Here is a 279,563-nt window from a genome sequence, read left to right as displayed (position 1 = left end):
GGAATTTCCACATGCCATGGGCGTGGCCCCCCAAAAAAGATACAACAGCTTTCTTTGTCCCCACCACCCATGCGCCCAAATTTGAGTATCTGAGTTCAGAAACGCTGACTATAAGAGTAATATGAAATCACAGAAATTTTGGAAAATACAGCCAAGAAAGAACAAAAAACTAAATTCAATCTCACATAAAGTATTTTTATTAATTCTTTCTACTCTTTTTTCCATGCACATATGCATAGATTTTTTTTTTGTACACTTTTTCTTTTTTTGTGTGTGTGTGTTTTTGTCTTTTGTTGTTGTTGTTGCTATTTCTTGGGCCGCTCCTGCGGCATATGGAGGTTCCCAGGCCAGGGGTTGAATCGGAGCTGTAGCCACCGGCCTACGCCAGAGCCACAGCCACGCGGGATCCGAGCCGCGTCTGCAACCTACACCACAGCTCACGGCAACGCCGGATCGTTAACCCACTGAGCAAGGGCAGGGACCGAACCCGCAACCTCATGGTTCCTAGTCGGATTCGTTAACCACTGCGCCACGACGGGAACTCCTTTTTCTTTTTTTTTTTAATAATTTTTTTTATTTTCCCACTTTACAGCAAGGGGGTCAGGTTATCCTTACATGTATACGTTACAATTACATTTTTCCCCCACCCTTTCTTCTGTTGCAACACGAGCATCTAGACCATAGATATTTTTATAATATAGAGACCACATAGTATGTATTTATCTAATCTGAAATTTTTTGTCTTTCCAGGGCTGCACCCACAGCACATGGAGGTTCCCAGGCTAGGGGTCTAATCCGAGCTCCAGCCACTGGCCTATGCCTCAGCCAGAGCAACCCCAGATCTGAGCCGCATCTGTGATCTATAGCTTAGGGCAACACCAGATCCTTAACCCACTGAGCAAGGCCAGGGATCGAACCTGCAACCTTAAGGTTACTAGTCAGATTCATTTCCGCTGAGCCTTAATAGGACTTTTAAACTGATTCTGACTTTAATTAAGGACTTGAGGGGTTAAAATCATGAATATGCTCTGTGTTGGGCTGAATCTGCCCCACGCCTACCTGTAAACAACTCATTCTTATGAGTAAGGCGGGGATCCCAGTTCTGGGCCAGGCATTGTGGTGGATACGGGGACGTACCACTTCCACTGCCATCCTGGGGGATTGACACCAGGATGGGAAGAAATTAAATCAAGAAACACTTAAAGAACAATACCCAAATTAAATAAACTAAAAAAGTCACACTTACTTGCAGGAGGCCATCAAGTTGGAAGGTCTAGATGAGCCTGAGAAAGTGAGAAGGAAGTCGTGCAAAGCCTGGGGGCACGGGAAGGTGGAGTCATTCTTTCCATGGACATTTTGGCAGTTCATGTCAGAGTCATACAATTGCCTGACGTCTTCGTGGGGTTTCCAAACCAAAACGAGCAGTAAACTCTGACCAGAGGAAATGACATTGACGATGCTACAATGAAATGGGCCAGGATACATGTGGGCATGTACTGCCCCCTGGTACAAACTGTCCCCAGGCACACATTGTCTCCTGGTACATGCTGTCCCCTGGTGAATACTGTCCCCTGGTGCACACAGTCCCGTGGCACATATTGCCTTGTGGTGGATACTGTCTTCTGGTACATTCTGCCCCCTGGCGAACACTGTCTCCTGGTACACAGTGTCCCCGGGTCATGCAGTCCACTGGTACACACTGTACCTGACATCCTTTGCAGACCCACAGCAGTACATAAGCTTCTCATACCACTGCCCAGCATCGCACTCTGGATCTGGTCTTCGTCTCCACCCGTGAGGATGAGGATGAGGTGTGTCCCATGTGGAGTGGCAGCTTCAAGGTCAGCACCAACATGCCAGCTGCCTCTCCAGCCGGTGGTCCAAAGCCAGCCCGTGGAAGCACAGTTCAGTCTGACACTTATGCCACTGGCTCCTAAGTCTCTCCTGCCCCAGCCCCACTGTATCCAAGTCTCTGCCTGACCAGCTTCACCTCTGAGTGGCAGGAAGTAACCTCTTCATTCATTCAACAAGTTTTTGAGCATCTGTTGTCCCCAAGCCCTCTCTACACAGCAAGGCCACGGCAGTGAACTGGCCAGATCACACCCTTGGCGCCTTGGATTCCACTAGGCCAGACCACTCTGCACTGAACTTCAAGCAAGTCTTCAAGTAATTGTGAGTCCTCCTGCTTTGTTCCTTCCTAAGATTGCCTTGATGATTCCAAGATCTTTGCGTGTCCCTATAAATCTTAGAGTTAGCTGGTCAATTGCTTTTTTTTTTTAAGCATGATGAAAATTTGATTGGGATTGCATTAAATCCTTGGATCGATTTGGGGGATACTGACATCATAAAAATGTCAAATCTTCAGCGCTCCCTGGTCACTCCAGTTAAGAATCCTCCAGTGTTGTCACTGCCAGTAGCTTAGGTTGCTGCTTTGATCCCTGGTTCAGGAACATCTGCATGCTGTGGGCACAGCCAAACTAATAAATAAAATCTTCCAGTTCCTGAACAGTCTTCTTTATTTAAATCTTCTTTAATTTCTCTCCACAACAAAGAAATCAGAATGTATGGAGGGGAAACTAGGGCCTGAATATTTTTATCACAGAAAATTTTTATACAATTTGAGTTTTAAAAAACAAACTAGGGAGTTCCCATCGTGGCGCAGTGGTTAACGAATCCGACTAGGAACCATGAGGTTGCGGGTTCAGTCCCTGCCCTTGCTCAGTGGGTTAACGATCCGGTGTTGCCGTAAGCTGTGGTGTAGGTTGCAGACGCGGCTCGGATCCCGCGTGGCTGTGGCTCTGGCGTAGGCTGGTGGCTACAGCTCTGATTCGACCCCTAGCCTGGGAACCTCCATATGCCGCGGGAGCGGCCCAAGAAATAGCAACAATAACAACAACAACAAAAAGACAAAAGACAAAAAAAAAAAAAAAACAAACTAAACATTCCTTTTCAGGCCTCAATATTTGTTTTTGTTTTTGCTTTTAGGGCCACACCCACGGCACATGGATGTTCCCAGGCCAGAGGTCAAATTGGAACTTCAGCTGCCGGCCACAGCCACAGCCACAGCCACGCCAGACCTGAGCTGTGTCTGCAACCTACACCACGGCAGCACCGGATCCCCAACCCACTGAGTGAGGTCAGGGATCGAACCCACATCTTCATGGATACTAGTCGGGCTTGTTACCGCTGAGACACCACAGGAACTCACGTCAAGTGTTTGGCTCAGAGGGGGAATTTACAACGCAGTTCTCAGATCTACCACTCCTGAAACCCCTGGTTTTGTCGATGGTGCCCAAAGGATTTAGAGAGGATGCTGAAGATGACCTCCAGCATTGCTCACCGCTTTGAATCTCTAAACTCATTATGGGTTTTTAAGCAAAGGGCTTCACCCTAAATTTTAAAACTTTGTTAAGGGTAGCTTACTTTTAAATGCGTGAAAATAAGGTAATTTGCCCTGGAAAATTGCACTCATAAAATCATTTTACACTCTAACAATTCTGCACCAAAGTTCTTTAAAAGAAGGCAGATGCGGGATGTGTAATAGATGTGACTGGTTTGTTAGAATACCACTGAAACCAGCTAAGCATCAAGTACATTCAGAAATGCCCGAGATGGGAGTTCCCATCATGGTGCAGAGGAAATGAATCTGACTAGGAACCATGAGGTTGTGGGTTCAATCCCCAGCCTCACTCAGCGGGTTAAGGATCCAGCATTGCCAGGAGCTGTGGTGTAGGTCACAGACACGGCTCGGATCTGGCGTTGCTGTGGCTGTGGTATAGGCCGGCAGCTGTAGCTCCCATTAGACCCCCAGCCTGGGAACCTCCATGTGCCAGGGGTACAGCCCTAAAAAAAGCAAAAAAAAAAAAAAAAAAAAAAAAAAAGAAAAAAAGAAATGAAAGAAAAAGAAATGCTCTAGATGGATTTCCACCTCCTAGAGTTGCTGAGAATTCAAGCCCATCTACCCGCGGTGAGAGCACAAGTCAGTGCAGACGCTCAGGGGACATCGTGGCAAGAGCCAACAAAAACAAGTACACCTGCGTGCCCTTCAATATAGCACCAGGCAGGCTACTCCATAGATGTGCTAGCACTTTACACATTCAGAGATGTTCGAATAGCCATCATCAAAAGTCTACAAATAATAGGAGTTCCCATCATGGCTCAGTAGTTAATGAATCCGACTAGGAACCATGAGGTCGTATGTTTGATCCCTGGCCTCACTCAATGGGTTAAGCATCCAGTGTTGCCATGAGCTGTGGTGTAGGTTGCAAACACGGCTCGGATCCCCCATTGCTGTGGCCACAGCTCTGATTAGACCCCTGGCCTGGGAACCTCCATATGCCACGGGAGCGGCCCTAGAAAAGGCAAAAAGACCAAAAAAAAAGGTCTACAAATAATAAATGCTGGAGAAAAGGGAACCCCCTCCTACACTGTTAGTGAGAATTAAGACGGTACAACCACTATGGAAAACTTAAAAAACTAAAAATAGAGTTGCCATTTGATCCGGCAATCCCATTCCTGTGCATATATTTGGACAAAACTTTAATGCAAAAAGATACCTATACCCCAAAGTTCCTAGCAGCACTACTTACAGTAGCCAAGAGATGTAAACAACCTAAATGTCTAATGACAGATAAATGGATAAATAAGATGTGAGAAGATGTGTTATCTATATCTATAAACACACACTCACAGGAATATTACTCAGTCATAAAAGGGAATGAAATAATGCTGTTTGCAGCAACATGGATAGACCTAGAGATTATCAATCAAAGTGAAGTACGTCATATAGAGAAAGACAAATATCACATGATATCACTTATATGTGGAATCTAAAAAGATGATATAGGGAGTTCTTTGGTAGCTCAGCAGGTTAAGGATCTGGCATTGTCACTGCTGTGCCTTGGGTCACTGCTGTGGTGCAAGTTTAATCCCTGGCCCAGGAATTTCCACATGCCAGGAGTGTGGCCAAAATATAAAAATTAAAATTAAAAATAAATAAATAAAAAGACACAAATGAACTTATTTACAAAACAGAAACAGACCCACAGACATAGGCAACAAATTTATGGTTACCAAAGGGGTAAGGCAGGGGGGCAGGGGATAAATTAGGAGTTTGGGATTAGCAGATACACATTACTATATATAAAATAGATAGACAACAAGGTCTTACTATATAGCACAGGGAACTATATTCAACATCTTGTAATAAACTGTAATGGAAAAGAATCTGAAAAAGAATATATATATATATATATATATATATATATATACACTCTGCTGTACTCCAGAAACTAATGCAAAATTTTAACTCAACAATACATCAATTTAAAAAAAGATTAAAATGTTCATCAGTGCACTGTTTCTAACAGTAAAACAGTGGAATCATGGACTGATAAGATTGCAAAATTAATAAATGAAAGCCTGATGCAACAGAGGTCTCTCTGTAGGGGGCTGTGGTCTGGTCTGCAAAGCAATATCAAAAGGAGTTGGTGAACTGTCGTTACCTACCTCATATAACAATGTTCCTTAACCTCCCCAGCCCCCAGGAACCACGAGTGGTCCAGTCTGTCTGCGCATGTCTTTAGGGGCCGCGCAATAGGCTAGGCGGCCTGGGGTGGGTCCCAGGAACTTGAAAGGTTTCTGCTGCCTCCTTGAGCCCTGGAGAGGCTACCGTATGCAGGCGGGCTACTGTATGCAGGCTGGCTACTACTTCCAGACACAGTCTGCCCACCCCCACTAAGCAACGTGGGAAGTGACATGAATGGGCTCCACAGCCACATGATCTGAAGTGATCAAGGATCCCTTTTCCTCATCTGTAAAATGAGGATGGGGACAGGCTGCCCTTTGTGAGAAATGTTCTAAACAGTGTGCACTGCACATGGCCTCTGGCGACTCCTGGGTCATGATCTCTGGGGTGGGGTCCAGGGGTCAATATTTGCATTGTGTGCCCAGGGGATCCCTAGGCAAATTGAAAGCTTGAGAACTTCTATAAGGGCTCTAACTGTGCTTATTTTTACTTGAGTTCTGATACATAAATACTACGTGTCACGTAGATATAATATTTATCCATTGCATATACAGAATCAGCATCACCTATCGTGGCTAGCCTGTAAGTTACACCTCAGTCTTTCAAATGTGAGGAGACCTGGTTGGGGGACAAAGCATCACATTAAATATTCAAGATTGTGCGGAATTTCCCAATAGCCTAGTGGGTTAAGGATCCATCATTGTCATTTCAGTGCCTGAAGTTTGATCCCTGGTCCAGGAACTTCTGCATACCACAGGCACAGTAAAAAAAAAAAAAAAAAAAAAAAAAAAAAAAAAAAAAAAAAAAAAAGGATTGTACAATGTATTATATATCCTGAGTTTATCCCAGGCAGACCATTGAGGATGGGGATGGTGTTAGTTACTTCTTTTAGCCAATTCTGATGAGACAGTATCTGTAGAAAAACTAAAAGCTGCCTGAAACTGTTTTGTAAGGAGTAGTTAATGTTATTTCATTTCAACTGCCAAAGCTGACGGGTCGAGGGGACTGACTTTATCTCAATTCCTAACTTTTCCATTGATTTGAGAATAACACCTGTTCCATTATTCCTTTCTTGACACGGCATCTTTGCTTCCCGATCCGCAAGAGCAACAAGAAAATATTTAACCTTTCTTAGTGGTATTTCAGATATTAATTAGTTAGTATTGTCACTGGCATTGCTACTTTCATGGAAAAAAAAGGGGGCATTAAAAGGAGTATTTTGGTTTGCCTATATGCCTATATTTTTGATATCTTTTTATATGCTTTTTAAACATTCTCATAGAAAGGAAAGCATAAATGGGAATGCAGGTAAACTATTCATGTTCCAGGATTCATTTAAGTAACTGCATTACTTTCATGGAAAATACATTTGGAGTATAGTCCTTGCGTTCCTAAGGACCTGTGATGCCCAATACTTGACCATTAGCTACACGTGGCTATTTCCATTTATTGAAAATAAAATTTTAAAAAATTAATTCCTCAGCAGCACATTTCAAGTGTTCACAAGCCACAGATGGCTGGTGACTAACATATTGAAGAATGTGGACCTAAGGCACTGCCATCCTCTTGGAAAGTTCTACTAGACAGCACTGCTCTGGACTCTGTACTGTATCCAGTCGTGTCTAGATGACAGCAAATGCTGAGGAACCATTTGTTGAATGAATAAGAAAATAATTAGTTCTAACTTGTCTTAATAATTCTTAAATATGACAGTCAAAACGGAAGAAGGAATCTGTTTTAGCCCAAACTCATGTTTTGACACAATTGGATTAGCTGGAATCATTCCTCGATTCTGCCAACTTCCAGCTTTATTTTTAAGGAGCATTTCACAAATTTTGGATCATACCTCACCCTTTCTATCTGATAATTTAATTCTAGTCAAATCTGTCATATTTGTTTCTCCCTATCAATTATCTAAACATTATTTTACCCAACTGGGTGTTCACAGTTGGATAGATGATGCATGTATTAAACCTTCCAGGAAATTGATTTTTTTTCCCAATGGGTTACAATCAAATTCTAGACAAATTATTTCTTAGAGGAAGAAAGCATTGTCTAAAAGCTTTCTTTTCTTTAAAAAAAAAAAAATATTAAGCAAGTATCCCGGGATGCCATACTTCACCAAGAGGAAACTGGAAGCTTCCAGAGCAAAAACCTCACACCCAAGATGACTTCTGCAAGGAAATGTGAGTTGAAACTGATCCAGCTATTTGCAGGATGACAATAAATACACCTTTGGCCTCATCCCCACAGTTTATTGCCTGGCTCCACAAGATGGGGATACAAAGAGCTGGAGAGAGATTGTAGGAGGCTCTCTCTCTACCCCAGGAGCGCAGCTTTTATCCCAAAACAGGGATTCTGGGCTGCAGCCCCACCCAAGTGAGCGGCCCAACCCCCCCCCCCTCCGCAGAAGCAACCTTCCCTCTTTCCACCTTCTTTGCAAACAATATCTCTCAGATACCAAATGAATGTAACCTATTTAACCAAATAATGTTACCCAAGTTCTCTCCAGATACCAAATGAATGTAACCTATTTAACCAAATAAACTAATGAACATGCCAGAAATTGAAAGATGGGCTCCAAAATGTTACCCAAGTTCTCTCCAGATACCAAATGAATGGAACCCATTTAACCAAATAAACTAATGAACACGCCAGAAATTGAAAGATGGGCTCCAGCAGTTCCAAATTTTCTACAGTAGGCCTTTCCTGTTAAAACGACAGAAATACATCTCTCCTGCAGAATCCTTTATAAACATGGTTTTAATGATTACAGTTACCTAGAGACAGTCTCCTGTAACAAGAAACGACTTTTTGATTTGCTCAACAGAGAGAATATTTTGCAGCTGCATCCAAGGGAGGAGCAAAACCAGAAAAAAAATTTTTTTTGAGTTAAAATCGTACTGATGTGGAAAAAGAGCTGCCATCTATCACCTTCATTTGTGGAAAAGTTAGGGCTAACGTATATCTCCTTTATTATTCGTTCGACTTGCTCTGATTCAAGATCTAAATGATTTAAGGGGAAAGTTGCTCAGGGAATGGGGATCTCAAAAGCACTAAATAAAAGGGTGTTTGCTGAAGTTGAACCCACAAGACTCCAGGCCACCCCCATTCCAAAGCGCGGTCCAGTCTCTCTGCAGCCTGTAATTGATCCAAAGGGCACGGACTGCCAAATCCGGGCAGGCCCATTAAAGACTTAGTTCTAGGTTAGAACAAGCTCCTCGAATCACCATCCCGTCTCCCCCACATTCATTTGCTTAAAATCGTGAAACAAATTAAGAAAAGGTGCAGTTGCTTTCCCCCTACGTGCTGCCTAAAACTTGGGGGCTCGGTGCCACTCTTCACAACTTAAAATAAGAACGCAGAGCCATTCGTTTTCAGCTGATACGTTCTCCTCTCTCTCCTTGAGGAGAGTGAGGGGGGAGCCGGGCTGCTCGGTTTTTGCGGTTCATCCCCTTCCCAAGTACTTGGTCTCCCATTCCTTCCCCGCCCCCCTCGCCCGTTTTGCTCGCGCGCAAAATAGCACGACTGCCCGAGACCGACAGAGACCAAGTTCAAAAAGGCGGAGGGCGGGTGGGCCCTCCGCGCCCCAAGCAGCGTCCCTCAGAAACCCGGGCAGGAAGCAGCAGCCTAGCCGCGTCCTGACTTCCCCCACTTCGGCCCAGAACAATGGCTTTTTGCCCGGAAAACGAAGTTCGGAGGAGGCCGGGCGCACCCCGGAGACCGGGACTCGGCTGACGATCCCCAGGCCCGAAACGACCGGGCGCTTCCTTCTTCCTCGCAAAAGACCCGCCTGCGCTCGGTGGACCCCCATCACCGCCCGCGCCGCTACAGCCAGACCAGGCGCGCGGGACCCCAAGCCCGGGCGCGAAGCCGAGCCCTCCTTGAACAATGAGCGCCCCGCCCCCGGCACCGCCCCCGCGCGCTCATTGGCCTGCGCCGGATCGGGGCGGCCCGGGAGGATGGGGCGGGCGGCTGGCCTCGGCTCTCGGCGCGCGGCGCGCGGCGGCGGTGCGCGTGCGCGGGGCGGGCCTGCGCGGGGCGGGGGCGGTGCTTTGTGTGCGGCCGGCGGGGCGCGCGGCAGCGGCGGTGGCGGTGCGGGGAGCGGTGGGCGCCGCGGTCGGGGCGGGGCGCGGCGCGCGGCAGCATGGAGGAGCTAAGCAGCGTGGGCGAGCAAGTCTTCGCCGCCGAGTGCATCCTGAGCAAGCGACTACGCAAGGTGCGTGCGGCCCGGCCCGTGCCCGCCCGCGCCCGTTCGCCCCGGCTCACGCGCCTCTTCTCTCCCTGCAGGGCAAGCTGGAGTACCTGGTCAAGTGGCGCGGCTGGTCCTCCAAGTGAGTCCCCAACAATGCAGCGCCCGCCTTCCTGCCTGCGCCACCTCGGTCTGGAGGGTGGAGGACGACGTGGGGGTCCCTCGGCCGCGCTGTCTGGGGGAGTCCGCGCGCGGGGCGGGAAGTTTGCCGGGGCTCCGCGGGCTCCTCGGGCTTGGCGGGAGGGGGTGCACGGGGTGCCCTTTGTTTACTGGCCTGCGGGGCGCGGGGCTGGAAGGCCTCTCCGGAACCTCCTCCAGTTCGCCCAGCTAGGTTCCTGGCGCCCGGGCCGCCTCTCCCGTTGCCGGTTCCGCGCCCCTCCGGCTCCGCGCACTCCTCCCGCGCCCATTTGTTGCATGCGCCCCCGCCCGCCTCAGCCCTCCCCGCGGGGTGCGAGCCCCCCTCCTCTTGTTCGTATTTTCCCCGCTGTAACCTGAGCTTTCTATTGATGGATGTAGTGCTGCTTTTTTTTTTTTTTTTTTTTCTCTTTTTTAATGTAAGGGAGGGGACTTGGCATCCCGGAAGGGGCTCTATTTGCAGACGATCTCGCAGACCCAGTTCCCCTTTCTTCTAGACCCCACTTTTCTTTCTTTGCTTTCCTCTCCGGGCGCCCCAGCCCGTGTTCGCCTGGGCACCAGCAATGTTGTTCTTAATCTTTGGGCCGCGTGTCTTTGCCGCTCGGCCGCCCCCTCCCTGCATCCTGGACGAGCCTTCCCTTCCCTCCCTGGCTCCTGGCCAGGGTTTGGGGGCTTCCCTCTCTGCAACTTTCCATTTTACTGGGATCCGTTTTCCTCCCCGGGGAGACTGGGGAGTCCTCCTGAGTCCCCGTGTTAATTGGGAGTAGAGTGGTGGTTTCCCTTTGAGTTGGAGGACAAGGTGCTGGCTTCAAGAGCCCCTGTCTCCAGGAGCTCATCGTTAGCGTGGGTGGGACCTTTGGGACTTTCCCCAGCAGCCCAGTGCCCTGGCTGCCAGCAGGGATCTCAGAGCAATGGGGCACCCCCACTCGGGCTGCCTTGTGAAGTGGCCTGTCACTGCCTGATGCTTTAGGACGCCCTGTTCTTTGCTTTTCTAGACACAACAGCTGGGAGCCAGAGGAAAATATCCTGGACCCGAGGCTGCTCCTGGCCTTCCAGAAGAAGTGAGAAAGTTAACAGACTTGTGGGAGGGGCGTGCCATTGGGGGGACCCTGGTCTGTCACCCAGTGGCGCTGGATGGTGCCGGCCCTCAAGGGGTCCTGGACTTGGGCTGTGGTTTGAGGTCCCAGATGCGTCCTCCCCACACTTTCCCTCAGCTGACCAGCACTGTGTCCAGACCTTGAGAGCCACGGAGTGTTGCTTTGGATCTTTGTGACAGCCAGACTTGCCAAAATGAACCTTCCTGGTTCCTTATTTTTCTCTGGGCTGCGAAACAGCTGGTATTATGTGAGCACCACGGGGGCCCCCTTGCCTGTCTCAGGGGCCGAATTTGCTTTTGTAATTCTAGATGTCATATCTATTTTTAAGGAGGAGACTTGGGTTAAGAGAGGCCTCTTTGAGATACTCAGGGGAAAGGGTGGTGAGGGGCTGGTGATGGCCTGAGAGTCTGTGGAGTGCTGGTCGGGGAGGGGGGGGGCAGGCTTGCTAGAGGCAGATAAATTAGGTGCTCAAAAGCTTTCCCAGGTAGGGTCAGTCCAGCCAGCTGTTCTCGGGCTCAAGCTGTGTCGACTTTTTTTTCACTGTAGCAGGACATTTTGGGTCCCAGAAGGCCATGGCAATGGGGAGAAAGATAGAGGTGGGTTTTTTTTGGGGGGGGGAGAGAAAATAAGATGAGCATATGGCTTGTCTCAGTACTTTTGAAAAAGTTAATCACCAAGCTCACTGGTATTGAATTCATTACTCAGGGGGTGAGCTGGCACCGTCTCTGTAAGACAGTGTCCTAACTGTTGAGAGACCACGTGTCCTTAACTTCACTTATGCTTACAGCACAGCAGATGACAACTGGGGTTGGCAAATCTCAGAGATAGATGCAAGCGTTGAAAAGAACCGTGGGGTGGTCTAGTTGACACTGTGCGGGAGAGGACACTGGGAAAGGGGATGCTCTATGTTGTCCTGTCCACCCAGAGAGTTCCCTGCAAACTAGGAACTGTTATTTGCTTGGTGTGTGGATGCAGCCTTATAGAGTAAGGGGATGCATTGGGTTCAGAGCCCTTGGGTACAGGTTAATGTGTCACTGGAGACCCATGAGTGCGCCTGTCCTTTTAGGAGACGGGTTGGGGCTGCTTGGAATATGAACTCTGCCTGCTTGTACTAATTGGATTCTTTTAGAGATCACCTTACAGGCCCCAGTGAGATGATGCTCGCCCATTCTAATTACCAGGAAACTGCTCCAGATAGAGCCTCTTTCCCAGGGGGTGGCCTGGAAGACAGGCTTTCTGGGGTGGCGGGTGGCAGCAGCTCTCTCCACTCCCTGACCCCAAGTCACAAGAGCTGGTTAACAGTGTCCTGCAGGTGGTGTAGGCCTGGAGCCCAGGCCACCTTGGAATCAGGTGCTGCCAGTAGTTCTGTTTCACGTAGAGTCTAGGAACAGGGAAGACTTAGAAAAAGAAAACTGGAAGAGGCATGTGAGCCAGGGGCACTGGCTCTGGATGGACCACATCAGGAGCAGAAACCCTTGGTCCCCCCAGTGCTCTGCCAACCAGTGAGAGTTTGTGCAGGCGACCAAGAGATGGAGAATGGAGGGCACCTCCCTGTCCCTGGACTCTCTGGTTTGGAGTGAGGGGATTAGACCACGTGACCACAAAGGCTCCTTCCAGTCATAGCCTGGTAGAATTTTCCACGATACCGCCTCCCTGCAGAAAGAGGTCAGGATTTGCACAGGGTTGTCTTAAGAAGAGTCAGAGAAAGTGGGGAGCTGTTCCTTTCCCAGCTTTGCTTGAATTTCGTGACTTGTCTTTCCCCAAGTGTAAATGAAACAGATGTAAAAATGATACTGACCCATAATGTGAAGGAGGTGGGCTCTGGCCCTCTGCCTTGATTGTGTTAATTGATGGGATATGTTTTTGCAATGAAACTGAGCTTCCTGGGGGTGTTTGAAACCACAGGGTTCCAGGTGGCGGGAGGATAGGTCTGTGACTCTGCTTGCTGGTTGTCTTCAGGGAACATGAGAAGGAGGCGCAGAACCGGAAGAGAGGCAAGCGGCCCAGGGGCCGGCCGCGGAAGCACACCGTGATGTCCTCCTGTAGCCGCCACTCCAAGCTCAAGGTGGGTGCTGGCCCAGATCTGGCTGCTTGCCTCCCAGCGCTGCCTAACCCACTCTGCCGAGTGGAAGGTGGTGGTGGGAGGATTGTTGGCCTTGGGGAAGGCAGCCAGCTGGCACCCTCCACCCCCTGGAGTCTTTCCCTGGCTCAGAAGACTCTGGCCCCTGCCTTCCTATGGGCTGCTGCTCTGAGCCTCTGCCAGCAGGGGGCAACAGCAAGCCTTGGCGCTCCGCCTCCTGCCTTGTCCCTCCTGGGGAGGACCCGGCCGCAGCTAAGCACCCCCTGAGCTGGTTCCCTGCTCTTTTGCTGTCCATTCTGCATTCCTTTCTTCTGGCTAACAGGATCAAATTTTGCTGCTGACCACTCCTTTCTCATCAGTGGCTTATGGGTGACAAAACAGGAAGCATGTACACAGTAGGTGCTCATAGGTTTGCCAGGTAGATGCGGTGAACAGGACAGCCCACAGGGGTGCGCACACCTGCGCTCCATGGCACAGCGCCTCCCTCCTCCAGCAGCTCAGAGGAAGGACGGGGAAGGGGTCTTGGGTAGATGTATATTTGATTTCTTTCTCAGGGCGCTGCCCCCAGGTCCTGAAACCACACACTGGCCAAGAGCTCAGTCACTTCTTACAAAACCACCCCTCCAGGAGGCTGAGGGATCCCTGCTGTGGATCTTATAGCTGTGGTACGCTGCCCTCATTTTGTCTTCAAAAATCTTCATTTTGAGCAGGAGAGTGGGGCCACAGGAGTCCACTGCCTGCAGGCATGTGTGTTAAGAAATGGCAGCAAGGTGGGGGGCCTCAGGACCGCTCCCCGCCAGGTTTGATTCCATCACCCCCAATTCAGGGCAGGCAAGCTTTGCAGCTGGGAGTGAGCGTTGGCTCCGTCTCCCTAAAGCGTACCTTTCCCCCAGGGACCTGAGAAACAGGAGGATGTGCTGGCTTAGCGCTATGGACTTTCTCCTCAGAGGATGGAAAGGGCAGTGGTTTGCTTTCCTGAATGCTGGAAGGTTCTGAAGGGGTCCGCTATGGAAATGGGGAGGTTGAAGCCACGTTGCCTTGCCTTAGGCTACCGAGCACTCACACATGCTGCCTACCACCCTTCCCTTCTGAGACATGGGGCTCGGGCTGCTTGGAATTCCCTTTTCCTCACGTCCGCCAAGGGCCGGGAGCTCCCTGCTGTCCCCCTGGGAGGCTCAGTGTCCAGCGTCAGCGTTTCCCTCCATCAGTCTGGCTTCACTTGAGGAACCGCCTGTATTTCTTTGTTTTGCTCCACTTTTAACTGCATGTCGCAGAACGTCTTAAGGACCTCTTTAGTCCTCTCTGGAACTAAGCAGTGAGACCGTTCCCTGCTGGCTGCCTCTCTGGCCTGGAAGCCGCAAGAGGTACTGGCTCCAAGGTGTCCAATGCCCCTGCAGACCAGGCTGTTCTTTTTTTTTTTTTTTTTTTTTTTTGTCTTTCTGTCTTTTCTAGGGCTGCACCCACGGCATACTGGGGTTCCCAGGCTAGGGGTCTAATTGGAGCTGTAGCCGCCGGCCTACACCACAGCTCAGGCAACATCGGATCATTAACCCACTGAGTGAGGCCAGGGATCGAACCTGCAACCTCATGGTTCCTAGTCAGATTCATTAACCACTGAGCCATGACGGGAACTCCAGACCAGGCTGTTCTTTATCGTTGCAGGAACCCGATGCCCCCTCCAAATCCAAATCCAGCAGCTCTTCCTCCTCCTCCACATCCTCCTCCTCTTCCTCAGATGAAGAGGATGACAGTGACCTAGACGCCAAGAGGGGCCCCCGGGGCCGTGAGACTCATCCAGTGCCTCAGAAGAAGGCCCAGATCCTGGTAGCCAAGCCTGAACTGAAGGATCCCATCCGAAAGAAGCGGGGCCGCAAGCCCCTGCCCCCAGAGCAGAAGGCGGCCCGGAGACCCGTGAGCCTCGCCAAGGTGCTAAAAACGGCCCGGAAGGACCTCGGGCCACCGGCCAGCAAGCTGCCCCCTCCACTCAGTGCTCCCGTGGCCGGCCTGGCAGCCCTGAAGGCCCACGCCAAGGAAGCATGCAGTGGCCCCAGCTCCATGGCCACCCCAGAGAACCTGGCCAGCCTGATGAAGGGCATGGCTGGCAGCCCCAGCCGAGGCGGCATCAGTTGGCAGAGCTCCATCATGCACTACATGAATCGGATGAGCCAGAGCCAGGCCCAGGCTGCTGGCAGACTGGCTCTCAGGGCCCCAACCCCTGGCAAGTGCAGCCTAGGGCTGGACCTCAAGGTGAGGACGCAGAAGGGGGAGCTGGGGATAAGCCCCCCAGGAGGCAAAGGCCCAAAGGCCCCTAGCAGCGGGGCTGTGGAGCAGAAAGCAGGGAGGACAGGAGGGCCCTCGCACGTCCACAGCAGCAGCAAGGTCCCTGCTGGGTGCCTGGGCTCCCAGCCCCCACCCACCCAGGAGCTGAGCCTCCAGGTCTTGGACTTACAGAGTGTTAAGAATGGCACACCAGGGGTGGGCCTGGTCGCCCGCCACACCACAGCCACCAAAGGTATCCCTGCCACCAACCCCGCCACTGGGAAGAGTGCAGGGGGTGGCCCCACTGGGGGGAGCGGGGCTGGCCTGCCCACCGATGCCAGCAAGAGTGAGAAGCTGACTTCCAGAGCGGCAGCCCTGCCCACCCCTGCAGGCAAGAGGGACTGTGCCAAGGGCAGCACAGCCCCTGGGCAGGAGGGCCACCCGGCCTCGGGGGAAGCCCGCAAGACGGCTGCGCTGTCCGAGATGAGCACCGGTGAGGAGAACAGCAGCTCTGACTCGGACCCCGACTCGGGCTCACTGCCCAGCGCCGGGCAGAACCTGTCTGTATCTGTCCAGACCAGCCAGGACTGGAAGCCTCCCCGCAGCCTCATCGAGCACGTCTTCGTCACCGACGTCACTGCCAACCTCATCACAGTCACCGTGAAGGAGTCTCCCACCAGCGTGGGCTTCTTCAGCCTGAGGCATTACTGACACTGCCCAGGTGTCACCTGCCCTTCTCTGGTCTCTGACTTTGCTTTGGTATGTGGTCCATGTCTCAAACCCGCTCCGGGAGCCAGTGGCCTCCTTCAAAGACAGGCTCGGCTGGGAACTCCCCCCAGCCAGCCCCGCCTGTGACTTCGGTTGGGGAGGCACCAGGATGCCGTGGTGCCTGGCCTCCCCTTTGTTCCTACCTCCGGGCCTTCGCTCTGCTCTCCACTCACCCAGGAAGTCCAGCTGGCTTCCTGTGGCTCAGCAAAATGTTTCTCAAGAGCGTCCTGTGATTAAGCCCGGCTGCTTCACTGTTGGGACTGCCTCCGTGGCCTGTGATGACAGAATGGTGGTCGCCTTCCCTCCTGATCTCCGGAGGCACAGGTGTCCAGCTTAGCTGTTCCTGCCCAATGGTGGGGCTGGCAGGCCGCTCCGGAGAGGGCGGGGGGAGTGGGGCCTTGCTGGGCAGAACCCCCCACCCCCGTTAGAGCAGAGCCTGAGCTGGCGAGGACGAGGCGGACCTCTCGCCTCACTGTCCCTGTCCCTGCCCCAGATAAATGAGGGCCAGGGCCTGAATGTAGGGGGACACGTGCTGGCAGTTGGGATCACCAACCCTCAAGAGGTTGGTTTTGGTGCCACCTAACCCTGGTTCGGGTTCACAACTGCAGCCCCCAAATGTTGACCCAGAAGTCCACTGTGGGTGAGGAGGTTTTCTCCTGAAGAGCCTCTGAGTGCTGGGGACAGAAGGAGAGGGTGTCACTGCTGCCCTCCTTCCTGCCAGCCTGTGTGGTGTAAGGACTGCCTTCGTCCTAATGACCCTGCAAGCTGCTCCGGATCCCCTGGGAGGTGGACAGTTGCTAAGAAGTATGTCTCCCTCCACCTCCTACGACCAGCGTGGTGCCTCCCACTGTCCCGCCCACCTTCCCTACCTCTGGGGGCTCCGTGGTCTTTCCTAGCTGAGAAGCTGTAGCCCTGTACCACTTGGGAAATGGGACAGTCTGAGGGGACCCCTGGAAAGGCTGGATCTGCCAGCCCAGCTGCCTCCCCACAGCGGGCTGAGTCCAGGAGCTGCCTTGTGTGGTTCCTGACCAACATCAGAATTGCCATGAGTGGCTCGGGCAGAGAGATGCGGCGGTGAGCAGAGTCACTGGTCTTTGTGATGCCAAAAAGAAAAGCGGGAGTGTGGGGGACTTGAGTTGGGCTTCGATTATCGGTTAACATCAGACGCGGGGCCTTCTGTTGCCCTGTAGCCCACGTGCAGCGGAGAATCCAGCTTTCATGGTGGGCTCTGGTGTCTGAGGGTGGCCTGCCAGACCTCCAGTTCCTCCAGTCCCATACCCTCTACACCAAATACCCCAAGATGGCTTTTGTGTAGCCAAATTGACTTCAACAGTGTGCCTTTGGGAACAGACCCACCTCCAGGACCTCACTGGGGGACATTCACATGCAGCTTCTGAGCCTTGCACCTGGCAGCTGTACTGGCTGCCGCAGGAGTGGTGCCCACCGTGGCAGGGCTGGGGGCCCGGGGGAAACTGCAAAGTGGGCAGTTAAGAGGGAGAATGCCCCTTCGGCTGCCCCAGCAGGAGGTGGAGAGATGCCAGCTCACTGCAGTCTGGAAGGAAGGGGTGCCAGCACACTGGGCCCCGGCACCAGCCTCCCCTTCTGTACCCAGATGCTCTGGCTTTGTGACAAAAGGGGCTCTCCTGGGCTGCGTCCCCCACAGAGAAGCTCATGACTTCCAAGTTTCGCTGCCTTAGAGGCTGCAGAGCCAGGCTAATAGCAGCTCTCCCTCCCCTCCAAGCCCTCAGGGTGCCCCTGCTCTGGGCCGACCCGACAGCCCCAGCAGCCAGGTCTCCAAACCCCGATTAGGTGCCTTTCTGTTTACCAGCTACTTCAATCCCAAAGTTTGAATCGCGAACACCTTACTCCCTGCCACTTTGCCTTCTTGCTGTGTTGTGTGTATTTCTTGGTGCTTGTGACCCCAAGTGGTTCATGTTTAAAAAGGGTTTGTGTGTGTGTATGTGTGTGCACACATGTACAGGCGTGACAGCCTTCGCTGAAGAGTTGGTCGTCATGTTTACCAGTAAATAAAAGTAGTGCTTTTTAATTTGCTGCTGTGTGTGTGTGTGTGTGTGGCTAGGCATTGGTCACACGTCTGGCTTGTTTCTTTATCCTGCAGGGTTTTCTGTGCGAACTGCATCACAGTGTATAGGAAATGGGTGTTTTAATCCTGTTTTATCTTTCCGTTGGTTTTTGTAATGGATAGGAAGAAGTGGCCATTCTGTCCTGTTCTTTAGAGGATTTGGCATATATATATATATATGTGTGTTTTTTTGTTTTTTGTTTTGTTTTTTTTTTTTTTTTTTACCAAAAAGAGTGCTCCTTGTTTTTGGTTATACTCAAAACTCTGACCTGAAAAGAAGGATTCTGGGCCTAGAAGTTTCATCAGGGGAAAACTTTGGGGAGAACCAGAGCTTTGGACCATTGCCAATCACTGGCTTGATTTGTGTTTTTTAATTTAAAAAAAAAAAAGCCAAATCATTCATGTATGCCACTTCTAATTGCATTAAACTATGGCTGTTTGTTTGCTTTTTTAAAAGAGAACAAAAGTGGATATGTTATTGCCCTGGGAAACTTAAAATCTTTGTTGAAACAGGACAACAGCCCAGCCCCCATATTCAATCAGGACCCAACAGTTAAAGGAAATGCTTCCCCCAGGAAACCCACAATGGTTTAGGGTCAGGGGTGGAGGAGGGGAGAGGTAGTACCTAGATGACCAGATTTTTGCTCAAGTGCATCTAAAGGTTCTGTGGATTTTCTAGTATTTTTGGAAAACTAACATTAGTGATAGGTTAGATTTTTTTTTTTTTTTTAGACTGATGTTAATTTATTTTGCAGGGAAGAGTCATTAGCAAACGGTATCAGATGATTTTTAACTTTGTTAACTCCTAGTATATCAATAAATTCTTAATTTTTCAGCTGGAGTGATGTCATGAGTGATAGCTGGAAAGAGACAACAGTCTCCTCACTTTCCCTTTCTTGAGTCGAATTACTTCTCCAGACTTGAGCTGAAACATGGGGTGAAAAGATTGAAGCATTGGGAAAGGCTCTGCCACTGGGGTGCAGAAAAGGATGTTTTTCTAAGCAAAGGGGTGGGATTGATTATTCTAAGAGTCCCTACACCAGTGTTTTCCAAAGAGGACATTTGACAATGGGGATGATTTTCGTTGTCACAGTTAGGGGGCAAGGGGTGAGTTGCTGCTAGCATCTAGTGGGTGGAAGGCAGGTATGTCGTAAACTCCCCTTGAGACATCTCCCGGAAACTGACACTTTAGGTTAAAACAAATGAAAATTTCCACACCCCCACCCCCAGTATCCAATGATACTGCGTTGGAAAGCAACTTAACCCCTTGAATCCACCAGGTGTAGTAACACTTTAAAAGGACAAGCTATAAAATTCTGGGGGAGTTGCCATGAAGCATAAGAAGCTTTGAGTCAGTGGTGCTCCTGTGACTCCTAATCCATGGATCATAATAAAGAGATGATTTGCTTATTATATAACCTCCCCTGGTCCTTTAAGGTTGGCATTACCCTCAGCATGAATTTATTCATAAATTTCAGCCTCCAGGGAGAACGAAGCTCCTTTGAAGTAAAGAGAGAAGTTGGGCCTGGATGTTGGCCACCACTGCTTGAAAGGCTGGTTGGGGCGAAGCCCGAATGTTTTAGTTCAGGAGGAGTTTCCCACTGTAAATAGGAATGCAGCCCCCAGCTCTTCCAGGTTCCAGAAAAGGCCTATGAATCTGAAATCAGATTCTTGCAGGGAAGGCTGCTGGTCTTGTTTTCTTTTGTTGTGCCTTCAGAGGCTGCAACTGTTTTCTTTTGGAGAAGGTGGGCAGGGATGACCCTAGCTGTCCTGTCCTCCAGCTTTTGAGAGCTGCAGAAAAGGGTTGGGGACGCTGGGAGGAGCACTAGAGGAGTAGGAGCCTGTGCTGTCCCCAGTGACAAGCCCATTTTTACAGAAGGCCAGCCAGACGGGGGGGGCCCTGACCCACACCGGCCTTTGTTAGTTTCTGCGCTGCTGATCTGATCGCCTAATCCACCGCCTTCCCAGAAGAATGGGCTGGACTGCCAAGGGGCCCGTCTGGCCTGAGGGCCCGGCCCGCGGCCTCCGAGGGGCTCAGCCCCGCGCGGCCCAGTCCAGCCTGAGGGCGCCTGGCGCGATGGGTACGCCCAGGTTCGGAAGATGCAGATCCAGCCAGCCGGACACCTCCTTCCTCCCACCTTTATGGCCGGAGGTCCTGGCGGAAGAGAGGAAGCAGAGGGGGCGCCCACGACGGCCCACTCTAGTGTACTTTGGGGTGGGGGAGATGAGGCGCTCCCTGCTCCTTTCGCGAGCTAGAAAGGCAGCGCCGCGCGGGAGGGGCTGGGCACCAGGGAGCGGGGCTGAGGCCATCGCCTCTAGAGGGCGCGCGCAACCCGCGAAGTTCAGGCCGCCGGCGCTTTGAACACCCAGGGAAACCTCATCCCAGGCTCCGAGCTGCCAAGGGGAAGCGAATTGCACAACCCACCCCGACCGCTCTGAGACGCCCCTAGCAGCCCCCATTTCCAAAGTCTCAGGGAGAAAGCTCCAGCTCCAAGCCATAGTTTCTTTCCCCTGTCCAGGTCCCAAAGGCTGGATGTCAAGGAGCCCCGCCAAGCACTGAGAAGCAACCAAATCGAACGCCAGCTGGGTCCCAGGCCCCCTCTGGCCCTAGGGGACTTTGGGGTGAGAAGAGGATATTAGAATATTAGCCCCCAAAGTGCTGGGAGCAGTCCTGTTCGCTGTTGGGTCTCCCCCGCACAGCACTGGGCCTCCACTAGTGGACTGGGATCGCGCTGTTAAGCATCAAAGGAACAAAAAGGGAGGGGGGAATCCAACCCGATGCTCTCCGAAGAGCCATAAAGATTCCAGTTCAACCAGTGTGTGTACTGGGCCAGGTTCCCAGCTGGCTAGGGCTGCAGGAGCAGCAGGCCCTGCCCTGGGCAGGCAAAGGAACAGACTGCTCTGGGGGTGGCACCACAGGCTGAGGTCTCTACATCTGGAAAATCTGCCAGGGGAACAGAAACCCGCTAAGAAGCACCCGATCAAAGCCCAGGCTGGTGGTGCCCAAACAACTGGTGAAAGGGGGCAGAGTAGGGGCCCTCCCACCGCCCTATCTCCCTAGGCACGAGCCTACACTGCCCAAACATTCAGGAACCCAAGTAGGAGTAAGTCTCAGTCCAGCGGTGGGGCCATGGCTTGGGGGCTGGCCACCTTCGGAGATCTTCTCCAGACTACCTCATGCATCCCCCCTGCCCTCTGACTCTGCTTGCGGGTCTGGCCCCTCACGTCCGAAGAGTGACCCGCTGCCTCAACCCCAAGTGCTAGGTAGCTCCCTCCTTCTCTGGTCCTCTCACGGGCCACAGACTCCGGAAAGGAGGCGGGGAGAGCTCTGCCAAACGCGAGGTCACCGACTCGACGGCCAAGGGCAGGAGATGCGCCGGCAAACCTATGCCTATACCCCTCCCTACGAGCTCCGCCAGTGCGCCTACATCCGCCTTCCTCCGCGAGGCGACGTCTGCCCGGGCTGTGGGGGTGGACTTAAGCTCAATGCTATAGCTTCTTTGGGGTCCTGGGGGCGGCTCTCCTGTGCCAGCTTTACGACCCCGCCCCATTGCTGTAAAGTCTTCGGCCAGGAAAATCTGAGAAAATCCCACTCCACCCTGTGCTCCGCTCTCCCCGGACCATGCCTCACCCAGGGTTGTGGGTGCTGCCCCCCCAAAAGAACCGGGGACAGAGAGGCTGTAGGGGCTGGCGGGGGCGGGGGGCGCAGGGCTGCGCCGCAGCAGCTTCGGGTTCACTAATCACATCAGCGCGCTCTGCGCCGGCTCGGAGCAGCCAGTTGCCTAGCAATACCCGAGAACTCAATTCCTCAATCAATAGGCGCGAGGCGCAGCATTTCGGGGGGCGCTGGCGAGGGTAGGTGGGTCTAGGGAGCTGGTCCCAGGACAGCACTGGGGAGGAAGCGGGAACGTCAGGGGAGCCCGGCACCAGCACCGGGGCGCCGACGTCTGGGACCTGGACGTCAGGCCTGGGGGTGGGGCGCGTTGGGGGAGTCCTGCCGGCGGAAAGGGTAACTCAGAGGTCGCGCCCGCCCGCCCTGGACCCCCGAGTTCTGCCCCGGCTGCAGAGAGGTGCAGTCGGTAGGTAAGGAAAGCCACAGCCTATCCTTTTAGGAGGCTCAGGAGGGTCATACCCAGCTCCCTCCCAACCCCTCTCCCCTGCAGGGTGGGAGTTTCCCCAGTTGGGGAAGGGCCTACTGGGAACGAATTGGTCTCAGGCCGACTGGGGCGAGAGAGGGGTCTGGGACTGGGTAATGAGGGAGGGGGGAAGGTCTTCTCCTGCTGAGACGCCTCTTCCTTCTTCTCGAGGGGCGAAAAAAGGAACAAAACCCGAGACACGTCTCTATTTACAAAGAATATATTTAAACACGTAAAAAGCGGTATTGGATACAGACTTTCACAACCGCAGAAGACAGGTACCGAAGCTTCGCTGGAGCTGAGGCGGAGATCGATTCGAGATTTGTACAAATCTTAGAATTAAACTCAGCACGCGCACATCCCGCGCCGTTGCAGACTCCCAGCCACGCGGCCCGGGCCCTGCCCACCCGTCCCCAGGTCAGTGTCGCAAGAGCGAGCGACGGAGACACGCGCACGGCCGGCCACAGACTTAGGGCAGGACAGAAGGGCGGTGGGGCAGAACCAGGCTGGCCGAGGAAGGTCGGAGGGAAGGGACAGAATCAGCCCCAGGGAAGGAGATGAGGGCGAAGGGAAGAAGGGAGGGAGGGAGAGAGGAAAGGCAGCAGCCAGGTAAAGACACAGGTCCGGGAGTCACCGTCCACTCAGTAACAGACACGTCCCTTCAACGACGTTTCATCTGAAAATAGCGTCGATATTTAAATAGATACACTCGGCCAACAGCGCTTCATTATACAAAGTCTAAAATACGTTTTACAAATGTGAGCAGATAAAAATCCCCACTCCAGGGGCTTCTCTTTATAGGCGCAATTTGATTTAAAAACCCCAAACCATGTAGTACACCGTCTTCCTCGTTTTTACACCCTCACTTCAAAGGAAGACAGTCTGGTGGAGAGAGAGGCCGAGAAGCGGGAGGTAGGAATGGAGAAGGGGAGCGCGGAGGGGAACCCACTCCTCCAGGTGCGGCTCTCGCGCTGCCCCCTCAGCCGCGCGCCTCGAGAAGCTCCCCACTCCCACTCCGGCCTGCCTCCGCACCTCGCTCGCCCCGGCGCTGGGCTTCCTCCCAGCGCGCAGGACCCCCTCGCCCCTCCCTCCACAAGCAATGGGAAGTTAGATCTTCGCTGGCCCTTTAAGGGTAGGGAAGGGCGGGGAGGCCGCAGGCTGAGTTACTCGAAGGGACAGGGATGTGAGGGGGACAGACTTGTGCTTTTGAGTCAAAAGAGGGGCGCGCGTTCAGCGTCCTGGGAGCGCTGCGTGGTCACGAGTCGGCCCAGGCGGGGGCGTCCCGGGACCCGCCGCCGCGCAAGGCCTCCCCGGCCGCGCCGGCCCCTCTCTTCTCCAGCCCCCGCTCCTCCCTCCCCCTCTGGCGGAGTTTGAATGTCGAGTTCAAATAGAGAACACTCCGCGAATCGAAAAGGCCTATAAATTATAGCTTTAGCTTTTAAGAAGAGGGGTAAAAAGGAAAAAGTTCTGATGCGCACTCTTGGATGGAAACCTCGCCTGGCGCCTCCCTCCCCTCGCCGGGCCGAAGCCCCCGGGATGCACGTCCTGCCCAGCTCCGAGCCCCGAGCCCAGACCCTCCACCGCACTCCCAGCCAGGCCGCGACAACCGCCTGGGTGCGAAGCCCCCGCTCCCAGCCGCGCCTCCCTCCGTGGGTCCCGCCGTGTGGGCCTGTCTGGCCGTGCGAGCTGGCGGCCCGCCCTCCCCGAGGGAGGGAGGCTAGTCCAACTCTTCCTGGGAGGTGGGGGCCACAGTCTCTTCTGGCGAAGCTAGAGGACGCGAAAAGGAAAAGTCCACCCCCGAACACTTTTCTTGTAAAACAACAACTGTCTCGAACTCTGGGCACTGACATGCAATCCTCCCAATTTATCCTGGCATTTCGGGAATGTAAACAGATTCGCAGGATTTCTTTTCTTTCTGTGGAGTAAGGAAAGAAATCGAGGGAACTGGGAGATTTTGTCCACATGACATACGCACGAGCCGATCTGCATGTACAACACACACACCTCCCGTAAAGTGCATTTCCTGGTGTGGTCCTGGGGGAAGTCCGCTGCTCCCCATCCACCCGCAACTTTTTACCTTCAGCCTCACACACACACACAAAAGTTATGCAAGTTAATACTTTTTCCCCCCTAACAGATTTCTTAATCTAAAAAAAAAAAAAAAAAAAAAAAAAAAAAAAAAAAAAAAAAAGGAAAAAGAAAAAGACTGATCCCACCCCTTTTCTTTCTGATTGGGGAGCCAACCTTTTGTTGGCCTGGCCAACCAATGGGAAGAGAGAAAAAATCCGGGTCCTGCCTAGGTTCCATGGGTCAGCAGTGGGGCTGTAGGAAAAGGGAGGAGGGGTGAGGTGGGCAGACTGAGTCCCTCCAGACACCATCAGAGGCCCAGTGCCCAGGTTTCCATCCTGCCTAGTCCCCAGGGTGGCTGTCCGGCCCCTCCTGCCCCAACTCAGCCTGTCTGCCCCAGCTAAACCACAATGAGTCTCTCTTTCTCTCCTCGTTTAAATAAAACAACTTCAAGAGTTGAAATATATATATTTAGATATTTTTTCTTAAATAACATATTTACATCTAATAGAAAATATAACTCTAGAGATAATCTTTCCAACCAAAACTGAGGGGGGAGAGATGAAAGGGTGTGTGTGTGTGTGTGAAGGTAGGGACAGGACAGGACCAGCCAGAAGGCCGCCTCCCACCCAGAAAAAAGCATTATGCCAAGTTTGCACTCTCACTCTCTCGCCTGCTCTCTTGTCCTGGGATCACCTGCCCAGCAATTCATCTTTTCTCTTTAAAAAAGCCTTGGTCCGTGTTACTTTCCTTAATGGTGACGGTCAAAAAGTTTGAGGTCACGTCGGTGACCACCACCTTCTCCAGGTTGGTCAGAGAGGGGCTCCAGGATTCTTCCTCTGGGTCCCCCAGGATTCTGGCCACTGGAATCCTGGCGATGAGAGAGGGCCTTCCCCCTTGGGCCCCCATGTCCCGATACAAGCCCCCTACAGAGCCAGTGGTGCCTGAGCCATGCCGGACCCGGGGGCCACCAGGGTCCAGGGTGCCCTGGCCTTTGGCCTCCAGGAAGGTGGCCCTGTGCTTTATGACCCTGGCTGGAAAGGTGTCCACAGCAAGCTTGCCTGTGGCCTCAGCTGGGCTGGGGCTGGCCACACCACACTGGGCCAGGTCCGAGTCCTGCCTTCGAGCCAGCTGGATCACGCTGTGGCCAGCTGGGAACTTTCCTGCCCCGGAAGCAGCATCGTCCAGCTTCCTGCCCTTGAGGTAATCTCCGAGGCCATCACTGGGTTCTCCCAAGGGCCTCTGCGAAGGGTCCAGGAGTTCCTTCCGGGGCTTGGGACCTCGTTTCTTGGAGCTGTCACCTGGTGAGCTGGGTTTGTCGTCTGCACGGCTGGTGCCCCGATCACGATCGCGCTCACGCTCTCGTTCTCTCTCCCTCTCACGCTCACGGTCCCGCTCACGGTCCCGAGGGGGCTCCACTCGACAGGTGCTGCTGGTGCTGCTGCTGCTCCCTGGCGGGGAAAGACCCATGTTCCGAAGGCCCTCACGGGCCCGGGAAGTAGAGGCCAGTTCCTGAGGCGAGCGGCCGGGGTAGGGGATCCGAATGCCTCTGGCTGAGTCACTTCGGAACTCATAAGTTTTGGCCTTTGCCTTGGCCTGGGCCTGTGATAAGAGAAGGCAGTGTCAAGAGTAGCGTAGGGTTGGTCATGTCCACTGCCCCCTCCTCCCCCACCCCTCTTCCAGTCTCAGCCTCCCTGCGTCACTCTCTGATGCCTTAAAATTTCTATCTGGCTGGGGGTGAAGCTTAGGAATAGCACTATGGACAAAGGGGTAGAGAATTTCTCTGGAAGCAGCCATGTGCACCAAGCACCCTTCTTGTATATGACTATAAGCCTATTTAGAATGGTTGGGGGGAGGGGGTCCCATAAGGAAATTCTAGTGTGGCTAAGCAACTCCTGCCAAGACACCCCTTAGGGGTGCTACTGACCTGATGACAGCTTGTCTGGGGACTTCCTCCTAGATTACAAATACGGTACACATAGGACACCCCATTGGCTCACAAGCTCCCAGGACCCCCTTCCCACAAACTGACACAACAACATTGCTGCCCACCCATTGGACACTGCCATCCTACCTTGAGCAGGAAGGTTTTGGGTTTGGGTCCTCGCTTTTTGGGGCCGTAGAGCTCCATCTCTCGTTCCCTGCAGAAAGAAAGGAGGGAGAAAGGGGTGTGTGAGTAAAGAAGTCAACTGGGCCTCCAGTTCAGGCCAGATGGGAACCACCCTTCGTGTTCCTAAGTGAAGAGCTGAAGCTGGGAAGGGCCTGTACCTTTCCTCAAAGGCGGCAAGCAGGCGAGCGTCCAGGATGTTTTCTTCAGGTTCCCATGTGCTGTACCTAAAGGGAATCAGGAAGAAGTGGGCGTCAGTCCCAGGAGCAGGGAAAGAGCAAGTGGAGGGTGTGTATGCATGTCTAACTTTTCTTGTTGCATTGTATTGTATTTCAATGTAAAGGGGAAAAGAGGAAGAAAGAAAGCTTCCGAATAACAGTCTGGGGTTCAGAACTGCACAGAACCTACTTACTTCTGCGACCAGCCCTTCCATTTCACAAGGTATTCCATGCGTCCCTGCGGATGCAAAAAGGAAAATGTGTGTGTGCACGGAGAAAAATGCATGACGAGAACACAGAAATACATGCAAAAAATGCATGCACCGAATGAATGCGCGAAATCCCAACGCGAAAGGCACGCGCTCGGTGCATCACCCCCTGCACGAAACGCTGCACAAAGTGCATGCACCGGTATTCATTCCCCCCACCCCGCCCCCCACCCATGCAATCTGTGCATCGCTGCAAGTCTAAGGAAAGCGCTTGAGCTCAGAGCCGCCGCCACGGCCGCGGCCGCTGCTGGGACCTGGGGGAAGGGAAGCTGGGCTGCAGCAGGAGGAGGGAACCCGGACCGGGAGGGGAGGGCTCGGCCCAAGGCCTTGGGGCACCTACTTTCCGTATGCGCCTCTTCAGGAGGGCTTCGGCCGCGAACACCCGCTCCCCCACCGCTGAAAGCTCCATGTTGACTCGCCGCTTCCCCCTTGGCCGCTTCCAGGAGCAGAAAAGCAGCAGCCAGCGCACGACAGACCATAATACTCTCCCGCTGACGTCAGTTCTCCTCCCCCTCCCGCGCGCTCGCTCCCTCCCCGCCCCCTCCCGCGCTCCGCTCCCTCCTCCCCGCCGGCCCCGCGCTTCCTCCCGCCCCACGTGTTGCTAACGACGTTGCTAAAGCCGAGCGGCCAGGGCCAGCTCTCCCGCGCTCTGATTGGGCGAGCCCCGGGCCACGCCTCTCTCGCTTTCTCCCCCGCGTTGCTACGTGACCCGCGTTCCAATCGCCAGGGGGCGGAGTCCAAGGCGACTCCTGAGACTGAGCGCGAGGAGGTGGGGGCCGCCGCCGGAAGTGACGTTGCGGGGAGGGCGGGCTCGGCCGCTGTCAGTCTGCTGGGCTGGCAGGGGGGCCGTCCACCCTCTGTCCCCGCCGTGGCCCCCTCCCCTGCCGCCAGGATGTCTCTCCGGTGCTCTGCGTCCCCCACGCTCTCGCTGGGACCCCCGCGGCCGTGTCGGCCAAGCCCCACCCCCTCGGCGACCCCGGCCCGCCCCACCCCCACCTCTAGGACTCGCGCGGTCCTCCTCCCTCTGCGGCCGCCAGGGCTGCACAATGCACAATGCACAGGTGCTGGGGCGCCGCGGGCCGCGCCCGAACCCCGAGAGCCAACAACGAGCTCCTCGCCAGCTCTCCCTCCTAGCCCCCTCCCCTGGAGTTGCACACCCGACCCTCGGTCTCCATGGCAACGGCCTCCCCTGCCGCCGCCAGCCCCATCCCGCTAACAAATCAATGTGCCTGTGTCTCCTCCTGTCGCGCAACCCTGCCCTCGGCCACCCTCCGGGCCCTGCAAGCTGGGCAGGGCTTGGGCGTTCGCCCCCAGCTCGGAAGCCGAACGCAGACCCAGTGGGGGCCCGCTGTCGCCGCCTGAGCCTTTCGCGCTCCGGGATTCCGTGGGGGACAGCGCGCTTCTTCTTCCTGCCACCACCATCCCCCGACAAGTCCGCGACGCCTGCAGCCACCTGCCCCTGCCGCCAGCACGCGCAGCTCGTCCCCGCCAGGCCCCGGCCCCAAGTGTCTCCAGCCCCAGCCCAGCCGCCTCCTGCCCAAGAGAGCCCTGGGTGTGTTGGGGGAGGGCGTGGACCACCACCAAGGCAGGGTCTGGAGCTTGGCTGGGGTTGAGGGGCGCGGCTGGGGGAGCGTCCCGCTTCCTCCAGACCCAGGCAACTGGCTGGGCCTGCACCGCGCACTTCCTGTTCATGGCTCTTCCCGACGTGCGTGGCAGACACTCCCGGAGAATACCCGGGGAGCGATGCCGTGTCCAGTACGGGTTGAGGAAGAGAAGTAAAGATGGTAGGGCCCAGGAAAGGGGATGAGGACCCGGCTCCGGATGCCTCGCGTGTGCACACATGCAAACACACGCTCCTGCTCAGTTGGCGGTGACCCATGGCTGGGGTGGCGACGGGGACAGCGCCCAAGTCCGGGCCCAGCAATCCTCTACCCTTTCTCTTACCGCCAAAGCTGAAAGTAACAGCACCCACTCCTCAGAACCCACGACTTAGTTAAAATATCGGTGATAAACTTGGCTGGAAGCAGTTTCCCTTGGAGAGGGATGTGATGGGAGAAAAAAAGAAAGAGAGAGAGAACAGAAAAGGCGAGCCAAGGAGTCTGACTCGAAAGGGCAGGGAGCCCAGAGCGGAAAACTGGCCTCCTGTCCAACGTTAGGTGCGCGGCGGGCGCGGCGCGGTCCTGGACGCGTGGGACAGGCGCGGCTCTCAGCCGGCCCTCCCTCCCGCTCCCCGCCCCTGGAAAGGCAGGGTTCCAGTTTGGGGCCTTGCTCAAACTTTACAAAGTGGGTAGTGGGTGACCAGTCTCATCTCTCTGGCCTTCAGTCTTAACGAACTGCAAGTTGGCGACGCCCAGATCGGCCCCGCGACCCGCGTGGGCTGCCTACGAGAGGCCGCCGACGGCCGCGTCCTTAATCATAAAAAGTCATTCCCGGTAACAAATAGTTTCGTTGGCCGGTGCCAGCGATACAGCTGTTTCTGTTTAAGCTTAAATACTTTCCAACAGTTTGGGCAGTAAAAATAAAGTCGGCCTCAGCCGCCTATAAGTGTCTGGTTTCCCCGCCCAGAGAAAGCCCACCCTCTGCCCCGGCCGGGTCGCTCTGCACGCCCCGCCCTCACCCTCTTGGAATCCGCCGCTCGCTGCGGGCAACGGCTGCCCGGTTGTCCCAGCCAAGCACTGGCCGCCCGAATTCTCTGGGCAGCCCCAGGGCCACCGTGGAGCTGGAGGAACAGAGCCTGCCCCCAGACGGCCAGAGGAATGGACCAGCCTCCCCACCCCTAACCGACCCCCTTGCACCCCCTACCCCTCGCAAGCTGGCCAGCGGCCGCAAAGGGTGGTGGTTTCCCTTCAGATAGGATTTCTGGAGCCCTGTTCCCGGGAGTTGTGTTTGCATTGGGTGCCTTTACAGACCCGGAGTTTGCACGAGGCGTGCAGAGGTCGATGGTTTCAGTTTCATGCTGAAAAAGTTCGCTCGGCTCCTCCCTGCCGGTGTTTCTCTTCTTTCCTTCTTTTTTTCCTTCCTTTCTTCTCCCTCTCTTCCTTCCTTCCTCCCTCCCTCCTTCCTTCTTTCACTCTCTTTCTTTTTTCCTTCTTTGCCTAAATGCCTTGAAGTGGGAAATGAAAGCCCTGGCACTGCCATGCATGGTCCCCTCCTCCAGAGGGGTATTTAGCAAAAAAATTTTTTTTGCTTCCCTGCCACATTTTTCTGCCTGTTTTTATGCCTGATGATGAAAACACTTGTTCTGAACAAAATTATCGCTTGCGAGGTGTCTGAGTTTGCAAACGTCGGGGATTCCTGCAGTGCCCACAGCAAGGGTGGAACTTGAACCAGAAGGAAATGAGAGGCATAGAATAACCTGAAAACAATCAGACCAAGCTCCCCCCTTCTGCCCGCAGCAGACAAACTCAGTCCTGTGGGTGGAGGAAGCAATCCCTGAGTTGGGGGTGGGGGTGTGTGTCTCATTCCTGCCTGGCCACCCGCTGCCAGGAGTTCTCCAAAGAGCAGGGTCACAGAGAGTGTGAACACCGGTCATTGGGTGATCTCAACTCAACAGTTTGGAGGCTAAGTGAGAGGTGGCAGTCTGAGAAATGGGTTTGTTTTCCCACCACCAAACCCAGAGCTGGGGCCTCCGTGGTAGGCACAAGAGGATGCCTATAGGTGCTGGGAGAGGGCGCTAGCGTGGGGAGTGGTAGAGACATCATTCCTGCTGAGTTCGGACCTGTTCTTTCAAAGTGATCAGCCGGTGGCACTGTCTTAGAAACCAAGGAAAAGAGGAACTCGGCTCCCCATCTTTCTGATTGAACCTCCCCAGCTCAAGTTCTTGCCACCTCCCTTCTTTCCTCCATACAACCGCTTTTCCTCTTCAAAGTTAGGTAATTGCTTTTCCCACGGATACCCCTGGGTGTAAACAAAACAAAGTTTCAAAGAACAAGAACCTTCTGCTCTTAATTCACCGCCTGGCGGTTGTCGGCTGCGGCTGGCAGGTTCGAGTGCGCTGCCACTGCAGTAAATAAGGTAACTGCTTCCTATTACTTTAGCCCCATATGGCTGCAATTTGAGTGTCTTTGGAGACAGTGCGTGTGTCGGGGTTGGGGGGGGAGAGTGAAAGTGGAAATCAAATGCTCTCAGATCGCATTTTTATGAAGGAAATTGTCGGCGATTCTCTTAGCAGTCTTCCCACCACCCCCTAGTTCCCGGGATGAACTGCCCTATTTCTTTGTTTATGGAAATTTAGACGCCCACCCACTTCGGGACACCTGCTTCCCAAACCCCGGAGTCTCCTGCCTGATTCTGCACTCGTCTTGGGGAACTGGGCACCCACCTGCCACTTCTATTCCCAACAAGGGGCCTCCAACCTACTCCTGATGCCTAGAAGCCAGCTCCAGACCCCCACCCAGTATTGGGAAGGTGCCCGGACCCTGTGCTCCATGCGCCCGTTTCCTTCACCTTAGGGCTGCCCCCGGCCGCCCCGAGACCCTTTTAGACTTCCTGCTGCCTGGGGTCTGAGGCTGGCGCTGTCCAAAGGGAAGGAAGGGGAGGGGTGGCTAGGGCGAGGCGCTAGGCTCCTGGGTCGCCAGCCAGACGTGCAAGCCCCTGCGCGTCCTCTAGCTCAAGGGTGAGGCTGGGCCTCGGCTCGTTCATTGGGGTAGTTTCAGCTCCGCGGCTTGGCGGGTGTCGGACCTGCCTGGTCTTGGCCACGGATGCGGGCGAATTTGGAACCCGACCCTTTTCCTTGAGCTCAAAGGTCGGGCTGGCTGTGAAGAGAACGCGGGTGGCTCCGAGGCGTGGCCGCGTGGGCCATGGCTATTTGTGCGTGTCGCGGCCCGTGGCTTATCTCTGGCGGCTCCAGAGCCCCGGGGCATCCTCCAGCTCCACCTCCCCCACACCTGGGCCAGGGCCCAAAGCTATCCCAATGCTGTTTGTCCCCCCCAGGGAGAAGGGCAATGATGACCTAACACCCTGCAAAGAGGTCCTGAAGATCTGGCTTGGGCAGGATGGTCGGTGACTGGAGGTGAGACTGCTGAGGTTTCTGGCCTGGGCTCTAGCCGCTATTCCTCTTCTGCCCCCATTTTCTCCTCCCGAGTAGACTTTCACACTATTAGTGTCAGAGAAATTCAAAATCATGCTGCAAAGAGTAAGAAGGGGCTGCCCATGTTACAATAATTTCCCACAAGCCTGAACACACGCTGGAGTCCACATAACGTTTGACTTCAGGCCCCTGAAATCGCAGGAGGAAAAGTGGCCCCTCGGGGGCAAGGAACATCTATTGAGCAGCTGTTGTTGGGCACCTGCATAATCTCATATTAACATTCCCAACAACCCAGGTAAGAGCAATTCCATTATCCCCATTTTATAGATGAGGAAACTTGAGGCACAGTGAGACAAAGTAACTTGCCTGAGGGCACAAAGCAAAGGTTCTGCCTGAGGAGCCCCAAGCTCAAGACTCTCAAATACTCTACAGCAGGGGGCTTTGGATCCTCTGGACATTTCACTTGTTGCAGGGCTTACAGAAAGAATTCAAGGTAAGAAAGGGCCAGTGGAGCCTCCTGGAACTGGCTGTACAGGAAGACAGTGCTCTCACTGTAAGAATTAGAAACCTGGTCGAGCTAAGCAGAGATACTGCTCTGGATCATTAGCCAAAAAAAAAAAAAAAAAAAAAAAAGATGAGATCGTAACAGCAAAGTGGGGAGGAGTTCTAGGAGCCCAGTGGACCCAGCCAGAGACTGGATGTTGGTGGAAGTCTTTGTTTTTCTTCCATCATAGAGCACAGTGGCTAAAATTGTGGGCTCTAGGACTAGTGGTTCAAATCCATGTATTAGCTGTGTGCCTTTGCGCCAACTACTTAACCACTCTGTGCATCAGCTCCCATAACTGTTAGAAAAAAAAAAAAGAGATATTAACATGCCAACCACAGAGCGAATGGACAGGCTCAGTGAGATTTCATGTAAGTACTATCACACTATCAGGCACAGGCAAGGGCTCAATAAATGTTCATCATTACTGCTGCTGTTCCAGGGCCAGGTCAAGATAATGGGACCTGGAGGGCCTCGATTGGGTGACTTTCCCCAAGGGAACCCAGTGTCAGCCCAAGCTGTCCCTACTTCCTACGAGGGGTACCCACAAAGAGGGAGCAGGGTGCTCACCGTCCCTCCCAGGGAACCTGACTGTGTGTTCCTCAGACACAGTCTAGACTCTCCCCTTAGGGCACCGGCCCTGGGATGCTTCCCACCAGGCAGACTCTGGGCCAAAATGCAACCGGGCGGCCCCAACAGTGTGAAGACCATGCTCCCTGCGGGTGCCCAGCGGCAGGAGCACGCGCACAGCGCTGAAGCCGGCACGCATGCGCGCACGCGCGCGCGCGGGGTGGGCCCCCCCAAATGTTCCCTGGGAAGCCCGCCTGAGATTGCTTGGGAAATCCTGATCTGGGAGCCGGGAAGCACTCTCGCCTCGCTCGCGGGGTACAAGGGGCGATGGCTCTGAGATGGGCGGGACAGGCTGCATCTCCGTGCCTGTGCCGAAGGATGAAGGGAGGGTCTGGGTGTTCGGTTCCCCTTGTCCAGAAGAAGGGTCTGGGATCCGACAGCCTAGGCACAACCAAGGCAAGACTGGGAGAGGAGAGGACGGCGGCGGGGTGTGGGGACAAAGCAGCCTGAGACAAGTGGGTGACCTAAAGGTCAAGGCCCCTGCGCCTCATCCTAGAGGAGGGTGTGCTAAGAAGCCCCCTGGCCTCAAGATGCCCAGGGTGCGCGGGCTCTGCTGCTACCTTTGCCTTGGCCTCAGGGGTCGACCCGTTGACTTCAGCCCGTGATTCAAGATGCCCCAGGTGGAGAGTTTGACCTCGGATTCTGTCTGCACGGAGAGAAATTTGAGCTCGCAGTAACTTGCTAGGGTCAGTGTATACCTCCTCCCCTCTCGGGACCCTACCCATCGGGAAAGGAGGGAGCACGCACCTCCCAAGCGAAGAAAACGGGCGAGGCTGGGCGAGGATTGGTGGCCCCAGAGCCTGGGTTTGGCGAGGTCGCCTGGCTCCCTGGGCTCCCAAGAATCTGAGCTCCGCCAGCAATGCTGGACGGATGGATGGCTGGTCGCAGCACTGCCCTTGGCATCCTCACAGGCTCTCTCCTAACCCCAGGGAAGCTGCAGGGACGCCTCAGACTCTGTCTATCCCTTTACATTCATTCTCACTTCTTACCCTGCCCCCAAGCGGAAGGAATTGAAGTGACTTTTTGATGGGACTCCAGGGACCTCCAGTTAGTTCCAGACTAAAGGTCCCTTAACCAATGCCACCTCCTCACGAGGTTGTGCACTCTGAAAAAAGCAAAAGTCCAGTCTCCTCTTTTAGAGGTCAGAAAAACCGAGTGCAGGTGCCTGCCGGGTCCTTCGACAAGGCACACGTTGCGGGGGTGGTGGGGGTGGAGGCGAGTCTGGGGGCTCCGCAAGAACCTCCGGGGGTCGAGGCATTCGCCCTCACTCGTGTGGACGGGGAACTCTAGGGGCGGAAGTTTGGGATTCGACGGAGAAAACGTGACAGTGTTCAGGAGGGTCCGGCCTTCTTGCCTCTGATGGAGCCTGGTGGAACCTCGGCGTCCTCCGCCTTGATCACTGCTTTCGTTGTAGCCCCCCAACCGAGCTTTGGCGGTGCGCCCCCCTGCCTTAACCCCAGGAGGGGGCGCTGTCGCGGGACGGACGAGGCCGGGCGGGCGTCGAGGCTGCGCGACCAGAGCGCGCCGGCTCCGCGCACGCCCAGAAGCCGTGTTGCCGGTTCCGGGGCTGCCGGAAAGCGCGCGGCCAGCGGCGGCTCAGTCCCCGCGCAAGCGCCTCACTGCCCGGACGAGACGCGGGTCTCTCCGGCCACCCTTGGCCGCAGGGTGGCTCACCCCCCAGGGGCAAGGCGCCGACGGCCACTTGGACAGGGACACTCTCTCTAGAGAGTCTGGACACCTTCTCTCGCTGCAGATAAAAGCCTCGGATCGGCTTCCCCGCCCTTCTCTAGGAAATCAAATTCAGGGAACGTGGTACCGTATTTACCCGCACATCTTCCTCCCTTGACATTTTGCACTCTTGAAGTTGGGGCAGAAGTAATTGTGCAAACATCTGGGGTTGTCCAGGGCCGCTACCGGCACCGTTCTTATTCATCTTGAAAGCCGCACTCCATCATTTGCATAATAATGGCTTATCTAAAATAACACGGCAATCAGAGGCAAAATTAATTTTATTTTCTTCAGCTAGTCCTTGAGATCCGGAAAACAGAGGCTTAAGGAAAGAAAAACTGATTTTGCTGAGTGTGGGGTTCTTGACCAAGACCAGGGAGAGATGAAGTTAAAAGTTGTGGAAATGTGATGTTCACTCTGAGTTTCTGTTATTTTGCTAGTTTTACTCCTTTAGTTTAGCTACTTTTTGACCAAACGGGTGAAGGGCTGAACCACCGTGAAAGTCTTGGAAGACACTCTATCTCTCCTTCCAACCATCGTGGGAGGTTCAGTGGCTCAGGGGACAGGATAGCAAGGACTGTGGCTGGGGGTACTGGAGGCGGACAGTGAAGGTAGCTTGGGGAGGGGAGGAGGTAGACTGGCGTCCCGACGTGGATTAAGGAGGTACCTGCCCATTAGCGCTCTGGGGTTCTGGTCTGGTCCCTCTAGGGCTCAGTTCCCCACCCTTTGGGCAGATCTAGAGGAGGCATTTCCTGGCTCTGGTATGGTTGCCCGCAACGACTGGGGCAGCAGAAGTCCTTGGATTCAAAGCAGGAAAAAAAAAAAAAAGAAAGAAAGGGTGTGTGGGTGGTGATGAGGGCATTATGTGGAGGAAACATCTTTTATACATTAAAAAATCTTTTTGATCTTTTTTAATATGAAGAGGAGTGGGAGGGAGAAATCCACAAATAAATATGGTAAATGGATTTGGACCAGAATTGTAATCGCGGGGCCACTTTCAGGGCTCTTCTGGGCTCCAGAGGTTTTTTGCAGCAGAACTTGTCCCCTCTCAGGCCACAGTCTCCCCTCCTCCATTAAACTGTGCAGAGGGAGCAAAATGCAAAAGAGCGGGAGATCCACCCGAAGCTTCCCAGATCCCACTGTGAACAGGAATTCCCTACCTCTTCCAAAAGGACCGGAAATTTTACGTTTAATTAAGGAGGTGGTGGCAGCTCAGGTTTGCCACCAAGAAGCCACTGTTGCAATTACTTCTTTTTAAATAATTTTTAAGTTTCTTTTAAAATCAGGGTTGCAGGGGAAAGCTGGATTAGGAATTGCTGAGGGTGGAGCGACCTGCAGAGTGAAGTGGGCAGGTGAGAGGGGAAATGGGTGGAGGATTAGCCTCACTGTTAGAGGACTGGCTATTTCTAAGAAGAGAGGAGGGCACCAAGAAACTGCAGAGTGGGAGTGAGTGTGTCTGGGCTGCTGGGTAGGGACAGGGAGCCAGCCCTCCCTCCATCTCTCATCTATTTCCTCTGCATTCATTCCCACTGCCTTTTGAACGCTGTCTCAATTTTGCCTTCTTTTCACCTCCCTGGATGATGCAGCTCCACTCCAAAGGTATTATCTTCTTTCTGGCAGTGGATGCGATATCACAGCTTCTGCCCCGGGGAGGAAGGGCACCCTTGGGGAAGGGCACCCTTGGAATACCGGAGCAGAGGTTCTGGCTGCCCCCAAGTCTTTTTCTAGCTAGGAAATGTAGGGAGAGTTGGGATTCCAGGCCTCCCAATCACAGCTCCAGATTTCAGCCTCAATTCTCCCTTTGGGAAAGTGGGGAGGATACCAATGATAGTAGAGAAAAGAGCCAGCGGAGAGACTTGACGGGGTATTGCTTTTAAACTCTCTTAAGTCTGAAGGAGAAGGTTTCTAGCCAACCTTGTTCTCCAGCCGCTCCGGGTGTTCTAGCAGCTCCAGGGCGTGGGTCCTGGATCTGTCGTCCCCGCTACTGCCCCCCTCCCACAAACTTAGGGGAGGGGTTGGCCGGCAGCAGCCTCTCCTCCTAAAGAGGGGCGCCATCCAGCCTGCAAGGTGCTGAGCAATGGCTTCGTGGCCCCAGAGCCACAACCAACCCAGTCGAGAACAAAGAGCAGCCCCCGCGGAAAGAGGTGCTGCCCACCCTCCTGGAAGGGCGCCTGCGGGCTGGGGACGCCGGATGCCAGGCTTCAGGCTCCAAATCACAGTCCTGCAGCCCACTGCGGGGCAGCGGTGGGAAGCTTTCCTCCCAGGAGTCGGAAACCTCTATGAGCAGATCCCTGAGCAGGGTTAATTGAAAAGTTCACACCTCACTTTGTGATAGTCGGTCTGGAAGACGCGTCTAGTGGAAATGGAGAGGAGGGTGAGCGCAGTGGGTGCAGGATCTCAGTGGTCCAGCTGGGTTTTAAAGGCACAAGAATCACTCTGAAGTGGGCTGGGGAGTCACCGTCTCTGCTGAGGGGTGAGCCGGCAGCTCCCTCAGGGATGCAAAGTGAGGGTGAGGGTGTGCCAGGGGTAAGTGCGGGGAAGAGAAGGAAAGATGGGCACAGAAGTGGAAGAAAGGTGGCTTGGGGGAGATGACTTGGAGCTTCAGATGGAGCCCAGCACCACCACTGGGTGCTCAGAGCTTGTAGGCTAACCTCTGTGCCCCCTCCAGCTGAGACTCTCCACGCTGCCTAGCCCAGATTCCCAGCTTAGTGGAATCCAGGGAAGTGTTTTCACTGCTTGCACACCAAGAAAATCAGGCTCCTCTCCTTCCTGGAAGATCAGTATTCCCACCTGCCAGATGGGCAGCTTCTTTCCCATTTTGTTGCTGTGACAGGTATGGGTAATGACCCACATGGAGAGTGCTTTGAATTTGAATTGCAGGAAAGTGGGACTTCCCCCCCTTCTCTCCCCCTCCCCCTCCCTCTCCCTCCCTCCTTCTCCCTCCCTCCCTCCCTCCCTCCCTCCCTCCCTCCCTCTCTCTCTCTCTCTCTCCCTCTCACACACACACACACACACACACACACACACAGTACTGTTTTTGTAAGATAAGGAAAGACGTCCCAGGCTCAATTTCCTAGCATAAGTCATTGCTTCTTCCAGCCTCCGTGGCACTTTTGCCTGGAGGGAAAATCCCAGGGGGCTGTCTACACGGAGCTCCCCGGGATGTTCAGGGAATCCAGCTAAGCGATGGACCCCTGGGTTCTGGGTTGTGCAGAGGGTGGGACGGGGCAAAGGGTGGAGCCAGGCAGGGGCTGGAGAGCCCCAACTGAAGGGATATATGCAAGTGTAGGGAGGAGGCTGGAGCTGTCACCCACCAGCCACTTCCCAAGGGAGCCTACTGGGAAGTGCTTGGGAAAACCTGTTTCTACATGGGTTCAAATGTGCATGATATTTTATGGTCATTTGTATCCCAGAGCCCGTACCCAGCCTGGAACAAGAGGGAGTGCGGGAGTGGTGGGAGTGGATAGATGTAGCTCTCAACACCTGAGCAAGGGATGTTTGCTCCATGCCAAGGTCTGACTAGACATTTCCTGAGCTCTTCACTTTGATTCGTCATCACATCCCTTAGAGGAAGACTTTATTAACCACATTTAAAGATGGGGAAACAGGCTCAGAGGGGCTAAGTAACTTGCTGGTCTCTGAGTTAACCTGCAGGACAGGTCTTAACCTAGATCTGTCACACGAGAGTTGAGGTGCCCTTAGAGAAGTGACAGGGTGGTAGAACCAGGCTCAGCAGGAAGCTAGACTCACCCAACTGCTGCTCCAAGTCATGGCATAAGGCATGAGAGAGCTACTTGGGGCGCAGTTGGGGTCACTGGCTCTTGTACTTCCCAGATTCTGGCCAGACCAGAAGCCCAGCAGCCTGGGACCAGAGCTCAAGAGAGTTTTCCTGCTTCTTGCCCTCCTGCTCCCCAGCGACCCAGGAAGAATGACAATGGCAGTCAGTTACAAATGCACCAGCTCCAAAGTTCCAGGATCCGCAAACCATGCTGACATGGAAGTCAGTGCTGCTGCTGCCCCTGAGCCATGCCTGCATAACCCAAAAAGCAGTGGATTGCAAATGAGGAGATTCCGGTCTAGACCTGGGCTTGCTTCACCCCTGGTGGCTGGGTTGCCTTAGACAAGTCATTTTTTTTTTTTCTCTTGACCTGTTTCTCCCATAAAAAGTTTGTTTGAAGCAGGCAGCCTTGCAGCAGCCTGTCCAGTTTCCACATTCCATACATTCGGAGTCCTTTGGGCAGGTTTATTGGGATTCCAAAACCTTCAGAAAATACCTGTTAACCATTCATGGTACATCACCTCAGCGAGCACACAACCTCGGAGTTTGTGCAGAAACCACAGGCACTCCCCGAGAGAGCAGTGAATTCCTGTCCCAGCTATGTCAGGGGGTCTCAGTTTCCCAAATGATACTAGGCACAGGGCTACCACACAGCTGGGGGACCCAGGAAGGCAAGAGGAAGGGACCTGGAGGAAGCACTGGGTGACCAGACTGCCTCTTCGGTCCCAGCCTTGCCTCAGTTGGGGACAACAGAGGGCGTCATCCTCCCTCCAGTTCCCGTACCAGCGCCAAGCTGCTGGAGGCATATCCGCAGCTCGGACTAATTCCAGGTACATTCTATAGGTGGCATCGTGCTACTGGAAATGGCCTCCTTAGAGAGGAGAGGCTCTCTGTGGCATCTCCAGGCACTGGAGAAGCCAAGGCACTGTCGACACAAGCCCAGTCCAAACTGCTGCGAGAGGGGCACCTGAGACGCCGGTAGAGTGGATGACAGGGAATAGTTCTCTCAGACTCTTGGGCCCACTGGTCCAGAGGCATAGGTTTCTCCAGGACCATCAGCCTACAGGCAAGACTCTGGGAGTCTCTCACACCCACTGCAAATGGTGAGAAGAAAAGCTCTCAGCACAGCACACGGTGGGGATGGATAGGTGGGCTTTGCAGGGTCTCCAACATTCATCGGCAAAGCCATGCTGTATCATCCATCTGGCTGGCAGGAGAACCATGTCAGCACACCACTGGTCCCAGTCTAAGGCCCCTTCCTCCCCGTTGCCAGTCGTCGTCCTCTTCTCCAGGTGGGCAAAGAAACAGGCCAGAAGTGAGGAGAGAGAAGACGAGCAGGGCAACGCGCTGGAGACAGGGCTTTGGGGTCACAGGCACACGCAGGAGCCAGAGATGACCAGATGACTGGGTTGTCCCGAGGCTCCACCCCAGCCGACCTCCCCTCTCAAAGCCACTCCGCTGCAGCCCCTCCCTCTCGCAGCTGTCTAACCCGGCCTCCTCGGACCCAGTCGCTGACAGGGCCGCGGACCTGCGGGGCCTATCACTTTGGGCAGCAGGTAGCCAGCCTTCTGGGAGCAGGGCAGGTACGGAGAAGACTCCGAGAGAGGTGGGACAGTGACATCCCTCACCGCTCCCTCCCGCCGCCCCACTGGCTCCAGGCTGCCCCAGCTGCCTGGGCACCGAGCCCGTGGGTCCTCGCGGCTCCAGCCACACGAAGCTCCCTCTTCTCGATCCCCAGCCTGGGACCTCCGCCAGGCCTGGCGCCGAGGAGATCGGAGAAATGGGGCGCCAGATCTCAGCTGAGGGCACGAAGGGCTAGGCCTTGGGAGACAACCGAAGGGACCCCTGAATCCACAAATCACAGTTCAGATCGGCTTCCTCACCACCCTCCGCCAGCCAGGCGTTCGGTTAGTTTTCTCAGGATCCTGGGCCTTTGCTCAGACTCAGCACAGACTCGCTCACGTTATTTTTTTAAACAAAAGCAATTAGATTTCAATCCTCGTTCATTTGCATTTGCACCTCGGAAACAGTGGGCGGGGACGGGGGGTGCGGGTAGTGGGAGGGAAGGAGGAAGGGAGTCTGGCGGCGGCGGGTTACACCTTCCGAGCGCCACAGCTGGCCCAGGCTGCCATTGCGCCAGCCACATCTGGCCCAGCCGCGCCGCCGCCACGACTCCCTCCTCACCCGCTCCCGGGGCCCGCGCGCCGCAGCCCGCTCGGTGGCGCGCTCATCGATCGGCGGGGCTGCGGCTGGGCGAGCGGAGAACAAGGTATAGCCTGTATTTAGGTTCCTGCCCTTATATGGCGATGTGCGCGAGCGCCCGCCGAGCGGCCGCACCATATAAGGGCACGCGGCGGGCGCCAGGCTGAGCTGGTGCGAGCTCATTGGCCCGTGCGTCTCTCGGCAACCGGCTCTCACGAGTGGAAAGGAGCCAGCCGCCCCCGCCTGTTCACTATCCCCTCCTTTTCTTTCTCCCCCAGCGTCCTCGCCTCTAGCCTCAGCACCCCTCTCCTTGCTTTCCTCCTTTTTGCCTGCACCCTCGCCCCAAGTTTTCTTCTCGATGTTGTCCTCTTCCCTCTCGGCCTCGTCATTCTCTTCCTCTAGCTCGGCCTGTCCTCGCCCCCCTCCGTGCACGCTCCCACTTCCATCCCACGCACCGCCCCCCCCAACCCAGGCGAACAGCGACAGAGGAGCGGGAAGGCCCGGATGCGGGAGGGGCGCTAGAGGGTGTGTTGTGTGTGTGTGTGTGTGTGCGCGCGTGTATGCGCTTGTGCGCGCGCGCACCGCTGCTGCAGTTGCCGCCGCAGCATCAGGTTCACGGCATGCACGCACGGGGCTCTGGGAACAGCCTAAGTCTCCCTTCCACCCTTCGCGCACACACATGCTCACCTCCCCCGCCCCGAAGATAATCAGAGCAATTAGCTGCAGAAGAAATGTGCTTGCTGCGGGGCTAGGGGTGTGCTAAACCACAAGCGGCCCTAGGTACTACCAAATTACCATCTCCCAGGGTGTCCCTTCAGGCTGGATTTCTGAATGCAATCATAATAATGATAAATCGATGTCTCATTTAAAGGTTACTTTAAAAACCCGCCAATTGTTGTGGGGGAAACGCTGCGTGGGAGACCAAAATGCACCAATAGAGCCGCCCTTGGATTTCCAGGCAGAATGCCATGCAGTAGTGGTTGCGGGATGCTGGTCAGGTGCTCAGCGCTGGGCCCACCCGCTGGACGGGAGCCCGCGGAGGGAGAAGACGTGGCTATCCCCACAGGGATGAGGCTCAGTTTCGCCTCAAACTCAGTAAACGCACCGCGGTTCCCGGGGATCCTCTCGCCCCCTCCCTCGCGCTCTGAAGCTCGCGCACGCGCACGCACGCACAGGTGTCCCGCTGACCCCTCCCGAGCCATAACCAGTTCCGAAGCGCACGTTCCCCTAGAGACGCCGGGGCGGCTGGAGTCACCCCCTCGGGGACTTGCGCCTGATCCCAGGGAATCTAAAGGAGACAGCTAAGACAATGAGTACCCTAGCGCCCTGGGACTTTGCCTGTGACCGAGCTTGCCTCTAGGGCCGCCGCCTAGCCCAGACGTTGAGCGGTGCCCCCTACTGGGAAGTCTGTGCCTGGAGCCCCGCGCAAGTGGGGGTCGCACAGGAGACCTGGCTCGGGTGGGGGATGGGGAATGGGAAGCGATGACCCGAGTGACCTCTGCTTGGTCTCGGGCAACCTTCCCCACCCTCGCCTTCCTTCTTTTCCAAAACTCAAATTCTCCAGCCTGGTCCCTCCCAGGGGAAGGTGGCAGAAGCGAGGTCTGCCAGGGAGCACGGGTGCGAGATTGGGGAGGGCGCTGCCTGCTGATCGAGTTAGCTTCGGACGCCTCCTCTTCCTCGCTTTCTGTGCAAGGAAGCGCTTTGGCCACAGCAGCCCTTGAGGCTAGCGCGTATCTTTCCTTGACCTTGGCTGAGATTTGCTGCCACGGTGTCTTGCCTAGCAGAAAGCACAGTTTCCCGTCCTGCTCAGGCACTAGGGATGCCCTCGGGGCAGAGGGTTTGTCTGGGTCTGCGCCCAGCTCCGTACCTCTGCCAAGGAGACCTCTCTGAGCACTGGAAAATCCGTGGATGCCCAGGGCAGGCTCCTGATCCCCCACATAGCCCATCCCTGCCTCGCACCTGCCCATGTCCATTTAGCCAGGTCATTTATATTAAATATACATCCTCAAGTTTCTTTGTGCTGAGATGATACTTTCGCCTAGCGAGAGGAGGAGGAGGGAGGTCCCCACATGTTTTCTGCGCACAGAGACATGTTCCCTTAAGTGTCTCTCTTCTTCTCTACTCTTAAACCCCAAGAGCAAAAGCCACTCTGAAATCCGGAAAGCCCTATTCCTTGACCTGTTGGCTCTTGGTACCTGCTTGCTTGCTTGCTTGCTTTTTGAATTTGAAATTTCCAGCCGGTAGTGTGGTGAAATCGCCTGAGTTGAGTACGCGGTTGGCGGGAGGAGTATGAGTGAAACTTGCAGATAGGGAGAAATAAAGCCCCAGTTTACAGATATACCTTATTCTGGCCAGCCGAGCTCACTACGGCCCGAATTCCTCACGGTTGAAATAAGAAAGGGCTACGGACCCGCTTGACTTCGCCGAGTCGTCCGGGCTCCCGAACCCGACCCCACCCATGGGTCCTCTTTTCGCACTTTTCGTTTTTCCCTAGCAATACCAGTCCTGGGTCTCCGAGGGCAATTTCCTTCCTACCCTGGTGCATCCCCCCCCAGGTCCTGTCCTGAGCTTGCGCCCCCAGCCGGTTCTCTAGCTCTCTCCGGACGCCCCTCTCCAGAGCCTCGGGTTCCCTTTGGCACCCAGAGAAGCGTGCTTGGGTCCGGGTGCCAGGGAGCTTCAGGGTGGCCGCGGGCGCCGTATTGGCGCAGGCAGCCCTTGGCTGGGCAGATGCCGGGGTCGAGGAGCTGCTCCCTGCGGAGAGGAGGGTGGGCTCACGGCACCTGCTGAGCTGCCGCCGCCGCTGCGGCTCATGGCGCCGAAGGATCCACCCGGATCTTCTCCGCGGAGTTCCGGGCTTGGGTCGTTTTGTAGTCAGGAGGCACACAGCTTTTAAATTTATTTTTTATTTTTCAGTGGCGGGTGTGTGTGTGTGTGTGGCGGGGGGGGGGTGGAATCTGGGGAGGGGGTCGTGGGACTGGTCAGCCCAGCTCCACCGCCAGAGTGGTGGGGGTGGGGGTGAGGACAGTGGGGCGCAAAGCGGTCACCGAGGTCAACGGCCCATTAGCATTTCCCCACCCGGCCGCCGCGACCTCGGGAGGGCCCGGGGCGTGCGGCGTGGGGAGCAGACCCAGAGCGCCCTCCTTTCACTGTCCCCCACCCAGCCCGGCTCCCTCCGCCCGCAGGTAACCGCCCCTCCCCCTCCCCGCTCGCCCCCGCCGCGGCCCCAGCTACCCCGGGTGCCCGCGAGGGTCCCGGCACTCGGGCGGAGAGCCCGGGGCGGGGAAGGCAGCCGGAGTGCGGGCGGGCTGCGGCGCCCGCCCCCGCCGGTGGCAGCGTGGCGCCTGGCGCCGCTTTGGCAGCCATTTTCTGCAGCTGCCGCGGCCGGGGCTCTGCGGACTGAGGCGGAGGCTGCAGCCGCCAGACAGAGGCGGCAGGGACGGAGGGGCGCGGGGCCACCGGCGGGGGGGTCGCTCGGTGGCCCGAGCGGGGGCGGGGGGCGCGCAGGGTCGCCGGCGCCTCCCGCCCCTCCCCCTGCTGCATTGCAGGCGGAGCGGGGCCGCTCCGCGTGGCGAGCGCCTGCGATCCCACCCTTTCCCCGCCATCTTGTACCCGGGCTGGCGCCTTCCCAAAGCGGAGCTGCCACAGACAAAGCCCGCCCTGGGCCCACCGGGGCCCCTGAAGCCCACCCGAGCTGGGTGGCCCCGGGGCCCCAGGACCCGCGCCCTCACCCCAATCCTCCCGGGGGGGCCAGCGCTCCCGCCTCCCAAGGGGGCTCCGCGTGCGACGGCCGCTCGCCTAGCCCCAGAGGGGTAGCGGGGACCCTGTTCCACTTCAGTTGCGGGGCTGGACCCGCGCCTTCGCCGCAGCCCCCGCCCCCCGCAAGTGAGGCTGGTGATGAGAGCCGGGCACCCTTCTAGCCGCTAGTTCCTTCCTTCTTCCGATGGGGTTGGTTGGAGGGTCGCTGGCCCTGGAGCCCGCACCATCCCCGTGTACGTAGTGCCAAACTCACACCCCGTTTTCTCCCCGAGGAGCCTCAAAGAAGACCGCAGCTTGGGCGCCTCTTGGACCCCTCTAGCTGCATAGCAGCTGCTGCAAACAGGAGATTCGGGAGATGTGGCACTCCATTTTTCTGGGATGGCAGTGCTGTCGCCCCAAACCCCGAGCTTGCTCAGCCCCTTCCCTCAGTGTCCTTGCACAGGACTTCCTGACCTACCTAAGGGTTTGTGGGGGTGTGTGTGTGTGGGCAGGTGAGGCACCCCTTCCTCAGTTCTGAGACCCTGGAAGAATCTGGTACCTGGCAGACTATGCCATCAAGTGCTGTGCTAGTCCTGGGTAGGGAATTGGCTCCCTCAAGACTCTATTTTCTCATCCCTAAGTCCCCAGACACTGAGGATGAGGTGGGGTTGCTCACAGTCCCCAAGAGCTGGTTGGTTCCTCCCACTGCACATGGGGCGGGGGACAGTACACGGCCACTGGCTCTTGCACCCTCCTTTCCCTTCCACTGGCCCTCTAGGGAGTCCCTATCTCCTGGTCCTGGTGGACTCCCAGGAGTGACCAACTGTAAGGCGGGGGGTGGGGGGGGGGTGGGGTGGGGTGGATGAGGAAGCTGGGAAAGGGGAATGGCTGGTGCTAGGCAGAGGTGGACTCTTCTTCCCACACCTTCACCCCTCCCCTTATTTCTTTGAAATACCAAGATCAAAGCCCAGGCTCACTGTGGACCTGGCGGCTCACTTCTCCAAGTACTCTTGGCCACCGTAGCTGGGAACGGAGGCCAGAGGGGGCTGGGCACCAGAGGGATGGGGAGCTGCCAGACTACTGGTTCACACCTGAGAACTGGGTTCCCCCAACAGGACGCCTGCTGCCCCTCCCACTCCCATCCTACAGGGTCTTCTTTGAGGGTGGAAAACAAAGCAGCCCCGGGTGACCTCTCCAACACGGCTGGCAGGGCTCAGTTCTCCACCACCAACGCCTGCCAACCTGCGTGGATTCTGAGCCCAACTCCGGAAACCAGTCTGACCACTTTGCCCATTTCCCAAGCCTCCCCGGGAGGCGGGGCGTTTGGCTCCCCGGGTTGGGTGAGCCTGGCTCTACCGCAGCCTCCGCTGCCCTAGCGATGAATGGATTTGCCCAGAAGGCAGCCGTCAAAGGGTCACACCTGCCCGCACTCAGGGGCCCTCCGGAACCGCTCCCCCACCCCGTCTCGCTCCACCGTGAAAACTGGTGGTGGGAAGCTCTACTCCCAGGCCTCGTTGCCGCCGCTGACCCGTTGGATCCCGAAGACCGCGGCTCAAAGCCGCCTCCAGACCTCACCCTGTGCGCACCTTCCGAGGTGGGGCTGCCCCTGAGGGCGCTTACAGTCGGGTCCGGACACCGAGCTGAACCAAAACATCGGAGTATCAAGACTTTAGAAGGTGACTCCTGCGAGAGGTCACAGAGTGTTCCCCGATGGGACGGAGGCGGCAGAGGAGGGACGGACCACGAGGGGACCGCGGGTGGGAGCGGCCAGAGCAGCCCTGCCGAGGCGGGAGGGTGGACGTGCCCTGCGCACCTGTTTCAAAGGCTCCGCCAGCAATTCACCTCGTTGGCCCAAGAAAGAAAGTGTGCCCCCTGGTTCAGCCCGCGGCTACTGTCGATGAGACTCCCTTAGAGGGCAAGGCCGGGGTCCACGTGGCGATGGCGCTGGCGCGCCCCGGCGGACCTCCCCCCCGCACCTGCGGAGTTGTGAGGCGGCGGCCGCGGGGGCGAGGAGGGGAAAGAGCGGGAATCCAGAGTCTCCCGCCGGGCCGTAGGAGGGCGGGTACGCACTCCAGCTGGAGTGGCACCGCTCCCCAGCTTTGTCGAGCAGCCCCTGAGACTCCTAGTGAGGGGCTGGGGCCGCCGGAGCCAGCTTTGCAGAGGCAGCAGGGCCGAGGTGTGGCCGGTGCGCTCCTCCCGGGGTCCCCCTGCTTTCCATCCCCTCCTGGTGTCTTTAGCGGGGGAGGGGAGGGGAGTCGGCAGTGTTGGCCTTGTGAGTGTGCTTGGGTGTCCTCCCGATCCACCCGCCCCTCCAGCTCCCTGATGCTTGCCCTCCCCCACCGCAGTTAACAGGGAGGGGGCAGAGCAGAGCCGTCTGTCCCGGGAGCACCTTCCCTCTCCCCACAACCGGCATTATAGCCGGCTTAAGTCCTTCTAGGCCGGTTGAACGGTACAAAAAGCAGGTGGGAGTGGGGTATGAGAAGAACCAGGATAAAATACAAGTTACGCTTTCACCCCAGGCTAGGCAGAGTCTGTCTCCTTTCTGAAAGCATTGGCTGGGAAGGGGTGGGTGTTGTGGAGGAGCCAAAGGCAAGGGTACAGGTCACCTTCAACAGACCATGGCAGAGTGGGGTTGGGGATCAGCTGGGCTGGCTGGGGAACCCTCCTGCCACCACTGTGTCTTTCAGAGCTGCTATCACTTGAAGCCTTGCCCCCGAGGGCACAGCCCAGATGAAACTGGAGGAAGTTGCAGAGAAGAAGCTGGATTGAACTGTGGTAAAGGGGCAACAGTCAACAATCAGCGAGCCCTAGAGGGGGCAGAGGGGAGACCTGCGACTCCTGGGCTCACTGTGGGGGGGAAATGATGGAATGAATTCCTGATTAGGTCTGACGACGACCTGAATGACCTCTAAGGCTGCCATCTCCAAGATTGCAGGGAACAGACATGACAAAAGTTTGGCCCACAACTAGACCTGGTTCTGCTGGAGCTGAATTCCTCCAGGCCTCGTGGTTCCTTGTCTGTATGATGGGGCCATACAGACAATATGAAGTAACATAGAAAGTGCCTGGCACTTAGTAGGTGCTCTGATTAGAAAAGTAGCGGAGAGGAAAGCCTTTCATTTCTATATTAGTATTGATGTCCTTATGGTCCATTTTACCATCATGATTATGGAGAAGCTTCCTCAAATGCATCTCTGTTCCTAGCACTGTTTTAGGCCCTGCACCAAGGACATGAGGAATGTGTCTGCAAAGTCCCATGTGTCACTGGTGTGGAGACAGCAGCAGTAGGAAACCAGTGTCTACAAGAATGGATCGTCTTCCCTTGCCCCCATCCACCTCCTTCTTCTACCTCCTCACCTTCTTGGGGGAATCCCAGGAGCTCCGCTTCCTTCCAGAAGTGCATGAAGGCTCTCTGCTCCAGCCTGCTCATCTGCTTTTCCCCACAGTACTTAGGATACTTCCCAAACCTTGCTTGGAGCAGCAGGCCAGGAAAGAAGGGGGCAGAACTTGAATGAACAGAAGAGGGAACTCAGTCCCATGCACCAACTGCCTGGGGTTGCCATTAACTCAAGGGGCTTCCTGTTACGGGGGAACTCCTTCTGGGGCACTTTTCACAGCAAGTCACCAGGATTGGCACTGGAGAGCTTGCAGGTGGGGAAGGAAGGTGGGAGAAGAATTATTGCACCCATGCTGGCTGCCCTCAGCCTCACTGTTCTGCGCGGTGGAACATCCCTCAACTTCTGAGAACCTGGCATCTAGAAATTTTTTTGCTCACTCAATATCCATCCATCCATCCATCCATTCATCTGTCCACCCTCGTACCTATTCACTCAACAGAGATTTCCTGGGCACCTTCTCTGTGCTGGACAAGCCCAGAGCTCAGAGTTATGGGTTATATTTATGGGTAAAACAGACCTGACTTCTGACCTTATGGAGTTTAAAGCCTGGAGTGAGAGGAGACAGTAATAGAAAAGCCACATACCTCATATAATTTACAACCTTGGTAAGTGCCCAGGAAGAAGTGCTTGGTGCTATCAAGAGCATATAACAGTTTCATCTGGGGTTGTGGGCTGCAGCAAAGGCCAGGATGGAAGGGCTTCTGGTTTAGGATTTTTAGGGTCACCAGCTCAGCCCAAGAGGATGTGACCAAAACTTAAGCATTGATGGAGTAGCCATGGAAATAGAATGATTGTGACATGAGGACAGTGAATAAAAATCTGTCAGCCCCTGACTGTGGGATAGAGGAGGCTACAAGGAAACTCAGCCTCCAGGAGAGAGAATTTGTTGCCAGGTCTGTAGAGCGGATGTGGTAATAGGCAGTCCCTTATTTTGGAGGCTACTCTAAAGCCATGTTCAACTTGGGAGGCTCCAGAGGTCTGAGCCAGTTGTGGAACAAGCCAGGGTGTTTGGGTCTTAACCAGAACTTGAGCAGGCCGCATCTCATATTAAGCTGTCTCTTGTCCAGTCTGTGTTGAGAGTGCACCACAAGTCTGGGACCACAGGCAGAGGGGCTTGGATGCTTTGCCAGCTAACGTGTGGGGCCCAAGCATCATAGTATTTACCTGTAAAATGAGAGGGTGGTTCCTGGAGTCTTTCAGAGACTTCTAGCTCCATCCTTGTGATGACTCTGTGGTCCCAGGACCAGCTCATCAGTTCACAGTTGGTGCCTTGATTCACTGATTGATCAGTTGTCTTTTTAGGGCTGCGTCTGCGGCATATGGAAGTTCCCAGGCTAGGGGTGAATCAAATTGGAGCTGCAGCTGCTGGCTTACACCATAGCCACAGAAATACCAGATTCGAGTCACATTTGCAGCAATGCCAGATCCTTAACCCACTGATCGAGGCCAGGAATCAAACCAGCATCCTCATGGATACCACTCAGGTTTCTTTTTTTTTTTTTTTACCCCCCCCGGCCCCCGCTTTTAGGGGCCACACCCGTGGCATATGGATGTTCCCAGGTTGGGCACTGAATTGGAGCTGTAGCTGCCAGCCTACGCCAGAGCCACAGCATCGCCAGATCTGAGCCGTGTCTGTGACCTACACCACAACTCACAGCAATGCCAGATCCTTAACCCACTGAGCGAGGCCAGGGATTGAACCCTTGACCTCATGGTTCCTAGTCGAATTCATTTCCACTGAGCCACAATGGGAACTCCCAGTCAGGTTTCTTAACCTGCTGAGTAGTAATAGGAACTCCCCGCAATTTGTGCCTTTAATGTGTAGGTGTTTGTCCCTACGCTGCCACTCCAATAGGGGGACATCCTGGCCAGACAGTCTTTGTGTGCAAAGACTCCCGATGGCAACGGTGTGGCACCATGGTTAGGTTACCTAAATCCAAGCCCTGGCTCTACCACCCAGTAGCTCTGGGCCAGGTACTTGACCTCCCAAAACATCCATTTCCTCATGGGGGTGATAATAATTTGTATTGCATCAGGTTATTGCAAGGATTGAAAGAAAGAAAACATGTAAGGGCACTTTTGCGGAGCCTGGCTAAGTGAGCAATCTATAATTGTGAGTTATTGTCATTGTTAGGTCATGGGGGCACCAGGCAGTGGTGTTTACCCAAGGGCCTGGTGTCACTTTTGGCATCTCTCCTAAATTCAAACTGATGATGAAAATTATTAGAGAGAGAGAAAAAAAAATGCTTCACAAGCTGTGACAAAAGCAGTCTCTTTTGTAAAAGAAACAGTAAAGGACAAAGACCAACAACTAGAGTCCAACAACTCCGGACCATTGTTTAGACGCGCCTCCTCTACCTCTCGATCCCATGAGCAGGCAGGAAATCATGCTGATCTGGGGATATTCACTCAGTAGATATTGATCCAGGTCTTCCAGACACTGTGCTGGGGAATGATGGTGACAAAGACACAGTCCCTACTCATGAGAGATGGAGGCTTCAGCAGGTGAGGAGGACCAGTCAAGAGCAGTGGAGACACAGGGATCCCTGCAGCCTGTCATACAGCACAACTGAGGCCTGGAATTCTGGATAAGTTCTTGGTCAGTCAGTGGAGGCTCCTCCTTCTGGGAGTAGCTGGGGATTGGAAAGCTGGAGGAGGCGTCTTCCCTGCCGGAGTTAATTTCTGGGCAGCTGCGGGAAGGCAGGTGGAGTGATTGGAACGGTCTCATGGCTGAAGAAGATTCCATGTTCCTGGCTCAGTGCTGGGTGGAGATGGCAGGAGGGCTCTTGCACTGTGGGCCTCCAAAAGTCTAGGGAGAGAGCCAGCCAGCTCTGCATTTAGGGCGGAGAGAGGTGGGCAGCCAGCACCTGTCAAGTGTGCAAGGTGCTTCAGGAAGGTCCCTTCTTATTTATAAAGCGGACTGTCTCATTATTTATAAAGCTGACCGTCTGTCCACTCTTATCTGGAGGATGGGAATTTGGGACACCAGGTCACAAGTTGGTCTCTTCCTTTGTCTGCAATCCATTCGACATGGCAATTCCCACACCCTCTACACAAGGCACAGACAGCACAAAGAGAGGGCTTGCCTGCAAGAGACCCAGCTGGTCCGAAGTTGGAGGCACATTTCGTTTCTCCAGCCAGCTGGGGAGGCGGCTGGAGCAGACCAGGAGACGGCCTTTAATGTTTCAAATGTCAGCATGGTCCCTACTTGCTGACTTGCCAAGATTTGATCAGCTAAATTGGCCTGTGTGGTGTGTTCCTTGCAAGGCGCAGTGTGTATCCAGAGCTTTCAACAGTGTCGCGAGGGAAGCTAGATGGCAGGAAACAAATTTCAGTGGATGTGCATCTGAAGCCCTTCTCCCACCCCTCTGAGTTCCTTCTTGTCTCCTCGGGGCCTGAGTTTCAACAGGATTCTCTCCTAATTAGGTTGAGGAGGGACCCACTTCGTTTGGGATGCCACTGTCACCTGTGCAAGCTGCTTGATGCATTGCAGTCCCAAGTAATGCCAGCTTTAGGGGGACGGGGGAACCAAGGTCAGGCCTAGATGAGGGTCTTCCCAGTCTTTCCAGAGTCTCATGTGTGGCAGGGAAGAAACCAAATTATGAGCTAAACTCACGTAAGGGCCCAGAGTTTTGCCTTCCTTCTTTCACTCCCTTTTTCACTCACAACTCAGCTGCTCAAGAAACATGTACTGCCTATTTTCCATTGGCCTTGCCTCTCTCCCATCACTGGGAGGAGAGTCAGGGAACTGAGAAAGAGGGCTCTTTTCTAGGATGTTCTCTGACTGGATCAAGATGGGAATCCCCTGAGGAGAATGATCTGGGGGCCTGGGGAGGCTTTACAGTTAGAATCCCTTTGTGAGAAGCATGACTGAGTGTTTCTGGGGTCTCTGGGAGCTGGGCCCACCCTGGACCTGTCAGGGTGTGTAGCTGTATTCACAGAACTCCTGGCTTGTCAGGTCTGGAGAGCAGAGGCCAGAGACCTCAGCTCTAGCACCATGCCCAGATCATGGTACTGAATAAAACCAAACCACACACACACACACAGAAACCCAAGAAACAGATTATGATAAAAAAATTTACCCTTTCCAACCTACCCTCCCCCAGATGAAATTAAAATTACCAAGTGGCCAGATTAATTACCAAGTGATGGAGCAGGCTGTGCTTGGGCCTGAGACAATATTAACAATTGAAGCTTCTTTCTGCCTCTTCAGGGCTCACACTATCCCAGGACATTCGTAAGCCTATCTCTAAGCACACCCCCCCCCCCCCGCCACAGCCCCTGCGCCATGAATGGGCACCTGCAATTTCACTAGTGAGGAAACTGAGGCTCAGAGAGGTTGGGTGACATTCTCCCCTTCCTCCCCCTCCTTCCCCTCCCATCCCTCTTTCCTCCTGCTTCTTCCTTCGACAGATGACTCCATGTGTGCCAAGTGCTGGGAGCTGGAATAGAGCAGAGAGTAAGGCGGACGCTGATGTGCTCTCATGGTGCGTATACTCTTTCCAGCCCGGCCGCAAGAGGAGGCAGACAAGCAAACAAATCAAAATTTCAGCCAAAGCCACCTGCTCTAAAGAAGAAAAAGAGGGCATGGAGTTCCCGTCGTGGCGCAATGGTTAACGAATCCTACTAGGAACCATGAGGTTTCCGGTTCGATCCCTGGCCTGAGTCAGTGGGTTAAGGATCTGGCGTTGCCGTGAGCTGTGGTATAGGTCACAGATGCAGCTCAGATCCCACGTTGCTGTGGCTGTGGTGTAGGTGGGCAGCTGCAGCTCTGATTAGACCTCTAGCCTGGGAACCTCCATGTGCTGCAGGAGTGGCCCTAGAAAAAGGCAAAAAGACAAAAAAAAAAAAAAAAAAAGGAAGAAGAAGAAGAAAAAGAGGGCAATGAATGGAGCAATGTATCAGTAAAGGCTTCTCTCAAAAGGTGGCCTTTAGGAGATCTGAAAGCTAAGAATAAGCCAGCCTTGGGGAGCTGGGGGTGTTGGTGGACAGAGCCACCAGCCCTGGGGCACAGAACTGTTGAGCTCAGAGCAGCTGCCTAATCCTTCCTCTTTCTGCCACATCCTCCTTCCTCACGTGGCCAAAGGGTAAGATTGGGATCTGCAGTGCAGTGTGAGCAGCCAGGATGAGCTGGAGATGGCGGGACCTCCTGGAGTTCGGCTCAGTGGCTGTGGGCCCCCCTTCGTGGACCCCTGTTCATTTGTGTCGAGGTCATGGGGTGAAAGGCTGGAAAACAGACCTTTAAGGAGGTGACGAGGGACAGTCAAGTCACCCAGATGTTCTCAGCTGCTAGAGAGCTGGGTCTCAGCCTTGCTCCCGAGGGAGTGCCTTCTGGTTCGTCCCTGCCCAGCCACCAGGCTCCAGGGCCAATCAGCGCTTGTCCCCAACCCAGATGGGAAGGTTCCAAGGACCTCTGTTTAAGTCACAACCCAGTATTTTTTGCCAACTTACAGAAAAATTGCAAGAATGGTAAAGAAACTCATATATATTATTTATCTAGGTTCACCAATAACTTACATTTTGCCCCATTTGCTTTATCATTCCCTCTCTCTCTCTGTATATATATATTTTTCCCCATATATTTTTCTGAACAATTTGAAAGTTAGAGACCTTGTGTCCTTTTATGCCTAAATACTTTAGTATGGTTTTTTTTTTTTTCCCCTAAGAATAAGGACAATTTTTATGTGCAGTTATCACATCAGAACATGTTGTATGGATCGTTACTATTATATAACCCACAGTCCATATAGAAGTTTTTTTTGTTTTGTTTTTTCTAGGGCCGTACTCACGGCACATGGAGGTTCCCAGGCTAAGGGTCTAATCGGAGCTGTGGCTACCAGCTTACACCACAAGCACAGTAACACCTGATCCGAGCCGTGTCTGTGAGCTACACCACAGCTCACAGCAACGCCAGATCCTTAACCCACTGACTCAGGCCAGGGATCGAACCCACAACCTCATGGCTCCTAGTTGGATTCGTTAACCACTGAGGAATGATGGGAACTCCTGCAAATTTTGTCAATTTTCTCATTAATGTGTTTTTAGGGCTGCACCAGCAGCATATGGAAGTTCCCAGGCTAGGGGTCGAATCAGAGCTGCAGCTGCTTGTCTACACCACAGCCATAGCAAGGCGGGATCCTAACCCTGTCTGTGATCCACACCACAGCTCATGGAAATGCTGGATCCTTTCACCCACTGAGTGAGGCCAGGGATTGAACCCACATCCTTGTGGATACTAGTCAGGTTCATTACTGCTGAGCCACAACGGGGACTCTTAACGCAGTGTTTTTAAATCAGTCGCTTTCTCCCAGCCTTCATTTGGCTTTTGTGTCTCTCCCCGTATCTGTGTGTGGTTCTCTCCTCATCTGCTTCTGTCTCGCTCTCTCTATCCCTACTCTGATCACTCTCTGTTTCTTTGTCCTGGTCCTTTTGGGATCCTTACCTTGGGCTGTCTCTCTCTCTCTTTGTCTCTGCCCCTCCCTGGTCTCCTTTTTCTCCCTGCTGCCGCCTCTTCCCTTGACTGGGGGCTTGTGTCACCATTTTCTCTTCAAAGAACTGAAATGTGTGCAAGACCCCTTGGACCCACCACCAGGCTGCCCCACAGCTGAAGACCAGGTGTGTCGTCAGAGTCCTAAGAAGAACCGCATGGAACTAACGACAGGGAGCCCTTCAAGGCATTGTCCTCTTTCCTGGTGGCATCTCACAAGCCTGAGGACATCTCTGGGTCCAGGAGAAAGAGCAGACTCCAGAGGAAGAGGGATTCTGCAGGAAAGTTCCTCTCCTTGCTGCCCCCCTGCCTTCTGCCCACCTATAGGTCACCTCCCGTGAGAGAGCGCATAGACCCCAGAGTCCCTCTAGACCCGGGGCTGAGGCTCACTGTGGTTTGGCAAGGGCTGAGCAGATGCCATCTTTCTGCCAAGGCAGAGCTAACAAGGCTCTGAGGTTAGCAGGCTTTTTGCCACCTCAGTGAGCTGAGCCCACGACAGCCTTAGTCCTTACCTGGTGGTCACTGACTGGAAGATGCCCAGACCCGCTCGTCTTTCCTCTGGCTTATGCCCCAAACCGCCGTCAGAGAATAGAGGCCAGACCAAAGGCCCTCAATGGCAGCACAAGACTCACAGCTACGGCATGGAATTTTGAACGACGTTTTCATCTCCCTGTTAATAAATCCAGCTTTATGGTGGGTGAACTGGGTGAGCACTGCTTGTTGTGGATCGCACATACTCAGTTGTGGGTAGAGAATAAGTGATAATTCACCTTGATGTTGGCTTTGGTCTTTTGGGGGCTCAGCTTCTCTATCTGTAGAGTGGGGCACTTGGATTAGGCGCTTCATAGCCCCCCCCCCCACTGCTCCGGTCTTCCAAGAGCCCATGACCCCATTGTCAATGGGCTGGTCCATTCCTCGCTCAAGGCCGGGTATCCCAGTCCATCCGCTGTGGCGCTCATCCTGCTCTGGCCCTGATCACAGCTAGGGTCACTATTTGGGGTGTTTGTGTGTGTTTTCCTCCTGGACCAGCCCCAGGGACTTTCTCCCCTGGCGTTTCCTCTGCAGACATTTGTTTTCATCCCAGTTTATGGAACTAGGCATCACTGGAGACCAGCCTAAGCAAAAGGCTAAGGGGGAGGAGACATTACTGGCTGCCCGGCCGCTCTGTCTAGTTCTTCCTGCCAGGCTGGGGGCGGGCAGCATCCTTTGCACCCTCTGGCCCTTGGCGGCAGTGGCACTGCCAGGCTCAGGTCAGGGAACAGTGAAGGGGCTGGCACCAACCCGTCTATATCTCTTTGGGGATCAGAGGCCCAGGGGACATCAGAGTCACCAAGGCCAGCAGCAGTCAAAGGCCACCTAACCCTCTCATTTTGTAGATGAACAACCCGAGGTCCAGGAAGGGACAGTGGCAGAGCTGAGACCAAATCCCAAGGCTCCTGACTTCCACCTTGGTGCCTCTGCCATTGCCCCTGGATTTCTCCGCGGCCGGCTCGGTCACTCCCTCCTACCCTCGGACCTGCTGGCAGGCAAGAGGAATAGCTCATGTGAGTCAAAAGCAATTTGCAAACATAGAGAATTTTCGGTGCCAGGAGAGCAGAGGGTGGGAAGCTGCCCTGAAGGTTGAGAGGAACGGCTGGTCCTGAGGCTCCCTCACCCTGCCCAGTGCTTCCTCTCCCTCCGCAGCCCTGACAGGAGAGTGGGGGGCACAAAACACAAAGCAGGAAATGGCTACAAGGATGCTCACTTCCGCAGTTCCTTGGAGGGATTCTGCTTGCCAGGCTCTTCTCTCCCCACCCCCCAGTGTTCACATGATTTTGTAATCCCACCTCCTTTGGAGAGTCAGAGGAAAATAGATGGTTCCCTGCCTGCATCCGGAATAGCCCAGGCCTCTGCCACCCAGGCTGTATTCCTCCTTGTCCTCAACCCCAAACAGCACTACTTCAACAGAGAATGGAATACACGCCACTATTCTGCTACGTTCCTGTCACCTCAGCGTTTTGTTACAAAGGAGTGGACCACGACTGTCCTGTGCTCTCCGTTCCGATGCTGCTTTACAGAGGCGACCACCCAAGACCACCTTCTGATTTTGTGACAGGTATTTGCTCATCTCTCCAGGATCTTACGGCTTCTGTTGCCCTGATGGCTGCAGAGCCCCTTGTAAGGGGTTTTGGAGGATGACGGTGGGAGTGAAGGAAGAGCTGGTGTCATTTTGGAGGGCCCAGAGCATGAAGCCCAAGTTTCCAAGGGGCTGTCTAAAGCAGAGAGAAACAATGAGAAACCAGATACCGTGGAATTAGTGAAGAATTTCTCAGATGAAACAGGAAAGGGAGGAAATGCAGGGAGGTTTACATTTCACCTGGCGCAGGTTGAAAGGCGTCAGCGCTCCTCGTTGGCGATATTAAACTCCAGGGCACTTTTGAAAGGATTCTTCACTCAGGTAGCAAATGAGAGGGGCTCCTGCCAGTACAGGCTGCATTGCCACCACCCTCCTCCAGCCCTAGAGGCACGCTCACGTGCACACTCATTCGAATGTGCACACACACCTTGGACCTCCTTTGGCAATGCCAGCTCTCTGCCCCTACCTAGATGCGAGAACTTTCAATCATTTAAATGAAGTAATAATTACAGGCAAGGTTTGGTGAGTTCTTACTATGTGTCAGGCCTTATCCACGCAGCTTATGTGAAGACCACACATGAACATAGAAGAGGAGTGTGTGCCGTGTCTTAGTGTGTGGTGTGTGTGTGTGTGTTTTGGAGAACACGCCCATACCTCTACTAATCTGAACCTCACGTTAAAACTAAATACATAAGGATGAGTGGTTGCTGTGCTATTAGGAACCATGTAACATGTACCACTAGCTAAATACAGAAATTCAACCATAGGTCTTCCTGGAACTGATTCCAGGATCATCCTGAGGGCCTGTTTCCTTCAATTCAATGACCACGTAATTACTTGAAACTCCCAGAGATGGATCAGGTGAGGGACAAGGAGACGGCAGGATCCCAGAGCAGGTGAGTGCCTGAGTGTTTGCCATCCACCTGTGGCAGGATGAAAGGGAGCAGCCTGCGTCCCCAACTTTTGCTCGGCTGTTTCACAGACATGGGGCTTGAGAGAAGGGGCCTTCCTTGTGGATGCTGCTAATGGCTTGCAGGGCATGAATCAGCATCACTGTCCTAATCTCCCTGCCCCCCAACCCCACAGGATTCTGACTCGAGGCATCCGATTTCAGGATATTTCTCTAGGAACTGCGCACGAGCTGCGGCGGTACATGAAAGAGCCAAGCCATGCCCGTGCCTTCCAGATGCTGTCCAGTTGGAGAACTGAGACCCAAGCCCACCTGGATGTTGCAGCCTGCAATTGATGAGTTGGGTGGGGCAGTAAATACTGCAGGAATTCAGGCACAGCTGGCCCTGGTAAAGGCTAGAATAATCTAGAACAACCTCAGGGACGGGGTGGGACCTGAACTGGCCTCTGAAGAATCCGCAGAACCCTGGAAACTGGGAGCATGACCCCTGGAAACAGACAAGGCTAGCTCAGGACCCCTGTCTGTTCCTCTGTTTACTGGACCCTTGGATGGAATACTGGAGCCTCTAAGTCTTCATTTTACCATCTGTGAGACAGTGACCGTGATAGGACCTACCTTATGGAGAGGATGAGAATTAAATTGCCCCCCGCCCCGGTAGTGGGCGCTCAATCTACGCAAGCTGTCAGCGTAAGTGCAAGGGAAAAGGAGGGGGAGGAAGGCGCAGAGGGTGGGGGTTCTGAACTGTGGCCACAGGAAACGGACACTTGTATCCAAGAATATCCGCCTTCAGTACAATTTCCTCTTCAGTCTTCACCTGCTTGGATGAGCTGCAAGCACAACGTGGAACCTCAAAAGAAACTCGATTAAAAAACTACGAGGTTGGGAGTTCCCGTCGTGGCGCAGTGGTTAACGAATCCGACTAGGAACCATGAGGTTGCGGGTTCGGTCCCTGCCCTTGCTCAGTGGGTTAACGATCCGGCGTTGCCGTGAGCTGTGGTGTAGGTTGCAGACGCGGCTCGGATCCCGCGTTGCTGTGGCGCTGGTGTAGGCCGGTGGCTACAGCTCCGATTGGAGCCCTAGCCTGGGAACCTCTATATGCCGCGGGAGCGGCCCAAGAAATAGCAAAAAGACAAAAAACAAAAACAAAAAGAAAAAACAAAAAACTACGAGGTTGGATTAGGGTTAGGGTTAGGGTTAGTGGCAGGTTCAGGATCTGGCATTGTCACTGCTGTAGCTCTGGTTACAGCTGTGGTGTAGGTTTGATCCCTGACCCGGGAACTTCTGCATGCCATGGGTGAGGTCAAAGGGGGAAAAAACAGAGGAGGTTTGGTTTTATTCACGTTCAGGCTCAGTTCCTTTCCTCTCCTGTCCCAAGGTCACTCTCGGTGACCGAGGGTAAAGAAGAGAGACTGAGGCTGAGGTCAACAGGTAACCCACCAAGCAGGTGGTGAGGGCGGAATGCAGAGGGTCAGTGGTGCCCCCTGGGTTACAGAGATGGGAGATGGGGAGGGAAAGCCAGCCGTTACTTCACAGGTATCACTGGGTACTGGCCCTTGGTTAAGCTGAGGCTCTGGGCCAGAAGTCGTTAGAAGACATCTACATCTGACTTAGAGTGTTTAATGTTCCCTGGTTTAAAAAAAACAAAACAGAACAACAGAAAACCAAACCCATGCGTTTACTTAGAGGGTTTTGCAGAGCGCTCAAGACTCTTTCCCGACCCAGTTCATTCTCAGTCTCAGGGCCCATCGCTGAAGGTGCTCAGGAAACTGAAGTGTAGGAAGGAAAAGCATTTTGGTGAGGGAGTGGGTACGGCTGCCAGATCTTTTCTGTCCTCCTTGTATGTTCGAGAGTTTGTTGTTGGGGTGGGTGGGAGTGGGGACGAGCCTCAACTCAGGAGCCCCAGGTGCACCAGCAGGTGGAGGGACCAAGTCTGATCTTCACCACTCCTTTGTCTGGGTCTCATCACATGCTCGCCCCACCCCACCTTAAATCACAGGTGAGGACCCCGCTGTCATCTAGCGGCCATTCAGTGCCATGCAGACATACTCAACGTCGCTAGGGTCACCACCCTTACAGGACCCACGTGGCTCAGCTCTCTGCAGCTTGCTCTCGTACTGGACTGAAACTTCCCTGTGGGCAGGGGCTGACCAAGTAGGCCATTCGGGATCCAAATAAGGTTTCCAGATAAAGTCCAAGATGCCCGGTTCAATCTGAATTCACAGAAAAAAATGCATTTTATTTTTTAGTGTTAATATATCTCAAGTCTTTCAAGAAACATACTTATACTAAACAATTATATATTATCCATTTGAAATTCAAGCTTAACCGGGCATCCTAGGTTTTTACATGCTCAGTCTGGAATCCCTAGCTCCAAAGTACCCTGGTGGAATCCAAGGATGAAACGAACACTGAAGGGCTGAACTTGACTCTTGTGAAATGAGTTGGGGGAGGGGGTACAGGCTCCAGGAAGACCAGAGCTGGGGTCTGGGCCCTGGCTGGTGCAGAAAGGACCAGCCTCTGAGGCATGGGTGGATACACAAGTGCCTTTCTCTTTGCAGTGGGTTAGCTTTAGCCTCTATGCTCAATGCACAGCCCCATGAGAAAGGCTCATTTGGAGGAAAAAACAAAAACAAAACAGAGAAGTTAGGGTTTCATAGTGTGCAGGTTTAAGAGCCCAGTTTCCTGCTTTCTTTTTCATGTCTAAACCTGGGCTCAAAGAGAGGGTTTAGGACCTTTTGCCTGTGGAGCGCTGGGCATTGACAGGCACCTTCCACACCCGCAAGAACTGGGGCTCCTGGACTCTCCTCTCCTGCTCCAATGCTCCCCTGGCCCTCTTTGAGTGTTCCTGAGCCTTGGTGTAGTGAGTCGCTGTGGGGTACTAGTTTGCAGGGTGACAACAGACCTCCTGATTGGTCCTTGAATCAGTACAGACCTGGGCAGTGGCCACATGACCTGGACAAGTTGTTCTGCCATCAGAACCTCTGAATCTCATCCCACAGGGACCATCAATCCCTGAGGAGTCTGAATGGAACAAGATCTGCAAGTGGCCCCTGGCACATCCGAGGAGCCCAGCCAATGAGAGTCCTGTCTTTCCTGGGTCAGAAGCAACCTTGGACACTCAAGTCCAGTGCCAGCTGGGCATCTCCGCAGCTCCTCTCAACCTATCCATCTGCCTCTGTCCCATTGCTGGCTCTGACCTTAGGTTCCAAGCTCTTCCTAGGACCACCCTCCTCGGAAGACCCGTTCCAGGAGGTCTACCATGAGGCCCAGTTTTCAAGGCCTCAGGCCACCTGCAGGCCCCACCTTTCTGCAAATGGTAGTGGCCTGGTTTCCTTCCTTGCCCACTCAAACAGTGCCATCCTCTACCTCCCTCCCTGTTCCCCAGGCTGAGCCAGTCAGGGACCACCTGCTGAGCCAGAGGGGCACCCCTAGGGGCTAAGGCTCCCTCTCAAGTAACCAACTGTGTAGACCTGAGCAAGGGGCTCCCCTTCCCACTCCCGATTTTTTAGTTCTCCTCTACCAGAAAAACAGGGAGACGAAATCCACGCCTGGCATGTGCCTTTGTGTACCAACCAGTGAAGGACAGGCCCAATTCTAGTGCTGAACAGGCAGTTTGCCAGGAGCAGTCAAGATCACCCCTCCCTCCACTCCCAGGGTGGCAAAGGGCATTCATTACATCCAGCAGGGAGGGGGAGTGTTTAACTCACTCTAAAGGGGGCTGGGGTGATGGGGGTAGTGGGAGGGACAATTCACAAAAGCCAGGGCTTAGAAACTCCCAACGGTTTTTTTTTTTTCCAGAACTTCCCTTGCCTCCCTCCCCTCCCCCCACTGGGCTCCCCTCCCCCACCTCCAGCCACTGGTGGCCTGCAGCCAACACTGGCCACACTGTCCGCATTCAAGCCTCCCGCCCTCCTGGCCCTGTATCTCTTCCCCTGGCCTTCCCAATGCTGTGCTCTCTGGCCACCTCTTCCCCCCCCCCCATGATGAACCGTGTTGACCTCTTCCTCAGACTCAGGCCCTCCGCCAAAGGCGGGCGCGCAAAGGGCTTGGGGGCCAGGAGCAGTCCCGCGCCCACCAGGCCCTCAGTCCCGTGGCCCCTGGCCCTGCTCGGCCACCCCACGCAGGGGGAAGATCGCTGTGCCTGCTGAAAGCCGGCCAAGGCCGCGGCATTCCCGGGTCGGGCTTCCTGGCCCAGCGGAGCAGCACCTCGGTGTTTTGCCGGCCGGGTCCCTTCGCCCCTTGGGGACCCTTAGCCCCTTCCTGCTTGGGGAAACCAAGGGCCCCAGACTTGCCACCCAAAGCAAAATGGGTGAGATGGGGGTCCCCGCACGCTTTCCCTGCCTACTGAGGAAATGGGGTCGGGCAGGCCTTGCTGGCCAGGCCTCTTCCTCCTCCCACTCTCCATCCACCTCGCAGGAAGCCCCCCCGCCCCCTGCCCCGGCCGCGCTCGCGGCGCCTCCTGTAGCAGCCTCTGGCCTGGTGGTTTCCGGGGAGAGAGCCTGGCAGAGACAGAGCCTCGGCAGCTTCCTCGGTGGGGCGGGGCCAGCGATGCCAGCAAGGGACGCTGGAGAGGGTGGGAGGGTTCCCTCCCTGCTGAACCTGCCTTACCGGGCAGGGATTATTAAGAAGGAACGCCTTTGCCCCACCGGGGCCAGCGCCAGGGTGTGTTGGGCCCTGCGGGTGGGGGGCAAAGATCAGCAGGTGCTGGGCGGCGCGGCAGGGGGCTGGCCCCACCCTCTTCTCCGCGCCGCTAGCTCACCCGTGCGCACCCCTCCCCCATACGCAGATCCCGGGTTTGCCAGTGCGGTGGGCAGCGGAGACCCGAAAGCCCTGGGGGCGGGGGTGACGCCAGTACTCGCCCCCCCCCCGCAGGAATTCCCCTCTCCTTTGCAGAGCCTCTCGACTTCCGGGGAGCGGGGTCACTCCCCGGGTGCGGGCGCCTGTGCCCGCGAAACCAGTTCATTTGGCTTTTGCAAAGCTTTATGAGCTCAGGACGCGATAGGTTACCCCCTCTACACCCCCTAGCAAGACCTAAGGCGGAAGTGGGCTGGGGAGAGGGGTCCAGCCGCCTCCCGAGCCTCCGAAGTTCGCGCTAAGCTAATCTCAAACAGCGAAAATGCACCTTCAACATCTCCATTTAATATTTACATTCAAGCAGGTAATAATTGGAAGCTTATAGTTTAGACATTTCTAGTAGCAGCAGTTTCTAGAGAGCTCGTTTAGCCTTTTAACAAACTTTTTTTTTTTTTTGCACATAGAAACAACACATCCATGTGTACAGTATCAAAAAATATATACCAAGGTTACTGGTATTGCAGTTCCTGGAAGGAGAAGAAATGAAATAAACCGAAATACTGAATGAACGGGTAGAAAGGTCAACAGAAAATAGTTTGTTTGATATAGAATATAACATGATCTAGAGGAAACTCCATAAATCTAGGTTTTTATATTTCAATATATAAATACCTACAAATAAATATATATATATCAGCCCGAAGGGGTTGGTGGGCCTTTTGAGCTCAAACAATACATTTCAATAATAACACCACGTACAAACGGGAGTAAAGTCTGCACTTGACAAGTTAGCACGGTTAAAATATAATACTATAACTCTGAGACCTCTGCAAGTGGCTGCCCTGTCAGTCCCGGAGGTCCACGAGAGAGGGGATGGGGGCAGATGGGTGGGCGAGACCCGCAGGCACGGCGTGGACGGTGCCAGCGCCGGCCGGGCGCCCCAGCCGGGACCCGACGGAGGGACGCGGTTGCCGCGGCTTCCGGCGTTTTCGCGCTGGGGCCGGGCCGGGAACTCTCGCAGTTGGAGAGAGGAGGAGTCCGCCCCCAGGCCCCAGGTGCTAAGCCCTGGCGGGTTCGGCGCTTTCCCTTTCGAGGCCCTTTCGCTACACCGTCACGTATTCTTTGAACGTGACGGTGAGGCAGTTCGCGGTGACGTCGGTGATAATTATATTCCCAAAGAAGGGCTTGAACTCGCTCAGTGGCTCCTCGGGCTCGTCCTGGGCCTCAGCCGGAGGCTTTTCTGCCGCTGTTGCCGGCGCAGCTGCCACTGCAGGGGTCGCGGGGGCCTCAGGCTTCACTTGGAGGGTGCTGGGCGGCTCCCCGGCCTCGCCGCGCGTCTTGACGCAGCGCAAGTCTATGGGCTCGTCCAGGTCTGAGTCCAGCAGGATGACCTCCGGCTGCGGGAGGACGGCGGCTGGGGGCACGTCTGCGGGGCGCTCGGCAGCTGGGCTGCCCCCCAGGCAGGTGGGGGTGCTGATGCTGCGCGCAGTAAGGCGCTTCTTGCAGGGCTCTCGCTCGCCGTGTGTCTCCGAGAGGCAGCGCTTACGCGCGTGGGAGAGATTCAGATCGACGGCGTGGTGGTGATGGTGATGGTGGTGGTGATGGGAGGGCGGGTGTGTGCTGCGGGCCGGGTCCCAGGCCAGCAGGTCGGGCTTGGTGGTGAGCTGTAGGGGCTGGTCGCCGAAGGCCTCCTTGGTCGGGGAGAGCTTGCGGGAGCCGGCCTCCTGGGGCTGCGGGTCCCCGGCCCCCGGCGCCTCCTCCTCCCTCCTCTTGGAGGGCGCTTCGGTCTTCTTCTCCTCTGCCCCCGCGGCCTTTTTGAAAGTCCTTTCGGCGGGAGGGTGACGCTCCTCGGCAGCCCGTTTCTTGTGGCTGGGGGAGCGCGCCTCGCCCTCCGCCGCCTCACCGGATTTGATCTTCACGGCCTGCATGCCGTTCTCCATGTACTTGCTCATTACGATCACGATGCGCCCATTCTTGTTCTTGTTCTTGACGATCTTCATCTTGCCCCCAATACCGTTGCCCGTCACCGCCTCTTTGGGGGCCGGCGTCATCCCATTGGGGGGACCCTTCTCAGGGCCCTTGCCTGGTGCCCCGGCCGCACCAGCCAGGGGCTTGACAGCTCCCAGGTAGCCCTTGGCCCCCCCGCCGTGGGCCCACTTATCGGACGGGTGGCTCTTGGCGCCTAGGTCCGGGCAGGTGGGGCTGGGCGCCTCCTTGTGGCCGCCCTGGTACTGCAGGTCATACATTTTGGGGTCAGGCTGGTAGGGGTGGTGCTTCTTGCTGTTGAGCTGGTAGTAGTATTTGCCGCTTTTGCCAGGTGGTGGGGGCTTGCCTGCCCGCTCTTTGCTGTGCGGCTGGTACTGGTGATGCTTCTTGCTGTTGAGCTCGTACTGGTGCCCCTGGCCCTTGCCCTGACTGCCCAGCTCCAGCTTGGCGCGGTTGTCTGCAGAGGAATCCTGGAGTCCCGTCAGCACATTGGAACGACGCGCAAAGGTAGGTACCTGGGGGAATGGGGTGGAACGGGAGGGGGAGGTGAGAGGAGGGATAAAGCCAGCTCCAGAGCAAGCCTCCAGCATCAAGAGGAATGTCTCAGCCCCTCCCTGGTGGGTAGCTGCCTTATGGGGGGAGGCGACGGGGCGGGGCAGGGTGTGGGAGATCAAGATGAAAGGAAGTTGAATTGCGTGCCCTGGAGGAACGCTTCCCCCCCCCCCCATCTTCCTGGCCTAGAGGCAGCTCGGGTGGCAATATCCAGGGCAAGATGGGCGGGCGGGCCCCAGAGGGCCAGCAAGCATATTCACCTGCACCACCAGCGGTTTGGGCTTCGGCCCTCTCTTCCGATATCCCATTAGCTGCTCCTGCCGTTCCCTGGGGAGAGGGAACAGAGGGCAGCGTTGTTAGCCTCAGGGTCATCTCCCTTCCTGCTACGTCCCAACCTGTGGTGAAGCCCCTCAACCCCCTTCGGTGAACAGCCGGGCCACCAAGACCCGCAGGGATCAAGAACTCAGGGCAGAAGGTCGCCTCTGCCGCCAGCTGGGCGCCTCAGTGCAGTCCCAGAGTCCTGCTTTTCGCTCGCACCAACCCTTATCAGCTCAAGAGGTCCTTTCCGAAGGGCTCCTCCGCCTCGGATGTCCGCACCTGAACTGCCCCGCCCCCTCCCCAGCCCTGCCTCTTTGCTGGCAGCTTGCGGCTGGGCCGCTGGCATTGGTACCCACGGCCTCGGCCCCGTGGTTCTGCACGAAGTGCGGTGGGCTCCGGGGTCCAGGGAATGCAAACAAGTCCAAAGGAGGTGTGCGTCGACCCGGTGCCTCCCCGTCAGAAGCACGGGATGCTAATGACCTCATTAAGATTCAGATAACGAGTGCCGCCGGCAGAAGGGAGGACTCGTTTTCTTAAAGGCCAGGCACTAAACAGGGGGAGGGGCTGCGGCCCTGTTTACACAGCGGCAAATGAGCCAATTAGGGGCTGGGGGCGGGGGCCGGACGCCGAGGCCAGGGCCCGGCCAGGTTCGCAGCCACCTGGTGAACCGGCTGCCGCGCAGCCCGGGGCGGAGCTGCTGGGCGGGGCGGGGCGGGGCGAGGCGGGGGCGTCGTGCAGAAGCACCGCCTCTTCGACCAGCCAGGACCCCAAGCCTCCTTGATTTCCAAATTATTAATAAAGTCCATGGGCGGTCAATACAGCTGCCAGGCTTCCGCCTGCGGCCTGGTGGACGGCGACCGGAGACCGGGGGGGTGGGGGGGGGAATGGTCCCAGCAGTACCCAGCTCTCCACGGAAGAAAGGAATGCCTTTCCAGCGTTGGCCCAAGTTGTAGCCCATTCCTGGGCCAGATACCCGCTCTCCAGCGACCCTAGAAACCCCCCCTACCTTTGAGCTAACCCAGGGGATTTCCACCATGCTTGGGGGCCCGGGGCCGAGGCCTGACCCTGAAGTTGCATGGCATTGCAACAGCCTGCGTTTTAATTCTTCGGGGACCCATTATGCAACATGGCATCAGCCGCTGACATGGTTACAGGGTGGTGAACTCCCAGGTGGAACCGGGGCAGGATCCCTTCTCGGCGCCCCCCTGCGTCGCAGGAGAGCAACTTCCCCGCTGGTCGCTCTTCCAAGGGTCTAGAGTTTACAGTTTTAGCGCCAAACGCGCCACAGGAAATAATGCAAAATAAAAAGGGGAGGGGGGATGGAAGGCAGCGGGGTGGCCCGGCTCCGCGGGCTCCTGCTGCTCCTCCCCTCCCCGCTCGCCCTTCCCCCTCTGTCCTCTTCGAAACAGAGAACCACAGCCACCGGGCGGTGAATCCAGCTGCAGCAGCTGCAGCGTGACAAGCATCTGTGCGCACAAGGATGAGCCCCTCACAAGAAGCCACCCCTCCACCACCAGGCAGTGCCCATCCCACACCTTTGGGCCAAGCTCCCCCAGTCTTGAGAATGGGGCCAGACCCACCAAGCAGCCTAGTGGGAGGTGCGAAGGGCTGGCAGAGCAAGGCAGAATCTGCCCCCTGCCAATCCCAAGCTCGCCCGGGGTGAGGGTAGCAGCTTAGGGCCTTGTCAACTTTTCTCCAGTTCCCAAGAGGTTAAGTTCAGTTCCGTGACGTCCGGCGGTTTCACAATGCCAGCTCCCTTGGAGCTGCCCTGAGAGTTGTCCCTGCCAAGTGGCCAGTGGCTGCAGAAAAGCAACACCTAGGCTCCGAGGGTGGGGCTCCAAGGTGGGGGGCCCCCGCAGACAACCAGCCGGCGCCCCAACTATCCCACGTAGCAGTGGGGCCATCCGAATGCACCCTTCCCGCAGTTCCCCCCAAACACAGGCTCTCCTTCTCCGGCCCTGCCCCGCCCCCACGCCCGGGCTGCAGCAACCGCCAAGGACGTTGGTTAGAGGAGCCGAGGCCCCAGCGGTGCCCGTTCAGGCCCGTCGGGGGGAGGGGACTTCGCCGGCCCCCCTCCTGGCCCTTTCCCCCTTTCTTATGGCAACGTTGGCCCACTCTCCCATTCCCATATACGGTCAACGGCTGCGGGAGGCGGCTGCTTGGGGGACGCTCACCTGTTCTGGAAGGCGATGAGCAGCCGGGGATCCAGGATGTTCTCCTCGGGTTCCCACGTGTTATATCTTGCAAGGGAAAAGGGAGGGGGACACAGCGTAAAAAAACCCAAAAAAAACCCCCAAAACAACAACAACAACAAAAAAACCCGAGCCAGCTTTTTGGCCTCCAGGTGGGGAATGACATAAAGCCTTACTCTGTCTTCATGAACCGAAAGCTATTTAGCTGTGGATGTGTGTGTGGGGGGGGGGAGGGTAAATTTCTGCAGGCCAAACACGGTCCCTGATACACCCTCCCCAAGTCAAAATAAACACACAAGGGCAGGAAGAAAGGGGAGGGGTAAGGAAAATGAAACTAGCAGTTTATTTTGCAGTTGTCAAGAATTTTAAGCATGTTACTGCGACATGTTCCAAAGCCACTTTGCTCACCAGGAACCCTGCGTGCAAAGCAGCCGAAATGCAAAGTCGCAAGTCCCCTCCTCCTCGCCCCAGCCCGGGTCTCCGTGAGGGCTTCAGCCATTCTCCATTTGACCCCTAATCCGATCACCGTCAGCCAAGCGGCCCCCCCAAACCCCCTCGCGACCCTGGAGCCCGCTGTCACGGGCAAGCACCCCTAAATACTCAGCAACACAAAAATATGCCTCTCTCTCTCTGTGTGAGTGTGTGTGTGCGTGTGCCTGCGCGTCTGTCTCCATCCGGTGCCTTCGCATTTCAAATTAAAAAAAAAAAAAATTCCCCACCAAAAGCGCCGCAGTGACAGTTCCCAACATTTTCTGCCTTTTTTTCCCCTCTCCCTGCACCACTAGGAGGGAAGAGGCACACAATTGCATTTTCGTCGCTTTTTAATTTTTTTTTTTTTTTTGGTTTTGCAATATGGAGCCGTTCGGTGGAGGGAAAGGGGAAAGGAGCCATTTTCTGCTGCACATCAGTCAGTGCCTGCGCCCTCCCTCCCTCCGCCGGCCTCCCCGGCTCAGCCCCGCGTCTCTCCAGCTCCTCCGGCTCCTTTTAGTGCATAAATTAGTGATGGCATTTCCCGGAGAGCGGAGCACAACACAGGGCGCCGGGCTCGGGCTCGGCGGCTCGGCTTCCCCAGTGCCTGCCACCGACTTCCCCACCCCCTCCTCCCTCCACCCCATCTCCACCCCGCCTCCCGTCCGCTCCCCCCACCACCCCACCAGCCCGGCGGGTCCGGAGCCCTGGAGCTCAGAGCCTCGGTACCGGGCTCCCCCGCCCCTCGGCCGCTACTTACTTGGGGGACCAGCCTCTCCATTTCACCAGATACTCCACTCTGCCCTGAGGGGGGAAGAGACAGCACTCCATCAGCTTCCGCGGGATCCCCGGCTCCGGCCCGCAGCCTCCCCACCCCCTCCCCGCCTCCTCGCGGGCTGCTCCCGCTGCCGCTCCCCCGCCGCCTCGCCGCCGCCCCCGCGCCGCCCTACCTTGCGGATCCGCTTCTTCTCGATGCTCTCCACCGCGAAGACGTGCTCGCCAACAGCTGGCAGCTCCATGGCCGAGCCGGAGCGCGCCGGGGCGCGGGCGGCCAGCGCGGCTGCAGACGCTGCTGGCTCCCGCCGGCGCCCCGCTGCCGCCCCGGCCGAGGCGCCCCCGCCGCCCGCGCCGCCGCCGCCGCCGCCGCTCGCCCAGCACAACCCGGCCGCCCGCCGCTGCCCGCGCCTGCCCCGCTCCCGGCTCGCACTCGCTCAGACAACTGAGCCCGGGCCGCGGCTGCACAAGAACTCATGCAAATCCGGACGTCAGCGGGCGGGGCCTCGCTGGGCCCTGTTCGGCGTCAGGGGGCGGGCCGCGGCCGGGATTGGCGCAGCCGGGCCTACCGGAGGCCCCGGGCCTGGGCGGCGAGTGGGGCGGGGGGGGGGCGGGCGGGAGGAAGGGCGCGCGGGGGGGGGGCGGGAGGAGGAGGACTCCGGAGAGGTGCAGAGGGAGGGATCCGCGATCCTGGGAGAGGGACAGTGGAGGGAGGGAGCGGGACCGGGACCGGGTTGGAGAGGTGTGTCGGCCGAAGGCGGAGGAGCGGGTGGTGGAGAGCTTGACAGGGCCGCGAGGATCCGGCGGCGACCCTTAGCCTGCGGCCCAGAGCCTCCGCCAGCCCCCTCGCCTTCAGTTCTCAGCGCCCACTGCCCCAGGACCCCTGCCGGGGGCCACGGAAGCATCCACTGCAGTTTCCCTTTGCACCCAATTGCGTCACGTGCAGACGCGGGGGGGTGGGGGCTCCGGCAGGGGGCGTAATTGAGGCAGGGGCAGCCCGCGCCCCCTATCCTCTGTGCCCCGCCGCTCGGCCCCGCCCCAAGAGGCTTGGGGCGTTTTGGAAGGCCAGGGGTGGGAGAGAAAGGGCGGGGAGGAATGAGAGGGCTGGGTGCAAAGGCTCGCCCGGGAGAGCGAGGTAGAGGAGAAAGGGACTAGAGGAGCAGGCAGCCTGGGCCCTTAGCTCTCAAGAACCTTACCAGAGGGTTTTCCGATCCCACCCTGGATCTCGACAGCCTCCTAGTTTACTCTGGGCTCCCTCCTTGGCGGGGCGAGGGCCGGATGTCCATCCCCCCACCCCCACCCCGCGGCCAATACTGCAGAGGCAGAGAGGACAGAGAGGGGGCGAAGAGGCTGTCCAGATCTGCTTGGGGGCCCGAGGGTACTTCGTGGGGTCACGAGAAGGGCTTCGAAAGGTGAAGCGGGGAAGGCCAAGAAGAAGTCGAATGTAAGCAGGGCACAGCAGGGCCGCACGAAGGGGAGGTGAATGGAATCGCGGAGGAGACAAGCGTTCGTCACGAAGTCGCACTCCCTGCTCCTCGTGTGGCAGCCGCAGCCGAGCCGAGGCCCTCCCCACGCGGCCCAAGAAGCTGCCGAGTGTGAAGTTTAGCACCTCCGGCGGCGAGACGGCGCGTTCCGGCGTGCCGCTCCAGCGTCCGGCTGGGGGAGCTGCTGCGCCCCACGCGGCCTCCGGAGGGCGCCGCCCGCGGGGCCGCGAGCTCTGTGGGGGTCGGAATGGAGAATGAGGGGGCCTGGGGAGAGGGCAGGGCGGCTCAAGTGGCGGGGGCAGGAGCGCTCCTGCCCGGGGGTGTGTCCGGGCCCCCAGCTCCGGGCCCTTGAAGGATCGGGAGCAGGAAGCTTGCGCAATCCCTTGGCTGAGCGTCCAAGGAGAAAGGAAAGGAGCAAAAGCCGAGCGAGAGTGGAACGAGCGAGGGGGGCGGGTAAAGAGCCATCCGGGTCTCCGCTCCCGCCCTGACACACGTCCCGGAATGCTGGGTGGGGACTGCGCGGGGGCTCCAGTGAGCGGGGGAGGGGCGAGGTGCGGAAGCGAACCCCCAAAGCATGCGCGGGGCTCGTTTTCTCCGAGGAATGCGGGAGAAGCCTGGAGACGGTCTGGTGTTTAAGGACGCACACGTTGACTCCACCGTTTCACTATCACCTCACAGCTCTCGCAGCCCGGCCGCTCCTGCTGCCCAGGCAGCCACCGCCCAAGACGGCCCGCGTGCCTCCTCCCCTGGAGGGGTCCTGAGGGTGGGGGTCGTTTTCTGGGGATGCCCCAGAAAGGGGCTTGGTCTGCAGCAACTGCCCTCTGACAAGCTTGAGGCGCAAGTCCAAGATTTCCCCGAGAAGCTTAGCGAGCCAGCCCGGGTGGGGGCGATGACTGCCCATAGTCCTGGAGAGGGGGGCTCTCTGGGTTTATAGAAGCTGGGAGAGGCGAATTCTTTAGGAGGGGGACACAGGAAAAGGTTTTCCTCCTCCTGCTGTGTTGGGGCTTTGTCCTGACACTCGTGTGCAGGGCGAGGAGCTCTCGTGTGGGACAACTCAACCGTAGAAGGGGAAGGGTCCCTGAGGCTGGCGGGGGAAGCGCTGTCAGCGCAGCAGTCACCCTTCCAAGCCGAACCTGCCAACTGCCAAGCTGTCGTCGGCGCTGTCAGTCGGGAGGTCTGCAGCTACCTTGTCCTGGGCAGTCCCTTCGTTCGGGTAGGGTCTGAGCTTCCCGACACTCCGCCCGCCCCCTTGCTAGAAAATCCCCCGGAAAATCTCTTTCCAATGGGTGTTTCCGAGGCGTCCTGGGCAGGGGGACGCCGAGGGAGGGCGAGCAGCCGCTGCAGCCTCCACGCCGCCAGGGGCGTCGGCCTCCGCAGGCCGCGGCTTTGCTCGCTCCGCCCGCGCCCCTCTGGGGCCCGCGCTCTGGATGTCGGGGGCCACGCCGTGGCCCCTGGTGCCCCGACGGCGAGTTTGCGCAGGAGCCGGGCTGGGCCTGTTGCCCAGCTGGGGAAGAAGTGTGTCTCCTGCCGGCCAATACGGCGGATCTTTTCTGGAGCTGCCGGTGTGGCCGTGCGAACAGCCGCAGGCTCCGCAAGACTGCGGGAGGGGACGCCCCGGAGCTCTTGAGAAACCCCGGGAGTCCCCAGCCGCCTCCGCTCCCAGCCCTTCTGTGCAAAGTGGCCGAAATACACAAGCACCCGCCGAACGCGGGAACTCTCGTGGTTATTTATTTTGTCCTGGTGGAGGTTGGGCGGATGTGGGGAGAGGCGGACTCCCGAGTCCTGGCTTCACCTCTTTGCCTGGCCCTAGACCACCCTCACCTGTCAGCGGATGTAAGGAGAAGCTCAGATCCAAGGGACCGCGAATGGGCTGCCCGCAGGAGGCAGAGACAGAATCTGAGCCGTGGGAAACGGTGAGCCCCTACAAGCTCCCTCGATGCGTCCTCCGAGCCCCCGACATGGGAAATCTCCCCTGGGGCCTTCCCTACCGTCCCACCCCTGTCTTGACCCCTCCCAGGGGGTTGCAGGCGAGTGGAGCTCTACATTTGGGATTCCCAGAACCTTCAGCTGGGGCCACTGTCTCTGATCCAGGATTTTGCAGAGCCCCTCGGGGAACTCCGAGGTGTCTCGGGTCTGTGCATTTGACTCTGCCCTTCCCAGCCAGGGTCGAATCGTGCCCCTGGGTTCTACTGAGAGGCAGAAGCCTCCTGGGTGCCACCTCAGCCTGGGGCCCCCGGGGGCCTTCAAGGGCCCCAAGAGAGAAGTGATGTTATCTTGTCCAGCCATAGGCTCCCGCCCGGAGGGCAAACCACCAAAAGAGCAGACCCTGGAGAAGTCAGGAACTTTTTAATGGTCTTGGACCCGAGGGTGGTCACTGACAGGGTCCCCAAGGGGCCTGATCGGTGCACCCTGGGGAGACAAACGACTTCTTATAGAAACTCTCTTCCTCAGTGGATGCTCTCTGCCAGGAGATGTCATCTGCCCGCCTCAGGAGCCCAGCTCTGGGCTCTGCCCGGAAGGGGACACCTGTGACTTCCCGGGCCAGTCCCCAGATAAGAAAGCTCTTTAGTTAGTGTGGCTTTTTAAAGCCCCCAGAGGTAGCAGCTTTTAAATAGCTGAGATAATTTACTAGCAACGACTACAAAATCTGTCCAGGTTTTGACAAGAGCTTATTTCTCTCCTCTGTTCTTAGGGGAACTTTCTTTGACTTTATCTCTGGAGTATGTAATTTTGCATTTTAGCGCTGGCTTTGGGGGAGCTGACCTGGTAGGACTGTGTGGTGGGGGAGGAGAGCCGGGAGGCTGTGTGGGAGCCCCTAAGGACGCCCCGTTCACACTCCCCTGGGAATGGCTTTGTCCCTAAGGGCGCCCCTCCACCCTCTGCGTCCCCACCCCCATATTTCTGCTCTTTGTGAACTGCCCCAGAAGGGTCAGCTTTCCTGAGGGTGGCGAGGCCCCTGACGTCCCGCGTCTGTCTAAAGGGGGCCGCTCTGGGCCAGAGCTGCGGCTCCAGGTGGGAGGGCGGGGCAGGGTGCGAGGGGAGGGAACGAGTCCCGCGCGCGGCGGGGCCATGGCTCCTTGGCCGTCCTGGGCCAGCCTTGGGGCCACATCGGCGCCCACAGCGCCGCGCCTCCGCATTGCGGTACGCGGGGGTCGCAGGCGCCTAAGCGGGACTCGTCGTTTTCTACGACGTTGGCTGGTCTACCCCCTCCCAACGTCAGAGCAGCTTCCTAGGTTCGCCGGAAGAAGCTCACCAAGCCCCCGACCCCCACCCCTGGCCCATGCCCAGTCGCAGGGCTCCCCCCATCTGGAGATATGCGCCCACAGGATCCATATTTCAAATATGATCTTTGGTGTAGCTTCCATCGCCTGCCGCCGCCGCCGCGCACACACAACGGCCTCGGCGTGCTGTGTGTTTTTCATTTGGGGTTCGTTTGCCCAAGGTTTCCCCGCGGACCTCCTGTGCCTATGAGGTTCGCCCCTCCACGCCCGCCCTTGAGTTTGGCTCTTGGGTGCTTTCGTTGCGCCCCCCGAACCCAGCGGGGCCCACACACAGGGCAGATTTCTTTCTTTCCTTTTTTCAATCAAGGGCTGCTGCAGCAAACCCGAGAACAAAATAAAAACCGCCAGGCGAACCCCAAAGTGGTCATCAGCTGAAGCGCAACTGCTACCCCACCCTCCCCCAAGTCCAATGCCCGCCCCCCTCCCGGCCTCGCGGCACGCCGAGGGTTAAGTGCGCGCTGGAGTAGGTAGTAGGCGACGGAGGAGGAGCAGGAGTAGGGCGGGGTGGGGTGCCCAGAGCCGCGGGCCGTGGAAGCTGGGATCGCTTCCCCCCCACCCCCCCACCCCCCGCCCCCGGCCTTCGCCAAACTCGGAGTGGCAAGGCAGGAGCGATCGGAAGGGCCTGCTGCTTCTCCGCCTCCTCGGCTGGCCGGGAGCCGAGTCTGGCCGGCCCGGAACCGCGAGGACGCTGCTCGGAGGCCGCGTCCTGCGTAGCCTGGGAGGGGGAGGGGGCAGTGGCTCAGGAGCTGCGGCCGCGCGTCGCCTGCCAGCCGATCGATCCCCCGAGGAGGGAGCTCGGCCAGCTCCGCTGGACACCTGGGGCGGGGGTGGGGGGGGAAGGGTCCCTGCAGGATCGAAGGGAGAACCGAGGGGGTGCTCAGGGATCTGGTGACCATGGGATGGCGGCCGGGAGGACCCAGCCAGAGCTCAGTTCGGCCTGTGCTGCGGGGGCTGGGGCCGGGTGGTAACGCCTCGGACACCCCCCCCCCCCATCTCATATTGTCTGTATCAGGCGGGCTTTGGTCACTTCCGGAGCTGAGTCTGGCTGCCCTGAAACTTGTCCCTCCATGTCCAGGTCCTGGTCCCCACCCCACCCCCACTCCCGGTGACGATGTCGTTGGACGTGGTCACCTGGTCCATCTCCCTCGCCCCGCCTTCCTGAATCCTGATAGAAATGGGTGGGTGTTCCCTCGACCCCACCTCCGGAAAGATCCCTCAGGTTTGCCGAAGAAGTCCCCCTCCCCAGCTTCTTCCGGAGGACCATTTCCTGGGATAGTCCCTTAGGACCCCCAAGGGACCCCCTTCGGTTCCCGGGCGCCCTGGCCGCGGCTTCACCTGCCTGCTCCGGGTGCCCGGGTGGGGCCGGGGTAGGGGCGCCGCGAAGCCTGCACTGGCTACGCCCTCCCCTAGGGGGCGGGCTCCCCTCGGGCTGGCGGGTGGCTGGGGCCTGCCCAGGCGGGCCGCCCTCCGCGCTTCCTAGAGTGGGGAGGAGGTGTGCACGTGGGGCAGAGTGAGGGGCTCGCTGCTGTATGGGGTGAGCAGAGGAGCCCTGTGCGCCCCGCCTCTGGCACAACCCCATCCCTCCTTCTCACTCTGGCTGCGAGGCGTTTACAGCCAGAAACCACTAGACTGAGAGCGACTTTGAACCTTAGGAGCCTGTCTGCCCTCAGGACTGAACACATCCCAGTGGCCAGGGCCATTGTTTCCCAAACCTGCTGCTGGCTCAGCGTCCTTTGACTTCTAGAGAGAAGTCCACAGAAGACTATATGGACCGTTTTTAATTGGAAGGTTTTAATTGGAAGGTCAAGAGTATCTCTAAAGCCCTGTTCTAGTGTCAAAGGGCCAGTAAGAAGTAAACTGATATTTACAGTGCCCATTCCCCCAGAGAGCCAGCTGGCTTCGTGTAGGAACTGGGGGGGGGGGGGGGAAATAGAGCAGAAACGGGCCCGGAAGTCTCTTCACCTAAAAAAGTTGGCTTGGCTGATAAATGCCACATCTTAAAAATGCCCTGTAAGGGGTGGTCCCCCCAGGGTTGCTGTCTAAGAAGGAGAATAAAACCCCAAGAGATACCCCAGGAAGGGTATCCCAAGTCCTCTCCTCTGACGGCAACAATGGCCTTGAGAAAGGCAGGAGCTGGCCTTTCTCAATCAAGTCCCAGACAAAGTGAAATATTTCATTTTTTCTGGGCTTCGAGACACCAGTGGAAGAAGGGATGTGGGGAGTGGAGCTGTACGGATGTGGGGCTGCTGGGAAGCACGAGGGAGCTCACACAGGCCAACGAGCCATTGTGCTTCTGGGCAGGGTCCCTTCTCCATCAGGCCAGGGAGTCTCAGGGCCAGGGCCCACAATACTTTTAGAGAAAGTCCTAATTTCTTTCTGTTTTTGTTGTTGTTTTAAAATTGTGGTAATATATACATAACATGAAATTTACTGTTTTAGTGGCTCAGCAGTTTGGGTTGAGGACCTGGCCTTGTCACTGCCATGGTTCAGGTTCCACCCCTGGCTCAGGACCTTCTGTATGCTGCTGGCACAGCCAAAAAAAGAAAAAGAAAAAAAAAAAAGACCATTTTAATCATTCTGTGGCATTAAGTACATTCGTATTATTATGCAGCTATCACCCTCATCCATCTCCAGAATTTTTCATCTTCCCAAACTGGAACTCTACCCATTAACCAATAACTCCCATTCTCTCCCCCCAGCTCCTGGCAACCATCATTCTACTTTCTGCCTCTGTGAATTTGATTGCTTTAAGTTCTTTTTTTTTTTTTTTTTGCCTTTTAGGGCTGCACTCGGGGCATATGGAGGTTCCCAGGCTAGGGGCCTAATCGGAGCTACAGCTGCTGGCCTACACCACAGCCACAGGAGCGCCAGATCTGAGCTGTGTCTGCAACCTACACCACGGCTCAAGGCAATGCTGGATCCCCAACCTACTGAGCGAGGCCAGGGATGGAACCCACAACCTCATGGTTCCTGGTCAGATTCGTTTCTGCTGGGCCACGACGGGAACTCCTGCTTTAAGTTCTTTATGTAAGTGGTGGCATCTAGCATTTGTTCTTTTGTGTCTGGCTTATTTCACTGAGCATAATGTCTTCAAGGTTCATCCATGTTGTAGCATGTGCTAGAATGTCCTTCTTTTTTTAAAGCTGGATAATAGTCTATTGTATGTATATCTAATTTCTTTCATTTTTCCTTTGTGTCTTTCTTGGCCACCTTGCAGCCTGTGGAGTTCCTGGGCCAGGATTAGGTCCAAGCCGCAGTTGTGATCTATGCCACAGCTTCAGCAATGCTGGATCCCTAATCCACTGTACCAGGCCGAGGTTCACATCTGCATCCCAGCGCTCCAGAGACCCCACCAATCCCATTTCACTACAGTGGGAACTCCTAACTTCTTTTAAAATCAGAAGAAAAAACTTACGTTCAAGGCAAATGTTGTATATAGAATGTCAACTTGTTCAAATCTACACCAATAAACTATAATAAACTATAATATTTAACACTTTCTTTTTTCTGTGGAGGAAGGGGCCCACAAAGGCAAAAGTGTCCAGGGCCCTTAGAATGTGTTTCTGCTTCTGGAAGAACTTTCAAGAGCGACACCTCCGGGGCGACTTGGTGAGTGAGGACCACCAGCTTTCTCTGTGGATGGGTTCAGGTGCATCAGCTGTTGGCCTAGGGCTGATGGCACAGGGAAGGGGGGGGTCCCGAACACTCACCTGAATGCGTGCTCCGCTGTCTGCAGCATCCTTGGGCCTCTCACTTTGTGCAGGTTTCTGTCTGATGCTACTGGAATAAAAAGCATGTACAAGTAATAGGGAAACACCGGGAAATAAAAACACAAGGCCTGCCTTTCTTTGCTCCTTTGATTTCACAAGTTCAGTTCTGCAGGGCTCAGAACCAGCTCTGGCTCTACGGATTCCTCCCGAATGTCCATCTGGCCTGTGTCAGTGAGCTGATTGCCTGTGATTTGACAGTAATGACCATAATGGGGTGATTTTGTATTCCTTGACTCATTCAGATTGGAAGGATCATAAATGGACCTGTGCCTCCCAGCCCTCACCCCCTTGCCTGAAACTGGTGTTTTCTTTGATTCCAAAGAAATGGCAGAGTCTCATGGAAGAAGACCCATATAGAGAAAGGGTCCTTTTCTTTTTGAACCTCTTAGGGATTACTGGTTTCTTTTTTGGCCTGGAGACCAAGAAAAGTGCCATGGAAGACAAGAACTATTGCACAGTATCAGAGAAACATTGCTGCAGAAGCCTTCCTTGGAGAGAGGTTGTCCTCAGAATTTTGAAAACCAGCTACAGCTGTTCTGTGCGTGGAGCTAGCTGGGGATTGCTCCCTCCCACACACTTTGCGGATGTGCCTGCTTCATCCCCTTCTCTGTCACCCACAACTGGCAGAGATATGTTCCCACTTAACACTGAGCCTGGCTTCTACCTTCTTTCTCCTAATAAGCCCTGGACAGACAGACAGACAGACACAGATGCAATGGTGCGGGTGTTAAAGTGATTGAACCATAGGTAATTTAGCTCCTGGTCACTTCCTGCTTGCTTCTCAGCCTGATTTCTGCCAAGTGGCTTTTTTTTTTTGTCATTCAAAAATGACAAAAGAAGCCCTGTGCGCCTCAGTGGGACCTGTGTGTGTCCTGAAGGGCGTGTTCCAGCTCTGGGGCAGCTCTGGTTTTCAGAAAGGCCAGGCTGGTGTCTGTATACAGTCTAAGAGCTGGTGGTTGCTGCTACTCAAACACATGGATTATTCTGTTTTCATGGTGCTCCTTCGAGGCCTGGTTATTTGTGCTGCAAACTAGCTATTCGCCCCTAAACTTGGAGCCTCCAACCCCACAGAGGAGTGCTGGGACCTGGTACTTCAGGGTCCCTAGGCTCACCCACTAGAGAAGAGCAGGGTTAGGCAGAGTGTCTGCCTCTGTCATCCCAGCCCCATGGAGCCAAGGCTCTATTGTCAATTTCCTGGGACAGAACGGGGGTCATAAAGGAGGAATATGCAGAGCGGAAGAGGGGCTTCTGGCTGGATGCAAGGAGATCCCCCATCATCTGCTCATATCTTAGTCCTGGCCCCTTCCCTCTGGGTCCTGCACTGGCTGGGAAGGGAGGGAGGTGTGCCTTTAAGACCAAAGACAGGAGTGAGGGAGAGATGCTTATGGAAGAGCAGGCTCCAGGTTGCCAAGGTGAATCTGTCAATAGAGTATTGAACAGGTCCGTCCAGTGGCCGGAATTGTCTCTTTTGAAACAGCCAGCCTCTGGCCCTCCTTGCATGGCTCAGAGCACGGCAGACAGGATGCCAGTGGGACCGAAAGTCTCCCAGGACAGAAAAGGCCCCCCCCCCCCGCCAACCCCACCAGAGGATGCATTAGTCAGGAAAGCTGGGCTTCTTTCCTCCCTCACTGCTGCTCACACAGGTGACCTGGAGGGGCACAAATGGTGCCAGTGTTCTGGACCTGCCAGGGAGGGGTTCCCTTACCATATTTTCCTGCCAGTCTGCCATCCCCAGGCGTATCCAGTGTGCTGTTTTTCCACTTTGCAGGAGAAAACAGAAAGTAGGGCCCCTCATTGAAAAATTACAATCAGGGGTTCCCTGGTGGCCTAGCAGGTTAAGGACCCAGCATTGCTACTGCAGTGGCTTGGGTTTTATCTCTGGCCCTGGAACTCCTGCATGCCATGGGCACAGCCCCCCCCCCCCAAAAAAAAGAAGAAAAAATTCTAGATGGAGCATGAAGCCCGTTGAGCAGTTGAGGGGTCCTTCTGAGTGTGGAGCCTGGACCGTGCAGGTGGCCCCGACTCCACCCGGTCCACGGACGCTGTTCTCCTCTCTAGCGTCTACGTCCCTCTGAGCCTCAGTCTGTGGTCCTCCTAGCCCACCAGATAGGCTCACCCCAAGCCAGAGCCTGAAAGGAGGCCAGCTGCCCTGGTTGTCGGGTCATCTCCATCGGGGGAGGTTCTCACGGTGGCCCCTGTGGTCAGATGTCCAGCTCTGGCCAAGATGACCAGGATCACACGGCAGGGGAGGGTGTTAGAAGGGGCTGCGGTAAGGCAGGTGTTTGGAAGTGTGGCTTTGTTAGTCCACAAGCCTGCTAAGACCCTTCCAACCATGGTGTTTACACCCTCGGCCACCCTCTCCCTAACCTCCGAATGAATGTCTCTACTCCTCGCTCCCTCAGATGGGGTGGGTTGCATGGGGCCGGTCAGCTTCCGACCACACACCACGTATTACTATGCCCCACCCAGCCCTGCCCCCATGGCCAGTCTCCTTTTTTTTGTAGCATCACCTTCACCCTCTAGCAGACACCATCCTCGGTGTATTGCTGACGTCGTTGTCTCTCCCTCCTGCTGGAACATAAATCTGCAAGGGCAGGTCCTGCTCAGCAACTTTCTCTGGTGGGTCCCCAATGTCTAGAATGTCACGAGCATGTAGTAGATGCCCAGTAAACAGCTGTCAAGTGACTGTTGAATGCATGGGATTTTTCTCTAGGAACATGATGCCGTCACCAGTGGCATGCTGTCTATTGCTCTTGAGAACTCAGGGGCTTGAGTTTCAGAAGTTCTGTGAACCAGGTGTAAAACACAGGCGTTATTAAAAACTAAATTATTATTGACATTTATAATGAAGTAAATTAGATTAAGGACAACAGCAACAAATGCTTAAAACTCATTTCTTCCTAATGCTTTCACTCCAGTTGAAATCAGGCCCCAGCTTATCATGTTTTAGGGGGTGGTTCACATGTATTGTATCTGGCGGTAGAAATGTTGCACCATGGTGGCTGCTGTGCATCTTGTCCCAATTCCCTGCTCGGTGACTTCCTGCCTGCAACTTGAAATCAGCCATGGTGGGACTATTTACACCACAGAAATGGGCAAACCCTGCCAATTAGAGCTTGCGTCACTGTTTCGCTGATTGCCTAGACGTAAGAAAGTGATGGGAAAAATGTTAATGATGCAGATTAAAATTTAAGACTATGTCATGTCTGTAGCTATTACATTGTGAATGGTACAAAAAAATTGAGGAAATAGACTTCCATTATTAAAAAATCTGATTTAGCAAAGCAGACACTCGCATCATTACAAACAGGTGGAGTTTGACTTGCTTCTTCATTGTTTCACTTTCGTTTTGCTGGTTTGCTTAAACATCAACTAACATTCACGTCAGAACTACACCCATTCCTCAGTTGCGAGCCTAGGTTGGCTGCTTATCCGAGAGTTTGCAAAAAATGTCAGTGAGAGCATTCTGTGAATCAACTGGTTATAGGGAGTTTACAGTAAAGAAGCGTGTATATCCTAGTTTGTAAATTGCATGATATGCAGCTTTTACATCAGTAAATGTTATATGTATACATATATATATCTCTCCTAAACTGGTTGCTAAAGGGACCAGGCCAGAGAAGGCATTTAGATTATTGTAAATAAATGAAATAAGGCTGAGGGGACTAATTCAGCTCCACAGGCAGCCCTAAAGAAGGCCAGGAGATGAGAGACCCTGGGATTCCATGACAGGACCTGGAGGGGTGTGGGGACACAGGGAGACCTAGCATAGCGATAGGCTCATAATGAAGGAAGGTCTATGGTTGGTAAACCAGAGTCTTTCAAGACAGCACCCCTGTAGCTTCTCCCAGGACAGGATGCTCCCTCGTGTAGGCTGCACAAACCCCCAGGATGCCAGACCCCTAAGTCATTGTCCTAAAGGCAGATGGCCACAGGTCCCTGGACAAAGGCCCTGTTATCCTCAGGACTGCGCCATGCTGCTCTTTCCGTCCTCCCAGCTTGCTGGGGGATCTTGGGTCCTAGGATTGATCACGTCCACATTCCTGGCCTCTGTATCTGCTAAACCCAAAGAGGGGCTGGTCCAACCCTAGCCCTGACCCTCCTCTTGCTGGTAGGAAAGAATTATCCTTTTGTTTGTTTTGTTCTATAAGTGCGTTTGCATAAAGTATGATTCACATTGGGGGGCTGGTCAGAGGAGGCCTCACTGAGCAAATCACATGTGAGTTATGAGACCTGTATGTTGAGAAGGAGCCAGACATGTAAAGATGGGGAGAGGGGGTTCAGGTTGTTCTGGGCAGAGGGGCCAGCAGGTGTCAAGGTCCTGAGGCAGGCACAGTCTTGGCTTGCTAGAGGACCAGAAGGAAAGCAGGAGACTGGTAGTGTGAGCTGGGGGATCGGTGTGGGAGAGGAGACTATTTACCCTGGTGACTGTGACAAGGACTTTGGACCTGATTCTAACCATAGGGCAGTCTTCTGGAGGTTTTAAGCAGGGAAGTGGGAGAACCGTGATGTGCTGGCCAGATAACCATGACGGCCCAGACCCTGGGGTACAGGGCAAGTTCCCAGGCCTTGAGGAGGAACCGTGTGATTAGCCTTCCTGGAGGCCTGTTTTCTACCTGGTCATCTTTTGAGAAGCCTCCCGGAGGTACCGTCTTTGCGTGTAAGCAGCATGGATTTGAAGACTCCTACGCCAAAAATAGAGGGTCAGGCTAACGGCACAGAGTCCAGAAGCCAGGCTGTGTGGGGCTGCATGGGTTGGGGGGGACAGAAGCCTTTACTCCCCTGTGACCTTGAGCAACTGATTCAACATCCTTTGCCTATGTCCCCATCCTGAAAAGGAGGCTCATGATAAACCCGTTGGTGGTCGCAGAGGTTAACTGGATCAGTGGGCAAAGCTTGGCACAGTGCCTGCCAGGAGGAAGGCACAGCACATGTTAGCTTGTGCTGTGATTTTTTTCTTGTTTTTACGATTGTTGTCAAGACAGGAGGTACCCAGGTCACCGAGTCCGGCTCGGAACCTTGGCCCAAGACCAGCATTTCTGAGCTGATTAAACCTCCTCGAGGGCAGGCAAGGCCAGAGCTGCCCACCTTGCTGCTCTCCGTGGAAGCAGATGTTATGAGCTCCAGAAGCCCCATGTTCGGGGCCCAGGGACCCTCTGGAACCCCTGGGTTCTCAGGGCTTGGGGCCCCTCAGTCCCCACTGGCCTTGATGGGTGACCCTGGCTGAGGCGAGAGGCTTTTGTTCTCGGGATGGGCTGACTCCTTTAGCAGGTCTGTGTGGTCCCAGGAAGTCCTCTGTAGGAGAATGAGCTGTCTCCGCCTCAGAAGCAGGGGCAGAGCTGAGCTGGGTCTCTGTCAGGGGGCGGGGGCCCCTCTGAGAAGCGGAGTCAGGGTCCTGGCATCTGTGTCATCTCTTTTGGGTCTTCAGGTCACTGCGTGTGAAGATGATCTTTTAAAGCCAAGTGCAGTGACAGCCTTGGACACTTGGGGGTGGCTTGGGCGGCTCAGCTGGGTGGGGCAGGGCTAATGCCCACCACGCCCCTGGCTGGAGAGCATGAGAGGTGGACCAGGGTGCCACCCGGCTCTAGGGGAGCCACTTGCTGGCTTGTGTGTGGGACTGGGGACCCCCTGGGTTATGTGCCTGGAATGGCAGCATGTCAGGACCGTTCAGGCTGCTCTTTTTGAGAGGTGAACCTTATCCCCCACTTGGAGGCAAGGGAAATAAGGTTCTGAGGGGTTAGGTAGGGGCGGCAGGGCTGGGACTCCGCCCAGGGTGGCCAGGCATTGACCAGCTCCACATGGCCAGCCAGAAGGTGTGCTCCCCGGGCTCTGTCTCATTTCCAAGCCCTGACTAGGCTCTGGGTCTTCACATCTTGTGACCAGCCCTCAGGAGGGCCGGGGTTTGCAGTGTGGACTGGAGTGACATACACGGACACTGGTCCCCATTAACACCGAGGCTGAAGGTGGGGTAGTGGGGGCTGAGGACGGCCCGAAGGCGGTCCTGGTGATGGGCCCACCGGGCGCTGGGCTGGGGGAACCTGATCTGCCCTTCTCTATGGGAGGTAGTCACGTGGGGGAAACTGAGGCAAAGGGAATGACAAAGGGAATGAATGACACTCAAGAGGGCATGAGAGATGAATATGCTTTGCACATGGGATGGATGTGGATTTGGGGGGGCAGAGGGAAGACTGGTATTGGGTTGAAGAGTAGCCCCCCAAATATGTCAACCTGACACCTCAGAATGTGGTTTCCTTTGGATTAAAAGTCTTTGTAGATGCCTCTAAGGCAAGAACCTTGAGGCGAGGTTATTCTGAATTAGGGGAAATATAGGGATGGGTGCCCTTAGAAGAGACGGCCAAGATGTTCGGAGACATTCTTACATCTGCAGAAGGAGACGCGTGAGGATGGAGCCCCAAGGCAAGGTCCCTGGGACCACCAGGAGCTGGAGGAGATGAGAGGAGCTCCTCCCGGGACCGTCAGGGGAGCATGGGCCTGCCTGCACCTGGATTTTGGATTTCTGGTCTCTAGAGCTGTGAGAGAATAAACTGCTGTTTTGAGGCCCCCAGTTTGGGGTGGAGCTAGGATGTGTGCCCGGAGCATCTGCCCCAAAGCCTTGTTTTTCCACGACCCTGCCGCCCAGGCTCTATCCTGGCATAAATGTCCCTTGTCCTTTTCTTGTCGGCAGAAGGAGAAGGGCTGCTCGTCTCTGCACCTGCTAAGCGCCAAGGGGCTGGGGTACAGCTTTGTGCTGTCTTCATGCCCAGCCTGTGGGAGCTCCATTCTCATCCATTTTACAAATGAGGGGGTCTTGGCCTGGCCCTGAGAATGTGGGGGACTCTCAGAAGAGAGGCTCTGAACCTGAGGGCCGTCCTTTGCGTCCACCAAATACTCCCCAGTGGGCAAAGATATGATGCAGGTCACTAAGTGGACAGCATGACGCTGCTACGAACCCAGGGTTCCCCTCTAACACGTGTCCAGAGAAAGTCTAGAAAGAGAAACCTCTTGGGGCTCTTCTCGGCCCTTTGTTTCCCATGGCTCCTGCCCCGTGTTCCACCCTCACCTCCAAAGGCCTGGATTACATATGGCAAGTGCCATGGCTCTGGCCGCTGCTTCTTGTTTTCCCTCCCGAATTGGCCCCAAATACCTATTTCATTATAGTTCTTGCCTGGTCTGCCCCATTCCTCTCGATGGAGCACCAGAGGCCTCCTGGCACTCACCTGCTGCTTGGCCCTTCCTCTCCAGCCCCATTCGTCACCCTGCTCCCTTAGAGGGGCCCCGTCCCAGCTGGGCAGCCTCGCCTCGCCCCCTTTTGGGCCCTGACCTCCTGAGGCCTTACCCTTTTGGGGCCAGCAGAGAAGGGACCAAGTGTGACCAAGCACTCTGGTGCTCCCTGCCTCCCAGGCCTGGCTTGAGACTCTTTGCTCACATGCTGGCCCCTCCTGGAGTCCTTATGTTCAATCTTATACCCATTACACAGAAGGCTGAGGCTCAGATGCTCACTAAATGGCTCCACACAGCTGCGGTGTGTCAGAGTTGGGATTGCAAACTCCCATCCAGGGTCTGTGTGCCCAAAGGGCTCCTACCGTGCCCGGCTGTCAGGCAGAGGACGGCCACCGAGGACCCTTGCTCTGCAAAGCCCCCCTCCAAGGTGCAGCCACGCGGGCCCTGGCCTCCTCCATCAGCCCTCACATCTGCAGCTCTGTGCTCCAAGCAGACCCTTCAACGCACAGCATGGGACCTCGATGTAATGCTTTCATGTCTGTCGTGAACACACAGGCCCTTATCTCCCTGCTCGACTATAAATTTGGGGCTGTGGGGACATGCTGCATTTCCTCAGCATCTCCTGTGTCCCCAGCAGGTGCTCAGGCACACACGCGGCGATTCGTTTGGAAGGAATGCACACGATGTGAAGCAAACACTGACGTTGACCTCTAGGGCTGAATTTCGGGTCCAAATGCCTTGTCAGGGCGGCGATGGGCTTGATGCTGAGGACCTTATGAAACCTCCTCCTTTCTAGCCCCCCCCCCGCCCCAGTTGGCAGAGTAGGACTGGAGGAGCCAGGCTCAGCGTCACTCAGCTGGTGGCCTGGCTGGGAACTGGCGCTCAGCTGCTCTATGAGAGTTAGGTGGGCCATTGGACTTTTCTATTTATCATGAGGGTCCAGGGCAACACCTTGCAATAGAAATGTCATAGCACCCACATCTGTATCTTTAAGTTTTCTGGTAGCCAGGCGGAAAAAGCAGAAGCTAAAGGTAAAATTAATTTTTACCTTATTTTATTGCTTTTTAGGGCCGCACCAGTGGCATATGGAAGTTTCCAGGCTAGGGGTCACATTGGAGCTGCAGCTGCCAGCCTCTGCCACAGCCACAGCCACGGTGGATTCAAGCCACTGCCCCTACACCACAGTTCACGGCGATGCTGGATCCCACCAGCTGAAGCCAGGGATCGAACCCACACCCTCATGGATCCTAGTTGGGTTCGTTAACTGCTGAGCCATGACGGCAACTCCTAATTTTTTTTTTCTTTTTTTCTTTTTGGTCTTGTAGAGCCACACCTGTGGCATGTGGTGGTTCCCAGGCTAGGGATCGAATCGGAGCTACGGCTGCTGGCCTCTGCCACAACCACAGCAATGCCAGATCCTTAACCCACTGAGTGAGGCCAGGAATCAAACCTTCATCCTCATGGATACTAGTCAGATTCGTTTCTGCTGAGCCACAGCGGGAACTCTGGGAACTTCTAATTTTTAAAATGTATCGATTAGCCCAGCCTATCCAAAATATTATTTCAACATGTGGTCAAGACGAAAGTTATTAATAAGATATTTAACCTTACTTCTCTTGTGCTTGGTCTTGGAAATAGGGTGTGGATTTTGCACTTTGAAGGCCTCTTCATTGGCACCAGCTGCTTTCCAAATGCTCACAGGCCACACGTGGTCCCGTACTGGACAGCGGGCCCAGTGCTGGATGTGACAACCCCCAAATCCCAGCTGAGCAAATCCCTCTGGCATCCAACCTGTGAGAGCTTTAAGGTGCATCCCTGGTTTATGTCCCTTACAGCCCGGGTGGCCTGAGGCAGCACTGGGGGCTGGACTAAGTGTCAGGGGTCCTGTGGTCATTTGTGTGCCCAGCGTGGCCAGGCTTGGAATCAGGCTTGGCAAGGACGCTGCCTTTGGACCAAAGCATGTGCTGACCGAGAGAATTGCCTCCAGCCCACCTTCCCCTGGAGGCCCGCCTAGGTTGACTTAGAAAATGAGATCAGAGCCAGGTGGGTGACGGCCTTCTCGGACACCTGTGGGGCTGGAAGGTAGCATCAATTATATGCCCCTGCACACGGGGCTCTGCCCACAGGAACACAGCGGTTTCCCAGTGGCCCAGGAGGCCGGCTGGCTGTCAGGGGGCAGCTGGAGCTTGGGTTTCTTTGGGGAAGGTTTCTTCTTTCCGGGTGCTGGGCTGGGCTTCTGTTACAATCAGGAAGCCGCTGATGTCAGCGGGACAGGGTGTGCCTCAGAGGTGTCTGTGGGATGCCGCCTGGAGCGGAGCCTGGAGGGGCCGTGAGCATCTGCTTATCATTTAAGTGGATGCTGTTTGCTGGCAGCTGAAGGTAATTATGGGGCTGCGTCCTTGAGGACGGGTCTGCGCATGTGTCTCCTGCGGAGCTGGTGGCCGTCAGCTGCTCAGTGAGCCGTGAATTGCTGGGACTCTGGGCAGGGACTCCATTCACTGCATCCAGATGCCTGGGATGAAAATGCCAAATCTGTTTGAGATGGAGACATTTCCCCCTCGCAGGGCCACTGGGACTGTGCCGTTGGTGGGCAGTCCTGGTCGTGTTGACCTCTGGCCTCCAGCCACAGACTCTGCGCCGAGGATGTCCGAGCCCTGCAGCCCCTGTCTGTCCTCATGCCTCTGGCCTCTCCCCACCGTTTCTCTACCCTTTATCCTCCTCTCTCTGCCCTCCACTCCCAAGCTCCAGACTCCTCTGATGCTTTCCCACTCTCCCCCTTTTCTGGTACTCTTCTGGCTGCACCTGCGTGCTTCATTTGGGTCCTCCTATTTTGCTGCTGGGGCGGCCATGTACTGAGTTGAATATTGTCCCCCCAGTCACCACACACATCGATTTCACGCCTGTCAGAAATCTCAGAATGGGGGCTTGTTTGGAAATAGGGTCTTCGCAAATGTAATCAAGTTAAGATGAGGTGGTTACGGTGGGTCCTCACTCACCGTGGTTTCCTTATGAGAACTGGGAAATTTGGAAACAGACACAGACGTCCTGGGGAGAAAGCCACCTGAAGACATAGATAGACATTGGGGTGATGTGATGCTTTTAGAAGTCAAGGGCTGCAAGATTTGCGGGCAGCCCTTAGAAATTGGAAGAGGCAGGAAGGAGCCTCCCCTAGACCATCAGAGGGAGCCTGGCCTGCCGACACCCTGATTTTGGACTTCTGGTCCCAGAACTTGGAGAGAAGCAAGTTCTGTTGTTCAAGTCCTCCAGCAAGTGGTCCTTGTCACAGCAGTGACAGGACACTCACCCAGGCCCATTTGCTGGACTGAACCCCAGAACAATAGGAGAATACCCCTGCCCGCCCCCCATGCTGACCTCACTCTGGGGGCACCTCCAAGCCTCAGCAGGTTGCCCCTGACATCCAGCTCTGTCTGCAGAAGCCCCGAGCTCCCACGCATTTTCAGGGATAATGGTCTTCAGCATTTCAAAGGATTCCTTTGAGCTCACCAGACGCTGACCACAGCCAAGCCACAACCCCACACTTGACAAGTGATGCAATCAAGGCCTGACTCTCGACAGTGTTTTCGGGAGATTAAGTGGGAGCAGAGGGTGGGGTGGACAAGAACAGGCAGAGAAGAGCAGGTTATTGCAACACTATGGACTGAAGCCATCCCTGCCTGAACCGGGTGACGGAGTGGAGAGAGGCAATAGGTTGTGGGAGCCCTACTGGCAGAGCAGGGAGGTCACCAGGAGGGCGCGTGGTCCTGTGCAGGTGGAGTTGAAGTGACGGGGCAGCCAGCAGCAGCCACTGGGGAAGGCTGTGTGGCAGAATGGTTAAGAAGCACCTGCGTCAGGGTCTTGGCACTGCCCTGACCCCAGGCTCCTCGTCTGTGAAGTGGATGGAACGGGCCCACCTTCCAGGGCCCAGGGGGAATGAGAAACGGGAGGATGACAAGGCCTCAGACACTCTATTTTTGTTCTTTGCTATTGTCAGAATTTCTGAGCAGGCCGAAGCTCTAGACTGGGTCACTCTGCGAAAAGCTAAGAGAGAGGAGAAGCCAATGGCCAGTCTTGGGCAGGGTTGGGCGGATGTTGGAGGAAGGGCGGTGGGTATAGAAAGGGATGTAGGGCAGCAGATGGCAGAATTAGATGGAGCAGAGGCCCAGAGGCTGCAGAGACTGCAGGCGTGAGGACAGGGAGGAGACTCGGGGAGATCTGGGGAGAACCGAGCAGGTGAACGGGGAGAGGGCAGCCTCAGCAGCAGCAGACAGGAGTAAGAGCGGGGGTGGGGTGGGGGGGTGGATGCACTCAGGCACAGGGGGAGGCTCTCAACCAAGAGAAGGTGAAGGAAGGGCCGTGGCCGGAGGAGCCAGCCGGGTCACGCGCAGGATGTGCGTTTCATGACGGGGCAGGGGGGGAGAGTAGAGGGGGAAGAGTGGGGTGGGAGTGGAAGAGGCATTGCCGAGCAAGGGAAGGAGGTGATGGGAGCGAGGGTGGGGGTCCACCAGGGAGAGGCTGGAGGGGAGGGCGGAAGACGAGGCCAGGCATTCTGAAGCGCTGGAAGGGGAGGGTGCTTGGGGGAGGTGGTCCCCCTGGCCGTGATCTTTTCAGAAAAGCTGGAGACAAGGTCATCTCGAGGTGTTTGGGGAGGGATAGAGTTGCAGTCGGGGCACCAGGGGATAAGGGGCAGAATGGCTGTCAGCAGGGAAGCTGGGCCGAGTTGGAGTCTATACATAATACCCTGCCCACCCCCACCCCCGCAAAGACCTGTGACCTCCAGACCGAGTGGACAGGGAAGGTCCCAGTACAATGCATTCCCAAGACTTCTTTGGCACTCAGATTTGGCCAGTCAGGTGCATTCTTGGGGATTCAGAAGCCAGAAGGGACAGAGGGGCAGTGCTTCTGCTCTTTCATTTGGCATACTTGGTGGTGGGTGTGCTGGGGAGCATTCCGGCGGCTGGTCCCTGGCCCTGGGGCTGTTGAGAGGCAGGGTGAGGGCTTCCTAGTTTTTGGCCAGTGTGGCTCCAGCCGGTGTGGCTCTCCACATTGCTCCAGGTGTTCTGAGACCAGTGGGGCCAGAGCTATCCTTTTGGTCTCTCACCTTCTTTTTTTTTTTGTCTTTTTTTGCTATTTCTTGGGCCGCTCCCGCGGCACATGGAGGTTCCCAGGCTAGGGGTCGAATCGGAGCTGTAGCCGCTGGCCTACGCCAGAGCCACAGTAACGTGGGGTCCAAGCCGCGTCTGCAACCTACACCACAGCTCACGGCAACGACGGATTGTTAACCCACTGAGCAAGGGCAAGGAATGAACCCGCAACCTCATGGACTCCGTTTTTGGTCTCTCACCTTCTTGATGGAGGTGGGAGTGGGGCTCTCTTGGTGGGTCAGTTTGGTGGTATCCTGGGACCCATTTTTTTCCTTTTTTCTTTTTAGGGCTGCACCTGCAGCTTATGGAAATTCCCAGGCTAGGGGTCGAATTGGAGCTGCAGCTACCAGCCTTCAGCACAGCCACAGCAACATCACAGCTTGCAGCAACACCGGATCCTTAACGCATTGAGCAAGGCCAGGGATCCAACATGCATCTTCATGGGTACTATGTCAAGCTTTTAACTCGCTGAGCCACAGCGGGAACTCCCTGGGATCCATTTTGGAAGCCAAGGTATAGCCTTCTTATCCAGTCCTTCCAAGGATTGTGTAAGCAGCAATTTTCATTTCTGCCAAAAGTAGCCAGAATGGCTTCTGTTCTCTCCTTCTGAACACTGCTGACACACCGTCTCACCTTGGTCACCTCAAATCCCATGTCCCGTGACCTCCTGGGGCCGAAGCTCCATGGGTATATCCATGTTCTTTCATCGTAGTGGGATTTGGTGATACTTCTAAGAGATGTAGCCTCTGAGATGGGACCTAGAAACCTTTTCAATACGACCACTTTTTTTTTTTTTTTAAGGGCCACACCTGCAGCATATGGAGGTTCCCAGGCTGGGGGGTCCAATTGGAGCTACAGCTGCCGGCCTACACCACAGCCACAGCAACACCAGGTCTGAGGCTCGTCTGAGACCTACATCACAGCTCATGGCAATGCCGGATCCTTAACCCACTGAGCGAGGCCAGGCATTGAACCCGCAACCTCATGGTTCCTAGTCGGATTTGTTTCTGCTGTGCCACGATGGGAACTCCCACATCCACTTTTTGGGCAAACATTTCTGGGAAGGCGCAGTAACCCAGCATGCTGGAGAAGTCGGAGCTGAGGCGAATTACCGCTGTGCTGAGTGACGGTGGCTGCCCAGAAGGACGCATGGAGCTGTGCCCTCATGTCCTCCCACTTTCTCGGGCAGCTGCACTCCCATCCCGAGCCTGCCTGCCTGAGCTTCACGCACGATCTCAACCGTGGCATTTACATGGGGTTGGAAGGGCCAACGGAGGTGAGGATGGCTTTGAGGGGCAGGCATGCAGATGGCAGTGAGCAATGACAGCTGACAGTGATTGAGGAAACTGAAAACCATAAAAACAAAAGTGCAAAGCTCAAAAAGCGCAGGCAGGAGAGTGGAGGAGGGCCTGGGGCTGGGAGAACACGGCGAGCCCCTCCCCCACCACGGGTCCCCATGTCGTTGGTACCTGGGGCCGGTCCTGATGTGCTGTTGGTGCCCCACGACTCAGACCCATCGAGGGCAGGACTAAGTCTGTCGGTGCCTGTGGTTGGGGAAACACCGTGCCTTTTCTAAGGATGTTCAGGACGCACCAGCCAAGAGGACGGCAGGTGAATTTTTTTGCTTTTCTTCCTTCACCCCTGAACAATGCAATAGCAATTTTAAGAGATTGTTCACATAAAACGTATTTTTTTATCAAGTATGTATGCTTACTGAAAAACAGAAAAATTTCAAAAGTGAAAGCGAGAAATCAAAAATTACCTAGAAAACTGCAATGCAAAGACAGTCGCTGTTAACCTATTGGGAATTTCCTCCAGATTTTCTTCTGTGTCTGTCCATCCTGTCTGCCTCCATCTCAGGCTCGGTCAGTGTCTGTGAATTCTTCTCTCTCTATGAGAATATACATTAAAATTTAAAAACAAGTAATGATGACAGTGTATTTATAGCTCTGTATTCAGCTTTTCACTTAATTTTCTTATCTTGCCTCCTGCCATCAGGGGATTTAAAAAACCAAAGCCAGTCTGAAAAGAATGGATATACGTACATGTATAACTGAATCATTTTGCTTTACACCTGAAACAGACCCAGCATTGTAAATCACCTGTACACCAATAAAATAAAATACAATGAAAAACCCATACCAACCCCCCCCCCCCGTTACTCCTTAAGTTAAAATCGACAGATTTTGCAAATGAAAATACAGAATGCCCAATTACATTTGAATTTCGGAAAACCAATGACTGTCCCATGCAAATTCGGGACACATTTATCCTAAAAAATGATTTTTTTTTTTTGGTTGCCTTTTTAGGGCCACAGGTACATCATATGAAAGTTCCAGGGTTAGGGGTCCGTAGCTGCTGGCCTATGCCCCACAGCCACAGAGATGCCAGATCCAAGCAAAGTCTGCAACATACACTGCAGCTCACAGCAATGCTACTGATAGAGGCCAGGGATAGAACCTGCATCCTCATGGATACTAGTTTCATTTGTTTCTGCTGAGCCACAAGGAGAACTCTCTAAAAAATGATTTATTATGTATCTGATATTCAAACGTAACTGTGTTCTCTGTCTTGTCTGGTAGCCCTAACTTCTGGGTGCTGAGTGGTATCAGACACCAGGGACTCAAGCGTTCAGGAGGGACAATCTGTTCACACCTGGAGGGACTCTTACCACCCCTGATTCCAGGCGATTCTTTGCTTTGGCCTTGTACCTGTATGACCATCCAGGTACCAGGCATGGGATCATTCAGTTCAGCCTCACAAGGGCTGTGAAGCCTGTTTGGCAGCAAAGGAAGTAATCCGGCTAAGACATCGCCCAGGCTTTCTCAGCCAGGAAGGGGATTTGGGCCCAAATATACATGCATGGGGTACCCTTTGATTGGGCTGAAGAGAATTAGAGGAAGCCAAGCCAGGTGGACAGCGAGTGGGGCCTTAGGGCTGGGACCAGGCTCTAGGGTACCGATGCCACCGTCCTGTGGGAGCCTCCTCCCCTGGAAGCGGGCTCAGGCCTCTGAGCTGTGGGAAGGCCTCTGGCGGCAGCCTGGAACCCAGGGCAGCTGGACAGAAAGCCACTGACTGCCCTCCGGTTGAGTTTGGGGCTTTGAATTGCTGGCAACAATTTCTTCTGAGCCCTCAAGGGCTTATTTAAATGGAGTTAAAGTGCCCGGCCCCTGGTGGGAGAGGTTAAGTAGCCGAGATGGAGGATTAAGTGCTGGCGTGGGGGATGGGCAGAGCATTTGGAAGTCTCTAGAGCTGGTCTGTCTCCCAATTCTCCTCTCTGCCGCCTGCAGCCCTTCGGCCCTCTTCCCCCACCGGGTAGACCCCCTGTGTCTGTGGATCACTTGCAGAGAGGCAGGTGCAGTGTGGGGCCGACTCCTCTCTATTGAGTGTTTTTCCCTGAGAAGCGGGTGGATGGGGTGGGAGTGGGTGGGAGTGGTTGCCTCCATACCACCTCCCTCCTTTCGGACTGGCTGGGTGGGTAACTCCCAAGGGGACGCTGGCCTGGAGGGCTCTCTTCTCCCAGCAACTACTAAAGAGGCAGATAGAAGGGGTCTAACTCTGCCGGCTCCTCCCTGCCCCACACCCACCCACCCCTCAGGCACACGGGTGCCCATAGCCCCCTGCCATCCTCAGCCTGGAGGAAGAGGGCAGGAGGGACCTTCAACAGGTTAGAAACCAAGTAGCCAAATAGCCCAGCTTGGACTGAGGGTCAGCCTGGTATGGTGGGCACGGGGAACCAGTCCCCTAGGTATGGGGCCACATATCTCGGAGGAGGAGCTGCAGCAGCTGTGGGCTTTTAATCCAGGGCCTGAAATTGGGGTCTGTCCCCTGCAGAGCATGCCAGAGTGCTTGGAGCCAGAACTCTACTGGAAACTGCTCTAGAGAGATAAGCAAGGGAGATGCTTAGGCCAACATGGCAATAGCTCAGCATAAGAAACTGGTCCTGGGACCCGGGGCTGGGGTTGGAGAAACCTACAGGGAGTGGGTCCTTCTTCAGGGTTTGCTGATGAGAAGGGGGGGAGGCCTGGGGGTGACAGTGCCCATGCTCTGGACATGCGCAGTGCGCAGAAGGTGGGGCCATTCTGTGCGGGGCAGGTGCTGAGGGCTGGGTCCAGGCTCAGGTCTAAGCGGTGTTACCCAAGCCTCGAGAAAGCCCCGCTCACCACCTGGGACACAGGAGAGGGTTGACTTTGTAGCAAGAGGAAGCTGAGTGGGGTGAAGCCAAGACCCTGCCTCTTGGACCACATGTTTCTAGAAGACAGGACCCAAGTGTGATTTTCTTTTTTCTCGGACCGTCAGGGTCTCAAGTGGGTCAATAAACAGGAGACAGTCCTGCTGGGCTGGAGAAGTGGCTTGGGCTGCTTGCTGCTCACTTTCTACTGTGTCTGCTGAGCTGGACCCCCCCACCCCACCCCCAGTCTAGACCAACGTGCACTGGGAACTCAGCCTTTCTACAAGCTTCAATTCTGCAGACTTCCTTCTGCCAGGCCCCTGCTGGACTCCTGGGGTTTTTTAGGCAGCCCCTGTGCCCCTCCACTCTGCTGGCTGGGCACATGGGAACTTTTGATCTCCCTGTGAGTTCTATCCGAGCTGGGTGGCCTGAGCGGCTAGGCATGTGTGGGGCAGGGAGCTGGGGAGGGGAAGGGGCACAGGATGGAGTCTACAGAGACTTCAACCAACCCACATCTTTCCCCACCTGGAGTTTTCCAGCAGCCCCCGACCCCGACGCCCTACCCTGACCCTGGAGCTATGGCCCCTGGGAAGAGAGGTTGTTGGCTTTAAGTTTGACCATAGGTGGTAGGCTCAGCAGACAACTGCTCACACGGGGAGGTGGTACAGGAAATGCCCAGCTTATGAGGTTGCTATTCCTGACACCCAGTCCCCATCACCCACGAAGTGTCATCCCCCACATACTTCCTGCCCTGGGGGCTGCCCAGGCTGGCCCAAGGCAACCTCAGGCTCATGGGGCCAGGTCTGCCATATTTGCCAACACAGACCCCTATTTCTTTCTCTCTCTCTCTTTCTATTTTTAGGCCACATCCGTGGCACATGGAAGTTCCCAGGCTAGGGGTCGAATTGGAGCTGTAGCCACTGGCTATGCCACAGCTACAGTCAGATCCAAGCTGCATCTGCAACCTACACCACAGCTCACAGCAGTGCCAGATCCTTAACCCATTGAGCGAGGCCAAGTATCGAACCTGCATCCTCATGGATGCTAGGCAGTTTCGTTTCCACTGAACCATGGCACAAACTCTGGAAGGCCTGTTTCAAAGCTTGGGAGGCTGGGCTGTATGCTCAGCAGCCGGCCAGACCTTGCTGCTCTGGCCTGACAGCCCCAAACCCCTTCCATCGGAATCGGGCCAGCTCTGCTTTTGAGCGCCTCTCTCTGGGCTGGGTCCGGTTGCTGTGGCCCCTCGTCCCTGGGCTTGGGAGCAGGACACTCCTGGGCTCCATCAGCTCCTACTTCCTAATTCCTCAGAGAAGCCACTTGTCCTCCCTGGCTCTGGCTTCCTCAGGCCACATGGGGGAAAGGATACCAGGCAGGTGCTCGATCAGCATTTACTGAGTGTTCGCTGAACTTGCCAGTGTTGGAATCAGGTAAATGTTAATTACTAAGCATCACTGGTGCTGTGACTGGGGCAGTTGGGCCCAATTGGATGGGTTCACTGGTCAGGAAGGGGAGGGGTGTCTGGGGGGGAGTTGGAGGCTGAGGTAAGGAATTGCATTTTGTTCTAAAGACCGCAGACCCCATCAGGGGCTCTATGGCAGGACACTCCTTGTGCTCTGCAGGTTAGAAAGCCCCTCTCTGCCTGGGCTGGGCAGAATGGCTCGGGGGCCAAGAGTGGAAGCAGGGAGGCTGCTCAGGGTTCCAGGAGACAGTGGTTGGACAAAGACAGGCGATTGGGGACAGTTGTGGACAGAGGCCAACTTTAGTGATGACTCTGAAGAAGGGGTGGTTTGCAGGGAGGGTCCTGGGCCCTTGCTGAGCATCTGAGTGGACAGACGTGCTTGCCTGGGACGGGAAACTGGGAGGGGCAGGCTGGTGGGGGGAGCTGGCCAGATGTGACAATGGAATATCATTGGAGGCTGTTGGGTCAGAGGCCAGAGGTGGACACAGGCTCTTCCCTGGACTTTCAATCCTGGTTCCTCTCATTTCTGCCCAAGGTGGGGGAGCCCAAGGGAGCCCCCTCAGTAGCCACACATGTGCACCCCACAAGCACGCCTCTCAGAGTCACCCTCACTGATGGGGTGTCCACAACAAACAAAGGCTTCCCCCTTTGTGTTCTGTAGGGCCCCCAGGGCCAAGCCTCGTTGCCCATAGCGATGGCAACGCCATAAATCACCCTCCCGCTGGGTCACCTCTGTCTCTGTTTCATGCTCTCCCCCCTTCACTCCTCCTGGGGATCACTTTTCCAAATAAAACGCCAGCAAATCAAGCCAACCCTATCACAGGCTTTTTGTCTGGGAGAATCCAGGACGAGCCATTGCCTTGTGGAGGTGCTGGGGCAGGAGCGGCTGGGAGTAGCTGGGGAGCAATAGGGGTGGGGGAGTGGGTGGATCAGTCACAAGGCAGAGCTGAAGCTCAGTGCAGTCTGGAGGGAGTTTTGTTTGATTTTGTTTACTTTTTGTTTATTTATTTTTTTGTCTTTTTTAGGGCTGCACCCGAGGCATGTGTAGGTTCCCAGGCTAGGGCGTCTAATCGGAGCTGTGGCCGCTGGCCTACACCACAGCACAGCAACGCGGGATCTGAGCCGTGTCTTCGACCTACACCACAGCTCACCACAACGCTGGATCCTTAACCCACTGAGCGAGGCCAGGGATCTAACTTAACCCACTGAGCGAGGCCAGGGATCTAACCTGCAACCTCATGATTCCTAGTTGGATTCGTTAACCATTGAGCCACGACAGCAACTCCCACTTATTTTTAAATTGATTTTTTATGTTGAGATAATTGCAGATTCACCTGCTATTGTATGAAGTAACAGATCCTGCGGAGCAACCACCCAGGGTCCTTCCAGAGGTAGTATCTTGTAAAACTATAGCACAATGTCACAAACAAGATATTGATACAATACATGATCTTACTGACATTTGCCCAGTTTTGCTTGTATTCACCTGTGTGTGTATTTAGTTTCCGTACTTTTTTAGCCTATGTAGATTCATGTATCCACCACCCCGGCCAAGATACTCAACGGTTCCATGACTTAAAGGATCTCTTGTGTTGCCCTTTTTTTTTTGTCCTTTTAGGGCCACACCCGAGGCATATGGAGGTTCCCAGGCTAGGTGTCAAATCTAAGCTATAGCCGCTGGCCTACGCCACAGCCATAGCAACGCAGGATCCAAGCCATGTCTGCAACTTACATCACAGCTCACAGCAACACCGGAGCCTTAACCCACGGAGCAAGGCCAGGGATCGAACCTGCATCTTCGTGGATGCTAGTCAGATTCATTTCTGCTGAGCCGTGATGGGAACTCTCTCTTGTGTGGCCCTTTTTAAAACCACTCCCACTACCCCCTCCATTCATCAACTGCCCACTGCACCCCTGCCCCCACCAGGAGCTACTAATCTGCATCCCTTTTCTATAATTTTGTTATTTCAAGAATGGTATTACGAGTTCCCGTCGTGGCGCAGTGGTTAATGAATCCGACTAGGAACCATGAGGTTGCGGGTTCGGTCCCTGCCCTTGCTCAGTGGGTTAACGATCCGGCATTGCTGTGAGCTGTGGTGTAGGTTGCAGACGTGGCTCGGATCCCATGTTGCTGTGGCTCTGGCGTAGGCTGGTGGCTACAGCTCCAATTCGACCCCTAGCCTGGGAACCTCCATATGCCGCAGGAGCGGCCCAAGAAATGGCAAAAAAAGACAAAAAAAAAAAAAAAAAAAAAAAAAAAGAATGGTATTAAATAGGACCACATACCGCATAACCTTTTGGGGACTGTTTTTTTTCACTGAAAATAATTCCCTGGAGATTAATCCAAGGTTTTGTATGTGTCAACAGTCCTTTTGACTGCTGAGTAGTAGTTCATTTTGTGGATACACCATTCAACCATTTGCTCTTTGAAGGTCCCCAAGGCGTTTCCAATCATTGGCTCTTAGGAATAAGGCCTCCATGTAGATTCGTGGACAGGGTTTTGTGTGAACATAAGCCTCCATGTCTCTGGGATAAGTGCTGAAGAGTTCAATTGCTGAGTCATATGATAATTGCATGTTTGGTTTTGTAAGAAACTGCCAATCTGTTTTCCAGAGGGGCTGTCTCATTTCACATTGCCACTCTCAATGCATGAGTGATCCAGCGTCCCGGCATCCTTGTCAGCATGTGCTGTGGTCACTATTTTTTTTTTTTTTAATGGCTGCACCTGCAGCATATGGAGTTCCTGGGCCAGGAATTGAATCTGAGCCGGGATTTATGCTGCACCTTTGGCAATTCCAGATCCTTTAGCCCACTGCAGGGGCCGGGACCGAATCCATACCTCTGGAGTGACCTGAGCCACTGCAGTAGGAGTCTCAGTGGGATCTCCCTGTGGTCACTATTTTTTATTTTACCATTACTTTTAAAATTTTTATTTTATTTTATTTTTAAGGGCTGAACCCACAGCATATGGAAGTTCCCAGGCTAGGGGCTAAATCAGAGCTACAGCTGCCACAGCTCCCAGCAATGCCAGATCCTTAACCCCCTGAGCAAGGCCAGGGATAGAACCTGTGTTCTCATGGATACTAGTCAGGTTCGTTACTGCTGAGCCACGAGGGGAACTTCTATCTTAGCCATTCTCATGGGTGTGTAGTGACATCTCTTTGTGGTCTGAATTTGCATTGGCCTCATGGCTCAGGATATGGAAGATCTTTTCCTGTGTTCATTTGCCATTTGTGGATCCTCTTCAATGAAATGTCATTGTTGAATCTGAAGTGAGTTTCCTGTAAACAGCATATTGTTGTTGGGTCATTAAAAAAAGACTCTGCCAATCTCTTCCTTTTAATTGTGTATTTAAATAATTTACATAATGGCAAATTATCAATACTTTAGGACTTAAGCCTTCTGTTTTATTATTGATCTTCTATCTGCTTCCTCTGCTTCTCTTCTCTTGCCTTTCTGTGGATTACTTGAAATTAGGAGCTCATCATGATTTATGTATAGTGATTTTGGGTGTATCCTTTGTATGGTTTCCCTAGTGGTTGCTCTGAGTATTACAACACACATGCATAAGGGTGTCAACATTTTAACCCTTGCCGTGAGGTGTGGACACCTTCCTCCCACTTAGGTCCTTTTACCTGTCTCACTTAAAATTTTTAGAGGGGCTAGAGGAACACAGAAGAAGTTAAATGATGGTGTGAATCCTGGCACATAGCAATGGCCGCACCTGAGGGGCGCTTCGCTTCCAGAGCTGCAGTGTGGTGGCAGGAGGAGGCTGCATCCTCGCAGAAGCCCCCGCCGCCTGCCTGCTGCCAGGCACTGCGATCTGACACCTGCACCTGCTAGGCTGAGACAAGTACTCACCAAGCCCAGAACCTCTGCAATTAAAGCCTCAAGAGTGGAGTTTCATGAACGCGAGGGGGAAAAAAGCAATTTCATTAAACATGTCAAAAACCGCTCACCCAAAACAGCCCAAAGAGACATCAGGCAGGGGAGAATTCCACATGAAGGCTTCTAGAAGGGCCCGGCCTGACGAGCTCACCTGATGCTGCAACCATTCTCGTCAGGGGATGGAGAGGGCGGAAGTCAGGTGTGGTGGCCAGGGGTGCTTGGGAGTGGGATGCAGGAGACTCAGGGCCTCACCACATGGGTACCAAGAAGTGGCGGAGGCTATCACACAGGCCAAGAGGCCCTCAAAACCTTTTCCATGGACCGGAGTGGCTCCAGCCACCGCCTATTTGCCTGCCATCAGCTTTGCTGGGGCTCCACCCCTCACCCGGTCCAGGCCCTGGATTCGCCTGCTGGAATGGGCCCAGCAGTGCACCCTTCTCCCCACGATGTGCATGTGATGCATGTATATGTGTGTACAATGGAGGTACACTTGTGTGACATGTGTTTGCATGTATGTGCATATATGTTGCACATATATGTAAGACGTTTAATTCCCTCAATGTGCAAAAAGCTAATATAATTTGATAAGCACAGCTAAATAAACAGAAAAATAGAGGATATAAACAAGTAATTCATAGAGAAAGAGAGTTAAATGCTCGATTGAATTTAAAACATTCCAACAAAACAAAACAGTGTATGTGGATGTGGATATAATGCCTACGTGGTGTTTCCTGGGCAAAAGGAAATAAAGTTTCACTGCACCTACAGGAAAATTCAGAATGATATATTGTGCACTCTTTGTGTTGCTAAAATGTAATACAAAACCTAAGATCCACTGAGACAAAAACATGGAGGAGTAGACACCTCCTACATGGCTGGTGGAATTGCAACAACTTTCCGAAAAAGCAATCTGGAGAATATCGACTGAGAAGAAAATAATACACATATTTCTGACCCAATGATCCCACTGCGGGAGCCTCTTCTCTAGAAATAAAAACAATAGCCTTTGGGAGTTCCCGTTGTGGCTCAGAGGAAATGAATCTGACTCGTATCCATGAAGATGCGGGTTTGATCTCTGGCCTCGCTCAGTGAGTTAAGGATCCGGTGTTGCCGTGAGCGGTGGTGTAGGTCGGCAGCTGTAGCTCCCACTCAACCCCTAGCCTGGGAACCTCCAGATGCTGCAAGCGCGGCCCTAAAAAGACACACACACACAAAGTCTCAGTTGAGCTGGAAGGAGATGCCTGTCAGATCACTGGTAAAGAAGGAAAAACCCCACAGGTGCGTGTTGTAAGACATGATCCCCATCTTAATAACACGATCAGGCAATAGTCACCCCCCACCTCCGGATATCGCGGTAAGAACGTGAGAAACTTGTGGCCAAATTCCAAACTGGCTGATAGGGAAACCTTTAGAAGTGAGAATGGAGAGAAAGAGGGGACAGTGGCTAGGTTTTCTTCCCTTATCTTTGCATTGTTTCACTTGTTAAAATGACACTCTATCTCTTAAAAAATAGCTTTAGTGATGTATAATTGGCACAGAAAAACTGGCATTAAAATTTAAAGGGTGTAATTGGATAAGTTTTGACATATGTATACAAGACAGTGAACACTCCATCAGCCCATCTCAACCTCCTCTCCCTCCCCCTCTCCCTGCCTCCTCACGGCGACCTTCTCCAGGCAGCCCAGGATCTGCTCTCTGTCACCACAGATTCGTTTGCATTTTGCAGAGTTTTGTATAAATGGAATCATACAGTACGTAGTCTTTTTTTGTTCAGCTTCTTTCACTCAGCCTAGTTTTGAGATTCGTTCACGCTGTTTTGTGTATGAATAGCTCATTTCTTTTTATTGCAGAACAGTGTTGCAGTGCATGGAAATAACACGATTTCTGTATCCATTCACCTGTTGACAGGTTGTTTCCAGGTTTCGGCTATTACAGAGAAAGCTGCTGAGAACACTTGTGTGCATGTTTTTGTATGGACTTATGCTTTCATTTAAATAACTAGGAATGGAATGGCTAAGTCATGTGATAGGATATCTTTAACTTTCCAAAAACACTGTCAGACTTGTCCAAATCCATTGTGCCATGTTGAATTTTCATGGTCAGTGTTGGGAAGTCTAGTTCCTCCACATCCTCATCAAACATTGGATGTCATCAGACTTTTTATTTTAGTCACTCCAGTAGGCGTGTGGTGGTATCTGATTGTGGTTTTTTTTCTTTTCTTTTTTTTTTTTTTTTTGTCTTTCGTCTTTTTGTTGTTGTTGTTGTTGTTTTTGTTGCTATTTCTTGGGCCACTCCCACGGCATATGGAGGTTCCCAGGCTAGGGGTCCAATCGGAGCTGTAGCCACCAGCCTACGCCAGAGCCACAGCAACGCGGGACCCGAGCCGCGTCTGCAACCTACACCACAGCTCACGGCAACGCCGGATCGTTAACCCACTGAGCAAGGGCAGGGATCAAACCCGCAACCTCATGGTTCCTAGTCGGATTCGTTAACCACTGCGCCACGACGGGAACTCCTGATTGTGGTTTTAATCGGCATCTCTCGTGACTAATGATGCTCACCATCTTTTCAAGTGCCTGTTTGCCGTACACGTGCTTCTTCGATGATTGTCTTTTAATCATCGGCAGGAATTTGGGGAGTGGTCAGGGGAAGGGGCTTGTTTGTTTTCTCGTTCCTGAGCATCGAGGGTGTTTTATATTCTTACACATCCTTCATTGGACACATGATTTACAAATATTTTCCCCCTGTTTGTGTCTTTCCATTCTCTTAACAGTCTTTCAAAGAAAAGAACTTTTAAGTTTTTTCTTTAAAAAATTATAATACTTTGTTGCAAGATACTTCACCATATATTGCAATATTACACCATATAACATCACTTAAGTGTACAACGTAAGTACACTTGTGTACAAAGTTTAGTATACTCACAGACACGTGCAAACATCATCACAGTCAGCATTTGGAACATTTTCATCACCTCATAGGCATTAGCAGTCACCTCCACCCCAAGCCCTCGGCAGCTCCTAATAAAAGTTTTTGACTTTGATGTCTCCGATTGATCATGTTTTTCTTTTATGGGTCCCACATTTAGTGTTGTATCTAAGATATCTTGGGCGAACTCAAGGTCACAAAATTTGTTCTCCTTTTTTTTTTTTTCCTGGAAGTTTCATAGTTTTAGGTTTTCCATTTAGGTCAATGATCCATTTTGAGCTGCTTTTTGAGTGTGGTGGGTATATGAATTGGAGTACTCTTTTTGCATATGGATGTCCAAATGTTTCATTTGTTGAAAAGACTATTCTCCTCACTGAACTGCTTTTGCACCTTTGTAAAAAATCAGTTTTACAGGGACGTACAAATCTATTTCCATGCCAAAAATCTATCTGTCCATTTTCATGCTAATACCATGCTGTCTTGATTATTGTAGTTTTATGATGTCTTGATACTGGGTAAGGTTAACCTTCCAATTTGTGCCTTTTTTTTTTTTTTTTCCAAAGTTGTTTTAGCTATTCTAGTTCCTTTTATATTTTCATGCGAATTTTAGAATCAGCTTCTCAATTTCTACCAAAAAGAGCCTGCTGGGATTTTGATTGGGATTGCACTGAATCTCTGTATAATTTGGAGAGAGGGAAAGCTTAATAATAGTGAGTCTTCCAAGCTGGGAACAGAGTATCTCTCCCCCTTGACTTAATTTTTAAAATTTCTCTTAGCAATGACTTGTGGTTTCTAGTGTGCAGTTCTGACATCTTTTGTCAGATTTATCCTAAATAATGTCATATTTTTTGTGTTGTTGTAAATTATATTTAAATCTTTAGAATTTATTTATTTATTGGCTTTTGTCTTTGTAGGGCCGTACCTGCAGCATATGGAGGTTCCCAGGCTAGGGCTCTAATCGGAGCTGCAGCCGCTGGCCTACACCACAGCCACAGCAATGTGGGATCCGAGCCACGTCTGTCACCTACACCACAGCTCATAGCAACAGCGGATCCTTAACCCACTGAGCAAGGCCAGGGATCCAACCCACAACCTCATGGTTCCCAGTCGGGTTCATTAACCACTGAACCACAATGGGAACTCCTAAATTTTTAGAATTTCTGATTGTTGCTATTATTTAGAGTACAGTTGATTTTTATATGCTGATGTTTTTCCTGCAACATTGTGAAACTCACTTATGAGTTCTAGCAGTTTTTAAATTTCTTGTTCTTATAGATCCCATTAGATTTTCTACTAAGTGATTAATGTCCATGAATAAAGCCAGTTTTGTTTTTTCCTTTCCAATCTGAATGTGTTTTTCTCCGCTTTGCCTTATTTCACTGGCTAGAACCTCCAATACAATGTCGAATAGAAATGAGGACGTGTTTCTCCTCCTTCCTCTCTTCCTTCCTCTCTTCTTTCTTTCACGGCCATACCCGAGGCATATGGAAGTCCCAAGGCCAGGGGCTGAAAGATGTCTTGTTTCTGATTTTGGGGGGAAATCTTTCAGTCTTTCAACATTTTTGCTGATGTTGGAATTCCCGTCATGGCACAGTGGAAACAAATCTGACTAGGAGCCATGAGGTTGCGGGTTCGATCCCTGGCCTTGCTCAGTGGGTTAAGGATCTGGCGTTGCCGTGAGCTGTGGTGTAGGTCACAGACATGGCTTGGATCCTGTGTTGCTGTGGCTGTGGTGTAGGACGGCAGCTACAGTTCCAATTGGACCCCTAACCTGGGAACCTCCATGTGCTGTGATTGCAACCCCAAAAAGCATTAAAAAATTTTTTTTTGCTGATGTTAGCTGTGGGGTTTTCAGCTTTATCAGATTGAGGAAGTTCACTTCTTTTCCTAGTTTGCTGAGTTTTATTGGGTTATGAACGGGTGTTAGATTTTGTCAAATGCTTTTTTCTGCCTCTCTTCTGAGATAATCATATGGTTTTTCTTGTTAGTTTGTCAAAATAGTGAGCTGCATTGATTGATTTTCAAAAGTTGGACCAGACTTTGCTCCTGGGATCTCTAGCCCCCTTGGTCACGATGCGTTATCCTTTTATACTATCATTGGATTGGATTTGCTAACATTTTGTTTAGTACTTTTGCATCTTGTTTTTTTTTTTGTTTGTTTTTTTGTTTTTTTTGTTTTTTTTGTCTTTTTGCTATTTCTTGGGTCGCTCCTGTGGCATATGGAGGTTCCCAGGCTAGGGGTCCAATCGGAGCTGTAGCCACCGGCCTACGCCAGAGCCACAGCAACTCGGGATCCGAGCCACATCTGCAACCTACACCACAGCTCATGGCAATGCCGGATCCTTAACCCACTGAGCAAGGGTAGGGACCGAACCCGCAACCTCATGGTTCCTAGTCGGATTTGTCAACCACTGCGCCACGACGGGAACTCCCTGCATCATGTTTTTGAGGGATAATTGGTTTGTGATTTTCTTTTCTTGTAATGTCTTTGATTTTTGTGTCAGGGTAACCACACAGGCCTCATAGAATGGATTGGCAAGTGTTCTGCCTCAGTTTGCTCAAAAAGCTTTTGTACAATTGATATTACTTATTTCTTCGATGTTTGGTAGACTTCACCTGTGAAGCCATCCGGGCCTGGTTGTTTTGTTTTGTGGGATTTTTGGTGGGGGGAGTTTTCCCCATAGTATTTTAACAAGTCCCAGCAAACTATTTCTTTTCCTTTCTTTTCTTTTCTTTTTTTTTTTTTTCCCGGTCTGTGTTTTTTAGGGTCACACCTATGGTGTATGGAAGTTCCCAGGCTAGGGGTTGAATCCGAGCTGTAGCTGCCGGCCTACACTACAGCCACAGCAGTGCGGGATCCGATCCTCATCTGCGACCTACACCACAGCTCACAGCAGCACCAGATCCTTAATCCAGGGAGCGGGGCCAGGGATTGAACTTGTGTCCTCATGGATACTAGTTGCCTTTGTTACTGATGAGCCATGATGGGAACTCCAAGAACAGTATTTCTTGAAGGAGAAATCATGGGGCCAAACCAGCTCTTTTTTTTTTTTTTTTTTTTTTTTGTCTTTTTGTTATTTTAGGGCCGCACCTATGGCATATGGAAGTTCTCAGGCTAGAGGTCAAATCAGAGCTGTAGCTGCTGGCCTACGCCACAGCCACAGCAATGCAGGATCTGAGCCCGATCTGCAACCTACACCGCAGCTCACGGCAACGCTGGATCCTTAACCCATTGAGCGAGGCCAGGGATCGAACCCTCAACTTCATGGTTCCTAGCGGGATTCGTTTCTGCTGCGCCACAACGGGAACTCCTATTTGTTTTTAAAAATAAACTTTAAAATCAAAGTAATACACACATGTGGGCTTCAAACCTGGTGCATAAGTCTTCTGGTGACAAGAGTCCCTCCTTCATCCCTTTTCCCTTCTCTGAGCCCGTTCTCTGGGGACAACCACTATGCATGTCCTTAGATCTTTCTGGCCATTGCTTTCATAACTTCAGATGGCCTACTCATTCAATCGCTTGTTTGGCAAATATTTACCGAGGGCCAGCCGCACACTGGGCACTGTCCTTAGCCCTAGTGGAACTCCGTGAGCAGGACGACAAAGATCCCTGCCCTCCAGGTGATCGATGGGGCTGCCCTCATCTTAGAGTGAATCTAATTCCAGCAGGGCCTGACAGACAATAAACTTCATACATTGTAAGGTGGACATTATCTGAAAATGCTCCAGGCAGAGGAAACAGCCAGTGCAAAGGTCCTGAGGTGGGAGGACGCATGGTGTGTTCAGGCATCAGCAAGGAGGCTGGGGGGGCTGGAGTGGGGGCTGGGGCAGAAGGTCAGGGATGAGGTCAGAGAGGAGAGGGAGCTTTGCAGGTTATTATGAGGACTTCAGGCTCCCCATGCCCCGAGTTAAAGGAGGAACTATGGCTGGATTCTGAGCATGAGCTGACTTGGGTTTTGGGGGGCATGCTCTGGCTTCTCTATTGAGCTCCCCTGTTACCCATATCCATGTAACTTTGTTCTGCCCTGTTTCTAGAGCCACTGAGGACACTCTCCCAGCATGTCTCGACGTCCCTGCCCTTAGGGGCTCCCCTTTCCACACCCCCGCCCCCCCAGCACAGCTTCTTGCGAGGGACCAAGGCTGCTGACATTGGTCGTCTGCTCTGTAACCGCTTACAGTCGATGCCTTCTTTATAGGTTGGTACTAAAAGAGGAAGATCAATAACAGTTATATTATTATGACTGTATATAAAAATTCAGTGCACAGCTGAGCAGAGTATAATGATTACAGCTTGGGTGTTTTCCTCGGGCCTCTGACTGTCTTCCCTTTTGCGGGCATTCCCTCCTCTGTCTCATGCTGGTGTGCTTCCACCTTGTCAATAATAGATAAAGTCTCTGAAATGCCTCTATTATGGGCAAGGACCTCTGGAGTCCCTGCCCCGCTGGCCTGGAGGGTGGGCGCTGCTGCTTAGTGGGCATCCTGAGACTGAGCTCCCTTTGTGCCTCACCTGGGGTGGAACGGAGGGGCCTGGACCCTGCTTCTCCTACTACTAACTAGTGCTACCCGTTCTGCTAACACAACCACTACCACTAGGCTACCACCACCGCTCACAGTGCTAGTGATACCAGGGCTATACGATTACCACCACCAGCAGCCTTCATGCTAGTAGCATTACTCCTCCAGAAGGCCCGTGACCATCAGCCAGCTCTGCCTGCCTCCCAGCAGATCCTGCCCAGAAGCCCTCCGGCAGCTCCACCCCGTCCGCCCTCCACAGGCCAGGAGGTGTATGTCCATTTCACAGGGTGGAAGCTGGGGCTGGAGAGGTGGAGCCCCTGCCCATTTCTCAGCTCTGGTGGGCGTGTCTGACACCAGAGGCCAGGATCTCCCTCAGTTCAGGCCTCCTTTGGGGACTGAGGGCCTCTGAGCATCCAGCCTGGGTCCAATTTCCCAAAGACACCAGATTCCCTGAGGATTACAGCTGTGCTGAGCCATAGCCACAGGCCTGCTGTCCTGGCCCCCTTTGGGAAGGGATATAAAAATAGACAGGCTGATGTCGAAAGGCCAAGACTCCTCTTCCTTGACCTCTCTCTGAGCGCCCTCCCTTCACCTCCTCCCACCCAACTAGGAGGGAGCAGCCCTGATCACAAAGCAAGTCGACCAGTTTGAGGGTGAAGCCGTGCAGGTGCTAGGAGCTTTTGCAAAGTCAGAAGAGATTTTGGGGACAAAACCTTTCATATCCATGATGAATAAATCCTAAGTCACCAGGGTTATGTATGTGGAAGAGGCAGGAGGCTGAATGACTGAGGGATGGCCCTGGAGACTGATCTTGTCTTGGGATCAGAGATTTTAAGACTGGATAGTAATAATAACAGTGATATTAATATTAATTCTATTAATAATAGAATAATAGGATAACAACAGCTGCCACTGATTAAGTGCAGACTACATGTCAGGCACTTTGCCTATAGTATTTATTGCACAAAGCCCTGCATGGACTCTGAGACCTGGTATTTTATTTTTTATTTATTTATTTATTTATTTATTTTTTTGTCTTTTTTGTTGTTGTTGTTGTTGTTATTGTTGCTATTTCTTGGGCCGCTCCCGCGGCATATGGAGGTTCCCAGGCTAGGGGTTGAATCGGAGCTGTAGCCACCGGCCTACGCCAGAGCCACAGCAACGTGGGATCCGAGCCGCGTCTGCAACCGACACCACAGCTCACGGCAACGCTGGATCGTTAACCCACTGAGCAAGGGCAGGGATCGAACCCCCAACCTCATGGTTCCTAGTCGGATTCGTTAACCACTGCGCCACGACGGGAACTCCTGAGACCTGATATTTTAACCTCATCTTCAGTGGAGGAGCCCAGGGCTCAGAGCAGTGAGGTAACTTGCCTGAAGCCACACAGCTAGAAAGAGACGGAGCTGGGCTATAAATCTAGGTTTCTGGCGCCCGTCACTGCCTCCCCTGGGCTTTCTGGGCTGAGACGAGCCTGTGGCTGGTCCATTGTGAGCTTTCCATTGGCTGGGGCTTGACTGGGGCTTGCCTGGGCCAGCGCTGGCAGCTGGCTGCACCTGTCCTCTTCTGGGCTCCTCTGGGCTCTGGCGGCAGTAGGCACCGCCAGGCTGCCCTTCCTCCCTGAGCATCAGCCAGGTCAGCATCAGGGTGGTGGAGGGGAGCGCTAACTGTGGCTCCTTATTCAGGGTCACATCCCTGTCCCTTGAGCTGGTTGGAGCCTGAGGAAGGGCTCACTGACCGGCTGCACAGCACTGAGGAAACCAAGATGCCAGCTTTGCATCCTCATTAGTGGGACTCAGGCCCTGATTTGGACATGACCCCTGGCCCCCTCCAGCAGCCTTCCAAAAACCTCCCACCTGGGGCCTCAGACACCCTTCCACTCACTCCTGGGCTGAACTCCCCAGCCGTGGCCTCACCAAGCCCCCCGGTGGCCAGGTGGCCCCCTTGCTCAGCCCCCCTCCCGCCTCGGATGTCCTCTGAGGCCAGGAATAACCAAGTGACTCAGGCGGTGACTGTGGTACTGACCCTGCTCCCTGGGCAGTTTCCCTTACAAGGCTGTGTGCCCTCCCGCCACCCGGAGGTGACATGCAGGCTGCTGTCTCACTTCATTCATTCAACCATTTGTCCACCACTATTTATGGAGCAGCTCCTTTGCAAAGCACTGTTCAAAATGGAGACTTGAGGGCTTGGGTTTGCTGGGGGTCTGGATTGAGAGTCAGGCAGGACTCTCACGCTGACCGCCTGGTGGATTCCCTCCTGGACCAGCCCCCCTGCCTGACCCATCCTGAAGGGTCATGAGCAGCCCTGCCAGCTCTGCTGCTGGGCAATGCCACCAGGGCAGGCCTGGGCGCCAGGGGTGACCTCTCTGCTCGGGAATGAGGGAGGGGTGCCAAGCCCGCCTGCCTGGTGGGTAATTATTGCTGGTCTCCTGCCTGACTTCTCCTGCCTGTTTTCCTTGAGGGGAACCAGCTGAAGCTCACAGCCAGAGTGGGGCTCATGGGCCAGCCTGCCCACCGCACCTGCCTGCCTGCCTCGTGGCCGCCCCGCTGGCCCTGCCACATTCCCTCCCCAGGAGGGAGGAGCTGACCCCTGATGCCTGACGCCTGACGCCTCTGCCGGTGAGTCACAAGGTCCACCTTGGTCAGGGATGGGCTGGTCCAGCGGCTCAGCTTTGGGGCCTCAGCGTCACCCCCAACTGCAGATGGATCCTGCCCCCTGGCTGTTTGTACAGGAAAAATAAAGCCTCCTCTGATCCCTTCACCCAGACAAAGCGACTGTTAGAGTTTTGGGCATATTGCCTTCCTGCCTTCTCACTACACACACCTGTGCACATATTTTTTTTTTATAAAGATGAAATCATGTACTTAGTGATTAAAACCATCAGGAACATTTCCCCATGAGACTTAAAATGCTTAACAGTTTTATTGAGATATAATCAATATGTCATAAATTCTCCCATTGAAAGTGTACAATTCAATGGTTTCAGTAGAGTCGTGCAACCACCACCATAATCGAATTCCAGAACATTTTCATGGCCCCCCAAAGAGCCACACGCCCATTAGCCATCACACCCCATCCACATGCCTTCCCCAAAACTCTCAGCGACGACCTTCCTGTCTCTATAGAGGTGCCTATTCTGGATGTTCCCTACAAATGGAATCCCACAAAGATCTCTTTTTTTGGAAGCCCCGCATTAGATGGGTGCCCGGTGTTCTGATCTGGGGACACCGTGTCTCCTTGTGGGGTAGTGTGGTCGTCTCGAGTGTTCCTCTGCCTTGGGAGGACCATCTACCGCCCCAGTTGGAGGATCTAAAGTAGGATTGTAAAGGCTGAGTTGGAAAGAGCTGGAATGGGTTGCCCTCCCATATGGTATACAGCACGTAACCTCTCCGGTGGAGCACGTACTCCCCCGCTTTTCTCCAGAGAACAGGGATACCCATCTAGGCTCATGCAGTCACCCCCAGTGCTACCAGGACCCGCCCACAGAGGGGCACAACTAATGGTGGCTGAGCACACACAGACCAGGGCTGTGGCTTCTCCAGCACCCCTGGCTTTGCTTGTGTGTGCCATGTGCTACCCATGCTTGGGGCAGGTGTGGGCTTCTCTTCTGGAACCCGGCAGACGCTACCAGGAGGCTTTTCTGGCAGAAAATCCTCACTCACTGATGATGGAGATGTGACTGTCAGAGGGAGACACCCGGAGCAGGTGGAAGAAGTGAGCAATCCAGCCTGGAAGAAGAATTGACTGTACAATCCCAAGCCAAACGGAGACGAAGTCTGAAGGAGGCTGTAAAGAATGGAGTGAGGTTTTCACGTGTCTTGTCAACTGATTCTAAAACGCAGTCTCCAGAGCGTCTCAGCCATGGCAGACCACTCAGCCCTGCAGACCGCCCCAAAGTGTTGGCTTCTGGCCAACTCAAAGCTGGGTTCTGTGTCCACTTTTCTCCTCCAGATCAGCCAAGGGGTCGGTTCTGGCCACAGGGTAGGGACAACCTTCTTCTCTGGCTGGACACTGCTTGAGGTCCCTGGAAAGTCCAACCTGCCCTGGAAAGACGGATGCAGAGATGCTGCCATGTGCGTGCACACGCATGCTCACTGTACACTGAGTGCCTGACACCCCCCACCTCTCGAGCCTCACGCACAGGTGTGTGCTGGCTCCCCGGTGAAGGCACACTTCCCCAAACTGGTCACGGTTGCCACCTCCTTTGCTGCACACACTGTGGGCTCATGTTCTCTTTCCGTCATCGCAGGGGCACTCATCTGTTCAGTTAGCATTCCAGAACAACCTGCTCCACAGGCCACATGCCCAGGGAACAGCATAGCCAGGACACGTGGTGACTGGAGAGCTCATAGGCCACCCTGGGGATAACCCTACAGAGGAGAGTCTCCTTTTCCACTAACCTTAGGTGCTGGGGAGAGAGACAAATTTGGGTGGTGGTGGGTACATGGTCTAGGTCAGAGGTGATCCGCTTTCCCCAGAAAGAGGCCCTTTCAATGTCAGAGTCACCGACCTGCTTGAGATGGCACATTTAGTATCTGACAATGACAAGACCTACTCTTAAGGGTACTATCTTGACAATAGTGAGGTGACTGCAAATTCCTGGATGAATCTTTTTTTTTTTTTTTTTTTTTTTGGCTGCCCCGCAGCCTGTGGAGTTCCTGGGCCAGGGATCAGATTCAAGCCACAGTTGCGACCTGTTCCACAGCTGTGGCAACACCGGGTCCTTTAACCCAGTGTGCTGGGCTGGGAATTGAACCTGCATCCTGGCACTGCAGAGATGCCACCAATCCTGTTGCGACACAGCAGGAATTCTGCTGGATGAATCTTTGATGAAAGAGTAATCATGGACTAGATATTTGATAGGCCTTGAGCCATATTTCTGGGCATAAGATTCCTGGAGCCTTTTAGAACCTACTCATGCAAGGATTTTGCTGTGGATCCTAGGGTGAATGCCAAGGTTGGACCACCAGTCAGGACAGGGGAGAAGACTGCCCACAGATGCTGCTGCCAGCTCCCCTGGGCCAGTCTTCAGGGGGAGGGGGACTAAGGGCTAAAACTTGACCTCAGTAAGTTCCCTGCTCTCAGTTTCAGCTCATGGCTGGCTGGGTCCCTTGTTTCCAGAGCCCACCATTCTGGAGTCTAGACCCCAGGGGCCCCAGCCTCACCCGGCTCCCTCATGCCACCCTGCTCCAGGGGAAGTGAAATAGCCTAAACCTGGCAGCCAGTCCCAAGAACGCTGCCTGCACAGCCCTCTGGACTGACCTCTGCACACCCTCACCCGGCACTGTGCCAGGCCTTATTCATGCACTGGCATTGTCAGGACCGCTCTGGAGGGAGGCGGGGCCAAGGAGTGGCTCTCCCCCCCCCACACACCCCCGCACCAGGCCCCAGGCCTGCACCCCAAGGGCCACTCCTGGATCCAGGAAACACCTCTTTTTACAGCGGGGACAGGGCAACCAGAGAGGCCGTGAACCCCGCCCACGGGCACCCACCAAACTGCCGGGGAGGGACAGGACGAAGTGAGCCACATGAGGAGCTTTGATTCCAATTCCAGCGCCGCTGGTTGGTCGCTAGCAGTTAAAACCTCCGGTAAGTGTCGGAACCATTCGGAGCCTGTTTTTCTATAAGGAAATAACCCAGCTCTCGTGACAAATCTCCCTTTCCATCCTCCCGGGACTCTTGCAGGCAAACTGCCAGGAGGATGGCAGCCGGGTTGGGAGTCGGAGCTACCTTCTGTCCTGCACTCACTCAGCCCTGGTGTGCGTGGGGAGGGTCGGTGCCCAGACCCAGAGGCGCTGGGATGGGCGTCTCGAGGTTCCCCTGACCCTGACTGTGGGATGGGGGCCAGAGGGCCCCCCTTAACCGAAAGGGTTGGAGGAACAACCCCCCCCTCACCCCGGGCGGTCCCTGTTCGCAGCCCAAGCGCGTACTCCGCAGTGCAGGCACCCATCGCCCTGCCACCGCCTGCGTTCTGCAGCGCGGGGTAGGTGGTGGTGTGGAGTGTGCGTACGCGTCGCCACTGGCAACGGCGCGGTCGCCCGGCAACCCGCGCGCCCCTGGCCCACCGCGCCCCGGGGAGCCCGGAGGGGGAGGGGGAGGGGGCGCCCCGCAGCTCCGTGCAGCCCCTCTCTCCTGAGGGTGCAGACTGAGGGGGTGGGGGGTTGTGGTGGGTGGGAACCCACACAGCCAGCTCCGGACCCCGACAGCCCCTCGCTGAAGCTGCGCTCCACGGCTGGGGCACCTGGGCGTCCACATGCTGGCATCCAGGGAGGCAGGAAACCCAGGCCTCGCGGAGACCCCTCAGGGGGGTGGTGGGTTGGGGGGGGTGGCATGTAGAGGCAGCAAAGCCTCCGGGCCCTGACTCTTGAGGCTGGGCAAGGAGAAGGGGCACCGCCGGTGCGGTCGTCAGGTGAGACACGGGCAGAGGAGAGGCCAGCAGGCTGCAGTGCTCCTGGGTCAGGTGTGTCAGGGTGTGGGACCAGGATGATTGAGGTGACGGTTAACTGGGGGCTAGTCCCCCTGGGGCCGGCTGGAGGTAGAGGGCAGCTTCAGCGACAGGATTGCCCACAGAGTTTGGGCAGGGTTTGTTTTTTTTTCCCCTTGGAGGGACTGCCCTTTAGGAGGATATCAACCACGGGCTGCGCAGACCTGATTTGGTATTTAGTCGCCACTCGAGGTCACACATTTCAACCAAAAGTCACAGGATTCCACACCTTGAAGCCCCCCAAACCCAAATCCAAGAACATGGCTTAGAGACGTGGAGACCCCGCACCCCAGGCCAGGGCCTTGGTGGAAGGGGGGATTTTAGCTGCTGCGGAGACGAACCATGGTTTAACCCTCTCCTGGGCCAGTGGCAGGGTCCAATTCCCCTGTACACCTTGGGCATCTGGATTTCACAGACCCGGACTCACGGACGCTTCCCAAGGCCCCCAGTGAGGAAATGGGCTCCAGGCAGTAAGGGGCACTCAGGCTCGGACTGCGGGTCGGCTGAGACCCAGCCTGTCATCTGTACTTGGGGCCTCTGCCTGCTGCCTACCTGCTCGGAGCCTCTCATCTGGACACTGCGGGTCAGGGGGACTTAGGCCCACAGTAGCTCGGTGGTGATGACAATGGCTCAGTTCAGGGATCCCCCTGCCTGGCCTTAGAGGCGTTCAGCTGGGCTTTACCACTTCCCAGCTGGCTGACTTTAAACAGATGAGCTTTCTGAGCCTCAGTTTCCTCAGTCTATAAAATGGGGACGAAAATAAGGTTTTGTGGGGAGTGAATGAGATGATGAGGCACAGGCAGTGTCCAGGAGAGCCCTGCCCGGGGCCAGTCTCATCCCCTCTCTCCTCTTGCCCTGCTCCCTTCTGGATCCTGTCTGCCTCTGGTCCGGCTGAAATCCTCCTCGTTTTTTCGCCTTGGGGTTTTCCTTTCTTTTTTTGACCTCTTTTCCCTCCCCACACTCCGACTTTATCTCTGGCCCCCCTTTGCACTATGTTTCGTTTCTCTGCCCAGACATTTGATGAAGCCCGGTCCTGCCCTCCTGCTGCCCAGGGGTTGGGGCTGGGCCCGGGCGGGGGCGGGGGTAGGCGTGCTGACGTCAGTCCGCCCCTCCCTGCCAAACGCAAATTTCATCCTCGTACTCTCTGAATCAATTTACTTTTATTGCCTCAGCTGCTCAAAAGCAATTTTTCAAGAACAAAAAGGTCAGCACGTCCAAGACTAATCAATTCTCCGAGAGCTCCTGCCACCACGGCCGGGGGAGCCGGGGACTGGCGGCCCCCCGCCCTTCCCGCCAGCCCCTCCCACCAGCCCCATCACTTTTATTGCTTCATGATGCCTGTCATTAGCGGTGTGTTTGAGACGCCCCACAGTGTTCTTACAACATAAAACCTGGCCCACTCACGGGGAGGGGGGGGAGGGAGGTGGCAGGCACATTTATGGCCACTCGCGGCCGGGAGACAGTAACAGCCAAGCTGATGGATCGCCTGTAAGGGGAGGCAGAACAGGAAGCATCCAGCCACTTGTTCAAAAGCTGGGCTCCAGAGGACGCGCCAGAGGAGCCAGGGCCCCGCCTGCTTGCCGTCAACGCCCTAGCACAGTGGCCTTGGGCACCTACCCACTATCGCCCAGTCCAGGCCCTTCCTCTCAAGGCCACCCTGGTGCCCAGCGCAAGCCTGCTCAGGGGCAGAACACTCCTTCCTGGGCATCTCCCCCACGCCTCCAGCATCATGCCAGGCCCACTCCCCCTGCCATTCCAGATGGGGAAACAGCCTCACGGAGGTAGGAAGGAGCAGATGCACACTGGAAACAGGTCTGTGACCTGCCCGGGTGGCACGTATGAGCTGTGTCCCATGGAGAACATGTCTGCTGTTGCAGGCTTTGCCCTTCCATGCCCTGGCTTGTCCTGTCCCACACCAGCCTGACCTCTGATGCCCATGGCAACAGCACCTAAAACAGATCAGTGTTCCCAGGGGCACACCCTGTGCTCAGTGCACCACCTAGATGATCTCTCCATGCCCACAACAAACCTGTTATGAGACACTCTTAGGCCCATTTTTTGGATGAGGAAACAGAGGCAGAGGGAGACAAAAGATTGTGCTCAAGTCCGCACAGCTGGAAACACACAGAGAAGGGCTGGAACCCAACTATCTACTTTTCGCTTTAAAAAAAAAAAAAGCTTTAGGACATGAAATATCCTGAACGGCCCATCTGTGGATGCTGAAGGCAGATTGTTTTGTCAGGTGCTGTGAGAAGGGGCATGAGGAGAGCTGCTTAATGGGCACGGGGGTTCCCGGGGTGGTGAAACTACTAGGAACTAGACAGAGGGGAGCGTTGCACGTTAGGAATGTACAAAATGCCAATGAATTGTACCCTTTAGAATGTTTTTTCGTTTTCGTTTTTGTCTTTTTAGGGCTGCACCCACGGCATATGAAGGTCCCCAGGCTTGGGGTCAAATCAGAGCTGTAGCCGCCGGCGTATGTCACAGCCACAGCAATGCCAGATCTGAGCCATGTCTGTGACCTACACCACAGCTCACAGCAATGCTGGATCCTTAACCCACTGAACAAGGCCAGGGATCGAACCTGCGGCCTCATGGATGCTAGTCAGATTCGCTTCCACTGAGCCACGCTGGGAACTCCAAACGGTTGATTTTTATGTGATGTGAACTTCACTCTTAAAAAGGCTTAGGTTTTTCTATTTATTTGGCAAGAGGGGGTGTGACAGCAGGAGAGACTCTGAGATGTCCTCGCTCCCCAGCTGGAGAGTCACCTCTCCCTGGCAGCCTCCCCAGCTGACCTCACCTGCTGCGACGGCCCCTCCTGACTACCATGGTCTCTGTCCCAATCACACCTGGCTCTGCCTGGTGGCTTTTACCCTGTGGTTCATGGGGTACACAGGGCCAGGTGCCCTGGCTCCTTGCAGACGGGGCCTACATACGCACAAGTATTTCTAGCATCCCTCAGGTCCCTGAGGGCCCCTTCAATCCTTGGTCCTCCCTCACCCCCCACCCCCGTCTGAGCTACGTTCTCAGAACCTTTGGCGCTGTCGCAGGTCTTCAAAGGTCATCTGGTAGACCTCCAAACTCGCTGTTCTGGGCTACCTCCAGGCTTTCTTGCACCCCTCGGTGACAGAGAGCTCATGGCTCCCCCACCTGAAAGTCCTTTCTTGGAGTGAATCACCTGCCCTGCCCAGGGAAGAGCAAGCCCTGTCCCCTCTCTCCAGGACAGCCCAGCTCTGCTGTGAAGGCTGCTCCCAGCCCCTGCCTCATAATCTCTGAATGTCCCTGACGTGGACGCCTCCCAACCGTGGGCCCCTCTCTCCAAGGCCACCTCCATCCGGAGCCCAAACCCTTGAAGGCCCCCTGCTGGCAGGACCACCCAGCCCCTCGGGATGATGACCTTGGGGCCAGGTCTCCCTTCTGATGTCTGGGCTTTTTCCCATGGTCCTTGGTGAGGCTCACCCAGGGTGAGAAGGGGTCTCAGAGCAGAAATCAAGCCTGGGACCCATGAGCCTCCCCGGTGTGTGGGCCCTAGAGTCAGTTAGAAGCCTATTCACCCTCTGCTACTTGAGCAAGGGCCTGCCCTTCCCCACTCAGATCCTGTGGGGAAGGCTGAGTGGGATGAGGCCAGCGAAATACCCAGAAGAGAGCAAATACCACTGTCTGTAAGCACATTTGTTTAACAAAGCCAATGACTCCTACCTGTGAGCCTGCGCTCGCTCGGTGTCAAATGCCAGCTCACGCTTTACCTGTTTCTGCATTTACCTGAACCAGCCAAAGAAGGGTTGGGCTTGGAGGTGCCACTTTGCAGACAGAGGCCCTGGGGGGCATCATGGCTGGAGGTCTGCCTGAGCTCCCCGCAAAGTGACAGGTCCCAGCGTCTACGCCAGCACCATGCTGGCACCACACTGGCCCCGCTGGTCTCCCCACCAGTGAGCCTGCCTTCCAGGTCTCGGAATTCAATCTGCTTCTCTGTTCTGGCTGCTGGGGCCCCTGCCAAGTTCTTCTGAATGAACAGCAACTGCTGAACATTCTAAGAAATGCCTCCTGGGGTTTTCTCGGGAGCAGGCAGGAAGTCCTCTGGGCTGCAGGGACAGTGGTAGCAGGTGGCTCCCAGAGATCTCTCTCTGGGGGCCCAGCCTGGTAACCCGAGGCAGGAGTGCGAGTCCAACGGCCTGCACCTACACGTGAACCCAGGGCCCCCCTGGCAGGCAGGCCTCCCCACCTGCTCTATTTACAGACCTTGAGCCCCGGAGAGCAGCGTGGCCAGGGTCAGAGAGCGACGCTGGCCAGGGGCTGGGCCTGGCTCACTCCCCATGGCAGCAGGAGGCCAACCAAGGGTTCTTATCTGCCAGCCTGTTGTTACTTTACCTTCAGATGAATCTGTGTCAACTCTGTGCAGCTGAGTCCTATGGGCCAGGCTTGAGGAGGGGGTGAAAATTATAAACATATTTTATTTCTTAATAACTGAAAAAAATTGGTATTTTGACAAGTACAAACGTTTGAATGCAGGCAGTCCAGGTGCCATTGTCGCCAGGTGACTTATGCAAGAGAATGTCCTTTGGTGGCTCTAAGATTTCCCTTGATTGTCTCACTGGTTGCCTTGCGCCCCCCCTTCTCCCAAGCCCCCCCCACCTTTTCATGCTTCTAAACTCAAGGGTCACACTGTCACCTGAACACACCGATCACAATGGCATCATTATAGTTCCAAAGCTACCAAAAAAAAAAAAAAAAAAAAAAAAGGTGTGTATGGGGGGGTGTGGGGGTCCAAGAATTTAACCGCACCCAGGAGACGGCACAATCAGCTATTGTTGTGTCAGAAGTTTCCCGGTGATAAGGAGGGAGTTTAGAAAGGCCGCTTTCTGAGCTGATTGCAAAACAGAATGGCAAGTTCAAGGCTGAGAGATAGCCAAGACCGGTCAGAGAGCAGCCCCTCCAGGAGGCCCCCAGGCCTCCGCCAGGCCTTGGGCTGAGCAGCCCCTTGGTGAAAAGGAGGGGGGGCCTGGCTTGACACCCCTCATGTCTTCGCTGGCTCACCCAGGTCCAGGAGAGCTGAGACTGCTAACTAAGCCTTTTCCTTTGGGCGCTGGGTTTGTGGGGGGGACTGACTCTGCCTTGAGCGTCCTCGGTCATTTCCAGTTGTTCATTCGTGCATTTTCTCCCTTGGCACATGATCCGATGGTATCAGTGGATCCCAGGCCAGGTTACAGTGGGGGCTATGCTACCTCCTTGCTCGCTGCTCAGTGCTTTCTAGTGAGAGCTGCCCCTCCATTCTGCGGTTCGATTTTGGCCAATCTTTCCCAGGTACATCTGGCCTTGAGCTGTCATTCTCCCATTGGCATTTGCAACCTGGAGGGTGAAAGGCAAGGTCAGGAGGAACAGCAGTGACCCAGCTGTGTGACCTCTGACAGGTCGCTTAACCTCTTGGCCTCAGTTTCCTAATCTAGGAAATGGGGCCACTGGGAGGAATAACCGAGAGTGCTGGCTGGTCCTGGTTATATTTAGGAGTGCCAAAGGCACTCACTTCAGCCCAAACCCCTCACTGTATAGACTAACCACGGTGGCCCAGAAACCCAGGGACTCCCTTACTCTGAATCTTGTGCTCTTACCATTACATTGTGCCAGGCTCTTGGCTCTTCCCTGGCAGGCGTTAAGTCACCCACTGGAAGTATGTAGCAGTTGGGGAACCTCCACTGCAGGTCGAGCTGTTGTGGGGGCAGAGAGGGCACTGCCCGTCAAGCCTTGAGGCATCACCCCCCAGCTCTGCAGTGTGAAATTTAATAAACAAACCTCCGTTAAAATGGATTTGGGAGGCCAGAAGGGGGAGCTCTCACGGTCCCCTACGCTGGGTGCCAGTTGCAGACCCAACAGGAAGAGAGTATCTCACATCTCCAACAAGAAGATGACTACTTTTCTACCCAGCAGGGGAAGGAAGAATTTCTCTCCGCCCAGCAACATCCCAGCCAATGAGAGACTGTCACCACTCAGCCAATGAAAAGCCACAACCCTTCCAACTCCTAGCTTCCTCTAATGATCTCTTTGTTTATAACAGCCCCCCTCACCTCCCCTTCTCCTCTGTAAAAGAGGGTGCCTCTCCTTTGTTCTCTGGACTTGCCAGTGGTTTGCCATAGATTGCATGTCCCAGAATGCGATTCTTTGCTGTTACCAACTAAGCCCATTTTGCTGGTAAATAATTGGTTGTTTTATTGTTGTAGGTCAGCCTCCCAGGTTTAGGACTCCAGGGCCCTGCCCCCAGCATGATGGCCCCTGCCCAGCAGCCCTGTCTTCCCCAGTCCCACTAAGTCCCTCTCCCAGGTTGGGGGCTTTGCCCCAGCTTCCCTGGCCCTCCTTCAGGGATATGAGACCTTCCTGAGGAGGTGCCCTCCTCCAACAATGCCATCATCCTTCTCTGGGGCTCCAGGGACCCCCCCCCCATTACCCTGCCATAACCTCCCCCAGCTTGGTGAGGCCAAACTGCCACAGCCACAATGCTCTGACAGCCCTGTGCTTCATGTGAAAATAAACCCCATGAAAAATACAAGTCCTGTGAGACTGGGAGGCCCTTGCTCACTGCCTGCCCTGCGTCACATCCAGCAGATGCCAGTCTGTACTATAGACAGTTTCTGCTTCCTGGGACTCTCATCCCATCAGCCAGAGCGGGGTGCATCAGGGCTCAGGCACCAGTGCTACCTCTGGGTAGAGGACCCGAGTATCACAGTATTCCCTTCCTGACCAAGAGGGCTGAGTCCAGATTTGCAGCAATGCCAAGCTGTGGCCAGGCCCAGGTGGCCTCCCTATCTTGGGGAAACCCATCTTTTTTGCTCCTCTGTGTTCACATACCCCTGATTCCCTCTAGGCTGACCCCTGTCAGGCCAAGTGACATTAGCATGTTCCATAATCTCTGTGTGCTTCTCTGCTTGCTCATCTGTGGAACGGTCTAGCAACTGCTTGCCTGCCTGCAGGGTGCCATGAGGGCTGGGCCCACAGTGAGGTCTCCTGTTCCCTCGTCTTTCCTCCCACAGCTGCTGTGGGGCAGGCACTGAGCCCTTGGTGGGTGAGGCCCAGCGATGGGGCTGTGAGTGACAGGGAGCTTGTGCAGGCCAGCAGAGCTGAAAGCAAGGGGACAAGCCATTCACTCTCTTCTGCAGCTGTGCACGCCGCACGAGATGAGGCAGACTCTTAATGACGTGCCTGCAGTTTGAGGGCTTCTAACAGGCCAGGCACATGTGGCATGATTTATGTGTTACTTCACGCTTTTCATTTATTTCCAGAAACAAGTATGAAAGGTGGGCACTGTTATTGTTCACATTCTACAGGTGAGCAGAATGAAACTCAGAAAACCTCAGCCATTTGCCCAGGGGCACACAGTCAGAGAGGCCACTAGATTGGAACCAAAAGACAGAGGATTCCGTAGATCAGCTACGGCGTTCTCAAACTACACCCTGTGCACCCCTCAGTGACCTGCTGAGCCAGCCTTCGCGTCTAGGATCTAATCTTATCGGCCCCATCAGCACTTGTCACAGCCTTTTTTATGGTCTGTGTACTCTGACATGTGTCTGTATTGGTAGTGACGTGCCTTCATACTGACAATGTTTGCTGAGCGTCAGGGAGGGGCCCTTGTTTATTAATTTATTATCCAGCAAACACACCACGAGGCTGCTGTAGGCCAGGCCCCGTGCCGGCTGTGGAGGCCCTGGGGCCATGCTTAGGACATACTGCCGACAGTGAGGGTCCCGGTGCGAAGTCCAGGGCATGGTGGGTTGGGGCAGAGAAGCCAGTCCGAGAGGGAGACCCGGTGTCCCGGTTGCTGGCACTCAAGTTCAGAGAGGTCACCTGATGTGCCCAGAGTCCCACGGCAGGATGCTGGAATGTGGGATTCAGCGCAAAGGAATGTGGGATTCAACCCCTACCTTCTCCTTGAGTCAAAGTCCGAAGTAGGGGAGACCCACGTTGCCTGGGAGCGCCCATGGAAGATGGCTTCATAGCTAAAGCCGGCGGGTGCCCCCAGACACCCAAGGCCCGAAACCGTGGGGGACATGAGGATGAGAGGAGGGGCTGCTGCTGTTGGTGGCATGTGGACACAGCTGGACTGGGTCTTGAGGCCCAGCTGAGTGGAGGTGAGAGCAGACCAGAGGCCCTAGAGAAGGTGGAGGGTGGGGGCAGGCCTGGTGGGGGTGGGCCACTGAGCCCTCGGGGGGCACTGGTTCTTCTCTTAAAAGGGGTGTGAGGCATCTCATGGCCACACCAGCTTGGCACTTTGGAAAATCTGCAACTCCATGTATCTGTCAAGTTCGAAGCTTGCAGATGCAAGAAGGTTCTACTTCTGTGGTTTCCAGAATACAAAGGCAGGGGTGGGGATGGGGGGAAAAGAGCCCCGGGGGCTCCAGGTGCCGATGCTCCTGGCCATTGCCTCCTTGGGGAGGAGCAAGTCCAGGGGTGCATCCACCTCTGGAAGTGTCCCTCTATCCCACGGGATCCCAGCTCGGCAGGCCAGAGAACCTGTGCCTTTCTCATCAGCCTGCAGAGGAGGGAGCTCCGGGAGCTGGCTCCTGGGTGCAGCTCCTGGCAGCCTCAGTCTGGGTGGCACTGGCTCCGCCCTGCTGGGTGCTGGGGTCCCAGTGGATGCGGGTGGGGCCAGGTGAGCCCCTAGAGGAGGCAGGGACTTCTCTTTCCGCTGCCTGAGGCTCACACACCAACCTCCTGCCCACAAACAAAGACCCAGAGAGGAGAGGCATCTTGCTTGAGGTCACACAGCAAGTCCAGCCCAGGCAGGAACCAGAGGGAGTATGGGGAGCTCAGTTCAGAGTCAGATAAGGTGCCTGCTGGACAGTGTTCAGGATGCCCCTTCCCTTGAGGAAGGATGGCCCAAAGCCCCGGGCCAGAGACTAAGCACAGGAAAAGGAGACTCAGAAAGACCTGGGCACCAGTCCTGACTCTACCATCAAACCAGCTGCGTGACCTTGAGTCAATTGCTTAACCTCTCTGTTTCTTCCTCTAGGAAATGGAGTGAATCCAGCACTGCCCCCATCAGGCTGCTCTAAGTACTGAGTGCTGAGCTGAATGGAAAGGGCCATTGGAGGGTCAGTGTCCCAGATGCCCCCACCCCTGGTGTTCACTGGCCTCATCCTCAGGCCTGCTAGTCCACTTAGAGCTCCCATGACTCCTGGTCAAAGAGTGGATTCTACTGACAGGTAGTGAGTTCTCTGTCGTGGGGTGTATTCCAGACGGCAGGATGTGGCTGAGAGGGTTGAGCCCCTGCCCTTCCTGGGCCTCCCCAAGGAGCCTCCTCCCAGCCAAGTGGGATGGTCAGTGGTGTCCCACCCCTTCCAGGGGCTTCTCCTGCAGACAGTGGGGGCTGGAAAGAGAGAGATCTGTTTACCCCCCAAAATGCAGAATAAAGATCTAGCGATGCTGCTGTTCAGGCCCCAAACCCGAGTAGCCTGCCCATCTGTCTGTCAAGGGTGGGGCCAACAGAGTTCCCACTGTAGTGCAGTGGGATTGGCAGCATAGGTCAAGAGCGCTGGGACACAGGTTCGATCCTGGGCCCGGCACAGTGGGTTAAGGATACAGCTGTTGCTGCAGCTGTCACTCAGATCTGATCCCAGGCCCAGGAACTCCATATGTTGCAGGATGGCTTGAAAAAAAAAGGGGGGGGGTCAGGGGCCAAGGGACTGTCGGGGCCAAATGCTAAAGCCCCCCAGGCCCCAGAGGGACTTCAGCTGAGCTTGGGGCTCTACTTGTCCTCGTCCACAGCAGCCCCTTGCCCAGCACCTCCTGCTCCAGCTGGACCAGCTCAAGTTGATGAAGCCAAAGAGCATCATAAACTCACATGAGGGGCCCAAATTAATCTTGATTTCAAGAGAAAATGGGTCCTAGGAGCCTATGACGCCCATGACAAGGGACAGGGATACTAGGTGGGTAGGTGGGCTGCCAAACTGGCTGGGCTCAGGGGTCATGGCACTGGGCCACTGTAGCCCTGGCATGAGGAACCTGCACTTTCTGAGGGAAGACAGGCCTACATTACTGGGAATGACCCAGAAGCCCCAGTTTCCCCAGGGAAACCCAGATGCCCAGGGGCCCAGGACACGGGGCCCCACTGTGCCCACACACGCCTGAGCTCCCCAGGCCTCCTGTGGGCAGGGTGGGAGGGGAACGCCTGCCTGCCTATCTCCTCCTGGGAGACCAATTCCTGCCTTTTCTTTGCCTTTGTAGAAAGAAGGAGGGTGTATGTCAGGCTTTGTCAAGACTGTCAGAGATGACAGAGGGGCGGCTGAGGAGCTGCAGGTGAAGGTGCTGGGATGGGGGGGGTGGCCAGGTGCCCAGGGGTGAAGAGCTGGGGCAGGGGTGGGTGAGGGGGCCTTTGGCCCTGGAGCCAGGCACCCACACTGCCAGAGGTCATGTCCTGCCCATGCTGCCTGGGGTGGCTGCTGTGGGGACACGGGAAGTTTTACCTCCCTCTTGGGGACTTCTTGGGGCTCATTGTGTGCCCTCTCCCTGCCCCTGGGTTTCAGCAGGAATGACTCTTTAGTAAAGCTGCCAGCTTGCACGGTGCGCTCTTAATTAGACTCTCCCCAGTTCTCTCCGGCCCCGGTCGTGAATACTTATATGGAGCACCTGACAGGATGAGGCCAGCGCTCCTGCTTTTCCTCCTGTGCCTCTGTCTGTCTCTCACCCTGGTCCCCTATCCTCATGCCACCTCCACTCCAGAAGCCGCAGTCACTGTCCTGACGTGCATGCCCCCGCCTTGGTGCCCCTCCCTCTCCTCCACGGGAGCAGGAACCGATCCACACGGCGGCCCTGAAGTGTGTGCTGAGGGTAGGGCAGGACCCCTGCTTGGAGAAGAGGCCTGCTGGGTGTGAAATCAAAAGCAGCAGCCATGGAGTTCCCGTTGTGGTGCAGTGGAAACAAATCCAACTAGGAACCATGAGGTTGCGTTTCCATCCCTGGCCTCGTTCAGTGGGTTAAGGATCTGGCGTTGCCATGAGCTGTGGTGTAGGTGGCAGACGCGGCTTGGATCTGGCGTTGCTGTGGCTCTAGCGTAGGCCGGCAGCTGTAGCTCTTAGTAGACCCCTAGCCTGGGAACTTCCATTAGGTGCGACCCTAAAAAGCAAAAAAAAAAAAAAAAAAAAAAAAAAAAGCAGCAGCCACAAGGCCCTTCTGTAGAAAATGGGATGGATCTGAGTGACGCTGGCCCTTTTCCTGGGGAAATGGGAATTAGCAGCGAGGATTATTTTTGAGGACACAGGGCCCCACTGTGCCCACACGCGCCACCTTCTGACCAGGTCCCCATGGGGTTCCAGGCATGGGGACCTGAGCTCCCCAGGCCTCCTGTGGGCAGGGTGGGGAGGGGAAGGCCTGCCTGCCTCCTCCTGGGAGACCAATTCCTGGTAAGAAGCCCAGGGTTTGCAGAGACGCCACTGTGTTGCTAAACCCCACAGCCAGGTCTGTGTCTGGGATTCATCAGGACAGCTTAGAGCTGGAGTGGGAAGCCCATGCAGGCTGCCCCCAGCTTCGTGCAAAGCTGCCTGCTGCCCTGGGGCCTGGGGGCAGGGCATGCCAAGCAGGCCTCAACCCAAAGTGGCCTCAACTCAAACCTTGGAAACTGCTTATTTTTTTTCTTTTTTGGCCGCCCCATGGCATATGGAGTTCCCAGGCCAGGGATCAGATGCGAGCTGTAGTTGTGATCTAGGCTGCAGCTGTGGCAATGCCCTGTTCTTAACCCACTGTGCTGGGCTGAGGATAGAACCTGTGTCCCAGTGCTCCCAAGACACCACCAATCCCACTGTGCCACAGCAGGAACTCCTGGAACCTGCTTTTTGGTAAGACTCAAATCTGCAGAATCCTTTGGCTGCTTCATGGGGGAGGGGAGACGCCCTAGGCTGGGGAAGCTGCAGGCTGGAAGTCGGGGCAGGGGGTGGGGTGGAGGGGTGTCACCAACTCCCAGCCTCACTGTGATGCCCACCTACGGCCTCCTGAAAAAAAACCCTGTGCAGACAGCGTCCCTTCCTCCTGGCAGTAGCCCGAGTCTGGTCCCTGGGCGTCACCCACCAGAAAGACCCTACCCCTCACCAGTAGTTATGAGGCATGAGTTCCTGGCAACATGAGGAAGAGCTGAGCTCTGTCTCCTCTCCCTTCGAAGCCAGCTGTACCCCCGCCCTTGGAAATGCCCTCACCCCTACACCCCTGTGCACTGGACACCTTGCACCCTCTCCTCGCCACTTGGCTTCAGGCTGCTGCCTCTGAGCCCTAAAAGCTCACTGCTATTTATCAGCCTGGCTCAGGCAGTCAGGTGGCCCAGTCGAGCAGTAAGACCAAGAATAGGGGTGGGGAACTCCCGTCTAAATTAATCATTTGACAGAACCTGGGGATTTATCAGAAAACCCAAAGGGTGCCTGGGCTTTGGAGAAAGGCAGGATGTGCCTGGAAGTAGAACTGACTACCATTTGGGTAAACGGATGGGATTTCCCCAGGGGCTCTTGCCCGGAGGTCTGAGGGTCCCAGCACCTTTTTTCTAAGGTTTTCCAGTAGGCGCAGGAGGTAGGCAGCACAGAGGGCAGGGCCTGGATACCTGACACCGCCCCGGGGATGGGGGGGGACAGTTCTCACAGCCCCTCCCTCCACTGTGTATACTCGTTCACCAACGAGTTTTGTGTCCCAGCTCGTGGCTTTAAGTACGTTGTGACCCCACATCAGAAAGCGGGCTCCCAGCTGAGCTCATGTGAAAAGCCGGAACTCTCGACTCACTTCCAGCCCCCGTGCCTGTGCACCTGGACAGAGTGAGGATCCCTGAGCAGTGGGCTTTTCCCTCGAAGGGCACGTTGACACCAAGAGTCCTGGAGGGCAGAGGGGATGGGACAGCAAGAGGTCCGCCATCAAGACTGGCTCTCCTGATGCCAGCCCCTGGGCAGCCCTCCTGTGACCACAGCGCCTCTGCCCAGATCTCCCCACGGGAAAAGTAGGGAACAGCTAGTTGGCACCCTCATCATTAAGTCATAAACTCTTGATAACGACGACTGTCCTCCAGTTTCATTTTGGACAGGGCCCTGTCCTCTCCTCTCGAGGTCTTTTAGTCGTTGTGTTGTGCCTCAGAATCTCCCACCCACCTCCCTGTAGCCAGCGTTCGGACAGGCGCTGGCCAGGGCTTTCCCTCGAACCGATCCAAAGCCCTGACCTCCTGCCCTGGGAGGCTCCCTGGCCCTCACGCCTTGCCGGGTTCTGCTGCTAGGTTTTAAAACTGCCAGACTACTGCGCCCGCTCACTATTGACTTGTGGCCACCAGGATCCTTGGTGTCTTTTTCTATTGTGCTCATTCATGGTCAGGAATCGATGAACTCAGTGAACGTTGTCGGGTCCCAGGTGAAGGTCCCCCACTTTGTTGCGCTGCACATGTCTCTCACTGGTCGAGGGGGTTTGGAACCTGCTTCTCCCTCCCGAGGGCTGCTACACCCAGCCTGTGGCACCATCCCCATTGCACCATCTTAATTTCAGCATCCAAACATCCATTTAGAAAACCATTAAGCCAATCTAACAACTCAATATAGAAAGTGCCTTCTTTTGTTCAGTGTCAAATTGCGGAGGAAAGAGCCTGTGGCATCTGACCCATCAAGGCAGATGTATTATCATATTCAGAGACTGAGTGGCGTATTTTCAACCACTTTGTCTAAATTACACAGTACACGCCCCAGGAGCCCAGAGATCTGGTTACTCTCCTGAGATGCAGAGAGAGGAGGGCCTCCCCTATGGGAGAGGGGTAGATTGAAGAGGAGGCATGACTTCAGGGGTGTCCTGGGGCCAGCCTCTGAATGTGGTCCATGGGGCCACTGGCAGGTGTCCTCCAGTCCGCAGAGGCCATGACAGTGGCTGGGTGGGACACTCCCCAGTGGCCACGAGGAGCTGGGGGTATGAAGACACTTCCCCTTCACCCATGAGATCATTTGTGAGGCCCAAGAACTCCCAGGGATGACTGGGGCTCTGTTCCTACTCCACCTCCCAGGCTTGTCAAGCCCTGGTGCTCCTTCAAGTGGTGGGAAGGGGCCTGTGGCTGCTCCTCTGCGGATTCCGTCCTAGAAGCCAGTGCTCCTGGAGGTGAGCATGAACCAGGGAGGAAGGAGGGCTGGCTGAGGCCTCCCTGCTCTGTGTGAGTGCGTGTGTGTGAGTGTGTGTGTCTGATGGTGGTGGCTTCCCTGCACCAGGCCAGGACAGGGGAAGAGAGGCCGTTGTGCCAGGGTGCCAGGGCCCCAGCCAAAGGAAAGAGCCAGAATTCACAGGCTCCTCGGGTTTGCACAGAGGGCATCTTAATGGCAACAGTGGGCTGGGAGCAGAGAGCCCCCTGCACCTTTTGCGTGGGGCCCCTCCCACCCCTGCTAATCACATGTCCTCAGGTGGGTGTTGGGTGAAGGAGAGACACCAGTAATAACTGAGACTGAACTGGGGTGACAGGGCTCATAATGAGATTCAACTTGACTGAAAGAAAACCGTGTCAGTGACATTTCTGGCTCAGAGTCTCTGGAGCCAAAGGCCACTCAGACCCAGGGTGTTCAAGGTTTGCCCTGGAGACTACAAAATTGCGGACACTGAGTGGCTTTTCCCAGGTCCAGCAAGGCAGCTTTGCTCTTGGAGGTTTATAGGGTACGCGCTGCCTGCCCCAGAAACGCTGGTGACCTGGTGGGCTTGGCCTCAGGCCCCTGGAGCAGGTCTGCAGGACAGTGGTACCCCCGTCCCTGCAGAGGCTCACTGGGTGCTTGCTGCACAGATGCACGAAGGGACAACGTGGACAAGGGCTGTGCACAGGACGCTCACTCTCCGCAGTGAACACGCCCCGTGGAGTGTGCAGCTCGCAGGGTGTAAAGCCTGGGAGCAGTGCAGACGGCCTGTCTTGCTGCAACAGATGAGCTGCTCCCAGGCACAGACTCCAGAACCTCAGGACGACAGGAGGCCAGGCCTCCCTGGGCCGCCCTGAAGAGTCAGGCTCTCTGGTGGCACATCCCTGTGGCCACGACTACATGGCTGTTATTTATGGGAGAACTAGAGCAGAGCAAAGACAAACACCCAGTAGAGCCTCCTGGTTGGGCCAGACCCAGGGAGGCAGCTGCCTGACAGGTTCGAAAGGCCCTCTTAGGTGGGGCCGTGGCCCAAGGAGCGGGGGCATAATTGGCCTCATCCCCCTGCAGGGCTGCTCTGTGGGGGGACAATCCCTTCCTAAGGACAAACCGACCCATGGCTGTGCCTCGGAGGCGGGTGCCCCTGAGCTCCAAGCTCCCTCTCTGCCTGTACTTGGCCGTCACCAGTGACTTTGGATCCCAGGTTAGGGCAAGGCAGAAGGGGGAAACAGTGCCTCCCACCCTCAAAAGACAGATAAAGGTTTCTCTAAGTGGAGCCACCAGCCATGCATGGCAGCTGATCTATCACCTGCCCAGGTGGGTGGAGGGCGAGGCAGACCCTGAAGACACCAGACTCCCAGCAGTACAATCAGGAGGACCCATAACCTGTGCCCTCCTCCCCCTGCAGGCAAAAGAACAGAAAGGAACACACAAACCCACCGAAAACCAGCCCGCAGGCCCACAGACACTGTGTTAGGGCTGGGAGCCCTCCAGCACACTCCGGGTGGCAGAGGCGGGGGTGGGGGTGGGGAAACCCAGGACTGCCCCAGCCCCCTCGCCCACCCCCTGTGATCCCTGGGGCGTGTTCCCTGCAGTAGGGCTCCAGAGCAAAGAGACAGAGAAGCTGAGGCCTGAATTCGTCCTTTAACTCCCACCCCTAACAAGGTCAAATTCAACTCGTTTGCCTCCTTTAAAAGCTCGCAAATGCAAGACGCCAGCTTTTCCTGAAATCGGAGCCCTGGCAGCAGAGTCTCAATAAAACACTGTGTGTTACCAGGCCCTGGGGCCGGTCTCAGGGCCCCCAGTCTCTGGGTTCACGGGGGTGCTTTCCCAGCAGGTCGCTAATTCTCCACCACGGAGACGAGGCGCTCCTCCCCGCTGCGGGCCAAGCCCCTGTCCCCTCCAGGTGCCTGATGGACCCTGGAGCCCAAGGTCAGGCTTCCCACAGCAGGGCCTGTCCAGCCACTGGCCTGCCCTCCGGCCCTCCCTGCTCTTCCACGGGGCCCTCTCCCCCTGCACCCGAACCTGCCACATTTTGACCTAACAAACCTCACCAGACCTTCTCTTAGAGGCACCGCAGAGCATACGTTTGTTGTCAGTATGATTTTATTTACTTTGCAGTGGAATCCATGAGAGCCGGAAGCACTGTAAGGACGGTGGCCCCAGGGGTCAGGATGGCCAGACCTGAGCCTGGGGCATGGCCTGACCAGCGGGCAGTTGTATTTAAAAACCCAAACAAAGTAAAATACAGAGAACAAATCGCTTGTCACTGACATCAGTAATCTCTTGGTGATGGTGGAAATTTCATTAAACTTTCCCTTAAACAACAGAAACCCTGCCCTCTGACGAACTCAAGATGCTGGAGAGACGACCATGTGACTTGATCTCTTTGAACGTGAAATGTTACCTTCCTACCTAGAAATTCAGCACAATATATTGAAGGACCAGATTCCTGCAGGCTGTTTGCACACATGCCCTGCCTCCAGAGGGCCAGGGGCGCCCCTCTCTGGTCTCTACAGCCTGACCCAGGAGCCCCACACTTGGGTGTGTTTCACAGCCATGGAGGAGACCCTGAGGCCAGGACCACATCCCTGCTGCAGAGCCTGGCACGCTGCACACAGACACATCTTTCAGGATCTTCAAGGTCATGGCTCATGGTTGGTTTTCCTCATGGAAGGAGTGGGGTGGCATGGGGTGAATTTCATAGAAGAGGCACAGAGCGGTCCCCTCAGTGGGGGATGCGCAGCACGTGGACGCAGGGGAGGGAGTGGGTTTGCGGACTCCCAGAGCAGGGCGAGCTCTCAGGTCGGGGGCATGCCGCCTCCCGGCCAAGGCTACAAGGTCACCCTCAGTGGTCTCTTCCCTGAGTGGCAGGTGAGGTCCCTGGGCAACCTTTACCAGGAAAGTCTCCAGGGCGGTCCTGCGAGGTGGGCTGGGCGGGCGGTGCCATTCTCATTCTGCCAGTGACGGAACCTCGGGCTCAGGGCGGGGGAAGGCCATGCACTTGGGAAGGGTCAGAGGCAGGACAAGAGCCAGGTTCGGGACCCCCAGGGAAGTGTCTTCCCACCGTGGAGCACTACCCACCCCTTTTGGGGAATCCCTGTCCTCAGGCGTCACAGCTTGCCAGGAAATGAGCCATTTGGTTTGGGGGCAGTTCCCTCTTAGCCAGGGACGGCTGAGGTCACAATGCTTTCACTCCAAGTGACAGCCTTGCAGAGACGCAGAGCTAATCAGATCCTGGGCTGTCCGGTTCCCCAGCCCTGGACCAGTGCCTCTGCCTCTGGCACAGGCCGCACCCTGCCCGTGTGTGGGGCTTTTTCCCTGGGGAACGCCTTCCTTCTCTTTCGTCGGAGGCAGAGAGGCCTCTGGGGGCCTTGGCTGAGCAGACAGACTGGAAGAGCCTCCCTTCCCTGGGTCTGGTGAACCCAGCAGCCTGCACGGAAGGATGGGGGCTTCCGCCGGGCAGTGCTCGGCCGTAAGCCCAACTCTGGGGGCCGCCCCCTCCCTGCTATTCCTCCCAAACGAGAGAGCCGGAGGTCTCCCACTACAGTCCCCCTTCCCTATGTCCAGCCATCAGAGGTCAGGGCTGGGTGACCTCTGCCAGCCAAGGCCCTTGTTTCAGGACCAGTATCTTTATCCTGACCAGCTGCCTGCTCCCAGGCCCTGGATTCAAACCCCTCCATCCTGCCCGATACTTAGCTGATCAGAACAACACAGCACTGCCCGCTGACGGCATCCAGACTGAGGCTGCCCGTGGAACTGCCTTTCTGGACCGCAATCCTCCTCCTCTGCAGAGGTGGGCTGGAGAGGCGCCCTCAGCCCACCCATCCCCCGCCTCTAATTGGCTCAAGAACCACAATTCCCTTGACTTGTGAGTTCTAAGACTTCCCCGCTGGGACATAAGTCAGAACCTTCTGGAATAGCATACTGCTCCCCTGTGCACCCAGCCGGCCCCCAACTGTACTTTCCCCAGCTTGCGCACCCCCGCCTTCCCAGGTCCGGCTCCGTCCTGCCATCGTCCCCCTTCCCTGGGACGCTGAACCCCATCCCCCGCTCCAGAGCAGTCAAGCCCCCACCCCCGCTGCCCTTTCCGTGCCAGCACATGTACATCAAAGGTGCCCTCTCTTCCCAGAGGCCCCGACGACATCGTGTAACGTCAGCACAGACGTTCGCGGTGGGGAAACTTTTAAATATGCGTGCACACGCACACCGGCCAATAACACTAAGTGTCATTTTAAAAAAATGGTTTAAATAAGCAGCATCGCCGAGGATGGCCGTGCCGGGCTGATTATCCCGTATTTGCACATTCTGGCGGTGGGAAGGCTAGAAGTCTAATGACTGAATTATCACCCTAATGCCTTTTGCTGGCTGGGAATAATCCTGGGGCAACAGCTGCCGCAGGGTTTTTGGCTGGTTTTCTCTAATTGCATCCAGATTAAGGGAGCCGTGCAGGGGTGGGCCTACTCCATCCTCTGGAGCTGGGGGTCCTCCAAGAGCCCACACATTCGGGTCTTTGGCTTTCGAGGTCCTGGCTGCTCCGAGAGGCCTAGATCTCACCGGGGCGCGGCCCAGCCCACAGCGGGAGAGATGGAAGCAGTGAGGGCAGGGGTGGCACTTGGGTCGAGGTCTTGGGGAGCTGTGGGGGTGAGGGGCTGGGGGGCTAGGAAATTCAGAACTCATGCTTTTCACCCCAGACCCTTCACAGTGAGGGATCCGAGGACCCTTCTCCCTCCACCGCACACACAGCAGCCCAAAGGCACAAGGTATGGTAATAAAATGTATAGACCCTCTCCACTGCAGAGGGGGAGGTGGGCGCACTCTCCCCGCTGGGGCATCTCCCGCCCCCTGCAGGGGAAGTCATGCTCCTGGTGAAAGGCAAGTTCCAAAGCGGGGTTATCCAGCCCCGGAACAGTCGCCCGGTTCCTCACCTCTCCCTGAATTCCCAGCCCCTCGCTGGTCACTGCGCAGCTTCTCCTACTGCAGGGAAGGGTCCGTTTCCACATCCCTTGATGCTGAGTTGGGCCATGTGACTTGCTTTGGCCAATGGGATGGCAGCATGGCATCCGCCAAGGCTTTGGAAGGGGCCTGCACGCTTCTGATTCCGTACTTTTGCCTTGGCCGGGATTGGCTTGCAGGAAAGATGCAGGAGGCATGGAGCAAAGCCAAGTCTGGCCTTGACATGTGTGAGCATCCTGCCAGGCACAGAAGCAAGCCCAACCCAGAGCAGAACCGCCCAGCCTGGGCTGCCGATCCACAGACTCATGTGCTGGGTAAGGGTGTGCTGTCCGAGCCTGCCATGTTTGGGGCTATTTGTTATGCAGCATCACTGTGGCAATGGATAACTGGTATGCTGTTCACGGGGATGTGGTCTCTAAGAGGAGGGTCGGCATAGTGCCTGGGTAACTCAAGCCATTTTTATAACGGATCAGGAGCCATCTTCTGCATGGAAAGGCGATCCTCTTTCCCCAGAAGCAGAGCAGATGAGAAGTCCACCCCCATCCAGCCTGGCCCCTGCTGCTGGGCTATAATGGTGCTGCTGCTATCTGCGCCTCAAGATCTGGGCACAGATGGGGCAAAGGATGGTCTCCCCAAAAAGCTCCTGGACCTCAGGGCCAGGAACTTGGGAGTACCAGGGTCAGTCTCCTGCCTGCTGGAGAACTTGGCCTTGGCGAAATGAGAGAAACTGAGAAGGGAGGAGGCTGATAACTTCCTCTTTCCTGTTGATAAACATCTTTTTAAAGTGGCGCCATCCAGCAGCGACCACTCTCAGGGAGAAAAGCTGAGAGCAGGAAGGAGCCTCGATGGGGCTGGGTCCCCGCAATGACTCTCGGCACTTCCAGGATTTTTCTCCCCAGAAGGATGTGCAGGAGGACTCGAGGAAGGATGCAGGCTCCTTGCTCCCACCAGTTCAAGAGGCGGCTTCCTGTGCAAATGGCTCCACCCCTTTACACCGGCTGGGGCCCTCCCCGCTCGTGTCTGTCCTCCAGTCCCAGAAGGAGCAACTGAGAAGAATCTTTGGGAGCAGGGAGAGGGCGCTGGGAAGACCAGGTCCCCACACAGAAAGCAGAGGTGCCCTGAGTGATGGCTACAGTACAGTGGCCGCTCTCGTGTCCGACCACATGAGAGGCTGACTTAAGGAAGACCCGCCTTCAGAGCAGACCACAGGCCCTGCAGAGAAGCGGGAGTCTTTCTGGCACTTTCAGGTGCCTTTGTCTGGAGTGGTCAATTAATATACTACCCCTTCCGACAAACGCTGCAGATTTCCTTCAGAGCATTTTGCGTGTGCGTGCACGTGTGCACATGCGCACACACACACGCACACATCTTGACCCATCTAGCCCCCAGTTGGTTGCTGTATCTGGTGAGGTTGGCCTTAAACAGTGCCGGACGTAGACACTTCCCAGCTAAGGGAGAGGAATCCAACACTTCAACAGCCCTGCTCTGGCTCGCAGGAAGCAGATTCCTACACACGCCGGGAGGCTAGGATGTTGAAATGGATGGTGTAGAAGCCCCCAGCTCCTCTGCTCTCACACCTCTCTACCCTGAAACCAGTAGGGCTTTTTCCTTTCTTTTTTTCTTTTTTTGCAGATGTCTTCGCATCAGCTTTGCAGCTGTGGCTTGAGAAGCTGTGGAGTGTGTTTGGCTCGCTCAGAGCATGAGGCCTGATGAAGGGGTGTGTCCAGCTTGCAAAGATGTCTCTGGGCCTGGATGGGAACCCCTTGTTCTGGCACAGTGGGTGAACAAGGCCTCTCCTCCCGTCCCCACCTTTCCTGATGCTGGCAACACCTTTCGGTGGCTGATGAAGCTGGAGGAAGTCCTCGGATGTGTGGAGATCCATCAAAGGCAGCCAGCCCGTGTCTCCGGGTAGGGTGGCCGTGCATGCTAGTCCCGCTATTGGGGGAGCTGACTTTTCTCTGGGCAGCTGGTGGGTTTTACTTCTGTCACTTCCGGACTCTGATTTTGTCCTTAATATGAAAAGTTTCCCTTCGTGTCGCCCACGGGCATTTTCTTTATGTTTCTACCATCCCGTCCCCTCCATGCCCATCCCCACCCCCTCCCATGTGTTCAGGACCTGGCTGAGACCCCCTCACCCCTCATCCAGCACAGGGAGCTCAACCTATCTGCAGAAACCCAACCTATCTTCGGAAACCGAAGCCTTCCCGAGGCGTCTTTGGGCCCTTCCTGCCTTCTCTGGGGGGCTTGGGTGAAGGGGTCTCCGCGGTGCCCCCGTAGGGGCAGCTCTCCGACCCGGGGTGCTGGCCGGTGCATTCCACAGCAGGCATGTAACCACTGTCCCACATGCCGGAACCACACAGCTTGCACAGGTCGTGCAGGCTGCAGGGGATCCGGGGCAAGAGGCGGAACTGATACAGCAAACTCCTCGCCTGCAAACAGAGAGGATGGATGGTGAGGAGAGGTGGGGAGGGGGTGGGGGGACAGCCAGTAGCCCAAGAGCACGGCAGCAATAGGCACAGGCCATGGGGCTCACCCTGCACTGGGTCAGGGGGAGGGCTCTGCCTGCCCCGTCCTTTTCAATACCTGGCTCACCCTAAGGGCTCTCGGAGCAGTGATCTCACGAGGCTTGAGACAAAGAAAGCTCCCCAACGTCTTCACAGGGACAGTGAACAGTAACAGTGCGGCTAAAAGTAGCACAGGGCTCATCCTGCCCCTCCCTGGCTCAGCCTGGCCCCAGGGCTCCACCTCCCTGCAGGGCTCATTTCCACCACTCTGTATAGGACAGTGACATCTTCAAGCCCTCTTCCTACCCACCCCACCCCTGGCCCCTGCTCACTGCCCCTGGAGGACACCAGAGAGCTTTAAGAAGCAGTGCCTCCAGCAGGAGAGGCAGCAAAGACCCCCTTTATTCCATTAACCTTGGATGAGAGTTGGCCACCCTCCCCTCCCAAAGCCTCCTGCTCAATTTCCCGGGCTCTGGGCTGTGAGTGAGGTGCCCCAAAGTGGAGCACCTGTCCAACAACACAGGTACTCTGTTCAGTCCTGGAGGAGAGAGAGGCTCTTGAGTCAGGGCCAGACATGCTGACCATTGGGCCTTGGTGGGAGCTCCCAGGGTGGACTGCGGGGGCGGGGCCTGCGTTTCAGGGAGGAGCCTGAGTGGGGGCGGGGCTCGGGAAGTGCAGGGGCAAGGCTCTGCGTGTGGCAGGGCTCTGCATTTGCGCAGGGCGGGGCTTGCGGGGGGGGGTGCCTCTACGGGGGTGGAGCGATGGAGGTGAAGGGGCAGGACTCTGTATAAGGGCGAGTAGGGCTCTGCATATGTGGAGGGCGGGGCTTGGGGGGGCGGCGTGATGGAAGTGAAGGGGCAGGACTCTGCACCGGGGAGGGCAGGGCTGCGTGTGGGGGCCACGCTCACCTTCCTGAGAACAAGCTCCCCATTCATGTGCATGGCCAGGTTTCCAAAGTGCAGAAGCATCTGGTCGGTGGCCAGCTGCTGCTCAATGACGTCATCGCCATAGATGGCCACGATGGCCACGCAGATGAAAAGGTGGAAGTAATCCGTCTGGAGGGCAGAGAGTAGGGTTCAGATGAGGCTCATGACCAGACCCAGGCCCTGCCTGCAGGTGGAGGCTGCGTGCGGAGGCGCAAGGTAAGGGCTCTAGGGTGAGGCCATCTGGGTTCATGTGGCCCTGGCTGCAGCCCCTCCTTTGTCCTCAGTTTCCCTACCTGCAAATGGGCCAGTATTAGCACCTACATCCAAAGGCTACTGTGACATGCAATGGGGTAACACTGAGGCTGGCCACCCACGGGCTGCTGTTACCCTTTGGGGAGCCCTCTGGGAGGCTCTCCAGCACAGGGCAAAGAACACACTTCTCAGAAGGCTGGCCCGTGCCCATCCTGGGGTCCTGAGAGATGGTGCATCAGAACATGCTCCAGTGGGTGGGGGAACATGCCAGCAAGAGAGAACCTTCTGGCAGCCACCCACTGATCATTGTCCCCCTGCCTCCAGACCAAATGTCCCAACTCATGCCCCAGAGATGGCTCTTAGGTTTGTTGCAAAGAAAATGGGGAGAAGAGCCTCAGAGCAGAGCATGGTACCTCCCCAGGTGGCCACAGAGCTCCCTCTTTAACCAGCTTTTCTGAGCCCATCAGAAACTCTGCTGCCCTCCTTGGAGGCTGCCTCCCACCACCTCCCAGCAAGGCCTGGGCCACAGCAGGAAGCCGGCACTTGGTCCTGATGGGGTATATCCTGTGCGCTCACCGGCCCGGGCACTTCAAGGGCATGCCGCCTTTGAGTCACACTTGCTCCGGGGAGCAGAGGAAGGACAAGGACCACGAGGAAGCCTGTGTTTAGTCTCCCGATGTCGGCCACCCGGCCAGACAGAACCGTGTTCCTTCCCCAAAAGGGCAGGGCGGAGCCCTGGATGTGGGCAGAGGTTATGGCAGCAAACACCCCATACCTCACCCACTCTGGAGAGACCATCCTCAGAGGGCTGGGCCCCTTCCTCTGAACTAATGGGAAAGGGTCTCCTCGGCAGCTCTCTGAACTGCGGCCAAGGCTGGGGGGTGGGGGAGGGGAGGCAGTGCAGGAGCTCCAGGAAGGTGCATATCCAGCTCCTCTCGGAGAGAACTGTGGGGAGGAAAAGGGGGCGGGGCACATTCTAAATGGGGCTGGACAGCGGTGTAGGGACCAATCCCGGTTCACTGGACAAGGGCCCAGGGCAGCCCGGCCCCCCAGGGCCAACTAGAGTACAGTACATGGATAAAATAGAGACTTTCTCACTCAGGGGACACTTTAAAAGTTAAAGCAGCTGGTAGTGATCCCTCCCCGACACAGCTCATGCTAATAAACTACCATCAGCCTATCACTACCCGCTTCCAACCTCCTGCCACTAATTGAATCAAGAGGTGGGGCCAAATGTGGCTCAATTTAGCCTGAGAAATGGCCCTGCCTGTTGGGTGATGCTCTGAGTTCACTTGCCACATTAGCCTAAACACAGTGTCACAAGCGTGGCAAATTTGTTGCTGGGAAAACACGCAACCAGGTTTTGCAAAGTGGACACATTTTTGTTTAAATATGACCCGTTGTTTTGGACCATCCTTGCCAGCGCTTCCTCGATTCTGTCTTGCAGTCCGCGTCAAGCCCAGCAATTCAGGCAGGAAGCCTGGAAGCGGGAGGTGGGCGAGGACAGACGAGCACAAAGAGAGCCTGTGGCCCCAGCACCTCGCTTCTTCGGGCTGACTTCCATCAGGCATAATGCCCCTGCGACATTAGTAGTGGGGAGCGGTGGTGCACGTTTCCGAGGGCTGCCGGTGTGGCCGTCTCTCTCTGCGAGGTTTGTCTAATCCACGCCGCTCCAGCTGCCGCAGGGAGGATGGCGCCGCTTTTGCAGAAAGGGTCCTGGCCACCTCCTGGATGCGCCGATACTCTATTTGTTTTAAGGCTGACAGATTCCGAGAGACTTGCCTGTCCTTTGACATTGCCAGCTTGTTGCTAATGTGGGCGTTAAAGCCGCGTGACAGGGCCAGTGCGGTGCTCTCAGGGGAATTTGTCCAGGAGACACTGATAACGGTGGACGGCGAGTTGAGATCAACAGCACGGGAGGGGATGGCGGGCTGGGCCCGGGCTCTCAGAGGGGCTGATGGGGAAGAGGGATCTCGGGCCCTTTCCCCGAGCTGTCCTGAGGGAGGCAGGCTGGTGGGCCCTGGCTCCGGCTTGTGGGCACCAGCGTTCTGCTCGGGTCCCTGCAATGTCTTTCACATTGATCGGTTGTGACAGGAGCGTGCTCAGCCCCAGAACGTGGTAATGAGCGCAGTCAGTGGGCAATTTGCCTCGATTTCAGTTACTTGGGAGGCGAGTTGCAGGTCGGAGGCAGGCCACGTGGGACTAGAAGGCAGTCGCTACGTGAGGGGTTGACTATGGCTTGTGGGGGTCGGGGGTCGTGGAGGAAGGGGACCCCAGTTACACAGGGATGCAGGATGGTGACTGTTGCTCCAGGGCCTCTGTCTTGGCCCCTAGCCCTCGGCACCCCACCTGGCTCACCTGGTAGTGGGCCCAGCAGGCCTCCCAGATCCGAAGTGCCTCGGCCTCAGGAAACTCCCGCTTGAAGCACAGCAGGAGCCAGCGGTGGCAGAAGAGCATCTGCAGGCCGTCCTCACCTAGCGAGACCAGATGCTGGTAGAAGCGCGGGTGGGTCAGCCTCAGAAGCTCCCGTAGGTACAGCTGGGGGCGAGGCCAGGAGGAGTTAGACCCCAGCCCCCGGCAGGCCTGCCTGCCGGGTCCAGGAAGCCCACTCCCACGGGGGCCCTTCCTCAGGCCACTGCACCGTCCCCCCCAAGAGAAGCACACGTGCCACACGTGAGGTCTCTATCTGCTACGTGTGTCTGCACCTACTTACTCTGTTCTGTCACTGGAAGCTGACTCACAGCTGTCTTTCGCCCAGATTTCAGACTGTTCTGGAGGCTAGGGTGGCCCAAGACAAGGCAGAGCACAGCACTCTGCTGTGGACCGGGAGGCTAGTGGCAGGTCTGAGGCTGGGAGGACCCTTCAGGCCTCAGGCACCACTTGGGGCCATTTCTGACACCCTCCCTTCCTTCCCGGGGTGTCCAGCAGATCGTCCATTGACAAGGCCCCCACCCCACCCCCACGCAACCACCTTCTGCTCTGATCAACCAAGATCCATCCTCTTCCAAGCGCTGATTTAGAGCAGGGAGGGGGTGTTTCAGAACCCCAAGAGGCTCAAATCCTGTACTTAAAGCCACCACCCAGTGACGTGGGACAAGATCGAGGCTATTTCTGGCGGCACCCAGCTCAGGCTGCTGACTTCACCAGCGATGTTGTAAAATCAATCTCCAGCAGCTAACGAGTCACGGGGCCATGTGCTGTGCAGCTCGTCAGGGCGAATCGCGTCAGAGCCCGTAATTGCCTCCCCAGGTACCGTGGAAACCTGACATCACAGGGCAGTGCGGGAGCAGGCAGGCTCAGCTGAGATCACAGCCAGGGGATCCTGTGGCGGGGGCCTGGTGACTCACCGGCCCCTTCCCATACAAGCGGCCCATTGTTCCTACTGGAGACAGCCACTGGGGTGGCAGGGGAACTGACTCTGAGGAGCCTTCCCTACTGGGCAGTTTCTTCACCCAGGGGTCCACAGCAAGGTCAGGTCCATGTGTGCGGCAGAACCCCGCCTTTCCTCATGGACGCCCACCAGCCCTAGCCTGGTGCCCCGCACCTTCCAATCCCTACCTCCCCGCTCCTGGCTCCCTCTCCTCAAATCCTCTGCTGTGTTCTGCTCTCCTGTCCACAGTTTTCGATGGCCCCCACATGGTTGGTTAGACCTGGATATGTTCCTTGGCCTGGCATTCGGGGCCCCTCCATTCAGCTCTCACCACAATGCATGTGGGCCCCCCACCTGACCAGGGCACCCAGTATCACTGCCTGGTACATTCTGCTAGGCCAAGCCTTAGCATCCCTGGCAGTGTCCAGGACCAGACCCCTGTGCCCTGGGGTCAGCCTGCGCCAAGAAGACATTGGGACACTTGCCTTGGTCCCCGTCTCTATCACCAGGGCTCCTTCCATATCACTCCCTGGCCCCAAGCAACCTCTGCTCACACTGTCAGCTCCCAGGTGGAGCATCTCTCCCAGACGGGAGATCCGAGGCCACGTCCCCGGGGACAGCAGGGCCCTGACAAATGCTTGGGGCGCACAGGTGCTAGGTAGAGGGAGGCACACACGCGTGCGCGCGTGCGCTCCTGGCCCCATCTTCCCCAGATTTGCCTCCCCACCCCCACCTTCCAGTGCTGTCGGGTCTGGTGGGTGTAGGTTAGGGGAAGCCACAAAGGGAGGGGTGGTGGCTGGGCACAGCCGGCCTGCTGCTCTGGAGGTAGGGGTGTGACGACTACCCACTGCACCTCAGGAGCCCCTCATCATCCATTGGCAAGGCCCACCCTGGCTTTTCTGCCACTTGCTGACCCACAGCAGCCAGACTACAGCTATCCCCAAGCCTCACCAGCTGTTTCTCCATGTCCTCATCCCGGGGGGAGCTGACGAAGATCGTGTTCTGCATCAAACCCACAAAGCACCAGAAGGTGTCTGATTCGTCCAGGACCTCGGCCAGGATAGGCGCCACCAGGTCCGACATGCCCTGGGAGTAGCCGATGGCCGGGTTGTACACCGCATAGTTCAGCAGGATCCTCCTGGAGACCAATGCAGAGAGCAGGGGGGTCAGCCACACTATCGTGCTGTTGTCGGGGCCAGTGGAACCCTAGCCTGGAGACCCTGGCTGCCCAGACCCCTGTCCTTCACCTTGATCTCAGAGGAAGGAGGGCGGCTCTGGGGACGGTCTTCAGAGCCTGAGGAAAGGTAATGACCTGCAATTAGGCACACTCACCAGCCCAGCCCTTGAGAGCAGGGGCAGGGGGGACGTGGGTCTGATTTTCTTAATGGTCGACTGCCTTCGACAAAGGGTTGGGCTGGCACGGACTTTTAATGGGCTGCTAATTTTGTGCAATTATTTGCCAGGAGGCAGCAAAATGTCAACGATGCCAGCCTTGGCCCTGTGTGGCTTTATCACCCAGAGGACCACCCAGTGGGAGACAGACACTCAGGGTAGGTGTGAGCTACCACTGGTGTGAGCCACAAAGCCACACTTGGTGGATGCCCGATGCGGGGGGGGGGGGCTTTGCTGGCACCCTTAGGAGGGGCCTATGCTATGGGGCTTCCCTGGGTCATTAGGACAGTCAGAGGACCATTGACGTTGCCTAAAATAGCTAAGGATCCTTTGATTTGGGGGCACTGAACCTGAAAGAAAGACCCCTGGCCCCTGTGGAAGCTGCTGCTGCTGGTCCACTTCCCAGAGCGTCAGCTGAGACCTGAGGGGTGCGGTGAGGCGCCGGGTGGCAAAGCCCAAGTGAAACCTAGGGGGAATCGTGCTGACCAGGGCCGGGGTACCTCATGCTCTCCACGTTGGGATTGCCTTCGCCTCGAAAGAACTGGTTGCTGCGATCTGTCCGGACCACATCCTTGTCCACGGTGAACTGCACGTTTCGCCAGAAGGCTCTGTGCTCTTCCGGGGTCATGGAGAGCCTGGCATGAAGCAGAGCGCCCGGCGTGGGGTCAGCAAGCTTCACGCACCGCTCCAGACCAGAGGGCACATCCCTCCCAGCCCTGCTCCCGGCTGGGTACTGGGGCCACTGGCAAACCCTCCAGCTCCCACTGGCATGAGGGAGGCCATGCCACAAGGCCAGCATGAACTCGGCCTCACCCGTTCCGGCCTCCCCGGGGGAGAGCTGACCACAGCCCCAGGGTCAGTGAGACCCCAAAAGACCTCAGCAGTCCCAGCTCCGGCTTGGCCCCAGAGGCTCCGCTGCCACCCTGGCTTTCAGCGGTGAGATGTCAGTGCCTTGTTAAGTCTGTTGAAAAAGGATTCTAAAACCTTGACATGCGAGCTAAAGAGAGCCTGTCCTGGGGTCGGGCGCTGGGGTAATGACTGCACTTATCCAGGCCCATCGCTCACGGTCCTGGGAGACCCATTTTCCAGGGAAACTATGGGTCACGGAACATATTATCAATGCTGAATTGCACCTTAAATTGCCTTTCCAAATGGCATTTCCCTCCGCGGCTCGGGGGTGGGTTTCCCTCCGCGGCTCGGGGGGTGGGGGTTTCCCTCCGCGGTTCGAGGGGGTCCCGGCCAGGCGCCGCGGTCACCTCTTCTGCTGGATCTCGGCGTACTCCTTTCTCTTCTGCACCCGCAGCGCCTCCCTCTCCTCCGACGTCGACTCGTGGCTGTAATAACGCAGCAGGAAGGGCCAGACCTCCCCCCGGATTGACACATCAATGCCGCCGAAGAAAATGGCCTGGAGGAAGCGGCAAAAGTTGGGGAGGGGCCAAAGCAGGGCCGCTCAAAGCACCCCCAAATCCCCCGAGATCTGTGTTTTGGTGGCTTTGCTGCGCCTTCTTGACAACTGATGCCTTGATTCAGATCGCTGCAATTTGCACATGTTTGGAAGGGGAAAGTGCCGGCCCCCCATTCCCATACAGGACACAAACCAGGCTCATTTCAATGTCAATGCCCCCCCTGGTGCGGCGCTCAGATTAACCTGTCGTTCTCACGTCAGGGCCTAATCCCGGTTTTGGAATCGCGGCGCGGGCTGCGAGTTCTTCTATACAGGCTGACGCGGGGTCCCCCAAACCCGCTCCGGAGGTTGCTTTTTCATCGCAGCGCCTTTGATTGCTCTATCGGGCGCGTTCACACAGCTCCTCGCACCAGGCCCGGACCCCCCGGAGGCGGCGGGTGGGCGCTGTCCCGACCGCCCGACCCGGCTCCCGGCCCCGCCGGCGCGCCGGGCTCACCTGGCGCAGCTTGTACTCCTCCTCCACCTGGCCCAGCGCGTTCAGGTGGCGGAGCCAGGCCGCCACGTCCAGCCTTCGGTACAGGCTCTCCTCGGGGTGCGTCTCGGACGACGGCAGTTTGGGACGCCGGATGGAGAATTGCATGCACGTCTTCTCGTCGGCGACCTGCTGGAGGGGAGGACACCCGGCAAGAGCAGCGTCTCAGACGCACGGCTATGAAGCCAGCTACGCTCTTCGCAGGAGCACAAGCCTCCCGCTCTCTTCCGAAAGGAGGGGGACGCCTCTCCCCTGCATACAAGCCCCTAAATGGCAAGTGTAATTAGACGCAATTAAAATGAAAATACCGTCCTCTCGCCGTGGTCCCCCCTCGCGCTCCCGGCTCCTGGCCCACTCCCACCGACAGCCGCCCCCCACTCTCCCTCCACCCCGCAGCAAAGACGGAATTAATGCCTCGGACGGCCAACTTCCCTCTGCCGGGAGGGCCTGCAATAAATTACATGTGATTGGCCACATACAAAGGGATGGCTGTTCTGCGAGCGGGGAGCCCGCCTGTCAGGTTGTCTCCACGGGCAGTCACGGATCCAGGGCAAAACTGCAGCTGACATTTAATTCAAAAATCAAAGGTTGTTCAATGTAGGGGGAAAAAAAAGCCATGCTACTGTAATAAGGGAAGCCAGCAGGAGGCTCTGTGGGAAGGAAGGGAATTTTAAAGTCAGCCCGTTTCTAATAAGCACATACAGTATCTTAAACAGATAATTAAAGAGCTCTTATTACATTTGTATGTAGATTGAGCAAAATATGGCAGGAAGCCTTGTCAAAACATGATTTTTCAAGTGCAGAGTACTGCCGCTACAAGAAGCCTGGGCACATGTTTCAAATCCAAAGTTGCTGCTCTGTTGGCTCTCGGCGACCTCAGGTCACACCCGAAAGACCTGGGACTCCTGGGGAGAGAACCCACGTCCTGCCCCCCCTTCCCCTGGTGGAGGGGCGGGGAGCGAGGGGAGGGGTCTCGGCAATTAGGTCTCTCCAGGGACAGGGCCTCCCCACTCAGGGTGCAGTACCCATCCTTCCTCTGGGGTACCTGGTCTTTGAGGTGCGTCTCTGCACAGTATTTCCACTGCTGAAGCACATCAGGCAGCTTGTCCAGGCCACCGTGGTGGAAGTGGAAGACTTTGTACTGGCTCTCCCGACTGGCAACGACCAGCTGGCCGCTGGTGCAGGCCTCATCGCTGAGCGGCCATTGGAGGCAGGAAAAAAGAAGACCCAAGATTATGCAAACACAGGTTTTTATTTTCAAGTATAATCAGACCTCAGAGGCAGGAAACAGAAAGTCCCCCTCGAGTTTGGCTGCTGGCAGGAAGGGGACAGAATTATGCCCCAATATTAGCCATCACCCTCTTTGCTGGAGAGGGCAAGCAACTCCCTCCTACAGAGGCCCTGGGGTTGCACTATCCTCACTCCCAGAAGACCTGCCAGAGCAGCCTTCTGTCCCCAACCCCGCCTGCCAGGCCGGATCCTCCCTTTTCTCTGGGAGACCCCTGACCCCTGATCTGGCAGGTGGATGCCCAGACCTGGATTCAGATTTTGAACCCACGTGGGGCGGGCACTAAGGGGGGCTCCTCCAGTGGGCTTCCCCATCTGGCACGAACAGCAGTCTGGGAGAATCCTCTAGGGAAATTCACGACACATGCCTTAGGGCCACTGCCCGACCTTGGCTGCCCATCCGTGAAAGGTGGGATGTGGCTCTGGATCTGGGAACCCCCAGAGAGACGGGTCTGCTCTTTCTAAGCACTAGTCATTGGCTGGTGCGGTCCTGTGTTTGGGGGACCCTGCCTTTGAGGAAGCGAAATTCGAGATGGCCATTTGGCAGAGCCACAGGGCCTCTGGGTGGGTGACTGGAAGCAGCCTGCAGCTACTCCTTTCTGTTGTCTTCCCCCAAACCAGAGCTCCAAGCAACAGCTGCTACCATCACCCTGAAGGCAGAGCAAAGAGTTTGGGAGCTGCCCAGACTTGGCTCCCGCGGGACAGCCACAGTGGCGCACTGCTGACGAGACGAATGATGTTGGGAAGCAGAGGTTTGAGAACCCTGGGGCCCTGGACCCAAGGACAGACCTCCCTCCGCATCCCCCGCCCCGGGACACAGCATACAGGCAGCTTCCAGGACGCGGCCAAGAGGGCCTCACCTGAAGAAGAGGCGGAGGGAGCGCATCTGCCCCAGGTCCACACGGAACACGCCACAGATCTGCTCCAGGGCGCACGCCCGCTGTGGCTCATCCGACTGCAGGAGGCCGCTGCCGTCGGGGAACTGCAGGTGGGCATCGGTGCTGGACGGGGAGCTGGTGGAGAAAATCATATGAGGGCCACAGGGTTCTCTGTTATGCAGCCAAGGGGGAGGGGCAGGAAGAGAGTGGGGAAACCACTGAAATATGTGTGCAGGCTTAAACACACACTCGCAGACGTGCCCGAACACACCAGATGCATAGAGGCTCTCCACGGACACCCATGAATGAATGAATGAATCCTATCACAGGTCACGCCCAATTACACTTTAATGCGGATGGGAAAGCATTTCTGTGATCAAATTCTGTCCCACCGCAACAGAGGCATTAGGTTGTCATAATGACAGATGAGGTCCTACTGACTGAGTTTGAGCCCTTGCTGTGTGACCTTGGGCAAGTTATCAAGCCTCTCTGAGCCTTTCGTTTCCTCTTTTGCGAAGTGACGATAAAAACAGGGCTTTGTGAAGAATGAACGCTGCATAGTGCTCAGTGCTGGGGACCCTGGTTTTTAGGGCTTACTCAGAGGAGCTGTTTCATGACCGTTGCAGAGAGCATGGGGCTTCCATTTGAGTTCAAATGGTTCAGTATTTTCCTGAAAACATACGGGTTCCATAAGGAGTTAAATACTATTAACACTAATAGCAAACACTTAGTTGGGCCTGGCCCTGTGTTAACCACTTCTCATGTCCTTTTACCACATGTGTTAGTCTTCACAGTAATCCTAGGAAATGAGCATGTGCAGACGGGGAACTGATGCTCAGTGAGGTTAAGTACCTTGTCCAAGGTCACACAGCTAGCAGGCAGTGGAGCTGGGATTTGAACCCAAGCTTTGAGGCACACATTTTCACCAACGTGTTTCACTGCCTCTAAATTCAAAGATCAGCCATACAATCTCACTCTTTTATTCTGCTTCTTTAAAAAATTCGTAATTTTGTTAAGATCCCCGGTTGTAAAATACATGGATTACTACATGGATTCATCTACACCACAAGTTAAATGCTGTCTCTTGAGATTTAATAGTAACACCTAGCGGATGCCTGCGAAAACATAGGCGGAGTAAAGGCCAGCACTGGTTCTGGACCCCAACCCCAGCGTCTTGCAGTCACTTCATCCCGCTTTCCCGTTTCAGCAGAAACCATAAAAGCGTCACAGGCGATTCACCCCGAGGCACCTCTTCCTCAGATGGGCACCAGGTCTCCAAACGAAGCCACTCTGGATTCTTGAAGCACCGTCCCTCTGGGCTTGGAACGTCCTCAAAGAGGAAGACTGGCCTTTTTAGAACCTTTGCTGCTTCTAGAACAACGCGGGGCCTGCTGTGTGGTTCTCCCCCGCTTGTCTAAGGAAGCAGGCTGATCCAGGTGCTCCCCTTTCTGTGGGGCACCCGGGCTCTCCCAGGAAAGAGAGAGACTCACATAAAGAAGACAGCCGGACGGGAAGGCCGGGAGCCGAAGCATGCAGTCACGCGGCTAACTCGAACCCGAAAAGGCTGAGGGATTCCCCGTCCTCCTGAGGGGACCCTGACCGGGCTGCACTATGCAATGATTGTTTAAAAAACAAGGCAAGCCGCAGGTCTGAAGACAGCCCCCCCACCATGCCGCCTCATGCAGCATTTCATAATCTGCTTATGGAACAATGAGGCTGCGGCGGCCAGAGAGCATGTGCTTGGCATGCTTCCGCCGCTGGGCTGGCCCATCCCGGCTCACCTCCCAGCCCAGCCAGAGAGGGGCCAGCAGAAGGTGGCATTATTTCCAGCCCCTCTCCCGCCTCCTCCCCACCACTCCACGCGCACACATGCACGACCCTCCAAAACCTGCACGCCTTTCCCAACACACTTCGTCCTGCTCACCCCACCGGGCAGGTCAAGGTTTGTAGAAACCAGATCCAGGATGGACATTCACTCTGGCAGAGCCCTGGGCGAAGCCACTGCTCCCCTGCTATGGCCAGGAGGACTGGAGCCCTGGGGGGAAAGAGCCCCAGAGAGAGGGGCCCCCACCTTCCAGTAGCAACCTGTCCCCAGGCAGAAGTCTGCCTAAACCTTTTTACAACTCCTGAGGGGGAAATTATTTGCATTAATTAATTGATTGATTGATTAATTCAAGACATTATGTTGGGACTTACAGCTGGGGTTCCACGGCTTGAACTGCAGCAAAGTTGATGAGGGCCTTGGCTCTCGGTTCTTTAGGGCCTGTCAGAGCGATGACTGTGCAGTCATCTAGTTCACCTAGGACTGCCTCGGTCTCTGCCTTCTGACCCGCTGCCGGGGGTTAAGGGCTGGATCTCATTTGCTCATCTGCACCCTCAGTTCCCTGTACAGGCCTGGCCCAGAACACAGAGATTCAACACTCAGGCCTGGGATGAAAATGTAAAATATCTGGGCATTTTGGAGTCATAGAAAACAAAAAATGTAAGCAAATAAAATCTCTGGAAAATTGAAACACGTACAGTTTTTATGTTTTATCTTTTTACACATGCCGAGCACTTCGTTTTTAAGAATATTCATGGGTGCTGCACATAATTTGGCTTGTTCATAAAATTATTATGTTGGTACATTAAGATCATAGGATGGTTTATTTAGGGCAATAACTCTCAATATGCTAGAAGTTAAAAATGTCTTATAGACAGAGCTAGAAGATGCTAAACTCTAAGAAATATAGCATTTCTGGTTTTTTGTTTCTGTCTGAGGATCGCTGAAATGCAAAATCAGAGATGAGTAAGAAAAGCCAGCTCTGTCACAACAAAACATAGCAAGTATGTTCTTTGTCCACCTGGCAACCCTTGCAATGTCAGGCAGAGTCAGAGATTAAAGATGGCCTCAAATTCCTAGCGTGCTGTCCATTTCCCCAGCCCTGAATCTGAGCTGGCCTTATCAGTGGGTTGGGCCGATAGGACACGCTGTGAATGACATTCTGTTAGCTCCACAGCCTAGCCTCAAGAAATGTCTGCATTCTCACTCTTGGCACCCTGCGGCCGCCATGTAAGGAAGCCCAGACACGAATGATGAGAGACCCCAAGGAGAGAGACACCCAGCTGACAGCGCCAGAGTCCCCAAGCTTCGTGGGCAGAGGCCATTTCTAACCCTCCACCCAGCTGAGCCCCCAGCTGGTGCCAACTGGCTGACGAAGCCCCAGAGCACCCAGCAGAGCAGCCTGACTTGGCCTGGCCCAAGCAGAAGACGTGTGAGCAAATTAAAGGCAGTGCTTTTAAGTTGCGAAGTTCCAGAGTTGTTTGTTACATGGCTATAGATAACTGATACCTAGGGGAGTATCTGCTTTCAGAAAAAGCTTGAGTGGGAAGGAAGAAGCCTCCAAAATTACTAACTTGTGGTTCTCAAGGTCAGAGACATTGTGGCCAGACTCTAAGATTTGTAAATAGCTAAACTTCTAAGTTGGTGCTGGCTTTTCTTCCCTTTGAGACTTTTGAGTTGCTTCAATAGTAAGTCGATGAAACCCCAGCTGTAGGTCCCAAGTATAGGGTCTTGAATTAATTAGTCAATCAATTAATTAATGTAAATAATTTCCCCCTAAGGAGTTATAAAAGGGTTTAAGCAGGCTTTTGCCTGGAGGCAAGCTGCTGCAGGAAGATGTGGGGGCAGGGGTGGGGGGGTTTCTCTCTCTCTCCAGGACTCCCAGCCACAGCTAGGGAGCTAGGGCCTTCACCCAGGGCTCTGCCAGAGTGAGTGTCCATCCTGGATCTGGTTTCTACAAACCTTGACCTGCCCGGTGGGGTGAGCAGGATGCAGCATGTTGGGAAGGGGGTGCAGGTTTTAGAGAGTTGTGCTGGGTGCCTGTGAAGTGGTGGGAGGGAGGACTGGGGAAGGGGGCTGGAAATATCGCCACCCTTTGGTGGTCCCTCATAACTGCCAGAACTTGGAAGCAACCAAGGTGTCCCTCCAGCAGGTGAATGAATGCATAAACAAACGTCGGTCTGTCCTGACAATGGAAGGTTATGTCCAGACAATGGAAGGTTATCCGGTGCTAAAAAGAAATGAGCTATCAAGTCAGGAAAAGACAGGAAGGAAATTTCAATGCTGAAGTGAAAGAAGCCAAGTTGAAAGGGCCACATACCGTATGATTCGATATAACATTCTGGAAAAGCAAAACTATGTGGACAGTAAGAGGCTCAGTGGCTGTCAGCAGTTGCACGGAGGAGGGAAGGGTGAGTCGATGAGGCACAGAAATTCTTGAGGACAGTGAAACTGCTCTATATGACGCTACAATGGTGGACACATGTCATTACACATTTGTTAAAGCCCCATAGATGTACAACCCCAAAGGTGAATCCTAATGTAATCTATGGACTTTGGGGGATAATGGTGTGTCATTGTAGGTTCATCAAATGTAACAAATGTACTACTTTGCTGGGGATGCTGATGATGGGGGAGCCTTTGATGCCTGAGGGCAGGGGGTCTATGCGAAATCTCTGTACTTTTCCCTCAATTTTGTTATGAACCTAAAGTGGCACTAAAAATAAAGGATATTTTTAAAAATCCAAAGAAACAAAATGAAAAGCCAAAGAACAAATGGGGACATATATATGACAAGGATTAATTACTTTAATTCAGAAAAAAGCATGTAATCTTTTTTTTTTGCTTCTTAGGGCCACACCCGTGGCATATGGAAGTTCCCAGGCTAGGGGGCAAATCAGAGCTACACCTGCTGGCCTACACCACAGCCACAGCGACTCAGGATCCAAGCCATGTCTGCAACCTACACAACAGCTCACGGCAACGCCGGATCATTAACCTACTGAGTGGGACCAGGGATCGAACCTGCATCCTCATGGATACTAATCAGATTTGTTTCCACTGTGCCACAACGGGAACTCCCAAACATATGTAATTTTTTAAAAAATGAATGCTCAACAGAAAAAAATGGCAAAAAAAAAACAAGTCCCTAGAAAATAAACATAAATAACCAATACACTTTTCACGTCCAGAATAATAACATAAATGTCAATGGAAACAAGATACAATTTGGGGGAGTTCTAAGAAATTGGCAGTAATTAAAAGGTTATAAAATATAGCATAAGTAAGGCTTGGAGGAAAGACACTTGCACAACTGGGGGCACTGTATAATGGTCAAATTTCTCTCGATATGTTAATAGAACACAACAGCCTTAAAAATGTTTATGTATGTTGACACTTTACCTTCGTTTTTAGGTATTAATCCTAAGAAAATAACCAGAGATATCTACAGAAAACAGGTAAATAGACGCAGAAAACCCTCTGACAAAAATGTAACACTCATTCAGGATAAAAGCTGTGAGCAAACTAGGAATGGAAGGGCACCTCCTCAAATTGACAAAGGGCCCCTGCAGACATTGTACAGTTCACACTGTACTCAGTGGTGGGAGACTGAATCGTTTCCCCCTATGGTAAGAAGGCTCCGCCTTCCGCAAAAAGCAAGAAAAGAGGAGTTCCTGCTGCGGCGCAGTGGAAACAAATCCGACTAGTATCCACAAGGATGCGGGTTCGATCCCTGGCCTTGATCAGTGGGTTAAGGATCGGGCATTGCCGTGAGCTGTGGTGTAGGTTGAAGCCCGAGTTGCTGTGGCTGTGGCATAGGCCGGTAGCTGTAGCTCCGATTTGACCCCTTGCCTGGGAACTTTCATATGCTGAGGGTGCGGCCCTAAAAAGCAAAATTAAAAAAAAAAAAAGGCAAGAAAAGAAACTGAAACACATAAATATTGGAAAAGAAGAAGTAAAACTGTCCCCAATTGTAGATGATATAATTGTTTTACATGAAAAAATCCCATGGAATTTACAAAACAACTATTAGCACTACTCTGTGAGGTTAGCAGTTATGAAATTAAAAGTTAATATAGAAAAATTAATTGTATTTTTAAAGGCTAGCAACACATAATGGGAAACTACAACAAATAAAAATTCCACTTATAGCTGCAAAAAAAAAAAAAAAAAGCCTGTGTAAAATACTTTCTTTTTTCTTTTTTTTTTTTTTTTTTGTCTTTTTGCTATTTCTTTGGCCGCTCCCGCAGCATATGGAGGTTCCCAGGCTAGGGGTCTAATCAGAGCTGTGGCCACCAGCCTACACCACAGCCACAGCAACACAGGATCCGAGCCGCGTCTGCAATCTACACCACAGCTCACGGCAACGCCGGATCGTTAACCCACTGAGCAAGGGCAGGGATCGAACCCGCAACCTCATGGTTCCTAGTCGGATTCGTTAACCACTGCGCCATGACGGGAACTCCTCTTTTTTTTTTTTGTCTTTTGTACTTTTAGGGCTGCACCCACAGCATATGGAGGTTCCCAGCTTAGGGGTTGAATTGGAACTGTAGCCGCCAGCCTTCGCCACAGCCACAGCCACAGCCTTGCAGGATCCGAGCCGCGTCTGTGATCTACACCACAGCTCACGGCAATGCCCGATCCTTAACCCACTGAGTGAGGCCAGGGATCGAACCTGAAACCTCATGGTTCCTAGTTGGATTTGTTAACCACTGCGCCACTACGGGAACTCCTATCTTACACATTTTCAAAATGAGCAATGTATCAATTTGATCATCAGAAGTAATAGGTTAATCTTCTATACTTCTATCTTTTTGTAACAAGAAGTCCATATTAGTTTTTATATTGCAAAACCAATAAGGAGAATTTCAAAAAGAAAAGGAAAAAGTGAGGTATCAACACCCAATCTTCTTTGTGGTTATCATTTATTGGAGGCTTCCTATGCGCCAGGAGCTCTGCCAATTGCTTTAAAGACTTTATCATACCAACATTATGAAGGGGATTATTAACTCCATCTTATTCTTTTTTGGGGAGCACACCCACAGCATATGGGAGTCCCTGGGCCAGGGATCAAATCCAAACTGCAGGTGCAACCTATGCCAGAGCTGTGGCAATGTCAGATCCTTAACCTGCTGCACCAGAGCAGGAGCTCCAATTAAACCCATTTTATAGCTAAGAAGACTGAGGCCTGGAACATCACCCCCAAATTTCTCGGATGATAAATGGCAGAGGAGGGGTGGACCAGGTGAAACTCAGCCAGCTCAAACTTTTCACCCCTATGGTGTGTGACTTCCAGAGACAATGGCAACAACTTAACGGGAAAAAAAATACCACTGAAGATACAGAGGAAAACAAAACTCTATTTTTTAAAAAAGCCTCTCTTAAAGGACACCCATGAAAACATACCTACTGCTCTCCGTTGCCCCATCCTCTGGGATCTGAAAGCCTCAGTGGTCAAGTTTTACCTGCCAGTAAAGCCCCAGTCCTCACCGTGGCCCGTGATAAGCCCCACAAGTTAACATTGGCTCATCTTTGTCTGTTCCTCTCTGTTCCAGTTTCCTACCACGCCGCAGGGTTTCAAACAATAGACGTGTATCTTTCCTCGTTCCGGAAACTGGAAGTCCGAAATGAGGCTGACGGCAGGGCCACTCTCCCTCTCAAGGCTAGGGGAGGATCCTTCCTGCCTGTCTTAGCTTCTGGTGGAGTCCTTGGCTTTCCTTGGTATGTGACCTGAGCCGCTGGCAGTGCTGGCTCCTTAACCCGCTGCTGCACCACGAGGGAACTCCCCCTGCTTTCTCTTCTTACGAGGACATCGGCCATTGGATTAGGGCCCACCCTGAGCTGGAATGACCGCTACCTAACTAATTATGTGGAAAGAACTTCTTTCTACATAAAGTAGGGTTCTGAGGTTCCAGATGGACGCATTTTTCAGCTCAGTATACCCCTTCCCATGTCCCCATTCTGTCCGAGGCAGACGGGACAACTTGTTTCCTTTCCATCCCATAGGGCCCTTTCTGCTTCCACAGGTCCCTCCCTCTGGGCTTCTGCTCTCACCTAGACTCAGTTTCCGTGTGGCTTTCCCTTGATCTTCAGGGAAACTGCCAAGCAGAGTGTCGGACACGTCACAGGTCACCAATATATGCTGATTTTCCTTTACTGCTGAGAAAATACTTAAAAATTTATTATTCTCTTTTGTGTGTTTTGCTTTGGACTTTGTATTAAGTCCATTGCTGATGCCTAAACCAGACACAGACTTCACAAGGACCTAACAGTCCAGACCTTAACGACTATCCCTCATGAGAGACACACAAAATTCTCAACAAAACACTAGCGAACCTAAACCAACAATACATAAAAAGGATTATACAGCATGACCAAGTGGGATTTATGCCAGGAAGGCAAAAGTGGTTCAACATACGAAGATCAATCAATGTAATACACCCGATTAATAGAATAAAGAACAAAAACCACACAATTATCTCAACGGCGGCAGAAAAGACATCTGACAAAAACCCACCTCCTTTTCATGATGAAAACATGCACCAAACTAAAAATGGAAAGGAACTTCCTCAATCTGATAAAGGGCATCTATAAAACCCCACAGCTAATATCATACTTTATGGTGAAAGACTGAAAGCTTTCCCTCAAGATCAGGAACAAAACCAGGATGTCTGCTCTCACCACTTCTGTTCTACTGGAGGTCCTACGTAGGGCAATTAGGCAAGGAAAAACAAATTTTTAAAAATCATCCAGATTGGAAATAAAGAAGTAAAGGTATCTCTATTTGCAGTGATGTGATCTTGCATATAGAATATGCTTAGGAATTCACACCTCCCCCCCAAAACCCTATTAGAACTAATACATAAATTCAGCAAAGTTACAAAACACAAGATCAATATACAAAAATTAATTGCATTTCTATACACTACCAATAAATGATCCAAAAATGAAATTAAGAAAACAATTCCATTTACAACACATGCAGGCACGCACGCACGCACGCGCGCAAAGAAAAAGACTTGATCGCTATAAAGTACAAAAACATTGTTGAGACAAAGAAGATCTTGGCGTTCCAGCTGCGGCGCAGTGGAAACGAAACTGACTAGTATCCATGAGAATGTGGGTTCGATCCCTGGCCTTGCTCAGGGGTCGGGGATCTGGTGTTGCTGTGGCTGTGGTGTGGGCCAGTAGCTATAGCTCTGATTCAGCCCCTAGCTTGGGAACTTCCATATGTCGTGGGCGCGGTCCTAAAAAAAAAAAAATAAATAAAGAAGACCTAAATAAATGTAACGCCAGGAATTCTGGAGCTCTCAGCCCAGACAATGTCTGGCAGAGCCTGCCTCCGCCCACACACATGGAGCTCGAGTACCACTTGGACCACGGTGCCGGAGTGGCTGCTTCGAGACCACTTTGGATTGGACGGGGCTCAGCAGATACCTGCCTGAGCCTCTGGGTCTCGGAGCAACAGTGGCCTGGGGGGGACTTGGTCACGAGGATGATGTCCTGCATGCCCACAGCTTTTTTCCTGTCCCCAGGCCAGGCAGCCAGCCAGGGTGTGGGGGACATCAGGCAGGTCAGGACACACCACCAGCACAACACTGGGTATCTCTGAGTTCTGCCTTGTGCCTGCGAAGCTAACTAGTCCGCACACAGATTTTAACCCACTCACTGTCCCCTGCCCAGACAAAGCCGAGAGGATAAATAAGAACCAATGTGTACAAAGCAGTTTAAGCCCTGAAGGCTTATATAGCTTCCCCACCGCATCTCTACCAGCATGCCCACTTTTCAGACGTGACAACTGATACCCAGAGAGCCCCAGTCATTGCTCAAGGCCACTTGGAGCACCGCTGACACTAACTTGTCTCTTTAAACCCTGCCGCACCCCAGGCATTTTCTCATATGGGTCTTCCAAACGTTGACTGACAAACAGCCAACTAGAAATACAGGAAAATTTCTAAAGCGAAAAGGAGACAGGAAGTCAGATCGCGGCAGCACGTGTGTGTTTAAATACAGAGACATGAATGGCCATGTCAGGGGTGTGGCTACATCCTTTCTGCTAAAGACAAGCCCGATGGGGAATCCTCCCTCTGCTCAGCCTGGAGCTCAGAAGACCTGGGGCCAATCCCGGCTTGGTCCCTTATCCAGCCTGTGTGGTCTTGGGCCAGTTACCCACCTCTGCTGGACCCTGGTCTTCTCATCCATAAACTGGGGGGATGGCAGGGGGATGGGAAGGGATGGCTGAGGGACTGAGGTACAGGGAGTGGACAGGAGTTCTGACTGCCGCTTCTCAGGTGCGGCTTGCATCCTGCCAGCTCTCCGTGGCTGTTGGACCATCAGTCCTGGGCGGGACATCCTCTGTCTTCTAAGACCCCAGCCAGCCCTATCGCCTCCTTACAAACTCAGGCCCAAGAGTGTCACTGTTCCCAACCGCAGGCCCATGCCTGAATCTTCGGCTTTTGCACTCACGTCCCCTCCCCTGCACCCTAGTGTCCCCTGTACTTCTCCGCTCCTTGTCCTCAGGGGTCTGGCCAAGCCCTCCGTGAATGAGGGCTTCGGGGAGAGATTGTCCCGTCTGTGTTTCCCTGTACCCCGACCCTGGAGCCCTGCCAGGATTCTGCTAACCAGAGGGAGAGAAGGGGGCAGGAAGGGCAGGTGTGGGGCAGCTGCCCTCCACCACTGATGGGGAGCCCATCTTCTCTGACCCCTCAAACCCCGAGGCAGGGATGCCATCTCAGCTGTCTTTGCAACCTTTGCCCCACAAGGGCCTGGTGTGGAGAAGGGTGCAGAGGACGACAAAGGAATTGTCACTTTCTGCACCTTTTCTCCATCTGTAAAATGGAGGTGACAGTGGCTGGATTCTGATCTCTGAGACCCCATTAGGCTCTCAAATTCAGGCAGTTTCTAGAATACATGCTAAGCTGACGGTTGCGAGCAAAGCTGTAGGCACATCTGCCCTAATTAAGGTCACATCACATACACATAAACACACATGCATGCACACAGTGGTGGCTCAAGCCACCCTCACTGGGCTGGACTCTGCCCGGTTTCTGCTGACCACGGACACTGTGGGCCCTGCTCTGGGGTTTGCTGGCAGAACCAGCACTGCTGTGCACCCAGAGGACAGTCAATCAGTGTTGCTTCCAGACCGGCCAGCCAGAGCATTAAACTCGGACCCTGTGGCAGCTCCCTCTCCAAGCTTGTCGGAGACTCGGTGCTGAAGATCACACGGGAACCGGCTTCTCTTGGGCCTAAGGGGTCATTTCTGACATAGGTGGAATACGGGAAGCTATCAGAGGGGAGGCAGGGCAGATCCTGTTACTCCAGCCCCCAGGACCCACTGTGGCCACGCTTGGGGTGTCATCAGCCATACCTGAGGCCATTTCCCAGCCCCAGGGACTCGGGAGCTGCAGGCCTGGGAATGACAGGCTGGGCCCGGCTTGAATCACAGCTCTTGGTGCCGGGAGCTCGGCTCTGCTGGGAGCCGGGAGGGGAGCGGCGGAGCTCGGGCCATTAACTGCTGGGAGTCCCTGACACCGCGTGAGCTGCGCAGGGCTAATTATGAAAGGTGTAAATCACGGGGAGGAGGAGAGCAGACATGTTATTCAGGTTTATTACCAACACAATTTAGGAAAAGATAACCAGGCTGGGCCTCTCTTCTTTTCTTTTCCTTTGGCAGTGGGGGCGTGGGCGTGGGGGTGGAGGACGGGTGCTGGCAGGTAGAAGGAGAACACACACTAGTCCTTTGGGTGCTGTTTTTATTTTCATTTTTTTTCTGAGTCAAATAGAATGACATCCTCAGATCCAAGTAAAATGATGAAAAATTTCCCTTAACCAATTCGATGCTTTCAAGGGCTCCTGAGCGTCTGCGTGTGTATGATTGCTACACAGGTGGACTCAGGATGTACACGGGATGCTGTGTGGGGCTTTTCCCACGTAACGCTATTACATGGTATTATTCATTATGGGCTGGAGACTCTGATGGCAGGAATCATTTGTTTTTCTTTTTCCCTTAAGGCATTTGCAAATATGCTTGGAGGCTAAGGGATGCTGGGTACAGCTAATAAATAAAGCAAAATAATTAATAGCCCTTGCAGTCTAGAGACCACTCCCAGCTACTCCTGAACTAGGCTTCTGAGAACCAATTGTTCCGCGTCGTTCCCGGCTGACTCCATCCTCCTCACTGAGAAGACAGCAGCAGAGAAAGCTTTCTGGGCACAAAAAGAATGAAAAGCAGAGTCACGCATGCCCCCCAGATTTTACAGGAGTTTAAAATGGGTAAGAAAATATTTCTAAACCAAAGTGCCCGTATTGGTTGCGTGAACTCAGTCCGTTCAGGGTCATACCTAGGAGGTTTTGTAGGACCGAGAAAAACTATGAGTGACAAAATTTCTGCCGAGAGCCAGACTCTGACCAAAGCAAGGCCCACGTGGGCCACCCAGGCAGCACCCTGAGCTGCAGAGACGGGCAGAGAACGCACGCTCACAGGTCAGATTCAGCTCAGCCCGCAGGCCAGTCAGGCGACCCCAAAATGAAGCTAAGTCACCTGCCCAAACCAAAAAGGTGATGTTTGAGGAAGGGGGGATGGCGGGGAGGACAAGAGGGAATGCAGGTTTGTCACAAACACTGGGGTGTGAAAATGTTTCTGTGTCCCTTCTGTGGGACCGGCATTTACTCTAAGTGCTGGCTGGGGAGGGAAAGAACCTTGACAGTCAGGTTATCAAGTGCCATAAAAAGGCGCCTTGTAAACTGGTGCAGCCATTACGGGAAACAGTACAGAGTTGCCTTAAAAAACTAAAACTGGAACGGCTATATGATCCAGCAATTCTACTCTTAGTTACATACCGGGAGAAAACTCTAATGAAAAAGATACAGGAGTTCCCGTTGTGGCGCAGCTGAGATGAAGCCGACTAGGAACCATGAGGTTTCAGGTTCGATCCCTGGCCTTGCTCAGTGGGTTAAGGATCTGGCGTTGTCATGAGCTGTGGGGTAGGTCGCAGACGCGGCTCGGATCCCGCATTGCTGTGGCTGTGGTGTAGGCTGGCGGCTACAGCTCCGATTAGACCCGTAGCCTGAGAACCTCCATATGCTTCGGGTACAGCCCTCAAAAGACAAAAAAAAAAAAAAAAGATACATGCACCCCAATGTTCATAATAGCACCATGTACAGTAGCCAAGATATGGAAGCAACCTAAGTGTCCATCAATAGATGAATGGATTGAGAAATGTGGCATATATATGCATATGTATATATATGTGTGTGTGTGTATAATGGATATTACTCAACCATAAAAAGGATGAAATTTTGCCATTTGCAGCAATGTGGATAGACCTAGAGAATATCATGCTTACTGAAATAAGCAGAGAAAGACAAACGCTACATGTTATCACTGAGATGTGGGATCTAAAAAAATACGAATGAATGTATATGCAAAATAGAAACAGACTCACAGATATAGAAAATAAACTTGTGGTTCCAAAGGGGAAAGGGAAGGGGGAAGGGACAAATAAGGGGTATGGGATTAACAGATACAAACTGCTATATATAAAATAGATCAGCAGCAAGGATCTACTGTACAGCATAGGAAGTTATACCCATTAACTTGTAATAATCTATAGTGGAGTTAACCTGCAAAAATACTGAATCACTATGCTGTATACCCAAAACTAGCACAATATTGTAAAAAAACAATTAAACATTTAAAAAATTTTAAAAAGGCACCATGTGGATTTTACTTGATTTTTCTGCAAATATGTCTGAAACAGGCTATCGGCCCTCAAAAGTCACACACCGTCTATTCAGCCCTAAGTCACACGGGCCTTCTCAGATGCTCCTCCTTGAAAAGCAGACTGCATAACCAGTGGAGGCGGAGGCCAGAGACTCAGTAACAAGGAGCAGATACTTAGGGGTTTGGGGGCTGATGACCAGAGGCCTTGCTATGGGGGGTGGGGGGGGGTGCGCTCCCTTGGCCAGAGCTGGGGGCTGATGAGGCCTAGGTGGACGTGAACCTGTATGAGTCTATTAAGGCCAAATGCAAGAAGACCCCACTGTGGGACTCTCTGGGTCATGCACCCCCGCACCCAGCAGAGTGGCTCCCCGTATGGGTGCTGGGGGCACAGCTGTGCCATGGGTGGGGACCCTGCAGTCCCCTGGCAGTTCCCCCAGGTCGGCAGAACAGAATCATCACTATCCAGGCTGGTGGTTTCCCAACTTTTTCGGTGATGTTCCCCTAGGCAATTTAAAAATGGAATGAATACTAATAATAATTTGACTAAATTTAGGTGTTCCCCTTAGGCATCTGATTAAATTTCATGAACTCTTTTTTTTCAGGCTTTCAGCCCAAGTTTGCCTTCTCTCTCTGCCTAACTGTGAGGACTGCTGGGCCGTCACGTGGGTCAGTGGACTCACCTCTGGAGGGCGCCTGGGGAAAGGCAGTGGGGGTTTGGAGCGCCCCTTCGGGGGTCGGGGTAAGCGAGGGCTGCCCAGAGAAAGAGCACGTGGTCACAGAAGCGCCACAAAGGTCAGGAGGCCATCAAATCGTTTTTCTAACAGAGACACTGAGGGACCAGCTGAGAGGCATGGCCGGTGGGAGAGACGGCAGAGCTGGGAGCCAGAACCTTCTGCATTCTGACCTCTGGGCCTTGCTCCCTCCATGCAGCTCTTTCCCCCTCTCAGCCAGTCTGGGTTCGAGGGAAATTCCTGCGGGAGCCCCAGTAGCAGAGACCTGATGGGCTCCTCAAGATGCCATCTGGGATGCTCAGAGTGACAACCCAGGGACCACCCTGCTGTGCGCGCCTGTGCTCGGCCTGGCACCTTCAGTCCCTCCGGACAGGCTGGAAGCGGAGCGTGACTGCCGCGGGACCCCCACACCAGAGCCGACCGGAGCTGCTGGCATTGAGGGCAGGAGTCAGTAACAGGGCTTGGGCAGTGGGAGGTCCTGGGGGAATGTTAGTTGCTACCCTCTATCACTTCATTTTTTTAATTCAATGAATTTTACCATATTTATAGTTATACGACCATCGTCACTATCCCTTCTAACCCCAAACTGCGACTAATAGTGACAATAAAATAAAACGTGCCTGCCTTCTTGGATGGGCGCTGGTGACTCATTTACATCCCTCTAACTCCCATCCACGTGGTGGACCCCACAAGCCCGAACTCCTTGCAGAGCGCCTGCCCGGGGAGCGACCTCAGAACCGGGCTCCCTTGCCTTCTCCCGTGACGCCGCTTCCACACCACTCTTGTTTCGTCACCCCTGGGCCTGGTTCCACGTTGACCAACAGCAGCCTTTGGCGCCGAGCCACCGCTTGCTCGGCTCGGGGCAGTTAAGGCAAACCGGGACTGGGACTCTGGCTGACGGATCTTCTAGAGCAAAACGGCCGTTCCAACCTGAGGAGGGTGGCCTAGGAAGCTCTGCTTCTCAGGGTGGCACAGCCGTCCTTCAGCAGCCTGACTCAGCCCACCCAGAGGCTCGCTGCCAGCCTCGACTGCCAGGCGGCTGTCTGTCCTCGGAGCCGTGTACAGGGCAGAAGGGAGGCCGTGGGCGGCAGGTCTCAGGGAGATGGGGTAGCTCCCTACCTCCTGGTCTCCGTGAAAACCATCCCCAAATCTTGATACGGCGGGGAGATTGGGGGACCCTCAGAGGAGGGCTTTCTCTTTCCGATGTACTCTTCTATAAAACCACAAAGACCCCAGGAAATAAATGGGCCACGGACACATACTTCACACACACACACACACACACACACACACACACACACACACACACAAATGATGTGAATAAACCTACAGAAATATATTCAAATCATCAGTCATAAAGAAATGCAAAGGAGCCTGGTTTTCAAGCCCACGGGTCAGCAGTGATTTATTTCCAAGGGAGTGGAAGCCGACGTTGGGAGGTGTACTATGAAGCTGGCACCAGCCCCTCCTGCCCTGGGCGAGGCGAACGGGCACATGTCTACCCTCTCCACCAGCCCTTCTTTCATGGGAAAAGGAACATGCTGCTTACAAATTCACTCAGAGGCGTGTAAAGCAAAACTGTAAAGTCTCTTGTTCCTTTGCCAGACTCAGCCCGGACTCAATCCTGCCCTTCCACAGGTAACCACGGGCCAGGCAGCCCTCTGTGGGTGTTCTATGGCACCCACACCCAGCCACACAGACACACACACACACCCCACACACACATTAAAGCGGAAATAGGAGCAGGCTGCCAATACTGTTCAGCTGGATTTTTCTGTTACTATACCTCGGCTTTGTCCTGTCAGTACATCGGGTCAGCTGCATTTCTTTTTAAGTGTTGCTTCGGGTTCTGTGTATTTATTTATACCTTCTCTATGGACAAAGACTTGGGGTGGTTCCTGTTTTTGGTTTTTATAAAATAAACAATATCACATTGAATTTCGGTATGTGTGCATATGTACGCATTAAACCTTTGTACGTGCACGAACTTACACATCAGACTTTTGCGCACATGTAAATATGGAACCCTGTGTGTTTGTGTGTGTACACAAACATTTACATCTTTGTGCACCGTCTATGAATTTGTCCACAATGAAGGCTCACACCTTTAAAGCAGCAATTGGCAACGTGTCTCAATAACTGAAAACGTTTCCCTCTTTGATTCTGTTTCTGGGAACCCACTGGAGGAATAATCCTATTTGTGCACCAGCACCAAGCAGAAGCAGGTATCTCATAAGAACGGCAGAAAACTGGAAACAACTCAGTGTCCATGAAAGGTGTACCACCAAGTGAAATGTCATATATCCTCCCAATAGGATATTAGGGAGGCGCTTGAAATGATGGCCATTAAGAGGACACGGAAAGAATTTATAATAGGACATGAATTGAAAACAGCAGGACGGGACTCACATAATCCTGGTGGGGGGGAGCGTAAGCCGGCCCATCATCTGTGCAAAACAATGGGTGTTTCTTGTGAAGCTGAGCACACACAGCCCAGAGGGATTCACTCCCCACACCAAAGCCCGGTGCAAGAATTGTCATAGAGAAACCCCCTGAAAACACACCGAACAGCGAGTGCCAGGGACACGGATGGACGAACTGGGCAATGGTCACAGCTTGGGGTACCTCCTGGCAGTCCCGGGAAATAAACCTCATGACCTTAAGACACAGAGCTGGTCACAGAAGGTTGCAAAGGATGCTGACATTTTAATATGCTCAAAATCAGACAAAACTAAACCCATATTGTTGGAAAAGGTACACAGATGTGGCCAACCTGCCTTAGAAGAGGGAGGAAATAATGCCCACGGCATCCCAGAAAGTGATGCTTGCCGGAGTCCAGATTCCAGGGAAGGAAGGGAGCCTCAGTGGCTGGGTCAGTTCAGGCATGCAGCTGTGCCAAGGGTAATGGGGGTGCATTTTATTATTATGCTGCATCATATACATGTTTTATATCTATATCTATATACACACACACACATATATATAGCATGTATCAAATATAGCAAATTTTTAAAATATTACTTTAAAAACCAATAAGCCAAAATTTACAAACAGCATGTCTGCAACTTCGTAAAATAACTTAGGCATCAGAAAGAAAAAAAATAAAAATAAGCGCAAGGCTGGAAGAAACAGAGCAAAATGCTGGCAATGGCTGTGTTGGTCACAGGTAGGATTTCACTCCCTGGTTTTATCTCTTCCCTATGTTTCAAAATTTCTTGAGTAAGCAGGTGTTACTTTTATATTTACAAAAGGAAGAAAATCCTCCAGATTATTAAAAACCTCAAAGGCAAAACCAAACAAATAAAAAGCAAAAACCTTCCCTCTACAAACAAAAAACTGCCCCGAGCAATCAACCCACGGTTTCGATTGGCAAATAAATCAAGGAGGTCAGACGAGAGCACCCCTGAGTCAGAAGTGGGATGGTAACAGAGCACAAAGGCCGCCCTGACCTGCTGGGGCCCCGGTTTACTCCTGGCCACCCACCCGTCTCTGGCCTCAGACAGCAGCACCCAGGCCGGGTCTCCTACAGACTGAGGTGGGGGCGGCAGTGTGGCTCCCACGCTGTTTGTTTCCCCAGGCTGCTGTCACAGTCACAAGAATCTGGGTGCCTTAAAACGACAGACTCTCTCCTCTCACGGTCCTGGAGGCCAGAAGCCCAGGATCAAGGGGTCCCCAGGACCCCGCTCCCTCTGAGGCTCCAGGGCACCATCCTTCCTGCCTCGCCCAGCTTCCGGCGGCTCCAGCTACCCTCCGCCTTGCTTGGTTCGAAGCTACGTCACAGCCATCTCTGCCTCTGCCCTGGGTCTGGGTGTCCGTTTTTGTCTTAATAAGGTCGCTAATTGGATGTAGAGCCCACCCTCATCTAATGTGATCTCATCTTGACCCTTAATTCCATCTGTGAAGACCCTTCCCGGCAGGTTCCTTGCTCTGAGGTTCTAGGGGACACCATGCAGCCCAGCCCACACCCGGTTTCCAGCAACGAATGCACACAGAACTGACTTTACCACCGGGAAGCTGCACAGCGCGGGGGAGGCAGGACAGCCACTCCCAGGCCAAGCAGATCTCGGGGGCACCCCACCCCACCCCGGTCTTGGGGGGGCCTGGCCCTCACTCCCAGAGGGGACGGCTGCTCCTGGGCACGTGGGCCGGGCCATCCCGAGTGTCTCCCCTTCACCCTTGAGGGAACATGGGCCCTGTGCCCTGAGACCCTGGCGTTGAGTCAGGCCCGAGGGGTGAAGCACCAGCAGTCAGGACCCCCGTCTTGTGGTCGCCATTATTCACTGGTCTCCATTTGCTTCTCAGACATGCATTTCCCATCGTAAACTGTGCTAAATGCCATTTAGTAGCTAATTAACTTTCTGTGTGAAGACCTCTCTAATTGCGTACTCTCCCCCCCTCTGCCGGGGTCCTCGAGGGACACAGAGCTGTCCTAGGGCATTTGTTCTGCTGCTCCTACCTCGCGGGCACAACTTCCCGCCCGGCAACAAACTGCCAATCAAGGCAGCAGAGGTCAAGGGGGACCAAATTAGGAGCCCTCCGCTGCTGCCAAACTTGCTTGGCAAAGCTTAATTTAAATAGAAAGCAAAAAGGTGATGAAAAATCATTTTTCCCAGTGAAACTCTTAGCCAGGCGGCAGAAGGGGTGCTGTCCTCTGCTCTCTGGAATGGCTGGTTTCTTCTTTGAAATGTTCTGACTGGAATCTGTTTATATTTTGACTGCACTGGCATCTGCCATCCATCAAAAGGAGAGATCATCAGAAAATAAAAGCTTTTGATTAGCACTTGCCTAAATCACTGCAGTGCCAATTACTGCATGGTCCCAATGCAGGGGCTGGGGGAGGCTGCAAAGGTGCTGTGGGGTCCATGGGCACCCACTTTGGACCCAAAGCCCAGATGATCTCACTAGCTTTGTCCACTGGTCTCAGACCTTGTATTTCTAGGGTACGTTGGGCATACGCACCACATTGAAAGAATATGTGCACTTCTTGAACACAAGGAGATCTCTGATCATGCTCCCAGACAAACATCCAACCCAGGTGGATGGTTTTGACCATCACAAACACAGAGTTTCAAATCAGAGCTTGCATCTCACCCTGCATCCTCAGCACCACACCCCCCAGGATATTTTCCAGAGCTCCTGCCTGCAGAGCATCTCTGTGAACACCCCCCCCCGACCCAAGACCTGTGGCAGAGGACAAAGGCTGCCCCTGCCACCTGGGAAAGCAGGGGCTCCGGTGGCACTTCCTGCTTTGAAGGATGAGTGGGGCCCAGGTGCCCATGCGCCCTATTCCTTGTGTCTTACAAAAGGGCAGGGCCACTCCAGGTAGTGAACGGGTTTAACCTCCATCCCAGCTGAGTCTCCCATTCTCCAGGAAGTGAATGGGTTTAACCTCCATCCCAGCTGAGTCTCCCATTCTCCAGGAAAGGCTCTGCAAACCTGACCCTGCAGGAGGCTGTGGCTGAGCGGGCACCCCGCATCCTCAGTGGACGTGTCGCTCCCTTAGGTCAATGGGAAGTTTGGGTTAAGTGAGAAGTCTACAGCCAGATGGGTGTCCAAGGCCCTTCCTGGACCTTCCTGGCAGGGGTGGGGTTGGGCTGTCTGGGCTCACCCTAAGCTGCCTTTGCAGTGACCATCGGGAAGAGCTGACTTGAGGTCAGCTGTCCCCTTTGCGCCATGGGCTCTGCTGCTGGGTTTCCTGGACTTCCTTCCCACAGCAGCCTTGGAGCAAAACCATTTGGGGATTACTTTGTTCCCAGAGAGGCCCTTGGATGTGAGGTGGGGCACAGGTACCTCCACCACGGGCAATAGAAGGTCAGGACAGGGGCCAATGGTGGGGCTGCATCATTGCCCAGGGAGGAATCAGCCCACAGCATCTTCCAGACTGTGGCTGTACCCAACCAAGAGAGGGAATTGTCCAGAACATCCTGGTCTGGGTGGGATGAGGAAGAAGCATTTCCTAAGGATGGCTGTTTTTACAACAGAACAAACAGGTGCAGGCATACGCCCGGTGACCAGGAACCATAACTGCCTCCAAGGGAAGAGGCTGGGGTGGGGCTGTCAGGAAGGATATCCCCCCGGTTCTGTGACAGTGGCCTCACTCTGCCAGGAGAGCCCAGGGTGCTGCCTTGAGGGGAAAAAATGTTATGTGGAAACACGGAGATTTTGGTTCAGAGGGACTTAGGGGCTCCACCAACAGTGGCTGGCTTACAGGCGGGCGAGAAATTTTCACAAGTTTGGAGGCCCAGGAGCCTTCTGAGAGTGTCAGGTGTTATGTGCGTGTGAGATCTAGAAGGTATTCAGTGGTGCTTCACTACCTGGGGGGGACTGGTTCCAGGAATCCTGCAGGTACCCAAATCCTCGGATGCTCAAGTTCTTTATATAAAATTGCATAGTATTTGCATATAACCTCCCATATACTTTATTTTTTATTGAAGTACAGTTGATTTACAATGTTGTATTAGTTTCAGGTATACAGCAAAGTATTCAGTTATATACATATATATACGTCCTTTTTCAGGTTTTTTTTTTTCCCTTACAGGTTATTATAAGATACTGAATATAGTTTCCTGTGCTATACAGTAGGTCCTTGATGTTTATTTATTTTATATATGATAGTGCCTATTAATCCCAAATTCCTAATTGATCCATCCCTCCCCTACCTTCCCCTTTGGGAAAAATTTGTTTTCTGTGTCTGTGAGTCTGTTTCTATTTTGTAAGTAAATTCATCTGTACTTCTTTTTAGATTCCGCAGATAAGTGGAATATCATATTTGTCTTTGTTTGACTTATTTCACATAGTATGCTCATCTCGAGGCCTATCCATGTTACTGCAAATGTCATTATTTCATTCTTTTTTATAGCTGAGTAATATTCCATTGTGTATATACCACATCTTATTTATCCGTTCATCAGTGGATATTTAGGTTGCTTCCGTGTCTCGGCTATTGCGAATGATGCTGCCGTGAACACAGGGGTGCATGTCTCTTTCTGTATACATCTCTAGATGACTTCTAGTATCTAATGCAACGGCAATGCTATGTACATAATTGTAAACACGATGTCAACGCCATGTAAATAGTTGCTGGTATCTGTCAAATTCAAGTTCTGCTTTTAAGGACTTTCTGGAAAATTTTTTTTCCCCCAAGTATTTTCAATCCGAGGTTGGTTGAATCAACAGATGAGGAACCTGTAGATACAAAGGAGTGACTGTATCTTAAACTTGGAAAAACTAGCCCAGCAATTTTGAAAGTGATTGGAAAAAAAAAAAGGAAAAACTAAACAGGTAGAAAATAGAGGATATTGAATATTTTCTTCTGACCCAAACAAAATACTCTCCTCTCTGAAACTGTGTACGTGTATGTGTGTGGGGTGTGGGCATGTGTGTGCACGCATATGTTTTGTATGTATGCGTTCCTGTGTCTGTGTACATGTGTGTGGGGGGGGCGGCGTGTGTGTGCCCATCCAGGCCCAGGCCAACTTTCAGTTATGAAAGGACAAGAGTTTCCCCTGTGGGGTTCCAGCCCCAGGCGCTGGGGTTAGGAGAGAGCGGGGAAAAGTATTATGCGCTCCCAGAAACCACTGTATTTATTTACTTTGAATATTTTCCCTGACACCTACCAGGGAGGTGCTGGACTGGCCACCAGGCCTGGGCTCCTTGGCAAGTAGGCATCTGCCCAGTCTTTCATGTTCTTTCCAAAGTCACAAAACAAAACACCACCACCTGAGAAGTCACACCAGCCAATGGGCCTCTCCCAGCTCCAGCAACGGCTATGGACAGCTGGCCCAAAGGGGAAATAGTTTTCCTCGGCCAACGGCAGAGAGCTGTGTGTTAAGTCCAAACCCCACACCATCGGCTCCCAAGGGGCGCAGTGGGCACCACCCAGGGGGGCTCGCCGGACTTGCCCAATCCCTAGGTGGTGGCGGAGAGTCAGACACTGCACCGCCTGCCTGCTCCCCGCTCCACCAGCCGCAGCTGCTCTGCACATCCCGTGCCAAGAATTCTGTCAGTGCACACCAGCAACGCAACACACCCATGACTCCGCACAGGAGACGACCCCCAAATCGTCCCCTTTAGGGGTGATGGGAGTTTTCTCTGGAGGGTTCTATGTGTGGGATGTCGGTCCTCTAATGGTTAATCAGCCACAAAGCAAAACTCAGTGACCCCTGCTTGTTTTGTCAGTGACAAAGCCTCGAAAAGCCAAAGCTCGGTTCTGCTGAGCTCAGTGACGTGGGCCCTGGCCAGCCCCGTGGAAGAGCCTGGGCATGGCTCCCACCCCGGCCGGGCTGCACGGCGTCACCACAGCCCAGCCTGGGCTTGTCCCCCACCCCAGGCCCTTTCTGGGGACCCGGCACCCTCCGTTCCACCGAGGAAAAGACTTTCAATCAATCGAAGAGATAGAGGTTTCCCCAGAGGACATTTCTTTTTAAAAAGGGGGAAAAAGCATAGGGATGAGTGGGGACATTTCCTGCTATTTATACAATTTCCCGCTCTGAGCAAATGCGTGGTGTGAACAGCCAGGGAGTATTTCCTGACAGCACCACTCACAGACGGGTCTCAAGGAGGCCCCAAGGGCACCCCCAATGTGCAGGACCATTACAACCCTCCAGCAGCACCGCAGGTCCCTGATGAAGTGGCCCTGTGAGCACAGGAGTGACTTCTCCCTTTAAAACAATCAGAGTGGCGTCCTCCAGCCAGGGGCGACTGCTCTGTACGTGGTAAAAGACCCCAAACCTCCTGACCAGTTCCCGAAGTTCAGCAAGCCAGCAGGCAGGGCTCACACCTCCATCAGTGTGGCCTTGAGCAGGTGACCCTTCTGCATTGTCTGAGTGGCAGAGGGGTCCCCCCCATAAACATGGTGTTTGATTTGGGGCCTGCCTTAGAGAAAGTCCCCATAGGTACAGCTATCTTGCCTTGCCCCTACCCTCACCAGGGCTGAGGGCCGGTGCAGAGTTTGGAACGGCTTTCAAGGCTTCTCCCTGTGTGGGCAGGGCTGCTCTCGTCCTGGTCAGACGGGCGAGCCTGCACAGGCACCGTCTACAGGGTGGCCCCATCCCAGCAGAGGTGATGGGTGCTGAGTCATCAGGGGCTCAGGCTCCCGACTGGGCTGTCCCCTGAGCGATAACCCCAGGCATGGGTCCCGGGGCAGCCTGAGGTCATGACCTGTGCCGTCAGGGATACTGGCAGGTTCATGCTGATCTTTGGCCAAGCACCTGCCAAACTCAAAGGTCACTCGTGTATTCGCTGTTTCCGGATGCCTGGACTTTGAGTCTGGGTCCCTTTGAAAACGTAGGTGTGCCCTCCAGGGCAGAGGGCATCAGCACAGGGACCCGCCCCAACTGGCACACCAGCCCCTGCCACTTGGCCCCAAGGCCAGAAGGAGAGGGGTCAGGCTCTGAAGCGGCCACAGCGGGGCCCAGCAGGCCAAGGCGAGGCTGGGAGTGGGGAGCCGGCCAGCTTCACCAGCCTGGTTCCCACTGGCCAGGCCTCCCCAGTGGCTCTCATTCATTTATTTCTCATTCATTTCGCCCACCTGGCCCTCTGCTTTGCCACAGGCTGGGAGGACTCTAGAATCTTTGTTAAAAGAGCAAAACCAATGTCACGCTACATGACGAGGGGCAGAAACACGCATCGTGTTATCGGTAGAGGCTCCTGGGGGTGGGGGGGACGCCCAGCTGGGCCCTCCCCAGTCCCCTCTGGAGTCCCAGTATCAGTTCCCATCCTCTGGGGGCCTGGAGGCTCGGGATCCTGTCACTCAGGGAGGCCCAGGGTGCCCTCCCTTCAGGGTGCTCAGCTTCCCAGTTCCCAGAGGGCAATGGTTCTCGAGTTCAGGTTCAGAGGGAGAATTTTTTGAAGCTCTGGAAAAGGCTGGGGCTGCGGTACCTCCTGATCTGACCTTGACCGCCTCCAGGGGCTTCCTCTGGGTTTCCCCACCCACCAGCCCCAGAAGAACCAGCTTAGGGCCTAACTCTGGATTTGACTTGCCACCACTTTCAATTTGGGTTGAACGAGCTGTGGAGTCCCTCTTATGGGGAGCCTCGGGCCCCGGCCGCAGTGAGGAGACGGAGGTGGTGGGTGCCCAGGCTACAGTCAGCCCTCCAGCCACGGCATCCTGGCTGGCCATGCCAGCCTCTCCCGGCCCAGGTAGAGGTGAGCGGCTGCGGCCCCAGAGCTGGCCCCAGTAAGCAGCCCTGGACCACACTGGCATGACCGTCCGATGCCTGGAAGGGCAGACCAATGTTGGGACAGGGGACAGTCACCCAAGGTGGTTTCCCACAGTTCCAGTCACTCTGGTGATCTCAACGTCTTTTTCCTTTTGTGGCAAAATACACATAATATACAATTTACCGTTTCTGCTGTCTCCAACCATAGAGTTCGGTGACATTAAGTACATTCACAGTGCTGTGCCAGCACCACCACCAGCATCTCCAGAACTCTCTGGAACTCATCTTCCCAAACCGAAACTCTGTCCCTATTAAACACTCCCTCCCCGTCACTCTCTCCCAGTCACTGGTACCCTCTATTCTACGCTCTGTCTCTACAAATCTGACAGTTCTAGGAACCTCATGTAAGTATGTGTCCTTTTGTGACTGACTTATTTCACTGGCACAATGTCCCCCAGATTCCTCCGTGTTACAGCGGGTGTCAGAATGTCCTCCTTTTTAAGGCTGAATAACATTCCAGTGTGCAGATGGGCCACGTTTGGTTTACCCATTCATCCCCGGATGGACATGAGGGTTGCTTCTACCTTTTGGCAATTGTGTGGAAAGTTGCCATGCACCTGGGTGTACAAATATCTGAGTTCCCGCCTTCCGTTCTGCGGGATATCATCCCTTGACTTCCAACAATTTTTTTTTTTTTTTTAAAAGAGAGGGTCTGGGAAAGTAAATTTCAGACAAGGCCCCCTTGCGACTCAGCTGGGCTGTCCTAGGCGTCAATGTGCCCACAGGGACAGTGAGAAGGACAGGGGCCAGGCTGCATCCCTGTGTGGGGCTGCATCCCGCTGGCCCCTCCGCTCCCTCACATCCCAGGCCTAACCTCGGCCATGCGCCTCTGCCCTGGGGCCAGAGGCCAAGCCTGTCTAGGACCCGTCTGGTCTCCGGAGAGGCCATGGATGGCCCGTCCTGGGGGGGGTCATGCTGACAACTCTCCACCCATCAGATCCCCAGAGAGGAGGCAAAAAGTCGGGGGACAGTAGAGACCAGACAAGGAAAGGAGCGTCCGGGGGCCCCACAGCCAAGGGAGCCTGGCCTGGGTCGGAGCCCCCCCACCCCCCACCCCCGTCCCCGTGACCCCGGTCCCCAACAGCATGCCCCCAGGCAGCCCCTTGGGAGGAGGCAGCGGGAGGTGAGAGGGAGACAGGTGAGCAACAAAGGGCGGGTGGAGCTTCTTCTCTGGGGAAAGGGGGTGGGGGTGGGGGCGGGAGGCTGGGTGGCCGCGGGCTTGGCGGGCAGTGGACACCCCTGGCTGCTCTGGGGGAAGCCTGCCATCTGCTGGGCACACGGAGAGCCCTCCTCAGCCGCAGGGCCACCTCCAGGAAAATAGAGCTTCAATGGACAGTGTTTGCCAGCTTCATCTTCCACGGCGGAAAAAGAGCAGCAGGGCTGTGATGCCCAGACAGACCTGATCGCGGGGAACCTGAGCGGCCCACGTTCACGCCCGCCCGCGGAGCAGGCTCTTCTGCACGTCAGCTCTGTGAACCCCACAGAGACGGCTCTCCGCAGCCCCTCACGCTCTGCAGGGCACACAATGCGTCCTTTCACCCCAGGTGGGTCTGGTAGAGTGCGGCGACCTCCCTGGGGGGTGCCCGGCCGGCGGCTGGCCCTACACGTCACTGCTCCAGGTTTGGAAGCTCGAGGCACTGTCACTTTCAACCACCGTCAGGGAAACTTCGGAGACCCGACATCCGTGTTTGTCACGTCGCCCTTACCCTGAAGGCGAAAGCCTAGGAGCCTGTGCCTGTCCGTGCTCTCCCCAAAGGGGGGCCCGTGACCCCAATTAAATTGTGGCCATTGTGACTGGGACGCGGAGCACCAGGGAGTGTGCAGGGAGCCCGCTGTCACTCGACACCCTTCCTGGCAGCCCGGCAGCCGGCCAGGCTCGGAGAGAGACCGTAGCTACCAAAAATAATCCTCCCAGTGTTTAAATATTTACAGAAGCAAGACAGATCCTGATGCCTTTACCGTCTACAGGGCCGGCCTAACCGCCAGCCCCAGGGCTGCTGGGAGAGGCCACATCCACTACCGCCCCTTCGCTGGGTCCCAGGTCTCCTCCCCTCCCCCCCACCCCAGATGTGTACGGGCCTCCCTTCCTGGGAGCCAGGAGACAACCACCCTCTCTGCTTCTAGAACCTTTCCACTTCCAACTTCTCACCCCCATGTTACCCCCAGCCTGGCAGACCCTCCATCCTGTAGCCCTTTCTGGCCCCAAAGCCCCACAGGAAAGGCCCCCTTTCTCTAGGGGGTCTGTACCCCATCAAAGAACATGTAACAGAAGAGGCGTGTGGCCATCTAAGCCCTCAGGCCGGTCTCCTGGGGACCTCCAGTGCACTTAGGGGCCGCTCCCCCTGATGGCCTTGTGGGCACGGATGGTCACAGTCCAACCCTGAGGGTGGAGACTTGCCAGGGCACGTGGCTGGGCAGAGCTGGGAGGTGACCAGGTGCTTGGCTCCGAGGTGGCCACACGTAGGAACCATCTGTGTCACTGCCTGCAGCTAAGGGAGGTCAGGAACATGCTCGAGGCCACCTGTGGGCACCAGAGTCCAGGTCTGCTTCTGCGAGCCTCTGCCTTTCAAAGGCAGGCGGTTCGGAATGACCAGGGTGTCTAGGCTTCAGCTGTCTGATGGGCAGGGAAACCATATTCTCAGGTTCCCAAAACAGATCCCCTGAAGCCAGGATACATATTCTGGATAGGGGGGAAGGGCCACCAGGAGCCCTTTCTCCCTGGCACATCACAGGTATTTAAGGAACTTGGTTGAATGGAAACCCAAATAAAAATGCCTTGCTTCCTCTGTTGGGAAGGCGGCAGAAAACACAGGAACATTCCAAACAAAAGACAAAGGGCACTTGCCAATCCCCCTCTCTCACCTTTGGGGAGGATTTCATCAGATATTGGGTTGCATTGCAACAGCCAGGCGTGGGTCCCAAAGGCGGAGCACGGGCTCTCGTCTCACCTGGGAGGCACTGCCATGTCACTGCTCTGTGACCTCACGCTCAGAGCTCTCGAAGCTCACGTGGGCTCCGGGCCCTGCAGAACCCCTGCCAGGGCTGCTGATGCAAGAGCTGGAAGCCCCTGGGGCCTCCGACTTCCTGCTCCCAAGCACAGCTCTGTGCAGGTGGAGCAACACAGACCCCCAGAGAGCATCCTCACGCCCCCTGCAACAAATCATGAAGGTTGCATCAAGGACCCCCAGAGGGGCTGTCATGGTTTGTGAGCTGAGGGGGAAAGGCCGACAACAGCTTCATCTCCCTGTCCTTCGACAGCCATCCTGCAGTGGGAGCGTCAAGTCTCCAGAGAGCTCGGCCTCTCCCGGAGGCTGAACTTCCTTCTCTTCACTTCGGGAGGGTTGATGCGCTTATCTCCTCCCTGTCCTGACAGTTCATGGAAAGAGGCCAGCTTTCCAAAAGGAAGGCAGTCAATGGCAGAGCGACTTCAAGGAGACCCACCTGGGCAAGGGCCTGTCAGGCATCTCTCTGGAATCTTGCTCCGAGCCAGGGAGGGGTCAGGGTTACAACCCCTCCTACCCTCCCAAAGCAGGGGCGACAGAACCCTCTTTAGACCTTCTCCTAGAAGCCGCCCAGCAGTCAAGGACAAAGGAAGAGGACCGGCCAGAAAACATTAAAAAAAAGAAGTAGGATACTGACCAGTAGAGACTAGGCCGCAGGCGGCTCAAGTACCTGAAAAGTGGCGAATTAAAACTGAGATGTACTCTAGGGGTAGAGCATACATGGGATTCCCAAGACTAGATACAAAGATAGAATATTAAACAGCTTTCATCGACTTGTAATATTCTTTCTTTCTTTTTGCTTTTTAGGGCCACACGTGTGGCATATGGAAGTTCCCGGGCTAGAGTTCGAATTGGAGCTGCAGCTGCCGGCCTACACTACACACACAGCAACACTGGATCCAAGCCATGTCTGCAACCTGTGCCATAGCTCATGGCAATGCTGGATCCTTAACCCACTAAGTGGGACCAGGGATGGAACCAGCGTCCTCCTGGATACAAGTCGGGTTTGTGACTGCTGAGCCACAATGGGAACTCCAACTTTTCATATTAATTTATGTTGAAATGTTAATATTTTGGGTACACTGGGTGATCACGAAAATTAATTTTACATGTCTCTTTTTTACTTACTAAAATGTGGCTATACGACGCACACAAATTATGCCTGGCTGATTTTTAGCAACAGTGCAAAAGCGGTGCCATGGAGGAGGGTCGGCCTCCTCCGTGGTCCAGGGGTGAACATCCCTGGGCGTGAGGATGAACTTGCCCTAAGCCTCACTCCTTACTCCTTCCACTGAAATTCACGCAAACTTACGGTGATGGACTTACATGGGAAATGCAAAACTATAACATTTCTAGGAAAATAAAAGGACTCAAGGCCAGGAGTTCTTAGACTTGATGCTAAAAGCAAGATCCGTAAGAGGAAAAGGTGATCAATCGGGTGTCATCAAAATCACAATATTTTCCGGAGTTCCCGTGGTGGCGCAGTGGTTAACAAATCCGACTAGGAACCATGAGGTTGCGGGTTCGATCCCTGCCCTTGCTCAGTGGGTTAAAGATCCGGCGTTGCCGTGAGCTGTGGTGTAGGTTGCAGACGCGGCTCGGATCCCGCTTTGCTGTGGCTCTGGCGTAGGTAGGCTGGTGGCTACGGCTCTGGGAACCTCCATATGCCGCGGGGGCGGCCCAAGAAATGGCAAGAAGACCAAAAAAAAAAAAAATCACAATATTTTCCTTTGTGAAAGATCCTGCTAGGAGAATGAAAAGACGATTACAGGCGAAGAGAAATACTTCTACCACCATGTCTGAGAAAGGACTAGTAATGACAAATGTGTGATTCCATTTATACGAAAGTCTTCTAGACAATTGTTTAAAGAACTAAAAAATGCAATAGTTTAAAAACATAGAAAACAGGCAAAGGACATGAAGAGACGTTTCACCAAAGAGCATCTAAGACAGCAGAGAAACACCTGAAAAGATGCTCAACATCACTAATCATCAGGGAAATGCAAATTAAAACCACCATGCCATCTCACTACACACATAGCAAAAGGGCCAAAAAATAAAAATAAAATAGTGACCAGACCAAATGCTGGTGACGATGTGGAGAAACGGTACCACTCATATTGCTGGTGAAAATGTAAGATGGCGCAGTTACTGTGGAAAACAATTTGAGTAAATTTCTTTTAAAATGAAACAGGCAACCACCACACACAGAGCCCAGCAATCGCGCCCCTGGGAATTGCTCCCAGAGAAGTGGAAAGTATGTTCAGGCAAAACCCCATACACAAACGTCCACAGCATCTTTATTAATATGCACCCCAAACTGAAAACAACCCACTAGTGTCCCTCCTTAAACTGGTCCAGGCATAGCATGGACTACGACCCAGTAATAAAAAGGAAACAACTACTGATACACACAATGGCTTGGATAAGCTCAAGGGAGTGAGGCTGAGTCAAAAGGCCCAGCTCAAGGTTACAGAGTGTGTGATTCCATGTATACGAGAGTCTTCTAGAGATGGAGACTAGGGTTGTGGCTGCAGCTGGGAGAGGGAGCAGATGGGAGCCGAGTGGCGACGGGGCAGTTCTGCACCTTGATCGTGAAGGCGGCGGCGGTGGCACAAAGCTACACATGAGATACAACTGCACAGGACTCTACCCCGCCACACACACACAAGTGGGTGCTTGAAAACCCAGCGAGATCTGTGCGTGGGACCCACCCCCATTTCCTGCCCTGGAGTGTGCACTCTGGTTTTACACAGGATGTTGCCATCAGGGGAGATTGGATGAAGGGTGCACAGCACCTCCCTGCACATTTTTTTTTTTTTTGCAATTTCCTGTGACTCTATAGTTATTTCAAAATAAAGCTTCAAAAAAACAAGACTACTGGGGAGTTCCTGGTGTTATCTCTGCAGCAGCTCAGATTCGATCCCTGGCCCAGGAACTTCCACGTGTCTCCCGTGCAGCCAAAAACCAAAACAACGCCCCCCCCAAACGAGACGACTAGAAAAATTTAAATCCCTCTTTACATACGGTGGCTCACAGTACGTGTCTACTGAGCAGTGCTGGTTTAGACCAGGAGTCAGCGCACGATGGCCTGTCTTGGTACAACCTGTGAGCTAAGACTTTTTTTTTTTTAATAGACTTTGTTTCTTAGAACAGTTTTAGGTTTACGGACAAACCGAGTGGAAGGTACAGAGTTCCTAGACAGCCTTCCACTTAGACCCAGCGTTTCCCCGATGTTAGTGTCTTGCGTTAGCACAGTACGTTCGTTGTGAGTGAGGAGCCACTGTCTCTACGTTATCATGAATCACCAAGCCCACAGTTCACATGACGGTTCACTCCTGCTCTTGCACATCCTCTGGGCTTTGACAAATGTGCAGGGACATGTGTTGCCATTCGGTATCATCCAGAAGCGTTTTACTGCCCTAAAAATCCTCTGCGCTCTATCCACCACTCCCTCTCCCCTAATCCCCGGCAGCCACGGATCCCTTTTTACGGTCTCCATAGCTCTGCCTTTTCCAGAAAGTCAGAGTCGAAATCACACCGTCTGTAGCCTTTGGGGATTGGCTTCGCTCCCTGAGCAACACGCATTTAAGTCTCCTCCACGTCTTTCCCTGTCTTGAGAGCTCCTTCCTTTTTCGCACGGAATAGAATTCCCTGGTCTAGATGTCCCGGTTTGTTTCTCCAGTCACCTACTGAAGAACGAGCATCTCAGTTGCCGGCACGTTTTGGCACTGATGAAGGAAGCTGCTATCTGTGTGCAGGTTTTTGTGGGAAGAGTGGGTCTGAACACCTTAAAACGTTGAGAAAGTCACAAGGAGAAAGGTATTTTATGACACATGAAAATCAAATGAAATTCAAAGCGTCCATAAATCAAGTTTTATGGGAACCCAGCCACGCCCAATCACTTCCTTGTCGCCAGTGGCTGCTTTCTACGGGCAGAGTTAAAAAGCCGTACAGCTCAACAAGCCAAAAACACTTACCGTGTGGCCCTTTATAAAAAAGATCTGCTGACCCCTGAGATGGACCTTCGCAATCCCCATCTTTTTTTTTTTTTTCCCCAAACATTTGCTAGACTGCAAAGCAGTTTCCTCCACTAATAGTCAATAGTGTTGCCCCCCCCTTGACTGATGGGATTTGCTAAATTTTTTTGGCCATGCCCACAGCATGCAGACGTTCCCGGGACCAGGGATCAAAGCTGTACCACAGCAATAACCAGAGCTACAGCAGTGACAACGCCAGATCCTTAACCACTGGGCCACCAGGGAACTCCACAATCCCCGTCTTTGAAAGGCCAGAGAGAAGTAAATCAAAATGATTAGAGCAGTGCTGGAGGGATGGATGACCATAAATATTTTCTGTATGCCCTTTCTTCCAAATTTCTAAAATGCGCATACATCTTGCTGTTGTCACTTCTGAAGCAGATTTCCACAGCATCTTTGCTTGGGCCCTGTGGCCCTCCTGGGAGGCTCTGGAACAGACCCAGGGAGCTGAGAGGCTGGGCCAGGAGGGGTGACTGATATGCCAAGTGGGGACAGAAAGAGGGGCTTCACAAGGGCCCATGCTGTTTTGCTGTTTTGTTTTTAACTTCAGAGCTGGTTCCTTGGGTAGGAGCCTTTGTTCTCTGACCCTGCGCCTCAGCCTCCTCTAAATGAAATAAGAACAGCCCCAACCTCGGGCACTGTTCCAAGAGTTTAATGGTCAGTACCCACAAAGCATGAGCTGGATTGAAATGTGTCCCCCTAAATTCACGTCCACCTGGGACCTCCCAATATGACCCGATTTGGAAACAAGGTCTTTCTGGATGTAATTAGTTAGGGACCCCAAGGTGAGATCAACCTGGATTGAGCGTGGACCCTAAATCCAAGGACTGGTGTCCTTACAAGCAGAGGAAAAGCCATGTGACGATGGAGGCAAGAGATGAGAAAGATGCAGCCACAGGGAACGGCTGGAGCCCTGGGAGCTGGCAGAGGCAGAAGGGCTCCTCCCTGGCCCTTCGGAAGGAGTGAGGCCCTGCAGACACCTTGATTTCAGACGTCTGGCCTCCAGAACTGCGAGGGTCCCTCTCTGCTTTTCTAAGCTGCCTGGTTTGCGGTCCTTCCTTACAGAGGCCCCAGGGAACTAATATAAAGCACTTAGAACCAGGCTGGCACACTGGTAGGGACCATAAAAGTGCCACTTTGATTTTTATCGTTCTCGTAAACGATTACCATTTGCGACTCTGCATTGAGCCCTTTTCCAAGTGCTTTCATTCAAAGCCTCACTTTGTCCTCACAGTGGTCCCACTTCACAGATAAGGAAAAGTGAGGCACAAAGAGATTAAACACTTACCAAGCTCACGCCCCAGGGATTATACGTGGCTTGGTTCACATCCGAAGGCAGACCTTGCCCCCCTCCCTCCCCAGACAATGCCTCTGAGCCAAATGGCTCCCTGAGTCTCACATCAAAGCACTGGGTTGCCTGAATTCCCTGGCAACCCTTCCAAGCTCCTGGAGCCAGGGGCAGCCGCCGGCCAGTGCGCTTCCAGAGCTGCAGGGCAGACGGTGAAGGGCCATCCTCGGGCCCCAGGCAGTGCCTGGCTTCCCTGCCTGGCAGTGAGGCTCCCGGGCTGTTTCCAGGCTGCTGAGGCTGGGCGCCGATAGCATGGCTCAGTCCCACCAGCTGCCCTTCTTGGAGCGGCTTCCTTCGGGCCCCTGGTATCAGCCACCCCCCCAGGCTTGGGGAGGGGGGAGCAGCGTGTGACTGCCACCTTGACTGGGGAGGGGGGGCGGGCAGAGCAGACGGGTGGGGGCTCGGAGGGAGAGATGCCGGCACAGAGCCTGCCGAGTGCCACAGAAACATAAGACAAGATTAGTCTTAACGACGCGCAGAACAGATTGCAGGGTGTCGGAAGATGGGATGTTTTAAAGAAATAAATCTCAGCTCCCGGTTACAGAAGCACAAACAAACCCAAACAACAGATCTTTGGAAGCTGCTAGCTTCTCGGCTGCCAGACTGCTGCTGGGGGCCCCAGAGGGTGAAGGTGGGTGTTCCTGGAGCATCCGCAGGACATCCGGGGTACCTGGGCTGCCCCACGACTGAGCTCAGCGGTGTCTTCCTGAAATTTGAGGGGTAGGCAGTGCACCTCTGCCCCAGCGCCCGGCCATCCTGTTTCTCCCCAATTCCCGGCCGCTCTACCTCCTAAATCTCTCCGGAACCCAATCACGCCTCAGCATTCCGTCCTGCAGCTGGACCACCACCCTCCCCTTCAGCAGCTCCTGGCCCTTCCCTCACCCCATCCCCGGCCCCACTGCTGCTGGAGTGGCCTCCAAGGACAGCCACTGGTCCAGCCTCTGGCCCTTCCCCTTTGCTCCCCCTCCTCGTCTTCTTAGGGCCCCAATCTTCCAGCCCCTCCCTTCTTCTCAGCACCCCCATCCCTCTTCCCTCACCTCTCAGAGAGGGTTCTTATTTGCTGTCAGCTACTCTGAGCGGGAAGAAGTGAAGGGCATCTCCCTCGCTTGTGTCATGCCCCCTCCCCTGCAGGTTTCATTTCTTCTCCCACTCCAAGACAAACTTCTCACTCTCGCGGGCTTGACCACCTGCCCTGAGATGGCTGGACAGAAAAGGAACGGCAAGTCTGTTTATGCAAACTGCCCAAAGCAACAGGAATCTCACAGCAGCACAGAGCCTGCCCCCTCGCCAGGCTTTGGGTGACCCTGTGGCAGCCCCTCGGCAATGACACTCAGCACTTGAAGCTGGGCCCACCAAGTTCACAGGCTCTGGGTCCTTCTCAGAGGCTGGATTCTCCCCAGAGTAGGGTGGGAGGAGCAGGGCCAGTTACACCGACACTGACGAGAAGGTATGAATAATTCAGCCTTTATAGCTGATCCTCTGGTGTCATAGAGCCTTTTCCTCCTAAAGGCAAAAAGCACTTAAGATGCCATTTATTGCAGCCTGGCTCCCTCCGCGGGGTGGGCGCCGGCATGCTGTCGCAGTGACTGCCCTTGGGGCTGGCTCTGTCGTCATCACCCCCCTCACTGGCTTCTGCCTGTGACCCCTCCTGCCACCAACCCCTCTGCATGGGGGTGGGTTGGGGCACCTTTTCACTTTTCTGGTCTTTTCCTCTTTTTCTCTTGACAGAGCATTTTGAGGGGCTCTTTCTTGCCAGGGGCACAACCACCCCCTCCACCCCTGACAAGCACCGTTTCATCTGGACCTGCACTGTCCAGCACAGAAGCCCTGGAAGCCTGTGGCTACTGGACTTTAAATTCACTGAAGATGAAAAAACTAAAAGTCTAATTGCTTGGTCGCCATAGCCACATTTCCATAGCTGCACTGGCCAGCATTCATCACCGTGGAAAGTTCTATAGGACAGCACTGGTCCAGACCTAGGTCTCACGGAAAAGCCATAGTGCAAGGAAGCGAACTTTAAATGCCACACAATGCTCTGGGAAAGGGGCAGGAACTCTGCAGAGCTAGCAGGAGTCATAGAGGAGACCTGCAGGCTGGCTGGGGTTTCAGCAGTGGAGGGAAGGGCATTCCAGCTGGAGGGAGGCTAGGGGCAGCCGGCAGAAACGCAGCGTGCGTGGGAAGAGAGAGGAGAGGCAGCGTGCGTGGGAAGAGAGAGGAGAGGCTGAGAGGCAGCTGAGCATCTGGGGAGGACCCCAAGGGCAGGTGGCTTGCGTCCCCCGAGGCTGCGCCTGGCCCTCCTGGACCCATGCCTGGCTGGCTGGATCCCTGCACTGATGGCACCATGGAAAGAGACCCCATGTGGCAAGGCCAACCAGCCCATTCTGCAACCCAAACACCACCCTTCACTCAGAACAGCCACCCTAAGAACATACACCAAGGATGGCAAGACCTAGGGATGAGAAAGCGGAAACACGACACACATTCACCCGGTGGGGGGTGGGCACCAGTCATGACTCTGGGGATGAGATGGCAGACCATCAGCATCGGCATCCCAGGAGGGACCTCATACGGTCCTAGGGGCCCTCTCAAGGGTGCAAGACAGCAGGTGAGGGTGAGCCAGTCTGAACTGTGCAGGGGTTTTATAGACTATTTGTAAAACTTGTTTTCATCGTAAGATTAATATAATTACAGCATAACATTTTTGCAACATGAGAGAAGAAAAAAATTACTTGTAACCGCACCATCCTAACATTTTGGCACAGCTTCCGCTCAACTCATGCTGTCCAATGCGGTGGCCACATGTGCCACTTAAATTTATCTCCATCAGTATTACGTAAAATTAAAAATTCAGTGCGTTGGTCGCACCAGCCACCCTTCAAGTGTTCCCTAGCTGAATGAGGCAGTGGTGCTATCTGGAAGGCCCAGATCTAGAAAGATCCAGTGTGCCGTGCTGCTTGGATGGCCTCATTCATGCACCAGGCTTTTGAGTGGATTGCAATCGAAACGTGCACATAATTTGCAACCTGCTTCGTTTTTGATACACTATAAATTTCCACGCGGCAGTACAGCTTTTACAAATACTGCACTTTCTTCCATCTGGCAGTACGGAGGTTCTGAATCATTTGGGGAGCCAGAAGGCACCCCCTCCTCAGTAAAATGCATACCCCTGAGCACACATACAGGAAGTGGCACAAAACCTCAGGGGACTTGCAGGCCCCCATTCTATTAAAGCCCCTTGGCCTGGTACCTGAACCGAAATGGGTGGGTTTCCCTCTCTAGATTCTTCCTCCTTTCCCTGCGCTTATGAAGAACAGTATGTTGAAGTCTTCATGCAAATGTGCTTTATTTATTTTCTTCTCTCTCTCTCTCTCTCTTTTTTTTTTTTTTTTTTTTGTCTTTTTGCCATTTCTACGGCCGCTCCCGTGGCATATGGAGGTTCCCAGGCTAGGGGTCTAATCGGAGCTGTAACCACCGGCCTACGCCAGAACCACAGCAATGCGAGATCCGAGCCGTGTCTGCAACCTACACCACAGCGCACGGCAACACCGGATCCTTAACCCACTGAGCAAGGCCAGGGATCGAACCGCAACCTCATGGTTCCTAGTCGGATTCGTTAACCACTGAGCCACGACAGGAACTCCAAATGTGCTTTATTTCTGTAATTATTTCTTAGGACAAGTTTTGGAAGAGACCTTTTGGTTTAGGGAGCAGGAGCTGTGTTTCCGTTCATCATATTGCCACATACGACCCCAAGGTGGAGCAATCAACATGCCACATGGGGATCTACATGGGGTTCTGTTATATGACGCCCTCACCCAACTGGCCCTTCAGGGCAGAAATGAACAATGGGCTGGCCACTTGTCTAGTGGTCATCCTCACTTTTATCCCAATCTGAAGCCTTGATTGCTGGCACTATGGAAGGTGCGAGGCTAAGAGAGCCACAGACCCTAACCCCTGCTCGTAGAACTCAGACCTCAGTGGTAGGAGGGTCTATGGTGATGAGGAAGTGGCCCAGCTCCCCTTGTCCACCGATTTCCCAATAGGCCTTGGACACTCATATGGTCAAAGATTTCCAGCCATCACTGTGCTGGGGCTCCGGTGGCTATGGCAGGTGACCTTGCTATCTAGGATGAGGCTAGACCCAACAGGTAACACATGAATGGGCACTGCCATTGTAGACACTCAGCCCTTCTGTGAACTACCTGCCACATAACAAAGTGTTTGGGGGACTCTGGGATGGGGGCTCTTCTACCCCGCACATCCCCCAGCCACACGCTCAGCCTGCACATGTAGTTCTTAGGTTCTGCCACCAGAGGGATCCCGTGAGCCAGCCTGTCTGCTCCCCTTCCAGGGACCCGATTCCAGTTAGATTAGAAGCCTCTGCTCAGGAGCCACTATGGGCGCATTCATGTCCTCAAAGACAAACTCCTGAGGGGTGTCTGGTCCAGTGGATGCTGGCACTCTGGGACCTCCTGCTAGATGCCCTCTGCCTGAGGCACAAGGCCCATGCTTTTCTCCCCGTGCTCCCCATCACAGTAGCAGTGGTCAACCCCAGCCGCACTTTGGAAAACCTTGGGGAGTTCAAACGCTGCTCATGCCCAGGCCTGAGCCCAGCCATTCTGGTTCAGTTGGTCTGGGTGCAGCCCGGGCACTGGGAGCCATAAAAGCTGCCTGGGGATTCTCATTTTTCACTGGGCTGGGTAGGCTTGCTCTCTAGCGTCTAGTACCACGGACCATTTAGTCCAAATTTCCAGGCCCATCACCAGGTGGGCACTATGGGGGGTGGGAGGGAGCAGAGGAGCAGCAGCTCTGCTTCCAGGGTCAGATATGATGGGGAGACAAGTTGGCATCTCGGCTCCAGGAGAAAAGAAGCAAGGAAATTGCAATGAAGCCTGGTGTAAAGTGCATAGCCCAGCGCCTGCCCAGACCCTTCTGGAATTCGTATCTGCTTCTTTTTAAGCTCCCAGCAGCCTGTCAAGCACAACCGGGTCAGGACCCAGGGTGCCTCCATGTAACACCTCTCACGTTCTGTCTCAGAGACAGGCTGGTTCCACTTCAGCCCCACTCCTGGCAGGCCTAAAGGGAATCTCATTCATGGCCGTCCTGCCCCCACCCAAAGCCTGGGCTGAACTGGACTGACCGGGCTAGAAAAGCAAGTAATATGGAATTGCTGGGGCTCCACGGAGAGGGAGGGATCTCCCCGATGACACGACCATCTTCCGGGCACGCCCAACAGACTAACACTCCCAAATCCAACTGCACGTGAACATCGTGGGAATATTAGCCAGCCATAAAAGCATAAATCCAAGAGTGCACCCCTGACACGCTTGGATGGACCTTGAGGACATCACGCTTCGTGAAAGGAGCCAGATGCAAAGTGACACAAGCGGCATGATCTCACTGATGTGACGGGTCCAGAACAGGCAAATCCACAGAGACACAAGGTGGATTCGTGGCTTCAGGGGCTGAGGGAGGGGGATGAAGAGTGACTGGCAGCATGGCACCACGAGAGGGCGCTCTGACAGAGCCCTGCCTGCTCCTCTGGTCAGAGGACCTTCTGGGCCCCTGGAGTCCCGGGCTACAGCTGACCGCTCCCCTTACACACGCCGGCTGGGCTCCAGATGAGTGTTATCGGGTCACCACTGGGCTTTAATGGACGACATCTTACTGAGTGGACGACAACAGGAAAGAATCCATCTCAAATTCCTTTCCACTGAAGCCAGCGAAGCAGCCTGCCTTCTTCGCTTCCAGGCTGCCAGCCCTCCCGTAGACCCAGCTGGGTTCCAACCTGGCTCAGCTCCTGAACTACTCCGTGAACTCCAGCAAGTTCCTTAACTTCTCTGTACACAGGGGGTGGTGTTAGGGCCTCCATCACAGGGTTTGGGGCGGCTATGGGCATAACAATAAGTAATCCATGGCACGCACGCCCAGTGTCCGGACAAAGCTCAGACCATCCACCTCATTACACGTGAGCTCGATACTCACGTGCTGACCGTCTGAGTAACGCCCGCACTCAGATCACCACCATTGTTAACCGAGAAATCCAGGGAGCGCGAGAAGCCCGGCCGAGCACGGGAAGGGCTGCTGCCCCTGTTGCCCTGGGTGAGCGCAAGCCTGTAGTTCCTGAGTCTTGTGCGTGCCCGCTTCTGTGAGCCCCTGAGGACCCCTAACGACGCTGCATGTGGCCCCCGCGACACTGTGACAACCTCCCCCATGAGGCACGTGCACGTGGATCTCGCTGCTGCCCCTCCAGGCTGTCGCCTGGGCCACGGAGCCCCCAACGTGTCCAGCCATCCTGTTCCTCTGGGCTCTCAGGCTGTAGAGTAACCAGCCAACTTCCCCCTGGGTCTGTGATCCAGCTGCTTACAGCTCAAGGGCATGAGAGGTAGAAAGGCTAGGGGCCCCTTGGCCAGCTTGGGCACAGGCAGAGCACAGAGCCTGGCTGGGGACCAGGCCTCCCCCACAGGCCTTCTGCCACCACCAGGCCTCCCGGAGTCGGCCTGGGGTTATGGGATAACGGACCATCTCTGCCGTTCCAGGGATGCCAGGAAAAGATGCCAGGACTCCTGGGGGCCTAGTTCTGGGGGTGGGGGGGGTTGGACTGGGTTAAGAGGCCAGTTAGACCTGGCAGGGACTGTTTAGTCCTAGGGAAGGGGAGTGGAAGGGGGAGCCCCCAGCCCCCCACCCCAGGCTCGGCATCTGTCACAGTGCCCTGGGGCAGCAGGAAGTAAGACACAGGGTGTGGAGGCTCTGGCGTGGGGAGAGCCTGGTGCCTACAGGATGGAACACAGACATCCTCAGTGCTCCGCAAGCAGAGCCAGGACACGTGCCAGGGCTCCGGGCCCCAGAGGCGCCGGGCGGGAATCGGGAACTCACCAGCTCTCGCTTTCCAGGAACACCGAGCTGCTGCTCTCCGCGAGGGCGGCGCTGATGGGCGAGAGGCAGAAGGGCGAAGAGAAGGCCTCCGAGTCCGAGTCAAAGGAGCTGGCCCTGCTCACGCCCTCGGCCGACAGCTCCAAGGAGCCCTCCTCCTCGCCCGCCTCGGGCCGCAGCTCCCGGCCCTCTTCCATCCCGTCCTGCGAACTGACCGCTGATAAGATTCCCGAGTCGCTGTGGACCGGCTGTGAGGCGGGGAGGGGGCCATCTGTCCCCAGGCCGAGGGCCAGCTTCTCCCTGTCCTCGGACGAAGGGCTGGCGTGCTCGGGGTCCCGGATGCTCTGGGCCACCACCAGGATGTCATCGTCCCTGGGGGTCAGGGGGGGCCTGGGCTCCGTGGGGGATGGCTGGTGGGGGGCCCCTGAGCTCTGGCTGCGCCGGCCCCGATGCCGGGGTGCCTTGCGCACGGGGGAGCTCTCGGGGGTGATGTAACGCAGCGCCTCTTCGTCCTGCTTCTGGATCCGGGAGTTGGGGACCCACGCGAGGATGAGAGTGGCCCCCAGCAGTTCATCCTTCTCCATGTACAAGCACAGGTAGCCTGTGAGGGGTCAGGAGGACAGGTGGTTAGGGAGGGCCCTGCATGACGCACCTCTGGTTGGCTTCTCAGAGGAGCACACCCACGTTAAAACTGCGGCGCTGTGCAGACTAGCCGAGCTCTAGACACAGCCCGGCCCGAAGAAAACATACCCAAGGGACACAGTTGGGCTCGGGACGAATGCGAGCTGTGGGCATTTTCTAAGCACACACACCTTGCAGATCTGGGAGGCCCGGGCCCGCAGGACGCAGCTTGTCCTCCTCCTTGGCTCAGTGCCCCATCCTGTCCACTGTCTGGGGCCCCAGAGCTCCCCTGCCTCTAGCAGCCGCCCGGTCCGGGTAGGCGCAGACAGCTGGGGAGGAGCACAGGGACCCAGGAGCCCCACCAGCCTCACAGCCTCGCGGGTTAGGAGGGACGCAGGCTGCAGGTTTGGTTTCTTTGTCACAAAAAGAATCAATCTAAGGCGAATGGCAGTGGGCTGTTTCCAGTCGTCCACGGATCGTTAGCGTTTCTTCTCTAATGATGCTTTTTTGGAAGAAGGGGCTGTCTTCGCTGTCATGGCCCAGATAGCTGACAACGACGAGAGAAGTGACTCTCCAAGGCTGGAGGTGAGTGGGCGAGCTCTCTGAGCCCCCGATGCTCAGTCTGGGGGCGGGCAGCGTTCCCTCCTGCAGCACCTGTTATTTCAGGTGGGCCTATCGCCTCAGTGTTCCAGGCCTCCTGGTCTCTGTTCTGAGAAGCCCCCAGGGCACAAGATGGGGCCCCTCCTGAGCCCCAAGGCTCCAGCTCAACACAGAATCATTCACACGGCTCCTGTTTCCAAAGGGGGGGGGTTCAGGGTGGGGGGCTGTCAGCCAGTTGTGCAGAAGAGTCATATTTGGGTGAGCCTGAGTGTCTCCACACCCTCAGATCACGGGGCTTTGCGCTGGGAAGGGAGCCTGGGACCTGGGGCCTCCTCTCCCTCCCCTCCCATCACAACAGGATGATACCGGAAGCCCGCCAAAGGCTGCTGCTCTTTTTGTTTTATGCCCAAGACATGCAACAACCTCAGACCCAGGCCTAGAATCTGTGCCCTCCCCATACCCTCAGAGTTGGCTCTGTAGTCAGGCATCCTTGGGGTCAAGAAGACATGCCACCCAGAGCCTGCATCCCCTTCTAGAGCACACCCCCGGGACCAGGACCTTAGAGGTCCCTGTCCACACAGTCGAGAGTCTGCTTCCAGAGCCTGCTTGAGGTTTGCCACCTGAACTGTTTGTAGGCCTGCGGACAGGCTGTGGTGTCCCCAGCGGCATGGCCAGGGCCCCTGCAGTGCAGGAAAGAGCTGGGGCTGGAAGCTGGCTCTGCTGCTTTGGGATCTGGAGAGTCCGGTGATTCGAAATCTGCACTTAATCATCCAGGTGACTATAAAGACCAGCTCAGCAAGGTAGGAGGACAGAGTACTTTTCAAAGAATTTATTAGCATAATTTAAACTTTCTAATTAATTTATTTATTCAGTACTTTATTGACACATCATTTACATGCAATAAAGTGTCCAGATCTGATTGTAACTCATACCTTTTAATTGTACTGACATCTGATGGGGGGGCTCTGTCTGGACTTGGACAAGTTGCAGCCAGGCTGCAGGTGCACTCGGCCTGGGGACCTGGAAGCACCCTTCAGCAGCCTGGGGAGGCCATGGGAAGAGCCCAAGGCCTGCCCTCGCCCCGTCTCCACCCTCGGCTGCAGCTGAGGAGCATCTCTGAGCATCGGCATCCTTGTCCGAGAGAGAGGCCTGCCTGGGCTTTGGCCACTCTCAGGAAGTTATCATGCAAATTAAATTAAGCCATACATTTATCTGTTGCGAGTCATTTGCACGGATGACGAAGGAACACACAGGCCGCTTGCATCACTAACCCACCTTTCCAATGCTTCCTCAAGGCAGCTAGGCTGAGGGACCCAAGAGTGGGGGCCGAGCTGCCATGACCAGGTCGAACACCCCCAGGTCCCCAGCCTGACGACAGTCACAGTCAGGGACACCTCTGCCAAGAGAACCTGTGGCTCTGGGCCTTAGCGCACAGGGGCGCCTGCCGTTTCAGGGCTCAGAACACAACTGGAGCCCTGGGAAGTACATGGTTTCTTTCTCTGCGGCCTGGCAAAGGATAGCAGAGTCATCGTCGCCACGGGAAAAGTTTCCCAGGGATCAAGGCCAGCCACGGGCTGCCGTGTCCGGGAACGGCCCTGGGTAACGCGGTTCCTGGGCAGGAGGCTCAGGAAAGGACCCGCCTCCATCTCCATCCCTGCGGAGCCTGAGTTTTCTTCCCTGATTTAGAAACGGTGGATTAAAGGACAGAGGGTGCCCAGGACCAAGGATTTCCATGTCCCCAGCTTCCCAGACCCACTTCACACCCCACTGGGTCCTCACTGCCAACCTCTAGGCTGCGGGGAGGGATAAAGCCGCCTGCCTGACCTGAGGGCTGTGTTCCCACACACACTTGAGGGGGCTGGGGGAGAGCCCCCATCGGGCAGGTTCCTGCAGGGGAGGACGCCCCACTTCCCTCTCCAGGGCAGGCGGCTCCCTGCTCCCAGCAGCCCTGTAGTGCCGAATGCCCTCTTCCACTTGCAAGTACAGCCTAATTCTCCATCTTGCCCCCTGACCTCCATGAGTCAAGGGTCAGTGGCTTGCATCCCAGATGGGGAAATTAGGGCAAATGGGGAAGTGACTCAGGAGCTTGCTAACTTTATGTATTTTTGCTTTTTAGGGCTGCGCCCGCGGCATATGGAAGTTCCCAGGCCAGGGGTTGAATTGGAGTTGCAGCTGCCAGCCTACACCACAGCCACAGCAGTGCCAGATCTGAGCCATGTCTGTGACCTACACCACAGCTCATGACAAGGCCAGATCCAAGCCACGTCTGTGACCTACACCACAGCTCGTGACAACGCCAGATTCTTAACCCACTGAGAGAGGCCAGGGATCGAACCCGTGTCCTCACAGATACTAATCAGTTTTGTTTCCATTGAGTCACAACGGGAACTCCCAAGAGCTTGCTAACTTTAGAGAAACCAGGCAGCTCTCCCCAGGCCGGGGACTCCAGCGCCCTCCCTCCCAGGCCCTGACCCCAGGCCTTCCCGGTCCGGGCTCACCTGGGTGGTGCTCCCCCAGCCCCTGCAGCCCCTCGGGTGGGTGCACGCAGACGTTGTTCTTGGAGTAGATGATTTCCCCATCCAGGACGGTGGGGGGCCCACCGCCGCCGCCAGGGGCGAGCGTCAGGAGGTCCGAGGCTTTGGAGGAGGCCCGGCGAAGGAGGCGGCCCAGAGACATTGCCGGGGAGTGTTTCCATCCTCCGTGCGCTCGGGCCCAGGCGGGGCTTGTCCAGACCTGCCTGGGGAGTGGAGAGAGAGAGGGAAGGCATGGCCCAAGGTCATGGACTTGGACCGAGTGTCCTGGGGCTGCATCTTGCCTCACGTGATTAGGCTCAACATGGAAGCCGGGCGACCACAGAAGGGGCCCTGCTGTAGCCCAAGGCGCAGAGAGGGCGATCTGGGTTCCCAACGGTGGCACCATGGACACTTGGGGCCAGGTCGCTCCTAGTGGGAGGGGTGCCCCGGCCCCCATCCGCTGATGCCACTAGCACCCCTTCCCACTACAACAGCTGAAAACGTCTCCAGGCTCCGCAATGTCCCCAGGGGGCAAAATCCACCTGCAGAGAATGGCCTTAGAGGAGCCTGTTCCCAAGGCAGCAACTTTATAAAACCTCCAGGCTTTCTCTTTGCTCAGGGTTCACGCCCTGTCCCCTTCCTCCCTGGGATTCCCAGCCCTCTTCCTCCTTCCACCCTTCCTGGCCTCCTCCACTCCCGCCTGCCCCGTGCGTCCTGCTCATCCCAAAGCCCAGCCTGCCGTCCCAACACACGCTGGCCAGCTCACCCGGGAGGGGTTGCAAGGAATAGGGGATACATTACATACGGCAAATGTAATACATTCAACGCATTCTTTAAAGCAAAGGCTCAGATCCAGAATACACACGGAACTCCTGAAGCCTCCCTCCAAAAAGGAGTGATAGCCTAACAGAAAAAGCGGGCAATTCACAGACAAGAAAATGGAAGGACGGAGAACATGGAATGAAAACCCAACACTCCCAAAAGCAGTTTTAATTCTAGCAAAAATGAAACAAAACCCAGGCAGAAGGTACATGAACCAACCAGGTGCTCCCATGGATGGGGCACAGCAAGCTGGGCGTGGGATGACTGGGCGTGGTGCTGCTGGTGCAGATGAAGGCATGTGGGTAAACCTACATCCTGTCAGAGATCACGGATGTCCAAGACTCAGGCCATGCTGGGCAGGGGCCGGGCCAGCCCCGGGGCGGGGCGGGGCAGGGCAGGGCAGGGCAGGGCAGGGCAGGGAGCTGAGAGGCAAGCGTCAAAGGAGGGCTGCAATCAATCTCTCAGAAAGAAACAGGAAAAGGCTTGACGCCACTATGAGAGAATCGTTGACTGGGAGTGGATAAACGAAAATGTGACCCATCCCTTCCACGGAATGCTCTTCAGGAGGGAAACTCTGACACCTGCTACAACATGGATGGACCCTAAGGACGTTATGCTCAGTGAAACCAGCCAGGTAGAGAAGGACAAAGGCTGTAGGACCTCTCTTACCTGAGGTCCCTGGGATAGTCAGAATCTGAGACAGAGACAAGGGGGGATGCCTGGGCAGGGGCGGGGAGGAATGAGGAGTTAGGGTTTAATGGGGAGAGTTACTGTTTGGGAAGATGAAGACGTTCTGGAAACAGATGCTGGTGACGGTTCCACAACAATGTACCCAAATGTACCTAATGGCGCTGAACTGTGCATTTAAAAATGGTTGAGATGATGCATCTTGTCTAATGTATATTTTACCCAAATAAAATTTTTTTGAAGTATCCCCTGGTGGAGGTGCTCAGGGCATATTATATTATATTGTTCTCCTAACTTTCTGCATTTTGCACGCTCCCCGCCAAATCCAGAGCTGATTTGCGATATTCCCTAAATGGAGTCCCTTCTGCCTCCAGCGCTTAGACAGGCTCTCCAGACAGAGCGGGGCTGGGGGTCCAGCTGGCTTGCAGGGAGAAGTGGTCTCCGTGCTAACTTCCTCCACCGTCCTGGGACTGGGCAGCTCAAGCCTGGATCCCTGGCCCCTTCTGGCTCTCCAGGTGCCCCTCCTTTCCCTCCAGCTCGGATCTCCCCTCTATTTGCATATTTCCAGCTAATTCTCCCAGACACAGCGTTCCTCTGACAGTGCCCTGCCAGCCCCAGGGCCGCACCACTGTCTTCTCGTTGTGCAGGTTCCCAATGTCAGCATGGCCTTGAAAATCACCAGCCCCGGGGCCAAGCCCAGCTGGGGTCCTTGCCTCCTGAACCCTGACTCACGGTCCCTCCGTTCTCAGCCACGTCCAGGGCCCCAAATCCACCCAGCTCTCCTGAACCCATCCTGAGACCCCACTTTCAATGTGGGGCTACAAGAATCAACTTGGCCTCTCGGTCCAGGGGACAGCAACCCAGGCCTGCAAAGGACCAGACAGCAAATATTTTTGGCTTTGTGGGCCCGGTGGTCACTGTTGAAACGACTCGACTCTGCCCTGCGGTTGGAAGCAGACAGTACAGGGGCAGGTGTGACTGTGTTTCTACGAGGTTTATTCATTCTCATGCCAGGGTCCTATAATCTCAACGCCTTACACGAGAAAATTCTTCCGAACTTTTCCACCATTAAAAACGCAGTAACCATCCTTAGCTTGTGCACTAAACAGAAGGACGTCTAGATCCGGTCTTCAGGCTGTCGGTGGCCCAGCCCTGGCTCAGGCTGCTTTCTAGATGCTTGGGGTAGGGCTGCTCGTTACCTAAATCCCCCCAAAGCCGACCCCTAGGGAAGCCTTCCCGCCACCCCAGGTCAAGGGGGCGGCTCTCCCTGTCTTAACTGCCGAGTTCTCCTGCCCGAACATCTCAAGGCGCATTACAATGTATGACAACCAATGTGTGAAGCTTAAACTCACACTGGAACCTACATATCAAAATATGTGTTTTCTTTCCAATTCATCATCTGGAAAGGCTATATTCCTCTTCTAATAATGACTCTATTCCATTGTCCGGAACATTTTTAGAATTCAAGAATCATCCTAGAATTATGAGGTCAGTTTATGAGCCATTGCAAGAAGATGAATTCCCTTCTCCAGACCAGCGCTGCCCAGGAAACACACACTGCAGCCCTCATGTGAAATTTCCTAGGAGCCACACTTTTAAAAAGAAAAAAAAAAAAAGAGGGAAATGCATTTTAATATCGTATTTTTATTTAACCTGTTATAATCCCAATATTATCATTTCAATGTGTAATCAATACGAAAATAATTTGGGTTTTTTTTTTTTTTTTTTTTTTTTTTTAATGGACACACCTGCAGCACATGGAAGTTCCCAGGCTAGGGGCTGAATCAGAGCTGCAGCTGCTTGCCTATACCACAGCCACAGCAACATCAAATCTGAGCTGCATCTGTGACTTATACTGCAGCTTGTGGCAACGCCAGATCTTAACCCACTGAGTGAGGCCAGAGACTGCATCCTCAAGGACACTATGTCAGGTTCTTAACCCACTGAGACACAATGGGAACTCCTGGAAAAAATCATCGATGAGCTACTATACTGTCTTTGAGTCTCCAAAGTCTGGTGTGTATTTTGCACTTAAACACACCCCAGTTCAGACCAGCCAAGTTCCAGGTGCTTGGTGGCCTCCTGGGGCCTGCGCCTCCACGTGGGCAAGGTGGGGCAGGGAGGAGCCTCACCTTCTTTTGATCCTCCAATGGTATCACCTCATTTAATTGCCCTAACCCAGAATGAGCTGCAAACAATGCTCAGCTGATCCCAAAAACCACACCGTCTTTAAACGAAGATGGCATGCCACTGTGGAGGATAATCCGAAGAACGTGCTGGAAGATCTGAAGGGGAATCTAAAAGACAAGTGTTCGCAGTGTAGTGTCTCCCGCACATTGGCCGTGAAACCCCACTGTGGCCTGGAAGGTGCATCCTAAGTGCAGTTTTGCAAATAAGAAAGTGGGTGCGGGAGTTCCCATCATGGCGCAGCGGAAACGAATCCGACTAGGAACCATGAGGTTGTGGGTTCGATCCCTGGCCTCACTCAGTGGGTTAAGGATCCGGTGTTGCTGTGGCTGTGGTGTAGGCTGACAGTTGCAGCTCCGATTCGACCCCTAGCCTGGGAACCTCCATATGCCGTAGGTGATGCCCCCCCCAAAAAAGAAAGTGGGTGTGGAACATCCCAAGTCACTCAGTGAGCAGACAAACCTGGACGTGAGACCTCTGTCCTCTGGTGTTCTGGCTCCTACCCCCACCCCCGCTCTGTCACCTGGGTGAACAAGCACAGTCCCCCAGCTCCACCCCCCAGGTTGTACAGCGGGGGAGACGAGGCGCTTCTGGGTAGATCCAGGCACGCCTGTTAAACATTAGCCACGAATATTTACTCTCTTCAGACAATCCTCATTTGTTTTTTCAATGTATTTGCTCCTTTGTGAGCCTATTTCATCTCTAACTAAGCCTGGTTCCCAGCCTCCGCTCTCCATCAAATGAGAAGTAGAGAATCCTTGACCTATTTTTAAAAGCTTTTTCTTTTTTTAATTTATGGAATGTGTTCAGAGAATTATAAGGAATACATGTCCCTTAAATCACACACTCCAAAAATATCTGTGTATTTTCTACCAGCTTCTGTGTCTTTCCTACCAAAACAACACCCACTGGAATCACACCACGTCTTGCTTTCGGTTACAACATAAGTATGTTTTCCATGTATGACACCCTGAAGCGCGTCCTCCTCAAATTCACGTGTGAAGGTTCTAACCCCACACCTCGGATGCACCCTTACTTGGAAGCAGGTTCCATACAAAGGAAACCAGACTTAGGTCACCCTCATCCCCGTGGCTGGTGTCCTTTAAAAAGAGGGAATTTGGCCATAGACACACGTTTACAAGGAGGACGTGACGTGAAGATGGAGATGGCAGGAGAGAGGCCTCAGAAGGAACCAACCCTGTTGACACGGAGATTTCAGGTTTCTAGCCTCTAAAACTTCGAGACAATTAATTCCTGGGGCTTAAGCCACCCATTTTATGGTACTTTTTTATGGCGGTCACAGAAAACTGCCATAAAACCCCATCTGGGACCCACCGTACATTACTAACAAATTTAAAAATTCAAAATGTCAACCTTCCAACTCAAGAGCTATAAACATGTTACAAGGATGTGCCATTCTTGAACCAGCCACCTGCACTAGATATTTGGTTTCCAATTAGTGGCTATTTAATAAACTTCACGTTTTTATATGCAAATCTTCACCTGTATCCTCTGTTTCCTTAGAATAATTGCTGGGATTCCTGGCCATTTCTTTGGGAGGATAAACTGGACCCCTGACATAACGTCCAATGGATTTCAAAAAGGTACCAGAATTTTTAGGGATTTGAATTTTTGCTAATTTGGTAACTGGAAAATGGTTTTCTGATTATCAGTTCACTTAGGCTGGTTGTGCTATGTTTGTTAAATGCTTGTGTTCTTCCTGTGAATTGTCTTTTATTGTGGGCATTGCCAATTTTTCTACTGGAGTGTTGGAATTTTTATTAGTATGAAAGAGCTCTCTTTCCTAATTTGTGGTCTGTGCTTTCTTTTTTCTTTTTCTTTTTTTTTTTAACAGTCAGGCACATGGAAGTTCCTGGCCCAGGAATCAAATCAGAGCTGCAGCTGCTGGCCTACACCACAGCCACAGCAACACCAGGCTTGAGCTGTATCCAGAACCCATGCTACAGTTTACGGCAACGCCGGATCCTTAACCTCCTGTGCAAAGGTGGAGCTATATCAGGTTCTGAACTCACGGAGCCACCATAGGAACTCCTGTTGTTTGCCTTTTAATTGCATTATTATTTTGAAGTACAGAGGTTTTAAATTTCTAGGCAGGTTGACCGTAACTCTTCCTTAGTGATTTTTTCTTCTTATCATTTTAAACTTTGTATCATTCTTCCCAAGACAAAGATCCGGTCGCTGATGGCTTTTATCTTCATCTAATTTTCCTAGTTTCCATGTTCAGTGCCCGACCCTTGATATTTCAAAAAGCCTAATTCAAAGCATACATTTACCTGACGAGGCAGTACACATGAACTCGTCACCAGCTCGTGGAATGTTTGTGTTGTTTTTATCGCTATTTCCTGCTTTTATTGTGGCTTCATAAGAGGGAAATCATTAATGGCTTCATACAGCTGGGATGCCTGACATGTAAAATCTATGGGAGATTTTAAAAGAGGGGGCCCTTAGCAGTGACCCAGAGTCCTGCGTAGCCTGGCCCGTGCTCTGGTCTACACCCGATCGGCTTTTCCCACATTGCACACGTGATGGCCACGCGTGATTCTCGCTCTACCAACACGCACCAGGGAGAAGCAGAAAGGTGGGCCATTTTCACCTCCCTCCCCAGCAAGCACCCCCACCCCACTGCAGCACCACTGATGCTACTGTAAATTTCAGAAATCTGCTGGCCTGCCTTTCCCACCATGGATGACAGCCGCCCTCTCCCCTGCGGGGATGGGCACCCTGCACCTGGGCTATAAACCCAGCTCTGCTCCGCAGCGGCTGAAAGGGTGACTGCACCCGGCCAGTGCTGTCCTCCCCAGGACCCAGCAGTTCCGGGGGCCTGCCAGCCACAGCTTCCTCATCTGGGCCGGAGGAAGGAACCTAGAGCAAGCTCTCCAAACACACCCTCGCCGGCGCCGGCACCCCAGCCTCTGCGGTACTTTCCTGAACCCCACTTCCTGCCTAATTGTGCTTCTGTTTAAAGAGATGGCTTGTTGCTATTTAGAATGCAAGGCCCATGCCTCCAGGATGCCAGGGGCTCTTCACCCCTGTCCAGGCCTCTTGTCCACTTTACCACATGGGGACACAGTTGCCCCCCCCAACACTGCCCCCAGCTCCAGTCACAGTTCGTGTCCTCTGGCTGACCATGGGTGGGGAAGGAGGGTGACACGCAAGCCAGCAGAGGCTGGGCTCCTCGCTTGGTATGAATTTCTATTCAGCTTCCGTGACTCTAATTGGCAGCATCCTAATTTGGCAGTTCTAGCCCAGTCCTCCAGCTGGTGAATACAAATCTGAGTTACCCCCCACCCTGTCAGAAGAGAGCAAAGAAAAAGAATTGCAAAGAACATCATTGCTGCCAGGCCATCCCCAGATGCGTGTGGCAGCCTGCCCACCCAAAGCGCACGACAACACCCTCAGGGGTGCAGTCACCCCAGATCAAGCAAGGCCACTAAGAAAACATGGCTTGAGGAGTTCCCATTGTGGCTCAGTGGGTTAGGAATCCGACTAGTATCCATGAGGATGTGGGTTTGATCCCTGGCCTTGATCAGTGTGCAGTGGTGTAGGTCAGCAGCTGCAGCTCTGATTCGACCCCAGCCCAGGCTTAGGAACCTCCATATGCTGCAGGTGTGGCCCTAAAAAAAAAAAAGAAAAGAAAACACAGCTTGACAAAGAATAGCACTGGAGGAGTTCCCGTTGGCTCAGCAGGTTAAGGACCCAATGATGTTTCTGTGAGGATGCGAGTTCAATCCCTGGCCTCACTCAGCATGTTAAGGATCCGGTGTTGCTGCAAGCTGTGGTGTAGGTTGCGAGATGTGCCTCGGATCCGGTGTTGCTGTGACTGTGGCTATGGCACAGGCCTGCAACTATAGTTCCGATTCAACCCCAAGCCCAGGAACTTCTATATGTTGCAGGCTTGGCCGTAAAAAGGAGGAAAAAAAAAAAAAAAGAACAGCACTGGGGCCCAGATGCTCTCAGGTCACCTGATGCAGTGCTTCTCCAAACCAGGGGCTCTAAGAAACTCAGTGGCAAATCCCTAGACCCTGACGCAGCAGGTCAGGGGAGGGGGACAGCCATGTGACCCCATCCCCATTTGAGAGGGGAACCACTCACCTACGGCTCCCCTCCACCCCCAGAAGGAGGTGGGGAAGGGTCTCTGACAGGAGGCCCCTCTGCTGCTCAGGCTGTGCTGTTATCAGTGTTATCAGCGCAAATTAATGCCAGTGGCTGCCTGGGTTCACCCTCCACCACCTCCCCCAGTTTCTCACCAGTCCGATGTGAAACAGGATCGGGAGGAGGGCGCTGGGCGGGTCCAGGATGCAGAAGCCCTGTCCCCACCCAGCACCCCGGCTCCTATCTGTCAGGGAGTTAATAAACGTGTCACCAGAGCAGAGGAGCGTTGGGCTCTGTGTCCAGGGACGTGGAAAAAAGGAGCAGGCCTGAAGAACAGCCGGAATTGCTCCCTGACCTCTGCCCTGCTGAAAGGGGAGCTGCGGCTGGAGCAGAGTCAGGCCTGGGCTGCCGAGGGGCAGCAGCCCGGGCAGAAGGGAAGAAGGCCAGAGGCTGGGGAGGGCGGGGGAGGATGGTCTAGCAGGCTGGGGATGAGGAGGCCCAGCTCAGGCGCCTGTGTCCCTCACTCCTTGGACCAGCTGCCCCCTGTGGAGCCGGAATTGCACCCCTTTCTCAGCCCCACTGCTGGCTTGTGGCCTTGAACAGTTTGCCTAAGAGGGGGAGGGTCGTGACCTTGGGGCCCCAGGCCCTCTTCCACCCACTCCTGCCCAGCCTGCAGGCCCCGAAAGGCATCCTCTGCTGACTTTGAGGCTGTCCTAACTGGGAACCTACTGGTTCACCAGGAGTGGGGTGGAGTGAGGGGCCAAGCAGGGGTGGCCTGGGGGGCACCCTGTCTCCTGGGGGCATTCACCAGGTCCACAGGGGGAGGGGGGCACGTGACTGCTCCACCCCGCAGCTCACAGGGGCGGGAGGCAGCTGGAAGGTTCCTGGGGAGCACTGCATAAGGGGCAGGGAGGTCGGAGCTGGAGCTCAGGACGAGGAAGGGGTGAGGTCCAGGCACAGAGCAGGGCCGATGCCTCTACGGGGCGTGTAGAACGGAGGGGAGACTGGTAGGGAGGGAGGTGGAGCTAATCAAGGGCCTGGCACCTGCCCTGGGGGCTGGGTGACAGGGGCTGTTTGGAAGGAGCCCCGGGAGGAGCAGCGGAGTGTGGAAAGGGTGTCTGGACTCTGCACTTCCTGCTCATTTTTTGGTAAACCTAAAATTGCTCTGAAAAATAACATACATTCATTTTTCTTAAAAAAGAGATTTGAGGCCAGGATGCTTGTACCCAAAGAGACCAGCCGAGGCAGAATTATGTGGAAGGGGACAAGAAAAAGAGCAGGAAGCTCCAGGCCAGTGACAAAAGGATCTCGGGTGCCTGCGCTGAGGGCAGGATGCCAGCAGCAGTGCCAGGGCCTGGCACAGAATGAGAAACCTGATGGGAGATCTTCCCTGTGTCCTTGAATCCACAAGACACGCGACCTTGACTGGTTCTTGCTCAGATGTGCAGGGCAGTTTACACCCATGAGCTTAGGGACCTGGCTTCTTGTGGGGTTGGTGGGAACAAAGACAAACCAGAAAGCTGTGCTCCAGAAAGGCTGCCCACGTTCAGACCCTTCCATGGATTTGGGGTCTTTCTACAGGCCAGACTTATTTCCTTATTACCTGGATAAAGGTGGGGACCAGGGCCCTTCTAGTAAAACCTCTAAACGCCATCAGGAGAGCTCGTAAGGCACACAAAACCAGGGAAGCCTGTAGCCGGAAACAGCTATCTGACTTTTTGCCTCTCTAGTAAAGACTTAGAGTTAACTAAAATCAAAACAGCAGCCCGAGATGCTCAAAGCACTTTGTACCAATACTGTAAATCCTCGCCCCAAGTACTGAGAGATGAAGGTGGATAGAGAAACGGGTCTACGTAGATCCTGGACAGTGATAAAACCTCCTTCTTCTTGAATTTCTTCACTTAATATTTCTACTTTAAAATGGTTATGTCTGGGGAGAAGAAGTGGGATGGACAGAATATGGGGTTAGTAGACGCAAACTATTACTTTTAGCATGGATAAACCATAAGGTCCTACTGACTAGCACACGGAACTCTGTCTCCTGGGATAGATCATGATGTCAAATATTATTTTAAAAAGATTGTCTAGGGAGTTCCTGTTATGGCTCAGTGGGTTAAGAACCTGACTAGTATCCATGAGGATGTGGATTTGATCCCTGGTCTCATTCAGTGGGTTAAGGCTCCTGCATTGCTTTGACTGTGGTATAGGCTGGCAGCTGCAGCTCTGACTCAATCCCTAGCCTGGGGACTTCCATATGCTGCAGGTGTGGTCCTTAAAAAAAAAGAAAAAAATCTATCCATCTATCTATGACTGAGTCACTTTGCTGTACAGCAGAAATTGGCACATTATAAATCAACTACATTTTAATTAAAAAATAAAATAAAATAAAATGTGTATGTCTGCATCAGTATTGTTGATTTTAGATTATAAGCTCCCGAGTCCAAGATATCTCTGAGGAGTTCCTTTGATGAGGGGCCTATAAGAATATGCCATCTTCAGTAGAGTTCCAAATGCCATGTTTTTATTGATGAAAAGAAGAGCAATGCCAACCTGGCAGTTGGCATAAGGAATACAGAGATGGAGTGAAGCCAAGATCTAGAATGTGCATCAGCCTGAGTGTGGGGAAAAAAAAAAAAAGGCAATGATTTTAAAAAGTATAAAATAAAAATGCCCATGCTGGCTTTTACACATCTGTGATCAACACACAATTACAAGCTGAATTTTGTGCAGCTCTAAGCTGTCAGTGACCACTACGTAGGCCCATATTCTTGCAAAATAGCCTATTGTGTAATTCGAAAGGAAAGATCAACTTGGCCTTCCCTCAGAAAAAAACACACACTGTAATAAAACAAAAGACTCTCAGCAGAAACTCCCTGGCTAGGGAGGCACTGTTTCCCCATAAGCTGCAACTCTCAGACTCAGAGCACCTTTGCGAACTAGGGATTTTTGGCCTCTGTGGCTTGCAGGGGTAAGTTAGACGGGATGAAGGCAGCTCAAGTCTGCTTGAGGGGTTTTGAGGTGCTCGGAGAGTGGGGGGTGCCTGGAGAAGAAAGATGTCAGAAACCATAGCAGCCCCAAGATGGGAGGAAGGGCTGGGAAGGTAGCAGATTTCTTTTTTGGCAGTGCTGTTCAGAACCGGCCCTACCGCTGGGTTGGAGCCAGTGGGCAGCAGCAGGCCTGCTGTTAAGCACACATGTTCCCTCCTCCGCGCCCCCCGCCACCAGCCCGGAGAGCCACGTGGCCGCTGACACTTGGCCCAGAGGCAGTGACGCTTTTGTAATTGCATGGCAGTGGTGCAGTGGGGCTCTCCTCTAGCTAATTATTTACAGGGATGAAGTTAAGACGTCTATGACTAAAATCCGTCCCCCAAGATTTGGTGATTTTCTTTTTTTTTTTTTTTTACTCCAGGAAAGAGAGTCCTCCAGGGGGGTGGGGGTGGAGGGCTAAGTCACCGAAGAGCCAGAAATGAACAAAACATGGAATAAGAAATGACCTTTTTAGAAAAGACACGAGCCTCCGCTCCCACTTCCTTCACAAAGCACTTCCATTCCTCATGCATACGTCTCCCATGGCTGCTGCAACAAGTCACCACAAATCCACGGTATATCATCTTGCAGTTCAAGAGGCCAGAAGTCAACTCAGGTCTCACTGGGCTAAACTCAGGTGTCAGCAGGGCTGTGTGCCTTCCTAAAGCTCTAGAGGAAAAGTCACTTTCCTGCTTTTTCCAGCTTCTAGAATCCACCTGCATCCCTTGGCTTGTGGCCCCTTCCTCCTCCCTCAAAGCCAGCAGTGCAAGGGTGGTCTTTCTCACATGGCATCACTCCGAAGCTGACCCTGCCCCCCTCTCACTTTCAAGGACCCTGTGATGACACGGCCCAACTGAATAATGCAGGACAGCCTCCCCACATCAGATCAGTCAATTGGCAACCTTAATTCCTTCTGCAACTTTTTTTTCTTTTTAGGGCTGCACCTGTGGCATATGGAAGTTTCCAGGCTAGGGATCGAATCGGAGTTGCAGCTGCCTGCCTGTACCACAGCCATAGCAACACCGGATCCAAGCCACATCTGCAGCGTGCACTGCAGCTTGCAGCAGTGCCAGATCCTTAACCCACTGAGCAAGGCCAGGGATCAAACCCGCAGCCTCATGGACACTATACTGGGTTCTCGACCCACTGAGCCACAATGAGAACTCCTCCATCTGCAACTTTCATCTCCTTTGCCTCATGAACTAATACAGTCACAAGTTCCCAAAACTAGGAAGTGGCATCTGTGGGGACTGCTCTGCCCACACACCATAACAAGGACACTGTAAGGAGCTGACTTCTAACTCTCAGGGGGCTTTCCATCTCCACTGACCTTCAAATCCCCAAGCAGAGTGACTACCCTTTAAGCAGGAGGATGGGAAGCCAGGCCTAGGCCCAGGAGGGGGGACCTGACCTCTGTGCTGAGGGAGCAGCGGGCTGGGACAGAGGATAGCTGCACAGACCAGTGCCAGAGCCTCAGTCCCTGGGCTGGTGTAGGGCCCCCAGCAGCTCCCAAATGGGAAAACACATGAACCAAAGGCACAAATACTTCTTGAACCCTCTTAGGGAGACCAAAGAAAGAGGGCGGCCTGGAGCCAGTAGGAGAGAGGCCCTTCTCAGCGCTGTGTGCCTGCCTCGGGGCCATGCTGGGCAGCAGGACAGGTGCAGTCCTGGCAGCCTGCTGAACTGGCAGTGTAAGGGATACAGCCCACACCCACTGTGACAGCTGCCACTGGGGGGGGGGGCAGTAGGGAGTGGGGCCACTGGATCCTTAGGGGGACACATCATGGGGCAAAGCCCACAGGTGATCCTTCCCTTGGCCTTGTCACTGCCACAGTGCTCAGGAGCAAAATGCCCTGAGCTCCAGTCACCTGTCATGTGGCCACAGAAACCGGTTCATCTGCTTTGCCCTCAAAACCCAATAAACACAGAGTGTGGACAAGGTGATGCTATCTTAAACACGAGCCAGACACACGCAAACAAGGGTCGTTTTCCTCCCACAAGATATCTGCTGCTAAGACACCTCGCAGGAGCCCCAGCTCCCTCTACCTTCCCAGAACCAGGCACAGGCACCACAGACTTTTTGGAAACTCCCCGTATTACAGTTTAATGGGTGAGAGAAATCCTGCAGATTGGGAACCCTGTTCTCTGGGGCACACAGTTTGGGGAATTTGGGTCTCTGTCAGTGCCGCTGCCCAGATAAAACACCTGTGAGTTGGCGTCACCCCTCCTCTTGGTTGTATTTCATGTCAATTACGGGATTACTGCAGAAGCGAAATACATTCGCTGCCATGTATCTCATTCAGGATTCACACGGAAAAGACTCTGGCCCAGATACAGAGCTGCTGCAGGCAGGGCCTCCGTGCAGAAGTGAGGATAAGACAGTCAACTTGCTTTCAAAATGAAGGAACGAGGTTTGGCTATAAACCCTAGAGCTGAAGCCTTAGGCCAAATAGCATAAGGAAAAAGGACCTAGAAAAGGCCGTAACTAGAGAAGATGGCTAAAGAAACGAGGCTTCAGGGAGATCGGGTGGCCAGCCTGGCTATGACTTTCCCCCTTAACTATCCAGCTGTCACTTTGATTATCACCCACTCTCTGGAAAGTCCCAAAGCCTCTACTGCCTGTGCCCCTCAACAGCAAAGCCCCCAAAACCATCTCTTCCAAAGAGCCAAGGAAATGGGGCTGCAAGAAATGACGGACTGAAAGATGAGGCAGGACTGGGGACAGAGGAAGGACCAAACCCGAAAGGCAAGGATATGTGCAAATGCAGCCAGGAAATCAACAACCAAGCCCAGAGATGAGGTGCATCTGATTTCAACCTCATGCCTGGAAACTTCAACACACTGAGGTTCTCACTGTCTGTGGCAAAACAGTAACCGATGCACCAAAAAGCAGAAATCAAACTGGGGGAAAATGTACTGAACAACATTCCTGCAAGGTAACACAGGTGATCTTTCTCGGGGAACACTTTCTACTACAGAAACCGAAAAGTGAACGAGTGTCGAATGCCATCTGCTAAGTTTTCCCTTTGCCCCAATTAATGCCCGGGAGTGTAATGACAAATCTATCAGATGATGAGTTTGTGGTCTCGGTGGAAAACCAGCACAGACACCCAAGTGTGCAAGCGGACCCAGGCAGGCTCGGGGTGCACCCATATCATGGTGGTTTCTACAGAAGCCCATCCAGAAAGAGCATGGAAAAGATACTGCCATACCTCTTACGCGGCCAGGTGGGTCCTTTCAGAGCCCTCCTCTTGTACATCAACTTTAAACACTTGGAATGACCATTGTCCAAGGCTCAGGTGGAGCAGGGCTGCCATTCAGACTGGACAAGGGATTCGGGTTCTTTCTGTTCTTTCCTTCTGCTGGCCATAGGACTGAACCTACCGCAGGCAGACGTTGAGCTTGGTGTTTGTTTGTTTTTTTAATTTTTTTTTTTTTTTTTTTTTTTTTTTGTCTTTTTGCCATTTCTTGGGCCGCTCCCGCGGCATGTGGAAGTTCCCAGGCTAGGGGTCCAATCGGAGCTGTAGCCACCGTCCTACGCCAGAGCCACAGCAACGCGGGATCCGAGCCAGGTCTGCAACCTACACCACAGCTCACGGCAACGCCAGATCCTTAACCCACTGAGCAAGGGCAGGGACCGAACCTGCAACCTCATGGTTCCTAGTCGGATTCGTTAACCACTGCGGCACGATGGGAACTCCCTTGGTGTTTTTTTACTGTAATTTTTTATTTTATATCGGAGTATAGTTGCTTTATAATGTTAGTTTTAGGTGTACAGCAATGTGACTCGGTTCTACACAAACACATATGCATCCTTCTTCAGACTCTTTTCCCATCTAGGTTATTATGGAACACTGAGTAGAGGTCCCTGTGCTGGACAGTAGGTCCCTGTTGACTAACTATTTTATAGATCATGGTGTGTATATGTTAATCCCAAACTCCTCATTTATTCCTCCAAACTTAGCCTTAAGAGGCTCCGTTTCTCTCCTCTCCCAGGATGGCTATATCAGTTCAAAGGATAAAGGACATATTTCAGATCAGATATCATCATACAGCTCATCAAAGCAGATTTATTAGCGATGCCAGGCCAGGTGCCCAAAGGGCATATGAGTGGTCAGTAAATAACATCAAAACCACCAGCACTGAAGCGAATGCGCAAGGATTTCCTATATCATTTCCCCAATTTTGGGGGGAGGGGGAGTATAAACCTGTGCCTTCTTGTCTGTACATTAGCCTCATCCATATTCATCAACCTAATACAAATACAGCAGTACGACACAATGTATACCAATAAAACCAACCTCCACTGCTCCAAATCCTTCATATTTCAAGCCCTCCTCCCCAACTGTACCACTGTATGAAACTAACTGGCTAAACTTACAGGAGGAGATTCAGGCCTATGAAAAAATTGGGGACCCTCAGCCAGATGTGGGGTGACAAGTTAAAAATCTCTACTCCAGATTTGTGTTGCCAGGCAAGCTGATCACCCTGGTCCCTGGATAGCCCACAGGGATCCAGCAGAGTTACAGAGATAAGAGTGTGAATATACCACAGTGGAGAATACCATTTCGGCTTATGATCAGCTTTGCACCTGATGGACCATGCATACAAGGAACCCAAAGATGAAACCAAATGTTTTTACCAAACTAGTTAAATAGGAAAAAAATGCAAATGATGGTCATTAATAATAATTTAAAATGTAGAGTAACAAGCCCTTCGAATGTGCCAGGTACTAGGTGCTTAGCTAATCTCTTCAATAGACCTTTGTACTAGGTAGTATTACCCCTACTTTACAGATGGAGAAACCAAAGCACAGAGGCATTAAGTCAGTACTATGGACCAAGGCTGGTATTTGAACCCAGCAATGTATCTTTGGAGGCCATGTTTTTTTTTGTTTTGCATTTTTTTAGGGCTGCACCTGTGGCATATGGAAGTTCCCAGGCTAGGGACTGAATCAAAGCAGCAGCTGCCGGCCTACACCACAGCCACAGCATGGAGGCTCTGTTTTAACCAGTGCCCTGAGCTTCCCAAAACCTGAGGCAGAGAGACCAGCACCCAATGGCTATTTTCTCAGACGCCTTAACACTGAGGCCTGGGGGCTCTTTAGACTAAACGGAACTGATATTAACAGTTAGTGGGGACATGGATTAGATTCCAGTCTCTGGCATGTTTATGAATCGCTTGGCAGAGTGAACCATGTTATTTTGTCTGCAAAAAGGGGGGCAGGAAGAGTGTGTGCATACGAATGACAGGGTCCCATTACAAGAGGGTCGGCAGTGTGGTCCAGTGGTTTTCTGGAGCTGGAGCATCCAGGGCTCAGGGCTTCTAGTTCTGTCACTCCCAGCTGCATGAACTTGGGGAATTTACTTCTCTAAGTGTCAGTGCTTCCATCTACAAAATGGGGATCCCCTCAGTCCTAACTGTATGAGTTTGTTTAGTGGGCTAAGTGAATTCATGCATGATAATCAAAAGCTATTTACATGACAACCATCATGGCTGAGGATTAAAAAATTCCACTGATATTCTGAGACTGCTCACCATAAACACTCTACCGGCTAAGCTCACTAGCAGAGAAGGTGCCTTCCAGTACCATGGATGGCCATCAATGAGCTTCACAGTTAATACGAAAAGGCATTCCTCACCTTAATAATTCTTTTTTGCAAATGTTTTCCTGGTTCTTAAAAGTGTTTAATGTTCTCTAATCTTTTTTTTTTTTTTTTTTTTTTTTTTTGCTTTTTAGGGCTGCACTGGCTTTTGGCACATGGAGGTTCCCAGACTAGGGGTTGAATCAGAGCTACAGCTGCCGGCCTACACCACAGCCACAGCAATGCAGGATCTGAGCTGCATCTGCAACCTACACATGTTCTCTAAGCATTTAAACATTAATGTTTCTAATGAGGAATTTCTAAAACCAGTACACAGATTTTTTTTTTTTTTTTTTTTTTGAGTTCTCTAATCAATCTGTGACAGACTTGGAATGGAATTCTCCAACCTGGGCCTTTGCACCTGCCCTCTGACAAATGCTCCATCACATGACTGTTTTGAGAACCATTTCCCTCTTCTTTCTGGATGCAGAAATTGGTGCCTTCAGGTGGTAAAAAAAAAAAGGTCAGTGGGACCAGTCACAGGGGCTGGCAGACCAGCCCAACTTCTCCTATGAACTTAAGGTGGCAGTAAAACAAACCTCACAGTAAGGAAAGAGAATGTATTATGTCGTTTTCTATTTCTGAATAGAATCTGAACTAGATTGTGGCCAACATATGACACCAACTTCCGAGTGTGGGAATAACAGGATTTCAAGATTCACTGGCTTCTGGCAGCGTTACTAGGTTATATTTAGCAATCTTAAATTGCCTTTTTTTTTTCTTTTTCTTTTCTTTTTTCTTTTTTTACGAAAGCAGGAGGAAGAGCCTGGGCCTAAAGGAAGTGAGTTTCCTGACATGAGACTCTTAAAACAGCCAGGCTGCCAACCCGAGGCCGGGAATGCCAAGAGCGCGCGCGCTGGGGGGGTGGAATGCACACTTTGGGGGGCCTGTGTTAGCAAACGGCGGCCCCCTACAAGTTCTCATTCGCGTGCTCTAACGATCCAGCCAGACAAAGACCGCAAGTTCTCGGGTCCAAGGCTCCAGACAGGCGGAGACGGAGTCTCCCAGAATTAGGCCCACTCCCGGCCCGGGGCGCCTGCACCCGCCGTGGTGGGGAACCCCAGGGAGATCCCCGAGTGATCTGAGGTGCTCTCGCCCGCCCTGCTCCTACTCCAGCCCACCTCTCCGGGCTGCGGCCGGACCTTGGCCCCTCCCGGGCCCCGCGGCAGCAGGCCCACGCGCCCCGCGCGCCCCCACCCGGTCCAGCCCAGGGGCGCCGCCTGATCCCCTGCGGGCCCCTCGGACCCCGCCCCCGCGGCCCCTGGCCGGCCCCCGATACCCACCCGGGTCCCGCAGCGGGGGCCGGATTCGCGCCGGCTCCCGGAGCCGCCGCCGCCGCCACTGCCGCCGCCGCCAGTGAGGCGCGGTTGGGCGGGGACACCCGGCGAGGCCCGGCCCCCGGCCCGCCCCCTAGCCCAGCACTGCCCAAACCCGGCCCCCAGTCCAGCTAGGCCGCCCCCCCCCGCTCTCCCACCCAACTCCCAACCCCGCCCGAGGCGAGTCCCCCGGCCCACCCTGGCCGCGGCACTGCCCTAGCCACCTTCCGTCTTCCCACACCAGGCTCCGGCCCGGCCACCCTATTCCTTTACGAGCCGAGCCTCCAGCCACGGCCTCCGGTCCCTGGTCTCTGCCGCGAACGTGAAGGCAGGACCCCTGGGACGCTCCACGTGCGCGCTCGCCTTCTCGGTCCCAGCCCCTGCGTTTGTTCTTCCCGTTTTAAGGTAGGAAGAGAACAACCCCAATCAGGAGGCCACAGGGCATCCCTCTTTCGCCAAGCATTCTTTGCAGGACCCCCAGGAAGGGGGTGTTGAGCCCCCCCAGGTCTGGAGATGGACGGGCGGGCACTAAGCAGGGTTCTCGGTCCCCAAAGATGCAGCTGGCTCCGGAGACCCTCGCGCTTTCACCTCCTCCTGTCACGCTCAGGGCACTTAGCCGTCCCAGGTCCCCTGGGGCGCAGAGGCAAGGTGGACGAACCTTGACACGGTTGTCGCTTTACAGAAATTGAGCCAGATGGAATAGAGTTCGGACTTAGAGATGGAGAAAATGCATGTTTATGCTTTAATATAGTTACGTATTTAGATGTTCTGTGTTTCTAATGCACGTAAATGGCACAAAGGCCGCCCGCCTAACACGCCCGGCGCGTGGTCCTCGCCCGCCGGATGTTGATGGCGTCGCCTAGCAACGGGAAATGGCGGAGCAGGGCGACTCGGCCGGCGGGTAGGTAGGCTGAGAAACCTCAAGTCTCGGAGCGGCTCCCACGCCTCCGCCTTCCCACAGCCCCCTAGGCGCCCCTTCCTTTTCATGCCCCTTTCCCTCCTCTTCTGCCCCTGCCATCCCCACACTCGGGGGTTTTCCCGTCCTCCCTGGCCACCTCCATATCCCTGTGCGCCCTTCTTCCTTCTCACCTCCCGTCCCTTTGTCCTCTCCCGTACCCTCCCTTTTCTGAAACCGGGAACTTGCTCGGCCCGCGGTAACCATGGCAACCACTATGCTTGGCTGTCCCTGATGCAGAGCCCTGAGAGCAGGGGTCTCTGTACTGGATGCTGCCCCTGCGGGGAGCTGCCAGAGAGAAAGAGAGGCGGAGGGAGAGAGAGGGACCCCAGCCCAGCCCCAGCCTCCCTCCCCCTCACTAAGTCTGGGGGTGGCAGGGGTTGAGCCGGGGTCCCTATGGTCAGGCAGCCCCCCATGAATGCCTTGAGGACAGACCGTAGTCTGGTAAAGATACTGCCATCAGGCCTCCGCTCTTTTAAGCTTTGTTAAAAGCATAGAAACTATTTTAAAGAACTTAACCTTTTACATTGAACACTTCTGTACTGTTTCATTTTTTTAAAGCTAGGTCTGCATGTACTGACATGGAAAAAAGTCCAGATTAGACTAAATGCAAAACAGTGTATATAGTGTGATTTCTAATTTGGGTGAGTGGGTGGGATTAAATGCATAGAAAAATATTTGAAAGAATAGTCTCTTCAATCTCTTACTATTACTACTGAGAAGGAGAGAAGTCACAGGGGATTTTCTTTGTCCATGTCACATTTCTGTATTAACTTGACTTTTTAAAAATACAGTTTTTTGGAGTTCCTGTCGTGGCGCAGTGGTTAACGAATCTGACTAGGAACCATGAGGTTGCGGGTTCGGTCCCTGCCCTTGCTCAGTGGGTTAACGATCCGGCGTTGCCGTGAGCTGTGGTGTAGGTTGCAGACCCGGCTCGGATCCCGCGTTGCTGTGGCTCTGGCGTAGGCCGGCGGCTCGGCGGCTACAGCTCCGATTCGACCCCTAGCCTGGGAACCTCCATATGCCGCGGGAGCGGCCCAAAGAAATAGCAAAAAGACAATAAATAAATAAATAAAAATACAGTTTTTTTTCCTAATTAGAAAAAACAAAACAATTTTAAGAACGTGACATTCTTGGAGTTCCCGTTGTGGCTCAGTTGTTAATGAGTCCGACTAGGAACCATGACGTTGCGGGTTCAATGCCTGGCCTCGCTCAGTGGCTTAAGGATCCGACGTTTCCTTGAGCTGTGGTGTAGGTCGCAGATGCGGCTCGGATCCCTCATTGCTGTGACTCTGGTGTAGGCCGGCGGCTACAGCTCCAATTCGACCCCTAGCCTGGGAACCTCCATATGCCAAGGGTGCAGCCCTAGAAAAGACAAAAAAAAAAAAAAAAAAAAAAAAAAAGTGACATTCTTGTACATATCTAAATCATGGGGACACTAACCAAGAGTTTCTAGAGTATGTCCTTTTTGTGCAGTTTTCTCTTATTTTGTGTTTATTTTCTCCCCTTTCGTCCCAGACACAAGCGTATTTAAGGTGACTTTTCTGGAGTAATCTCTTCGTGCTGTTCCTTTAATGTTTGACTAGTTGTATTTTTCATTCATCCCTGGAGCAGCACTTTTGTGCCACTCCTACCACACGACAGGCATGATCTGGTGCTAGTTTTAGTGACAAACATGACAAAGTCACGGCTGACAGCCTAGAGTGAAGGCAGATAATTAACAAGTAAATAGATATGCAGACATCAAGGAGGTGATAAATGCTGAGAAAAAGAAAGATGTTATTTGAAACTGTTCAATTGTTTATCTGCCACCAGGTCTCATCTGGAAGGTGAATCATCTTCTGAAGAAGAGGACCAGAATAATGCAAGGGACGGGGTAAAGTGCCTTCTGGGATGAGTTATTCTGGGCTGTATGTACAGGAATTAAAGAGAGTTCGGACTTGCTCAAGAAAAGTGTACAAAGATCCTATGGCCTTGCTCTAGAACAGACTCAGTTCAGTTGCAGAGAAACTCAGTTTCCTTCCAACTCACTCTGTAGTGTTGGTGGCTCCCGGGAATGCCAGGGCTATCATACTTTTAGAGCGCCCCGTTTTCCAGAGCTCATTTCCTGCAAGGAAGGATGCAAAATGATGACAAAAAACAGACAACAGACAAATTAAAGCATGAAGCATCTTTCAGCGATGCTCAGAAAATGTAGATGCAGTTTTCCCTTTAGTATAATTACCCTGCTAAGAATAAAACCTCACAAAAGCCTTTGTACTTTTCTTTCCTGCCTTTTCTCCTGCTACATGCCTGCAGGTATCAGCAGTAGAGGAAAGCAGCGACCAGAGAAATGAAGAAGCTGAGGGTCCTACAGAGCATTCCAGAAGGGAAATTGAAAATGACGGGGAAGTCACAGCCCAGGGGGAGGGTGAAGACGATGAAGCTGAAATCCAAGGGGTAATGGATTCGGAAGAGGAATTTGAATCTGAGGGGAAATTAGAATCTGATATGGAAGGCATGGCCCCTGGAGGGAAAGTCAGTTCTTCAGATCTGGCTTCCTCAAGCTTCGGTCCTGGGGAGGTGCCCGGAGATGGAGTCGGCCCCCCATACCCGCCTGAAAGAGCAAGGAAGAAATCTCATCTCGAAGACGGAGCGGCCCCACGCTCATCCACATCCAGAGGAGCGGGGGTCATCTCCACAGAGCTCTCCCAGCAAGTGCCAGGCTCATCTGAGCAAATGGACCAGGAGTCAGTAAGTAGCCAGGGGTTTGCTTTACATTCTGCTTTACTGCTCGTTTGACTCGCCACCCTATGTGAGGAACTCAGAGCACACTGTAAACAATTCATACTGCAAGCCCTGCTGGAAACGCCTTAGCAGACTCAGGTCTCAGGATCCACCATCACGTGCCAAGAGTTTCTGGAACCCACTTCGGTGTCCCCAAAGCCAAGTTGGGAACATGTCCTCGTAAGGACATCCAGCTGTCCAATCTCTAGAGGAGTACTGTCCAGTAAAACTCTGCCTGATGTTGGGAAGGCTGTCTGAGGTGGTAGCCATGTGTCATTTATGGCCATGGAGCACTTGAAATGTGGCCAGGGAGAGAGAGGAACTGAATTTTTAATTTTTTAAAGATTCTAATTAATTTGAATTTATATAACCAACTGTTACAAGTGGTTACAACTGGACAGTGCACTTCTAGATAATAATAACAAGAGCTACTTCTTATAATTTTCATTTTTTTACTTTTAAGCAAGGATAGACTTATAGGGACATTGGCGTGCCATAAGAACTTTCAGTTTTTTGAAGCATTTTGGAGTAATCTGCTCCATTGCCTCCCATTGCTTCCATGTACGTTTCCCACAGACAACCACGCAACAGCTATCACCAATTACCAAGTAATCTTCAGGCCACTTTCACCGACTGTCCCAATGGTGTCTTTTACACTTCATAGTCTCCTGATGACTTCAGCTGCCCCATCTCTGTGCTCTTCTCAATCTGTCCTTGACATTAATGACCTTGGCACTTTCTTTCTTTCTTTTTTTTTTTTTTTTTTTTTTTTTTTGCTTTTTAGGGCCGTACCTGTGGCACATGGAAGTTCCCAGGCTAGGGGTGGAATCGGAGCTGTAGCCGCCAGCCTACACCACAGCCACAGCAACGCCAGATCTGAGCTGTGTCTGCAACCTACACCACAGCTCATGGCAATGCCGGATCCTGACCCACTGAGTCAGGCCAGGGATCAAACCCACATCCTTATGGATGCTAGTTAGATTCATTTCCGCTATGCCACAGGGGGAACTCCGACCTTGGCACTTTTAAAGGTCACAGGCCAGCTATTTTGTAGAATGCCCCTCAGTTTGGCTTTGCCTGGGGTTTCCGTGCTTCCAGGTTTGGCTTATGGTCCCCTGGCAGGAATGTTACAGAAGGATGCTGTTTTCTCCTGGTGTCCTATCAGGTGCTACACCACTGCAGCTTGTCCATCACTGATAAGGTTGGCCTGGATGGCCTGATGAAAACGTGTCAGGCTTCTCCACCACAAAGATACCCTTTACCCCTATGCATTTAAGATGCATTGTGTGGAAACGTGCTTTTTCGGTTTAAGATAGGAAGGTGAATATTTATTTCGCATGAGAAAAGAAAATCTCAGCAGAGTCACCGTTGTTCTAGGACTTCTCTCAGCAGTGTGTAAATGTGTAATACTGTCGCACAGCTTTTGCCAGGTTTATTCCTACCTATTTTGTGTTTTTGATGTCATTTTAAATAGATTCCAATTGTTTGCTGCTAGTTTATAGAAATACAATTGATTCTTGAATATCAATCTTATCTTCTACAACATTGCTAATCACCTTGTTGGGTCTAGAAGCTTTATAGCTTTTTTTTTTTTTTTTTGGTAGAATCTATAGGATTTTTCACAAAGATGATTGTGTTGTCTGTGAATCAAGGCAGTTTAACGTCTTACTTTCCAATCTAGATGCCCTTTATTTCTTTTTTATGTCCGATTGCACCTGCTAGAACCGCCATCACAACGTCAGATAGAAACGTAAGTGTGGACATCCTTGTTTTGTTCTAGGTCTTACAGGGAAAGTTTTTAATCTTCAAGTCGCGTATGATGTTAGTTGTGGGTTTTCATAGATGCCTTTTGTCAGGGTGAGGAAGTTCTAGCTATTCCTCATCTGTTGATTTTTTTTTTTAATCATAAAAGGATGTTGGCTTTTGTCAAAAATGTTTCTGTGTCTCTTGGGAGGATCGTGTTTTTCTTTTCTAGTTTGTTAATTTTGTGGTTACCTTGATTTTCAAATATTAAAGCAACTCCGGGTTCTGAGATAGACATGGGGGTGCTTTGAAACCACAGTAGCCTCCATTCCTCAGTAAACTTTCACCTTATTCCCATACTTCTTCGTATCTGCATGGCCTCATGGTTTCCCATTTCACGCACTGGGGTGCTACCCATTGCTATCGTTATTTATGCTGAAGCTCAGACTGTCCCCAGTTTGACAAGTGAACCCATTTAAATCGGCCTTCTTGTCCTTCCAACGCACCGGTGCCATTCTTCTCCTTCTTCTTCTTACGTAACCACAATCGTCCTTTGAACACTCTCTTGTTCTCAGGCACAGACTTCTCCAGCCTGAGAACTAGACTTTTCTCCAGGACCCTGGATCCTCTGCATGGAAGAGAGAGCTTAGAGGTCAAGATTTGGGGGCTAGGTATTCTCATGGCCACTGAGATGTCACTGTCCCCGGGCCCACTCAGGAGTGGGCACCACCACACCACACGCACATACCCACACACAGCTCACCCCAAAACCTCTCTAATTCCACCACTGAAGTGGTTCCTCCTCGTTTCCTCCCCTTCTAGATTTTCACTCCTTTTCCCAACAATGTGAAGCCTCGTCCCCATCATCCTTAACATACGAACTTGAAACATCCCTGGGTGTAAACGTCACTGCACTTCCCCACCCGCAAGCGGACACTCCTCACCCCTCTCAGGCTCAGACACCCCGCCGCCCCCCGAGCTGGGCCACCCTGACTGTACACACCTTCACCATCCTGTTGGGCCAACCGCACCCAGACCAGCCCCCAAAAGTTTGGGCAGAGACCCTGCCAGGCTGTCCTCTGCAGAGACCCCTTCCACTAGGCCCAGGGACAGCCTGTCCAGATTCATCACCCCACACTGGGCCAGCCTCACCGATGGGCTTTAGGTGTGAGTTGTCCTGGAAGGGACTTGAAGGGCAAGGTGGGGAAGGAAGGGAACGAATTACATTTCTCCATCATGGACTCTGGGCCAGACCCTTCCATGCCCTTGACGGGGACTGTCTCAGTGCATCCTGACAGCAGCCCTGTGAGGTGGGAACTCCTGTTATGCCCATTGTACAGGTGAGGAAACTGAGGACCAAGGGGCGTCCCTGCTCAGAGGCAGGCAGCTGTGATGGCAGCTCCCGAACCATGCCATCCCTCCCCACCCTGTGAAACCTAGAAGAGCTAATAGTTTTGGAGAATAACACAGTTCGATATTCGATGAGCCCTAATTAAACTTCGTGGTTACCAATGACAAAGACATGAGCAAAATCACTCTTAAGAATTTAACAGCCGAACAGTGCCCTCCCTTCTAAGAGAGCCAGGAGAGTTGAAGCATGGGTCACTTGTTGAGCCTATAAACCCGACTAGGGGGCTGTTTCCCTTCTCCTGGCCTGCTCTCCGTCTTAAGAAGAAGCTTAGTTGTGGAGTGGGCGCTGCTGTGTCATCGGTGTGTTTGGCACCTCATTGTCTTCTCATTAGGAGAAGCCCTTTCTGGACACAGGTGGGCTTTGGACTCTGGGCCCCATTAATGTCATTATTGTTCTGGATGCCTCGGAAGTCATTTCTAGGGTCGGCATCACCTGAGGAAGACCAATCAGAAAGAACAGGAGCTGGGGGGGAGATGGCCCTTGGCAGGCTGTACAAACTTAGGCAAGGGCTTCGGCTTCCCCTGCAAATGGCAGAAGTGACAGGCATCTGCCCCTCAGGGAGGGTCTTGTGCAGGGTCATTGTCTGTTCTTCGTTTTGTCTTGGTTTGCTTTTTAGGGCCGCACCTGCAGCATATGCTGTTCCTTGGCTAGGGGTCTAATTGGAGCTACAGCTGCCCTCCTACACCACAGCCACAGCAACACAGGATCCGAGCCACATCTGCAACCTATACCACACCTCACAGCAATGCTGGATGCTTAACCCACTGAGTGAGGCCAGGGGTCAAACCTTCAACCTCAGGGTTCCTAGTCGGATTCGTTTCCGCTCCGCCACAGTGGGAACACCGGGTCCTTGTCTGTTGTTACTAATACTCACCAGTTCATCGGCAGCAGTAATTACTGTCAATAATAATCATTGCAGAGTCTTAAGTCTCCTTTAGAGCTTAAATGGAGCCCAGTGTTTCTACTGAGGGAAAACATTTTCTTAGGGAAATGCTGCCAAAATGGAACGTTGGAAAGGAGAGAAGAAACAGCCCTCCTGGGAGACCCTGGCTGGGACTCAGGCTTTCCAGCGTCCTTTCATAAAGAGGATGCTCAGAGATGCTGCTTCCCATGCTCAGGGAGACCAGCATTTGGGAGTAAAGAAACCCACGTCCAGCACATGCCTGGGCCTCAGCGCTGATCTAGACAGGCAGAGACCCCGCCGGGATTCCTCGTGGGGCTGGGGGCAAATGGTTTTCGTTTTCGCCATTTCCACAAGTCACATGCTATGCAAACAGTTTTCTCTTGCATTAACAACTCTGTTGCATTTTGAACGCTGTAATGAATCAAAATCAAATCACTCCTCAGCCCTGATAAAGGCTCATTAATTTAGATTTGGTTATTTTTGCTCTAAAAACAGTTGCAGGGAGCGCTCCAGCAGAAGGTCTTCCCTCTGGGGGCTCAGCACCGCCAGAGCCCAGGGAGCAGCTACACATCCCTGGACTTTGATGAACAGCCTCCGGGCACGGAGGGCCCCGCCGCACAGGAGCCAGGTACCATCAGACAGGCTATGGCACATCCCCTTCTGTGCGAAGGTTGTCACTCATTCACCACCTGTAACTTCATTTCCTGTTGGGCTGTGAGCTCAAAGATAAGACTATTACTAACAGATATGGATAACATAAGGACCATTGGCTGTTTTATCTCAGTTAATCCAGATAACCCAGGGAAGGAGGGCCTGTTCTCCATTTTACAGACCCTGAGAGTCATTAGGTAACCTATCTGTGTAAGTGGCAGAACCAGTCTGGACCCAGATCTGGCGACCACCCAGCCCCCAGCCCTGGCCACACGTCTCGGACTCTCCTGGCACACCCCGGGCCTTTTTCTTGGCTCTGCTATCCCTGTGTTGAGTATGTGGGAAAGCAGACCACAGTATCTCTTACTCCATATGATGGGCGTGCATGGATGGTCCAGCTAACAGGGCCTCACGCCACTCACAAGTGACATGCAGACAGCACACATTGAAACGAGTTAAAAACAAAACGGGACCTCCGGCCCAGGCAGGGAGAAAAGCTGATACTAGAGCCTCAGTGATATTTCACGGCTTCCCAATCTTATCAGCTGTTTCCCATTTAAATCAGTCCTGTCCATCAGTAAGAAGCCACCTTTCCATTCACTACCTATGCATTTTAAAGTATCTATAAAGGTGCTTCCTTCTTGTCTGTCTTGAAAAAGTGACCCTTTCTGTGGAATGTGTTGAATCACTAGTAGAAGATTCATGAACAGAAGACCCTGTGGACAGCACTTGTGAGCCCTAACCCAGTCGGGGCGCTTTTTCTGTCTCTTTTCCATGATGTTGCACGAGGCTAGATGTCAGCTTTGCCTGGCAACTCCCCAGAGAAGCACTTTCTCTATCAACGCCTCAGTGATGCGTGCTGTTCCCCCCCCCCACCCCGCCAGAGTCTGACGGCGGCACCAGCGAAGGAGCCACACCTTCGTTCCTGGACAGGATCCAGCAGCTAAGCATGGCGGAGGAAGGGGGCCTGGTGGAGAGGATGGAGTCCGAGGGTAGTGATGAGGCTGAAGAAGACAGGTCCCAACTGGTGGTTTTGGACCCAGACCACGTAAGGAGATGTGCTGGGATTTGCTTTGGCCTCACGCAGACCAAGAGGGACTTAGAGACCCCCCTGCACCTGTCCTGTAGGCCTGCCCTGCCCTGCGCCTCCACACTCACAGCACCCGGTGAACACAGGGCTCCTGTGTCCCCTGCTCCCTGAATGGTTTATCTACAGGCTTCGGGCTACTGGCGTGTAAAGTGCACCCTCCCTGTAGGGCCACACACCCAGAGCCAGCGTTGCTCAGCCTCGGCGCTACTGACGTTTGGGGCCGGATCAGTCTTTGTGGCGGGGGCTTCCTGGGCACTGTAGGATGCTGAGCAGCATCGGTGGGCCTCCACCCACTAGGTGCCCGTAGCAGCCCCTTCCTTGTGACGGCTCGGTGTGGACGGAGGCAAAATCACCCCCACTGACAGCCACTGCCTTGAGCGTGCTTTCTGGAGTAAGAATCCCAGGCAGAAGTGGGGTGCCCAGTGTGGAAGTCATCTATTCCCAGCCCACCCCCAGTCTACACCCTGGAGGGAACAGGATGGTAACCAGCCCTGCTCTTCTACTGTTTTAGCCTCTGATGATAAGATTCCAGGCTGCCCTGAAGAACTACCTTAACCGGCAGATAGAGAACGTGAAGCTGGAGCTTCAAGAGCTGGTGCGTATCTGTCCTGCCTTCCACCCGGCTGTGCGTCCGCGTCTGGCGTGTGACCCAGCTTCTCTCTCCGGTGCAGGGCGTGGCCACCAAGCAAAGCCGAGTCCAGCGGCAGGAGCTGGGGGTGGACCTCTACGGGGTCCAGCAGCACCTGGCCCGCCTACAGATGCAGCTGGAGAAGAACCATGACCGCCACTCGATCGCCGCCTGTGCCAGGCGGCAGAAGGAGGAGGAGCTTCAGAGCGTGCGCTTGCTCTACGCCCGGACCTGCGAGACTGCCAACGAGGAGCGCAAAAAGCGTAAGGCGGCCCCGAGGCGCATCCCCGTGTGCCCTCGCAACCCAGTGGGGTGTCCCTGTGTGCCATCGCATCCCCACATGCCATAGAGACCCCAAGGGCCATAGAGACCCCAAGGGCCATCCTCACATATCCCGCATGTCACTGCAACCTGGTAGGGCGTCCCTGAGTGCCATTGTAGGGCATCAGGAAAAGCAAAATTTGTTTCTCATGTCCTGGGGGGGTTCCCAAGCTTTTGAGGGAGGGAAAACGTAAATGTCTTACAAGGCACCTAATTATGCAAAGCAGCAGATGCTGAAAGCCGCAGATGGGGTGCACGGAGGCAGAAGCAGGAGAGGCTGGTGGACTGCTGGAGTGGAAGGCAGGGTATCCAGAAGGCAAGGAAAGGGGAACTGGACAGGCTTTAACTAGCTGGGCGGGTACTGATGAGGCCAGTCCAGAGCCCAGGGGCCTGTGGTCCAGAGCCCAGCAGCACCAGGTTGTGCCGCAGTTTAAGGGAAGCCGGTGGCTTTGGAGCAGAAGAGACAGTGGGGCTGCAGTATATCGCCGTGCACCGCTCCTACCTAAGCAGCAGCCTCGCCCAGAGCGGAGGTCATGGGTCACAGTGAACAGCATCATCACAGCAGATCATTTGAATTTTTGTGCTTTTTCATGTTTCCAACTTTATCCACTGTATTGTTACTATCGTAATGGGGAAAATAACCTAAAGAATCTGGAAGAAAACAGAATCACACGTATATCCCAGCTGTATCTGGAAAGAAGCATTTTGGACCCCGACATGAAAGAGAGGGGCCTGGGTTGATGGAGGTGGGGTATGTGCCCCTCCCAGATGATCACCACATTAACAGAATCTACCGAAAAGAGAAGAGGGGCCATTTACAGCAACACAGTAGAGCTGCACCCTCCAGATGTAACAGAATTTAGACCAACCTGAAAGAGGACATGGGTCCCCCACCCTCTCTCCATAGGAGCAGTGAGCACCCACCAGCACCCCCACATCAGACGTTCAAGATGTGCACGGGCTTCTGGAAAGATCCGGACGTCTTCATGGACGCTGCGTCCCTTCTGAGGTCACCAGGGAATAAGAGCAACTGTTCAGCCGAGCAAGAGTGCTTCTAACATCACCATTGTTCCCTCCTGCTAACTAAAGAATGCGGGTGATGTTCCCAGCCCTGCCACCAGGCGCTGCCACTGCCTTGTCCTGTGGGTGAAACATTGGGCATTGCCTCTGGAGAATGTCCACAGCTGCCCACCTCCCTTGGGAGGGAGGTGAAGCCCACCAGTCAGTAGCCCTTCACATCCAAATATGAGTGGTCAGTGCAGTCCCCCGACAGGAGAGTAGATGGGGCTGGACAGACAGAGCAGATGCCTCTACAAACACACCAGGTTCCAAAAACAGTGTGTGCCAGGTGCTGTGTGACATATTTTAGAGGGCATCTCATCAGTCAAATGAGAGCAAAGTGTTTGGGAAAAGGATACTCAGAATTAAAAAAAAAATAATATCCCCCTCATTTAAAAAAGACACTAAATAGACCAATCAGCACTCCTGGAAATTGAACGTGTGAGTTAAAAGGCCAGTTGGAGGGATTCTCCCTGGAATTCAGAGCAAAACCCCCAAAGGATGGATGTTTTGGGCAGGAGTTAAAAGGTGTGGACAATAGATCTGATAAAGTCAGTTTCCATAAGATACAAATTCCAGGAGATTAAGGGCATTAACCAGGGACATCAGAGGAAAAGATTTGCATGAGTTCAAGAAAGACGAATCTTCAGATGTAAAGATTCATGGAGGGCCCGACTGGTGGAAGGAAAAGTGAACATGCCTAGACATAGTTGGTGAGATTTTTAAATTCCAACGGGAAAGGGAAAAAAATGCCATAGGATTACGGGCAGGACGAAACCAGACACTTCCTATGTTAATCAGCCCTCCAGTGGGTGGAAAATTTGGGGAACTCTTCCCGGGCGTATTTTACAATGTTCAGTATAATCCTTATTGCAAAAGCTTACGGGGTGCAAACCCAGAAAACTGTAAAGTGGTCCTACTTACAAGATGTGAAAATCCTAAATAAAATATTAGCAAATATTAAATTTTTGCTCAGCAGCAAAAGACTTAAGTTCAATGATATATGAAAAGAAAAATACCTTCTAGTGAAGAAGAGCTTAATTCTGGAATTTTTTTTTTTTTTTTTTTTCCTGTGCCTGCAGCGTGTGGAAATTCCCGGTCCAGGGATCAAACCTGCACCGTAGCAGCGTCCCCAGCCACTGCAGTGACACCGCCACTGCTGCACCACAAGGGAACTCCAATTCTGGAATAATTTGAAATTAGGAAATCTACTGATTTATTGCATTATATTCATAAGTTAAAGGAGAAGGAAAAATGATTTTCTGGGTGCCAAATGGGTGTTTGGATGAAACTCACTATCCATCCTAAACCAGGATGGAAGGAAAGTTCCTTGTAAGTATTTGTCAGCAACTAACAAGATAATTGCACTCAGTGGAAAGCCCTGGAATAATCAGTTAAGGTCAGGAGTGACATGCAGATACATTGTTTTGGAGGTTCCAGCCTCACAAGAAAACAGGAAAATAAAGTATAGATTTTGGATGAAATCATGAAACTCATTCTCCACCAATGGTATGATTGTTTACCTAGAAGAGTCAAGACTACTGATGGAAAAAAACTACTAAAAACAGGAAGAGATCTAGAAAGTGGCTGAATACAAAATCTCTACTTTTCTTTTCTGCCAGTAATATTCAATGAGAAATTATAATTTTTAAAAAATCTTATTCGTAATAGCTCTAGCAACCATAATTAGGAATAAATCTAGTAAGAAGTGAGTAAGCCTATCTGAAGAAACGCAATAAAATTTTACTAAGGGACATAAAACAGATTTAAATAAATGGAACAACAGTGTTATCAGATGGGAAGAGGCGCTGTAGAAAAGTCATTTGTCTCCAAATTAAGCAGCAGTTCCATCCAATTACAGTTAAAATCCACAGCAGGATGTTTCTGGGTGAACTTGAACTTGATTTAACATAGTCATCTATTTACTTGTTTTCAAGAAGCCATTATTCAGTCAAAGTGACATCCTCATAATGAACTCCCCCGTCCCCACCCCAGCCTCCAGCCCCCACCCCAGCCTCCAGCCCCCACCCCAGCCTCCAGCCCCCACCCCAGCCTCCAGCCCCCTCCCCAGCCTCCAGCCCCCTCCCCAGCCTCCAGCCCCCACCCCAGCCTCCAGCCCCCTCCCCAGCCTCCAGCCCCCACCCCAGCCTCCAGACCCCACCCCAGCCTCCAGCCCCCTCCCCAGCCTCCAGCCCCCTCCCCAGCCTCCAGCCCCCTCCCCAGCCTCCAGCCCCCACCCCAGCCTCCAGCCCCCACCCCAGCCTCCAGCCCCCACCCCAGCCTCCAGCCCCCTCCCCAGCCTCCAGCCCCCTCCCCAGCCTCCAGCCCCCACCCCAGCCTCCAGCCCCCTCCCCAGCCTCCAGCCCCCACCCCAGCCTCCAGACCCCACCCCAGCCTCCAGCCCCCTCCCCAGCCTCCAGCCCCCTCCCCAGCCTCCAGCCCCCTCCCCAGCCTCCAGCCCCCACCCCAGCCTCCAGCCCCCTCCCCAGCCTCCAGCCCCCACCCCAGCCTCCAGACCCCACCCTAGCCTCCAGCCCCCTCCCCCGCCTCCAGCCCCCTCCCCAGCCTCTCTCCTACCACCAGGTCAAGAAAACTGCTTCTAGAGGACTGGCCTGCTTAGGTGAGGCCCACCCGATACGTTCTCCTTTTTGCCCCCAAACAAGAGCTAATCGCAGGAGTGACACTGGGGGCAAAGGTTGTGGGAACCATGAAGAATTCTGCACACCCTGTCTTTATTACATAAAGGGCCCTTCGAAGCCTCAATGAGTAAAAGACAATCATCCCGCCAGTGGAAGGAGGGCCGATGGAATAAGCAGGCAAGTCTGCGAAGGAAAGCCAGTCTCAAGCTGTAAAAACAGGTTTGACTTCACTAACATTGAAAGAATACAAGTTAAAAGAATATTTGAAATGTTGACTCACAGCTGCTCAACCAGCAAAGAAGGGCAGTGTGCCAAGGGCAGTCAGCTCCATCTGCCCCCACAGAGGGCGGCAGACCCGGCGGCTTGAACAACAGAAGTTGCCTGCTCATCATTCTGGAGGCCAGAAGTCCAAGATCGAGGCGTTGGCCAGGTGGTTCCTCCGAGGCCTCGCCCCGGGGCTTGTGGGCGGCCAGCTTCTCCCCGTGTCCTCACGGGGTGGTGCCCTGGGTGTCTGAGCCCCAACCTCCCCTCCTCGTGTTCAGGCCTCTCGGGGGCACAAGACGATGTTTTTTTCAAGTTTAAGGTCCCTCCTCCGGGAACACCTGCCTCCAACACATATCCCCCAGCAACCGTTTGGTCTATAACTCGATCATCTGGATCTGTGCACTGAATAAGGAAGAGTCTCCGCAAGTGAGCAAACTTTTACCAGTTGAGGTCTGGCTCCTTGAATAAACTGCGTTCAAGCTTATAAATCATCCTGGTGCGTTTGGTTAAAAGAAGTCATTCCTCAGGACTGGGGGCTTCGGTGGTATTCAGCCGCCTGCGAGGCTGGGTTCATCCTGGGGATTTAGGACCGTACCTGAGATCCCCAACCTCAAAGTGTAAACGAGGCCTCGTAACCTCCACGCTGTTTCAGAACCTCCTTGGACACGCAGGATCTCGTGGGAGTGGAGGGCTTCTTACCACCGGTGGACGGAGGCGACGGCTGTTTTTATCTCGCCAACTAGACTGTAAGGGCTTTGAAGGCAAGGTCTGGGCCTTTGTAGTTCAAAAGCCGTTTCCCTGAAACAACGAGGGTTTACTGTGTAGCACAGGGAACTGTGTTCAATATCGTAAACTATAATGGAAATGAATATACACACGCACACACAATCAGACCGCTTTGCGGCACACCCAAAGCTAATATGATATTGTAAATCAACTGGACTTCAATAAAAAATTAAAAAATGGAATTAAAGATAAAAACCATGTCCCAGGCCGAGCCCACAGCGTGGGGAAGGGTGCGTCTTCCATCCCGGCCACCGGGCGATGCTGGGACCCCCGCCCCTCTCTCCCCCAGTGGCGGCTCTGCAGACGGAGATGGAGACCCTGGCTCTGCATCTCTTCTACATGCAGAACATGGACCAGGACGTGCGGGATGACATCCTCATAATGAAGCACGTTGTGAAGAAGTCAGAGGCTGAGCGCTCTCGGGCCGAGTTGGAGAAGCAGCAGCAGGTATTCTGCGAAGGTGACACCTGTGTGACAACCGCTGGGCCTGGCCTCCAGCAGCCCGGGGGAGGTGGTGGTGGTGGGGGGTTGCTGTGCCTGTGCAGGTCGGGGTTGATGGGGACCCATCTCTCTGCGCACCTTGTCCCCTCGCTATCAGGACCTGCACGTGGACCAGCTCACCACCCGAGCCAACCAGCTGGAAGAACAAACCGCGCTGTTCGAGGCTCAGTACCACGCGCAGGTTGAGGACACCCGGATGCTCAGGAAAGCAGTGAACGAGGTAAGCGCCCTCTGGCAGTGCCCAGGCAGGGCCTGCATGCCCTCTGGGGGAATGATCGAGCCCCCAGCTGGCCACCCAGCCCCCTGAACATCTGTTGGTCCGTGTAACCATCTCAGAGCCCCTGGCTGACCCACAGTGGGAACAGAGTCGATACTGGTTGGGGGCCAACATCCTTCTCCCCCCACAGCCAGGGACATAGACTGAAAGGCCTCCCAGGAGCCGGGACACTCTGTCCTGCACGCTGGGGGGTCCTCACCAAGTTCCTTAGCAACAGCAGGCCTCTTCCCGGGATGACTGAAGGTTCTCTAACCACGCTCAGCCTGGGCAGCCCGGGGCAGTGCCCGCATCTCCTCTCCATGGGGAATGGGGGACTCGGGCTCAAGGAGCACCGAATCCAGTGGCCAGCACTGGAGACCAAAGCTGCCGTGACTTTTTAAATCTGCGAATCACCCTCTGCATCCGTGCATGCAGTTACGACATGAAGGAAACCTGTTTTTACTGAAGCAGAGCCAAACGGGCTTGAGCAAATGAACAAACACACCTGGGTCCCCCTGAGAGGGCCCAGTCCTCTCCAGCCTGCGAGTATACGTCGCCTAGAATGTTCTCCCATCACAATCTCAGGGGGAATCGCTTCTTAGTTAGCAAAGTGATTCTTAAGTTTATCTGAACACTAAACTCAGGGGACTGGCTGAGAATCGTCCAGGGAGGAAGTTCTGGACTCGATGAAGGCTGGCCCACGGTCCCACTTTGCCTGGAACCGACGGGTTTTCTGAGACGTGGCACCTTCCCGGCTAACACCGGAGCGTCCTGGACAGACAGGCCTGGTGGTCCACCTAGTATTAAACACCATAAGACCCTGGGGCTAAAATAGTGAGTTCCTGGAGTCAGGGACAGGCAGGTAGGCTGTGGGCGCCCGTGCGAGTCCAGAGTCAAGGAAATGTTTATACAGAAATTTCAGGGATTATAAATTAATGGCGAGCAAGTGAGTTATGTGCCCAGATGTTAGGATTGGGTTAATCATTTGGGGAAAAATATCACATCTTTTCCTCAAACCACACGCTGAAATATATTCCACCTGGAATCAAGCATTCAAACAAGGGGAACTATCCTGACCGAGCTCAGCCTCAGTTTTTGCGTCTCAGCCTGCCCCCTGGTCAGCAAGCCCTTGTCTCACGGCCTTGGGGAGCGCCAGGGAGGCGCCTGCCTCTGGCTGAAGGGCCCCACACAGCCTAGCCTGGAGAGAAGCCTCGTGGTTTTGGTGCCCACTGCCTCTGACGGGCACTGTTGGGCAGTGCACAACCTGCTCCTTGGTACAGAGCAGCCTTCTCGGTTAATAACCGACCCCGGTCCAGAAATGTCTCACTGATCATAGGATAAGGAATTCATACCGCTCTGTGCTCTACAGTAATAACGAGGAGGTGGTTTTTAAAACCTCGACAACCGAGAGTGGGATCCCCAGGGTCAATGCTTCCTTTCCTGTCCATCTCTGCCCCGTTATCATCCTGTGAGGGTGGGAGTCCACTCTGACCTCCTCTAGCGTACACCACGCTCGTCCACCGAGAGCAGATGCTCATCCCCAATGAAGGTGTCGCCCCGGTCCCCACTCAGTGCCCCTCCAGGAATTCCGCACGTAGCCAGCCCACCAACTGTGCAGGGATCCCACTGGGGTGACCCATCAGGACGCTCTGAAGCCCCACGCAACACAGCACCTGTGCTTGAGCTAAGAACGTGCTGGGCGTACAGGCACCATCCTGTCTGATCCTCCGGCCCCAGGAAGTGGGTTCTGTTACATTCCTGAGTCCCAGCAGGGGCTCAAGGCTCAAGCAGGTGTTGGAGCAGCGTTTCATCTCACGTGTGTCCCTCTGCTGATGCAGAAAAAGAAAAGCAAGGGTGGCAGAGGTGATCTGGGGAGCTCCGGGCTCCCCCACATCCTTTCGGGGCTCTGAGTGAAATGGCCTGAGACCAACGCCACTGCCCCCACCCCACCGGCCCCGCAGGCCTGCATGGAAATTGACACCATCAACGTGGAGAAAAAGCGCATCCTGCAGCAGTGGGCCACCAGCCTGGTGGGCATGAAGCACCGCGATGAGGCTCACAGGACCATCCAGGAGGCGCTCAGGTATGGGCGGTCCTTCGGGTGTTGCCTTGGAGGTGGGCTGGGTGGTTCAGGCCGCAGGCGGGGCCTGGGCAAGCGTTGGGAGAGCTTGTGACGTGCGTGGGACGTGGAGGCGGGTGGAGCACGGACTCCTGCCTCCTCCCAGGTGAGCTCGGAGCACCCATTCGCGGCTCTTCTGGAACAAAGGGTGCACCTGCAGCCGCAGCCCTGCAGCCCAGGCTTCCGTCCTGAAAGCTCCCTTATTGTTCGCCAAGATTTCCGTGTTTCTTAAATCCTTTCAAACTTTCCGTGGCAGCGGGAGCAGCAAAGCTTTCATGCTCAGATTTCCTGGGAGGATTAAGGAGAAGGGGGGGATATTTATCTGGGGGAGATGGAGGTATCCTTTGATTTGCAGTCCCACCAGGTGTGTGCAGAAACCCTATCCCTTCTCCATTGTTCTGCTGAGGCCTGAGTTCCAACAGAAATCCTGCTTTCATCTCCCTGCGAGGGGAAGGAGGAGACCCCCTCTCAGTCCCCTCACTTCTCATGAGGGCTGGACGTGTGGCCGGGGTGGGGCGCTGGAGACAGGGGCTGCCTCAGTTCCCCAAACGGCCAGCGTGCTCGGAGCCTAGATGTGAGAGCCAGTTCTGGCCGGAGCACATCCTAGCTTCGACCTGGCCTCCGCTGCTGGTGCCTGGCACGCAGCCTGGCGGAGAGCCGGGCCCAGGAGTCTTGCTGACTGTGGGGAGCAGAGAATGGGTCGCCTGGCCAGTGCTGTGGCGTGGCGTCTGCTAGAACGACAGCTGGGAGATACTTTCCTTCTTGGTCCTGTGATTAGGAAAAGCAAAAGTGGAAGCCTGCATGTTGACTTGCCTTAAAAACAAGCCATTTTTACGTGGGCGATGCTGGATGAAGAGCAGTTTCCTTCACTTCCCTGAATCGCTGTTGGACTTATGTGGGCAGAGTCCGCTTGCCCTTTAAATATGCAGGTGGAAGAACAGGGCAGGCTGTGGGCTCAGGGCTTGGGGCCCTCCCTGCCCCCCACCCCCCGTGTGGGCAGACTCAGTGCTGCCTCTTATTCGGTGCAGGAGAATCCTTGGCTGGCGGGCGGCTCTCCCTCCTGCCCCATGTTGACCTTGTCGAGGCTGAGGGTCTGTGGCCTGTGCTCTCCTCCAGGGGTCCTGGACTTCAGCGGGAAGGGGTCTCCCCCGTGGCCCTCCCTGTGGTCCCCTCTGTGCCCCAGGACCACCTCGGGTGCCCCCATGACTCCCCTCCTCGCCTTGTCCCCCAGGTTGTGCCTGCAAGTTTGCAGAGACATGACTCGGCCATCCTTCTTTTTCTCTTTTTGAAAGGGCATCTTTTGAATAGATAACACAACCTCTCGGTTAAAATCCTGGTAGACTCCTGTCCAGGGAGGCCGCCCTCCCACCAGCCGCCAGCGTCACCCGCGCCCCTTCCCGCAAACATGTTCCTGCTCCGGGGTCTCCCACCTTCGTGGTCTGTGACAGCACAGCACACGTGTTCGTGTCCTGTGTTCTCCCTCTCGCAGTGTGGTCTGTGCCTGGCTCTTTTCACTCCATCGACACGTCCTAAAGATCTTCCCAAACCGGGACATAAAGAGCCTTCATTCCTTCTTTCCCCACCTTCTAGCTTCTGGTGGAGCCGAGGTCTCCACCTGCCTTTTCTAGCACCGTGTTGCCGCACAGCCCACGTCCAGGACTCCTGTAGCCTACAGCACGTGTTTAAGTGTGTGCCCTGTCAAGCCGGGAGGTTCCGGGTTCCAGGGCACCTGCCTGGCAGACCGGCAGGTCTTTCCCGGGAGGGCTGTGATGATCACACCCCCAACAGCGGCGTTCTAAAGCCCGTGACAGCTTGGCATGGGGTCACACGTTCGGGCTGTGCCAGTTTGACTGAAGAAGAAAGCAATGTCATATTTTAAAACTAGGCACACAGGGAATGTTCGTTTTAGCAAATATACCCTCACCCGCCCCAGCAACAAGTCATCAGGAGCTGGTTCTCACTCAGCTCTAAGTGCTTCAGCCACGGAGGAGCTGTGCCCAGAAGCTGTGAGGGAGGAAATCTGAGCCAGTTTGACGAAGGTCAGGGCGTGGCTAAGACAAGATGTTGCATCTCTTGGGACGTCCAGGCCAGTTCAGCAGCTGAACCAAATACCAAATACCAACTTGTAGCGTGTCGACCGTTTTAGAAAATGAGTGAAAATGGTGATTTTTCTGACTGATGGTCCAGATGTTGGCCGCCCCTCCCCCCCACACTGGGAACTGTCTGGGTTTCGCGAGGGTCCCTGACCCCCTGGGAGGAGAAGGGAAGGTGGAAGCCTGCGTGTGAGCCAGCTGACCGTGGGCACTGCCACCACGGCCCCGGCAGGCCTGGGGTCTGGCAGGTGGCACCCCATCATCGCCCATGTCCCCTAAGCCCAGGGATGCCTGCAGCCCTGGAGACCCAAGGCTGCAGCAGCCACAGAGCGCACCCAATTAATAATGTGTCCCCCGGCACAGGGCACAGGCGAGGCCCTTGGGGTTGCCCCAATGACACCTTGAGTCCCATCCCCACTCCCCACTCAGGGAAGCCGGGTGGCCGTCCCTCCCCAGGGCTCCCCAGGCTGGTGGGCCACCTGATGATCTGGACCCAGCCTGTGACCTGACACCAGGTCCCTGCCAAACCAAGGCTTTAACGACTGGGCGCTTCCACCAAAACTCTGCAATGTGAGTGACAAAGTCGCATCGAGTGGGTCTCAGCCACGGTGAAGCCGCAGCAAACACCAGAAGTCATACATTCAAAGCATACAGGTCGTTTGCAGTGTGAAACGTCTCAAAACAAGCCAGCAAGCACAAAGACTACTGGGCTTAAGCTGGGGAGGGGCGACACCCTACCTAGAAATTACACCCCTTGGGGATAGGGTCACAAACGGGCCCCCTGTGTCCTGTTATCTGCCTTTGCCATGCTTTCCTACAGGACAGGCGTGGGGCGGGCAGGGCTCCGCACCCCTGCGGGCAATAATCTGTCACCTTCATCACCTTGAGATCCTGCGACCAGATCCCTCTTAATCCTCAAACAGATTGAGCCAAGCTTCGCACATGTCGTAGATTCCACCCGTTCTTTTTGTTTTGTTTATTTTCTACTGGTACCCATTAATCAAGGACATTTTTAAAGTATGTTTTTTATTTTTTCAACTAGTAATAACTGTGTCTCAGATAAACCTCACTGGCCGTGATGCAGCCACCACGCAAAGCTTAAAGGGTGTCTTTCTTAAAAATAATATTTATCAAGGATTAAGTGATCACGTTACAGGAAATTAGAAAAACAGGGATAAGGATTTAAAAATACCACTGCCTTTCTTCTTTTGTGACGTGACAATTTATTAGCTAGCGTTCTGGTTTCTCTTTCCCCATACGTGTATTTTAGCAAGCGTTCCGATTTCTGTCATACAAATTGGATGTCTTGTTTCTATTGCCAAATTCGAGACATTTATAAGGCTGCTGCTTCCTAAAAAAGAAAATGAATAACGTTTTAAATTTTGGTTTGTCGATCATTTATGTACGAAAGTTATCCTTTTTCAGTTCCCGGTTCAGTTCGGCAAGTGGACAGAGACGTGTATCCATCACATACTCAAGACAACAGATACTCCTGCATCCCCACAATCTGTACCTCTCCCCACCTCCAGTCCCTAGCAAACCCTGATCTGCTTTCTGTCCCCTATAGTTGACATTTCCAGAATGTCATACAAATGAAGTCACGCGACACGTAGCTTTTCCTGTCTGGCTTGTTGCAGCATCAGGAGTCGGTCCTTTTACTGCTGAGCAGCCTTCTGCTCTATTCCATCGTGTGGACACGTCAGCATTTGGTTGGTCCCAGGTTGGGGGTAGGCTGAACAGAGCTGCTAAGACTTCCTGTACAGGTCTTGGTGTGGACAGACATCTCATGTGGTTACTGGTGAAGTGTGTATTTTACGCGGTAGCAGATAAACTGTTTCCCAAAGTGGCTTGTTCCATTTGACCTTCCCACCAGCAGAGGAGGAGATTCCCAATCGCTCCCACCCTTGCCCACACTCAATAATGCTGTCCCTTTAATGTTCGCCATCAATGGGTATGTCGAGGGGTCCTGTTGAGGTTTTCATTTGCATCTCCCTAAAGACTAACGATATTGAGCATCTTTCCACAGGCTTGTTTGCCATCCGTATATCTTCCCTGATAAGGTGTCTTTTGTTCACTTTTAAGCCAACTGGTTTATCCCATTAACTGGATACAAGTCCTTTCCTGGATGTGCATTTTTGAAAATATTTTCCTCCCAGTCTGTCTTGTCTCTTCATTCTCTCAACAGTGTTTTCATTTTGATGAAATCCAAGTAATTTTTTTCATTCATCATTCATGCTTTTTATATCCTCTCTAAGAAATCCGCCTGACCCAGCATCATAAGGATTTTCTCCTCTATTTTCTGCTAAAGTTTTACAATCTGAGCTCTTCCATTTAGGTATGTCATCTCTTTCAAGTAAATTTTTGTTACGGTCTGAAGTTCAGTCTTTTTTTTTTTTTTTATGTCCATCTCCAGTTGTCCTAGCACCACTGGTGGAAAGACTATTCTTTCTCCACTGAAATACTGTGCCACCTTTGTCAGAAATCAGTCAGTCGTGTGTGTGTGTGTGTGTGTGTGTGTGTGTGTGTGTGTGTGGACACTCTCCATCCTGTTCCATTTATTCATTTGTCTATTCTTTCCCCAATACCAATTGTCTTCATAGGTACGTCTTTATAGAAAATCTGGAAATTAGATGGTGGGAGTCTTTGTTCTTCCCTTACAAAATTATTTGGGCTCTTTTAAGTCCTTTGAATTTCCGTATAAGTTTTAGAATGAGCTTGTCAGTTTCTTGGGGGAAGTGAGAAACTGGCATTGAGATTGGAATTGCAGTGAGTCTATAGATCAGCTTGGAGAGAATTAACACCTCGGTAACATTGAATCTTTTGCTACATGAACACAGTGTTTCTCTCCAGTATCTTTCTTTTTTTTAAGCACTCAGATGTTTATTGGTACACTGGTGAAATTAGGAAAAACACCTAGAGTACTGGAAAAAGCCTAATTGTATATCAATGAGGTAGGTATTTAAAATACTGTCTGGACATTGAAAAGAATCAAGGCGATTTCTGTGTACACTGATATTGACTCTCTCTCAGGTAAGCACAAGAAAGAGTAGAATAGGGTATACTAAGCTTGTAACTTTTTAAGTGGAGAGAAATGTATAAATACCCACAAACATAACGTTTATATATGCATGAGATATATATGGAAAGGCATTTAAGAAACAGTAACAGGTTGGTTGGGGAGGAGAATCAAAGACCTGAGAATAGATGTGAGAAAAATATGGAAGGTATTATTCTAGTTCAAGAAGAAAGTGCTTTTTGAATTTTTGAGTAAGAACTTATTCAGGAGTTCCCGTCATGGCGCAGGGGTTAACGAATCTGACTAGGAACCATGAGGTTGCGGGTTCGGTCCCTGCCCTTGCTCAGTGGGTTAAGGATCTGGCGTTGCCATGAGCTGTGGTGTAGGTTGCAGATGTGGCTTGGATCCAGCGTTGCTGTGGCTCTGGCCTAGGCCGGTGGCTACAGCTCCGATTCAACCCCTAGCCTGGGAACCTCCATATGCCGCGGGAGTGGCCCAAGAAATAGCAAAAAAAAAAAAACAAAAAACAAAAAAAAAACTTATTCAAAGGATAAGATAATATAAATGGAGAAAAGTATGTTTAAATTACAACTGGACAGCTCAGAATGAAAGGGAGAAAATGTCTCATGCACAAAAATTCAAATTCCATTTTCCAGGATCTGCATTTTTAACTTTGACATCAATTATGGGTACTTTCTTCTTTTTAGCATTTTTAAAATTATAGTTGATTTACAGTGTTGTGCCAATTTCTGCTGTACAGCAAAGTGACCCTGTCATGTGTGTGTGTGTGTGTGTGTGTGTGTGTGTGTGTGTGTGTGTGTGTGTATTCCCTTTTTTGTATTATTTTCCGTCGTGGAAATAATGGAAGAGACTGAATATAGTTCCCTGTGCAGTGCAGCAGGACCTCATTGCCTAGCCATTCTAAATGTAATAGTTTGCATCTACTAACCCCAAACCCCTCATCCATCCCACTCCCTCCCCCTCCCCCTCCCCCTTCACGGCCAGTATGCTGAGGGGATTTGAAGAAACGGCGCCCATGTTCTTCCGAGCCACCCCACTTACTGCGTGTGCCTCAGATGTGAACTTCGTGTTCATGTGTGCAAAGCTGAGTTGACAGTTTCCTTTCCAAGATTAGGGTCATGACTAAGGGAAGTGGGCTGGTAGCTACACCCCACCCCCCAACCCTCGCATAAGGCAAGTCTCCTGCCCTTTCTCCCCTCCCGTGATCACAACGTTAGAAGTTTAGACTTGGACTTGAGATGGGTAATAGTATTTCTAACACATTAGAAAACAGCAGTCAAGATTCAGCTACTAAGAGCTGGTTTCCTAGTTTCTTTCTTGTCCCACCGTGAGCTGCCTCTAGGAGAGTCACCGCTGCACCCACTGGTGTTCTGAGGTCCTGGCTTTACTCTCTCAATTTTGGCAGCGAATGCCAGCATCAAGCCAAGTCCATGGACGGTGAGCTCGAAGCCTATAAGAAATCCATCGTGAAGGAGGAAGAAAAGAACGAGAAACTGGCCAGCATCCTGAATCGGGCAGAGACGGAAGCCAGCCTGATGCAGAAACTGACGGCGCAGTGCCTGGCCAAGGAGGAGGCCCTGCAGAACGAGTTCAGCACCTACAGGCTCACCCTGCTGGACACAGAGGACGCGCTGGGCAAGGCCCAAATGGTACGGCCACGTTCCCCACCACAGGGCGTGTCTCCTGGCCTCCTTCACGGCATCCACCCTCTGACTCTTTCTTTCCAGGAATACGCAGCCACCATGGGCGAATTGCAGACTCTCCACCAGACCATCCAGCACGAGCTGGAGCTGAGGAGGAAGATGGAGGCCTCCATTGTGGAGAAGCTGCAGGAACACATGACCTCCAACAAGATGACCAAGTACTTCCACCAGCTCATCCTGAAGCTCCAGAAGGAAAAGACCAACCTGGTACGCCACCTGCACACACCTAGGCCCCGAGGAGTGGGGCTCTGGGGGGAGTGGGGGTGGGTCCGGCACTCAAGGGGAACAGACCGCTCGCAGCAGGACTGGCGTGAGCAAGGGGTGCTCAGCATGTTTATTCACTTTTCATTTTTTTCTAGTTGTAAAAGTGATGCATTTTTAATTGTAGAAAACCTAGAAATGCAGAAAGGTATAAGAAGAAAATAAGACAGCTGCAATCCCACCGTCCAGACGTAATGTATTCTGAAACTGTGATGTATTTCCTTCTGGAAATTTTTCTAAACACACATGATCGTACTCACACACACAAAGGCACACAGAAACTTACACGCCCATACACATCCCCATGCACACAGGTGAGCAAATGCACACACACAAGCATGCACACATTAGTGCATCATGTTCACATGCATGAACACGTGTGAAGACACAAATGCACACACAACCCTAAAGGACATATATTACTATATATCAGTTTTTAAGCCACTTTTGTCTGTTTTCATTAATTTTACTGAAAAATGACACAAAGAGAAAAGTAGACAAACAGCAAGTTTAGGAGTGGGCTTTTTCCTATGCTTGTAATGTTTTATTTTACATTATTGGCTGTATTCAACATCTTCCATTAAATAGCCTTAGAAAAAGTACATCACATTTCACTCTGCAAATGTACATGTTTTGTTTAGTAATTCTCTTATACACTTCAGGTTGTTTCTAGGTTTTATTTTTTTAATATAGAATAATGGAAAATATAATTCCTTTACTGAGGACAGTTCTCGTTTCTATTTTTTTTTTTTTTTTGGTCTTTTTGCCATTTCTTGGGCTGCTCTCGCAGCATATGGAGATTCCCAGGCTAGGGGTCCAATCGGAGCTGTAGCTACCAGCCTATGCCAGAGCCACAGTAACACGGGATCTGAGCCGTGTCTGCAACCTTCACCACAGCTTACGGCAACGCCGGATCCCCAACCCACTGAGCAAGGCCAGGGATCGAACCTGCAACCTCATGGTTCCCTAGTCGGATTTGTTGACCACTGCGCCACAATGGGAACTCCCTCGTTTCTATTTTTTTATAATGATTTTTATTTTTTCCATTATACCTGATTTACAGCGTTCTGTCAATTTTCTGCTGCACAGCAAGGTGACCCAGTAACACATACATGTATACATTCTTTTTTCTCACCTTATCATGCTCCATCACAAGTGACCAGACATAGTTCCCAATGCTATACAGCAGGATCCCATTGCTTATCCATTCCAAAGGTTATAGTTTGCATCTATTAACCCCAAATCCCTAGTCCCTCCCCCACCCTCCCCCTCCCTCTTGCTTCCATGTCTTGGCTGTTGTGAATAGTGCCGCAGTGAACATGCAGGTGCATATTTCTTTTTCAAGAAAAGTTTTGTCCGGGTAAATGCCCAAGAGTGGGATTGCTGGGTCGTATGGTAGTTCTAAGTATAGTTTTCTAAGGTACTTCCCATAGTGGTTGTACCAACTTACATTCCCACCAACAGTGCAGGAGACCAGGAGACCTGAATAGACATTTTTCCAAAGAAGATATACAGATGGACAACAAGCACATGAAAAAAATGCTCAACATCACTGTTTATTAGAGAAATGAATCAAAACTGCTATGAGGTACCACCTCACCCCAGTCAGAATGGCCATCATTAATAAGTCCACAAATAACAAACGCTGGAGAGGGTGTGTTTCTAGGTTTTAAATTTTATAAATAACTCAGCACTGAACATGCCTGCTCACACATCTTCATGCACATATCTAAGGATAAGTTGCTGCAACAGAAACTGTGGTCAAATGGGTAGGAGCATTTTAAATGGGTTACAGAGTTGCTGGAGCCTCTGCCTCCCCAGGGTGTGCCTAGAAGTCCTGACTGGGTGTGATGGGCCTCTTGGCCTGGGGACCTCACCCCTATCCCCAGCACGAGCTCTCTTGCTCCCCCAGGGGTATTGCTTTTCTCTGAGAAGGGGGTCCCCATATCCTTAGAAAAGTAATTTGTTACTTTGTTTCTTCTTTGGCTCGTCCCATGGTATGACCCCCTGCCTTGGGCCACTGTCTACCTGGCTGGCAGCCCATACACCTCGGAGGAGGCCAGCTTGCTTCTGGCCTAGTCAATGCCAAGAAACCAGTGAGACAGGGCTGGAATCAAGACCACACATGCCTGGATTTTCTTGGGATGACCTGGCTGATACTGGCAGAATCCCGCTAGTTCTTACTCTGGAAAGTGGGAGCAAGACAACCTGCTGGGAGCAAAAGTAGGGGGTCCCAGGGTACCTTGGAGAGGCTAAGGAGTGTGATAAGTGTGAAATAACCTACCTGGCCCTGATGCAGCACTGCAGAGGCCATTCCCCAGCCCCTCAGTTGTCCCCCTTCCCCAGCGAACTGTGTGGGCAGCACGTGTACTACAACTTATGTACATGGGAGGGCAGTAAAGAGACATGCTCAAGGACTTGTTGCAGCAGTTGGAGAGTGGTGCGTGTACTACCACGATATCCACAGGAAGGCAGTAGAGTTATGTCCCAGCATTTGTTGCAGTAATTATTCAGCAGTACGTGCACTACCAGCCATGTCCACAGGAAGGCAGTATAGAGAGCCCCTCAAGCCCTTGTTGCAAGAATGGGTGGATGGTACTGTATACCATCCGTGTCCACAGGAGGGCAGTAAAGAGGCCTGCTCCAGCCCTTGTTGCAAGAATGGGTGGATGGTACTGTAATACCATCCGTGTCCACAGGAGGGCAGTAAAGAGGCCTGCTCCAGCCCTGTTGCAAGAATGGGTGGATGGTACTGTAATACCATCCATGTCCACAGGAGGGCAGTAAAGAGGCCTGCTCCAGAACTTGTTGCAAGAATGGGTGGATGGTACTGTAATACCATCCGTGTCCACAGGAGGGCAGTAAAGAGGCCTGCTCCAGCCCTGTTGCAAGAATGGGTGGATGGTACTGTAATACCATCCGTGTCCACAGGAGGGCAGTAAAGAGTCCTGCTCCAGCCCTTGTTGCAAGAATGGGTGGATGGTACTGTAATACCATCCGTGTCCACAGGAGGGCAGTAAAGAGGCCTGCTCCAGCCCTTGTTGCAAGAATGGGTGGATGGTACTGTAATACCATCCGTGTCCACAGGAGGGCAGTAAAGAGGCCTGCTCCAGCCCTTGTTGCAACAATGGGTGGATGGTACTGTAATACCATCCGTGTCCACAGGAGGGCAGTAAAGAGGCCTGCTCCAGAACTTGTTGCAAGAATGGGTGGATGGTACTGTAATACCATCCGTGTCCACAGGAGGGCAGTAGAGGCCTGCTCCAGCCTTTGTTGCAAGAATGGGTGGATGGTACTGTAATACCATCCGTGTCCACAGGAGGGCAGTAAAGAGGCCTGCTCCAGCCCTGTTGCAAGAATGGGTGGATGGTACTGTAATACCATCCATGTCCACAGGAGGGCAGTAAAGAGGCCTGCTCCAGAACTTGTTGCAAGAATGGGTGGATGGTACTGTAATACCATCCGTGTCCACAGGAGGGCAGTAAAGAGGCCTGCTCCAGCCCTGTTGCAAGAATGGGTGGATGGTACTGTAATACCATCCGTGTCCACAGGAGGGCAGTAGAGGCCTGCTCCAGCCCTTGTTGCAAGAATGGGTGGATGGTACTGTAATACCATCCGAGTCCACAGGAGGGCAGTAAAGAGGCCTGCTCCAGCCCTTGTTGCAAGAATGGGTGGATGGTACTGTAATACCATCCGTGTCCACAGGAGGGCAGTAAAGAGGCCTGCTCCAGCCCTTGTTGCAACAATGGGTGGATGGTACTGTAATACCATCCGTGTCCACAGGAGGGCAGTAAAGAGGCCTGCTCCAGAACTTGTTGCAAGAATGGGTGGATGGTACTGTAATACCATCCGTGTCCACAGGAGGGCAGTAAAGAGGCCTGCTCCAGCCCTTGTTGCAAGAATGGGTGGGTGGTACTGTAATACCATCCGTGTCCACAGGAGGGCAGTAAAGAGGCCTGCTCCAGCCCTTGTTGCAACAATGGGTGGATGGTACTGTAATACCATCCGTGTCCACAGGAGGGCAGTAAAGAGGCCTGCTCCAGCACTTGCAACAATTGGTGGGCAGCAGTGTACTACCACTGGTGTCCACAGGAGGGCAGTAAAGAGGCCTGCTCCAGAACTTGTTGCAACAATTGGTGGGTGGCACATACTACCACCAATATCCACAGCAGGATTCTGCTGCAGCATTTGTTGCAGAAATTGTTGGGAGGCATAGTGCTACCACTGATGTCCACAGGAGGGCAGTAGAGACCGGGTCAAGCCCTTGTGACGCCAATTAGTGGGTGGCACTGTACTACCACTGATGTCCACAGGAGGGCAGTAGAGTCCCAGCTCAAACCCTTGTTGCAGAAATTGTTGGGAGGCATTGTGTTTCCACTGATGTCCACAGGAGGGCAGTAGAGTCCTGCTTAAGCCCTTGTTGCTACAATTGGTGGGAGGCACTGTACTACCACCGATGTCCACAGGAGGGCGGGAGAGTCCTGCTCAAGTTCTTGTTGCAACGCTTGGTGGGTGGCACGCGCACTACCACCGATATCCACAGGATGGCGGTAGAGTTTTGCCCCAGCGTTTGTTTCAGTAATTGGTGCACTGTGCTGTACTACCAGCCATGTCCACAGGAGGGCAGCAAAGAGTCGTGGGCCAGCATTCTTTGCATCAATAGCAAGAAGCAAGTACAGCTCTTGAAGCAGGCACTTTTTCACGTTGTTTTTTTTTTTTCTTTTTAGGGCCGCACCCGAAGCACACGAAGGTTCCCAGGCTAGGGGTTGAATCAGAGCTGTAGCCACCAGCCTATGCCACAGCCACAGCAACACAGGATCCTTAATCTACTAAGTGAAGTCAGGAATTGAACCTGCAACTTCATGGTCACTAGTCACGCCACAGAGGGAGCTCCAGAAGTGGGCACTTTTCCTGAACCGCTCAAAACCCCTGTGGGCTGGTGGCAGATGGGGTGGGCATATCTTTGACAAAGAGCTGAGATGGTGAAGGGAGGCCGTCATCCAGGCCAGAGGGAGGTCGGGCACAGGTGAACCATGGGGCCGCTACGGTTAATTTAGGGGGGTACTGACATGCCAGGAGGAGGCCAGGGTGGTCTCAGCAGGAGGGCAGAGAGCTTGAGGGCGGCTAGGGGCATTCAGGTGCTCCAGTCGGCCTGGGTAGTGGCCGAAAGGGGACGTAGGAACTGAAGCCCTCTCAGGGTGGTGTGCACTGAGACCAAGAGGATGGCGGATGCCCTGAGGACCTGGCGGCCTTGAATGTCCCTGCAAAGAAAGGGGTGGGTGGCACTGCCAGAGCTCAGAGGGGCCAAGGTGTGACTGCAGGGAGCTGGGTGACTTGAGATGCTGGCCGGGTCTGACTTTAAACCTAAGTGTCCTGGAAAACCATCCATGATAGCTGGTCAGAGAGCACCTGGCTGGCGGAGCCAGTTGGGGTCACGTGGGGAGGAGCAGAGGTGACCCCGGGGGCCAGGAGCTGCTGGGAGCCATGGGCTGGCAGAGAGCTGAGGATCTGCAGCCAGGAGCTGGCTGGCAGAGTCACGGCACGGGACGGGGCTGATCCCAAAGAGCCTGACCCGCACTCCTCCCTTGTTCGCACGAGTGTCCTTGCGATCAGCACTCTGTCGTAGGAAGGGACGAGGGCACGTCTGTCGTCTGAAGCCAACAGAGGAGGAAGGGTGGGTTGGGCCGACCCTTGGACAACGGACAGGCCCAAGGAGCCCTGCGCAGCCCCACCACGGGCTGAAGCTCCCGCCCTAGAACCAAGTCGGCCAAGAGCCCCAGGGTCACAAGCTTCTGGCCAGGTGGCCGACGACAGCCCACAGTAGTTTGTGCAGCTTTTTAGTAAAATGTAAGGACATCCCACTAAATAGAAATTGGAAGGTAAGTGTTTGCCACAGGGTTATTCAGAGTAGAAATGTTGATAAGAGCCAGCAGGCTCAGAGAGGGCAGGCATCTTGGCTTCCTTTGCCAAAGCACTCAGCTGTCAGGAGCAGTGCCCTGTGACGGCTGCGGAGCAGACAAAGCAATTCCCAGGAGGAGCTGCGACTCGCTCACCAACCTCTGTTACAGGTGCAGTGAGTGCTCCATGGCTGTTCAAAATGACATGATGGGAGTTCCCATTGTGGTGCAGCGGAAACGAATCCGACTAGGAACGATGAGGCAGCCGGTTCGATTCCTGGCCTCGCTCAGTGGGTTAAGACCACGGCATTGCCGTGAGCTGTGGTGTAGGTCGCAGACGCAGCTCGAACCCGTGTGGCTGTGGCTGTGGTGTAGGCCGGCAGCTACAGCTCCGATTTGACCCCTAGCCTGGGAACCTCCATATGCCACAGGTGCAGCCCTGAAAAGACCTACTGACTGTGGGGCAGAGTCCTGGATGGTCACCCATTTCCATGTTTCCCCATAACGTATGTCACCGTTTGTTCCATAAGAAGAGACAGGAGGAAGTTCCCTTTGTGGCCCAGTGGTTAACAAACCCAACTAGGATGCATGAGGATATGGGTTCAATTCCTGGCCTCACTCAGTGGGTAAAGGATCCGGCGTTGCCGTGAGCTGTAGTGTAGGTTGCAGATGTGGCTTGGATCTGGCATTGCTGTGGCTGTGACATAGGCTGGCAGCAACAGCTCTGACTGACCCCTAGCCTGGGAACCTCCATATGCTGTAGGTGAGGCCCTAAAAAGCAAGAAAAAAAAAAGAAAAGAAAAGAAAAAGAAGAGAGGATACAGTTGGCTTTGTTGACTTTCTTTTCTTTTTTGGTGAGCAATCATGAGGGTTCCGGCAAGTAGGTCCTTTGACAGGTCCCGAAATGGAGAGACAGCCAAAATCCTCCTCTCCTGATAATGTTTTGGAATTTCTCCAGATCAGTACCCAGGTGTTCAAGGAAAGAGAAGCCAGCCCGCTCCTCTGGAGCCTCCCAGAAAGAGAAAAATAGTTCACACACGCCTCCCTCTGCTGATTCAGGTGACACATCTTTCCAAAATTGACGGCGACATTGCTCAGGCCACCCTGGACATGACAAACACCAGCTGCAGGCTGGACAGGCATCAGAAGACGCTGGCCGAGCTGGACGAGGAAGTGAAAAAAGTCAACGACCTCATCGCCAACAGCGAAAATGAAATCTCCAGGCGCACGATCCTGATTGAGAGAAGACAAGGCCTCATCAACTTTTCCAACAAGCAGCTGGAGCAGATGGTTTCTGAGCTTGGGGTGAGGCCCCAGGCCGGAGGGCCACTCGGGCTGATCCCTGTGCCTGTGGCCATTTCGGGGTCCCCTGGGGTTTAAGAAGGACTCAGGTAGGACACAGGTGTTCCCTGCCCGCCCGTCTTCCAGGTGAAGCGCAGGTGCTTGTGCAGAACGCTCTGACTCCCGGGCTGTGCGCAGACCTTCTCTGTGGGCCGGCCAGTCCCAGCCACAAGCGCTCACCCAGGGCTGTCTGGAGCAGTAAATAGATGTAAATACGTAAATAGGTGGTAAGACCTGACTTCCGGCCCCTGAAATTTGAATTCCTTGTGACTCCTACCTGGCACAATGTTCTCTTCTTTTGATTGTTTTGTGGCCACGGGCTATGAGAAGACAGGCAGCGGATGGGACCCCGCCCACTGACCGCTGCTCTGAGTGAAGTGGTCTGATCGGTTTGGGGCTGGGAGCCCTGACCTAAGGACCCCACCCATGGCTTCACGTCCCGGAGCAGGATGGGTGGCTGGGGTGCTCTCACAGGTAGACCCTGACACCAGAGTGCGGTCTCAAAGCTGCAGCCCAAGCGGATTTGGGGGGAGTGAAGACCCTACCGCTGCCCGTCTGCTGACAGCGCCTGCGGGAGCTGGAGGCCCTGCTGCCTGTTCCTGCCCCCACAAGGCTGGGGTGTGGCAGGGCCAGGCCAGTGGGGGGAAGTGGGGGCAGCAGACCCCCCGGACTCGCATCTCCCTCAGCAGGGGAGGGGACCAAGGACAGGGTCCCTGGTCCCCCAAATAAGGACCCCACCCTTCTTACAGACACATGATCTCAGGGTCCCTGCCCCTGCAGCCCGCCCTGACTTAGAAGCTCTCTGGCCACCATCACTTTCAGGGGGAAGAAGTGGGGCCCCTGGAGCTGGAGATCAAGAGGCTGACCAAGCTGACGGAGGAGCTCAGCGCCAGTGTGACCAGGGCCCAGGTGACCTGGCTCCGGCTGCAGCAGGAGATGGTGAGGGCCACACAGGAGCGGGAGGAGCAGCTGGCCTCCCTGGACATGTCCAAGAAGGAGATGCACATCCTGGAGCAGAAGAAGATACGAACAGAGAGTGAGCGCCCCTGCACAGCGTCCCCTCCACGGCCCTGGCCGAGGCGTCCTGGTCCCACCGGGTCAGTCTGGCACCGCAGCCCCAGAGAGAGCAGCCCGTGTCCGGGCCCCTCCGCCTGGACACATCACTCGCCGGTTTCTCCCAGAGGCCCTGCCTTCCTCTTGCTCTGCTCTTGGGGCGCCAAAACCCGCCTGTGGGAGGTCAGGGTCGCTGCTTTGCACCCCTGCCCCTGAGCTGGGCTGGTCTTTCCTGGGAACTCCGTGTCTGAGTGCCAGCAGCGTCCCCCTCCGGCTCCTCTGGTCGGTCAGGGGTGCAACTCTGGCAGGGGCGCCCGAAGGACGACAGGGTGGGGCCGTGGGCAGAGACCCCATCACTAATCTTTGGGAAGGTGGCTGTGGGGCTGGCGGGGCCCGGGCCTGACCCCCCGGGGCCACCCTGGACCCCGGCCGCGCTCCCCCGCAGACAAGATCGACCAGGAGAAGAAGGAGCAGAAGGAGATCCAGCGCCACATGAGGAACCTGGACAGCGACCTGAAGAAGCTCAACGTGCTGATGAACAGGAGCCGGTGCAGCTCGGAGGACCTGCAGCAGGAAAACCTGGCGACGGAGAACGAGTTCCTGCGAGCGCTCAAGGTGGGGCCCTGGGGCCGGGGCGAGGGCGGGCCTCGGGGGCGGGGGCGGGGGCGGGGCTCGGGGCGAGCACGGAGGGTGGGGCCTCGGGGGCGGGGCTCAGGTGCAGGACGCAGGTGCGCGCTGTCCTCAGCCCCGCCCACAGCCGCCCTAACCCGCGCAGGCCTCGGAGCGCGAGACCATCGAGCTGCAGGAGAAGCTGAACCAGCTCAGCGAGGAGAAGGCGGCCGTGCTCAACAGCCTGGTGGAGGCCGAGTGAGTCCCGGGCACCCCGAGGGTCGCTGCCCTGCGCAGCCATGTGCGGCCACCCACCGCGTAAGCCAGGCTCTGGGACCGGGGGGGGGGGGCGGGGGGGCGGGGGGGATCCAGAGGGAACGGCGCGATTCTGGTCTCCTGCCCGCGAGGCAGCCCTCACCAAATCGGCCATCCTTGGAAATGGAGTGACTTCCTTTGGGACAAACTTATTTTAAAAGTTGGACGATGTCTCTTCCTTTTTCTTCCTTCCTTTCTCACCTCTTCTTTTTTTTTAAACAAAAAATGGTTGGGAGTTCCTGTCATGGCGCAGTGGTTAACGAATCCGACTAGGAACCATGAGGTTGCGGGTTCGATCCCTGCCCTTGCTCAGTGGGTTAACGATCCGGCGTTGCTGTGAGCTGTGGTGTAGGTTGCAGACGTGGCTCAGATCCCGCGTTGCTGTGGCTCTGGCGTAGGCTGGTGGCTATGGCTCCAATGCGACCCCTAGCCTGGGAACCTCCATATGCCGCAGGAGCGGCCCAAGAAATGGCAAAAAGACCAAAAAAAAAAAAAAAAGGGATCTGTCTGTGTCGCCCCTTGAAGCATCCTTGAATTCCTCTGTGGATGTCCCTCCCCGTGGGTGCGCGTGGAGCTGCATCTCCAGGTGGAAGGGCTCCTGAGTGGGCTGTGTGCACAGATGCTGAGTGGGCCGGTGATCTCCAAGGGGTTGAGTGGCAAAGGAATCGTCCCTCCCTGTGGTTTGACAGAATCTGTCCCACCTGGACCGATGTCTTTGCCCAGATCTTGGTCCCTCGCCGCGCCACAGACTGGGGGCTGATAAAGAAGGGAAATTTATTGCTCACAGTTCTGGCGGCTGGCGGGCTGAGATCAGGGTGCCCACCTGGCGGGTGGGGGCTCTCTTCTAGGGTGCAGCCTTCTGGCCGTGTTCTCACAGGTGGAAGGCGAGGGAGCTCTGTGGGGTCTTTTATGAGGGCGCCAGTCCCATTCAAGGGAGCGCCACTCTCAGGACCTCGTCACCTCCCCAAGGCCTCCTGACACTGTCGCACTCGGGGTCAGGACCCCCCCATGTCCACCTTGGCGGTGGGAACACACACATTCAGACTGCGGCAGGGGCATGTGTCTTTGCTAACACATTAATAGCTTTCAGGCCTGTCTATTCAGGCTTTTTCTTCCTTAGACCAACTTGTCTCACTTATGCTCGCTTTCCTCAGCTTCCCCTATAGTTACAGATCCACCCTCCTCATCCCACCCCCACCGCCTCAGTGACAGGCCCTGGGGTTGCCAGCACCTTCTGTTCCCAGAATGGGGGACATTTGTTTCTATTTAAACCCTCGTCTGGGAGGTCCCGTGGTGGCGCAGCAGAGACGAATCTGACTAGTATCCATGAGGACGCAGGTTTGAGCCCTGGCCTCCCTCAGTGGGTTAAGGATCCAGTGTTGCTGTGAGCTGTGGTGTAGGTCGCAGAAGAGGCTCAGATCTGGCATTGCTGTGGCTGAGGTGTACACAAGTGGCTACAGCTCTGTTTCGACTCCTAGCCTGGGAACCTCCATATGCCTAGGGCGCGGCCCTAAAAAGACACACACACACACACACACAAAACCTTAAAATTAAAAAACAAAAACCCTTGCCTGGGTGCCTTCCAATTAACCATGCCACCTGCCAAGCAAGGGCACACCCCCGGGACAGGAAGGCCAGGGTGTTCTCCTGTCGCCCGTCGCAGACACTGCCCCTCGTGCCCCAGCACAGCGCAGGGCGCTCACTAAAGCACCAGAAAGAAGCCCTTCATTCTCCAGCTCTGGCCCTGCCTGTCCTTCCCTTAAAGACACCAGATCATGCTTTGGGAGAAAAAGATCCAACTGGCGAAAGAGATGCGTGCCTCCGTGGACTCGGAGACGGGGCAGACGGAGATCCGGGCGATGAAGGCCGAGGTCCAAAGGATGAAGGTGGGTGGGGCCGGGACTCGGGCGCCGCGGAGGGCGCGGGCGCTTCCGCCCCGTGGCCTGCACTCCAGGCCCGAGGAGCCGCGCTGTCTGTCCCCTTGCCGACCTCCTGGGTCCAGGCCCGGACAGCTGTGTGTGTGTGTGTGTGTGTGTGTGTGTGTGTGTGTGTGTGTACGTCTGTGTCTGTCTGTGTGTCTTTTTAGGGCCGAACCTGTGGCATATGGAGGTTCCCAGGTCCAGTTGGAATTATATCACCAGCCACAGCCACAGCCACAGCCACAGCCACGCAGGATCCTTAACCCACTGAGCAGAGCCAGGGATCGAACCTGCATGGTCATGGATGCTCATTGGGTTCATTAACTGCTGAGCCATGACGGGAACTCCTTGGACAGCTCTTGTTCTTCCTGCACCAGATGATCACAGCACACACAGCTGTCTGCTCCGTGTTCATGAACCCCTCTGTGTAGGCAGTGCACTGGGATATTTTAACATGCTGGCTCACGACCCCTCATGAGATGTATCTCGCCACTGGACCAAAGAGACTCTCATCAGAGAGAGGGTTCAAAGAACACACCTTTTCCTTCCAAACACGCTTTTCTCTCTACTGTCATCTTTAGTTGGATTTCATTACCTTAAAAAAAAAAAAAAAGGCTGGTAATTAAATCACAGGCTGTCACTGAGGCAAAGATCCAGGGCCTCAAGGATACACATTAGAGCAGGTGATAAAAACAAATGTGACATGGCTTTTGCGATTACTTGGCTAATAACAACCCTGCTGGCCGCTGAGTCCAGAGGAATTCTGATCAAATGCGTCTGCTGCTGCGAAGCTTAAAAAGCGCTCCATTTAACTGATCTTTCAACTCCCAGAAGCATGTGTGTCGCTTCAGCAGGTCAAACCTCCACTGCAAAGATTACACACACACACACACACACACACACACACACACACACACACGCGGACAGGGCTGCCTCCACTTCCCTCCTAGTTGTGGTTTTGCTTTGTTGTCCTTAATACAAGTAGTACATATAACTCAGCAACTTATTTTCTTAAAAAATAATATGGACATTCACTCATTTTTGAACAGCTGCAGAAGATACTGTGGATATAACATAATCAAAAGGAACGGCCCCAGAGTGATGTGGCGGTTCAGAGCCAGGCTGCTGCGTGTGGTCATGACACGTGATCCAGTGATGTCCTCGTGGGCGTCACCTGACCAGGTCTCCTTCGTGGGTCCGGTGCCGGGCTCTCTGCTGTGTCCACTGACCCAGGAACCCCAGTCCACACCATCTTCCTCTCTGCGGTTTGATTTCATGGGGTTCCTCCAGCACTGTTCTTTCCAAAACCATCTGGGCTATTCGGTATCTTTGGCCTTCCACGAAATGTCAAGAACCAGCCTGTTGATTTCTACCGAAGTTCCTGTTGGGGTCAAGGCTGGGGTGGCCCTGAGGTGACAGCACTGCGGAGAGAATCGCCACCTTGGCATTGCTGAGTTTTCCAGCCCACGAGCAGGTGTATCTGTCCCTCCACTGACTCAGTCTTGTCTGATTTCCCCTCCTCAGCGTTTTTAGTTTTCCGTCTCCAGGTCTTGCACGTGTTTTGTTAGGTTTATACCAAAGTGTCTCATGTTTTCTGGTGCTGTTGGAAATGGTACTTTAAAGCTTTTTCAAATTACAGGGTTTTTTCCAAATTGCAGGAGTTCCCACTGTGGCACAGGGGAATGAGCGGCGTCCCTGGAGCACTGGGACGCAGGTTCAATCCCTGGCCTGGCACAGTGGGCTAAGGATCCGGCGTTGCCACGTCTGTGGCAGCTTGGATCTGAGCCCTGGCCTGGGAACTCCATAGGCCATGGGGCAGCCAAAAAAGAGGGAAAAAAGAGTTCAGATTCCAGTTGCTGATTCTTAAGGTACGGAAATACAGTTAACTTTTGTACCTTGGCTTTGTTTCTGCGATTTTGCTAAACTCATTCATTTATCAGTCTTTATAACGTTTGACAGTCCGCTGTGTGAAGCGGTTTCGTGGTGTTCCGTGGATTTGTGTTGCTGGTTTACACATGGAGGACTGAGCGCGCGTGCAGTGCGTGTGTGTGTGTGTACGTGTGTGTGTGTGTGTGTGTGTGTGTGTTGGCAGTTCCCCTTGGGAGGTTGCCTATTCCTCTCTTGCACTGATTTGTCTGTTGGGCTTTTTTCTTATTTTTTAGCCATTTTCAGGATCCCCTTGTACGTTGGGGTTACGCCCTTGCCTGTAACATGTTACCTCTGGTCTACTGTTTGCCTTTGCACGTTTTGAATGGTCTCTTTCCACTAGAATGTGTTTGGTCTTTAGTTGTGTATCAGTCTTTTCCTCTGTGGCTCCCGGGTCTCCTATACTGTAGAGAAGGTCCCCTGGCTTGAAGCTGCACAAACCGATTCCTGAGTGTTTCAGTTGTCTGCACATACTTAGATCTTAAATCCACCTGGTGTTCATTTGGGGTCCTGGTGGGAAGAGGGGTCCATCCCCTTTCTCTCCGCTGGGGACAAGCTGTGCTGGCAGCGCTTATCTCATCACCCGTGCTTCTCACTCAACCAAACGGCCAGTCGGTCACGTGGATGGGGTGAGGACGCCGTCCCTGTCCTGAGACTCTGCTGTGACAGTCATTGCAACAGGCTCGCCCCAGCGGAGAGCGTCTGGTCCCTGTCACTCTGAGCTCTGTTTTAGACCTGGTGGGCTAGGCCTCCCACCACCACCCTGACTTAACACGAAGATTCCTGCCTGTCTATCATGTATGTGTTTTTTTGTCTTTTTTGGGTGGGGGGTGCACACCCGCGGCATATGGAGGTTCTCAGGCTAGGGGTCAAATCAGAGCCGCAGCTGCCAGCCTACACCACAGCCACAGCAACACTGGATCTGAGCCTTGTCTGCAGCCATACACCACAGCTCACAGCAATGCCAGATCCTTAACTCACTGGGCGAGACCCATATCCTTGTGGTTACTAGTCGGGTCCATTACTGCTGAGCCACAGTGGGAACTCCAATCCTTTTATGATTTTATATTTTTTATGATTTCATATCACCTTTACCTGAGGCACAGCTTACATGCACACGTGAACTTACCGTAAAGCCTAGAGCACACATACACAGCCACTACCCATGGAGACGGAGAGTGAACTTCCACCCTGCAGAGCCCATCTCTCACCAAACCCAGCCCTCAGCCCCAGGCCTCGCACCCTTCATGCCACCGTCTCAGGAAACCACGCCACGTTGTTCCCAGCGAGGGACTTAACCTTGGTGCAATACAGTTAACGTTAACCAAACCACACACCCTAAGCCGAGTTCGCAGGTGTTTTGGCTGCTGTCCCTTTTCTGCTGCAGGACCCTGGGCTGCGCTGGTCCCCGTGTCCATCACCTGCTCCTGTCTCTCGCGGTCTCTGTGCTTCCCTGCGTGCCTGCTGTTCTTTTACAGACCTTAGCTCATTCCAACCAGCTGCCGAAGCCCCCAGGTTCCCTTTTCCCCGGGGAGTGTCGCTGGTGCAGCCAGTTGTGGTGGGAGGCGGCTCTGGCCCCCTCCCACCCAGGCCCCCGCCCTGCGCACCCAGGTCAAGCACAGGCAGCTGCTGAAGCAGCAGGAGAAGATGATCCGGGACATGGAGCTGGCCGTCGCCCGCAGAGAAACCATCTCCGCCCGGGCCGAGGGGCAGGGCAAGCTGGACAAGAGGCTGCTCACCCGGACGGACTTCCACCACCAGCAGGCGGAGCTGCGCCGGAAGGTCAGGGACATTCACAAGGTAGGGAGCCAGGCGACCGGGAGAGACTGGGTCCTGGGCCACCTGTCCACCAGCGGCCAGTGCGTGTCACCCGCCCCGCCGGCAGGTGTCCGGCATCCCTGACTGGGGCCGGCCATCTCATGTGCCCCCCCACCCCAGGTTGTGATTGCACTCTGTCCTTCCAGCCGGCCTCTGGGTGGGTCCCTCGGTCCCTCCCACTGGGGAAACACCTCCTGCGCCTCATTCCCCGAGCTGTGGTCACAGCTGCTGTGTCCTGGCATTTACCAGACGGAGAAGCGACAGTGGGGGCTGGGAGGGATGGAAGGAGCTCAGCTTCGGAATCGGTCAGCTGCTTTCTTCTGTGCTGGGGACCAAAGCTGAGCCCGAGCTTCCTCATCTGCCAGTGGAGACAGGAACAGTAACCTCCACCCCCCACCCCCGCCAAGGGAGGAGAGGGTCACATGACAGAGACTTGGCTTCGGAGCCTCACCGCAGGGGCTCAAGCCTCACCCTCGAATCGTGGCTCAGACGTATTGACCTGATATCTTGTACCCTGGCTCGCTGACCTGGAAGTGGGTCCTCACCATGGCTGTCACTCAGAGGAGTGATGGAGGGTCCTGGAGCAGCCCCTGGAGGGGGTCCTGTATGAGGTCCTGGAGCAGCCCCTGGAGGGGGTCCTGTATGAGGTCCTGGAGCAGCCCCCGGAGGGGGTCCTGTATGAAGAAAGGGCAGCTGAAAATTACGGGCTTGACCCCCTTGCTCGTCTGGATGTCACAGGAGGCGCAGAGGGCCTCTTCTGAGCCTGCTCTGTGCACACCTGAGGCCCATCCCTCTCCACCTTCCTGGCTCCCGGGGCCTCCTCTGCCCTGCTCCACCCCTTCCCCAAAGAGGGTCCCGCCATGGCCCCCCACCCCACACCCCTCTTTGGGAGCCCTCCCAGCCTGTGTGCACAGAGGGCTCTGGGGTCCTCCCAGCCTGACTGCTCCGTGGGATGAAGGCTGGGGGGGGCGGGGGGAGTCCTAGAATGCTCCTGCCTGCCCCGCAGGCCACCGAGGAGTGCACCAAAACCATCCTGGAACTGGAAGAAACTCAGAGATCCCTGAGCGAGTCCCTCGTGGAGAAGCAGGAGCAGCTGTCAAAGATGCAGTCCAAGGCCGACGAGCTCGAAGCCGACCTGGACCGGCTGGCGGCCCTCAAGCGGCAGGTAGGCGAGTCCCCAGGGCCACCAGGGCCGCTAAGCCCAGGCTGATCACATGCCTCATGTTTCTAATGTAGGCTCCAGGGGCCGGCACTGTCCTGGCTGCCAGGGCTGCAGAGTCGAACAGGAAAGGTGACCGTGCCCACTCCCTGGAGGTCATGTCCTGAGGGCAGGAGGACAGACAATTAGCGAAACTAATAAGAAGGACTCTGCGTATCTGGTGGTGATAGACATTATGGTGAAAAAGGAAGCAGGGGGGGCAGGAGGTGGATGGGCTGCACCTGTAGGTGGGGGGGTCTGAGACGGCCGCGCAGAGGAAGCACCATTTGAGGCAAGACATGAAGGGGGCGAGGGAGGGAGCAGCAGGAGCTGGGGGCTGCCTGAGCACCCCGGCTTGCTTGGCTTGGGGCACCACCCTGCCCACGGCCTCTCCCTCGGGGAGGCGTTGAGGAGAGGCATGACTGGGCTCGGTGGGATTGCTCAGCTCTGATGTGGAGTGTGGCGTGGAAGGGCCAGGTGGGGACAAGGAGCCTGTTGGAGGCCATCGTGGTACTTAAGGAGCACGGTGACACACGGACCAAGGGTAGTCTCGAACTAATGAGAAGCTGTCAGGTTCTGTGTCTGATTTCAAAGTCACCCCAGCAGGTTTGCTGCTGGACTGGATGTGTGCAAGTGGAAGAGTGGCATTGAGCAGGGCTGCAGGGTTTGGGGATGACGACGGAGTGTTGGGCGCCCGGCCTGGCACCTGGTGGGTCAGAAGATGAGTGAGGGCACAGGCTCCCCTTGTGTGTCAGCCTCGTCCCCTAGACCAGGGGACTCAGCACCTTCAGCCATTTGTCCCCTCTCCTGCAGTGCTTTCTGGCACGTCCTCAAGTCTGAGCTTGTGCCAGGCCAGTGGGTGTCCTGTTTTTAACGTGCACAGCCTGACACAGTTCTCTTGTCCCACCAAGAACCTTTCCACCCTCGTGGCCCTGCAAACGCGCCTCAAGCACCTGCAGGCCGTGAAGGACGGGCGGTACGTCTTCCTGCTCCGCAACAAGCAGTCGCTGCTGTCGGAGCTCAAGCGTCTGGAGGACCGGCTGGGCAGCATCAACAACATCCTCCACCACGTGAAGGAGGAGTACCCGCAGTTCCAGGGGGCCCTGCTCAAGGTCAGCCAGTCCATCACCAACGGGCTGGGGTCCCCTGGGCCCTAGAGAGCGCCTGGGCACCCCTCTTCCAGGCGGGCCCCCAAGGAAGGGATCAGTTTTGTGCATTGTCGGGGACTTTGAATACGTTTGTCTGTCCCTGCTTTACTGAAAGTCACCGCTGCCCTCAGAGAATGACGCCACTTAAAAAAATACGCCAGCGCTGTAGGAATTGTTTGTTTAGCCACCCCGCTGTATAAATCAGGTCAAATCCCAACGTTTCCAGTTCCATTTTCCACAAGTATTCCATTTGCAAAGCAGACCCCCGTGCCCTCGCTGGGCTTACTCGTCCAAGGAAAACCGGAAACCAGGTCTCTGTTCCCGCCCCACTCCCAGCTTGGGTTAAATCCAGATGCCCAGCTCACCGGAGCAAGTCCGGAGGACGTGAAGCCCTAGCGGAGTCTGCAGGGCCTGACGTCTGCGATTAGACCGTGCAGGTGCAGGAACACAGACCTCCTTGTCTGTGTCGGGTCCCCACCACCCTGGTCCACCCCGGGCTCCTCCTCCCACGCTCCGACTCCTGAACCCCTGCTGTCTATGGCTTCTTCGAGGGCTTAAGGGGAAAGGTAATTTTACAAAGTAATTTTAAACTTTTCAGCAGGAAAATAAAGTTTTTTTCTGAATATGAAAGTGTATTTATTCTAAAACATTTCAGAAGTACATAAAGAAGCAAGGAAACCCTCAATTCCCCTCCCCATACACACACACTGCTGGGGCCTTCTGACAAAATCACGGGGTCTGGCTCTTGTATTTCACCCTGGAAAGCCTGCACCTCTTAATATAAGCCTTTTCTCGATGGAAAAAAAGTTCCTTGTCATCGAACGTTTTCACGACAGTCGATGGGTCACGACTAAACGCTGTTTTTGCCCTCCGGGTGCTGAGCACCTGTGCCCACCCCGGTTCCGGCTAGATGCCCAGGGTCGGGCCTCGGGGGCTGCCTGGCTGGCTGGCTCCGGGATGCCGAGGGCAAGTTCCCGCGTGGGCGTCACGCCCCCGCAACCGCAAAAGCAGAGGTTCGGCGTGCCTCCGCGGGGAGCGCGCTCCCTCGCAGAGTGCGCGTCCCCTCGGGCTCCTCCCACGTTCCGGGAGCGCCCAGGCCGGAGGACAGCGGGGCCCTCCCCGCACGCGCCCGGCACCTAAGGCGCCTGCTCGTGCGGAGGCGGGTGGGAGTCACGTGACCCCGCCGCGGCGGCGGAGCCTGGAGTTCCCACTGCGCCGCGTGCGCGTGCGCAGAAGTGAGCCGGGCCGGGCCGAGCCGGACCCGGGCGCGCGTGCGCGGAGGTGAGTGGGCCGGGCTGCGAGACTCGGGCTGAGGGTGGTCCCCGCGAACGGCGGTGGAGGGGGGCCAGGGTGGTGCGCTGCAACCCCACAGACCCGAGGCTTGGCGGGTCGCGGCCGTCGCGGGAGGGGCGGGATCGAGCCGTATATGGATTGGGGGTCCGTGCTTTCCTATTGGGGAAGTTGATTACAATGTGCCGGGACGGCGGCGGAGGGCAGTGTTAGGGCAGCTGCCAGCAGCTGGTCTTTCTACCCGGGGAGAAACCAAGCGACACCTGGAGGGTTGGCGAACCCAGGCTTATTACACCGGTGAGCTCAGAGGAGATCGCTCTCCGGAGTCTGAGCCCCGAGGAGGGGTTTTACAGGGCTCTTATGGGCTAGCCCTTCTGGGTCCGTGCTGGGCAGAGCGGACCGGAGTGGGCAGAGGCAGGACGGCTGATGCAGAAGCAAGTTTACGGAAGCTGATGCGTGGGAGGGGTGGTTGGGGTCAGTTGGCTGGACCTTGCTTGGTCATCGTGACCCGGGTGTTCTGTTCTCCCTGCTCATCATCTCAGGACATTTTCTCCTTCAGCAGCAGTAACGACTGGGACCCCAGTAACATCAGGGACCCCGAAACTCCACGGTTCCCCCTCACTTCTCCCGAGATGGGCGGGGAAGGCTGTGCTTGCCCTTGGTGGCAGGGAGGAAGCTGAGACGCAGGAGGATAAGAACCCTTTACTCCCCTCTGCCCAAGGTGGAGATGGGTTTTGAACCCGCCTTGTCTGCACCACCACGGTGGCCTAGGGAGCAGCGGTTCTGAGCCACTTCCCTGAAAGCAGGGTGACAAGGCTTTCTGGGTCGGCAGTGCCACTTGATCTACTGACCTTCAGTTCTTCCCCATTTTCTCTCTAAACTGTTGGCCGCTGTGACGGGGGCTCCTCCCTTTTCTAGGCTCTCCTCCTGGTCTGTAAAACGGAGGCAGGGAACGCAGGGCATAGGGTGCTGCTCTGGCCGTGCCTCTGGCCACCTGTGCACCTTCTAAGGTCTGGGCGGGAAGGGCCGAGTCAGTGCCTCAGAGCTCCCCAAGTGAGGGCTCCTAGGCTCTGAGTTCCCTAGTTTCGGAATCATGATGACAAGGTGTGTCTGGCAAGGTCACGTGGATCTGGGACACTGTGGTATAAAAGGACATATTTCGTCTGTCCCCCCAGTTTCTGGCATGCAGCTCCTAAAACCCCTGGGAACTTGGGAGTGATGAATGCCTTTCCTGTGCCAATGAGATGACTGGGGGGAGGGGGCTGTACACAGCTTTAAAATGGGGTCTGGTCTCCAGAGGGACTAAGGCACTTTCACCTGGCCTCCCTCGAGGGAGGGAGAGAAGCTGGTGATTAAGCCAATCACCACTGGTCGATGGTTTCATCAGCTGTGCCCACATAATGAAACCCTAAACTAGTTGAGGTTTGGGGGGCTTCCCGCCGGTGAACTCATGTTGGTGCTGGGAGGGAGGGCCGCCTGGAGAGGGCGTGGAAGCTCTGCAGCCCTCCCCAGACCTTGCCATCTGGCTGTTCCCACGTCGTGTCCTTGATAATAAACAGGTAACAGTAAGCAAGCACTTTAATGAGTTCTGGGAGTCATCTAGCTGTTTATTCAACCTGTGGAGGAGAGAGGTGTTTGTGGGAACCCAGGAGTTTACAGCCGCTTGGTCGGATGTGCCGGTGACAAGCTGGGACTTGCAGTTAGTGTCTGAAGTGGGGGGTGTCTTGTGGGACTGCGCCCTCAACCTGTGGGGTCGGCACTAACTCTGGGAGTGCGTGTCAGATGTGAGTTCAATTGCTGGACACCCAGCTGGTGTTCAGAGAGTGGAAGAATTGGCTGGTTTGGAAAACCCCACACTTTTGGTGTCAGTCATGTGATACAAACACAGTTCACTCTTGCACCAAATGTACCTGTGGCCCGTGGTGGCTGGAAAGCTCCAGGTGGCCAGTCTGTGTCTCAGAGGCTCAGATGCTCCGTGACCTGGGTGCACCTGTGACTCTTCCCCAACACTCGCATCTCTCTGGTGGTCACAAGGATGCGGCTGCCAGACCTCCTGCCACAGGGAGTGTCGTTGGTGGAGGCTCCGTTGCTGGGCCTGAAGTCCAGCGCTGCGTCCTGGCCCAGAACACTAGGGCGGGCCGCTCCTGGGAGACCTGGACCCCTCTGACAGCCAGCTCTGGCTTGAGGACCCCCAAACCCATGGACTGGCCTATCCTTCCTTAGTCTCCGTGGCAGTCTGGGGCGCCTGGACCCAGCACCCACCGTGGGGTCTGCCTCGAGTGGCTGTGGTGGCGTTCCCTGGCATCCTCCCCATTTGCTCCCAAACGCACACAAAGTGCTCCCTGATACAACCCTTGCACTTTGAGGAGTTCCCGCTGTGGCTCAGCGGTAACGAACCCAGCTAGTATCCATGAGGACATGGGTTCGATCCCCGGCCTCCCTCAGGGGGTGAGGCTCTGGCATTGCTGTAAGCTGTGGTGTCGGTTGCAGGTGTGACTTGGATGTGGCATTGCTGTGGCTGGGGTGTAGGCTGGTGGCTGTGGCTCTGATTCAGCCCCTGGCCTGGGAACTTCCATATGCCACAGGTGCAGCCCTGGCGTGTGTAGTCCAATATCTGTGTCTGTTCCTCAGGGCGCTGGGCCAGCAAAGTTCCCTGTCAAATACTTAGAACGGACAGGTAAGCAAGATGCAGGTCATCAGTCTTAGAGCCGGAGCAGCCAGGGAGGCTGTGGTGCAGCTGCTGTGCCCGGGACCCAAAACCAGACCCCACACGAGAGGGTTTCTCTCACACCTGGCCGAGGGGCCACGTCCTGGGGGCCAGCCTTCTCCTGAGTGTTGCGTGGGGCTGCAGCGCCCAAGACCCTCACAGGCTGTAGCCTCGTCCGGTCGGCTGGAGGGAGGGTACTTTCTGCCTTCCGCCAGTCTTCCCAGGGGAGCCATCTATTGTCGCAACTTGTTTGTTCCAAGTGTCAGCCTGTCGCGTGGGTTCTGTATGTTATTAAGTCGTTTTTACAGACATTCTAGAAGTGTCTATCTGCAGCGTATTGGAAGACTTCACAATGCACAGGGCTCTGTAACCCTGTTTGGGACTTTTCTCTCCTTTCGCTTTTTCCTCCCTCCCCTACATCCGCCCGCATCCTCGCCAGACAGCGCTTCCAGCCCGGGCGCAGTGGGCCAGGCACAAGCTCAGTCTGGAAGCTGCTTTGAGAGTCCCCTTGATCTGAGAGAGACAGCAGGGAGTGACCGCTTGAAGTGAGCTCTTAATTCTCTGCTCAGGAATTGAACCTGGGCAGCCTGGCGGAGGACCAGGAGTCCCAGCCACTAGACCAGCTAGAGGCTAAGACAGAATTGTCCTGATTCTTGCCCCCTGTTGAAAATAAGAATGTGGAGTTCCCGTCATGGTGCAGTGGTCAAGGAACCCAACTAGGAACCATGAGGTTTCGGGTTTGATCCCTGGACTCGCTCAGTGGGTTAAGGATCCGGTGTTGCTGTGAGCTGTGGTGTAGGTCACAGACGCAGCTCAGACCCGGCATTGCTGTGACTGTGGTGTAGGCCGAAGGCTACAGCTCCGATTAGACCTCTAGCCTGGGAACCTCCATATGCCGCCGGTGTGGCCTAGAAAAGGCAAAAAGACAAAAAAAAAAAAGAAAAGAAAATTAGAAGGTTTCAAGGAGGCAAAGACTGTGAAAAGAGGTCTGAAGTATATTGTTAGAGTCACAGCAATAGCGTTTACTTAGGTCAGAAGCAAGGCCGTACCACACACCCCAAAGCGGAGTGTGGGAGTGGGCGTCCCCCGGAGTGAGAAGCGCACCAGCGGTGACTGAATCACTTCAATAGCACGGTTCTTGTTATCTTGTTTGAATTCTCACACCTGACGGGGCACAGGACCCTCCCCAACAAGCGTGCGCATCTTTTGACAAAGACGGATTCCAGAGCAAAGGATGCCGGGACAGCGTCAGGACTCGTTGTGGCCTGGCGCCCCTCCCTTTAGGACCCCCGGGGGCCTTACTGCGCATGTGTAGTTGGGGAGCTCTCCTTGACCCCAGGAGAGATGGGAGGGGTCATCTCATGTCTCTACTCCGGCTGAGCTCAGCTCCTGCCACTTACTCCCTCCTTGACGTAGCAGAGAAGCCAGGCCCAGTTAACTCAGCCTAACAAGTCCCAGCTGTTCCCAACCCAGGGGCCCATCCAGCTCCTCCCTCACCCTGAGGCCCTGGCCGCCCCTCCTGCCGTTCCTTTGAGCCTGGTTCTTCTGTCTGCAGGCCTCCAGGACCCGCTGCCCGTGGCGCCCAGCCATGAGGTGGCCGCCCTGCTCCCGCCCCCTGCTGGGGGTCTGTGCCCTCATCTCCTTGGCCCTCCTGGGGCACGTCCTGCTCCACGACTTCCTGGTGGTCCCCCGAGAGCTGCGCAGCTTCTCCCAAGAGCCCGAGGAGATGTACAAAGCTCGCCGGCCCGGAGCCAGCAGCCCGGGGCCCCAGCCCGGCCCAGGGCACCGTGGCAGTCCCAGCGCTGTGCCCACACGGTGCGACCTACCCCCCAACAGCCGCTTCGACTGCGCCCCAGACAAGGCCATCACCCAGGAGCAGTGTGAGGCCCGGGGCTGCTGCTACGTGCCTGCAGGGCCAGGGCCACTGGGCGCCCAGATGGGGCAGCCCTGGTGCTTCTTCCCTCCCAGCTACCCCAGTTACAGGCTGGAGAACCTGACCACCACCGAGACGGGCTACACGGCCACCCTGACCCGCGCCACCCCGACCTTCTTCCCCAAGGACGTCATGACCTTACGGCTGGACGTGCTGCTGGAGACTGAGAGCCGTCTCCACTTCACGGTGGGCAGGGGAGGCCCGGGGAAGGTGGGTGGGGTGGGGCGCGTGTGTAGACAGTGGACAGAGATGGGCCCTGGGGGGTGTTGGCTTATGCGCAGAGGTGTGTTGTGCCCTGTTGAGTCCAGGTGGGAGCAGACGCAGTGCCTACACTGAGGGAAGAGTGGGCCACTAAGACTGACCAGAAGGTGCTGGAACGTGCTTTCAGGGGCCGGCTCAGGGCAAGGCGGTGGGAGGTTAGGTCTCCCTTAGGAGGTGACATCTCATCTGGGGCCTCAAGTCGGAGGAATGGGGAGGGTGGAGAGGGAGGAAGGCGGGGTGTTCCGGGCAGTGGCCCGCTGAGGGCAGGGCCTCTTGTCCCGATCCATTCCCTGCTGCTTCCCAGCCGCTGGAGAGTGTCTGGCATGTGGCAGGTGCTCAGTAAAAACTTGTCAGCTGAATGAATGTGTAGACGCAAAGGTGAGAGCCTGAAGCCCGCAATTTAGTGTGGCCCTGTTGTAACAAAGTGACTGCCAAGGCCACTGAGTGATGACTACGTGCCAGACAGTCCTGGGTGCTCGACCTGTGTTTTCTCAGTCATGCTCAGACTAGATTTGCCAGGTGGCAGAGCATTGCCAAGTTTAGCAAATAAAGACACAAACTGGAGGAGCTCCCTGGTGGCTCAGCAGGTTGTCACTGCTGTGGCTCTGGTGACAGCTGTGGCACAGGTTCGATCCCTGGCCCTGGAACTTCCACATACCTCAGGCACAGCAAAAAAATATACAAAGTTGAACTTCAGATAACCAAGGAATTAGTCTTTTTTTCAGTGTAAGTACAGCCCACGCAATGTCTGAGGCATATTTATACTAAAAGACATGTTTATCTGCAATGCAGATTTACTAGGCCTTCTATAGGTTCCCCGGCGGCCCACAGGAGGTGCCCTGGCTCTAGACGAGGAGACCGAGGCCCAGGGACGCCGACCGCTCTGTCCACAGCCCCACTCCGTGTGTGGCCACCCTGGACATGGCTGACGCCTCGCTCCTCTGGAGGGTGGAGGGTGGCAGGGGCAGCCGGCCACCACGGGCCTCACGACACCACCCCTCTTGTCTTCTAGATCAAAGATCCCAACAATAGGCGCTACGAGGTGCCCTTGGAGACCCCGCGTGTCCGCAGCCGGGCACCCTCCACACTCTACAGCGTGGAGTTCTCAGACGAGCCTTTTGGGGTGGTTGTGAGGCGGAAGCCGGCTGGACGGGTGCTGTGAGTGTCCAGTCTCTGTGGCCCCCATCTGGGTGGAAGGGTATTGTTCCTGACCCTGTCGAGGTCCCCTTCCCACTCCAGCCTCCTTGCTGCTCCTGGCCCTCAGGGAGCCTCTGAGGCCCCCCTGCAACCATCCAGCCCAGAGAGTCCCGGTGGGGGTGACCCCCCACCACTGGGGACACTCAGCCACAGCTGGAGACATGTCAGGTTGTCACCACTGGGGGTGGGGATGCAAGGATGCTTCTCAACATCCTACAACACACGGGAGGGCCCAGAACACAGAGCAACTGGCCCGATGGTGACAGTGCCTCCGCTGAGAAAGCCTGGTCCAGTCTGAAGTGCCACCCCTGCTCCAGGCAACACCCCCTACCCTGCTGAATTCTTGGTGGTTTTTTTTTGGTTGGCTTTTTTTGTTTTGCTTTTTAGGGCCACACCTGCAGCATATGGAGGTTCCCAGGCTAGGGGCCTAATCGGAGTTACAGCTGCCGGCCTACACCACAGCCACAGCAATGCCAGATCCAAGCCACGTCTGTGACCTACACCACAACTTACGGAAACGCCAGATCCTTAACCCACTGAGCGAGGCCAGGGATTGAACACGCAACCTCAAGGTTCCTAGTCGGATTCGTTCCACCTGCGCCACGACGGGCACTCCAGTATTCTTGTTTATTTATCTGTCACGGACTGCGCGTCAGGCACTGCAGTGCTCATCTCGTCAATTGGACGTAGGTCCTGTTATTCTCCCCACTTTGCAGACGGGGAGACAGAGGCACAGAGAAGCCAAGTGCTTGCTGGCATGTGACAGAGCCCAGCCCAGGTGCTGGCCACTCTGCTCCGTTTCCCTCCCAGGCTGTGCCCTCCCGGGACCTCACCTCAGCTTGGGTCATGACTGTCATCTGCCCGAGGCAGGAGCCTTTCCTGTCCCTCCTGAACCAGCAGCTCCTAGAGCAGTTCCTACACCAGCAGGGGCGCGGGGGTGTTTGTGGAGAGAAGGAGGGTGTTGCTTGGTCTCGTCACCCCCGCCCCCCCGGCCCCCTGCTCCCCCAGGTACTGGGTGCACAGATGCATCTTTTAGACTCAAGTGCCGTGGCTGAGTCTAAGTGTGGCCAAGGCCCAGAAGCACCCCCATACCCCCAGCTTGCAGAGTCAGCAGTTCTGCTGCGGCCGCCCACCAGGCTGTGTCCCTGCCGCTGGGCTGGGCAAGCCCCTTTCCCAGGCAAGCCCCTTTCCCAGGATGCACCCCGTGCACTTGCCCACATAGCAGGTGCCCTACTTTGGCGGTGAGCTCAGCTGCAGGCTTGGAAGGAGGGATTTGGATGTGCCCTAATCTTCAGAGCACCTGCCTTCTGAAGTGCATTTCTTTCCTGTTGCCCATTTATTTCTTGGCCGGGCGTTACGGACCTGTTCCCAGGGCTGACATGGCAGAGAGAGGCAGCTGGGGTCCACCACAACATGGCATCAGAGCAGGTGTAGGGTGGGGGCTGGCTCTGCCGTTGTGGGGAGGGGTTCTCTCTGAGAAGCTGACCTGTAAGCAGAGCTCAGAGAGACGTTTCTAAAGCATTTTTTCAGATCTTGGCCGAGAACACACACACACACACACACGTCTTGCCAAGGGCCAGACACACACACACACACACACACACACACACACACACGTCTTGCCAAGGGCCAGACACACACACACACACACACACACACACACACACACACACACACGTCTTGCCAAGGGCCAGCCGGGGTTCGGTGGAAGCTCATGCTGGGAGATTAGCTGTGATGCATCTTCTGTGCAGAGGGGGTCCAACCGTGGCTTCTGCCTTGCTTTTGCCCCCGTGGGACCATGGGGCACCCTGGCTGGGCAGCTCCAGCGGGTCTGGGAGCAGTTTGGCCCTCACAGGAGGTGCTCAGGGCCACGACTCCCAGGACTGGAAGGGTTCTGGGTGGCCCTGCCCAGCACCGGCTTGCGGTCAGGGTTCGTGGGGCCATGGGCTCTGGTCTCCTCCGGGCAGGCTGAACACGACAGTGGCCCCGCTGTTCTTCGCCGACCAGTTTCTGCAGCTGTCCACCTCCCTGCCGTCCCAGCACATCACGGGCCTCGCCGAGCACCTCGGGTCCCTGATGCTCAGCACCAACTGGACCAAGGCCACCCTCTGGAATCGGGACATCGCCCCCGCGGTAAAGGGGCGGCCGGGCGGGGCCTGGGGTCAGAGGCCACGTGGGCCGGGCACTAAAGCAGGTGTCCACCGTGTCCCAGCCTGACTCGAACCTATACGGGTCCCACCCTTTCTACCTGGTGCTGGAGGATGGCGGGTCAGCTCACGGGGTCTTCCTGCTGAACAGCAATGCCATGGGTAAGTAAGGGGCATGGAGGCCCCACATGCCCCAGCCAGTTCTGCTTCTGTGCCCCCCTGCCTGCCCCAGGGCTTCCCCGGTCCCACCTTCATAAAAGGGGTGGGGCTCTCCGCACCTGCCTAGCAGGCTGGAGGTAGAGGAGGGGGCATTGATTCGGGCCTCGTTCACTCTTCCAAGAAATGACTGGTGGACTGTGGCCTTCGGCTCTGCCCCTTGGTGCTCCTAAGGTGGCCTCTGGGATCCCTGCCAGAGGCAGGCTGAGGCCAGAAAGGGGGTCCCAGGTCCAGCTGCTCAGCATCACCCTTCAGTGGTTCAGGCTCAGAATGGATATTCTGGGCCCCAGGCTCGCTGTGGAAGGACCCTGCCTCTCCAGCGGTGGTCTGCCCTGGGGACCGGGTGGTGAGCATTTGTCCCTGAGCCCCAGGGCTGTTTTCCCTAGACGTGGTCCTGCAGCCCAGCCCAGCCCTCAGCTGGAGGTCGACAGGCGGGATCCTGGACGTGTACCTCTTCCTGGGCCCGGAGCCCAAGAGCGTGGTGCGGCAGTACCTGGACGTCGTGGGTAGGCCAGCGCCCAGCCCCCGCCCTCCCTCCCCGGCCCCCCTACCCACTCACGGTCACCTCGGCTCCCAGGCTACCCGTTCATGCCGCCGTACTGGGCCCTGGGCTTCCATCTGTGCCGCTGGGGCTACTCCTCCACCGCCATCACCCGCCAGGTCGTGGAGAACATGACCACGGCCCGCTTCCCCCTGGTGAGTGACGGGGGGCAGGGGGGGGCTGTGGTGGGGCAGGGGTGGTGGGCCGGACCCCGACTGCCTTGTGGCTGCAGGACGTCCAGTGGAACGACCTGGACTACATGGACGCCAGGCGGGACTTCACTTTCAACAAGGACAGCTTCGGGGACTTCCCGGCCATGGTGCGGGAGCTCCACCAAGGCGGCCGGCGCTACGTGATGATCGTGGTGAGTGCCCCACCCCCCCGTGCCCCTGGGAGCAGCAGGCTCTTTGGGAAGGAGAGGGGCCCAGTGGCTCCAACTCGCGGTGGTCCCTGCTGTCCAGTGATGTCCCTGGAACCATCTGTCACCCAGCATCCTCGGGGCGGTAGCTTACCGGGACAGCTTAAAGCCAGGTGGGGGCGGGGCTGCTCAGCTGAGGCCACTCGGCGGTGGAAGGCCAGGTGGAGCTGGTTCCGGGCGGTCCGGTCGGGCGCAGGATCTGAGCGGCTCAGCAGGAGGTGCTTCCTTGGGCCAGTCCTGCAGCCCGAGGGCTGTGTGATTCCGGGCCTGGTGCAGCCGCGGTCAGCCTGCGGCTGGAGGAGGGGAGGGGAGCCGGGATGACCAAGGGGCCGCCACTACGGATGCCCCTCAGTTGAGGAAACCCGTTTGGAGTCGGGCTCGTGGTCATTTCCGTCCTCAAGGCTGGTCTGGGGGCAGCAGGGTCTGGGGGCAGAGCGCGGGGGGGACGACGCAGACCTTCCATTACTCTAAATGAATCATGCTGACCGTAGAACGTTTGCCAACGCTGGGCCCGTGAAGCCCAGGCGAGGCTGCATCCAGGTGCGCCCCCTTCGGCCATCCGGGGGCGGGGTCACGTGCACGTCCAGGTCTGCCTCGTTAACGTTTAGCCAGGGCGTTTCCTCATTTCCCCGCGATGGGCGCCAAGGCTTCAGGCGCTTCCTTCTTGTCCTGACTGGTTCCTCGCCCCAGGATCCTGCCATCAGCAGCTCCGGCCCCCCAGGGACCTACCGCCCCTATGACGAGGGTCTGCGGAGGGGGGTCTTCGTCACCAATGAGACGGGGCAGCCGCTGATTGGGAAGGTACGGCAGGGCCTGGGGGCCAGGGCGAGAAAGCAGGGGTCTCCGGCCAGTGGGACGGGGGTGGTGTCATAGCCGGGGATGACAGTGGCTCCTGGCCCTTGTGTCAGGGCCCTTGTTTTCAGGCACAAGCTCTGCAGACCCCCGGGGAGGCCTCGGGGTCCTGCATCTCCTTCCTGGCGGTTCCCAGGGCTGCCCGTCGGGGTCCCGCCCTCCCACTCTAGCATGGGCCGGGAACCAGCGGAAGCGCCCCTGCCGAGGGGAGGCTGCCAGGGCCGCTAGGAGGGTGGATTCTGGGGCCTGGTCTGAAAGTGGGCGCTCTCCCCACGCTCCTCCCTCCAAGGTCCGTCCAGTCCCAGGGAGACGAGGGGGTCTGCAGCCTGGGGCGGCCGAGACGCCCGGGCCGCAGGCAGGCTCCAGGGGCCCCATCTCCCGTCTGGCCTCTTGTCCAGGTGTGGCCTGGACTCACCGCTTTCCCTGACTTCACCAATCCCGAGGCCCTTGACTGGTGGCAGGACATGGTGGCTGAGTTCCACGCCCAGGTGCCCTTCGATGGCATGTGGATTGTGAGTGTGGCCCTGCCCCTGGGTGTCCCCCGGCCTCGGGGACTGGCCCCAGCCTCCGCACCAGGCAGGGCGCTCAGCCTCAGGGCCTCTCGCAGGACATGAACGAGCCGTCGAATTTCGTGAGGGGCTCAGTGGACGGCTGCCCTGACAGCGACCTGGAGAACCCTCCTTACGTGCCAGGTGAGCTGCCCCCACCTGCCCACCCCCCAGCCCCAGTTGGCTGGGGATTTAATGGCTCAGATCGGGGATTCCCTTCTCTGGTTTCTGACAGCTGATGGGCAGCAGCCGGCCTGGGAGGGACAGGTGGGGACAGCTCACCTGGCACCTGGGAGAGGCACGATGCTGACCCGGCATGTGCAGCTGAGGCCAGACCCTTCCAAGGGCGTGTTTCAGGCTCAGGCAGCCAGACTGGGGAAGAGGGAAAAGGGCTCAGGAGCAGACGGACGTGAAGTCTGGGTCTGCAGAAGCCAGCCTGTGGCATCCCCACCTCCTGTCCTTAGAAAGGTGGAGACTACAGGAACACACCCCTAGTCCGAGGGGCTCCCAGCATGTGGGGCAGCAGCCTGCTGGGCAGAGGCTGCAGGGAAACCACCCCCTCTCCTCCAGGGGTTGTGGGCGGGATGCTCCAGGCAGCCACCATCTGCGCGTCAAGCCGCCAGTTCCTCTCCACGCACTACGACCTGCACAACCTGTATGGCCTGACTGAAGCCTTGGCCTCCCACAGGTGAGGGGCCCCAGGGTGCAGGAGGGAGAGGAGGAAGCCCAGGGCCCCCCAGCTCCATGCCCGGGGCTCAGGGGAAGGGCATGGCGATGAGGCAGGAGGCCAGGGCTGACCAGGGCCCCTGACCCCCTTGAGTGTCGAGGGACGAGGGACCCTTGTCCTCCCCGTGACATGTGCATCTTCAAGGGCAGTCTGGCAGCAGAGGTGACTGCCCAGCAGACACTGGCAGTGGCCTTGGCCAGCTGGCTCCTTGCGCCCAGTTCGTCCTTGCTGCTGCACTCCCAGGCTATCTGGAGGCAGTGACAGGGTTCCAGGTGCCCCCGCCTCCATACGACTCTGTTCCCCACCCCGCCCAGGGCACTGGTGAAGGTTCGGGGGACGCGTCCCTTTGTGATCTCTCGCTCGACCTTCGCGGGCCACGGCCGATACGCCGGCCACTGGACAGGGGATGTGTGGAGCAACTGGGAGCAGCTTTCCTACTCCGTGCCAGGTGAGAGCACCTGTCGGGGGGGTGCGAGGAGAGGAGCGCGGGGGGGTGCGAGGAGAGGAGCGCGGGCCCCTCCCCAGTGAGGTGAGCCCAGAGCTGGGTCCCCAGGGAGATGTTGCTGCCATGGCGTGGGGCCCACAGGCAACTCCTGTGGGGCGGGCCCCGCACACCTGTGCGAGTGGGCTCACCTGTGCAAGTGGGTGCACCTGTGCCACCCCTTCCAAGCATCCCCACCTCTGATTCATGCTGACTACTGCCTGCCATCAGTAGCATCCCTTCTGGAGCTCCCTAGTGGCACACTGGGTTAAGGATCTGGCATTGTCGTGACAATGGTGCAGGTTTGATCCCAGGCCCAGGGAAAGAAAGAATGTCCCTTCTGGTGACCACATCCTGGGCTGCATGAAATCGCATCAGAGCTCAGTCCAGAGGCCGTTCTCATTCCTCTTGTCTCAATGCCCAGCTCCACCCTGGAGGAGGAATTTTGTTGCGAGAGCTCTGAAGCTGCAGACACACGTTAGGCCCAGGGGTGGCTCGGGAGCCCTGCAGAAGGGCTTAGAGTGATGGCCAGGATCACAGCTGTAACGAGCCTCCCCAGCCCCCAGCATGGAAGCGCTTTCACAGTGGCAGGCTCGCTTCCACGGGGATGCTCTGCAGCGCCTCGGGCCATGGGGACGACCCTCCGAGCTGAGCTCATGGGCGAGCAGTCCATCCCTCCTTCCAGAGGCGGTGACTGGCTCTGCCCACAGGGCCACCGGGCTCTGATGTTCACCCTGGAGCTGGCATGGAGGGTCAGGCTGATCTCTGAAGCTGCCCCACAGCCAGATGCCTGAGCTTTGGGCCACCCCTTGTGGCTCTTGGGTTTCAGTTCTGGTGTGAGCTGTCGTTACCAGACTAAGGCCATGCAGCTCCCAGGACCTGCTGCGGCCCAGACCAGCGTCCCTAGCCGCCCCAGGCTGAGCCCTGTCCTGCCTGCTGGCTCCCAAGGAGACGCTGAGGAGAGGGGCGACCCAGAGCCCTCGAGTCCTGCTAGGAGGTGGTGGGGGCAGGGCGGGGCCCAGATGCCCAGGAAGCTATCTGACCCTTCAGCACCTCAGGGGACTCACTGACCCTCTGCTATAACCAAGTACCACACCCTGGGCCGCTTAAAACCACAGACTGCTTCTTAGACCAGAAGTCTGATCACGGTGTTGGCAGGGCCTCACGCTCTCTGAGACTCTGGGTTGAATCCTGTCTGTTCTTCCAGCTCCAGGCAGCTGCCTGCAGTCCTTGGCCATCGTTGGCTTGGGGCTGTGTCACCCTAACCTCTGCATCTGTCCTCTCTTCTTCCTGTATCTTGGTTGTCACGTGGCCCTTTCCCTCATTTTTTTTAATTTGCTGTGCTGTGCAGTGTTGTTGTTTATTTTATATATAGTGGTTTGTATCTGCTAATCCCAAACTTCTAATTTATCCGGACCCACCCCTTTCCCCTTTGGTAACCAAAAGTTTGTTTTCTATGCCTGTGGCTCTATCTCTGTTTTGTAAATAAGTTTATTTGTATCATATTTTAGATTCTACATATAGGTGATATGATATTTGACTTTGACTTAACTCAGTTTGATAATCTCTGCATCCATCCATGTTGCTGCAAGTGGCATTATTTCATTCTTTTTTATGGCTGCGTTGTAGTCCATTGTGTGTTTGTGTGTACAAGCCACACCTTCTTTATCCATTCATCTAGTGATGGACTTTTAGGTTGCTTTCAATGTCTTAGCTATAGTAAATAGTGCTACAGTGAACACTGGGGTGCATTTATCTTTTCAAATTAGAGTTTTCTCTGGATATATGCCCAGGATTGGGATTGCTGAATCATATAGTAACTGTTTTTAGTTTTTAAAGGAACATCCACACTGTTGTCTTAGTGGCTATACTATTTACATTCCCACCAGCAGTGTAGAAAGGTTCCTTTTTCCTACACCTTCTTTACTATTTATTATTTGTAGACATTTTTTTCTTTTTATGGCCACACCTGTGGCCATATGGAAGTTCTTAGATCAGCAGTTGAATCACACTTGCAGCTGGGGCCTACACCACAGGCGTAGCAACCCCACATCTGAGCTGCATTTGCAACCTAGGTTGCAGCTTGTGGCAATGCCAGATCCTTAACCCACTAGCAAGGCCAGGGATCAAACCCGCATCCTCACGGAGACAACTTCAGGTCCTTAGCCCCCTGAGCGACAGTGGGAACTCCGTAGTATTGGTAGACTTTTTTCTAATGCAGGCCATTCTGACCAGTGTGAGGTGATCTCGGTGTAGTTTGACTTGTATTACTCTAAACATTAGAGAGACTGAGCCTCTTTTCATGTGCCTGTTGGCCATCTGCATGTCTTCTCGGGAGTATCTATTTAGGTCCTCTGCTCATTTTTTGATTTTTTAATTATTGAGTTGTACGAGCCATTTGTATACTTTGGAAGTTAAACTCTTGTCAGTCTCATTGTCTGCAGATACTTTCTCACGATCTGTAATTTGTCTTTTCATTTTGCTTATGGTTTCCTCTGCAGAAGCTTTTCAGTTTGATCATTACCACTGTGATTTCTGTTGCCCTGGGAGAGTGACCTGAGAAAACATGGCTACCATTTATGTCCAAGAATGTCTTGCCTGTGTTCTCCTCTAGGAGGTGCGAGGCGTCATGTCTTATGTTTAAGTCTTTACCCCATTGTGAGTTCATTTTTGTGCAGGAAGCCTCGTTGGTTTACACGAGGCTGTCCGGCTTTCCCAACACCACTTGCCAAAGGGACTGTCTTTTCTCCATTGTATATTCTTGCCTCCTTTGTCAAAGATTAATTACTGTAGGTGTGTGGGTTTATTTCTGGGCTCTCTATTCTGTTCCATTGATCCATATGTCTGTTTTGTGCCAGTAACAAGGTGTTTTGATTTTTGTAGCTCTGGAGTATTGTGTGAGGTCTGGGAGGCTTATGCGTCCAAGCTTTGTTCTTTTTTTGCCTCAGGATTGCTTTGGTAATTCTGGGTCATGGTTCCACATAGACTCTAGGATTATTGGTTGTAGTTCTGTGAAAAGTGTCACAGATAATCCCACAGGGATCACGTTTAATCTGTAGATTGCTTTGGGTAATGTGGCCGTTTTAACAATATTAATTCTTTGCATCCAAGAGCATAAGGTATCTTTCCATTTCTTTGAGTCATCTTCGGCCTCCTTTGTCAATGTTTTGTAGTTCTGGGGATATACGTCTTTCACTTCCTTGGTCAGGTTTATTCCTAAGTATTTTATTTCTGGAAGTATGATTTTAAAAGGTTTTTTTTTTCACTTTCCCTTTCTGATATATCACTCTTAGTATAATGAAATGCAGCCGAATTCATTATTTCATTTCCTTAACCATATGCTAATTTTGTATCCTGCCATCGTGCTGAATTCATTTATCAGTTCTAGTAGTTTCTGTGTAGAATCTTTAAGGTTTTCTACGTATAGTATCGGGTCATCATGTCATCTGCTTATAATGACGGTATAACTTTTTCTTTTCCAGTTTGGATGTCTTTTATATCTTTTGCTTTTCTGGCTGCTGTGGCTAGGATGTCCAATACTGTGTTGAATCGAAGTGGTGAGAGTGGGCATCCTTCTCTCGTTCCATGTTTTACCAGGAAGGCTTTCGGCTTTGCATGTTTGAGTATTATGTTGGCTGTGGTCTGTCATAAATAGCTTTTATTATGTGCCCACTTTGGTAAGAGTTTTTATCATTAGTGGATGTTGAATTTTGTCAAGTGCTGTTCCTACATCTATTGAGATGATCATGTGGTTTTGCGTTTTCCTGATGGGGTGAATCACATTTATTGATTTGCGTATGTCAACCATCCTTGCGACCCTGGGATGAATCCCACTTGATCATGGCATGTGATCTTTTTTATTTATTGTTGGTTTAGTCTGCTAATATTTTGTTAAGAATTTTTGCATCTATATTCGTCAAAGATATTGACCTGTAATTTTCTTTTTTGGTTGTGTCAGTCTCGCTTTGGTGTCAGGGTGACAATGGCTTCGGAGAATATCTTTGGGAGCGTTCCCTCCTTTTTAGCCTTTTGGAAGTATTTGAGAAGGATCAGTATTAGTTCTTTGTATATTTGGTGTAATTCCCAGTGAAACTATCTAGCCCTGGAATTTTGTTTGCAGGGAGCTTGTGTGTGTGTGTGTGTGTGTGTGTGTGTGTGTGTGTGTGTACACAAATTCCATTTCACTTTTTTTTTCCTTTTGCTTTTTAGGGCCACAGCTGCAGCATATGGAGGTCCCCAGGCTAGGAGTCGAATCGGAACTACAGCTGGTGGCCTATGCTGCAGCCATAGATAGCAACACGGGATCCAAGCTGCGTCTGTGACCTACACCACAGCTCGTGACAATGCTGGATCCTTAACCCACGGAGCGAGGCCAGGGATTGAACCTGCATCCTCATGGATCTTAGTCGGGTTTGTTAACCACTGAGCCACAAAGGGAACTCCCTCCATTTCACTTCTAATGAGTGGTCTGTTCAAATTATTTATTTCTTCTTGATTCCATTTGGGTGGGCTGGATATTTTTAGAAACTTGTGCATTTCTTCTAGGTTGTTCACTTTGCTGGCATCTAATTGTGCATAGGGTTCTTATGGGTTTTTGTATTTCTGCAGTATTGGTTATTTCTCCTCTTTCATTTATTTTGTTTACTTGGGTCCTTTCTCTTTGCTTCTTAGTAAATTTGCCAGAGGTTTGTCAATTTTGTTTACCCTTTAAAGAAGTACCCCTTGATTTCGTGCAATTTTTTTCTAGTTTAATGATAATAAATCTGTTTTATTTATTTCCTCTCTGATCTTTCTTTCCTTCTGCTGACTTTAGGGGGCTTTTTTAAATTCTTTTCTAATTCTTTTAGGTGGTAGGTTAAGTTGTTGATGAGGGTTTTTTGAGGAAGGCCTGTATTGCTGTGAACTTCCCTCTAAGTCTTGCTTTTGCTGCATCCCACAGAGTTGGTATGGTTTTGTTTCATTGTAATTTGTCTCAAAAAATTTTTTTTATAATTTTTTTTATTTTCCCACTGTACAGCAAGGGGGTCAGGTTATCCTTACATGTATACATTACAATTACATTTTTTCCCCCACCCTTTCTTCTGTTGCAGCATGAGTATCTAGACAAAGTTCTCAATGCTATTCAGCAGGATCTCCTTGTAAATCTATTCTAGGTTGTGTCTGATAAGCCCAAGCTCCCGATCCCTCCCACTCCCTCCCCCTCCCATCAGGCAGCCACAAGTCTCTTCTCCAAGTCCATGATTTTCTTTTCTGAGGAGATGTTCATTTGTGCTGGGTATTAGATTCCAGTTATAAGTGATATCATATGGTATTTGTCTTTGTCTTTCTGGCTCATTTCACTCAGTATGAGATTCTCTAGTTGCATCCATGTTGCTGCAAATGGCATTATGTCATTCTTTTTTATGGCTGAGTAGTATTCCATTGTGTATATATACCACATCTTCCAAATCCAATCATTTGGATTGTTTCCATGTCCTGGCTATTGTGAATAGTGCTGCAGTGAATATGCGGGTGCATGTGTCTCTTTTAAGTAGAGTTTTGTCTGGATAGATGCCCAAGAGTGGGATTGCGGGGTCATATGGAAGTTCTATGTATAGATTTCTAAGGTATCTCCAAACTGTTCTCCATAGTGGCTGTACCAGTTTACATTCCCACCAACAGTGCAGGAGGGTTCCCTTTTCTCCACAGCCCCTCCAGCACTTGTTATTTGTGGATTTATTTATGATGGCCATTCTGACTGGTGTGAGGTGATATCTCATGGTAGTTTTGATTTGCATTTCTCTTATAATCAGCGATGTTGAGCATTTTTTCATGTGTTTGTTGGTCAAAATTTTTTTAATTTTATGCCTGCACCTATGGCATATGAAAGTTGCCAGGCCAGGGACTGAAGCCAAGCTGCAGTTGCAGCAACACTGGATCCTTTAACTCAGTGCACCAGGCCAGGGATCGAACCCACACCTCCCAGTGACTCATGCTACTACACAGTCAGATTCTTAGACCGCTGCGCAACAGTGGGACCGCCTCAAGATATTTTTTAATTTCCTCTTTAGATTTCATTGTTGACGCATTGGTTTTTTTAGTAGTATGTTGTTTAGTTTCTCTATAATTGTGTTTTTTTCCTTCTCATTTCCCTTTGTGTGGTTAATTTCTAGTTTAATGCCATTGTGGTCAGAAAAGACGCTTGAGATAATTTTTATTTTTTTTAACTTATTTATTTTGCTTTTTATGCTGCACTTGTGGCATATGAATGTTCCTAGGCTAGGGGTCAAATCAGAACTGCAGCTGTCGGCCTATGCCACAGCCACAGAAATACCAGATCCTTAACCCACTGAGCAAGGCCAGGGTTCAAACCCAAATCCTTGTGGATAATAGTCAGATTCATAACCCACTGAGCTATAGTGGGAACTCCAGATAATTTCTATATTCTTAAATTTATTGAGGCTTGTTTTGTGTCTAGTATATGGTCAATCTTTGAGAATGTTCCATGTGCAATTAAAAAGAATGTGTACTCCGAGTTCCCACTGTGGTACAGGAGGTTAAGGGTCCAGCATTGTCTCTCCAGCAGCATGGGTTCAATCCCTGGCCTGGCTTATTGGGTTAAGGATCCAGCATTACCACGGCTGTGGCTTGGATTAGATCCCTTGGCCTAGGGCTTTCCATATGCCATGGGTGCAGCCAAAAAAAAGAAAAAGTATTGTTTCCTTTTGGTATCAATTAAGTAACTGTTCTATCATCTAGGATCTCCGTGGCCTTCCTGATCCTCTGTCTAGAAGGTGTCCATTGGTGTCAGTGGGTGTTAAGGTCTCTTGCTATCATTCCTGTCAATTCCTCCTCATGTCTGTTAGTATTCTATGTATTGAGCTGATCCTATATTGGGTGTATATATGTTAATGAGTATAATATCATCTTATATTCATCCTTTTATCATGATATAGTGCCCTTCTTTATCTTTCTTTATGGCCTTGGAAAGTCTGTTTTGTCTGATAATAGAATTGCCACCTCCACTTTATTTTCATTTCTATTTGCATAATATCTTTTATATCCCTTCACTTTCAGTCTATTTCTTCTTTGTTCCTTTTTCTTTTTGTGGTTTGGTGTTTTTTTGTTTTTTTTTTTGTTTTTTTATTCTCGTTTCTTTTTGGATTTTGTGACCGTTGTGTGTTTCTGATGTGTGGTTACCCTGTTTTTCAAGTATGCTAACCCATTACTGCATCTACTTGCTCTAGACTAGTGATCGTATAGGTTCAAATACATTCTGAAGAAAACTTACATTTGATTACTCCCCTCCCCCACATTTTGATTTGATGTCCTCTTCTGCACCTTCATGTTTATCCTTTGACTGTGCATTGTACTTACTGCTTTCAAAAAAAACTCTAATTTAAAAAAAACTTTCTACTGGCTTATTTCAGTGATTTGCTTTCCAACTGTCATTTTCTCTTTCCTATGGAGTCTTGCTTCTTTTCTATAAGATCTTTCAATATTTCTCTTAGGATAGGTGTAGTATTGCTGTATTCTTAGTTATTGCCTGTTGGAGAAATTCTTTATTGTTCCTTCTAGTCTATTTTTTTTTGTTTACATAATTTTTTTTTTATTATAGCTGGTTTACAGTGTTCTGTCAATTTTCTCCTGTACAGCATGGTGACCCAGTTACACATACATGTATACATTCTTTTCAGTCTGTTGAGTTTTTTACTTGTGAGGGTGAACTGATGATTTTCAAGCTCCTTACACGCAGACCTAAAAATCCCAAATCCCAAGATGACCTTGGTTTATACTTTTGTTTTGTAGGTAAGTTTGCATTTTCTGTATGCTAGGAAGCAAATTCTACTGGGTTTTTAAAGTGAAGGTTTAATTGCTAAGTATGCGGTTTATAAGTGTTCTCCTGGGTGTGTTTTTAAAACAAAATCACTCTCTTAAAGCTCAGAGAAGCAGATCCTTAAAAAAAATGGTGCATTATGAGAGAATATAGAATTATTTATTCAACTGAAACAACTGCTTTAAAAAACTTCAAAAGATTGGCTTAAGTTTCAGACTAATATTATGTATTTTATTTTTTAAGATACATGGATGATATGTAGATATAAATATTTAATTCTTTAGTTCAAAGACTTAACCTGTAGGTTTCAATCATCAAAATTATATTCCTAAAATAATATGCTTCCAACTTATTCCATTTACAGATTACAGATTGTTATTTAAAGTATTGGCTGTGGTGGGTCTTTTTTCTAGTTATCTGTACTTTGTTAAAATATCATCTTGAAAATTTTCCCCTCATTCGAAGATGTTTAACTCTATTTGCATTAAATACAGTGATTCATTACTTTTGTTAAATTTACAGAAAGCTTGACAGCTGTAACATCCTTTATTTTTATTTTTTAGTTATTTCCCCAATACAGTTTTTTTCTACTGTACAACATGGTGACCCAGTTACACATACATGTACACATTCTTTTTTCTCACATGATCCTGCTCCATCATTTGTGGCTAGATATAGTTCCCAGTGCTACATAGCAGGATCTCATTGCTAATCTAGTCCAAAGGCAATAGTCTGTATCTATTAACCCCAAGTTCCCAATCCCTCCCCCTTGGCAACCACAAGTCTGTTCTCCAAGCCCATGATTTTCTTTGCTGTGGAAAGATTCGTTTGCGCCATATATTAGATTCCAGATATGTGATATCATATGGTTTTTGTCTTTCTCTTTCTTAGTTCACTCAGTATGAGAGTCTCTAATTCCATCCGTGTTGCTGCAAATGGCATTATCTTGTTCTTTTTTAGGGCTGGCTCCTTCTATTCTAAATGATAACCTTGCTGGATCGAATATCCTAGGTTGCAGATTTTTCCCATTCAGGATTTTGAATATATCTTGCCACCCCATCTGGTGTGTAATTTTTGTGACGAAATCAGCTGATAGCCGTATGGCAGTTCCCTGTAGTTAACTGTTTTTCTCTTGCTGCCCTTAGAATCCTCTCTTCATTTTAACTTTTGCCATTTAATTAGAACACGTCCTGGTGTGGGTCTGCGTGGGTTGATCATGTTTGGGACCCTCTGTGCGTCTTGTACCTCGTTCCCCCTTCTGATGAGGTCACTGGAGTGGCCCTAATCCATCCTGACTCATCTCAACCTTTTATCTGCAGTCATCCTATTTCCCAGTAAGGTCACATTCATAGCAAATGGGGCTTAGAACTACAGCTTACCGGGGTGGGGGGGCATAATTCACCCCTAATGGGTGTGGTCTGCTCTGCCCACCCTGGGTATTAGGGAGCAGGTACAGCTTGCCCTGCTGCTGACGGTGAGTGGCAGTTGCAGGGGTCAGCAGTGTACTGACCATGGCGTGGGGGCTGGGTGGGGACGACTTGAGGAGGGATCCTCCCTCCAGCCTGTTCAGCAGGGGTGTCTGTTGGGCTGCTGGTCCTGCTGCGGCACTCAGATGCCCGTCTGGCACTGCCCTCCAGAAATCCTGCTCTTCAATCTGCTGGGGGTGCCCCTGGTGGGGGCTGACATCTGCGGCTTCCTGGGCGACACTTCGGAGGAGCTTTGCGTGCGCTGGACCCAGCTGGGGGCCTTCTACCCTTTCATGAGGAACCACAACAACCTGAACAGCCTGGTAGGCGGGGGCAGCAGGGGAGGCCACGCCCTGGGGAACACCGCTTTCTGTGCCAGTGCACCCACAGCTGGCTGACCTGGAAGGGCCGGGACTCCCTGGTGAGAGGAACTCGGTCTGTAGCCCCAGCCCCCAGGTGCCTCCTCTCCTTCCTGCTCCCCAACTTCCCCTCTCCCGGCCCACAGCCGCAGGAGCCGTACCGGTTCAGCGACTCTGCGCAGCGAGCCATGAGAAAGGCCTTCACCCTGCGCTACACACTGCTGCCCTACCTCTACACGCTGTTCCACGGGGCCCACGTCAGGGGCGAGACTGTGGCCAGGCCCCTCTTCCTGGAGTGAGTACCTAGGTTGGGAGCAACAGCCTTGGACTCGCTGACCCCAGGGCAGCTGCCCTGCCCGGGGGAGTGTTCCAGGCACCAAGAAAGGGAGGAGGCTGTAGCAAAACCTGGGCTTCCCCGCCCCAGGGGCCCCCTGCACCCCTAGTTCCTACCCCTGAGATTCCAACTCAAAACTGGGGTACCAGAGAAGGGAAAAGGTCAGGATGAACACTGAGTACAAACCAGGCCCAACAGACGGTCAGACAAGGTGTAAGATCATGACTGAATCTGTGGCTTAAGGCTCCAAGACCACAAGAGAAATTCAGTAGATGCTCCTCAAGTAGGACTTAATACACGTGGGAAGTTACTGAACCATGAAATGGCATCGGAAATCAGTGCATTAAAAGATTCTCCAGTAGTGGGGTTCCTGTCGTGGCACAACAGAAACGGATCCAACTAGGAACCACGAGGTTGTGGGTTTGATCCCGGGCCTTGTTCAGTGGGTTAAGGATCCGGCGTTGCCGTGAGCTGTGGTGTAGGTCACAGATGCGGCTCTGATTAGACCCCTAGCCTGGGAACCTCCATACGCCACAGGTGCAGCCCTAAAAAGACAAAAAGACCAAAAAAAAAAAAAAAAAAAATTCTCCAGTAGTACATTAGTTAGCTATTTGGAAAAATTAGCTTATTTTCCTCTTACGCCATACAAACATGAGTTCCAGGTGGATTAAATAGTTCAATGTCAAAAATTAAGCTGTAGAGGAATTCCCACTGTGATGCAATGGGATTGGTGGCGTCTTGGGAGTGCTGGGTCACAGGTTCCATCCCCAGCCCAGCACAGGGGGTTGGGGATCTGACATTGCTGCAGCTCAGATCTGACCCCTGGCCCCAGAACTCCATATGCTGTGCGGTGGCTAAAAAGAAAAAGAAAAAAATTAAGCTGTAGAAGAAGCCACAGGAAAATAGAATGTTTTTCTATACTTTGGCAGGAGCGCACTTTGTAAGTATCACAACTGACAAGCAAAGGGTGGTTTGATTTAGAAAAAAAGGTAACATCTCTCTGAACATAAACAAAAATATTAGAACTGCCCTGAATATAGATTATGTCAAGGTAAACAAAGAGGAGAAAACACTCAATAAAATGACAGCCACTCTCCCTAGTGTATAGAAACTCAGACCAGGGGTGCGACCGTTAAGAGTCAAACAGCAAGCTCCCCAGGGTGTGGTGCGGCGGGTTACGGATCTGGCGTTGTTGCACCTGTGGCGTGGGCTTGAGTCCCGGCCACAAAAAAACTTCCACGTGCTGCCAAAAAAAGCCAAACAGACAGGAGAGCAAAAACGCAATTTGCAAACAGGAGGCATGAATGTGTCCTGTCTGGACTGTCGGGCAGGGAGAGGCTCTTCTCGGCTCCTGCCTTGACTTCAGTCTGCAGGAACTAGTCCTGCCGCATGTAACCTGAGTCCTGTGGGTCTGTTCTGAGCCCCCATGGGCCCCTTGGGCCCACTGACCGCAGAGGTCACCAGGCCCCCACGCCCATCCCTCCTGTTTGAAGGTTCCCCGAGGACCCCCGCACCTGGACTGTGGACCGACAGCTCCTGTGGGGGGAGGCTCTGCTTGTCACCCCGGTGCTTGAGGCTGGGCAGGTCCAGGTCACTGGCTACTTTCCGTGTGGCACGTGGTACGACCTGCAGACAGTGAGTCCTGGGACCTGAAACCTGGGGGGTTGGAGGGGGCTCTCCCTCAGCCCTGGGTGTGGACCAGATGGTTGAGTCCCGGGTCCATGTTCCACCAGCAGCATCTCATGCCGTCCCTGCAAAAAGCCATTTCCAGGTGGGGAGACCAAGGCTGAGCAGGTGACTTGCCACTGAGCTGGGCAGGGACTCCAGTTGTCCTGCTCCCAAACTCCTGCCCCTTCTCACGTCCTCTGACTTGCCCTACCTGAGCCCTGGCTCAGGCTTCTCATGCTGTCCTCACCGTGTGGCCAGGTCTCTGGTCTCGGCTCCTGATGATGGCGCAGGGGCTTGGCACTGCCCAGGACCCTTTTGTGACGTAATGTCCCCCTCCAGGTGCCAGTGGAATCCTCTGGCAGCCTTCCGCCTCCGTCTCCTGCACCCCTCCCACCTGCCATCCACAGCAAGGGACAGTGGGTGACGCTGCCCGCCCCACTGGACACCATCAGCCTCCACCTCCGGGCCGGGTGCATCATCCCCATGCAGGTACCTGGGCCGGCCCTGAGCCCGTCTGTCCAGCCCTGAGGCTGCTGGCCCCCCACCTCTGTACAGTTGGGGGCCTGCCCGGGCCTGGCCGAGATGATGATTCTCAGGTTCGGGGGGACCTGACTGGGGAGGGACCTGCTGCTGAGCAGCTGGGAGGGAGCCCTGCTTCAAAGTCAGTCTGCAAACCTCTGTGGGCCTCTAATGTCCTCTAAGGTAGGTCTGCCTGGCCAGGGGGTCCCCATGGGTGTTCACGCCACTCAGCCTCAGGCTGTCCTACAGCACAGCACTGGCCCAGCCGAGCGTTCCTCACGCCAGGGTCTGGAGGCCTCCAGCAGGCTTGGCAGTGACCTGGGCCACCCCCTCCAGGGCCCTGGACTCACGACCACAGAATCCCGTAAGCAGCCCATGGCCCTGGCTGTGGCCCTGACCACGAGTGGAAAGGCCCAAGGGGAGCTGTTCTGGGACGACGGGGAGAGCCTGGGAGTGCTGGACCGTGGGGCCTACACGCAGGTCGTCTTCCTGGCCCAAAATGTGAGTCCTGGGACCAGCACAGGCTGGGGTCCTCTTGGGGTGGTGATCCTGGCTGGACACGGGGAGCTGGCTGGGGGTGTGGGGCTGGCCAGAGTCCTCTGCACCGTGCACGTCCCAGGGTTCTTGGGGCTGCCTTTTCCCGTCTGCTGTCTACCCCAGGCCGTGTTCTCAGGTCTCCGCTCCCATCTCTCTGCTCCGGCCAGAACACCATCGTGAACGAGCTGGTGCACCTGAGCAGTGAGGGGGCCGACCTGCAGCTGAGGAGGGTGACGGTCCTGGGGGTGGCCACAGCCCCCCAAAACGTCCTCTCCAACGGTGTTCCTGTCTCCAACTTCACCTACAGCGCCGACACAGAGGCAAGAGCGCCCAGATTTAGGCCAGAGGGCCTGTCCCCGGGGCGGGGGTGGGGCAGGAAGCCTGCCGAGCTGTCCAGAAGGGGGAGGGCACTCGGGCCATGCCAGGGGAGGAGCGGGAAGGTGCTGCCTCCTCGCACTCGCTATCCTCTGCCTGTGCCACACTGTCGGCACTAGTTGAAGGGCATTTGTTCCAAAGCCAACTGAGGTGGCCGCTGCCAGGAGTGCTGGCAGGGCACAGAGCAGGAAGCTCCCAGGTCAGGACCGGCCGCGGGTCCACCCTCCTGCCTGCCTCGTGTCTGCAGCCAAGGGTCTGAGGGCCAAGCTGCGCTCCGTTTCCCTCTGCAGACCCTGGACATCCCTGTCTCGCTGAGGATGGGAGAGCAGTTTCTCATCAGCTGGTCTTAAGCCGGGGCCGGGGGGTGCGGCTCCCTCACGGCCTCCCAGCCGCCCAGCTCCCGCACCCTCAGCTGTGTGTGCGCCGTGGGCCAGGAGCACTTTCCCCGTGTCGCATGGCGCTGACATCCCTGAACACCCGGATCTGCTCGTGAGTCTGCCTCCTGGGCTCTGAGGCGCCTGCCCAGACCGCAGGCGGGCCAGTGCCCCGCGGGGCACGCTGTGCTTGGAATGTTTACTGGAAGGTCTGCCGCTCCCGTCACCGTGGTGCGTGCCCACCCTGGGCAGCTCTCTGCTTCTCCGGGAGCACAGAGCTAGGGGCTGCTGCCCCAAGGACAGGTGGGGGCTGGCACCAGTCTGAAAGAGTAGGGTCAGGAACTCGGCAGAACGCACAGGACTTGGGGATGCCTTAACCTGAAGTGCAATTGTTTTTAAGTCACGCTTCTGCTGGTCCTTCTGGGTTCAGGGCCAGGAGGATGTGGCCGAGGCCACGCAGGGAATTTGACGTAAATGCAGTCACGCGGCATGTGTTCTTTTCTAGTATTACGCGTCGTTACGACTTTGAGATTCACTTGTGCTGCGTGTGCTTTTGCATTACCAGTGTTCCACTGTGCAGATGTGCCACGTTCATCGAATTTAATGGCCATCGGGACTGTCTTTGGTTTTTGGCTGTTATGAATAAAGACGTGAGCAATCCTGGACAGGGCTCTGGATGGACATGTTTTCACTGCCCTCGAGCAAGTGCCAAGGGGACGGGTCACGCTGTCTGTGCGGGTAGGGGGAGGGGAATGCTTTAAGAAACGGCTGAACTGTTTTCCAAGTGGTTGACCGGCTCTGCACCCCGGCCACCTTGCCTTCACCGGGTCTGGTGTGTCTGCTCCCTTTCAGCTCTTCCCGAGGGTGGACCGTGTTCTGATGTGCGTGTCCCTAAAGACCACCGATGGCAAGTGTCTTTTCATGGACTTATGACACCCATCAATCTTTGGTGCAGTGTCTGTTCAGGTATTTTGCCCCTTTTTTTACTTGGATGTGTTCACCTTATTGAGTTATAAATTTTTTTCCATTTCCACCATAACACGTTACCACCGTCTCGGTGACTGACCCTGAGACTTATTCTACCAGAGTCCTGTGTGTGAGACATTTGAGTCCTACCGGGCTACCGTCAGGTGTCAGCAGGGCTGCTTTCCTCTCTGGATGCTCCAGGGGAGAATCTGCTTCCTCGCTCAGGGAGGTTGTTGGCAGAATTCAGTTCCTGCATTCGAGGTCTGAGGTCCTGGTATCCCTGTGGCTGTCAGCCATCGTCCTCAGCTTCCCACAGTGCTCCATCCTGGCTCATGGCGCCCTCATGTGCAAATCCAGCAATGATGGGCTGGGTCCGTCTCACCCCTGAGAGTCTCCCCTGACTCTTTCATGATGCCACTCTGAGCCACAGGGACCCCAAGCATGTGTGACTTTTAAGGGCTCATGTGGTTAGACAGGGTCCACCTGGGTAATCCAGGATACTCATCTCAAAATCTTCAGTGTAATCACATCTGCGAAGTCCCTTTTGCCCTTTAATGTGGCACAGTCACAGGTTCCAGGGATTAAGACATGGGCATTTTATTTTTTATTATAGTTGATTTACAATGGCCTGTCAACTTCTGCGATACAGCAACGTGACCCAGTTATACATAAATATACATTATTTTCTCACATTATCCTCCATCATGTTCCATCACAAGTAAATGGATATAGGTCCCTGTGCTTTATAGGACCTCACTGCTTATCCACTCAAGATGCACTAGTTTGTGTCTAACCCCACACTCCTAGTCCATCTCCCTCCTCCCCCTCGGCAACCATAAGCCTCTTCTCCACATCCAGGACTTTCTTTTCTGTAGATTCATTTGTGCCATGTATTAGATTCCAAATATAAGTGACATCATATGGTATTTGTCTTCCCTGACTTACATCACATAGTATTGAGTCTCTAGTTCTATCCATGTTACTGCAAATGGCATTATTTTGTTCTTTTTTATGGCTGAATAGTATTCCATTGTGTATACATACCACATCTTAATCCATTCATCTGTCAATGGACGTTTAGGTGGTTTCCATGTCTTGGCTATTGTGAATAGTGCTGCAGTGAACATAGGGGTGCATGTATCTTTTTCAAGGAAAGTACTGTATTTATGCCCAGGAGTGGGATTGTGGATTATATGGTAGTTCTGTAGTTCTCTGAGGTACCTCCATACTGTTTTCCATAGTGGTTGTACCAATTTACATTTCCACCAACAGTGGAGGAGGGTTCCTCCACACCTTCCCAGAATTTGTTATGTGAAGACTTACTAATAATGGCCATTAATGACTGGTTTGAAGTGGTGTCTCATTATAGTTTTGACCTGCATTTCTCTAATAATTAGTGATGTTGAGCAGTTTTTCATATGCCTGTTGGCCATCCGTATGTCTCCTTTAGAGAAATGTCTATTCAGGTCTTCTGCCCATTTTTCAATTTTTTTTTTTTTTTTTTGGCTGTCGCACTGTTTGAATATTTTGGAGATGAAGCCCTTGTCAGTTGCATCGTTTGAAACTATTTTCTCCAATTCTAGAGGTTCTCTTTTTGTTTTGTTGTTTTTTTTTTTTAATGATTTCCTTTCACTGTGCAAAATCTTGTCAGTTTGATTAGGTCCCATTGGTTTATTTTTGCTTTGATTTCTGTTGCCTTGGGAGACTGACCTAAGGAAACATCTGTAAGGTTGCTGTCAGGGAAGGTTTTGCCTACGTTCTCTTCTAGGAGCTTTATGGTGTCTTGTTTTGTTTAAGTCTCCAAGCCATTTTGAGTTTATTTTTGTGCACAGTGTGAGGACGTGTCCGAGTTTCACTGATGTGCACGCAGCTGTCGTTTTCCCAGCATCACTTGCTGAAGAGACTGCCTTTGCCCCATTTGATAGTCTTGCCTCCTTTGCCAAGATTAGTTGGCCATAGCTATCTGGGTTTGTTTTCTCTGTTCCATGGTCTGTATGTCTGCTTTTGTACTAGTACCACACTCTTGATTACTGTAGCTTTGTAATATTGTCTGAAGTCTGGGAGAGTTAAGTTTTGTTTTGTTTTTTGCTTTTTTAGGCCACATTTGTGGCACATGGCAGTTCCCAGGCCAGGGGTCAGATCAGAGCTACAACTGTGGGCCTAGGCCACAGCCGCAATCATGTGGGACCCAAGTCACATCTGCGACCTAAACCACAGTTCATGGCAATACCGGATCCCCAACCTACTAAGTGAGGCCAGGGATCAAATCCTCACCCTCACAGATACTAGTTTCTGTGACACCACAAGGGGAACTCCCTCCTGCTTGGTTTCTGCTGCACAGGATTGCTGTGGCAATTCTGGGTCTTTTATGGTTCCATATAAATTTCTGGATTGTTTGTTGTAGTTCAGTGAAAAATGGTATTTTGGGGGGGCCATTATTCCACCTAGGCATAAAGTTCTTCGTAAGTCCTCAGCCAGGTATGGGCAAGTATCCGCCCCCCCCTTGCTCATGCTTTTTAAGTATAATCTTGGGGAGGAGGAAGTGTTGGATTTCCCACCTGATTTCTAATTGGAATAGAGTTCACATACCACACAACCTACTTCCATAAAATGCACAACTCAGGCTCTGCAGCACAATGGAACTCTAACATGCACAGCTCAGTGCGTTGTGGTACAGTCGCAGCACTGTGCAGCCGCTCGCCTGCCTAGTTCACTGCCCTATACTTACTAGCACTCACTCCCCGTTTCCACCTCGGCCCCCAGAACACCACTCATGTGCTTTCGGTCTCAGGATTCACTCCACAGGACACTGTGGCCTTTTGGGACTGGCTTCTGCCCCAAGTCCATTTTCAAGGTCCATGCACATCCTGTAACATCTCAGGGCTTCATTCCTTTATACCGCTAAGTAATATTCATTCTGGGCACTCACCATGTCCTCGGCTGATGGGCATTGGGTGATTTCCACTTTCTGGCCGTTGTGAATAATGCTGTGAACACAACTAACAAGACACACAAGCACCGTGTTTTCTCTCAACACTCATGTGCCAAGGGTCACAGCTGAACCCACCTGGCCTGTGATACTAGTGGCCCCGGCCGCTCTCCCAAGAACCCCCGCCCACGAGTGTCAGTGCAGCTGTTCCAAGGCTGCCCCCCCAGCCCCCTTTCCCGGTGCCGGAGGACACCCTGGTGAAGGCCTCATGCAGCCTGCACTCCAGACTACTACCCACAGCAGAACTACTCTAACTGCTCCTACTGACGCCACCATCAGGTGCCCCACACCCTTGCCAACCTTCAGGGTGAATGGTTATGAAACCTTCAGTAATCACATGCCACTTCTGAATCACCACCAAGGATACACGTTTCTCTCTTACCCGACGGGACAGCATCTGAGGCTGAGCTCAAGTGTCTTACCTTCCAGCTTGCTTCCTTGCTGACCCCTCCTCAGCCGTGACCAGTGGGCTCATCAGTCCAGAGCAGCTGGCTGGCTCCTAGTCACCTGCCCAGGGCCCCCTTTCTTGCCCCCTGCACCCCGAGACAGATCCAGGCA

The 279,563-nt window shown here is 54.1% G+C and overlaps 6 protein-coding genes and 3 long non-coding RNA genes across 46 annotated transcripts; 5 read left to right on the top strand and 4 right to left on the bottom strand.

Annotated features, from left to right (window-relative positions):
- Positions 1 to 9,563: 9,563 nt before the first annotated feature.
- On the top strand, positions 9,564 to 18,165 carry CBX2 (chromobox 2). 3 transcript variants are annotated; one of them, XM_084983392.1, is made up of 6 exons: positions 9,564 to 9,746; positions 9,818 to 9,861; positions 10,910 to 10,975; positions 11,558 to 11,607; positions 12,971 to 13,076; positions 14,754 to 18,165. In XM_084983392.1, exons 5-6 carry the CDS (start codon positions 13,044 to 13,046, stop codon positions 16,059 to 16,061), a joined length of 1,341 nt encoding a protein of 446 aa, XP_084839518.1. In that variant the 5' UTR covers positions 9,564 to 9,746; positions 9,818 to 9,861; positions 10,910 to 10,975; positions 11,558 to 11,607; positions 12,971 to 13,043; the 3' UTR covers positions 16,062 to 18,165. The 3 variants fall into 3 exon arrangements, with proteins under 3 accessions (XP_084839518.1, XP_020922165.2, XP_020922166.2); XM_021066506.2 differs by lacking the exon at positions 11,558 to 11,607; XM_021066507.2 differs by lacking the exon at positions 11,558 to 11,607 and having other exon boundaries at positions 12,917 to 13,076.
- A 6,691-nt stretch (positions 18,166 to 24,856) lies between these two features.
- CBX8 (chromobox 8) lies at positions 24,857 to 27,473 on the bottom strand. The gene is given in 5 exon segments (NM_001244499.1): positions 24,857 to 26,006; positions 26,479 to 26,545; positions 26,673 to 26,738; positions 26,924 to 26,967; positions 27,339 to 27,473. Coding segments are annotated over 5 exon segments (1,140 nt in total). The 5' UTR covers positions 27,408 to 27,473; the 3' UTR covers positions 24,857 to 25,112.
- Positions 27,474 to 45,960: 18,487 nt separating this feature from the next.
- Positions 45,961 to 50,354, top strand: LOC146397978 (uncharacterized). The gene is made up of 2 exons (XR_014820385.1): positions 45,961 to 46,320; positions 47,332 to 50,354. It is a non-coding gene; the product is annotated as an uncharacterized LOC146397978 (long non-coding RNA).
- A 6,008-nt stretch (positions 50,355 to 56,362) lies between these two features.
- On the top strand, positions 56,363 to 62,819 carry LOC146397977 (uncharacterized). Its single transcript, XR_014820384.1, has 4 exons — positions 56,363 to 56,624; positions 57,413 to 57,541; positions 57,760 to 58,242; positions 60,555 to 62,819. It is a non-coding gene; the product is annotated as an uncharacterized LOC146397977 (long non-coding RNA).
- On the bottom strand, positions 62,673 to 69,086 carry CBX4 (chromobox 4). The gene is made up of 5 exons (XM_003131145.5): positions 68,816 to 69,086; positions 68,626 to 68,669; positions 67,380 to 67,445; positions 65,148 to 65,214; positions 62,673 to 64,850 (listed from the first exon to the last, which is right to left on the bottom strand). The coding sequence occupies exons 1-5, from the start codon at positions 68,882 to 68,884 to the stop codon at positions 63,453 to 63,455; spliced, it is 1,644 nt and encodes a 547-aa protein (XP_003131193.1). The 5' UTR covers positions 68,885 to 69,086; the 3' UTR covers positions 62,673 to 63,452.
- A 60,082-nt stretch (positions 69,087 to 129,168) lies between these two features.
- Positions 129,169 to 205,920, bottom strand: TBC1D16 (TBC1 domain family member 16). 8 transcript variants are annotated; one of them, XM_003131144.5, is made up of 12 exons: positions 205,841 to 205,920; positions 188,063 to 188,301; positions 184,347 to 184,944; positions 144,565 to 144,717; positions 143,463 to 143,610; positions 142,382 to 142,549; positions 141,737 to 141,885; positions 140,981 to 141,115; positions 140,040 to 140,226; positions 138,077 to 138,256; positions 135,449 to 135,595; positions 129,169 to 134,465 (listed from the first exon to the last, which is right to left on the bottom strand). In XM_003131144.5, the coding sequence occupies exons 2-12, from the start codon at positions 188,238 to 188,240 to the stop codon at positions 134,217 to 134,219; spliced, it is 2,292 nt and encodes a 763-aa protein (XP_003131192.3). In that variant the 5' UTR covers positions 188,241 to 188,301; positions 205,841 to 205,920; the 3' UTR covers positions 129,169 to 134,216. The 8 variants fall into 8 exon arrangements, with proteins under 8 accessions (XP_003131192.3, XP_084839514.1, XP_084839512.1 ...); XM_084983388.1 differs by having other exon boundaries at positions 138,077 to 138,192; XM_084983386.1 differs by having other exon boundaries at positions 142,382 to 142,546.
- On the top strand, positions 205,883 to 248,907 carry CCDC40 (coiled-coil domain 40 molecular ruler complex subunit). Of its 27 annotated transcripts, XR_014820615.1 has the most exons (22): positions 206,034 to 206,278; positions 207,623 to 207,794; positions 208,644 to 208,704; positions 209,127 to 209,561; positions 211,317 to 211,344; positions 214,148 to 214,280; positions 215,188 to 215,351; positions 215,905 to 215,988; positions 216,065 to 216,284; positions 221,436 to 221,537; positions 221,689 to 221,811; positions 223,809 to 223,930; positions 230,502 to 230,745; positions 230,824 to 231,006; positions 238,017 to 238,262; positions 239,121 to 239,334; positions 239,797 to 239,966; positions 240,127 to 240,278; positions 242,041 to 242,161; positions 243,244 to 245,920; positions 246,945 to 247,103; positions 248,048 to 248,907. XR_014820615.1 is itself a non-coding variant. In XM_084983370.1 (21 exons), the coding sequence occupies exons 4-21, from the start codon at positions 209,271 to 209,273 to the stop codon at positions 248,291 to 248,293; spliced, it is 3,159 nt and encodes a 1,052-aa protein (XP_084839496.1). In that variant the 5' UTR covers positions 205,883 to 206,278; positions 207,623 to 207,794; positions 208,644 to 208,704; positions 209,127 to 209,270; the 3' UTR covers positions 248,294 to 248,907. The 27 variants fall into 27 exon arrangements, 10 of the variants coding, with proteins under 10 accessions (XP_084839496.1, XP_084839493.1, XP_020922163.2 ...); XM_084983370.1 differs by lacking the exon at positions 211,317 to 211,344 and having other exon boundaries at positions 205,883 to 206,278; positions 221,380 to 221,537; positions 240,127 to 240,218; positions 245,732 to 245,920; XM_084983367.1 differs by lacking the exons at positions 207,623 to 207,794; positions 211,317 to 211,344 and adding an exon at positions 206,674 to 206,774 and having other exon boundaries at positions 205,883 to 206,278; positions 221,380 to 221,537; positions 240,127 to 240,218; positions 245,732 to 245,920.
- A 577-nt stretch (positions 248,908 to 249,484) lies between these two features.
- On the top strand, positions 249,485 to 275,713 carry GAA (alpha glucosidase). Of its 2 annotated transcripts, none has more exons than XM_084983382.1 (20): positions 249,485 to 249,565; positions 253,837 to 254,400; positions 255,488 to 255,633; positions 257,640 to 257,805; positions 257,885 to 257,981; positions 258,422 to 258,541; positions 258,613 to 258,731; positions 258,809 to 258,940; positions 259,685 to 259,795; positions 260,245 to 260,358; positions 260,454 to 260,538; positions 260,965 to 261,082; positions 261,436 to 261,569; positions 271,056 to 271,207; positions 271,390 to 271,538; positions 273,071 to 273,212; positions 273,585 to 273,734; positions 274,101 to 274,265; positions 274,469 to 274,621; positions 274,967 to 275,713. In XM_084983382.1, exons 2-20 carry the CDS (start codon positions 253,870 to 253,872, stop codon positions 275,024 to 275,026), a joined length of 2,844 nt encoding a protein of 947 aa, XP_084839508.1. In that variant the 5' UTR covers positions 249,485 to 249,565; positions 253,837 to 253,869; the 3' UTR covers positions 275,027 to 275,713. The 2 variants fall into 2 exon arrangements, with proteins under 2 accessions (XP_084839508.1, XP_084839509.1); XM_084983383.1 differs by having other exon boundaries at positions 249,485 to 249,871.
- On the bottom strand, positions 254,379 to 259,073 carry LOC146397976 (uncharacterized). Of its 2 annotated transcripts, XR_014820620.1 has the most exons (4): positions 257,324 to 259,073; positions 256,506 to 257,237; positions 256,186 to 256,380; positions 255,176 to 255,661 (listed from the first exon to the last, which is right to left on the bottom strand). It is a non-coding gene; the product is annotated as an uncharacterized LOC146397976 (long non-coding RNA). The 2 variants fall into 2 exon arrangements; XR_014820621.1 differs by lacking the exons at positions 255,176 to 255,661; positions 257,324 to 259,073 and adding an exon at positions 254,379 to 254,829.
- Positions 275,714 to 279,563: the final 3,850 nt, after the last annotated feature.

Source organism: Sus scrofa, chromosome 12 (genome assembly GCF_054392235.1).
Source record: "Sus scrofa isolate SSC_HxYL_T2T_F1_AM1 chromosome 12, Sscrofa_HxYL_maternal_Yorkshire_Landrace_v2.0, whole genome shotgun sequence".
Classification (NCBI taxonomy): Eukaryota; Metazoa; Chordata; class Mammalia; order Artiodactyla; family Suidae; genus Sus; species Sus scrofa.
Note: the sequence above shows the minus strand (reverse complement) of the source record. Positions and strands in the feature narration are given on the sequence as shown.

Bases quoted from the DNA above. Each gene is read 5' to 3' on its own strand.
- CBX2 (XM_021066506.2), top strand. From the start codon at position 9,675: ATGGAGGAGCTAAGCAGCGTGGGCGAGCAAGTCTTCGCCGCCGAGTGC. The intron at 10,976-12,970 runs GTGAGAAAGTTA...GGTTGTCTTCAG, and splicing joins CTCCTGGCCTTCCAGAAGAA to GGAACATGAGAAGGAGGCGC. The intron at 13,077-14,753 runs GTGGGTGCTGGC...TTATCGTTGCAG, and splicing joins GCCGCCACTCCAAGCTCAAG to GAACCCGATGCCCCCTCCAA.
- CBX4 (XM_003131145.5), bottom strand. From the start codon at position 68,884: ATGGAGCTGCCAGCTGTTGGCGAGCACGTCTTCGCGGTGGAGAGCATC. The intron at 67,446-68,625 runs GTAAGTAGCGGC...TTCCCTTGCAAG, and splicing joins TGGAGAGGCTGGTCCCCCAA to ATATAACACGTGGGAACCCG. The intron at 65,215-67,379 runs GTGAGCGTCCCC...CCCTCTCCCCAG, and splicing joins CTCATCGCCTTCCAGAACAG to GGAACGGCAGGAGCAGCTAA.
- TBC1D16 (XM_003131144.5), bottom strand. From the start codon at position 188,240: ATGTCTCTGGGCCGCCTCCTTCGCCGGGCCTCCTCCAAAGCCTCGGAC. The intron at 142,550-143,462 runs GTACCCCAGAGG...CCTCCCCTCCAG, and splicing joins AGACGCACCTCAAAGACCAG to CAGGTCGCCGACGAGAAGAC. The intron at 140,227-140,980 runs GTACCCCGGCCC...ATTGGTCTCCAG, and splicing joins CCCAACGTGGAGAGCATGAG to GAGGATCCTGCTGAACTATG.
- CCDC40 (XM_084983367.1), top strand. From the start codon at position 206,746: ATGGCGGAGCAGGGCGACTCGGCCGGCGG. The intron at 215,989-216,064 runs GTGCGTATCTGT...TCTCCGGTGCAG, and splicing joins AGCTGGAGCTTCAAGAGCTG to GGCGTGGCCACCAAGCAAAG. The intron at 221,538-221,688 runs GTATTCTGCGAA...CCTCGCTATCAG, and splicing joins AGTTGGAGAAGCAGCAGCAG to GACCTGCACGTGGACCAGCT.
- GAA (XM_084983382.1), top strand. From the start codon at position 253,870: ATGAGGTGGCCGCCCTGCTCCCGCCCCCTGCTGGGGGTCTGTGCCCTC. The intron at 254,401-255,487 runs GTGGGCAGGGGA...CTTGTCTTCTAG, and splicing joins AGAGCCGTCTCCACTTCACG to ATCAAAGATCCCAACAATAG. The intron at 258,542-258,612 runs GTAGGCCAGCGC...CTCGGCTCCCAG, and splicing joins GCAGTACCTGGACGTCGTGG to GCTACCCGTTCATGCCGCCG.